A 288358-nucleotide genomic window follows, 5' to 3' on the forward strand; every position below is an offset into this window, starting at 1 on the left:
GAGGCATGAGCAGAATGAGCCAAGAGCAATAGGTCTGCCTGGCCAGACTTTGTCACTTGCAGATGCAGGAACGGAGGAGGAGGGGATGGTGGTTTTAAACACTTGAGTTTTGAGGCTATTATTTGCTGTTCAGCAATAATGATGGTTTCCTATCTTCAGAGCTGCTGCTGTTGCCTACTATGATGATGATGATGTCATTGATGACGACAATGATGAAGACAATGATATGAGTAACTTGAAACAAAAACACTTTGCAAATGCCTGTTGTGAGAACTTGGAGAATAGGCCAAATAGTCTCTGTGTGGGAATGAGCTTAAATCCACTCCCATGCTCAATTTATTCTATAGACTTTTAACTTCCTTGTCTATTATCATAGAATTACAGAACTGGCTTGCAAACTGTGAACATGAGGCATCAGAAAGTTAGTTCGGGGCTTAGATGTTCACTGCAAAAGTTGAGAGAGGGGTGGGAAATGTAGGCAAGAACTCAGCTATTTTAATCTGGGTATAAAATGTTATACCCAACTAGGGATGGTAGCATGTGCCTTTAATCAAAACACTTGGGAAGCCAGTGGATCTCTAGTTTCAGACCAGCCTGGTCCACATAAGCATTCCAATCCATGATTAGAAAAAGGAAGTTACATCCAAATAAATGGCACAGGTGGAGAGAACTGTGAGTTAAATGCCTTTGAAGATTTGTCAACCCTGAGAGGAAGACTTTAAGCCCAGATACAAAATGAGCTCTCATCCTCCCACCGCCCCTTGAGATTAAAAATTCTCTCCTTAGAGTGAAGGATACCTGAGTGAACAAGATGGAGAATGACTCTGAAATTTTTTCAGATAAGGCAGCTTCCTGGCAGCTTGTCTCTTGGAATAAGCAAAGCTGGAAAGGATTTGGACATGTTTGCTGCCTTCTAGGGATCTACCTTCTGGATGCTGGTGATAAAACAATGAATGAGACATGGCTTCTGAGCTGGCTATCATGGAGGTGAGGTAGATTTTTCCATCCATTGTCATACATGGCAAAATATATGGCATTACATCTTTTATAGAGGGAACAATTATAGTTTACTGAGATTAAATGGCATGCCTGTCATATCATATAGCTGGCAAGAGAAACAGAAAATAATTTAGTTTTCTACCATTCAAATCTGTTTTGTTTATACTGGATAGCACCAATTCTTCTTGTTAATGACTTGATTTTACTCATAAACAATGGTGTATTTACACATGGTTTTAGATGTACTCAAGTTTGGGTTAGTGGTCCTTGATGCAGTTATGGGATCTACAACTAGAAAGATCAAGTTCTCAGTCTCTAGGGCTATTGAGGCAGATTTTTAATTGAATAGACACAAATCCTAAATACCTAAAAACAAGAGAATGGTTTGATCAAGTGTGTTTGGAACAACAAAACATGCTGAAAACATGAAGCATAATTGCTTATCGTTGACTGTTTACAAGTAAGAGTGTTATGTTCTGCCTCCCCAAGAAGGACAATTTGAATACACATTTGAAAGTCCAAATGAATGTGTCTTTTTGTTTTTCCTAACAGTTTGCTCTTGTCTTAGTCAGTGTTCTATTACTGGGAAGAGACACCATGACCAAGGCAACTCTTACAAAAGGAAGCATCTAACTGAGAGCTTGCTTACAGTTTCAGAGGTTTAGTCTATTATCATCATGGCAGGAAACATGGCTACTGGGCACATGGTGCTGAAGAAGTAGCTAAGAGCTGCATGCTGATCTGTAGGCCAAGCATAGAGAGGCTAATACTGGGCCTGGCTTAAGCTTTTGAAACCTCAAAGCCACCTTCAATGACACATTTCTTCCAACACGGCCACACCTCCTAATTCTTCCTAAGTAGTGCTATTCCCTCATGACTAGGCATTCAATTATATGATTGTATTGGGGGTGGGCTCATTCTTATTCAAATTATCACATTCCTTAATAACACATAACTTGCAGAAATAGCCACACGAGTATACTAGGAAGCGATCTTCATAGTTAAAACTGTCCATCACAAGTACATATAGTAGCACACACATATCGTCTCAGCACTTTGGAAGTAGAAGTAAGAGAATCTGAAGTTCAAATGTGGCCCAATGAGATTAAGTCGATCAAGTGCATTAAGACACCTGCTTCCAAGCCCAGTGTCCCAAGTTCAATCCCTGGAATGTACATGATGAGAGGAATAGACTGACTCCGGCAACTTGTCCTCCAACCTCCATATTTGTGCTATAGCATGGACATAAAAAGAAATCACAATGTAATCGAACTTTTCAAAAGCCCAAGGTCATCTTTCGCTAGAGAGCTCATCTGAAGCCCACATATACCACCCAGTTTAAAAAAATAATAAATAAAATGGCAGTAGCTTAAATGGTTACCACAGGGAACAAATAAGCAAGTGATGGGACATTCTAGGAAAGAGGGATGGAGCAAACCATTGTGTATTTATGCAACATTCTAAGACACTATGAATGATTACTGTTGTAACAAGTATTCATAGCAGAGGGCAGATCTAGAAGTATAAAGACATACGATCACCATGGCTTACATCGAGGTAGCGGGTTTCCTCTTGGACAGCCTTTCCCAAACTTTGTGCATTATTATATGGGAAGTGCTTGTCTTAGTGTTACTGAAAGTATAAAAAGATGTAAGAAAGTGTTCCTCTCCTGTCCAGTCTATTCTAGGTGAGGTTTACATGATGGCTACTTACAACGTCTAACAACTGAAGCTACTTCTGGTGGTTGGAAGTGGCACTATTAGGAGGTGTGGCCTCATTGGAGGAAGCGTATCACTGTGGGGGTGGACTTCGAGATCCTTATTCAAGCTCCACCCAGTGAGGGAAAGTCCTCTCCTGGCTGCCTTTGGATCAAAATGTAGAACTCTTAGTTCCTCCAGCATCATGTCTGCCTGCATGATGCCATGCTCCCACTATGATAATAATGGACTGAACCTTTGAACCTGTAAGCTGGCCCCAATTAAAGTTGTCCTTTATAAGAGTTATCTTGGTCACGGTGTCTCTTCACAGCAATGAAACCCTAAGACACTAACTACCCTATGATCAGAGAGGAGCAAGATAAACAATTTAGGTAAGGTAAAGGAGAATTTTGGGCTGAAGAGTATCAAAAGTCTTTATGAAGATTTCACTGGTGTTTAGAGAGGAATTAGGTATACCAGAATGGCAATGGAAGCCAGGTAAGGACTGTCACACAGGAGACTCTCTTAGCAGTGGCTGAGCATGCAAGAAGCAAGACAAACTAGGAGCCAGGAGGACTACTTTAACTGGAGACACAGAAGCGGGCTTAGAGAGTGACTCAGTGATAAGATAAGAAAGGTAGATGAGGCAACCCTAGGGGACCTTAGAGGCCATGATAATGATCTGGAATTTCGTTCAGGAGTTTGAGCCAGAGGCAGTGTGCACAAAGCACTGTGCTGGGGGCGGGTTTGGCTGGGGAGTTTGGCTGATCTACACTGATCCAGGGATGAAGCAAAGAGACCAAAACCAGGACAGTTTTACAAAGGTAGAAAGGGAAGGACAGACACCAAGCTATTATTCCTCAACTGACCCTGCCTGGACATGATTTGACATTCCACAACTACGCTTACCTCCCCTGGCAAGCTGTAATTACCATTACAATTATTGTCTTCAGTTTTTATAGGTGTATGATGCTGTTGACTGGGCAAGGACATGACAGTCAAAGACAATCACGTTTACTTATACCCTGGTTCTTTCTCCCTATATTGGCAATGACTAAGAACAGTTGTCTGGAATAGCTCAGTGGCAGTGCCTACTTAGCGTGTGTAAGGCCCTGGCTTCAATCTCTGGCAGATTCCTCCCCAGAATTGAAAACGGATGAGACTTTGTCTTTTTGTTTGCCTCATAGCTACACTTCATTGGCTGTTGTGCCCACCAAGGTGTTATAACAGCAAACCACTTCCTGCCAGCGAAGTTATTCTATCCTAGTACTCAGACATAAGTTCAGTTGATATGCCCACCCAAAAGTTCAATCTTGAGATGCCTATAAGAAGATAGCAGGAATTACAGTTAAGGGGAATCCAGATAGCTGAGGTAATCTGGTTCTCTGGGCAGGGCAGCTGCCCTGTAGAGAGGGTCCAGTGTGGCTGAGATCTTGGACTTGTATAGGTCAGTGGCTGGATCGATATCTCCAGGCTTCACTGTCAAATGAGGATGTCACGTCTAAACAAGCCAACACTTAATGGATTAAATTAATTACAATGCCCTACAGCCAGGCCCTCCACACCTGCAGGTTCTCTATCCATTATTCAATCAAACAAGGACAAATAATAGCACATAACGAGCATTTACATAAAACTAGCCTTGTTCTAGGCATTATAAATCACCCAGAGAGGATTTCTTTTAATTGTTTGTTTAAGAGGCAATTTAAAGAATTTAAGAGGTTATAGCACAGGTTATACCAAACATATATATCATTTTCTATAAGGGACTTGAATGTCCTTACTTTCTGGTGTTTGTAGGGGTCCTGATACAAAGGGACAGATGCTCTTTGTACACTCTGGTTGTCTTCATTACTGTTCTGTTGCTGTGAAGAGACATCACAACCAAGGACAACTCTTTAAAAAGAAAACATTTAACTGGAGGCTTGATTACACTTTCTTTTAGAGGGTTAGTCCATGAACATCACTTGTGGGAAGCAGACAGGTAGGGGGCTGGAGGAGTATCTGAAACCCTTACAGCCTGATCTGCAGGCAGCAGGCAGAGAGAGAGAGTGAGAATGAGAGTGAGAGTCATAGAGAGAGAGTCATAGAGAGAGAGTGAGAGAGAGAGAGAGAGAGAGATAGGTACTAGGCCTGGTGTGGGCTTTTTTTTTTTTTTTTTTTAAAGATTTTATTTATTTATTATATGTAAGTACACTGTAGCTGTCTTCAGACACTCCAGAAGAGGGCGCCAGATCTCGTTGTGGATGGTTGTGAGCCACCATGTGGTTGCTGGGATTTGAACTCTGGACCTTCGGAAGAGCAGTCGGGTGCTCTTACCCACTGAGCCATCTCACCAGCCCTGGTGTGGGCTTTTGAAAGCTCAAATCTCATAGCCAGTGTCACATGTCCTTCAAGAAGGCCACACCTACTAATCCTTCTTAAACAGTTCCAATCCCTGGTGACTAAGAATGCAATTATATGAGCCTCTGGGGTATCATTCTCATTCATACCCATTCATACCACCATAGTGGTGAATACCTACATGCTTGTGATAACTACAGGTTATTATCATTGTCCATGGGACAGTCCAGATGTCTAACGTGGCTTGGTACTTTTTCTCAACCCTTTTTAAAAATTTGCATGTTTTTGATTATTTATTTTTAACTATGTATGTTGTGTTTGTGTGTAGGTATGTGGAAGCCAGAAACATAAACTCCCCACTGGAGCTGAAGTTACAGGCAGTAGTAAGCTACCTGATGTGTGTGCTAGAAATAGATCTTGGATCCTCTGAGAGAACAGTACTTATTCTTAACTGCTGAGCTGTCTATCCAGCCTCTGTTTGGTTGTTTTAAGATAGATTTTCATTCTGTAGATCAGGCTGAACATGAGGTTCTAACAGTGTTCAGATTTCAGTCTTCAATGTTGAGATGAGACACCATGCCCAACTTTTTTTCTTTAGTTTTCTTCCTTTTCTCTTCTTTTTTCTTTCTCCTTCCATCTCTGCCTTCTTTCCTCCCTACCTCCACCCCTGAGACACAATCTTGATAAGTAGCCCAGGCTGGTCTTGAACCTTTGTCGCCCAAGAGCTGGATTACAAATGTGACCCAGCACACCCAGCCTTCCCATCTCTTCAGCTATCTACTTGCACCCTTTCCCTCTTCTTGCCCTTGCTAAATTGTGTTGTTCTTAACACCAAGTTTTTAAAGTTCTTTAAGTCATTTTTCCCTACTGACAAAAATATAAGAATTGGCCTTAATCACAAACACTAAAGTTAGTTGTAGTAGGTAGAGATTTCTACAGATTTGTTTTCTAGAATTGTGATTCGAAGTACCCAGGCGTGGTGGCCCATGCCTTTAATTCCAGCACTCGGGAGGCAGAGGCAGGCAGATTTCTGAGTTCGAGGCCAGCCTGGTCTACAAAGTGAGTTCCAGGACAGCCAGGGCTATACAGAGAAACCCTGTCTCAAAAAACCAAAAACCAAAAACCAAAAAAAAAAAAAAAAAAAAAAAAAAGAAGGAAAAGGAGAAGGAGAAGAAGGAAGAGGGAAGAAGGAAGAAAGCAGAGTGAAAGAGAATGTTTACTTGCCACACTTGTTGGAGATGGGAAGAGAGGCTTCATGAAGAGGTAGCCATCACCACCTGTCTTGGGTCACTGTCTTGGGAAGAGGGACAGTTCCAATCCCAACACTAAGAAGGGCAAAGTAGACTATAACAGAGGAAGAGAGTGGAGCACAGTGGTGGGGAGGTTACTAAGAAAAAGCATCAGGAGTAAGGGGGAGTTTTTATAGACTGACTGTGGTTGTTTGAAAGAAATACCCACCTCCACAGACTCAAAGCTTTAAATATTTGATCCCCAGTTGGTGGAACTGTTTAGGAAGGATTGGGGGTGTTTCCTTGTTAAAAGAGGTGTGTCCTGGTGTGGCAGGCCATTCCCAGTGAGTCTTCCTGTCTCTAACTTGCCAATGAAGATGTAATCACTTAGCTGTACCTGCGGCTGTCCTTGCTCAGCCATCTTGGATTGTAACCCCCAGAAACCTTAGGCCCCAATTAAATGCTTTCTTTTACGGGCATGGTGTTTTATCACAGCAGTAGAAAAGACACTGACCTCAGAGAATTCTTGCTGCCGATGGGGTGATCTGGTATTTGAGATGGGCCTTTTCACTAAATGGAGCATGACTCTTGCTCAAACTGGAACCTCTAAGGACAGAGAGAAAAGTTCAAGGTCACCGCAGTGGGACTGAGGTCTCCCAGGAGATGATGCGGTTAGGATAAAAGAGTCTTTGCCAGCATCATAGGCAACACTGAGGAGAGTATAGGTCTGAATTCCAATAATAAACACTTCATGTGCAGAACCTGGGCCCAGGCCAGTTTGGCCCTGCCCGCCCTCCTCTACAGTAGTACTGTCCCACGGGAACATTCATGAGCCTCATATGAGATTTTACATTTTCCTGTTGTCATAATTTTTAAAAGTATTTTAAAGGTAAGCTCAATCTCACGATATTTTATTATCCAAAATATTATTTCAACATATCAAAATATCAGTGTTTTACATTCCTTTATTTGAATGGCTCTTCAAAATCCACTGTTTATTTTATACATACAGCAGATTTTAAGTTAGACTACCCACACAGCAAACATCCAGTAGCTTCCTGTTGTATAATTCAGCTATGGAATCTAAAGTGACTTTGCATGCTCATGTGACTTTGCTAAAGTGACACCATGCTCATGCTCCATATGCACTTCAAGCAAATGTTGTAGTATATGTATGTGTGTGTGTGTACTTTTATTTTTCTACTGAATAGTCTTTCTTAGAAATTTTTTCTACCTTCTAATACAGTATTGGAATTTCAATACACCTTCTGCAAATGGTGTTCTAGAGGTGTAGAATATTTTATCAGTTAGAGCTTTAATGATGTGGATTTGGATGTGGATATATGTGTGTGCATGTAGGAGCCTGTAGAGGCCAGAGGTGTTGAATCCCTGGAGCTGGAGTTATTAGCATTTATGAGTAGTCTGATGTGGGTGATGGGAAATGAACTTGGGTCCTCTGGGGGAAACAAAAACCAATATATGTTCTTAACTACTGAGCCATATCTCCAACCATAGCATTTTATTATTTAGATTGATCATAATCATTGGTTCTTGATCTTTAGTTCTTAATCAGTGAACATCTCTATTGTTCTTAACTTTGGATCCTTACTTAAAATAGTGTAGTAACTTTCCTGGGAGTGTTCCGCCTTTAGACTGTTGTTTTAACTGGGGGCTTGAGCATGCTAGGCTAACACTCTATCACTGAATGATAGCTCCAGCTAAAATAAACTGTTTGTCTGCATGGGCACATGTACCCAGGTCAGAGGTCAGTGTTGCCTGTCGTCCTCTTTATTTTCTGAGACAGGGTCTCTCATTGAACCTAGAGCTTACTGATTGGCTAGACTAGCTACCCATCAAGCTCTAAGTGCCCACCTGTCTGCCTCCCAGCACCAGGCTTGTATAGTGTAACCTTGCCTAGCTTTTACATGTGTGTATGGCAAACACTTTACTGATTGAGCTATCTCCCCATCTCAGCCCCTTTTGAGAGGGACAGGGTCTCTAACCCGGATTGGCCTTTACCCTCTAGGTGGCTAGGAATGATCTTACACTTCTGATTCTCCGTCCTCAACTTCTCAGTCCTGGATTGCAGGCATGTACCACCATACCTATTTGTATATTGCTGAGAATTGACTCCAAAGACCTGTGTGTGGAGGCAAGCACTTGACCAACTGAGCTACCTCGCCAGCCCCTAGAATGCACTGGAAGTTAAATTGCTCAATCAAAGACTGTAATAATATTTGGCTTTTTAATTACTATTGCTAAGGTGAAGAGCTAGAATTTTGTCCTGATTTTGTTCGTACCTCCAAAACAGTTGCACTCAGTGGGTACCTGTTAAGTGAACAAATAGATTAAAACTTTCCCAACATAATAGGTGTGAAGAAAAAGAAATAAGTGTATAATCTGGGACAATAAGGAGACGCAGATTAAAACTTAGTATGTAGTGAATGGTGCATGTTTGGCACTCATTACACCCCTCTGAGTTCATCCCAATTCCTACCCTTTCAAGGAGGCTTCTAGGCTTTAGGTCTCAGTCTGTAGTATTCTGTGGTTTACTGGGAACTTGCTTTCTATATGTGAAGGCCACAACACATCCTGTCTTCCTGTTGAGTAGGATCATTTCTGGTGACACACGAGGAGTAGTTAAAGAGTTTCCTCATTCCTGAGGCATTGCTAATGTCTTTGCAGACGCCAGAGCATTGGGAGTCCCGTTAATGGCACTGTCTGTCAACTGACCACACATCCCCTCTGGGAAGATGGAAGCTTCCTTCCCTTCGGCATCCTATCTTATCCTCAGTTAAGCAACAGAGGCTCTCCTCTGGCCAGGCGCATGGATGACAAACCTAGTTGCAAAACCTGGTATTTATCTTGAGATCCTCTTCCTCCTTCCACCTTTTGACTCCAGAATCCATGGCTGTGTTCATGCTTCCATCTGGGCCATAGCAAGAGCCCCTGGCTGGCTCCCATGCTCCAGTTTCTCTTCCTTATCTAGTTTACCCACACTACTCTTTGCTCGTATGCCATATGCCTTTAAAGACAATTCCAAAACCTGGGGGTGGCTTCCAGCGAAGACTGAGTGTCCTTTCCTCATCGTTCCCACCCAACGTCTAACACCTATTGTTAATTAAATGAAAGGGCGGGATTTTAAAATTTTCCAGCCGGTGCCTTCTATATGGTATAATTCCAGTTCCATGTGGAAGGATCATCGGATGATAATTTATCAAGTGCCAACTGTGTGCCAAGTACTATGCCAGGCAAATGGACAGGGTCCATAAGTTCATGTCTCTTTTTCTGCCTATGATGAATATTTCTCTTATTTTCATTGTTCCTTTAAAGAGTCATTGATCATCCTATACTTTCTCCAACTCAGATAGCCATTTATTTTTTTGTTTGTTTGTTTGTTTGTTTTTTGAGACAAGGTTTCTCTGTATAGCCCTGGCTGTCCTGGACTCATTCTGTAGACCAGGCTGGCCTCAAACTCAAAAATCCACTTGCCTCTGCCTCCCAAGTGCTGGGATTAAAGGTGTGCGCCACCACCACCCGGCTCAGATAGCCATTTGAACACCTATTTTGTGGTACTAAACATAGGCTATATAATGAATTAGTCCTTACGAAAATTCATTAGTCCTTAGAAGAATCCCCCAAAGAACTTATAGTCCCCCATTTTACATGGAGAAATGTGATTGGATAACTCTTCCAATTCTCTACATGCCCACAGGTGTGTGAGGTCTGCATTTTGCCTGGAGACCTATATCACTTAGTGTCCACTCCCTGTCCATCCTGAGGCCTGTGTTGAACATTTGACACTTCAGGGAAGGGAACATATCTGCTTCCATGGAAATACCTGGGGCCAGGAAGAAACTGATGTTGGTGTACGTGAGCACACTCGCTGCTCCACCCAACTAGGTGGCTAGAAAGAAGGAGCTTGAGAGGGATGATGAGAAGAGACAAAGAGTAGCTGATTGCAGTGGCCCCTAAGCTACCTTTCTCCATATTGAACCATCCTCAGAGTACCTTGTTGCTAGTTCTCAATAAAGACAATGCGATAGAAAAACACACTGTTGAATGAAGCTCTCCAAAATGCCTGGATGGGAGTTGGATTGCCCCGTCTACTCTGACTAGTGGCAGACAAAGACTCGAATCTGGATTTCCTCTTTAGGCAATTGGTGATCATTTTTATTTCTTAAAAAAAAAATCAAGATGGCAGCAAGTGGCTTTTGTTCTTTTGGTACAATTGTCCGAAGTCATTCTTCAGCAGTCACAAAGAACTAGGCAGTGGGGAACAGGAGATGGCTAGTAGGTAAGAATGCTTGCTATGAAAGCAAGAAGACCCAAGTTCAAATCCCTGTACCTATGTAAAATCCAGGCATAGCCACACATTTCTGTAACCTCAGCATTGAGGGGCAGAGACAGGCTGATCACCACAGCTCACCTGCAAGTCGGCTTAGTTGAAACACTGAGTATTTAGTTCTGTCACACACAGACACAGATACACACACACACACACACACACACACACACACATAAACATACATGAGTGTGCGTGCTCACACATACCCAGCAGACAGCTCTGTGCAAGTCCTCATTTTCATGCTTCCCCCTACTTCCCTTTGTGCTGTTGCCTCGCTCTTCCAAGATCCTGATTTTGTGAGGAAAGAACAACAAAATGCTGTTATTCTAAGAAAATAAAAGATAATAGGTCTGGACAAAATTATTGTTATCAGAACAACAGAAACTCTTTGGCTCTGAGGGCTGTTACCTGTAAAGGATTAACGCTCACAGTTTCCCTCTCAGTCTCCTTTCTCTCTGAGATTCTTCTTCAAGCCATGCATTTGCTGCCTCAACGATGTCTAAACTCTTGCCAGAGGCAGGGACACAGAGGGAAAGTATTCCTGCCTATAAACAACGGAAAGGTTTCAGGGGAGGGACTCAACTTTGAGGCTTTTATTAGAATTGGCAGCAGGAAAACGTAAGTCTCCGGAAATAACGACCCCATCATTAGGTCATTTGGGTAATGCAGCCTTCCTGCACTGTCTGAAGAAGCCAGGCCTTGGCCTCTTTTCTCTCCAGCTTCTTAGCCCCATAGAAGGATGGCCTCTTCCTTCGCTCAGCATTCACTGGACCCTGAATATTTATAGGGCACTTGAAGAGACACAAAACAACAGCCAAGCTCTCCTAACTGCAGGAGGATTTACAGCCCTGTATACATGATGAGCAGGCTCAGGGATAAGATCCCACCCACAAACCTTCCCTATAAAATTACAGAAAGCCACTCCTGCCCCCACCCTAGACCTTCGGGCTGTCCTGCTTTCCCGTGCACCCCAGTTCATCCCACCTGAACAGTAAGATGCTGCCAACCTTTGTGTGGGTCCTAATGTCCTGCTCTTTGGATCAGATACAAAAAGACAGGAAGTTCAGCTCCATAAAAGTGTGAGCTCAAAGCTAAACAGACCATTCTGGGTCCAGGTGACGAGGCTCTTCCTTCCCTAACCACATCCATAAAGCCATGCTAAACCTTGTCTTTTTTTTTTTTTTTTTTAATTTCCAGCAATGCAGATGCTCTACCCTGCTTCTCAAAGTCAAATTCAAGACAAGACTGACACATGTCAGTGGCCCACCTCATTCTCTGTGTGTATGTGTGTGTTCATGCATGTGCGCTTGGAGGTCAGAGGTCAATGTCAAAGGTCAAGTGTCTTCCTCCCTGGCTCTTTATTTATTTATTTATTTGTTTGTTTGTTTGTTTGTTTGTTTGTTTATTAAGACAGAGTCTCTCACTGAACCTGGAACTTTCTGGAAAGCTCCAGAGATCCTGGCCTCTCTGCCTCTCTAGTGTTGTCATTATGGGTGTGAAGGACTTATAATGTGCTTACTGAGAATCCAAAAACCCTTGTGTTTGTCCGGCAAGCACTTTAGTGACTGGACCATCTCCCTGGCTCTCATCATTCTTGGTGCATCTATTTGAAAATGTCAGCTATTTCCTCCATGTCTTCAACATTATTGCTTGTCTTTTATTGATGAAGAAAATGGAAACCTCAAGCGACTGATGTACACAACGTTGTTCAGAAGTGGTGAGGCAGTGGGCAGTGGTGAGGTCTTTCCAGTCTCGTCCCTGGTGTTCTATGTTCCAAGATTCTGCCGCCTCCTCACTGCAGCTTTGCTTTCCTCCAGCTCTCCTTGCCTTCACTTCGTTATTTCAGTGGACTGGGAGGTTCTGAGTGACAGCAAGAACATCACTTAATGCCTCAATCCAGGAGTTTCACTCCTAGACATTACTGAAGAGACAGTGTGCATGAGACCTCAAAAAGACTTAGAGTTTAATTAAAGCCTAAAGCCAGTCTGGTGTACACTGCACAATCCATGGAATGAGCTCTTGCTCACTGAGACAGTGTGGACGAATCTCCAGACAAGATGAATGAACCCAGAGATGAGTGCATGTACTGTGCGAGTCTGTTGTTTAAGCTTTAGACTGAGAAAAACTAGAAACCAAGTTGGTGTTTGCTTGAGGGTCTGGAGGGATGGAAGAGAGCAAGGATGGAGAGAGGCTGCCTGGAGGGAGGTTAGGAGGATACTTGGGAAGGGCCATACTTAGAAAGTGTCTCTGTCTTGAAAGTAGTGAGGGTCACATGAATTCACATGGCCATTGGAACTGATCCAACAGTGCACATTTTACATGTCACTAATGTAAATTAATTGTAATGTGAAGGAGGAAAACAAAGATAGCACATAGCTATAGAAAAACTACAGAAGCAAAGAGGCAACTGTCTCAATGGCAGTGGCCTGTAATCCCAGACATTTGGGAGTCTGAGGCAGAAGAGTTGGCTCCAAGTGGTCACAGGTATATAGTAAGTTCAAGGCTACTCAGTAACACCCTGTCCCCAAATGAAAATGTAATGAAAGAGCTGAAATGTAGCTCAGTGGCCAAGTGTTAAAAAAAAAAAAACAAGAGCCGGGTGTGGTGGCGCACGCCTTTAATCCCAGCACTCAGGAGGCAGAGGCAGGCGGATTTCTGAGTTCGAGGCCAGCCTGGTCTACAGAGGGAGTTCCAGGACAGCCAGGGCTATACAGAGAAACCCTGTCTTGAAAAACCAAAAAAAAAAAAAAAAAAAACAAAAACAAAAAACAAAAAAAACCAGTAAAATATATCTTTAATTTATATATCTAAATTTTATATTTGAGTTAACTGAGTTATTTCATGCAACAACCTTCTAGAGACCATTCGCAAAGCATATGCACCCTTCTGTATCAGCACCTCCTGGAATGTTCTATTCTGTTACCTACTTGTGACAACATACACCTCTATAGTAAGCAATCAGATTAAAGACCACCACTTGCAAATTTCTACAGTTTCCTGATATGTTACGTATTAATTGTTTTTCTGTGTCCAAACATTCAGAAAGATTCAGTCGATATCACTAATGGATAAAAGAATACTGAAGCGACACCATCATTTTCTAAGAGGTTTATTTTGAACGAGGCTGCTGTCCTCCACTCTACCTGGTCCCAGGTTCAATCTCTGCATCCTGCATCCCAGACTCTCTCTCTCTCTTTGCTTGGTATCTGAGGACATTGCTTAGTCTCCAGATGCCTTCTTCTGTGCTGTATCTTCTGTGACCCTTCTGTCCCCTGGACTCAGCCTACTTGAAGCACGTAGAGGTAGTGCGGACCCCTTGGATTAGATCACCAGTACCTTAGGGACGAGGGTCTCTTGTGAAAGTGAATAGAAACTGTCATTTCTTATGCTTTTGATGTCTCCAGGATGAGAAAATACGTAGAAAGGAAAAGATACTCCAGAGCATTATCCCTGCAAACAGACTTGAACCTTATTAAGTATAGTACCTGCATTAAAGCGTGATTAAAATAATGACAGCAACTACTGTGTCCCGGCACGCTCTACAGACACCATCTCAAATTGGCGCCAGAGGTCTACAAGGTGGAAACTTGTTATCTGCACTGTATAGATGAAGAAACTGAAGCGTGGAGAAGTCGCTTACCCATGCTCACACCCAGGACCAGTAGGGGCTTTAGAATGCAGAGTGACAGGAAAGGACTTCCTACGGCTTACCTGTCATTTACTCTGTGGACAATGTCTGGTGTATTTATGAGTTCGCTGGCTACTGGATTCAACTTGAAGGCCTGCCAGGAGTCTGGGACCATCAGGAGGGAGCCATGGGCGCCTTAGGAAAGTAGATGCTGAGTGTTCAACCCTGAGTGAGTTAAGCATCAACCCAGCCAGGATGCCACTAAACCTACCCCATTCTTCCAGGAGGTCTCAAACCTGAGTTTGAGTGCCTGGGACTTAAGATTGCCTCTAGTCAGTGACCTGGCTCATTTGTCCCATGTCCCCAGAGGCTGGAAGGGTTAACAGTTGAGAACCTGTTTGCAGACCATTAGAAGGAAAAAATCCGCCGCTCCACCTCAAAAGAAGAGTCTTGATTGGAGCAAACAGCGTGAGTGGCTTTTGTGTGAAGTGCATGGGTGGGGCAGGCTGCCAGGCTTATATTTCTTCTGGGGCTGGAATTCATTTGGTGATCAAGCCAGGTCCACAGGGAGAGTGGCCATCCTTCTGGCTGCTTCTCTCCTAGAATTCTGAAAATGGCTGTGAGTTGGTAGTGATTTGGTATGGGCCATAGTACCTCTGCTTTCTTGGCCTGGCCAGGGGATGGGAGAGACTTTCTGTTTGATGCTCACACGATGGGATGTGTTCACTAAGTCTTTGCTAGGTGCTCAGATGTGCAGCCTGCATGAATCCTCACCACCCCACGTTACCATGGCTGTGTTTTTAGTTTTTCAGATGAGGCCAGTGGGACTCAGCACAGCAGCCAGAGCTGACTTTAACTCCCAGGGTGGCAGCTGCAGGTGAGCAGCAGCCACATCTTCTTGCAGTCCCGAAACAAGTCTATCCTTTTGACGATAACAATTTAAAATAGCATATGAAAAAATAAAATAAAACAAAATAGCATACGGACGTACAATTCAAATGCTAAAGAGATTTTCTCCTTTTTGTCACTCTATGGCTCATTTTAAAGGCAAGAAGGCTGAAGGAGGCTCCATTCCTATTCTGTGCTTTGTGTGCACAGTTCTCTAAGTTTGTTGTGGTATCAGTGGACCCGCCTGCCCTCAACTTTGAAATTGTCCTCAGATGATCTCCTGCTTTTATGGATATCAGCTATAGATGTCCTTGAGGAATGAAACTATGTACCCTGAGAATGGAATCTTCTTTCTTTCCCCAGTTCACTGTCCTTAACTACCCAACACCTCATGGCCCTCCCTGGTGCTGTGTCCAGACAATGGTTTTGATACACAGGGTCTGTGATGAACCTTAGCAGGAAACCTTTGAAAATGTTGGGTGAAAGGGAAATAGATTATTGGTCTTTTTGCCCTTATTAATACCCCTTGCTATGACCAAGTGCCTGGTTGGAGCAACTTAAGGGAAGAACTTAATTTTGACTTATGGTTACATTGTAGGGAAGACACGAAAGCGTTCACACATTCATAAAGGTAATAGCAACTCCTGTCTGTGATAGCAGGACCATGAGGCAGCTTTCTCACAGGAACCTCAGGCTAGAACCTCAGGCTAGAGCTATAATGACCCCAGCAATCCACTTCCTCCAGCAAGGCCTCAACTTCCCAAACAGCCCCATCACCTGGGGACCAAGTGTTCCAACATAGAAGCCTGTGAGGACATTTCACATCCACACCGAACAGTAACCATAACATAAGTATATGACTCCAGCAGGGATTCCTTTCCTTTCAACTTCCCCGCTCACAGGTAAGTGTAGATGGGTCCACAGCTGGTATTCATCACGGGGCATGGAAATGATGCTTCTCGTGCTCACTGACATCCCGCGGAAGCTGCTGGAAGGCGTCTGGTTTATGAAGTCTTCTCTTTTTTTCACTTACATTTAATTTAGGGTGGGTTTTTTTGGTTATTTTTTTTAAAGATTTATTTAAAAAAAACATTCTTAACTAATATAGCATTACATCATCTTCTCTCTTCCTTCCCTCCCTCCTGTCCCTATCAGCAAAGAAGTCTTTTGGAAGCAGCAAGGTCTATGAGCTCACTCGCTCCTTGGCCTGTGGCAAGGATCGGTAGCTCCAGTGTGGGAGCTGGTAATCACGAGAGGATATTTCCATTTATAAGTGTATGCCATGTCATGATGCTTGACTCAGTGGTGACTACATATATGAGATTATATCACCTGATGACATCATGGCTGTCTCAGCTTGCGTAAGTTTATGCTGTGATTTCACCCAGGGATGAAATTGCCTAACTAGCCTCTCTGAGAATGTCTCCATCATTAAGTAGTGGATGGCTTGTAATTAGAATGAAGTCAAAATAAACACTCAGTTCATCAGTTGCATTAGCTGTATTTGAAGTGTTCAGCAATGCATGTGTCCAGTGACCATGCTTGGACATGTAAGAGATTTCCCTCATTCTAAAATGCTCAATTAGAGAGTGTCATAAGACAAGCGTCCTAGCAGCCGGTGTTTAACTGGTCCTAGACTGTAGTGAGCACCACCATGGCTCCAAGGAACCGGAGTAGACTAGAGTAGAAACATAGTCACAATAAATCTGTACATATAGCATCGATGTGGTCATGGGAGTGAGAGATTAATGACACTTTCAGTCAACCTTCTCAAATAAACCGTTTGGTTTAAAATTATTTCAACAAGCCTGAGAAACCTCAGGGTGGTACAAGATACAATTTCTGCCCTTGTGAAGTTCATGACTTCTAAATTGAGGCAACAAATAAATAATAGGCTGAAATAAGCTAAAAGGTGGACCTTTGCCAAGAAGCAACAAACTATTTGGAGAGGTGAACCAAAAGAAGATTCTCATTCATATATATATATGATTGAATATATATATATATATATATGAATATATATTGAAGACTATATATAAGTTTTGAAGGGACAGTGGCAGTTAGCAAACAGACAAGGTGATAGATGTATATTCTAAATAGAGGGAACGATAAAAGGTACTGGAGAATTACAGGGTGTCATGATATAAAGTAAAGGGAGAGGGACAGGATGAGACACTACCTTTTGGAAGTGTCTTAGTCTGTGTTGCTATCTCTGAATACTACACACCAAGTAATTTTATAAGAAACCAATCTAGCCTTCACTGGTTTCTGAGAAGTCCCAAAGGAAGGCACTTGCATCTGGAGAGGTCCTACTCCAGAAGGCAGATGGGAAGACAGTGTGCACACATGTGAGTATGAGAAGGTTTTCATTCCAAGCCTCAAGCCCTTATATGGTCCATGTGAATCTCTTCACAAAGGCAGCATCCTTCTGTCCTAACCACCTGTGGACATGTCACCTGGTATCACTGTAGCATTGGGGGCTGTCTTCAATGCATGCATCTTAGAAGGCACACTAAGACCACAGCATAGCCCCTGTGTGAAATGAAGCTGTAGGGGCTTTTATATCTTAAAAAAAGTATTAAGACTTTCAAGATGATGACAGTGGGCATAAAATCCAGTGGGAACATACGTTTCAGGCCCAGGGAGCAGGCCTTCCTGCTGGCAGGAGATGCAGTTAAAAGGGACATAAGACTATATCATTTGGAGTGTTTAACCTTGCTCTGGACTTGATTTGTATCTAAGTTGAGTAGAGCCATGAGACCTTCAAACTCAAGACACACAATGCGACTTGCATGTAACTGAGACCATGCTGAGGGCAGTGCTAAAGGAAGGCAGATGAAGAAATGGTCTGGAGGCTGGGAGAAGGGTCAGTGCGTAAAGTGCTTACTGTGCAAACCGGAGAACATGAGTTCAAACCCCAGCATAACCAGTAAAAGAAAGTCTGGACGATCAGTGCATGCACATCAGTGGGGCAGGTCGTAGTTAGGGACTTAGAAACACACACACACACATAGACATATCAACAATGAAAGGAATAGAGGCCCTGGATTTGTGAAGGAGAAGGGGGTACATAGGGAGGGCTGGAGGGAGGAAAGGGAAGAGGGGAAATTAAGTCATTATTATTTTAATTTCAAAAATAGCAAAACATCAAAAAATAAGGTAGAGAGCAATTGAAGAATACAACTGACATCAGACTCTCACCTTCTCATGGCTCCTCAAATGTACACACACACACACACACACACACACACACAGATACACATAGAGACACACATATATACAGACACACAAACATACATACATACATACACACTCAGTCACATACAGATATAGACATACATAGTGACACAGATATAGATACATACACACAGACATACATACATACACACACAGACACAGACATACATATAGGCACACAACTACATGGGTACATATACACACTCACACACACACACATATGGGCATACACATACACAGACACTCACACATGGGCACAAACACACACACAGACACACATTCACACATAGGCACATATGCACATACACACAGGCATACACACAGATACCTACACATATACATGAGCACACACACCTACATACACATACAGTTGGACACACACATAGGCACATATGCATACATTCACACACAGGCACATACATAGACATACATAGATGAGCAGTGGGAACTGCAGCTCTGTGGATGGTGACCTTGACAATGAACACTTCTGGGTGGTATGTCTGAAGCAAGGTTATCTTTCAGTGCAAACTCTTCTACCTCTTGCTCTGTAGATTCTAGAGTCTTTGGATTCTTGTTCCTTTCCCCAGACAGAAGACCTGGTCTGAGTGAAAGCAGACTGGGGGATGTTACCCTGCCTCTGCCAGAAGCTTTTCTGGAATCTCCATGCTCCATCTCCCACTGGGGCAGGCGTTTTCTCTAACCCAATCTAGAACAGTTTGGTAAAAATCCTCTTGGTCAGGTCTGTGAATACCACGTGTGAAAGAGGCTACAGCATCCTTTGTTCACAATCCCCTTCAGATTTGCATTTCCTATGTGTAGGGGACATTGCCTGGACAATTTCCAGAGTGTTCCACTTTCAATTTCTGGCTAAGTAAGAACATATCCTTTTGGGGACTGATGATGGCCATGGAACCAGCAAGTAACACGGAAAGGTTCAGGATGCTTCTATAAACAGGATGGAGGGTATAAACCAGCCATCATCAGTGAGGGCAACTTCTGCAGCACCTCTGGTATCAGGACCAGGAACTCCTCCCCACACTGTCCTCAAAGCTTCTTGGCAACAGTTGAAGCTGAACACCTTGCACTTCTCACGTATGTGTAGACACACCATCTCGAGTAGACATGCCATCTCTTGCAGACATGCCGCTCTCTAGCCATCCACCCACTGCTGACTATTCTTTTAGGTAGATTAGAATCCTGATCTCCCTACTCTAGGATGGTCCCTGCATTTCGCCTAGCTTCAGTCAATGTAGAACAGTTGACTCTTCTACATCAGTGGATGGAAAAATGAAAAAGGGATGGGAAGGTATCGGGGAGTAAATTTCAAGTCTGGTTTCTAAGATGCAGATTTTGTTTTTTAAGGACGGTGGGGAGCAGATAAGTCCTCTAGCTTGTTTGTTTTCCCAAATGAGTCTGGCTTGATCCCAAGAGTGGAAAAGGGGAAGGAAGCATATTTAATGAACTCAAAGGAAACTGGTGGTGTGGTGGCACAGCCTGTATTCCCAGTACTCGGAAGATAGAGGCAGGAGAATCAGAAATTCAAGGTCATGCTCAGCTGTACGGTAAGTTTGATACCAGCCTGGACTACACAGACCTTGTTTCCAACAATAACAGCAGCAGCAGCAGCAGCAGCAGCAACAACAACAACGAGTGCACTTGAAATTAAGATACAAAGGAGTGAAATAGTCACAAATTATATATTGGCTACTTCAAAATTATAAGAAAAACAAAGCAATCTACCCTCCTCTCTCTCTCTCCATAACTAGCCTTGTTTGGTAATTCTGATTGGGGAGCCTTTCTAGAAATTGGGGGACTTGATAGGCAGGTAAGAGACTGAGTAGAGTGGTTGGGTATGACCGACCAGCTTTACTCTGGGAGCCTTTGTCAGATTGTTCCTTATACCTTGAGTTCTCATAATCAGGGTGCATATCCGATTATTTGAGGAGTGGGTTAAGAGGAAGGGCAGGACTTTGTAAGGATAGCGTTTAGACCTTTGCTCTCTGAGCCTTGCGCTCACTTCTTCCGGGCTATCAGATTTCTGTCACCAAAAGTTCTCCTGGACACAGAGGCTTGGCTAACAGTGAAAGCCCACGACCTGTGAGCTCTGGGTGGGATGCCTGGGCCTCTAGGAGCATCCTCTGGGCTGCAAAAAGGGCCAGGCTGCTCAAAAGGTACTTGAAATAAAACTGACTGGAAAATGCATCCATATGGCACATTCTTACAGGAAAAAAAAAAAAAAACCCACCCCTATAATTATTTTCAAGCTTTAGAGAATAAAATCCAATTTACCTGCCAAAGAGAAAGACCAATTTACCCCCACCCCCAGACTGGGGCAATGTGGTTTGAAGGCCACTTCCCTACCCCAGGTCGACTTCTGTGTTCCCATCCCCTTTATTGGTAAGGACAGGGTGGAGGGGGTAGGGGGGAGCTGGAAAAACCCTCTAAAGACACCCAGTGTTCAAGCACAATCCACCACTAATTACTGTTAAGCCCGAGCCCTTTTTGTGTTCTGAGAGGAACTTCTGCATGTAGCAACCTCTTGAGGCTTTTCAGGAGTTAGGCCTAATTTCTGAATGGCGAACTGCTTCTTTCCTCTTTCCTCTTTCACCTTTTGGAGTTTGCTCACCATCACGTTTCCTTCAACATCTTTGCCTTTCTCTCCTTCCACACGCTTTGGTTTATTTTCATGTACCCCCCTTTTTGCTTTTCTGATAGCATTTATTTTTCTTGTGGAGTTGTGTTTTAAGTCTCTAAATGAAACTTGACTGCCCCCACGGCCGGTTGGAGAAGCATAAAGGCGCCCCATTCCACTGGCTACAGTAACGCATTGTGTGTTCTAACAATGCACTAATTGGCGGTGACAATTGTGTAGTTGGGAAGGAAGAAGGGGGCCCCCGCTCCTTTCCAATCAGGGAGTTGTAGAAATAAAAGGAGAGGAGGAGGTTGCGGGGGAGGAGGGGAGGCCAGGGTTCCTAGGGGAGATGCGAATGGCGGAGCTGGGACATGGTTTGAGCTGGACTTTCTAAATTAATAATCAAAACCAAGGAGAAAGGACTTATGAAAGGGTTGGAGAAAGCTTCGCAGCAGTCGGCTTCTTCTGCTTTGCAGTGAGGTGGGAGCGGGCAAGAGGGAGACACAAGAGACTGCCACCTTCAGCTCTGACACAGGGGACCTTATTGTCAAGCTTGTCCAAGCTCTCAGGTCTCAGGCCAGCCCATGGGCACTGAGGCCCCTATTTCAGCCACATTTGTAAGGGGGCAGGCAGCCAGAAAGGGGAGAAATTTAGCCATTTCCTTAGGGCAGAGGTTCTCAACCTTCCTAATGCTGCAACTCGTTAATACAGTTCTGCATGTTATGGTGACACCGGCCATAACATTATTTTCATTGCTACATCATAACTGTGATTTTGCTACTGTTATGAATCATAATGTAAATACTGTTTTCTGATGGTCTTAGGCGACCCCTGTGAAAGGGTCATTATACCCCAAAGAGGTTGGACCTTCAGGCTGAGAACCGCTGCCTTAGAGCGTCTGACTCCGGGAAGCACAGGAGTATGGAAGGTGCTGCTGGCCTCTAGAATGTTCTTAAAGAGAAATTGGGTAGGCTAGGCATCATGGTGCACACCTTTAGACCCAGCACTCAGGAGGTAGAGGCAGGTGGCTGAGTTTGAGGCCAGCCTGGTCTACATAGTGAATTCCAGGATAGCCAGGGCTACTCAGAGAGACCCTGTCTCAAACAGCAACAACAACAAAGAGGGATTGGCAGAATGTTAAATGAGGACACGTGACAGGCCAGTGAATTTGTGGGGATTCAAGAAGGACACCTAGCTGTTTCCTGTGAGGCTCTGCCAGTGCCTGGCAAATACAAAGGTGGATGCTCACCATCATCCATTGGACGGAGCACAAGGAAGGAACTAGAGAAATACCCAGGGAGCTGAAGGGTTTTGAAGCCCCATAGGAGGAACATCAATATGAACTAACCAGTACCCCCAGAGCTCTTTGGAACTATACCACCAATCAAAGAAAACACATGGTGGAACTTGTGGCTCTAGCTATATATGTAGCACAGGATGGCCTAGTGGGTCATCAATGGGAGGAGAGGCCCTTGGTCCTGTGAAGGCTCTAGGCCCTAGTATAGGGGAATGCCAGGACCAGGAAGTGGGAGTGAGTGGGTTGGGGAGCAGGGGGTGGGGAGGGGATTTTCAGAGGGAAAACTAGGAAAGGTGATAACATTTGAAATGTAAATAAAGAAAATAGCTACAAAAAAGAAAAGAAAGAAAGAAAGGAAGGAAGGAAGGAAGGAAGGAAGGAAGGAAGGAAGAAAGAAAGAAAGAAAGAAAGAAAGAAAGAAAGAAAGAAAGAAAGAAAGAAAGAAAGAAAGAAAGAAAGAAACCAGTGTGGTCCCAGTGAGAAATAACTCTGGGCTCACCTCTTGAGAGGCTCTCCCTGTGCTATGTGCTGTGTCTGCCTTACTTCCCACAAGATCAACCCCCCGCCCCCCCCCCCCCCCCACCGCAGGCCAAGCTGGGGCTTAGGTCCCATCCTGAAAAGAGGAATCCTTGAGGAACAGGAGTTGGGAATGGTTATAGAGTGGGAGTGGGGGGTGAGGCTACAGCTTTCTACTCTACATGGGTCAGAAATGCTCTTTTATTTTGCTTCCCTTTTCTGCTCGTTTGTGTGCATATGTGTGGTGTGTGCATGTGTGTGCACAGGTGTGGTTACCCATGCATGTGCACTGAGGCCTGAGGAGGCTCCCCATCCATCTTACTTCACACATATAGCGAGTTTTTGCCTTCTCATGCAAGCATCCACTGGGCCCTCCTGGGAAGAGGTTCCTGGCTGGAGAAAACACTCTTTCCTGCTTTCTCTCTGCAGCCCTTGCACAGCTGCTGCACCTTTCCGGTGTGTCAGGCCAGGGCTACATGCCTTGGTTGGAGTCATCTTAACCTAAACCCCAGGACAGCTCCTAACTCCCACTATGCCCATAGAAGAGGTCACCTGGGGAAGATGAGGCTTCCTGGCCACCCTGAGGTTAAGGAACTTGCCAAAGTCACCCAGCATGAAAGTGCAGAAACCAACATAAGAGCTGGACTCTGAGCTCGTCTTTCAGCTCCCAAAGGATGCTGCCCACACAGCCAGGGCACAGACAGCATTGCCTGCTGTGGTCTGTTTTGTACTGTAATGGATGGACGGGCTATATGTTTGCATTGTCAGATCCTTAGCATCTAACAGAATACAGGGCATACAGGAAGTTGGGTATACAGGAGTTGGGTGCTTGAGTCACGGGAAGTGGGAAGGAATGCCCAGCTAGCAGGCTTCCTCCTGATTCTACTTTTGCTTCATGTAGGCCCTCAGCCTATGGGATGGTGCCACAGTACATCTCCCTTAGGTCACTAGTCTCTGGAAACCCCATCAGAGACACGTCCAGAAGTATCCTTTACTAATCTTATAGCCATTTCCCAATCCAATCAAAGTGACAACTAAAACGCACCACCACAGTGGGGCTCAGAGTCATTCTGTGTCACAGTCAGGCTGATGGTTGGATGGATGGGCGCCAGCACACAGATCCCATAGCCCTGGGCTCGCACTTGCAGTATCAAAGAGTATGTCCACACGAGGCTTGGGAATGGGCTTTCTAACCATTCCCAGCTGACTCAGTCTGCTGGTCCAGCGACCTCTGAGAGTGACCACTGCTCAGGCTTCACATCCCAGCAAGAAATTCCAACCCTTCTTTTACCTCTGTCTTTTTGTGACCTGAGATAAGGAGTTTTATTAAAAGCAAATTAAAGTGAAAACATTTTGACCATAATGGTAGATAATCATAGGCTCCTGTCCATTTTAAAGACTAACCTTAATCAAACCACCATTTCTATCTGATGAGGAAAATCAGTTGTGCGTCTAGCCACATGGCAAGCAATGTCATATTCTTAAAACCATCTCAGCCTCTGATACTGATGAATACCTTCCTGCACAGATTTTTTGTGTTCTTTAAGCTTCCTTTAATATTTCTAACACTTAGGGACTAGGATGCCCAGTCCTGGGATGCTGGAGTGCTATCATAGTGTGCCCAAAAGCCTGGGTTCATTTCCCAGCACTGAATAAGGCAGGCATGATGGCTCACGCTTGTAATCCCAGACTTGGGAGGATCAGACGTGGTTGGAGGCCATCCTTGGAGACATAGGAAGTTTAAGGTCAGTGTGAGTTATATGAGAATCTGTGTATTTTAAGATAAAATCCTCGTCCAGAAGGAGAACTGAAGGAAGAACATTTGTAGCCCATGTCTTGGTTGGAAATAGCATACAGAAGACTTTGGCCATGAGGACTAGGGTGTTGGCTCTTGTGCCAGTACCTTAGGTGTAACAGCCAGAAGCTTTTGAGCCCTGAGTTCTTCGTCCTGCTGGGCTCTGTAGGATCCCATCCCAACTCCTGGGCAGACTGTGTCAATGAGTTCAGGTATTTTACCACAGGGTCAGTTCTACAGGCTGCTAAGAGCCTGCTTCTCGAGCAAAGCATGTTTCTTCCTGCCCTGATTTCGTCTTCTGAGAACCCAGTGAGAATGGGGCCCTGGCAAGGCTCACACTGTAGTGGCTATTGGATGTGTGGGCCCAGTGAAACCACAAAGGCACAAAAAACAGAGGGAAGGAGAAGGAAGAAGCATGGGAATGCTGAGGGCCAGAGATGCGCTCTCCATAACTTAAAGGGAGAAGCCATTTGCAGCATGGTTGATAGAAACAAAGGAAGAAAAAGAAACCAGTGTGTTCCCAGTGAGAATCAACTGTAACTCTGGGCTCACCTCTTGAGAGGCTCTCCCTGTGCTGTGTGCTGTGTCTGCCTCACTTTCCACAAGATCAACCCCCTGCCCCCCGCAGGCCAAGCTGGGGCCTAGGTCCCATCCTGAAAAGAGGGATCCTTGAGGAACAGTCAGGAGTTGGGAATGGTTATAGAGTAGGAATGGGGGTGAGGCTACAGCTTTCTGCTCGACATGGGTCAGAAATGCTCTTTTATTTTGCTTCCTTTTTCTGTTTGTTTGTGTGCATGTGTGTGGTGTGTGCATGTGTGTGCACAGGTGTGGTTACTCATGCATGTGCACTGAGGCCTGAGGAGGGTATCTGGGTGTTTTTCTCTGTCCCTTTCTTCCTTACTCCCTGAGGCAAGGTCTCTTCCTGAACTCAGAGCTTGCTAGGATTTTTGTTTTCGTTTAATTATGTTTTCTGCTAGGATGGTGGCTGGCAAGTCTCAGTGAGTTTCTCATCTCTGCTTCTCTCTAGCACTGGGATGACAGGAGTACAAGGCCCGGCCTGGATTTTTAACTGGGTGTTGGGATCTGAACTCAGGTCCTCGTGGTTATACGACAAGTGTTCTTACCTATTAAGTCATCTCTCTAGCCCCAACTTTTTCTTGTTTAAAAGACATTTTTAAAAATTTGATTTGATAAGCATGTTTGATTGATAATAACCAGGAATTAACATTAAGTTTGTTAACTGTGAGATAACACTGAAGCTACCTATGTGACAGTGACATATTTCTTTGATGTATTTAAGGCACTCAGGGATAAAATGCCGCGTCTAGGATTCCCTCTGGAATATTTGATCGTTTTAAAGGGAGGGAAGAGCTGCACGCTAGTTCAGTTGTGGCGCTTTTGCCTGGTATGAGTGGGTACCCAGGACTTATCCCCAGCACTGGGAAGTTTTAAAAACAATCGAAAATCACCACTTAACACACACTTGATGACTAGTGTGTGACCTAATTGAGGAAGAAGTGTGATGGTGATTTGGGAAGGGCTCTTTTCCAAGGCTTTCTCCCTGTTTCCAGCAGTATGCTGATACAAGTTCACTGGTGGTACTGGGCACTGTCTTCCAGAGCCATGTCTCGCTCTTCTTTTCTTGTGGTCTCCAATGTTCTGGCATAGGAGTTGCTTCTGAGATGTCTAAAGCCAGGCATCTCTGCTGGGCACTACCATCAGCACTTCCTAGGTGCTTCGCTCATGGGCAGCAGTGAGAAAGCCATTTGGGGAGGTCGACCCAGTTTAGAATTCAAATTTACTCTCTGCCTCTGCAATTAAATTTATTTCCTCTTCAAAAGACTTGAGTTTCAGAGCACAATGCCTCTAGCCAGGCCTGTGTGTGTGTGGAGCGATCCTAATGGAGAGAAATTCTGGTTTATTTTCATAACAGCATGTACCTTGTGATATCCTCAGAGCCTGGCATTATTAAGAATGTGTTACCACAATGCAGCACAAATCTAAGGCAATTTGGATGTCCTTGGGCCCAGAATTAATATGTGCTTTGTATGTCTTATAATTTGGGAGGCAATTTTCCATAACACACCGAGAGATGTTCCTTTATACCTTCAAGATAATTTAGCTCAATGTTCATTTGGAAAAATTACTGTGCTAATAGCTCTTCAGCCTCGGAACAACAGACCATATTGGGACAAAGGCTGGAGGAATTTTCCCCAGACCAACACAACAGCTGCCTGGGGGTTGCATGGCAGAATCTGAAATAGTGTCTGAACTCATGAACTCTGGCTGATTTTGTTTAAAAGCAATAGCTCTTAATGGAGAGATACAGAGTAAAGGTGGGGGAATAATGAATTTCCCTATTGCCCAGGTAAAGCAGATGTCACTGCACATAGTCAGAACTCCTATATGCTCAAGTGTGAGAAGCATTTGGTTGCCTGGCTGGATCTTTTTGTCGGACTATGAGGGAATATATACAATCGAGGGGGAAATGAGCTCTGTTTTTCTGTTGTGTTTTGTCTAATGCTTCCTGAGTATTACATACCAGATACTGGAGTTGTCCTAGAAGGAGTCCCCTATCTTTATCAGAATTTAATGCAATGATGAAAAGAAATGTAAACCTTTTTATTTTCATGATAAAGAATATAGTTTCTAGCTGGGTGTGGTGGCGCACGCCTTTAATCCCAGCACTTTGGGAGGCAGAGGCAGGTGGATTTCTGAGTTCGAGGACAGTCTGGTCTACTGAGTGAGTTCCAGGACAGCCAGGGCTACACAGAGAAACCCTGTCTCGAAAAACAAAACAAAACAACAACAACAAAAAGAATATAGTTTCTAATGATGCTGCTTTGAGAGGCCACAGGAGAGGACTGGAAGGGCCAAGTTTATTCTTGCTTGTGTTCTTACCCTTGCCCCTTGCTTCCCAGGGAGTTGGAGACAAGAGTGGGTTGCTGTTGGTATTCCCTGAGTGTGCCAAGATCACATCTTGGGTGAGATACTCTGGACTCTTCTATCAGGAGAAAACTCTGGATGTTCCAGCAATGTGGTCTGTCTGAGCTCACACTGTGGAGAGATGGTTACCGCTCCTTCACATTCTCTATGCATCTTTAGTTGGCCATTGAAAATCCCCCAGGGGTCTGGAGTGGAATGACTTGGTCTTTTGAAATCCCAGTTCTCCCATAGAATCACAGAAGTGGAATCTGAACCCAGGTTAAGATCCATATTTCTTGAACCATACCATTCTGGGAAAACCAAAAACACCTCCCCCTCCAAACACCAGATGATTCTCCATCTTAAACAAGATTGTTTACACGGACGACGTTTAAGCTCAGGACTGAACTAGGAATCGACGCTCACGTGTGTGCACCTCGGTGAGTGCACACTGAGAAAGAGAATAAGATGTTCTCTTTGTGGCTACCGCAGCCCCTGCAGCCATGAGAGAGCTATTCCTGACCTCTACAGAGGACATATACGAGGCAGTTAGGTAGAATCTAACCACAGCCTGGAAGGAAATAATGGAAACAATGGGGGTGTAAAGGTTAGCTCTTATGAAAATCGAGGCTGGTAAGCAGTGCGTTCCAAAGTTTTGTCTGCTGGAAAGTAACAAAGTCCTGCAGCCCACACTCCCTCTGTAGACCACCCCTATACTAAGCTAATGTTTATTTCAAGGTAACTTCTTCACCTAGACTAGTCTCCTTTCCCTCCTCATATTGGGGATTGAACACAGGGCCTCGCACATATGGGTGAGCAATGCGTTTCCACTGAGCTGGGTCCCTAGCCCCTTATTTAAAAATTTGAGACAGAATCACATTAAGTTGCCCCACCTGGCCTTGAACTCACACAGATCTTGAATCTGGAATCCTCCTACCTCAGTCTCCTAAGTAGCTGGGATCACAGGCCGCTGTTACTTTCAGACCACATCAATTCTACTCAAGGGGCCTTTCTTTACCTTTTGTGGTACTGGGGATCAAATCCAGGGCTTTATCCATGTATTCCCTCACTGGGGTTACATCCCTAGCTCACAATCACACAGCCTTAAAATACTACCATTCCTCAGGCCCCATCCAGAGAGATTTTGACATAATTGTCTGTGACAGGACTTGACCTTCTGTTCTTATTTGTGTTTTAATGTGGGAAGCACTGACTGAAGCCATATGTTGAGCCAGTGTCAAAGGAGAACCGAATCATGCCCTTAGAGTGTGGAGGAGATGGCCAAGATGTCAGTTTTTCTCCTAGCCTCTGATAGCATCGGCACCTTCCCTCTGAAAGTGCCCAAGCAGTTCCCTGGCTGTTCCCCAGACGTCGTATACTCCAACTGTGACCTGCTGAATGTGGGCTCTGGCTTCATTATGTGTCTAGTTTTCCACGGTGAAACATTAACTTGTCTCCTTCTGTTATGCATCATAGCAGCTTTGGTGTGAGGATGAAGTCCAGCTAGTCCTGGGGCAGAGTGTGGGCTGGGCTGGTTTCCTGTGTGGACAGGCAGGGCAGGGCCTAGTTTGGGTGTGTCTAGGGAGTAAGGCTCAGGGTTCACCCTTGGCAAATGTTTAGCCAGAAATGCCTTTGCTAGTCTCTTTTCAATGTCCTTCTTTGGGAAAGTGAGTGGCGATGGCGCTTTGGCAAGGCTCCAAGAAGACAGTTGTCATACCCTTGGGCCTTTCTGGCCGAGGGGCAAGGGCCAGCCCAGGCAGAAGGCAGGTGCCTATTTTTAATAAATTCTCAGCTTTCTGAGGCTGCTCTACACCTGCTCCTTATTTTCTTTCTTATTCCGTGTCAGACTCTGTAGTCCTGGCTGTTGTAGAACTGGTTACATAGTCCAGGCTGGCCTTGAACTCACAGGAATCATTTGCCTGATGCCTGAGTGCTGGGATTAAAGGTTTGTACCACCATGGCCACATCTTTCTTTTCTTTTCCCAGAGTATGGCCCTCTGCCATAGCCTTTTCCTCATGCTGACTGACTGGCACTGCCTCCTATGTGGAGTGAGCCAGGAGAGGGCTGTGAGAATGGCTGGGATTGCTGGGGGAAGACAGGGAGAGGACAGACACTCAGCAGACCACCTCAGACCACCTCAGGGCACTGGTCTCCGAACAGCCTTGATTCAGCAAAGAAAGCCCAGAAGAGACACTGCTTCTTCCACATGTTACACCTTTGTCTTCCTTAGCCTTTCTTGTCAATTTGACACAATCAAGAGTCACTTGGGGTGGGAGTGTCAACTGAGGGGCTACCTACGTCATGTCTAGATTAGGTTGGCCTGTAAACTCTTTCCTCCCTAAGAGGCTTCTACCACAGTGTTTATCACATCAACAGAAAGCAAACTCCAGTGATATTTTCTGTAAACAGAGAAAAGGCTGAGAACACTATAAGGTTATAAATCCAGATGTAAGAGATATTTAAACCACAGCAGGGCTGGAGAGATGGCTCAGCAGCTAAGGATGCTTGTAGCTCTTCCAGAGGCCCTGGGTTTGGATCTCAGCACCCATATGGTAGCTCACAACCATCTATAAAACCAGTTCTAGGGGAATCCAATGCCCTCTGTTGAACTCCTTGGGCAACAAGCATGAGTGTAGTACACAAACACACAGCAAACCTCTCACACACATCAAACAAAAAGGTTTTAATCCCCCTCCTTCTACAAAGGTAAATAGCCCACTCTCAATAGACCTCAAATCTTGATTTTGCCAAGGGCTCACTTCCCCATTTCCTGAAGATTTTTTTTTTAATAAAGCTGATATGAGAGAACGTACTTCCATTGTCATTTATTGAGAAGGAGAGAACTTTATACATTAGGGACAGGTGCACTTAAATTATCTGACAGATAACTGTAAAAAAAAGAGAGAGAGAGAGATGTCCTGTCAACAGCACAACTTCAATTTTATACTATTACAGTTACTAGCTTTAAAAATAATGTAAACAAAAATATGGATAAATTAACCAAAAAAGGCAATCAGATCCAGACAACAGGGACCACATAAACTAGCACATTAGCTATTACGAATAACTAACAGAGAGAAGGAACAGCTCAAAGGCAGATCCTGATTGCTTCTGTACCGCATGAGCAGAAGGAAGGGGAATGACTCGGATCTGATCTAGGAGCCCGAGAATGAGCTATGCAGGACCATCCACATCACACACTCTTGCTCTTCACCTCCTCCCTTTATCATTCCTTGGAGACAGGTAAAAACTGTCTACAGTAAGAGCCAGACAGGTGACCAGAGGCAGAGCTCACTGCAGTGAAGGCCTGATCCCGTGGCTCAGTGGACTGCCCTGGCTGAAAATAGGGACACTGTCATCCACACACATCCCCGAGGTTTCCCATCTTCTACGTGGAACACAGGTGGCAAGTAAAGAGAATCTTTATACAATAAAGGAAAAAAAAAATCCTCCTGTTGATGTCACTTCTGAACCTAGAAAAGACTAAGTTCATAGACTTTGTCATTCATTTCTGGGTAGCTAGTTTTCTTTCTTTCCCCATTGACTGTGGTGGCATGACATTCCCCTGAGTTTGGTTAATGAAAGCAAGCAAACAAAGAGTGGCTGAGAAACATCATAAAATAAGGTCAAAACATTGTATAATTATGCCTATTGTATTTCCTGGTAAAAGTGCCAATGGCACTGAAGAAACTGATGTTTCACTCAGATAATGCATTTGCAATGTGAATCCCTTTCCTTGTGAAGTTAAGGCACCAGGTTAAGCAAAGGTGGACGTGCATCTCGGAATACACAGGCTCCAGGTGGGCTGTGTACTGAAGAGGAGCCAGCAGGGAAGCGTGAAGGGATCCATAGTTGGTTGAAGGGTCCTGCAGGCTTCAAGTGGGTCAGAGACTAGACTAGACTATAAGGCACTCCTACAGGGAGACAAACCGGTGGGAAGGAAGGGCCGTTGGCCAGTTGGTCTCTAGGTGGTTTATTAGTATGAGGCTCAAACCTGGCCCAGGGCTGAGGAAGCAAGCAGGCAAGGCAATCATGGGAGGGGACAGGGCTGGATTACAGCTTCCAAAGCTGGCCAGATGGACCCAACTGTGGAAGAGCTGCCCTAGGTGTCTTGTTCATCTGGCCTGGGAAACAAGTGGCTTCACTAGGGAGCTTTCTAAAATGACAGTAGCCAGCACCTCTTTTCCCTCAGAGCAGAGCCCTAGCAGAACAGCCTGGGTCCCTCTCACTAGTGCCTCCCATCACATCAGAGCCTACACTATGGAGACAGTGCTACATGCCACGGTCACAAGGAACCCATCTTACATAAAACACACTGGCAAATGCTGGAGAGGCTCAGCTACATTTTCCCTTTCACCCAGAGTTTGACAGTGATGTAGATTTTTTTTTGTTTTAGTCCTGCACCCACTAAAACATACCAGAAAAAAAAAATCTCAAGTCAGAGATTTTTGAATCTAAAGGACAGAAGTGCCTACAGAGAGAGACTACTGGGTGCTAGGACTTAACTGTTAAGAAACTGTCCCTGTGACAGAGATCAGCATTGGTTAGGTTAGCTGAGGGGTTTAGTCACGTAGCTTGTAGTGTGCTGGGGTCAGGCGAGTGGGACGGGGCAGGGCAGTGAAGCACGCTCCTAATGCCCACCACCACTTCAGTACCAAGGAATGGATGAGAAGGGCCAGAGGCTCCAGGGAGAAGTGGCCAAGGAAGAAAGGGCTAGCTTCTTTCCCCTTTGTCTCAAATTCCTGACATCTCTACATTATTTCAGAAGATGAAAAGTCATGTAGAAAACTCCCAAAACAATATTGCACACTTCCCTATTTACCATAAGAAAAACCAAATCAAACAAAATAAAATAGTCTGTGTTGGGACCAGGCAGTATTCCAACTAAGGGTCAAAGCCTAGTTTCTAATCTGACTATTTCAGCAAAGCTTGGGAGAAGACCCAGAGCTGATCTGCAGGGTGAGAGGGCAGGGCTCGCCCCTGAACTAGCAGCAGAACGTGTCTCTACTTCCTTGCTGGCAGCGGGCTTTGCTCTTGGTGCTCAGGGTGTATGGCATTACTGTGGTCCTGTATCACTGTGGTCCTGCTCTCATAGGTAGTTTGTGTCTGGAGATCTCTGGGCCACAGATGAAGAATGAACTTGCAGGGCTGGAAGCCAAGCTTCCTGGAGGAGTTGCAGAAAGCAATCTGTCAGTGCTTATGTGCAGTGTGCACACATGACAAGCAGAGACAGGCCAGACCTCACCGAGGGTGTGCTGCAACTCAGCCACAGTGACAGAGTGACACAGACACCTTTGTTTTGGGGCAGCTGAGGGGAATCACAGCACGGGGCTATTTCAGACTGTATTGGAACCTTCGAATCCCAAGGCACTGTAATCACACACTCCGTCCCCCCCGCCCCCTTTTTGGTAGAAGCCTATTATAGAAGAATCAAGAAGCAGTTAACCAGTTAACCTTTCAGCTCATCAAATGTGAAAACTCTCAAAAGATGGCTGTTATTCAGCACATGAAGTCAGGGGGAAGACAGAGAGTTTACATGGTTTTCATATAAGGCTGTGTCCAACTTTGGGAATAGGCAGCCCTGGAAAGAACTCCTCTCCCATCAGAGCTGACTGCCTTTGGAGCACCCTGCAGCCTTCCTACTGTGGTGCAAACGCAGGTCTATTTTAGGAACTGGCTTCTTAACGGTGGGGTTGGGTGCCAACACTTCCCCCGGGCTGGATGGTGTCACACATGAGTTTCTGGCACTAGCAGGAGGGAATTCTTGTGCTACACCAGGGAATGGCTGTTTAGTGAAAAGCCGTTCCCTGGGCTTTGCTAGCAGCTCCAGGAGATTAATGGACCGTTTTCCATTATACTTTACGTGTACGGTATTTACTGAGATGAAAAAAAAAAAAAAGGAGGTGGAAATGCACAGGCTTGCTTTTGTTTCGATGGTTTCTAAGCAGTGGAACAACTACCTAACACTGCACCAAGTCATTTGTTAGACCTGAAACAGTAAGCGCCTTCATGCACTCTGAGGCATTCTGGGCTGAAAATAGCCATTTTGAATTTTCATGGCAGGCCCAACTCCTGATCTGGCTCCACGGTGTCCTATCAGATTCGGGTGGTGGTGGCAGAGAACGCTGTTGTGAGTCCAGAGCGGGCATGGACCAGAGTGAAAACAGAAGTAGCAGGACACGGTTCCAATTCCAGATCATGAATGACAGCACGCTTATCTTTGCCTTTAAAAAATAAACATGAAGCAATGTCCAGGGAAAGGTCTTAGGAGTGTCCAAGGTCCGCTCACACACAGCAGGGCCCTCTAAGGGGCAGTGGGGACAGACAACTCAGGTGTACTGAACAGGGATCCAGATTTCACCCTCGGCTTTTATTAGGTCTAATCTTGGACACCTGTGAGTTGGGGCAGGACATGGGGCCAATCTGGGGTCGGAGGCTCTGTTCTTCAGGTCTCTGTGCTCAGTGTGCTGGGAATGGCATCTCTGACAGTCAGAATCACAGATACATTAATTTCAGCAAAGGTCAAGAGTAAGCTACGGTGACAGGGACTGGGGGTGGAGAGAGAAGGCACTGTGCCACGGGAGCACATCTGTTTCATAATAAGCAGGTCTAGAATTCTCCAGTGAAAGATCATGTTCTGTTCTCTGAGGCTGGAAAATATAAATACTGTATTTCACGAACGGGAGGAGGAAGAGAGAGACTCAAATCTGTTTGCCTGTTTTGCCAAGTGTTTGAGACTTCCCACCCTTGTCCTTTATGTCCAACATTCCCTACCACTCACTCCAGTGAGGTCAACCTGCCTTCCCAAGAGTTTATAAAAGGTACCGTGAGGTGTCTGGTAAATAGGGCCCTGGCCTTTTACCAAGTTTCATGCCTTGGCTATAGCTTCCGGGTAGCTAGGAAATGAACACACGTGTGGCGTTCAACTGCATGGTCTGGGGCCAAAGGAAATGGTGTGGGCCAAGAGGTGAAATGCTTGCCTCTAACTGCACAAGTCAGCTGAATGTCTCCTACTAGACCGAAGCATCAAGAGCTGGTGCCTGTGGGAGCAACTTGGAGTTGAACCGCTGTGTTCTCCGTGAGCCAGTGTTTCGCCTGATCAGAACAGCAGTGAAAATCCCAAAGGACAGAAGCATGGGCGGCAGTGGGCAACACCAGCTCCAGGTGAAAGACACAAACAAGCACTTCCTGGTGAGTCTATTCTCCTGCCTTGGAAAGAGTTAAGGAAGAAGGAATGCTGGCTGTCAGGGTCTCAGTGCCTTCCTAGCAGCCATCTTGGTCACAGTGACAACTCTGCAGGCTCTTACAAGGGGACCACAGTGGGAGACCACTACCCTCCGAAGAGCGAAGTGATTCACTTCTCACTCCTACCACACTAGTTACTCTTTGTGTTACTGTAAGGTGGCAATTATATATGTATATATCTACTTATTTCAATAATATTAATTCATTAATTCTATTTATGTTTGGTATTTTCTTAATAGTTTAGGTTTGTATTTTTCAAAATGTTACTTCTTAATAACTTTTAATAATTACATACTTTTTACTTTTAAATATTTTTTAAAAATAATTAAAAACAAGTAAAGCCAGGTATGATGGTGCATACCTGTAGTCCCAGCATTTGGAGGATGAGGCAGCAGGGTCACAGGTTAGAGGCCAGCCAGGGATATACAGCAGGACCCTGTCTTAAAATATGCCCCCATCCCAAACAAACCAAACATCCAGAATACAAAAGCAAGAGTAGTTATTCGGGCTGAATAAAGGTCAAAGGTGCTGTGAAGGACAAGGAGAAATAAAACATTCAAATGACAGGTGGGTCCTGCCGATGGAGGCTCTGGGGAAGGAAACATCCGGTCCTCCAAGATGCGTGCAGTAAACTCGACCTAGCAGACTATGCACTGATACGCTTGAGTGCAATCCTGGGACACTTCCTCCTGGGCAGCACCATGAAAAACATGACCAGTGTATGACCAGTGTCCTCCATTCCACGCTTGGAACTGTTCTTAGGGCACCCATGTACACTCTCTGGCAGGCATTGTAGAGTCTGATCATCAGGAAGGTGCTGGGCTTCGTACCAGCCAACAGACAACGACAGGAAGGGACTGGCCACCGAGGTCCTCGCTTTCTGTACTCTCGCTCAGGGATTGAGTTCAAACCCAGGGCATCTCAGCTCCTGATGCTCTCTGTTGAAGGAAGGGGCCTCAAGCTTTCTGCTATGGCTCTGCTTTACTCTTCCCATCTCTTCCAAGGACTCTGGGCCTGGAAGTATCCAGAATCATTCTTGTGTTTTAGGGATGTCCTTGTGAAGCAGATGACAATGGCTCTTACCTCAGTTTCCTCAGCAAAGGCTAAATGTCAGTAGCAATGCAAAGCTTTGCTGTGAGAGGTGTTTCCTCCAATACCTGAGAGCCAGTGTGCATGAAGGAGTCTGAACTACAGAGCAATGTGTGTCAATCACATTTGCTGGGAGCAAGCAGCAAATGTCATGGCCAAGGGTAACTCAGCTATCTGTAGGAGTTCATCCACAAGATCTTTGTGGACTTCTTGGACAATGAGTTATACAAAGCATCATACGTACAGGACGTATAGGTGTATATAATATAAATAAATAACTTATCTATCTACATCTAGCTGAAGAAGGAACAGCCTCATCTGCATGGGCAGCCCCTTGGGTGGTGGTGAGTGCATCTGGGCCTGCAGTCAGGTGTTTTGGTAGGACAGCTCGAACATGGTGCATGCCTCCTCCAGGCTTTCGTCCACGTTCAGCTGCCGCCAGAAGGATTTCTGCTTCTTCTGCAGTTCCCGTCGGACACACCGTGGGCAGGGGACAGACTTTTCTTTGCACTCAGAATGGAAGACAGCTCCACAGCTTTCACATCTGCAAAAGCCAAGCACAGAAGTGATTACAAGACTACAGAGCACAACAGGCTGTGCAGGACATCCCTGTCCTTGGGAGGACGTATAACGAGAGACAGGGGCTGCATCTGTTTTCAAAAGGCTCCATGTTAGATTTCACCAGTGACACAATCTCCCTGTGATTGGAACTGGCCTCATGAGACACTGGCTTGGGTGGAGGGGAGTCAACACTGACCCAGTGACTCTGTTAACAGTGACAACAGGCACATGAGGCTTTGTGTGCCAGTTTCCTCTCCACCAGAGAGAATGGAGTAAAAACTCTAGGGTGAGCAGCCAAGAATGTAACCTAGTGCCTTGGCAGCAAGAACTCTTAGCAGGCATTGGCAGCCCTGCGCTGTATGCCAGGGAGTGTTCTACTTCAGCCCTCCTAACTTACTGCTTTTATGTCTTAGTTCAGGAAGGTCTGATGGACATCTTCATTCTCTGCATGATGTCCTAGGGCTTGTTATGCTGTGTACTTTTTAAAATGAGGAAAATCCTCCCACCTTTAAAGGGCTACCAGTATGACCTAAGTGTGAACAAGGACGAGTCAAAGAGTGGAAAGGAACCATTTTCTCACCAACAGGGCAGCTCTGGTAAGTCATGGAGGGGAGCCATTCCAGGTGGCTGACTAGCTGCTTGTCTGGCCTGCTGGAGTCTGCAGGAGTCTGCCTGCCTGTGCAGCTTGTTTTCACTGTAGAGTCCTTAGCAATGACTAATGAGCCTGGCTGCCCCAGCCCTACTCCTGTGTATGGAGCTCTCTTCCGCCACACAGGAGCTGTGGAAGGGAACTTTCACCTCATCCCATGAGCCCAGGGGGCTGACTACATGATCTTCTTTAGCCCTGGAGGTGTTACATGCATCTGTCTTCAGGATGTCCTGGGCTTTTCAATCTTGGATATGGTTACTTCAGGACACTATACCCTAATGTGCCAATATCTTACTTATAGCACCACCAAGCAGGACTCAATGGCTTGGCCTAAGGAGGGTTTTCCCACTGACCCACCCATGCCTGTGGAGAGGGCGGTGACTTGGAGTTGTTGGGAATGTCTAATAAAGAGATGGCCTACAGAGGCTTCCTGCCCCCAGCAGTACCTGCTCCTAGCTCAACTGAGGACAGTGGTTCTCAAGACAATAGATGAGGAACCACAAATTGTTCCCCTATCCTTGATGTGTCCCCCTGGGGTTCTCATAAAGAAGATCAGTTCCCCCCAAGGTAACTCCTATTGGTGACAGAGTATGTAGGTATTACTAATTAAGGTAAGGGTGTGTCTTTGGTCCAATTGGCTTAGTGTCCTTAACGCAGGAAACAGAGCTTCTCAATGTCTTAGCATCTCTCTTCCTCCCTGTGCACTATTCAAAGCCATTAGTGACCTAGTATGAAAATCCTCCTCATCAGGGCACGAGAGATGGCTCAGCGGTTAAGAGCACTGACTGTTCTTCTGAAGGTCTCTAGTTCAAATCCCAGCAACCACATGGTGGCTCACAACCATCCATATGAGATCTGATGCCCTCTTCTGCTGCATCTGAAGACAGCTACAGTTTATAATAAATAAATCTTTAAAACAAAAAAAAAAAAGAAAGAAAGAAAGAAAGAAAGAAAGAAAGAAAGAAAGAAAAGAAAAGAAAAATCCTCATCAGAAGCAAATCCTGCTAGCACTCTCCTCTGAGCCTTCCATTTCCCCCAGAGCTGTGAGAAACACATCTTTAAGCCACCCAGCCTGTGGTATCTGGTATGCTACCCATGCAGACTAGATGATGCCCTGGAGCAAGTGATCTCACTTGGTGAGCGTCAGTTTCTTCATAGGCTTAGGGGAGATAACATGAGAAGCCATCTCACTGGGATGCTGCAAGCCTTGAATGAGATCATGGGTAAAGTGTCCAGCAGTTCCTGGCCCAGGGACAAGCTATGCCCCTCAGGCATTTCTGGGAGGCCTCTGCAGCCAGACTTCACTGATGTCAGTGTGTGGTCCAGATAGCCCCAACAGGCCCCTCTTTTTACTGAGCAGAACACTAAGTTTCCCAAAGGGCTAGTGATCATCTCCTAGGCATACAGAGAGCTGGAGACAGAGCTGTCACTGGGACTCAGGGCTACTGGCACGAGCCTAGGCTCCACTGATGGCCATCTGAGCAAATACATACTCCACAAGCAGTGTCAAGTCACTAATGTCTCTCTCTATAGCTGGGATGCCCTGGGTGGACTGTTGCTTCCTGGATGAGTCAGTTGCCTTTTTTCTAGTACTGCTGACCACAACTTCCTCCTCATGTTTGCTGTGAGACTACAATGAGCCAATACAGGTGGAAGGACCATGCAAGCAGAAGCGATACATTCCTTACATGCAAGCAGAAGCGATACATCCCTTACAGGGGACTCTAATGCTCCTTCCTGGACACAGCTGGGTCACCTCAATGCCCTCCCTTTCCCTACACATCCACTCCTGCCAGTCAGAATGAAGGTCAGAGCCAGGTCTCCCAGTGCCTCTGTCTGGGCTAACTATCCACTTTGGGTAGTGGCTTTGTCTCCACTGGGTCACACCTTTGTAAGCTATCATTAAATGACACTAATGGTAGCTTTATCAAGTGAATTTCCTCAGGGCTGGTCATGGATTTATACACCTAGGGGCCGTGGTCCGAGGGCAGCAACTGATAAGGAGGAAACACCCAGTTCCCCAGTGCCACTCCCTTATCTCTGCTGATACCAGGCCTGCAGTGAAGGAAGAGATTGAGTCTTATCAGGCATTTCTCGTGCAAAAACCACCTATAGAGTGATGGAAGGCCAGTGCACCTGCTTGGTCTAGCCAAAGGTCAGTAACTGAAACAAGTGTGAGATAAAGAAATTAAGAAGCGCAAAACAGAACAAAGTCTTATTTTCTAACAATTTGTAACCCTGGAGGCATTTTTCAACTGTGGTATGGATGCATGGATCAATAACATTCTTAAACACAATCACTCCTTAGCTCCCTTTCACCATGCTCCCTGATTTTCATTCTAGAGAATAAGGCAGGCCAGGCATGGTGGCATATGCCTTTAATCCTAGCACTTGGAAGGCAGAGGCAGGTGGATCTCTGTGAGTTTGAAGCCAGTCTGGTGTATATAGGGAATTCTAGGCTAGCTAGAGTCACAGTGGGACCCTATCTCAAATAAACAGACAAGAAAAACCTTGAAAAAACGGCAGAAAAGGGAAGAAAAAGACAAATCTGTTTTTATATGAAATTAATAAAAGTCTGTAGCAGAAGTGTGAGGTTCAGAGAAAGCACAGCATCTGCAGAGCAACAGAGCTCTGCTCTTCCTTGGGAACAGGGCTCTATTACAGAGGGGCCTTACTTGGAAAGATGGTTGGCTCCTAGGGCTTAACTGTTCCTTGACCATGTTACCTGAACTAAAGTGCTTGCAGCCCCTCCCTTTGTGCTGAGGACGGACCAGAGTTTGATTCCTAGCCCCATATGGCAATACAAGCCTGTCACCCCAGCCCAGGGAAGACAGAGACTAGAGGATCCCTGCAGCTCACTGGCCAGCTAGTCTAGACAAACTGGTGAGAGACCGTGCCTTAAAAACCAAAGTGGATGACTCTGAGGAATGACCCTGAGATTGACCTCTGACCTTCACATGTACCAAGTACACATGTGCACCTTTACAGATACTCACCGCTCCACCTAAAAGAAAAAGAAAGGAAGATTCACCCTACCCAAGTTTTCAGAAGTCTGTCTTTTTTTTTTTTGAAGAGCAAGACAAATTTTTACTTTTAAATGATTATAAGCACACCAAAAACATGTAAAAAGTCAAGTCCTAGCATCTAGTGATTTGGGTTAGGTTACACTAACAGCAGCCGGAACAAGCATATCGTATTGACTGTCCTAAATTATCCAGGATAGAGTACTCTAAGGCTGGCTGCTTCTTCATAGGAGTTACTAATAGCTACTGTCTACTTTTTCATAGATAACGCCCCTGACCTGTAAGAAAGGAGAAGGGAACAGTTTACTCCCTTTCTTCCTTCAAAGAATTTTTTCTACTAGATTAATTTAAAAAAAGTCAACATTGCATGAAGACACAGGAAAACAGGTGACATATGCTCCTTAAAGACATACAAGAAGATGAAACTTCAGGTACATAGTGAGTCTGTACAAAAAGCTAGATTTGATACTCTCAAAAAGTGAAGGGTCCTACAACAGCATAAAGAAATAATTTAATGCCTTCCAGAACAGAACTCCAGCTCTGTGGAGGTTTCCTATTCTATGGGGGCAGATCTCATGCCAACCCACAGAGCAGGCACTTCCACCTCCTATCTGTTTATGCGGTAGTTTTCATTGATTTCCGGCCAGATGTCACACACAAAGGCCAAGAGGTTATCCAGGACTTCATCCCTGTTCTGCTTGAAGTGGTTCTGGAGGACGGTCATCTTCTCCTGGGTCTCCTTTTCCACCTCACTGCTGCAGCTGCCATGGGAGCCCAGTGCCACAGCTTCCTTGGCCTTGAACTCCTTCTCCCTCTGCAGACAGTACTGTTCAATTTCAGCCTGGGCTTCTTCTTTGGCCTGCTTCAGCCTCTGGTTCTTTCGCTTGCGGGCCTCGGACACCTTCTCGGCCACCTGCTTCTCGGCCTGCAGTAGCTGCTGGATGCCCTGCGACTGACTCGCCATTGCTGAGGGGACTTTGGGCCGAGAGAAAGGCCTAAGTCAACTTTTCAAACACACTCCGAAGCCCCTCGGGTCACCTGACCCACCACCCAGCCAGAAGTCTGTCTTTATACAAGGCAAATCTGTCATCATAATCACCTCTGACTAAAAACTGCAACAGGCAACATACCAAATGAAGGCCAGTTTCTATATGTCTGAGTCCCCTCGCTAAGCAGCAAGCCACCAAAGCCAAAGTTTCTTTATAGGATGCAACTTCAGGCAGAGTGTTTGCTACTGACTAAAGGCACATGGATTTTCCCATTTCTTTCTTATATGTACATTGCTTCATAAGCTAGGAGTCTCAACCTCAGCACCACTGACATTTTAGGTGGGATTTTCTTCAGTGCAAGGGGCTGTCCTGTCACTATAGGGTGCTTAGCCTCTACCCAGTAGCCAGAGCAACCTTCCCCTAATCTGAGCTGTGACAATCAGCAATGGCTACAGATACTGACAATATCTGTGGGGTCAAAATAGTATCTGCTGAGAATCACAAATATCTTGACCTAAATATCTTGAAAGGAAATCACAGAGGAGTGCCCAGTGAATTAACTGGCTGGTACCCTTCCCACTTGCTGACTTACATTCTTGCCAACCAACAAGGTCCAGCTCAGTACTCGTATCCGTGTCATTCTCAAAACAACTTATTTTCAGTAAAGCATGTAATAAAAAATACCTGAACAAGCCAGGCAGTGGTGGTGCACGCCTTTAATCTTTTATCCCAGCACTTGGGAGGCAGAGGCAGGCGAATTTCTGAGTTTGAGGCCAGCCTGGTCTACAGAGTGAGTTCCGGGACAGCCAGGGCTACACAGAGAAACCCTGTCTCGAAAAACCCAACAACAACAACAACAACAACAATAAAACCTTGAACAAACTAGTACTATCCTGTTGTTTCCGACATTATTTAGAACATCATTTAAGATGTAAAGAGGTTTGGATGTAAGTCATGTAGATTGCATGTCCAACAAGACCCTAGGTTTGATTCTCAGCACTGGAAAAGAGAAAGGTCAAAGGCCAGATGTGTATAGTCTCAGCACTCAGGGAGGTTGAGGCAGGAAGGTTGTAAGATTGAGATTTTATTTCCATAAATAAAATAAAATCAAGCTTGATATAAACACCCATGATAGACCACTGTGCATCATTTGGTAACTCAACTTTTTACCAGCTCAGTGCCTTTTCAACTCCATCCCAGAGCTATCCTGGCTGGCTAGCTCTCGTTGCACTTAGTAGCTTTTTGGATCAGTTTCGATGGGCAATTTCTCTGTGGCCTTTCTATTCTTTCATACTCTACCCAGACCATGAGGCAAATAAAAGGCAATTTATTTTTGCATGTACTTTATACACTAAACTCCTTTTATGAACTAGGAAAAGCAACTCCCACTGGGAAAGCACATCAGTAGAGCGTCCATGAGGACGTGAGAGAGCGACCACGAGAATGCTGCTGCAGAGGTGAGAACATCAGAGTAAGGAGATGGTTTCTCAGCTCAGCTTGGCATAAACATACCACAGGACAGTGACAAGGTACTTTGTCTTTTGACCTTATTCTCTTCACTCCTTGGGCTAGCTGGTATCCAGTGTCTTCCAACATGTGGACTCGAGGGAGGTGTGGGCAGTGGAATCGAGCTGGGTACTTGCACTCTCCTTTCCCATGCTCTGTGGGGAATGAGTGCCAAGGAGCACTAGCTGCTTCCTCTCCAGAAAGGCTCAGCCCAGTAAAGGGGCGTTACAGTCCTTTGAGTGCGGTTTATTTGTGTTAGTTAAGGTAGGTTACATAAGTTAGTATAGATAGTTTTATTATGGCTATTGAATCCAAGAACCAGAACCCGCTACAAACTAGCCAAGCTACATCTATCCAAGGGTAAAGGTTTGCTTCTCAAATCTTATGGCAAAGAAGCAAGAATTCCTGGCTGCAGATTGTTTCCTGTTCTGGAATGCTGATGATGTGAGACCAATTAGACACAGGCTTGATGGCTTCGTTTGCCCCCTTCCAGACTCAGACTGCACACAGGGAGGTCACAGGAAACTGCTAAAGGACACTGCCCCTGTAGAGGTCACTGCAATGTGTCTGCTCATTCTTGTTAAGTTCTCTTCCTTCTGCATCTTTATTTTTGGCTCAGGCATTGGCCTTGGACAATTCATTTGGATTAAAATTCAGGCTTCAGTTTGCTGGCTTTCTGACAAGCAAAGGATGGGCCTTCGGAGAAGTATAGAGCCTGTGGTTGATTTCCACTCTCAAGAGACCATAACGAACAGGATGAGCAGCAGAGAGAAGTATCCACTATGAGCATACGCGTGCCATTTAGGGGATGGCTGCTGGGTAAGGTGCCCTAGACAGTCATGAGTGATCACTGGCTTTTCCAATAAAGCAGGAAGATTATTTAAATCTTTTAGCTAAGTGAGGTAGCTACTGGAGTCTGGCTTGCTGTTTTCTCCTGTCATTGGACATACAAACAAACAAACAACCCCCCCATCCCACAATTCCCTTAAACAGGAAATTGGCCAGTATCGTGTATGAATAGGCCTGTATATCTGTATATGTACATATTTTAGGCATCTATGTACGTCCTTGTTGCTCAGTAAAATACACAGAATCTGTTATTAGAGGTCTTAAGGTGAAATGAATGAAATACAATGTAATGAATAAGAACACTAAGTAGGACCATAATCTGTTATTAGAGGTCTTAAGGTGAAATGAATGAAATACAATGTAATGAATAAGAACACTGAGTAGGACCACTCTTTGGGGGAAGTGAAAGACTAAAATAATGAGAAGATGACAAGCAATAAGAAACTGACTATGAGTGGGCTCTGATGGATGGGGTAAGGCAAGCAGTGGCCTAGGCACTGCCATCAGGGGACTTGACTCTAGGCTAACCAGAAATCTGACAGTCCAAACACCCCTCAATTTTACCAGCAGGACCAGGAGGAAGAGAACAAGCGACGTGGACGTCTTGGTTAGTGGAGCAAAGGCCTTGCAGAGAGGATGCAGAGAGCATCATTATATATCATTATATTTGACCACAACACATTCGTAGTTGCTCATAGTGATCCCACCCATCCCCCAACCCTTCCTTTTGAAATTTAAAATAGGCAGCATCTACTTGGCCTTTTGTTTATAGGGTGGTGGTGGTGGTGGTGTGTGAATGTACATAAATTAGCTTTTTAAAATCCATAAATAATTGTGCTTTGAGTTAGGCATTATTTGTTTTCCCGTGATTATTAAGTCTGTCTCTAAGTTAATGGATATAACACAAAATACTAACGGGTGGCTTTTGTGGTCCTAAGCTTTGGACTTGATTCTGGTGCTGTGATTTGAATTCTGGCCCTTCTCCAGTTAGTAGTCAAATACAACGTAGTTCTTCAGGTTATTCAACACACACCTCAACTCTTGGAAAGACAATTGGCATGTCCTGTAATGATGCTTTTATCTGTCCTTTAAGCCAGAGTTAATTAAGGAAGAGCTTCCCTGATTGGAACCCACAAAGCATTAGGCTTTCTTTGGTCCTGGACTTTGAGTTTGTCAGCTAAGCTTGGCTAATACCTATTACAAAAGCTTTACTTACAATCTGGATTCAAAATAGAATGCAAACAAGGGTTAATTAATTCATTTGTTAATTTTGCTACCCTACTGGGGACATTAACTCACCATCATCCTTTGTGTAAATGCTTAATAAGTCCTTCCTGCTAATCTGTGGCCTGGGAGAGAAGTCAGCCATGCTCTAAGGCATGGTTAAAAGCACAACAAATTGAATGTAAATGCAAGAGAATCTGGGGAAAGGCAAAAGCTAATATTTCTGACACTAAATCTGCATCTTAAGGTTTACCTGGCCGTCACTATAATTCTCAAGAAAAAAATGCTCACCTTTTCTTGGGATTATTTCAGGACAATATATATGCTGCTAGAAAAAATACAGGCACTACAGGAGGATGTAACAGCTCTACCACTGTTGCCAGAACTGGGATACACTATGGCTGTGGCTACTGCAGACTAGAACACAGGAGCAGTGGCTCTCTGTACAGATTTCTGAGTGGTTCAAATGCCTGGAGGTTATGGACACCTGGAAAGGCCTGGTTGGGACAGAGCAAGCTGAGTGCAGAATGCAGTTAAGGTGATGCAGATGACAAGAGATGCTCTTGGCTCCCCCACACTTCTGTTGATTCACTGGTTTTATTTTAATTTAAAAGAAAAGTTTTAACTACAAAGTATTTATGAAAGATGCCTTTAAAAGGAAGTAATTCATCTAGGACTGACCAGGACTCACTCAGCACAGCTGAGCTCATAACTTAGCAGAGCCAAAGCAAGAGAAAGTTTGAGCATGGTGAGTATGTTAGAAAATGCCGAGGAGGTTCAGAAAACAAGCCTAGTTTTATGGTCAGCAAAAGTTGTTTAGGAATACAATCTTGGTTACTGATATGAATTTAGAAAGAACAAATCAGTTATTACTTTTATTCCTTACTTATCTCTAGCCATCGATCCCATTCTTTTAACAAGACGACATTACATAATTTACTCATGGTTTTTCTAGGCTAGTGATGCTAGACAAAGGAATCCCTAGGGAACTCTTCAGTTCAGGCTGCAGTAACAGCTGTGCCAATCACTGGTCTGGCTTCCTCTTGACGGCTCAGGTGGTGGCCTGAGCCAAAACTGTTGGCCTGGGAGAGGGAAACTGAGATGAGAAACTTTCTTTGCAGGGGAGTTGGCCTGAGAGGGGACATGGGTACTTCTTAGGTGCAAAAGATCCCTTAATATGCACAGGCCTCTCCTAGTAGTCTACTGTAAATAGGCTTGGACAGTGGTGGAGGAGAATGTCACCTCCCGCGCTGGAAGTTTAGACAGTCACATCACCTGTGATTCAGAAGCCCTGGGTTGGCACTTGAAGACAGTACCTTCTCTGCCAGAGAAATCTCTTTAAGTCTTTGTATTCTACAGTTTGAAGACTTTTCTGTCCAATCGCTGATGGTGACGTAAGCTGTTTTCTAGCTGAGTCTTTTCATTTAAATTTCCTTTTTACCTACCACTAATGATCTGCTTCCTAGAAAAGAAAGTAGACGTGAACTCCCCTCTAACAGAATGGCTGCATCACGCTTCATCGTCTTCTCACGCTAGAACTTCAGTTTACACTAAATCTACGCAAGCTCAGTGGCTTTGTATGTTTCCAAGCCTGGGTCTGAACCAGCTTCAGGATCATTATTCACATTTGTCTACTATGTTACTGTTTTATTGTAAGATGATTCACAAATTCCTGGTTTTCTTTCTTTTCTATCTATCTATCTATCTATCTATCTATCTATCTATCTATCTATCTATCTTGCTGTCTTTTCTTGTTTTCTCATCAAAGGGCTACATGATTCTTTCCATTGGTTGTGGGAACAAGAATTACTGGCAACCACACCAAAGATGAGACTAGTTTAGGGTGGCAGTCTCCCATTCCATAAGATGGTCTTGTGGTTCTTCCAAATATCAGGGCTGGTGCTCTGGCAACGGCAAAATAGATAAGGCCACTGAGAGTCAGTGGCCTAAAGCTCCCTGAGTTGTAGGTGTGGTGCTGGATGTGTTTCTAGCCTCTGTTGGGCATGCGCATCCTTGGCAGGTGACTATTGGTTCTCCATGGCTCTCTTGAGCTCTATGCTCTGGTACACTTTGGTCCAAATAGCAACATTCATATAAAATGAGAATGTACAGTATCCACTAAGTGTTTCTGTGGATAGTAAGTTTTTGAGAGCATCAGGGATGGAAGAGATAATTACTAGTGTTGGCTACAGAATAAGAGTGTTTACTGCTGCAGCACTGTTGAGTGGTTCAATAGTCAGAGTCCTGAAGGTACTTAATGAAGACATGCTAATATGATAGTGTGTTAGAAAAGGCGTTAAAGTAAAAAGATTTTTTAAATGACAACTTTAATGACACTACCATGTCCATTCTCAAAATTCATTGTATAGAAAATAATCACAACATACAAACATACATTACAAAACAAAGCTACTTTTGCACCTTTTGTACACAAGATAGTTAATTTCAGAACAAATTGCTCAGTCTACACAGTCAACCTTCTTTGTATGGAAAGGCAAACACTTCCTGTCTTCCCATTGTGTATTCAGCTTACTTATTTACAGTCCCAGGGGGAAGAAAAAGTATACGCTAAGAAGTAACAGAAGTAACCTAAAAGAGGTTTTGAAATTAAGTTCTCTGAGTAGTTTAGCCAAGCTCAAACATTTAATATCTTCTCTCTTTGATTTTAGAGGCTTCATTGCCCCAGTAAAACACATCTGTCCCTAATATATGACAGGATGTTAGCCAATACTCAAAAACAGTCACATATAATGGTAATGTCTACTTAAATAAAAACTTCCTAAAATAGTTTGAAAGTTAATTTTAAAGGTCTGTGATTTAAAACTTTAAAACCACTTAAGTGTAACGTGAATAAGTTAAAATAAAGAGACTCAGTGCTTCACTCGTTGCTGTCATGAATTACTCATTGAGAAGTTAGTTACTCTGTCCAGCTCTGGACTGGGCAGTATGTAGAATAGAACAAATTCACTTTTTAAATGGATCCTACAAAGTGATAGGCAGAATCACAGTTTGAGTTTGACTCTTAAGCTCCTTGAGAGTAATGAGTGTGTCAAAATCAGTCAGCTTGGATATTATACAGAACAATATATAAAACATCATATACAATATACATATTAAGATGCTAAATCTCAGGACTAGAAAAACCTCCCACTCATGCCTTTTGTTAATTGGTACTATCTCCCTGAGATGTCCAGAGGGGTGGTGGCATGTCAAGGGTCATGTAGCAACCAAGTGGCACAGTTAATGATGTATATTCTTGTTCATCCCTTTCCCATTGGTCTTTCCACGAACTAGCCTGCCTCTACTAATTAGATGGACCCTAATACTTCTATCTATCTATCTATCTATCTATCTATCTATCTATCTATCTAATTGAAAATTTTTTCACCCAATATATTTTGATTTAATAATTTATTTATTTTTATTTCATGCGCATTGGTATTTCACCTGCATGTTTGTCTGTGTGAGAGTGTTGGGTTTCCTGGAACTGCTGTTACAGACAGCTGTGAACCACCATGTGTGTGCTGGGAATTGAGCCAGGTTCTCTGGAAGAGTAGTCAATGTTCTTAACGGCTAAACTATCTGTCCAGCCCATATTGTGATTTTTAAAAAGCAGTTAAAGTATTCACCAATAAACATTTATAGATTAAATATGATTGGTTATATTTGGAGCCAGAGATATGTGCTCAATGAAAGATATAGGTCTGCATTTCAACATGACTCCATTTTATATATGTTCATATATAAATATATAAATAATATGTGTAGAAAAATAATAACATATGGAGAATTTCTTTATATTTTTTTGTGTCTTCTACAGTGAGTACCAATTCTTTTTACAATTAGAAATAAAAACAGAATTTTAATCAATGATGGCCACTTTCTTCTGTAAGCAACAGACAATTAGGTCATCCGGAATGTGTACAGACAAGGCCATGCAACCTAGATACCTAACTAGAAACTCAGTAAGGAACATGTCTTGACAGCAATCTACTGAGACAACCAAGGGTACTGGTGCCCTCACCATGAGGACTATAGTTATAAATGTGCTTTATTAATCAAGAGGTTAGGGCATACAGGGTAGGGTCAGCCCAAGTATTTCATGCAAGTTTTGTCTGTTAGTATACATTCTGAAGTGTTTAGACATGAGAATATGGAGCCAGCCACGGTGCAATGTTATATACTAAGTTATTCTTTGAATATAGGTTTTCTTTTTGTTTGTTTTTTGTTTTAGCAAAAGAAAATAAAAGTCTGCCTGATGCTGCTCCCAAGCCACCCAGCACTGTGCTGAAAAGTTTGTTTTCTTTCCTTCAAATCAAGTCAACCATTCACAGACACAGCAAGTACATCAACACAAGGATGGGTGGGCAGTCAAGAGACTGAAGAAGAGAAGAACTGCATCGTGGTTCTCATTACTCTCTCCTGTCATTCACCAGCTTTCTGTTCTGTTCTCCTCTCCCTAGATACCTACATGGTCTCTGAAGACCCTTCAATCTATAGACATTGAAGATTCTAAATCCTGGCAAGAGTCTGTTAGAGAGCCACCAACAAAGTGTCCAGCATTTCAGTCCTAGTCAGAAAGCAGCCAGCAGACAGAAGCGGGTGGTTTCCCAGAAATGGCACCTAGGAAGGGGAGCCCAGGCTTCCTTTGGCTCTTTCTAAGATCACACACCTTATTACAATACTCCTTAAGTGGGCTGCTTCCCAAGAAAAGCCACAGAAAGGAAATATCATTAAAAAAGACTACAGACATTGGGGGTAAGTTCTTCCCTCCTTAAGCCTGGCCCAGCCAAGGCTGTTGCCCTCTGTTGTTGAACAGGATGTAACAGGACTGCCAAGCACAGCCCACAAACCTGGTAATTAGGTGCACTGACAGTGTTTGCTTTGGAACCATTTACCAACAAAGGAATGTGTCAGGCTGATTAGTGAGAAAAGGGTATGTAATGTGTGTGTATTTAAGTCCACATGAGGCCATAATCCAGGAATTCAGTCTGTTTGAGCAAGGGCTCTCAGAAATGAAGGCTGAATAAATAGGAAGCCACGGTGGGTGGAATACTCGAAGCTTCTGGATAGCACTTCTTTCTTCTCTCAAGCTCAGTTCACCTGTACCCTGCCCCCTTCCCCGCCCCACAATGCAGACCAAACATTTAACACGCAATTCTCTTAAAAATATAATGAACTGAACTAGACAAATGGAAAACTTTTGTCAGGTTGCTGGCAAATGTGCAGTTTATTATTTTGGCACATATGTGACAGCTTTATTGGACATTTACTCTCCATAGATGCTCTCCATATGCCCTATTGGTGGGCAAGTAAAATGCAAATAGAACAACAGAAAATAATCAGCTTTTTTTTTTTTTTAACACGGGGTCTCACTATGTAGCCTTGGCTGGTCTGGAACTCAGAATGTAGACTAGGCTGGCCTCAAACTCACATGGATCCATTTGCCTCTGCTGGGACTAAAGGTATGCACCATCACATCTGATCTGAATCCACTGACTTTAATGCCACTGCTCAGGCAGTGCTAAAACAACCAACCAACCAACCAACCAACCAAGCAAGCAACCTCTGTATTTAAGCTTCTTCCATGGGAGGAGGGAATTCAGCACTTTATATACAACCCAGCTTCCTTGTCACTTTTGATAACAACCCTTTGTTCAGGTTTGCCTGCAGTTGGGTATTTGGGACTCCATGTGTATATGAGGGATACAGAAGGGCAGAAAGCTCCAATGGAAAGAATAGTATCTATGCCTCAACAAGTTCTAGTCCATAGGGGCAGGCAGGCCAATTGAAACTGACAGCAGCATTTTCAATAGGTCGCATATACTAGGAAGATTCTTCACACCCTTTAGTGGAAATGATGATTTTGAGTCTGACCAGATAGGTAAAAGTGACAGACTTCAGGTTTAAGTTTCTTGGGAGGGATTTGTTTAAAAAACAAATCCCCTTTCTTATATGAACTAACCTGACACTACATCTCAGTACAGAAATGATGAGTTCTGTGTGGAGCCTCACTTGCATGGGCATTTCTGTGAGGCCAATGTTCATTCTGAAGATAACATGGAAAGTTCTTCTACAGTGTGAACACAGCATGTAGTGAGAGTGTGTGTTGGTACAACTGGTGAGAATTCAATGTAAGTAACTTCAAGTGAGCCATCCTTACTTCTTGGAGGAGAAACCAACTACACGGACACAAAGAGAAACTGGCAAGAATGTTCAATCCATACTGTTTCTTTTACTATTGTTATTGTTGTTGTTGTTGTAGTTATTATTATTGTTATTAATTATTATTATTTGTTTTTATTTTTTATGAGATGCAATCTCACTAGAAAGCTCTAACTGGCCTGGAACTCACTGTGTAGACCAGACTGGCTCCAAACTTAGAGATCACCAGTCTCTGCCTTTTTAGTGCTGGGACTAAGTCTTATTTTCAAAACTTAACTTAAAACAACAAACCCTTTTAGAAGAATAATGCCAGAGTTGTAGATGCCCTGAGGACACACAGGAAGAATGTCATTCTCATGCCTTTCTAAAGGCGAGTTGGACAGACCAATGTTCCTGGCTCTAGCCTTGTATCTGAGCTGGTCTGTGTAATACTTCTGTAATGCTGCTATAGACTGGGAAACCCTTCAAATCCTCTTAACCAGTTGGTTCATTTGAAACATGTCAGCATTCATGAAGTAACACGACAATCAACACTATGGAATGCATACACAATGAGGATGCTAAACTCAGGGTTGTGTCCAAGCATAGAATCTTCTTATCCACATCTGGATGTAGCTCAGAAGGGTACACTGGTCAAAGAGTCTTGGAGTGCCATGCTTTCTCTACTTAAATACCAGTGGAGACAACTTTCCTGTCATCTGAAAAAAAAATTAGCCAAGCTGAATGGCGCAGGACAGAAGGTCATCCTGCCTTGGGATGGCTGACTGAGCTCACAGGTCTCTTTCATGACGCACACAGAGTGTTTCAAGTGATTTTGCTGAAAGGACCCTGATATAGCTGTCTCTTGTGAGGCTATACCAATGCCTGGCAAATATAGAAGTGGATGTTCATTGTCATCTATTGGATGGAACACAGGGCCCCCAATGGAGGAGCTAGAGAAAGTACTCAAGGAGCTAAAGGGGTCTGTAACCCTTTAGGTGGAACAGCAATATGAACTAATCAGTACCCCCGGAGCTCGTGTCTCTAGCTGCATATGTAGCAGAAGATGGCCTAGTCGGCCATCACTGGGAAGAGAGGCCCCTTGGTCTTGCAAACTTTATATGCCTCAGTACGGGGGGAACGACAGGGCCAAAAAGTGGGAGTGGGTGGGGAGGAGAGCGGGGTGGGGGAGGGCATAGGGGACTTTCGGGATAGCATTTGAAATGTAAATGAAGAAAATACCTAATAAAAAAAATTGAAGAAAAAAAAAAAAAGGAATGGCATCTTCCCAGAGACACTGAGACTAGGATGTCTCCTCAGCAGCACCAGGAAGGGTCCTTAATAATAAGAGACATTATTAAAGTGTGGAGATGATGGAAAGAAAGCTATATAGGAGACAATTTAAAGATTTAAAAGAAAAAATCTAAGTTCTAGGCCACTGTGGCCTTATGTGGCTTCTTTGCTTGCATTCTCATTGTTTCTCCTTAAGTCTTTGTGCAGTATCTGTTCATCTTCTGACTTGTAATTCTTTAGGGATAGAGCGTTTACTTCACATTTTCTCAGGAGTGTGTTGTTTCTATTTCTCTAGGATGTGGAGTTTTGCCATTGTCTTAACAGAATGTTTGTTCCTCCTAAAGCCTTGCTTCCCCTGTATCCTCTCACGGGTAAATGAGGCTTAGTTACTGAATGGTCTTTCTATTGTATTCAAATCTTGAAGTCTGGACATTAAGAGGTTCTTAGTTAAGGGGGTGTAGGTGTTTCATTTGTGTCTGAGAAGCTCAGGATAGTGTAACAATCTGGAGTTAAGTTAAGGTACTCTTAGCTTCCGTGGATAACCCCACTGCCCAGGGATGCACTGTATCAACCTTCTGTTATCCCTGTCACAATAGCCACTCCTCCACTTAACAACAGAAATGTGTATCTGCCCCATCCCATCTGCCATGGCTAACTGCTCCAGGTGTCTAAACTCCTGGGGCAAATAAAGGGACAATTGAAAAGCACATCTTTACGGAGGTACCTTTAAAGGCAGATCTAGATATCTTTATAATTACTCTTAGGGTGTACCCTGCAGACTTCTTTGAAGACTACAGCCAGTCTTCAAAGAAGTCTTACAGAAGAAGCAGTAGTGTGTAATGAACAGCGTGGATGTTGAGTCACATTTATTGTTAAGTGTTTTGCCTTATCTGTTGGGGCAAGTAAACTGTTTTCTCTGAACTTAGGCTTCCTTATCATTAAAGCAGAGGTGGGCCAGGAGATGGCTTAATGCATAAAGTCACTTACCACCAAGCCTTGATAACTTGAGTTTGATTCCCAGAATCCAAGTGATAGAACGAGAGAACTCCCACACGCTGTCTGTTCTCTGACTGCTACATATGTTTTAAGATATGTTACAAGTGCCCACACATATACACATATGTTCACAAACTAAATAGAGTTTAAAACAGAGGTGGCACTTATAGGACAGGCAGAAAAAAGAACTGCCATGAGTAAAGTGCTAGAACTAGTGCTGGTTAATGCCAGTCCCATGATTCCAGCATGCTCTCTACATGTTCCAGGGAGGATGCCCTACACACTGAAACCCTACACTAAGGGCATATTTTCAGATTAGTCAGGGAGCATTCTCTTAGATAATGATTTAAGAAAAAGAAAGTCCAAGTTGACCAGTGTTTGCTATATGTTCATAATTGAAAAAAGCAATATAAATACAGTATATTCTAAAACCCATTTACCAAAGTCAGTGCATTAGAGCAGCACAAAGTCTCCCAGAAACCACAGAATGGTTTATCTCCACTCACGCAGATGAGGTCTAGGTCTACTTAGCTCTGACCATACTTTAATAGAACTTTCTCATGGCTCTTCTGTCCCGAAAACTGTATATGATATCAAGGGTCATGCATATTCACTGTATCTCTAGCTGGCTTTCTGTATACTGGTAATGCTCTTAAAAAATTGTTTCTTCAATCACCCATGGAAGGAGTTACAGAGACAAAGTTTGGAGCTGAGACAAAAGGATGGACCATCTAGAGACTGCCATATTCAGGGATCCATCCCATAATTAGCCTCCAAACGATGACACCATTGCATACACTAGCAAGTGTTTGCTGAAAGGACCCTGATATAGCTGTCTCTTGTGAGACTAGGCTGGGGCTTAGCAAACACAGAAGTGGATGCTCACAGTCAGCTATTGGATGGATCACAGGGCCCCCAATGGAGGAGCTAGAGAAAGTATCCAAGGAGCTAAAGAGATCTGCAACCCTGTAGGTGCAACAACATTATGAACTAACCAGTACCCCGGAGCTCTTGACTCTAGCTGCATATGTATCAAAAGATGGTCTAGTCGGCCATCACTGGAAAGAGAGGCCCACTGGACACGCAAACTTTATATGCCCCAGTACAGGGGAATGCCAGGGCCAAAAACATGGGAATGGGTGGGTAGGGAAGTGGGGGGGAGGGTATGGGGGGACTTTTGGGATAGCATTGGAAATGTAATTGAAGAAAATACGTAATAAAAATATTAAAAAAATAAACTTTCATAAATGGAAAAAAATATTGTGAGAGGTGTATGTGTGTGTGTGTGTGTGTGATGGTTCATATGTGGAAGTCAGGTATAGGTCCTCACATTTCACCTGGCTTGAAATGGGTCTTGTATTGGCTGTTTGCTGCGGCAGGGTTCTGGGGATTCATATCTCTCCACACTCCATCCCACAGAGACCTGAGGCTCTAGCTGTATGTGTATCGAAGTCAGCTCTCACATGTGTTCCTAGGCTTCAAACTCAGGACGTCGTACTTTCATGTCAGGTATTTTACTCACTGAGTCAGCTGCTTACCCCTGAATTTTTTTGTAAAATTGAACTATAATACTGGGAAAATAAAACTAGGCTCCACAAATTCACTAAGTATCTCATTTCCAGGATTTTAAAATATAGATGTGGAAAATTTCAAATATATTCAGAAATACAGAGCACAGCACAATTTATCCCTGTGTATCTATCACTGACGCCTTCTCTCACTTCTGTCTGTCCCTTCACTCCACAGGGAGATTATTTTGAGGTGAATCTCATGTGTCATATTCCTTCATTTACAAAATTTCAGTGACACATTGAACTCATTATTCAAATTACTTATCACATTTATTTATCACATTCCACAAATGGGCATGTATTTCTCACTCAAAGTTTTCTCTGCTAAATTTTGATTTTTCTTTTGCCTTTTCCTAAAGACTTGTATAAACTGCTCTTAGGGTTTAACTGGAAATGGAACACCATGAGGAAGTTCCCTGAGAAGCATCAACCTGGATTCTAGGAAAGATGCTCAAGGTTCCTTTTGATCTCACACTCTGCAAGTTGGGAGAGCTGGCTGTGACCAGCAGGGAATGAGGATTCTAAATAGCTACAGATTTAGTACCACTGGATAGAAGCCTCTCACATGGGATAATGAGGCCATTTTGGTGAGAATTCAGAGCCTTGACAGTCATATTATCTTTGAGTATAGTCTTTCATATAATATCATTGAAGGTAATAGATTTTAGACGTAAACCAAATTTTACAGCAGATTCTGTATGGAATTCATGTCAAGAGGACGAGTCTAAGGACACGTGGCATTTAAAATGTATAACGCCTCCTGCTCAGATCATCATCTCTGTGGTCATTCTTAATGAAAGGGGAAGGCTTCGCTGGACATGGGGGAGGGTAAGAAATGTAAAGCAGGAGCCTGAATCATCTGATACAGCCAGGAAGGAAAAAATGGTGAACAGCAAGCTAGCAAACAAAACATACAATGGCTGAGCTATCTCAAAGGGACCTGGAGCCAATGCAGAGCTTAAGTGAAAAGCTGAAAAGCTTGAACAATAATCAACACTGTACACCCCAAGGTACAAAATAACCACGCATGACTCTACACTGACAAGAATAGCAAACAAGTTAAAAAAAAAAAAAAAAAAAAAAAAAGAATGAGAGAAAAGGACAGACCTCCCCAGCAGGACTGCAAACAATTCTGGGCATGCTCTGCTCCCAGGCAGGTGGAACCTCTCAATAGAGAGATTCACGTGACTCCTTTCAAAGATGACTACATGAGAGGGAGAAGAAGGGTAACTTTACAGCAAAGGAGCGTGCCACCAACCCTGCAGTGGTAAGCCAGGAAGGTGCCGTGCTTGTCACATGTGATAAAAATGGTAGTTTACCTACACGTTCTTCCCTCCCCCAAGCCCAAAAGCATGAAGCCTAGGCTAATTTTGCTGTTGCTGTTTTTAGAGATTGGTTCTTGCTATCATTGCCCAGGCTGGTTGGAACTTGTTATATTGCTCAGGGAAGTCTTGAATTTGTGAGTCCTTCTGCCTTGGCTCCTGAATTTCTGGGATTACAGATATGCTTAATCATGCTTGCTTTTAGTCTAATCTTGAAAAGAAACAAAAAAACAAAAAACAAACCTAGACATCCCCAACCGTGTCCTTCAAAACTAAACTGTTAAGATCATCAAAAAGTAAAGTCTTTGAAACTGTCATAGCTGAGTCTATAACAATAAAGTTCTGAAAAATGAAAATTCAATGTAAAGTACTATTCTAGAATAGAAAATGGATGAAGCAAAAACTAAGGAAATATGGAAAAACCCCAAACCCAAACCCATGGACCTTAGCTCCTGACGAGCCGCTGCTTTATATCCCAGCTGCTGCAATGTCCTCATGTGAGGCTGAGGAAGCCAGGACTGTGTGCTGGGGTGTGCAGCCTATGGAACTCTGTACTACCTTTGCAATTTTCTGTTCTAAGAAAGTCTGCTTAAAACTATCCCACTTTGATCTTTGAGTCAACCGTTCCAGAGTCACAGTCACAGTCAGCAAAGCTTCCTTAGTCCAAACCACTGGCACCAGCACCCATCTTCCTTACTATATGACAGTACTGAGGCAGTGTAGCATAGTTGCAATGAACAGCTCAATACTGACATTTTATCCATGGTCCATGGGTTAGACAAATGTGTATGATAATGTCATGTTCACATAATTACAGTATCACACAGAATAGTGCCCCAACAACCTGCTTTACCTAGCTACTCTTGCCAAGTCGAGAACTCTGACCACCAGCGAGCGATCTTTACCATCTCTACCATTTCCCATTCTCTACAATGTCACAGAATTTTGTAGCCCACATGTTTATTCCTTCTATTGGGAACTACTATTCCATTGTATGGATATATTACATTTTGTTTATCCACTCACCTGCTGGTGGGTTCATGGGTGCTTACAGTTTTGGATAATTAGGAGTAAAGTTTGTATAAACATTCATATGTATGCTTTCATATGGATGAACATATTCAACTTGTGTTATTTGTAAGTTTTTTTTTTTGTTTAATTGCCAAATGCTCTTGGATTTTTCTCACCTTTCTGTTGTTAATTCCAATTGTGTGTGTGTGGTATGTGTGCACATGTGTGTGGGGGTGCACGTGTGTCTATAAGTATGCATGCAGAAGCCAGTGGAGGACGAAAGATGTCTTCCTCTTTCTTTCGCCATTATTGTTTTAAGACAGATCTCTCACTGAACCTGAAGCTCACCATTTCAGCTAGGCTGTCTAGTCAATGAATTCTCAGCATTCATCTAGCTCCTCCAAGGCCAGGCACCAGGGTTACAGGTCAGCAAGGCCAGGCTCAGCTTTATGTGGGTACTGGAGATTCAAAGTCACGTCCTGTAGCTTGCACAGCAAGCACTCTTACCCACAAAGCCGTCCCCCTTACCCCACTACCAATGTCTTGTTGAATACATGATCTGAAAATGTACTTTCAATGGTTTCTAGTGGGTAGGATTTGTTCAGGTGTGTCTTATGCCTGAGAATGTCAGCTCTTGTGAATGCTCCACACACTTGAGCAGAACATGCATTCTTATGTTGTCTGGCTAGTGTTCTGAAGATGACAGTTAGTCCCTGATACAGGCAGTGCTGTTTGGTTTAAGAAGACACTTGCTCGGAGGACTCTGTGTGATAGAGCTGTCCTTTTCAGAGAGGTGACATCTCTGTTACTGTAGACTCATTTATTTCTCCATGAAGTTCTATCAGTATGTGTTAAAGATATGTGTGTGTGTCTGTGTGTGTGTGTGCGTCTTCAAGTCATTTTCTTTTTCATTTTTTAGAATCAGCTCCTTTGTTTTTGTGTGAAGCACTAGTATTATTTTTCTAATTATTCAATAAGATTCACATATGAAGCCATGTGGCCTTTGTTTGGTTGGCTTTAAAATCAGTCGTTTTCTTGCTTATTACAAGTCTATTTCTGTGAATTTCAATCTATATTCTTTCTCCTGCTAGTTTGGGGTTGTTTGTTCTTTAGTTCCTCAATGTATATGTTTAGATTCCTGACTGAGATTCTTTTCCTTTTTCCAAACATAGATGTTTAGAGCTCTAAGTCCCATGAAGCCACATGCATCTAGTCTTGACACTGAGATATGACACTGTCAGCTGCTAAGTCCATGCTCGAGAATCATACACTTAAGTTAAAAAAAGAAACCTCACAATGTTTTAAGTTCACAATTTTGCCCTGGGTTACACTCATAGCTGCCCTTGGTTTCATGTAGCTTTGTGTGGCCTGTAGGCCCCAGGCACAGGCTGGACAAGCCCACTGGCCAGCACTGCTTTAGCCTTATTCCACATCTCTGTGATTTCACTTTCATTCATGTAAAAATACTTCAACATTTCTCTTGTGACTGCTCCTTTAACCTGGGGGTAATTCAGAAGCATTCTGCTCAGGTTCCAAACATTTCATGGGTTGCTAGGTCCCTTCCTAGTGTAGATTTTAAATTCTATGTACTAGAAAATACATATGATATATTTCCAAATTGAGATTTGTTTTGTGATATGACATACTGGCTTATTCAGCAGAAGTTCCTTAGTTTTTATTATTCACTTTTATCACAATATGTGCCATAAAACTTGGCCCTCAAGGCCTCTAGTTCCAAAGTTTTAGCAGCCACAAGATTATGTGACCATCATTGTAATCTAGACTCTACAACATTTGCATCATCAAAATCCCCTGTGTTCATTAGAAGTCTGCCTTTACCCCTTCCCGCAAGCCCTCAAGCCCCAGGATCTGCTTATTTGGGGCATTCCATAAAAAGAGAATCATGTAACATGTGGCTTTTTTTGCATCCAGCATCTGCTAACATGTAACAATTCTACATCCCTTTTCTCGGCTAACCAGTAGTTCACTGGGGGCGCACACCAATTTTTGTTTCTTTATCAGTTGATAAACATTAAGTTTCTTTTTTATGATTTTATAAATATTTATGCTGTGAACTTTGTACAGAAGTTCTTAGGTTAGAGTGTATATCCCCAAAAGGCATCTAATCTATACTGTAGAACAAAGGACCCATTCTCAGGAAACTGGAATCTGAACTCGTGTATTTCCATGTCCTTCTATGCACAGGCTAACCCAAGTTCTTCAATGTTTACAAATAGCCTTTGGGTTTAAAGAGTGGCCAAGAGGGCTGAGTCAACACTCACCATATTAGCACTGTTCTGCATGCTTAGCCTCTCCTGGCTATTCGCCTCACCTTCTGTTCTGAACCACAGTGTAAGTGAGCTATGCAGGGTGGAAATGAGCCATGACATTCGTGGCCAAAGAAGCCAGTGCACACACACACACATACACACAGTATTTCTATTATGATCCAGGGATGAAAGGAAAAGTGATATGTATTATTTTGTGATTTTGGAGAAGCCATAGTAGAAATTATGATCCAAGTTAGAGGGAAAAATCATCTATCAACAGGGGATCTGTTGATGCCCAAACATTACTTTGGTTAGAAAACGAATCCCACATGAACTCCTGCTTTTCTCTCTTAGGGCCTGAACACTTTCACCTCTGCTGTTGTCTGAGGGGAGTGTGCTCCCCACCAGGGCCTTGAGTTGCAGGTCTAGGCCTGGCCTTCCTCTAAGGGGGGGGGGGGCATTTCCCACTTCTTTTCCCTGTTGCTCTGGAAAGCTGGGTGGGCATTTTCCTGGCCGCTCTCCATTCTAAGACAGAATCTGAGCAGACACTTTGTTACCTAATAAACTAGAGAGAGACAGCATCTCTCTCTTTCTCTCCGTCTGTCTGTCTGTCTGTCTCTCTCCCTCTCCCTTCCTTCCTTCCTTCCTGAAAATAGCAACATAACTTATTTTTACTTAATTTTAATTTTTAAATTAACCTTTTCCAAACTTTACTCCTAGGCTTCTTCAGTTTAATTTGCTGCAAGAATGAATTAGGTATAAGCAAAAACCCAAAAGCACTGCAGTGTCTGGGGGCGGGGCTTGGGCTTAAAAATATTTCTAGGCTTTATCAGATCCATAAAAAATTAAAATAATTAAAGCATTCATGATATAAAATAGCAGCTCCTGTAACTCCTGCAGGTGTCGCCTTCTTCAGAAGTTGCTTCGATTCAGTTTGCCTCATTCTTAGAAGTCTCATCAAAATTCTCCACCAGATCTGGAACTTCATCATCATCTTCCTCTGCAGGACTAAGAGGTGCTTTTCCATCCATGGGTTGTTTGGGCAGACCTTCACTCGGTCTCTTTGAACTACTCACACCGTCTGCACCGAGCTGGGAAGTGTTGCTGTCAGCTGCTTTGTCTCAGCGTGGCCTGTAATGGTGAAGGTGTTTTGCTGCCAGGGATGCCTGAACTTTAGGGTTGTTAAAATGGATCACTGTTCCCTGTTATGAAAACATGTTCACCTCTTCAATACCAGAGGTATTGTTTACCCCTAACTTCTTTAAGGAGAACTGCAGGTTTTATCATCTGTTGTGACTTCGGTGAAGCACCTTCTTCTTCTTCTTTTCTTTGATAAAATGCTTTATTAGATATTTTCTTTATTTTCATTTCAAATGTTATCCCCTTTCCTCATTTCCCCTCTGAAAACCCCCTACCCCATTCCCCCTCCTTTCACTAACCCACCCACTCCCACTTCCCTGTCCTGGCATTCCCCTACACTGGGGCATCGATCTTTCACAAGACCAAGGGCCTCTCCTCTCATGGATGTCCCACAAGGCCATCCTCTGTTACATATGCGATTGGAGCCATGAGTCCCACCATGTGTACTCTTTGGTTGGTGGTTTAGCCTCTGGGAGCTCTGGGGGTACTGGTTAGTTCATATTGTTGTTCCTCCTATGGAGCTGCAAACCCCTTCAGCTCCTTGGGTATTTTCTCTAGCTCCTCCATTAGGGACCTTGTGCTCAGTCCAGTGGTTGGCTGAGAACATCCACCTCTGTATTTGTCAGGCACTGGCAGAGGCCCTCACGAGACAGTTATATCAGGCTCCTGTTAACAAGCACTTGTTGGCATCCACAAAAGTGTCTGGGTTTGGTGGTTGTTTATGGGATGGATCCCCGGGTGGGACAGTCTCTGGATGGTCTTTCCTTCAGTTTCTGCTCCACAGTTGAGACAGCATTTCTTTGCAGCAATGCTACCTCCTTCTTCGTAAAAACAGAATGAGGATTGCAACTAGATGGCAAGCAAGGGGAGAAAACTGCTGTACAGAAACAAGGGAAAACTTGACTTCCAGTGGGTGAGAGACAATGCTTAGAACTATCCTGATCTAGCCAGACAAAAGCACACACGACTCTCAAAAACATTTCCGTAGAAGGAAGTATTCTGTACCTGCTTGTTGAAATGTCCTCGAAGGGGTAGAGGATCTCGCCGTTGTTACAGATCTCACAGATGAACCCTTTCTGGCTACAGAGACTGCAGCTGTAGACATGCGCGGTGGCGAATTTAATGACCTTGCCCAAGAATGGAGCCAGCTTTCCCTCTATCACCTGAGGAAACAGAAACAAGACCAGGAGGTCCAACATTGAGAACACAAAGCCTTGCAGATGTGGGAAGGGAGGGAAAGGGCTCCTCTCCTTTCCCAACAGGAAAACCTCTAATTATAATTTCCCAGCAGCTCAAGGGGGACTAGGCCCAGTGCTTTGCTCCAAAAGAATGGGTTTATTCACTGGGGCTTGAGAATGAAGATGCCGAGCGAGCGAGCTTCTTTTGTGTTCCTCTGGTTTTCAGTGTGGTGAGGAGCATGGTGAACCCCACTTGAGGAGACAAGTTCAGGGTTGGGGGGTGGCAGAAGAGGAGGGAGGCAGGTTTGTAAGACATGAAGGGAAATATAGGCATGATGCCTATGTGAATAAGTCAGCAGCACAGCTGTCTGATTAATTAATATGATTTCATCTCCACTCCCTCCCACTCTCTCCCCTAGGAACAGACAACAAATACGGAAAACTGGGTTTCTCATGTTGCTGGTAAACATAATAACTTAAAAGGGGTGTAACCTGGGATTCTGAGGGTCACTTTCAGTATTTAATTTTATATTTCTTTTTTTTTAATGGGCACAATTTAAAAACAACACAAAACAAAAATATCTGTCTACTTCTGAAAAGACAGATGACCTCGAAAAACCAGCCTGAATTCCAGCATGGTGATGAGCCTCACTCAATGTGTGCTCCCCACAAGGCATGGGCATCCACGAGACTGCTGATCCCAGCACGAGCCACGGATCTGCCTCTAATGTCCCCCACTCCCCATCACCGTATGTGCTGGCCTGCAAATATTGATGAGTTTGGAACTCACGGCAGTCACTTATTAACTACATTACTAATGCACTTAACTACTGCTCAGCACCTCACACAGCAATAACAATGAGTCTGCCTTTTATTTCTGTACCGTTAATGTCTGCTTATATGGGCTGACTTTGATATCAGGAAAAAAGGTGAAAGTAACTTAGGGACTGCCATAAATAACAATAGCTACCTGGGTACTCCCCCCCCCCACTTTTTTTTTCCAAACAAGTGCCTAGTTAAATTGTTGGTGGGAGTGCAAGCTTGTACAACCACTCTGGAAATCGGCCTGGCGGTTCCTCAGAAAATTGGACATAGTACTACCAGAGGATCCCGCAATACCTCTCCTGGGCATATATCCAGAAGATGTCCCAACCGGTAAGAAGGACACATGCTCCACTATGTTCATAGCAGCCTTATTTATAATAGCCAGAAGCTGGAAAGAACCCAGATGCCCCTCAACAGAGGAATGGATACAGAAAATGTGGTACATTTACACAGTGGAGTACTACTCAGCTATTAAAAAAAATGAATTTATGAAATTCCTAGGCAAATGGATGGACCTGGAGGGCATCATCCTGAGTGAGGTAACCCAATCACAATGGAACTCGCACAATATGTACTCAATGATAAGTGGATATTAGCCCAGAAACTTAGGATACCCAAGATATAAGATAAAATTTGCTAAACCCATGAAACTCAAGAAGAACGAAGACCAAAGTGTGGACACTTTGCCCCTTCTTAGAAATGGGAACAAAACACCCATGGAAGGAGTTACAGAGACAAAATTTGGAGCTGTGACGAAAGGATGGACCATCTAGTGATTGCCATATGCAGGGATCCATCCCATAATCAGCATCCAAACGCTGACACCATTGCATACACTAGCAAGATTTTGCTGAAAGGACCCAGATAGAGCTGTCTCTTGTGAGACTATGCCGGGGCCTAGCAAACACAGAAGTGGATGCTCACAGTCAGCTATTGGATGGACCACACGGCCCCCAATGGAGGAGCTAGAGAAATTACCCAAGGAGCTAAAGGGAACTGCAACCCTATAGGTGGAACAACAATATGAACTAACCAGTACCCCGGAGTTCTTGTCTCTAGCTGCATATGTATCGAAAGATGGCCTAGTCGGCCATCACTGCAAAGAGAGGCCCATTGGACTTGCAAACTTTATATGCCCCAGTACAGGGGAATGCCAGGGCCAAAAAGGGGGAGTGGGTGGGTAGGGGATTGGGGGGGTGGGTATGGGGGACTTTTGGGATAGCATTGAAAATGTAAATGAGGAAAATACCTAAAAAAAAAAAAATGACAATTTTACCTCCAACTAACACCTAACAGAGACACAGTAAGACTTCAAGAAAAGTAATCTGTCCTTTATTGAAAAAAAAAAAATGAGGGTACACTAGAGATGGAAGTGGAGAAGGATTTTAAGCCTTAGGAACAATACCATGATGCTAACAATTTCAGCAATTGTTAACTTGGGGGAGAGGAACAAGTCAGATAGGTCAGTTGCTGCTTTGTATTATTGTGGGTCTTTGATTTTTATAGTAGTGAATGTATATTATTTTGCACTGAAATACAAAAAGTGAATATAAAATCAAGTTTACTGCTTTTCAGAGATAGATCTTTTCCTAACAGGGAGGTAGAGATTACAGTGGCTGTTTTCTGAGCTAGGCCAGCATGCAGTCACATCACTTCCCTCCATAACCTACAGAAAGCTGTAGGTACACTAGACCTGTTTCAGTTCTCTTCTCTCAGGGACCATTAACTCCAACAACCCCAGTAAGGCACAAACCTAACACCAACATATGATACACGTTGTCTAGGAAATATCCAACCACCAAGCTCTTCTACACTGTGATAGCAATTCTCTTGAGTTTGGTTTCCTTTCTCTTACTTAATCAGTCACGACTAATGACTCATTTAAAGAAAGGCCTGAGGATTTAGGATGGTCTGAAAACCAGGTGAGTACAGGTGATGAGAAGACCTGGAGGGAGACATATGTTTTCATACAGGATCTAAAGGAGATTGAGCATCATGACCTAGGTTTTTCTCTATCTAGAATCCATCAGGACAAAGGTATGAACATTCTGAAGGCTCCTAAAACATTTCATCAAGTTGGTATGGACAGTGATACGGACAGTGACTTATCCCTGTTTGGGGAAACTAATGACCTTTTGGAAATTAATAGTCTCCTTTTCACAGCACCCCCCCCCCCCGCAACACACTTCCATGTTACTGATGTTTCACTTTTTATTACTAATAAGAATCCGTTTATCCTCTCTGAAGTCCCTTCCTTTCACCTTTAGGCTATATCAAGGTTAAATTTTTTATTATTATTTTATCTATTGCTAGATTAGGATATTTGTGTCCAGTGGCACAGAATCATGTTACTGAATTTTCATTGATGATAGTTATATATGATTCTTTGAGGCATTCTGAAAGCATAAATTTAAAGTAATAATAGTATTAGTGGCAATTCTTGCTGTTTCATTGGCAGCCAAGCTGGAAATTATGCAGTTGCTTTGAGTGATTTATTTCCATCAAACATTGATACCCTATCTGTTGTTCATCATATCTTACTGATTACCTCTCCCATTTTTTTGAAATAACAGCTTTATTAAGATATAAGTCACCACCACACAATTCAGCCACTCAAATTTAAACCTTGGCTTATTTATAGAGTGATATGCCTTACTCCATATACTCTTAGAACTTCCCCAGCTCCCCTTCTAGCTCCCATATATAGTAGTTAGGGCTCCACTACCTTTTTACCTTATTCTCCCCAAGTTCTAGAAAACAGTAATGTACCATCTGTCCCTATAAGGCTATTTCATAGAGACAGAACCATATACAATGTATTTGTGTGCACGTATGTTTGAGTGTGAATGTATGTCTGAGTGTGAATGTCTACATGTATGGATGTGTGTGTGTGTGTGTCTTCTCTCATTCAGCATACTGTTCTGAGGTTCATGCTGAGGTTTTTTTTAATGGAGTCTCCAGATTCTTTGTTTGTTTGTTTTCAAGACAGGGTTTCTCTGTGTAGCCCTGGCTGTCCTGGAACTCACTTTGTAGACCAGGCTGGCCTCGAAATCAGAAATCTGCCTGCCTCTGCTTCCTGTGTGCTGGGATTAAAGGCATGTGCTCTCACCGCCCGGCAGTCTCCAGATTCTTAGCACTCTCTCTTAATCTACAAAATAACCTGAGCTTTAATCCCAGAAGCCCATCTTTCTCCTTTAATCTGCTAAACATATGCATTAGACAGTTTTGAAGCCATTTTCATTACTTATCACCTCTCAAGTCGTCAGTGAATTCTCATTTTATCCTTAACAAAAACCCTTCCCTGATTTAACAGAATCTTACTAAATTACTATATCCCTGATGCTGGGTACAAGAGAACTGTGTATAACTAGACTTATGTCTCCCCTGCTTGGCAAGCCTCCAAACAGGAATCCACATACCAACCCAACTGCCATGCTCAGTCTAGGCATCTTCAGTTGTGAGCCCTCTGGCTGACACAGGATGTGCTTGCTCTTGTGCCTGTCCTTCTAGGTAATTTCCTCTACGGGGACATGGCTTTGCATCTTACAACTCATTTAGATTTCACATAGGTTCTGCGGCTCTCTGATCTGTTGACTTCAACCAAAACCTCATTTTTTGTTACAAAGGTCACAGACTCTCTACTTTCACACTGTCTAAAGCAACCTGAAACTCAATGCTGTTCATTTCTTTACTGCTGTTGACCTGACCTTCTTGCTTGAGGTGTGTTGAGCATATACATACGTAACATACAAACGTGAGAACATCTGCCCACTTTTACCTCTAACTTGGCACCTCCACATGGGACAGCTTTAGAGAATAAGTTGCTCAGTGGCAAGCAGTGAGCCTCACTGAAATCCTCCCTCCCTGCCAGGCACCCGAGTTCCTGTTACTGAGTGATGATGCCTTCCTGTGTCCTTGCTGCCTGCAGTTGAATGTGGGGTTGTATGGAGGTCACAAACTCTTTCAGTCACGCTGGACTCGGTCTTACCTTGTGCTTGATTGGCTGTTCTTTTGTCATCTCAGTTTTGTGGCCATGTTCATAATGGCTAAAGTTGCTTAAAGACTTTTTCCAGAAAGTGAGGTAATATTCTCAGGTTAATTTTAGAATTTATAAACATCCCGTTAATATTATGGAAAGGCAAAACTTTATACTTGTATATTTCCAGGTACGAGGATCTATTCTGCCCTTGATTGCAATGGCAGGCAGCCCTGGGAAGAGAGGACTGCTTGGCTATTATGGTCTAGTGTAGAGGCTGCACTAGTATAAAAAGTGTGCTCCGCGTGTGCTGTTCTGTATGGTTCCTTTTAAAATATAAGACACGCCTTTCTGTGGATAATGGCTCAAAACCTGCTGCCCACCCAATGCTTCCCTCTACCACCTCAGGGTCACACACCTCTGAATTCCATCTCCTAGTCATCTGGGTGTGGCTTAAGTTGGGACCCAATTCTAAAAGCACTAGGAGGATGGTGCCGAAAATGAGACTAAAGCGTAGTCTATTCCCTCAGTGTTCCGCTGAGAGTGAAGACCAGAACACAGCTTTCAGGACTCCACCCCACCCCAGATGGAATGTGCAAGGCACAGTTAGACAAGGGAGGATATTCTGTCCAAAAAGTACACAACCTGAGGAAAGTCAGATGGGAGAACTGAATTCTGCTGTCACCTGAACTGGTGGGCCTCCCTGAGGGACAACAGTCCTCCATAACGTTCAACAAGAGAAAGTCTTACAAATGTTCTACCCAGGCTACAGTTTACAGTTGTTTATTGTAACTGGGAGCATGCCACACCTGACTTGTAAAAAGTGTTCTGTTTTGGTTGTGGTTTTGATCTTGCCATGTAGGCTAGCTTTCTCTCTCTCTCTCTCTCTCTCTCTCTCTCTCTCTCTCTCTCTCTCAATGATTTGTTTATTTATTTTATGTATGTGAGTATACTTTTGTTCTCTTCAGACACACCAGAAGAGGGCATCAGATCTCATTACAGATGGTTGTGAGCCACCATGTGGTTGCTGGGAATTGAACTCAGAACCTCTGGAAGAGCAAGCAGTCAGTGCTCTTAACCACTGAGCCATCTCTCTAAGACTAGCCTGGTCTTAAACTCACAATCTTCCTGCTTTAGCCTCCTAGTATTACAGTTACTAATGTGAGCACAAAAGCATTTTCTTAATAAAATTGGTCAAAGATAGTTAGAAAAGGGGAAATAGATGGTGCAGGTTTGCTTCCCAATGCTTAGATGTATCTTTCCAGTGCAGAACAGTTGGATTCATTAAAGGGTTTCCAGAGAACCTGAGAGCACACAGCTCCTGTTAAGGACCACACCTCATTGCCTCTGGCTTTGGGAGGCAGTGGCGTACTGGGAGGCTGTTCTGAGCTCAAACGATAGCTAGCTACCTTCCAGCTGGAAGACTGGCAAGTTACTAAGCCCTCTGAGCTCTAGTTTCCTCAACTAAAACTAGCTAATATTTACATATAGGACTGAAGAAAGGATCAGGCTTTGTGTGCTGGGCACAGGAAGCACTGTGTTTGATGGTACTCGGTCAGTGACTGCTACCTTCTCTTAATTTAAATAAAATCTTCAGTAATTTAAATTACTATTCTTACAAATACTTTAGGTCTATAGCAAGGGTATGAAAGAAAGGTATGACAGTCACATGTCAGCTTTCAAAAGGTAACACATTGTTCTTCTGTTCGGATGCAATCAGGAAGAAGGGCAGTAGATGCATCCTCTGCCGCTGATATTGTTCAGGTCCATCAGAGAACAGAGTACGGGTGAACATCTCACTCTGGCCAAGGCTAAAGGCTTGGAGAAACACTTGCCATATCTCAAACTTGATTAAATCACATTTTAGTAATAGCTGGCAGTTGTCTCTTACTCCTTTCTAACTTGCAAGTAGGTTCATCATAGATAAATCTAACTGTGACAACCCATCAAGAGGCAGAGCAACCAGATGACCAACTGGCTCTGTGACAAGGACAGTGGACCTGTGGGATGAGGCTTAGTTATCTTTCCATTTCTTTCCTGCAAACTGCATGTCTACGTGAATAATCTCATGACAAAGCAATTAGCAGGAAACATATGTAGCTCTTCCACCCGCCTCCTTGCCCTCTGTAGTCAACCTTATCCACTTTCTCCACGTACCCAAATTTTCCTTGAGAAAAGGCAGACATCCAAACTACAGTCAAAGTTTATTTCTGTTTTCCATTAGACTTAATTTCTTGTACTGAATAAGGTACCAATCGACCTGTTTACTTGGGGAGTGCATACTGACTGGGTGTTTAAAGAATAGATGACTCCATCTGGGATTTAAAATTATATCATTTTATTGTGCTGTTGGACAAGAACAAAATGTAATATCAAGCTGACAACTAGACTTCCCTTTTAAAAATTCACTTAAATCATCTCAAATATTCTCATAACTGGAGAGACTGTCAAATCTCACTTTACACGATTCAGTCATCTGAGAAGAATACCAAGTATGCTTACTCTCTGGGTGCAAACGCAGCCCATAAAAGCTGCCTGGCTGAACTTCCAGTTTGGGATACACACATTTCCCCTCTTCTATTCTGGTCACAATGGTCAGCATTGGAATTTGAGGCCTAAGGCTTTCTGCAGACTAAGACAACAGCCTTTATTTGATTTACTTTCTTGCAGACCAATCAAAAATTACAATTAAGTTAAAAAATAACCCAGTACTGCCTTCTGCAGACCACAGTTTCAGAAACAGCTGCTTATTACTCATGTGTGGCACCAGGAAATTGCAGTGTCATGTTCAAGGTCTGCAGCCAATAGCGATCTGTGGGATTGGAAGAGGAGGCACACACCACTCTTTTATGTTGTTTACCTTCACGGCACCATTATGAAGTTCATGATCTACAGGGATGGGGGATGAAACTAGTAACATAGACCAGGATAAGAGAATGACAAGAAGTCACACAGGAAAAAGGCTCTTTCAATGTATTTTACGCATCTACTAATGCTTTCCTTCTGACTCATCACATGACCCCCATATCAAAACAAGCATTCCTTGGCCGTTATACAACATCTAGATTCTGGAGAACTGCTGGGAATTTTGTGATAAAGAGGTCGTCTGCCCTGGATAAAAATGATTCCACCATAAAAGCCTACTCAGAAGATCCAGTTCATGTTGAGCAGATCCACCAGGAATAGGCAGGCTCAATGAAATCAAGATCCTAGCCTGTCATGTGCTGTAACACAGCTTCTCATATAATTCAATTTGCATTTCCTTGGCTACATGACCTCAGACAATTGTACTTTGTAGTGCCATTTCTCGGCATTTATAGGCACACAGAGAGAGGTCTAGTGACCTACATCAGCTGAGTTAGTGTCAATGTCTATAGTTCCAACACTGGAGGCTGAGGGGGTAGGCGAGAATGCAGGAGGCCAGCATGAGCTACAGAGTGAGACCCTGTAGCTCATGTTTCAAAACAAAACACAAAACAACACCTAGATCCTGCTCAAGCTTGAAAACCTGACCCACAACGGGAGCATTCTGTACTCTCATTCTAAATGCTACTCACAGCTCCCCACGGGCAGAGATGTACACCACCAAAGTGTATAGGGATTGCTACTTCATGAAGTTGGGACAAACCTCTCTTCTCTTCTCTACTTTTCTTTTGAGCTCCTCCTTCTGGCTTGGAGCTGGTGGTGTGTCCACGAACAAAACTCTTTTCTCTAACCAGCCCCACCTTCCTTCCTCCACCGCAGGACTGAGTTGGCTTATCAGTCATTGTACTGAGGGAGGATTATGATACCACCAGAGAGTTCTTATCTGATCCTCTCCTAAGTGTGACAGTTTCTATTAAGGCTTTGGAAACTATGTGATAATTTGATGTGGCTTATGTCATTGGGTAGATTTGTGAGTGTTCATAATCACTCCCCTCATTTTGTTTCCTGCTGTAGTCTTAAAGAATAAAAGACAAAGGGATTTTAATCCAATCCCATTTTCTCCATTGTTTAGAATGCTCAAGATAAACCCAGAATAAAAAAATACTGATAATGGGACAGGGCCTATTTCACACAGTTTTCTGTATGTGTCCAGGACTGTCAATCCATACACCCATGAGTATGAGCGAAGCTCTTGCAGAATAAGGACAGTTATGCAGCTGCAATGCCTAAGCCCTAGAAGGCTAAGTAGTCTCCATATTAGATGTGCAGGAAATAGCTGTACGTATTTAAAACTGAGACAGTTCTAGGAAATTCTCCAGGATGACCAGCAGAATTTACTCTCTGCTGAGTTACTTATATGTCTGAGGTAAGTCTGATTTAATCTCCTACTAGTCACTTTGGCCCAGCATTATTGCCTTAAATAGTGAGAAAAAGACCCAAATAATCATTTAAATTCATCTTTCTTATTTATTTAATAAACAAAAAATTATGACCCAAAGAGGGAAACAATCACTCAGTTTCCCAGTGTCAGTCCTGGCTTCCTCTCTTCAGTGTGCTTCACAACTGGGAAGGGGTCAGAGGCCAGGCCAGGTTGTGACCAGGCAGGCATTCTGAGGTCACTGTGTTCCTACTTGCCTTCCACATAAAAGCAGGAAATGTAATCTAGGAGACCCAGGCTTGCTTGCATGTATGTATGTATGCATGTAAGTATGTTATTAATATTATTATTATTATCATTATATCTAGTCCACTGGACTGGAACTCACTATATAAACTAGACTAGCCTTGAGCTCAAGGAAGTCCACCTGCCTCTGCTGGAATTAAATGTGTGCCACCAAGCCTGCTGGGCTGCATTTAATAGTTTTGATCTGTACTAGATCTACCTTTGGTTAAGGGAACAACAGCACAAAAATTCTCTTAAATGGTCACAACTTTTAGAGGATTTTCAATATAGAGATAATCTCACACATTACTGGTTGAACTCCAAGAGAGACAAATACAACTGGAGAGAAAAAAAAAAAAAGGCAATTCTATGTAGGTGTGGTTATAGGGAAACTGGAGACTTATGAGTTTCCAGAGCACTTTCAGTAGAGGACAACATGAGGTTTTAAGAGACTGCACTGAAGGGGGGTGGGTAGAGATCAAATAAAGAAGGACTGCAAGAGTCAGGAGAGACACACAAGTGGAAAGCAAAGAAGGAATGGGCAGGGAGAGCAAAGACTGAGCAGAAATGTCAAGAAAACAGAAAAGAAACACAGCCACTTACAGAGAGAAAGAAGAAAGGGTACACAGACTCAGAATGGGACTTAGCAATCTTGGTTTCTGTTCCCAGGATGTCCCTGCAGAGCTAAAGACTTTCCTTAGGGTGTGTACTTTTCCATGCCTCAGTTTCCTCTTGTACAAAACAGAGTGATTGTGCTAAATCATTCAAAACTAAATGATCAACAAGGATCCCCCTTCATTTGAAGAGTCTATGATTTTGTGATTAACCATGGGGGGAAACATCAAAAGAGGCCAGTTGAATAGCCCCAGGAATGTAGAAAGGGAATATCTGGGGAGACAGATAAAAGGTGAGTTTAACCAGGCTAATTAGAAGATACCCTAGGACATTTTCAACAGAAGTGAAATAATGTCAGCTGCTTTTTTATTCTCCTGCTTGCTGAGTGCCATTCAAAGAGAGAAGCAGGGCCTTTCAGGAACGGTCCCTCACAGGTGTGCAACCAGATCCTGGTCTCCTCTGCAGCGCTGTCCATCAAGGCATCTAATTAGTCAATGTTTAGATAGCACTTTGGGGATGAAAAGTACAATGTAAGCACTTAACATTATTATTACTTAACATTATTACTCAGCCGCTTTTATGGGCCAGCAATGCCCAAGATTAAATGAGAAATTAAAGTGAGTTCCTGGCTAGAAGGCTGTGATCTAATAAATCTCCAGGTCACTGATGAAGAGAGAGAGAGAGAGAAGCCCCACGCATAAACTGAGCTGATGCTCTGAGTGTTCATGCTGTTGTCTGAGGCCACTGGTGATTTCTAAGTCTCTGCCTCAAGGTACCAGTGGGCAGTAAACACTACTCACCAAAGTGAGGATTCCCACACATCCTGTTTTTCCAGGAGTGTCTGGCTTGCTGATGGTGTCTGTACCTAGGTCTCTGAAGACCCAAGATAGGGATTCAGATATGGAAATTCAGTGCACAATAAAGTGGGGACAGGTAAATTAACCAATACATGATGTTGTGGTAGCTGGGTAGTGATCAACAGCAAAAATAAAGCTGAATTACTAAACTCATAAAAATTGTAATTCCTGAAAAACTGAAGATTTAAATAAAAAGAAAGCCATAAAAGTATTGTAAAAATTAAAAAGTGTATTCAAGAAAATAGTCATGTAAAATAAATACTTTTTACTTTGAAAAGCTACAAAAGTGGTGAATCTTAATATATAAAACATATTAGTTTATTATTTACAAAATAAAATGACAAAACCCAGGAAAATATTTATTTACATGAAACATGCCAATTTCCACAATATACAAAATTCTCTTCTAAATTAACAAGAAAAAGACCAATAATTTAATTAAATATAAGTTTAACAGGTAACAGCGATGATATAAAAAGATGTTCCACTTCACAATGGAAAAATGAAACTGTGAAGTTATCACAGAGTTCTAGAAAATGTGGGGTGTTCATACTAGCATGTATCCTTACAGCAATGGCAATAAGTGGATGCAGGTTAAGTTACCTAACTGATCTGGACCTAGCATGCAGCCAATTAGGAGAAGGAGACAAACCTTTATTAGTACTGAATGTGCATATGTGCCCAAATGCCCACAGATGCTCAGGTGCCCACAGCTAGGTTGCTGAGTGGAAGACGGAAGCCTCAGGAAGGCAGCTCACTGTGATTCCACTTTTAAAAACTGGCCTTTGTAAAAAGTATAGAATTGCCCAGGAAGACACAGATTGCCAATAGTTAACAAAAGCTCTTTTGGGAAGAGGAGCTATAAGAAAAGCTGGATTTTAAAATATAATTTTGTGGTTCAGAGTCTAGTTCAGTAATATATACAATTTGGGTATGTATATTTGTAGTTATTATTAGAATATAGAAAACGTGCCTCAGTTTTGGTTCTGTATAGCCTATGTTTATATTTGTTCCTAAAAACATTTACTTTCACACAATCAGTGAACCTGTCTTGCCCAAGGCAGACTTGACACTTGTATCCAGGGAGACCTGGCAGCCTCCTCAGAATGTTCCCTACTTAGTTTTTCAGGTTTGGAAGGTAACACTGCCCACTCAATTAGAATGATTTATAAGATAGGCGCAGAGTCAACAGTCATATCTAATGCCAGGTAATTCAAGGTTGGTTTTTGTTTACATAATTATCACTTAATTCTGCACATTTAATCTTATCTCTTTCAATACTAGACAGGGAGTTAGTAGGTAATCAGTTGGGATGAATACTGTGTTTTCTAAGAATTCTCTGGAACGTTTTCGGTATGCTCTCCCAGCTATGATCTAGCTCTCGGTGGATGAGGTTTTCCCTTGAAGCCCTGTTAAAGCAGACATCCTCTAACTGGCTCTCCCTGGCTTCATCCTCTGCCTGTACCTTTTTCAGCTTTGATAACATGGTTGGCTAGGTGAACTGAAGTAGTTTTGCCTGATAGTTTGATTGGTTTTGTTGTTTGTTTATATTAATGAATAGCTTTAGAAAGCAGAGAAACAGTATTGTTAGATTTTGAATTAAGTTCCCCATGTGTTCTAAGGTTTCATTTCACACTCCTGAGGCTACTGCACAGAGGAAGTATTTTTCCAACTCAACGATTTTACTCCTAGTTCAATGTCAATCCAAGAAAAAGTCAGCATATTAAGTGACCCACCCTAGCCTTGGCCTCAAGAAAGAAATGGAAACTATAGTTTTACAACAGGAGGACAATTAAAGATAAGATTAGGTTCAAAGAGAAAGGCATTTTGAATACCATGCCCAAGAGAGCTATGTCCAGAAGAGGCTCAGTAAAATCTAAAGGGAAAAGAGACCTAGAAAAGGAAACCAGGACCCAGGCAATTTCCTAGCATGTTGAGGGTAACCCTTAGTGTCCTCTAGATCATACCCCTTAAATACCTTGTCACCTCAGGCTAGAAGAAAGACTAACAGTTCTAAAGAGGGGGAAAACCAGACCACAAGAATCTGGGATGACTGTCTGCAGAGGTTTTAGCTCCTGGCCTCCCCTCCACCAGCAAGTGAAGAGGAATACCACTTAGTTTTCTCAGCCCATTTCCATAGTGATGAGAGCTCAAGGGAAATTTCAAGCAGTGGCACACCAGTTAAGATAAACTAGGGGAAGCAGTTCAGAGTTCTCTCCTTTGAAAGTCATAGAGTATGTGTGTATATGGAATATACGTTACCTTTCACAGTGATGGGAAGGGTCCTGGGGTCTTGGGAACACTAGGCTCCCTCTCAGTGCAAATGTACAAATCTTAAATGACCCTTAAACCACGCAGGTAGAACTTTCCTACTTGCTCCCTTGGTCTTCATTCCAGTCACTCTAACCTCTCTGATCTTATAAAATGCAGATGATACAAATAACGACACTCAACCACCATCCTCACACAGTAACCAACTATTAACTCCGCAAGTCACTACCTTCATCTGAACTCATTTCCTTCTTCAGACAATGCATGTGATACAACTAGAACAAGGGCAGGCCAATGGGGACCATTAATAGCTTGCCCAGATTGGAAGTGTAGAAAGTTTGAATCCCAGAGCCCAAGCCCTAACCATTGTGTCTTTCTAGAGCTGTCATCTGTTTAATAAAAGTCCTTCAAGTGTCTTAAGTCCCTGCAGGATGAGGTTTGTCCTCTTTAGCTTGCCCTTCAAGCTAAGCAGAGCCCATGTTTTTTTACAGTGTTCTCTCACAATGCCCATTTTCTGCTCTTTCCTAGTCTGCTTCTTATTTCCTGTACAAGTTTGATCATCATAGCTACCATTCACTGCTATTATCGATTGTAACTTTTGGATGCTTTCTATATTTATTTCCAGTTCTTACTACAACTTTTCTAAATCAGTATTATTGTGTTTTACAGACAAGTGAAAGGACTGGAGCGATTAGGGACCTTCAGCATGAGTCAAGGTGCAGTTCTGTTCAGGCCTGCCTGACCTCAATGCTTGGTTTTGTTCTGTTTTATTGTTTATTGTTTTTCTGTTTTTGTTTTCATTTCTACAACTATTCCCTTAAGACACAGTCCCTCACACCTGGTTCAAGTGTCACCTTGTATCTACAGCATACTTGACTTTGACCCCCAGTCTATCTCTTCTTGCTCTGATGCCTTCCATAGTTCTAAAACAGACGACCCGTCATGGAAGAGAAATGGCTTCTGCATCACTTCAATTTTAGGCTTGTCTAAGCACATTCAACCTTTGCATCAAAACCTAAAACTGAATGCTGCAGAAACATTCCTAGGGTAGGCCTCGGATCTAAACATTTAAATTGCAGCCCTATCCAAACCAATGACAAGTCTCTGACCAGAGGGCATTCTGGTTTAAGAGTATGATTAGAGGGCAGATGGAGAAGTTGCTGCCCCAGGAGCATCACAGGCAGTTCAGGAGGACTTCCAGGGGGATGCATACTTACAACTCCTGGGAGATGTGCTCGTCAGCTCTCTGAACAGCAAGACAACATAGGGTAAATTTTGTGGGTAGCCAGAAAGGCCAACATGGGCAACTTCTGAATAGATCTGGAAAAACATTTTAATACTGGGATAGTTGGCATTCTTGTTGGTTATGCAGTGTAAAAAGCACACAAACATTTAACACATGGGGCATGTTCAGCATTTTGGTAGAGCTCTGGAGTCTGCACCCTACTCAGTAAGTACTGCCTGGGATGATCTGGGGCATTTGGGTGTTAGCACTCAGTTTTAACACTACAAAATTAAAGCTGGGCGTGGTGGTGCACGCCTTTAATCCCAGCACTGGGGAGGCAGGGGCAGGCAGATTTCTGAGATCGAGGCCAGTCTGGTCTACAAAGTGAGTTCCAGGACAGCCAGGGCTATACAGAGAAACCCTGTTTCGAAAAAACCAACCAACCAACCAACCAACCAACCAACCAACCAACCAAACAAACAAAAAACCCAAACAAACAAAAACAAAAAACAAAACAAAAAAGACTACAAAATTAAGTTAATTCCTTAGCTTAATAGTCATCTAGAATTTAAACTATACATGTGCTTTCTCAAGCCCCACACAAGCAATTTTAACTGCTTAAGATGTTAAAAAATTCAACGTAAAGAAAGTACAATCCTTAAAAATAATTTAGAATTGGGTTGATACAATGATCTCCAGAGTTTCCTCAGAGAGTGATAAGTGAGGCACAAGCACAACCATTTTGAAGACAGGAATATGAGGATATACATGTGCTATAGGAATGCAAAATACAAGGTCTAAATGACTGTCACTGGCATTGAAATTGTTATTAAGGAACACAAATGATTGCTCAGATACTCAAAGGAGCTTATGAAGAACATGGTGCATTCATCAAGAGTCACCATAGGAAAGATGAATTATTAAAAACAAGGCTGAAGTAATTTACCCTATTTGGGAGGGGGGGTGGGGAGGAAAATGTAGCCTTGTTTCATACCAAAAAATAAAATGATTTCCAAATATGTACTAAATTACTAGCATACAAAACAAACTCTTAAAAACTGCAGTTTAGAGGTGGAGCTGAGGCCTGCACACATCAGCCCTGGGCTCAGGCCTGGCCCTGATAAACTACCTAAGAACAAGAAAATGGAGGTGGATATTTCTCTGAGAAAGGGGGAGGGTTCTATAGGCTTTAAAGCCAAAGAAGAAATACAAAAGGAGAAAAATGTATGGATATGAACATGTAAAGGTCAAAATTCTTGTTTATTTAAACTATCACATTAAAAAAAATCTAAGGGCAGTTGGGAAGTGGTGGTGCATGCCTTTAATCCCAGCACTCAGGAGTCAAATGTAGGTGGATCTCTGTGAGTTTGAGGCCAGCTTGGTCTACAAGGACCAAGGACAGCCAGGGCTACACAGAGAAACCTGTCTCAAAAAACTAAGAGGGATAGGGTCTAAAGGCAAACAAGAAAACAGGGAAAATATCATATATATAGTCATGTTAATGTATATGCTAACTGAAAATATATAGCCTGCTCCCAAACGGGCACAAGCTATCAGGTAAAAAATATATTTAAAATAGATGTAGTAATAAACATATAAAATCTAGCTTTATATGTAACAAAAAATAGGTGTGCAAAGCCAAACAATGAGAAGCCATTCTCCCCATGAAATGACCAGATTTATGTTTTTAAAAATGACAATAGTTGCCGGGCGTGGTGGCGCACGACTTTAATCCCAGCACTCGGGAGGCAGAGGCAGGTGGATTTCTGAGTTCGAGGCCAGCCTGGTCTGCAGAGTGAGTTCCAGGACAGCCAGGGCTACACAGAGGAACCCTGTCTCAAAAAACCAAAAAAAAAAAAAAAAAAAAAAAAAAAAAAGACAATAGTTAATGCTCAAGTGACATGAAGGACTTATAATTATATCCCAGGCACTTTGAAAAGTTCACATCTCTTCAGTAATTAATCTAATTTTATCTTATTATTAAAAATAATGTTCTTGCACAAGTATGAATATCAGAGTATATTCTTTATAAGAAGAAAGAACTGGAAATCTTTAAATAGCCAGTAAAAAAGGGGCGGCAGGGTGGAGAGAGAAAATTAAGCCAACTGTAGCAATGGAATTTTATAGAAGCATTCCAAATCACCAGCATTTCTGATGATTATTTCATTAAATTAAAAAAAAAAATCAAGGTAAACACTGATAAACTTTCAAGAATGTGCCATGCTCTCTACACAAAGAGAAAAGAAGTAATTGGTGTGTATCTATTTGTTGACTATGGTACTGGCCAATAAGACTGAAGTATAAGGCAGATGATTCTCTGGGTCCTCATGTCATTATCATATTAGCTTTCCATTTCAGGTCTAGATGGCTGCTGGGCTGTGAACCTCCCTGCTCAGCTGCCTAAAAGATTACTTTCTCTTTAGCAACAGATCACAATTCCAAATTCCCTGCCATCACATACCTTTCTAGACAGGCAAACCCCACAGCTATTCATAGAGTGAACTGGGACTAAGGAGGTCTTTGGGGTTCCACTCTGTGATGCACTGCAGTGTGGGTGACAGTACTCCCACCCAGGAGCCCTCCTATCCTCCAAGGCTCTTGCTGCTGTTACTGACTCCACTTTCTTTTCTCTTGTTCTTTCCAGTGTAAATCAGCTACTTGGCCTCCCGATGGGAAGGGCTTAAGTAAGTGGCAGTCAGCCTGGCCCATCCCCCGTGTCCCAGGCCTAACTATCCACTTCCTTCTTGCTTGCTAGCATGCCCTGGGATTAAGGCTCATTCTAAGCTTTGGTTTAGCAAAAAGGCCCAGAGCATCCTGGGGTTAACTCTGGGTTTAGCCTTTCACAGTTCTATGATTAAATTGCATTTTTCAGTGGTTGTCCCTTTAAACTCAAACCCCTTTAAAAAGAAACTTAAGGAGAGCAAAACATAAGAAACAGTCAAATGCCAATAACATATTTTAGTCGTTTGGGGGAGCGGGCAGCTATAGAAACCGCAAATTCCCACTTATGCAAGGCTACTTGAGCTACTTCATTACTTAGTGACAGAAGCCTGGCTCTCAAACATGGTCAGAAATGCACTCTTGTTTTCTTTTCTTATTTCTCTAAAATATTATAGAAGGCCTAGGCTATCACAGTAGGAGTTGGCTGACTATACAGCTCTAATCAAATAACAAAAATTATTTTCCACTGATAGATTTTTTTTTTTAAGACTAAAAGGCAGATCCAGGCCCATGTCCTGGTACCTGTTACACCAGCTTGGCACACTTAGTCATAATGATGTATACATTCTAAACTTGAGAGGGTCCACATCTGTGCCTTCACCACCACAGGCTTTGGTATCCACCTTGTGCCAGGCAGAAGGTTATGTCTTTCTTCTTCCCTGGGAAAGTGACTGAGACAGGAACGTGGAGTTCAAGTCTTGTTTTGTAACTGTTTTCCAAAGCCATGGCTGGCACAAGTCAAAATGGAAAGAACTCCAGGGAGCTTTCGCCTGGAGTCTATTCTGACTATTTAAAACTGAACATTGCAACATCAGAGGCTAGGGTGGATTTCTGATCTCAGAACCCAGCCATAAGAGCAGGATTGGATGGTGGTCTAGCAAGAGCGCACATGAATGGAAAACTTATTTATCACCAAAGAATCTGGAGATAAGAAGCCAGTGAGTTCAGGCTTCTACAGGCATCTTGTACATTAGGGGTGGATGAGAATAAGTATGGAATAGCAAGACCTTCTATTTCTTTCTGTAGTAAGAACTGAGAGCTTTGGTGGTAGGCATGTGCAAATATGTATTGAACAAACTAGAAGCCAAGGAAACAGCTCCAGAACGAGGTAGCTGATGCCCGTCTGAAACAGTAGGACGTGATCACTCATGGATACCAAAGGACAGAATAGCTATTTTGGAAAGCAAAACTATAAACATAGGGAACAGACACAAGAGTGTCACAAACAGAGGCCTTTTTAATAATGTCCCTGAAGAAAATGCTTGAATGTGCTTTAGAAATAAAGCTTAGTATAAGTCCATACCACCTGTCCTGAGATACGTAAGACTGCTAGGCAACCGAGAAGGGCTCTACCGTCAGGACAGAGTGACAGGAAAAGCCCTTGTAGTCTGTGATCACAGACCATGATGGAGTCTAGATCAGCTTCACTTAAAAAAATAATTTCCAAGTTTTTATTTTGCCACATCAAAGATACTAAAAATGTACCAAAATCTATCATCTACTATCACTATCTCTTTATAAAAGGAGATTCTAAAACCACAAAGAATGTAGGAATGGAATTATTTCAGGAAAAAGAAGTATTTAAAACTGATCTCTTTATGAGTGTGACATTATTAAGATCTGGTGAAAACACCAAATCTACAGAGGGGCACTGGAAATCTTTGCATGTGTGTGTGTGTGTGTGTGTGTGTGTGCACAAGCACATGTGCAGGTGAGCATAAATGTGTTTGCACTAGAGTGTGACCAGAGGACAATCCTGGGTGTCACTCCTCAGGAGCCACCAATCTTTCTTTCTGAGGTAAGATTTCATATTAGTACCAGGGCTTACTGATTCAGCTACAGTAGCTGGCCAGGACACACCAGAATCCTCTGTCTCTGTTCCCTAGGATGGGAATTATACATTTGTACCACCATGCCTGGATTCGGGGATTTATCCTAAGTTCCCAAGCTTGCAATATACTTTATCAACTGAGCTATCTCTCTAGCCTGGGGGAACTTCTTTGATAGAAGCACATGGGGATTCCAACAGGAGAAAAGAAAGAAACTTACAGGTTAAAAGCCACTGAAAGCTGAAGTCATATTACAGTGAGTTTCAAAATGCTGGATAATGACAGTGTTTCTAAAACTTCAATCATATAAAAATAAATGGTCACCTGTCACAGCTGCATCTCATATATGCTATTTATTCAATACTTTGTTTAAATTAAACAATTTGGGTACTTTAAATACATTTATTTAAAATAAAAGTCCTCTATGGATATCATAAGTCAAAAGCCATGAAATCAAGCTGATCCTGCAACTGCCTGAGCACCTTCCTATTTGCTGGTTCCACTGTTGACATCAACTGCTGAAAAGGAGATCATCAAATAGCAAAGATTGAAATCCTACTAGCACCAGAATGAAACTTGATTTAACCTGAAGAATGGAGAGAAATGAAAGGACACCTTTCTTTCCATAAAATATTTTAATCTATACCTAAAATGATTGTAACAACTCACATCATAATGGTTAATGGTCTGTGGAGCCAGAGGCACCCCCTGCTTACTTAGAAACTAAGAGTGCTGTTGAAAACAGACTTCCTGAACCTAAATTTTGAACTCTGAACTAACTGGTGATCTAGAGCAAGCCTTCCTGCTAAGGTTTTCATCTCTAGAACAAGAATAACAATAGAATCCAATGCAAATCCAATGGATATATATGACTCTTAACAGTCATTGGCACAAATCCGATTACTTTCTTATCTCACATTTTGGAAACACTATGTCCAGGTTTGGTCTAGGCCTAGGCTAGACTCTGTCAGGCATATAGTTGTAGAGAACATTTTTAGAAAGCACATACTGCTCTAGAATAATAATAAGCATTTTGCTCAAATTAAAACAGAATAACACGATATGCATACATTTAAAGTAACTTACTGTGCACTTTGATTTTAAGTTTCTGTCATGCCTCATGTATCTGACAAACATGTCTAAATTATATAGTTTTGTCTTTAAATAAGGCATAGCACATGGCACATTTGTCACACAAAAAGACGTCATACCACAGATCAGAATCTTAGCTTTTAGTTGCTACTTAGGTAAACAAGGCTAAGTATATTAACTTTTTAATTATGCAATCGATATCTTGTCTATTTAGAGTAAACAACAGAATTAACATAGGATTTAGTCCTCAGAGTGACTACAAGTGTTAAATTTGAATTCATATTATGAAATACAGTAAAAGGGTCAGCCATCAATAAATCATTGAATAAAACGCCAACATCAAAAAGCATGAGTTCTAGGGGCTCCTAAGATGGATTAGTTGGTCCTGAACAAGAAAGACTTATATTAACATATCCTAAGCTGTTGCCTTTCATGTATCTCATCCCCTTTGTCCCTGGAACTATTTTTAGTACAGCAAGAACAAAAGGGTTGCCAAGGCAGTCCAGTAGAAAGAGAGGGTATTAATTCAGTAGGACTTGGTCAAGGTTAGGGCAGGAGACAGCAGGCAAATACATATTTGGCTCATTAAACTCCAAGACAAGGCTATAGTGGGAATTTATAGCACGCTTTAGGCCATTTTGGGGGCTACTTGATGTCAGTCTCATTCAGAAAGTCCTGGATTATAAAACTGTCTTCCTCAGCCAGTTTCTCCATCTCCCTAGCATGCTTCTTGGCACTATCCCCCTTTCTACGTTCATGGCTAACTCTTCTTCCAGTATCTTGTTCACTTCCGCTATCCCTTCGTTTTGAAGACTGCTTCTGCAGTCCAGATGGTTATGTTTCTTCTGGGGAGTAGATGATGTGACCATCCTTGCTTGCTCTTTCTGCAAGTCCCTCAACTTTGCTATTGAAATGAATACTCAGCATTAACTCTGCCTCCTTAAATCTGTTGTCTGTCTTTCCTGCTTTTCTTCTTCTTCGCATCCTGTCACGAGTACTTTTTCAAGTAATTCCCCCACTTTAATCCCATTGTGTCTGTGAATGACAAAATGATCAGATCCCGAAGTAAATTATAGTCTGTTCCCTGTAGGCCACGTTTTCTCATTGTCCTTGTGCCATTCCCTGAGGATCCTTTTCTTCGAGAGGTTTAACCTGAATATTTTAGGATTCCAACAGGGAAGAGTAAGTTCCAGTGTAACACAGTTCATTCTTTTCCCCAACCTGTCATTGTATTGCACTTATACTGGGTACCTAAGCAAAAGGAGTGCCCTGCATAGGAGTTCTCTACACTTGAATGAGAAAGACCTTTATAGGCTTTCATATCTGGCTGGACACGGTATCTGTTTGGTGGTAGTGTTTGGAACGTTAAGGAAGTGAAACCTTGTCGGAAGAAGTATGTGACTTGGGGAGGGCTGAGATTTATAGTCTGATGTTGCTTCTAGTTCACCCTCTCTGCTTCCTATATGTGAATAAACATGTGGACTCTCAGTTCCCGGAGCCTCCTTCACCATTAGGGACCTCTAAAATAAACTCCTCTTTTCTATAAGTCACTCTTGGTCATGGTGTTTTATCATAGCAGCAGAGAAAAGTAACTATTACACAGTGGCTCTAGCCTTTAATAAGTTATATAACTACGTATAAGTGGTTTCTATATCCTGGGGTTAGTTACCTCTTCAGGTCTGTCCCGTTATTTCAGTAAACTGAACTGGTTATTTATGGAAGTAAAATGTATTTTTGAAATGTCAAATGACAAAATCAGCAGATACACTCACAAAGAGACTTCAACACAGGGTGTCTGTCAGGTACTGTACCTGACATCAGGACTGTGAGTAAATAGTGCCTGGGCCTCCTGTTTCCTGCAGTTGACATAAGTCAAGTTAAAATCATCCTGTTGAGAAGGAAGGAAGGTCATCAGGCTCTCCTGTTAACAAAAGCTGTTCAGCTTTGAGTTTCGATATACAGTTAAGAGTGGACAGCAGGAGGTTTCTCAAACACACACATGCACACATGAACCCAACCCAAAAGATAATGAGAATCATCTGCTCTGCTCTCATGTACAAACCTATAATTTATGGAAAGATGGGGGGGAAAGTCCCTTAGGAAGCATAGCCAAGTTCTGTGGTGAAAAATTCAACTGTACTCATAGCTCAGACTGGAAGAGGTGGGGGTGGAAGCCACAGGAAAAATAACACGTCTGGGCAGCCAGTTCTCCCTTCTCTTGGGTTCCAAAGCCATTTGGGGCCAAGCTGACTTCTTGCCTTCCTCCTGCCTCCCCCACCTTTACCCATCCCCAGGCCATTACTTTTTCTTCTTTGCAGGGCAGCTCACACCAGTGAGTTAGACAGCAATCTTGTCTAAATAAACAGGAACTGCAGTTTGGTATAGTGTCCACAATTCTTATCTAAGGTGATTTCAGGAGAATACATTATAGGGCATCCTAGAAAATATGTAGATACAATCAAGTAAAAATGTAAATAAAATAAAATAGAGCTACCAAGAAGTTCCAAATTTTGGAAAGGAGATCATTTATTTAAATACCCAATAATAAGAACTATGATTTGCATATTCATATTTATATACACCAACATATAGAATAACTTATCACTAAGAACACACTGAGTTCTGACAACAGAAAAAGATCTTATTTAAGGGCACAATGCTGTTAGCAGTGCCACCTCACTGAATATCTCTGTGCTAGGGATCAAACCCAGGATCAAGCATGCTAGGCAGTCATAGACAGGCACTTGATCACTGAGCTATGTTGCCCGTGGCCCTTGGTTTCTTGAGGGGAGGTCTTGATTTATAATCCAAGCTGCTCTAGAACTTTTTCATCTCCCAGGATCTCTCCAAACACCTGATCTTCCTGCCTAAGTTTCCTGAGTCCTGGAATTGCAGGTGTGGGTTATCATGTCTAACTCACTCTGTTGGGTTTTTAGTTCTGCTGTGCTTTTTTTGCTTATTTTCTATTGGGCCATCACACTCTGCTTCCTACTAGTGTTTCTAAAGGGAAAGTGTACCACAGGAGACCAACTGTTCCTTCCACTCAGCTTACAATGGTTTCTGTTGGGCCATCTGAAATCATTTTTTATGACATTTAACTATTTACAAACATATAGCAATAAAAATTCAATACTTACTTAGTTTCCTTATCAGTCATGTGGAGTAAATTATTACCCATGTCAGAGACAGAAATATGGGGTGGGGTGTAACCTAGAAAAGACTGGAATTGTGCTGGAAAGGGGGTATAGAGTAAATATAAAACTATGTAGTTATCTCCAGTGTAATGTTTCAATTTCTAGTCTCCATTAGTATGTTCTTGCTGTTCACAGATAGTCTAACTGGTGGCCAGCACAAGAAACATGAGCAAAGAAAGAAACTGTGGTCAGATGGGCTATGATAAAGGGGCATTACAGTGCTATTGGCCAAGAGGTTGTTTTTCACATCATAGAGGGGACTTCCACTAAGAGCACTAAGGGCATTCTCTGTACTGCTAAACATTCCACTCAGCACCACACACATAGGCACCTCACTTAAACTCACACCCTAGTGAGGTGGGATTTACAGGAAGGAAATTGAGCTGCAGCAAGTTTAAGCAACATATTTAGGCTTATAGGTTGGCTGAGGAGCACAGCTGACATTCTCACTCTATGGCCTGGACAACCTTGCTAAAGTGCCCCTCAGTGGTCATGCTGAATCAAGCCCACACAGCAGGGTTATTTAAAGATTTACTTGAATGCCAACTATTTACTTGAACCCAAGACCAAGTAGTACTAAAGAGAAAACAAAGATTAATGACAGTGCTCCACTCACAAATACACAATAGTATAGCTGGAAGGAACGAATGGCCCCTTTTGAGTTCATTTCCATCTCTGCCTTCTTCCTGGAGGTGACCCATTCTACTCTAGCTTTTGGGCATTTCCTTCTGCCCAAGCATTATTCACAGTAGCATAACCAGGAATGACAAGAGAAAGACTTGAATTCTAGGCTGACCTTTTCACTTAGAGGTTGTTTTTTAAAAACTGGGTAACTTAGATGACATTTTATTCTTGGAAGCCCTAACAGGAGCTTTGCCAAGGACCACCAAGTTAAGGCTGGCATGCCTTTAGTCTTGGCACTTGAGAGGCAGAGTCAAGAGTCAGGTGGATCTCTGCTAGTTCCAGGCCAGCCTGGTCTACATAGTGAGTTCCTGGACATCCAAGGCTACACAGTGAGACCCTGTTTCTGCCCATAAACATAAAAAGAGCCACCAAGTTGTACCCCCTACACTTTTGTCCTGTGAACCACAGGCCCTATTGCGTGTGAGGGGCTGGTGTGCCTTCCTACAACACATCTTCTTGTGACTCGGTGGGCTCTTTCAGTGCTTGCTCACCTAGAACATGTCCTGTTTGACACATATTTTGAACTTGCTTCATCATAGTGACAAGCACTTCGTAAATATTCAAGGTTGTAAACTAGAGCCCACAGTCAAGGAGTGTTGGTACATCTTCTTGTGACTCGGTGGGCTCTTTCAGTGCTTGCTCACCTAGAACATGTCCTGTTTGACACATATTTTGAACTTGCTTCATCATAGTGACAAGCACTTCGTAAATATTCAAGGTTGTAAACTAGAGCCCACAGTCAAGGAGTGTTGGTACTTTCCTGAGGTGCTTGCTGTTCTAGGGTTTTGTTGTTTTTAAGGGAAGACGTTCTTTTCCTTACTGAATGGTAAATATATATAACATAAAACATACCATTTCAACCATTGTAAGTGTCCTGATTAGTTTTGGTTGGTGACTACACCAGTTTTCTCTCTTTATAGCTTCTCTCCTGATATTTCCAAGTGACAAAAGCTGGTTTTCCCAGCTAACAACTTCTGGCCATGGTTGTTTCTTTGAGACTTCAACTTCTGTTCTGGTCTGAGATGACTTCAGCCCTGTGGTCCCCTCACTACCCTTGATGGACTGAGACGCTAGCTCTGAGGTCTGAAATCTTCCTGCCTCCTTCAGCCTAGGAAGCTGAACCGCCTTCTCTGTCCACCCTTTCATTATTCCATTCCATCCACCCGTTGCCATCAACGGGGCGGAGACTCATTGCTGAAAGTGTGCTGAGGGGAAGCCAGAAGCAAGAAACTAGAATAACTTGCTTCTGCTAACAAAACAAACCAGAAAACACAGTGGGGCCAAGACCTCACATTCACTGCGTTCCAAATCCTTCCTTATCCCAAGGAGACAGACTGCCTGCCTCTCCAGTCTAAGCTCAGGCAGTGTGGCTTAAGCAAACTCACAGAAGGAATTCAAACCTCAAGATCCATTTTCAGCTTTCCCTAGCTACCCCTGTGTCTTTTTATCCTTACTCCATCTTGCCCAGGCAGATGTGAAAGCCTATGTAAAGACCACTGTGTCTTACTTTGAAAGCACATGTATGCCCCTGTGAACTAACTCCTGGCTACCATCTCTCATTCCATGGGGACAGAGGAAGCAACAGCCAGTTTGGGGTGGGGGTGTTATCTCTATGTTAAATTAAACTCAGATTTGCTTAAGACTAGCCAACTTATGCCACAACTATTTTGGCTCCCCTTACCATCCCAAAGCCTTCTGTGGCCAAATGTACCATTGTGCTGCTGTTTGACTCTGTGTGCCAGCAGGACGCTGGGCCAATGCCAAGTAACACCCTTCCCTTTTCATATTTTGGGGATAGAAGGGGAAGGCTGCTAATTCCTTGTGTGACCACCAACTCAGAGCCAAGTGGCCAACAATTTGGTAAATTATATACACACCTAAAATGTCAGCTGCATCAGAGATTTTGCTTTTGGTCCCTCCAGGAGGAACCTTTAGGCTGATGGCAATTCTAGAAGAGTCGGGTTTTCTAAACACATTCTGTGGGAGGGGCGCTAGCTGAACTCCAGACATGTGTCAATGACTCCCACCAACTGAAGGGGAGGGAATTAAAGAGCAGTCAGTTAAAAATGTATACACAGGGAGTAAGGGGTGGAAACCCTGACACAAGTTGTAAATATGGAATGCGACAACCACAAACTTTGAAAAATAAGAATTTGAAGCCTCTTAAATACATAGAATTAGTCTACTTTCCTTGTAAACCACAATCTAGTCCGTAAGTGACTCAGGTGCTTTGTTCTGGAATTGCTGGTTTTTATTGGTACAGACAGAATGACAATATCTGACCACAACAGCACTATTTACAACTGACCTATAAATAATACTGGGGCTTAAGGCCTATTTAGGGGAACTGGGGCAGGAACATGGTCCTGATCAATAGGATCACAATGTGCCCAGAGTCTCCTTAAACACTGGGTAGCGCCTGGCACTCTCTAGCTAGTGAGGGGTGTGTAATCTTAGCTCTATCTCCCTTTGACCCGTTGTTCCTGTCCTCACCCAGGGAAAGGCTGAGGGACCTCCAGCCTGGCGGAGGAGGCCTTTGCTTCTCTAGCAAGAGGATCTTGGTGGCAGTTTGCTACTACAAAGGAAAAGGTTTGGTGCTAGTAGAAAACAGTCCAATGTGGTGGTTCTCATTTCTACAACGTAGGTTGAAAGAGGTCTAAAACGTAGTTTAAAGAATTTTTGACTGTCGGGGTTAATTATGAAGCTGACAGTAGCCATTCTTTATGTCTTGAAACGTTTGAAACATTTCACACAAAACAGAGAATAACGTAAAGTGTTGGCTAGAGCAGGAGAGCGTGAGTTTGAATTCCAGCTCCTCCATGCCAGCAGGATGGCCTTGAGTAAGTTCATCTCATTGGTAAAACATGGATAATAATAGTACCTATCTCAGAGGGCACTTTTGAGGATCACATGAGATAATCCATGGAGATTTAGAACAGGGACTGGCCTAAAGTCAGTCCTCTAACATAAAAGTAAATGACATTTGTTGAGCACATAATAAAGAGGAGCTGTTATTAATCTAATTATTTAGTACAGCCTTCTCATTTTTCACACAAAGATTTTAAGCACCGGAGACATTACATGACTTGGTAAGGATAAACTGTTACTGTCCTTGTGGGTCATGGGGTTTGGGGACGGTCTCTTTCTGTTCTCTTGTGACAAAGTATAAAAGGAAAACTAAAGGAACAGGCCCCGTGCCTTTGGCAGGACTGTAGCTTAGTAACTCAGGGATGGTGTGAGAAGGGGGAGAATCCTGGCTTCTCTGGCTCCTGTCTCTTGCTGCATGAGCATTGACCTGTCCCTGAAGGCAGCAGGCAGGGAAGGAGAAACTATGAGCAGCAGTTTTATTACCTACGACTGCCTTGCCTACCTCTTCCCTGTCCCCCTTGACCTCTGTTCCACTCAGGAGTCCCTTCACAGCCTTCTTGCTCTCCTGCGTTCTCCAGCCTTAAAATCTTACCCCATTACTTTAATATCCCCTGTATTACAAGTTCTTAAGTGGCCCATCTCTTACACACCAGAGCTGCAAAGAGCCTCTGGCTCCCTGCTTTTAACCCCAAAGCAAATGCCCATTCCTCCTTCATTAATTAACTTCACCAGATGTCATATTTATTATTTTAATGGCCTATGTTTGAGTGTTGGACATTAGTTTAAGTGCCATTGGATTAGGGGGCATAAACAGGAATTATTTTTAAGGAGTATATAAAGTTGTCACAATCTTGTGTCATTTAAGCATTTCAGTCACCAATGCATGAAAAGTACAATGGTAGCCCTGTAAGACTCTAGCTCCCAGGGAGCTAGCCATCCTAGTTTATACAAGGACTATGCACTTGCATGAGTAAAATGGTACATTTCTCAGAACGTATCACCACAGTTACACAGATATCTCCAATTTATGCAACATAGGACAGTATAGCATACACATCAAAGACGGTCCATTGTAGTTGATATTGATAATAAACAACTGTTACTGATTTGTATATTACTCTATCTGTTTTAATCATTAGAATATAGCCTTTTTACTTTTGAGAGGAAAAGGTTTCCTATAAGAGTATGCTGTGTCCTGTCAGCCTCAGCATCTTTTAGTGGTGCTATGCAGCCACATGCTGGTTGACCTGTATCAAACAGGTTTGTCTAGGTATCTCTATTATGTTTACAACAATGGACTGCTTAACAATGCATTTCTCAGAGCCTGTTTGGTAGCTACAGGATGCAAGATTACCTATAGAATGTGTTTTTACAAGCTGTTCTTCAGACTGTATTTGTAACTACTTAAAATCGCTACTTATTGACAAAAAGCTAAAACAGTTGACTTGTGGCACACTGTCTTGTTCCTTAGAGCCAAAGGTGTTTTCCTGGCACTCAGGGGTCTAGCTCATTTGGCTCCTTGCTGTAGCTGGCTGTTTTGTGCAACCTGGCTGTGAAGCCCTGGAAGACAGACACCATGTGGGGTGGCTTCCCCATTTCATTAACCTCCCAAGAAGCTTAAAACTAGGCTGGAATACATATTGTGTGAGTTCCTTTGTGACTGGGTTACCTCACTCAGGATGATGCCCTCCAGGTCCATCCATTTGGCTAGGAATTTCATAAATTCATTCTTTTTAATAGCTGAGTAGTACTCCATTGTGTAAATGTACCACATTTTCTGTATCCATTCCTCTGTTGAGGGGCATCTGGGTTTTTTCCAGCTTCTGGCTATTATAAATAAGGCTGCTATGAACATAGTGGAGCATGTGTCCTTCTTACCGGTTGGGACATCTTCTGGATATATGCCCAGGAGAGGTATTGCTGGATCCTCCCGTAGGACTATGTTTAATTTTCTAAGGAACCGCCAGACTGATTTCCAGAGTGGTTGTACAAGCTTGCAATCCCACCAACAATGGAGGAGTGTTCCTCTTTCTCCACATCCTCGCCAGCATCTGCTGTCACCTGAATGTACTCACTGATAAGTGGATATTAGCCCAAAACTTAGGGATACCCAAGATATAAGATACAATTTGCTAAACGCATGAAAGTCAAGAAGAATGAAGACCAAAGTGTGGACACTGTGCCCCTCCTTAGAATTGGGAACAAAACACCCATGGAAGGAGTTACAGAGACAAAGTTTGGAGCTGTGACGAAAGGATGGACCATCTAGAGACTGCCATATCCAGGGATCCACCCCATAATCAGCTTCCAAGCCCTGACACCATTGCATACACTAGCAAGATTTTGCTGAAAGGACCCAGATAGAGCTGTCTCTTGTGAGACTATGCCAGGGCCTAGCAAACACAGAAGTGGATGCTCACAGTCAGCTATTGGATGGATCACAGGGCCCCCAATGGAGGAGCTAGAGAAAGTACCCAAGGAGCTAAAGGGATCTGCAACCCTATAGGTGGAACAACATTATGAACTAACCAGTACCCCGGAGCTCTTGACTCTAGCTGCATATGTATCAAAAGATGGCCTAGTCGGCCATTACTGGAAAGAGAGGCCCATTGGACACACAAACTTTATATGCCCCAGTACAGGGGAATGCCAGGGCCAAAAAAATGGGAATGGGTGCATAGGGAAGTGGGGGGGAGGGTATGGAGGACTTTTGGGATAGCATTGGAAATGTAATTGAGGAAAATACATAATAAAAAACTATTAAAAATTAAAAAAAAAACTAGGCTGGAAGAGGCTCTAAAGATTGTGTAGCTCAACCTTTCACTAGGACATGCAGGAACCGGGAGTAAAAATAAGAAAAGTTTCTGTCCAAGATGTGTCTAGTGACCCATCCCATTAGCTTGGGAAGAGATTCTGTGTAAAACTGAGGCTGGAAAAGGGAGGAGGTGATCCAAATGAGATGTACTGAATAAAGATATCACACTCATATATCATATATCTTTAGTAGGTGTTAACAGGGTTCAAAATAATCCCTAGCAGTGTAAGTTAGGTTAAAGAGACAGGTCAGGGAGGGAAGAGAGAGATTCCCTGTTACAAAGGAACAAGAGTGGCAGGGAAGGGGCTATATCTAGAGATAAGCCTTGTTTCCACTTCTAACTAAGACTTAATGAAACCATGCATTCAGGGATATGTATGGAATTTAAACACAATTCAGCATGGATAAATTCTAAGCATAAAGGGCCTTCAGGCCAGCTCCTTTCCACCTCAATGTTAAAGGAAGCTAGAAAGCCAATTACATTCACAGCAGGGCCGCTCCCCTACTGCAAGACAAGAATGTACCACAAATTCTATGTGCACTTTACAAGCTAGTAAAACTATAATTGCAGGTGGGAAGAAACAAGGTTGCCTTTTGTTTCTGCCAACATCTCGGGCTGCTGGGCTTCTCTTAGAGCAGCAGAAATGGTATGGTCTTGGTGGTTTTCCTTGAGTACAAAAATGTGTCTTCTACAGTTCTATAAAAGACTGCTTCTTATGATGATTAAAAAGATACCTGTGCATACCCTACCCAAGGGGTATTCATCCTGCAGAGAAATGGTGTGGAGGATGCGCACCTTTCTTAGCAAACACAAACTCACCTGTGGCATAAGCTCTGAAGACCTTTTTGTAATAGTAGAGAGGAGGCAAGCTGATAGCAGGGTCACAATAACAAAATCACTCTGGTGAAGTGCAAAGGAAGTGGACTGCCGTGAAGGATGGGGGCTCTCCATGTTTGTTTCCTTGTGGGCCCACAAAGAAGTCTGGTCTAGGACCATGCTGAAAGCAGGGTGGTGTGCATACCAGAGTTTTTGTACCATTGTGTCACTCCATGGTGACGGTGAGGCAGCTGAGATGAGCCTGGGCTCTTGTGGTCAACATCCCCTTGAGTTTGATGGGCAGAAGTGAGATACAGCAGCACTGCTTCTGCAGTGATGGCTGCAATTGAGTGTCTACAGATGGGTGTCTCGGTGACACTGAGACGGCTAGGCTCTCCCTGCATACAAGTGCTGTTATGTGCACCATGAATAAAGAGTACATCTTCCAAAACCTTGTGTGTCAGGCAGACTCTATCACACTAACACTGAGCTTCACAGCTCCCTTTTAGGGCAAATAACATCATTTCCATTTCAGAGATAAAATGCCTTTGGCACAAAGGAAGTTCCTTGACCAATGCCCTTTGACCAAGGTGTACCTGGGTGAACAGGCATTTGAACATGGGAAGTGAACTCCAAAACATGAGGAGGGAAGCACTGTGGTACCCAGCCCCCTCTGATGCCCAATAGTGTATATCATTACCCTCCTGGAGACTTTTGCTCCAGGCAGAAACTTCATCCCATGTTGACCTCATACTGGCGTGCTGGTCTCCTAAAAGCTCCTGACAGCCAACTGCAGTTTGATTTCTATTTAATTTTCTACCTCACAGAGCAATACCAGGGAGAGAGAGGCTGCTGATACATTTCCAATATGATTTATTAACTACAGCTATCTGGACTGTAGGGCTTTCTTACTGCCACCTGACCTGTGTTTTCAGCCTTCCTAATGTTTGCATTGCTGCCCTGACCTTGCAGCGTGACCTGGAATAGCTTTGCTATTTCCTTGTGTGTGTCCACTTCAGAGCCAGGCTGTCAGCCTGGGCAAGCCTGTCAATTAGTATCTCAAGGGTTTGGGATGGGGTCTGCAGCCCATTGAGGAGCACAATCTTACACTAACCTCCAAATTCCTTCTCTTAATTGAGCATTCATTAGTTTGCAGGAACAAAGGCAGGCATTCTCTATTATAAAGCAGAGGTCAAAACCAGTGGCTGTGTTTTGTTTGGCCTGCAGAGTGTTTAAATATTGAGAAATTTCACATAAAATACGGATTTCCGGCTTCTCTCAGAAAATGGACAGAGCTGGTGACTCTGGGGGCTACTGAATAATAGCTGTTCCCTCAGAGATGCTCTCAGGTTCACTGTCCCAACTCAAAGTCTCACTTCTGGCCACTTCAGCCAGACTCCACTTCCAGAGTCTCTGCAGGAATCCCAACCAATGTAGCTCTGTTCTAAATCTGTATTTCTCTCCTTTACAATGTTGAATAGACTTGTGAGGCTGCCATTCTGAATGGCTATCATGTTAACACACATTTGGTATCCTATGGCATCAACAGTGCTAAGGGGACTTTCTACCCAGTTCCTGACATTTGTCATGAGTGCTTGGTACACACAGGTCACTTGCCACTTTCTTCTCTGTAGGTGAATACATGAATGACTAACTCTCAGGAATACAGACTTCTGTGACAAAACAAACAAACAAACAAAAAAACCCATTCACCAGCTGAATGTTATAGCAGCTTGTGTAGTACCACTGCTGCTGCCTATACCTATCTGGCACACAGATCACCCCTACTGTCACAACTGATCCCTAATCTACTTAAGATCCCAGGAGCAAATGCATTCATGCTTTACTGAGACTTAATGAGAGGTGAAAAACCAAACAGCAATGGGAAAAGCTGCCCTTGTCAGCCTTCTCGTTTCCCTTCCGAAGACAGATGTGCTCCTGCTGAAAACAGCAAGCTGTGAGTACAGACGGAATTATAAGCCAGGACCACAGGGAGACAATGGTGTCAGCTAGGACAGTGTGCTAAGTGGCTTATAGGGCTTCTGTACTTCCTGGTTCCTTAAGAAAATGCAAGTGTGAGGAAAGGGCCAGACTTCCTGAGGCCTTCAGTCCCTTCTGTACTTTTCTGGTGTCCTTGAAGATGACGTGAAAATGCGCTAGGAGGTTGGCATTTGGCACCAAAGGGTAAAATCCCATGGACACCACTAAGGTGACTGTGCCAGGAAGAGCCACTAGACCTTGCCTGAGAAATGAGGCCCTCAGTTGTTCCACGAACCGTACAAACTGTTTCTGGCCTATTCATGCTTAATACATATTTGCTGAAGGAATGAATGCCAATGGCGGAAATACCCAGTCAGGGGCTTGGTCACAGAAAACTGGGCGCATGTTCATGTGAACAAGGAGAAAGTGAAGGTTACAAACCCCACTTCTGCAACTCTGGGCACAGTGGAATCTTATTCTTGAGAGGAATGCTACCATTGAACTCATTCCATGAATGTTTTGCTGAGACAATTGCCCAAATAATCCTTATGCACCAAATGGAATATTAATATTCTTCAGGAATGTCATGGCTAGTGATACTTTTTTTTTCTTTCTGCTTTTAGAGATGGGAATATTACAACTCATGTCACAGAGTGCTATGAGGTTACCAAACCAGAGTCTCCGTCCCATTTTTACGTGCCAGGCTCATACCTAAGGCCCTGAATGTAACTTATAACCTGCTCCTAGGAGGTCTTCCCTGACAGCCAAATTATGGGGAGGTTCCAATTACTACTACTGCATATCAAATTACCCTCAATCTAGTGGCATAAAACAGTCATGTTATTAGGCCCACAGTCTGCAAATCATGCAGGATACAGCAGAGGTGGCTTACTCTGTTCTAAACTACTTGCAGTCATTTATACCCACCCTCAGCTAACAGGACACAAAAAAGGTCAAGCCTGGAGTTTTCCCTCATATACCCAGTGGTAGATGGTTGTTGCCAATTCGGGCTCAGCTGGGATGTAAGCCATGAGGACTACATGTGGTCCCTCCCTGGGGTACCTTATAACATGATGGCTCATGCCAAGTCTTGAAGCTATATTACCTTTTTAATACCTTGGCCTTGAAAAATCACATAGAAAAACTTTCAATGTCACAGCCACCCAGCCAGATCCAGGGAAAGGGGATAAAAGCCCCACCTCTCAATGGGAGTAGGTAAGTGACAGGTAAGAAAGCTCCACGGGACAGGAGGTGGTGTTCACCCGCCCTTACACCCTGCCACAATCTGCTACACAAGGTTGGGTGTGTTTCCCAGTCATTCGGTACTCAAATACACTCACACAAATGGAGGAAAGCACACCTGACCTCTGGCATCCATGGGCACCTTCACATATGTGCCATATACTACAACACACACACAGATTTAAAAAGTAAAAATACGAGGCCAGAGCTGGCAAGACAGCCCAGTGGGTAAGGTGGCTTTCCTGAGGCCTGGTGGACTTTGGTAATGGAGCCCACACAGTACAAGGAGAGGGCCAACCTCCACACACATTGTGACATGAGCTACACAAGTAAATAAGTATATTAAAAGTTAAAGGTAGCTATGTCTACCTCACAAAGTTGTTTAGGGGATTAGATATAAGGGATGTGCAGGTGTGAGGTGGTATTATTCCAGAGCAGGGTAGTTTATAATATGCTTATATACTCTTTACAATGTGAAAAGTGAGGGCTGGAGAGGCGGTGGGGTACAGTGTGGTGGTATGACTTGTACACCTCGCAGATGTAGACACAGACAGGTCCCTGGGCTTGCTGACCAGCCAGGCTAGTCTACATGGTGAACCCTAGGCCACCAGTGAGAGACCCAATCAAAAACACAAGAAAGCAAAACATAAAGAAAACAAACCAATAAAAGTGGACACTATTTGAAAAATAACATTGGAAGTTGTTCTCTGGTTTGTATGTGTACACACATAAACACACAAGAACATACATACACAAATGAAAGAGAAAAATGGAGTCTTCAGGCACTCCTTGCTAATGGCCTGCACCACTGGAACATGCTTTAGCAATGCTTTTTAGCCATCAGAATATGGCAGAAATGGCAGTGCCTGTGTTTCTAAGGCCAGGCCACACAGAAAGAATTACATCACCTACCTCTTGCTCTCTTAAACCATCCTCAAGGCAGCTATCACATCCTGAGAACTCCTTGGACATCCTGTAGCGTGGCCCATGTGGGCTCAGACAAGAGGCCTCCCACTAACAGTCTGCCCTCATCTGCCAGCTGTGGGAGTAGCTGACACTGCTCCAGCTGGTGACCACAGGTCCCACCCAGTGTATTCCTTGCAACCTCAGCTCAAGTGAACTTCTCAGGAATTCCTGGCCCATAACAACCATGAGAGACAATTACTGTTCACTCTTGTGTTAAATTATATGTTTGGGGTTAATCTGTTCTATAGCAATAGATAATGAACACACAGAAATATGCCCTACTAGCTGAATATGGCATGACAGGCTCACGTTCCTGGTGACACCTTCTGTGTGAGGTGTCAGGCTGGGCAGTCAAGCTATGGATAGCGTAAGTGTTCTTTGGAAACCGTCCTTAATGAGTTCACATTATGATGGATTTTATATAAATGGGAAACAACACAAAAATCACCACCAACACAGAGATGACTAAAAATAAGTAGGAGCCACGGGTCCCAGAAAACTGACTTCAATACTGACTGGCCACCTTCCAATTCTGTGGCTGCATCCTCAGCCATTAGATGGTGCTTGTGCCGAAGGGGCTTATGGGGACCATCAACTGAGCTCTCTTCACCTGCTTAATGGAGCTTCCTATCCAAATTCATACAAGGTCATCATTCTGAGCTGGTTTTAAAAAAAGTTTCATCAAGTCTGTACTTGGCTGTTAACATTTTTTCTGCTACAATCCTGTTCTTCTCCCCCTAATCCTTTAATGCAGCTGTGAACCACACTATAGCTGGGCATGGTGCTAAGACTAACCAGCTACCATAAAGAACAATCTGTGCCACTGCCTTGTTGTTTACTTCCTTAATAAATCCCCTTCAGCCGATGGCTCCTATCAACAAATCACACACACACACACACACACACACACACACACACACAAAACAAACAAACAAGAACTAAACTGAACTGAACTGAACCAAACTATACTAAAGCAAACTAAATCCAAAAACTGCAGTCATTATGGTCAGTGGGAAGCACGGAAGCACAGGCTCCTGTTCTGCATCTAGGACTTGTACCTGGGACTTATCATTCTGTCCCTTCCACTTCCACACAGGATCAGGAACAGCCTGGAGTCTGAGCAGGAGCCATGAACTACCTGGCACCTACTCAAGAAACACCTGCTCCCTTGAGACTGCCAAGCAACAGGGCCTTCAAAGAGTAACATTCAACCCCTTCTTACCACCTCAGAAAAAACCTTTGAGGAAAGCAGGCACATTCATTTTTCTAAATATTCATTTGCTTAAAAAGCATTTTCCCAAATACCTTATGTTCCTCCCCCCACCCCTAGTTCATTAATTGTGTAGAACAGCCCTGTAGAGCGGTTAACAGATTTACTGATGTCTTAACGATAGCTCACTCCTGCCACATCCCAGAGTGTGTCCAGGGTTTCTGAAGGCACAGTAGCTACAGCAGACCCAAGCACTGGCTAGGGAGTGACACAGGCGAGCTGTCAGGCTTTGTGTTTCTGCTTGTTAAATCCGAATGCTCCTAATTAGTTATTCTGCCCCATAATGCCTGGCTGGACAATGGTGCAGGGATCAGGGCTGCTGAGGCTATGAATACAAGTTCCTCAGCCTCCTGAGGCTTGAGGACTGGTGACTTGGTTGTGGGCACTGAAGCACTGTGTTCCTGCTGGCTGTGGACTCAGTGACATCAACCCTCACGTGAATAAAGGTCATCACCTGTTAGTACTTTGGCAGAAGGTCAGCTGCCCTGAGTGCCCACTTAGGCCTTTCCTTTGTCTGCTGCCTCTGTGAAGAGTGCCCACAGAGAACAACACTCTGTGAGTCTGTTTGCTTGGTGGGGGCAGGGCATACAAAGTGATTCACCAACATCCTTGAAGAATTCAGCAAAACATATCTTCAAAGACTGGCCTTGAACTGCCTTGGACATGGCCTTTTTGTGAACTTACTAGCTATAGCTCTAGAGAAGCTCTGAAGTGGACCACCAGATACATTGTTCCTGTACAACACTTCTGACAGACATTTCTGTCACAGTGATGAATAGGGCAACTCTGCAAAATCTCAGCAGAGAAGTTTGCCATCCAGGGACATTTAGTGAGTGCTCAGAAAGACTGCAAAAATTAGCGAGGCTTGGAAGTGCATGCCTGCAACCCCAGCACTCTGGAGGCTAAAGCAGGAAGACTGGAATAGAAGTCAGCCTGTGTGGTACAGCAAGACTGTCTAAAATACAAACAAAAATGGGCCACATTAAACAACTCACAATTATCTTGATAGTCAAAAGCAGAGATCAGGGAGCTGGAGCGATGGCTCAGTGAGTAAGAGCACTTGCTGTGACAGGAGGAGGGCCTGAGCTCAGATTCCAAGAACCCATGTAAAAGCATGCCGGCTCTGAAAAGCTCAGGGTTATCGAGCCGAGCCTGAATGGCAAGGTGCAGGGTTAGTGAGAGAACCAGGTGGAAATGGATAGAGGCAGACACCTGACATAATCTTCTGGAATATGTATGCATGTATATGAGCATGTACACACACACACACACACACACACACACACGAACGGCCGGGGTTGGGGGGACTATGCATCCCTTCCCTCCTATCTATCCAGCCACTGATTCACTGAATATGCACATGTGTGGGATGTTAGTTGCTCAGCTCAAATGCTAATTACTTCTGCGTGAAACAAGCGACCAACCCACTGACCAACTGTTCTAGGACACTCTGGAGAAGGATTTTGCATTTGGCTACAGCTCATTCTTTTCATGACTCTCCAGGTCTTCAGGCCCTCCCTCTTCTTTGGCATCCCTCCCACTCACAACTCTACTTAAAATCCTCAACTTTTCCATCTCTTTTCTTCATTAAAAGCAATTTATTGAGCCAGGTGGTGGCGGCACACACCTTTAATCTCAGGCAGAGGCAGGGGAATCGCTGAGTTATTGGCAGCCAACCAGAATGAGTTCTAAAACAGCATGGTTACAGAGAGAAACCCTGTCTTGAAACACTAAAACAAAAAAGTAAACTATTGAAATGTGTGAAATGTTTCTCCCTGAAATAGCATGCTATTTTCACTGTATTAGTACCATAAATGAATGTGTGTGTGGTAGCATAATTATTATTTTCCTCACTATAATCTGAAAGCAAGGTCTATTTTGGAAAATTTGGAATTCAGGGAAAGTAGCTAATGAGGAAGAGGCCCCTTAAATTGTCCTACAAGAAAGGTTTGAGGGGGTGAGGTGGTGGGTGAGGGAAAGGGTGAGGAAGGGCTACACTAGCCCACTGCCCCACCCCTGGGAGCATCCAGGATCCTTTCTGTTGAATCACACATGACTAGAATCACTGAATGCTTAACTTACAAGTGTCCTGAAGGTAACACCAGAGGAAGCAGTGATTCCTATATATCTTAGGTTTTGTTTTGTAGCACACGTAAAAGTTCACTCTGGCCTAGCCTTTCAGAAGGACCATTAGAATTCCTTGTTTACACTCTAGGGAGTGCCATATTCCAACCAGGATTCTAACTGGATCCATACAAACAGCTAACAACTACTCTACAGAAACTTCCATATGCTCATAGTCTCTGGTAAAATGTGGAACTTTTTAAATCACTGTTAAAAGAATCAAGGGGGTAGAAGTAAGGGGCTGGCTTGTCTACTACTCACTGGCAACAGGGGAAACCCAAGGCAATGGGAATGTGGTACTATATCTGCAATATTGTTGGGACACATTCTTCTATTGTATTTCTGTCTTAAAGTCTTCCCATGAATACCTGATAATGCTGGATACATTGAAAATAACAAAACGAGGGCTGGAGAGATGGCTCAGTATTTAAACGTACTTGCTGTTCTTTCAGAGGTTCTGGGTATAATTTCCAGCATGCACATGGTAGCTCACAACTGTCTTGGAACTACAGTTCCAGGGTATCTGATGCCCTCTTTTGGCCTCTGTGGGTACCAGACATCATATGGTGCACAGATATACATGCAGGGAAACACATATACACATGAAATAAAACAACAAAACACATTCTATTCTATTCCCTCCTCTCAAGGTATCAAAACAAGGAAAACCTCTTGGAAGAAATTTTCCTATTAAAATTTCCATTTTACATGTTCACATATTCACAAAAGCTTCGTGGCCGCTGCGCCTTTTAGCCTTTTGAGTGTGTAACACCATGTATTCGCACCTCCTAACAGAAAGCCTCTTGCCAATATATGTCAAGAGGAGCTAGAGAAAGTACCCAAGGAGCTAACAGGGTCTGTAAACCCTATAGGTGGAACAACAATATGAACTAACCAGTACCCCCGGAGCTCGTGACTCTAGCTGCATATGAATCAGTAGATGGTCTAGTCGGCCATCACTGGAAAGAGAGGCCCATTGGACTTGCAAACTTTATATGCCTCAGTACAGGGGAACGCCAGGGCCAAGAAGTGGGAGTAGGAGGGTAGGGGAGTGGGGGGGGGTATGGGGGGACTTTTGGGATAGCATTGGAAATGTAAATGAAGAAAATACCTAATAAATAAAAATATATACATAACAAATGAGATAAAATGGAAGAAAAAAAGAAACAAACAGCAAAAAGCACCCCAAACAAGACCAAGTGTCCCACAAAGAACTTCACTAGCAGGGGCTGGGAGGATGCTCAGTGGCTGAGAACTCTGGCTGCTCATGTAGAGGACCTGAGTTTGGTTCCCAGCACTGATGTTGGATGGCTCGCAACCAATTGCCTGTGACTACAGTCTCAGGGGATCTGACATTCTTTTCTGGCTTCTGTGGGTATCAACACATACATATACACACAGAGATATACACAGGTATACAGAAATTTTTTTAAAAGTCTTTCAAAAGACTAAATAATATCTTTTTTTTTTCTTTTCTTTGAGCCAGGGTCTCACTATGTAACCCTAGCTGTCCTGGAATTTGCTCTGTAGACAAAAGTGGACTTGAATGCAGAGATCCACATGCCTCTGCTCCTGGTTGCTGGGAAGAAAGACATGTGCCACCACCTCAGCCTGAATATCATTTTCTAAGATCCTTTTGGCTGAACAGAAATTCATTTGGAATCAAGTTTTAAGAAATGAGTGAGTTGAGCTGGTGTGCCCTAGATCTCCTAGGAGCTGGAGAACCTTTGCCTGCCCTAGTAGCCACTCCCTTGGCCCTGCCATTAGGTCGGAATGATCCTTGGCTCTGTCTTAATATTAATATGCTCCAGGAAATGCTGCCAACTGACAGTCAAATAATGTGCTGAACAACTGCTACCTTTCCATGCATGTAAAGGTGGTTTGCTTTCTGGTAAGCAACTGTCAGCACTTGTAATTTATTCCCACATACCCAAGTGTACCACAGTAAGAATGAATACACCCAAAGGTGTCAGAGAATTAAAGCAGTAATTTCTCGACTGTAACAAAAGTTGTATTAGGTAGCTAAAAGTCTTCAGCCATTGTTGACTACGTCTATTTGTTAAAATTTTGAGTACCGTTATAAAAACAAAACTTATGAGGGAATGTGATTTTTGTGCTACCAGAATATCTTCAGTATCTTTAAATACCGTTAATGCTCTGTGTAATGCATACACTATTTTAAAACTATGCTTAAATATCAACTTCCTCTTTGTTATGAATTGTGTGTGTGTGTGTGTGTGTGTGAGAGAGAGAGAGAGAGAGAGAGAAAGACTGCACTCACACACATGCACATACTCGTTTGCATGTGCAAGATGAGACACCAGCCAAGAAGTTTCACTCAGTTCTCTCCTTCCACTGCAGGAGGCCGCAGGGATCCAACAGGCTCGCCAGGCTTGGCAGCCAGCACCTCATCCTCAGAACCACCTCACCAGCTGCTGTGCCTATCACATCACAAATTCTTAAAACAATCAAATTTAAGAGAAATTTGTAAAAAGGAATATGTTGTTGCTCGGGAGCTATGACTACTCAATAATTTATGAATTTCTCTTTTTCTCCACTAAAAAACGTACACCTAACAAACCCCTTTTCTGTAGGTGACTGTATAAAATGGAAAGCTTTGCTTTTACAAAAGTTCTTAAAGGGGGTTGGGGGCCTGGGAGGAGAGAAGGTCCGGGATAATGGGATATAAAGTGAATAAATAAATAAATGAACCACCACCAGCAGCACAATAACAACAAAAGAGCACGAGATGGGAAAGAAATCACTGACTGTGACACTTCTGAGGCTGACAAAGACTGGAAGGGAGCAACCAAGATGGCTCAGCTAACGGGGGGCCAGGAAGGGTTCCTATTTTCCTGATATACTCCTTCAGAAAAAAATGACAGTATTGTTTTTTTGGCCCCAGGTCCCTTTCCTACATTTGGGAACACTTCAGACCTAGAAAACATACTTGCTATTTGCCCAGAAACCAAAGGGAGATGGGCTGGGGTGCTCTCCAGGGCTGATAGCCAAGATACAGACAGATCAAAAGCTAAATTCAATTTAGTCTACATCAGGCTGAAGCAGTAATAGAATTAAACTTCCTCTAAATATGATAAGTTTGGGCTCTAAAGCCAGGCACAAAGAACCAGGTTAGAGGGAGATGTTGTATTAAGGGGAGCTCTAGCCCCTGCCCACAGGGAGTTTGATAAGCTGGCGATGGCTTCTATCCCACTGCCCAGCTGAAAACTGGTTAAGCTACTTATGCAGTTTGGGGGACTAATGGCCTGGCCCACCAAGAACACACTGTCACTGACTTAAGTAAGCTGCTTGGTATTTATGGTTTGATTATTACAAGAAGGAAAAAAAGGGGGCATGTGGGGGAGACAGCGGGGAAGCTTTAAAAAGCAGGCTCTATTATTCTAAATGGATATGCTACTCTGACACCCTAAAATGACTATGGAATTATTCTCTCTTCATCTGACAGAAAATTCATTTTTGAAGGACCTTCTTATAGAGGAGCTACTCTATTTTAAACCACCTTTATAAGAATGTTTGGTGCCTTTAAACACACGTCTCAATGGTAGTGTCTGGGCCCTCAGCTACCTACTATGGATCAGATAGCCTGGTAAGAAGATAGATAAATAAAAGTATATCAGAAAATTCAATCAATTCTCCCCTAGAATGTCACCAGGTTGACTGTAATTGGACACACATCCCTGTGTACCCTGGCTAGCAGCTTCCATGAGGACTTATCCAGGCAGGCAGGTTGAAGGAGCAAGTAGGTCTATATTTGACAAGGAGTATAGATTAAAGCCAGCCTTCTTTCAGGCATGTCCAACTAAATGCCTCACTTTTTCTTCCATTTGAAACAACTGTCTTACCTCTAAATGACAAGGAACACAAAAGTCTTAGATTTTTAAATTAAAAAAAGGCATATACCAGAAACCTTGAAAAGTAATTTACAGTCTGAGAAGTAAGCATAGGACAGGGGTGAGTTTTTAAGCTGATCTCATTTCTGGGCAAAATAACCAGAGAAGAAACAAAGACAGACACCCAGCAGTTTAAGATTTCTAACTTTGTCACAGTTATTTTTTTATTCTTTTGTTTGTTTTGTTTTGTTTTTGTTTTTTTGTTTTTTTCAAGACAGGGTTTCTCTGTGTAGCCCTGGCTGTCCTGGAACTCACTTTGTAGACCAGGCTGGCCTCGAACTCAGCAATCCGCCTGCCTCTGCCTCCCGAGTGCTAGGATTAAAGGCGTGTGCCACCACGCCTGGCTTTTTTGATTCTTAAAAGAATGAGTATTCATTTAGAAAGTAAAGTCAGTGCTTTCATTCAGTGTCCGACAGCTTCCTAGGCAGCGAGTAAGATTGGTTTAAATGATTAACCAAAGCTAAGTAGACTCAGATCTCAGCGCTGAGCACACAAGACCTTGGTTTCTTCCTAGCTGCTAACCTGTCAATCATTAAAAGTACATGTACTAACAAAATCCTAAAGGCTGATTTTGCCTATCTTCTGTGCTCTGCTATGTTTTATTAAACTGTATCCAAATGCTAGATTTCAGCGTCTGAAGGCTTCATGCAGTCACTTAATGCCTTTCCCATGTCTTTTTTTTCTTCACATAATTTTTAGTTGAAATACTCACATCTCATAAAATTCATTATTTTAAAGAAAACAGCCAGTTTATCTTCAGTATATTCCCAAGGGATCATCACTGTCTAGTTCAGACCTGGAAGAGATCCCACATCCATTGGCAGTCTCTGCTTACCGCCATTCTTTCCAGAGCCTGGAACCACTCATCAATTTTCTGTCGCTGTTAATTTGCTCATTGTGGACATGCCATTCAAATAGTTGTAATGACAGATATTTTTTCCTATCTGATTCTTAACTTAGCATGATATTTCAAAGGCTCATCCATGTTTTAGCGTGTATCACTATTGCACTTCTTTTTCTCGCTAGGTGTAATATACTAATGGCAAACAACATCTTATTCAACCATCTATCAGTTTATAGATATCTGGCTGTTCCCCAATTTTTTTCTACTGTGACTCATGCTGCATTTGAGATTCTCACAAAGGTTTGGTTTTCTTTGCTTTGGGGACCGGTCTTGCTATGCTAGCTATGAAGCCCACGATACCTCAGTCTCCTAAGTGGCTGGAACCGCAGGGCATACCCCTACCATTTACGGACAAGCATTCATAAGCTCTCGGGCACGTAGTTGGGAGCAGAATCTCTGGGTTACATGGAGCTGCTAAACTCTGTCCAAAGTGGCTATTCCACTTAACTTCCCTGGTACCAAAGTATGAGTACTCCAGGGACCCCACATTCTTGCCAGTATTTGTCATGGTCTCATAGCACCTTTTAATACTGAATCTCCCCCATTCTGAATAGAAATTAGTTAACTGTGAAGAAATTACTGCAATGACAGATTAATTCAGTGCCCAAACCACAATCCACAAAGTGACTTCTGACAGAAAATGCAAATGAAAAGCTCTCTGAGCACATACCTGCTGCAGGTCAGCAAGAGAGTACAGGTGGATCTGTTGAAGGAGATATTCTCTGGGGAAAATTCTGGAAACAAAGGTAGATACACAGTGACCAGTGGTGCCATAGGATACATGTTTCCTGCTGAGTTTCTTTCAGAACCCCCTTTACCTCTACTTATGTTCCCAACCCTCGGAGAACTCAACCCTCAGAGAAAACTTCCCTTTCCTCTGGCATTTTTTTTTTGGAAGGTAAACACTGTAAGTAAATATAATTTTCATTTCTAATGTTATCTGAAATGATATTGTATAGTATTATAGGCCACATTTGATTTTTGTTTTGTTTTGGTTTGGTTTGGTTTTTGGAGATAAGTTTTTGATATGTAGCCCACTGTGGCCTTGAACTCTAAATCCTCCTGCTTCAGCTTTGACAGATGCTGGGAGTACAGGAGTGTACCACTATGCCTGTCCTGCTTCTGGCTTCTCATCCTAGGTATGTCTCTAACAAACTGTGTCATCTTATACAGATCTGAAACAGCTTCTATGCTTGTCCAGCTACTATACTGTGTAACAAGGACAACTAAATTTGCTGGCGCTAATGGCGGTGTAGGTATAACAGCAACATGCTGATTTGAATAAAAATGTCCCCAATTTCCCCCAATAGGCTCATGTTTGAATATTGGCCTCCATTTGGTAGAATTGGTTGGGAAGGGTTAGGGGGTGTGGCCTTGTTGAAGGACCTGTTTTCATGAGAGATGAACTTTGAGATTTTAAAAGAATCATGTTATTCCCAGTGTGCCTTCTCTCCTACCTTCTGCTTGTGGATCAAGGCGTAAGCTTGGAAGCTATTCCTGCTGCCATGATTTTGCTCTGTCATCATGGACTCTAACCATCAGAAACCATAGGTGCAATTAAATAATTTCTTTTATAAGTTGCCTTATTGTTACAGCAATGGAAAAGTAACCAGTACAGCTGTATATCTAACTAATTTTAGAGTTAAGGAATATTAGAATGGCAACCTATGTGGTTCTTTAGAATCACCTATGGGCAGGGGTAGTTCCGCTGAATGTCACATTCATGATATATTCTCTCAAGGGCACATTGAAATTAACTTTTAGATTTTGGGCACAGATGGTACAATAATATAAAACTGTAAATTGAGGCACTTGAACAAATTTCACTAGCTGCTGTTAATTTCTAGGACCGAGTCAGATGACTGTGAGTAAACAGGAACAAACAAATAAACAAACAAACAAACAATTGTGGGCAAGCAGCTCCCAAGAAAGAGAGAAAGGTAGAGACAGTTAGAAAGAACACATACACATACATATGTACATGCACACATATGCACATGTACATGTACACGCATGCATGTACATACACGCGCGCGCGCGCGCGCACACACACACACACACACACACACACACACACACACACACGAGGGTAGTATATGCCTGTAATCCCAGTACTTGGGAAGTTAAGAAAGGAGAATCTTGAGTTGGATGTCAACCTGGATAATGACACTGACTCAAAATAAATAAACAACAAAAAGGAAACACTATATATTCAAACCAAATCCACATTCACAGTTGTTAGTATTTTCTCTGTCTCACATGGTACTATACAATAATTTGGTGGTTGGTTGTGAGCCTCAGCTTTTAATGGCTGTGCTTTCACTCCAGCTCTAACTTGTATTTTATTTTATTTTATTTTTTTCTAACTTGTATTTTAAATGAACCCCCCAATAACTGAACTAACATTTAAGCTCGACACCAAGCTCGAGGAAGTCTCAGTATCTGAGTTCAAGAAGCATGGAGCCAAGTACAGCTAAAGGATAGAAACAAACTGATAATTAGACTAAACACTGGAAAGAGAAGATGTTAAGAGTGATGTGTGGTACACATCCTTTTAGAATGGCAGATCCCAATTCTGGTATGCATCAGAATCACTGAGGCAGTTTTAGGAAGAGAAAGTACACACACATAGGTAGAGAGCAGGAAACAGTGAAGGCAAAAATCCTCCTACTGCTAGTAAAACCAAAGGTTAGAAACCCTGGCCTAATATGTAACTAACTGGGAAATTCATTACTCAGTCTGTTAATTAAGGGCAGATTACTCACCAAACTCTAGAGATAAATATGTTCAGTTCTCTATGCATATAATGCTGATTAAATGCATATTACATACCAGGTACAGTACCACACTACTGAATAAAAGAGTTATGGATCACTGGACAAAGCCTTGACTAGTAGAGGACCAAACAGCCATTCTAGGTTGGAGCTAGGAATAGAAGAGTTCTGTTTCAAAACACAGTTCTATCCATAGACCAAGTGACAAGGGCATTCATTGCATTCTAGGAAACAGAACTTGGGTTCTGAGGCCAGGCTCCTTCATCTCTAATGGGCTAGTGTGGACATGTGGCAGGAAGCAGGATGCAACTCCTGGGCAGCACACAGGATAGAGGATAAGTGCTCAGCTCTGCATGCTGCAGTAGATTTTGCAGAAAAGGGCCCCTGCTGTGGAAAGTGGACCATAGTTTAAGGAACCAAGGGAAACAGCCAATCCTCACATCACTAACACACAGGATAGAGATGATTAAGAGCCCATTCCTCATTTTAAACACCCAGTGTTAAGCAGCAATAATAAACAGTAAAACTTTTAATTCAGCATACGTAATGTCATCCTACCTTCCAGCTGTTCTGAGCATTATATATGGACTCCATTTTCTTTAAAAAAAAAGAAAAGGTGGGGGGGGGGGCTCAGAGGTAAAGACTAATGTGCCGGGAATCATGAAACTGGGACTCAAGGTCAAGACTTTCTGAGCACAGAGGACTATGCTCTTTCCAGTTTCTTCAAGTTGGGGACAGGAAGCAAAGGTGGATTTGAACTAAACATTTAATTTAACTGCTATTTGTGCTCTTTGGTGTATTTTGGGGGGGGGGCAGCAAAATAATCACTGACCTTTGTGCATACGAGTGTGTGTGTGTGTGTGTGTGTGTACATGTGTAGGAGTACAAAGCACATGTGTGAACATGCATGTGGAGGCCAGAGGTTGACTGCTTTCCATCAATGTTTTTGACACAGCGTCTCTTATTGGTGTTAGACTTAGCAATATGGTTGAGCTGGCTGGCCAGTAAGCCTCAGAGATTCTCCAGTCTCTGACACTCCAGTGCTAGGATCACAGACATGCATGTCTGCTACCAACTTTTTACATGGGTGCTGGGGCTCTAATCTCAAGTCTTCGTGTGTACACAGTAGCATTTTACCAAAGCAGGGCATCTCCCAGTCTGCTTTTGTTTTGTTTCTTTTTTTGAGAGAGAGACTGGTTTCTCTATGTTAAGCTGGTCTCCACTTGTGGTCATCATCCTGCCTCAGTATCCAACATTCAACCAATACAGGTATACTTCACTATACTGGCTCCTGTGCCTTCTCTCTAAGGGCAGTAAAAATAGAGAGAATCTGGCAGGTATTCCCGACAAGATATCAGAAGCTCTTTCTGGAGTAATGACAAAGAGATACTGAAAGCTGCAGGTACATACTTTTAAGGGACTTTCTCTAAGGACTGACAACATTTAAAATGGGTGAAAGATGAGAAGAGGTCAAAGATGACTCTGGGTATCTGGTGTAGGCAAGTAGATGGTGATGCCCTGGCCAATATGGGATCAAGCTATCAAGGAGGAAGGATGACCAAGTTATGCCTATATGTGCTAACTATCCAGAGACAGACAGGGTGCGAGGGATGCAGAAGAGACAGACACTAAACATTAGCACAGACAGATGGAACAATCAGATCAGAAACTGAGGGGAAGAGAGATGAGCACAGATAAAGGTTAACTCTTTATGTTCCACTGTCTGGAACTACCTACATGTACACTTTGATGGTCTGCAATTTTTCTCATGTTTTGAATGTTTTGAAAAGAACATTCATACATAAGTTGGTATCTCTGTTTCCTCTTTTTTGTAAAATGTTCATATCCTTGTAGCATTGATCCAGCTTCCCCCAGTGCTTACAATTCACATAGCCACAGGACAATGGTCAAAGCAAAGCAATTAAGGACTATGCAATTTACAGACTTTATTTCAATTCCACCAATTATTTCAATAATGTTGCTTCTTTGTTCCAGGATCTTTTCCAGAATATAATAATGTATTTATGGAGTATAGTCTTCTTGTTAGGTGTACTTAAGTATTTCCAGGTCTCTTGAGACTCAAACACATATCTAGGACATGGTCTTTTAGTGGGATTCCAAGGGTAGCAACAGGAAATATCATATTCTAATAGGTAAGACAGGGGCTGCTGGGAGTGAACGGAAGGAAGGAATCATCTTGAAAGGTAAATAATGAAGTTTCTTAAGTATAAGTTAAGAGGCAGCAGTGCTGAGAAACAGATACACTGACCCAAGTGTGTGGGCTAGACAGTCATCTCACCATTCTACCCGACCTCTTCCATGGGTATAAAGACCCATTCTTCAGTGTGGAAGGACTGAAGGAAGGTTCTGGAATGGTCTATAGCAAGGACAAACACTAGAGAGCAGATCTGTTATGTTTTGATATTTAAAACTCTCTTTGGTCTAAAATCCTAACGTTTCTATGATTAGAAGTAGATAGGATAAAGGAAGTAGGTGTAAACTGAATTATCCTGGCATGCCCTTGAACTTGAGACAGGTAGAATCCTTAGTTATCCAAGCAAGCAAAGCCTGTGTTTTACCTGCAGCGAGGCAGGCCTTGGAACAGGTGCTGCGTTTGCTGCTTTAATGACCACAACTGATGAGTAAGGAAGAGACTTTTCAGTTTTTCCTTCCTGGGGTCTTCTTCCTTCCAAGCCCTGTTCATTATTCTTCTCACAGAAGCAATTCTGGCTTCTGTCATCACTACTATCCCTTCAGCATTATCTGTACAGCTGAAGGTAATTCTGCCTTTATTTAATGTTGCAAACTATGTAAATGTATTTTGCATGAATTTATTTTCCCTCTCCCTTTAAAGGAAACTCTTATGTTCCTCCAGAAGTTTGTCATCTGCTGTCTCCCTGTATCAGGTTCCAGTGTTGAACACCATAATTTACATGAGGTCAGTTATGATAGACATAAAAATTGGACAATTCAATATATGCAGAAAAGATAAAAGAACTGAGCCTACTGGGTCTGGAGAAGATGTGTGTCCAAAAGATTTCGTGGTAGCCATGAAAATACAGACTTTTAAGAGAGATAATGTCAATCAGCCCTTCTCTCCACGAGGAAGGAAGTAGTGACATAAAAACACTGATGCCAAAAGGGAGAATACATCTCCCCAGAGGGGCCAGTGGGACCTAGTAAAAGGCACCTCCTGTAGAGATGCTTTTTAATGTAAATGAAAGAGAGGAGGATTTTCCTACAGACATTTAGAGATAGGGCTGTGCTCTTGTGCTCATATGCCTCCATTGCAGGGCAACAGGGCAGATAAGGCTCGCTGCCCCTTGCTCACCTCTCCATGGAAGCAAACTGAATTAGAAACACATTCTCTAAGCATTTCCTCCAGGCAGACTAACCACAGAGGAAAGCCAGGGTGAGACACAAACACCAAGATCAGGTTGGCAGCCAAGGTCATTTCCATCTACATGACCCCAAGAGCTGCTCTACTGTGGTTTGGGTCATATAAGCTGCCCATCAGATATAGGCCCTTGAGAAAATGGAGTGAACTAGCAGGGATACCTAGGGTCTTTTCTCCTTCAAGTCCAAATAGGACATGGGTTATACAGGACCTAGACAGGCAGAGCCTGCTCAATCAGCAGAAAGATGCCCGAGGCAGATCTACCCACGGGAAGATACCTCAGGGGAGGCAGTTTCTTCCGGGAATATGCTGGTAGAGCTATTTATGTCTGAGAAGCAAAATTTGGTGCCCCCTAAAGATACTTTTGCCAGCATTAATTTTACTTAATACATTCAATACAGCATTGGTAATTATTTGCATTCATTGGTCAGAAAATCCTGATTACCTTATTTACCATGAATGTAACAAATACCCCGGCAACCTGTCACTATGGTTAAGAACCTAAAATCAAAATCCAAAATAACACATAAGAGGATGTTCACAATCAGCTATTGGATGGATCACAGGGCCCCCAATGGAGAAGCTAGAGAAAGTATCCAAGGAGCTAAAGAGATCTGCAACCCTGTAGGTGCAACAACATTATGAACTAACCAGTACCCCAGAGCTCTTGACTCTAGCTGCATATGTATCAAAAGATAGCCTAGTCAGCCATCACTGGACAGAGAGGCCCATTGGACACGAAAACTTTATATGCCCCAGTACAGGGGAATGCCAGGGCCAAAAAAAATGGGAATGGGTGCGTAGGGAAGTGGGGGGGAGGGTATGGGGAACTTTTGGGATAGCATTGGAAATGTAATTGAGGAAAATACGTAATAAAAACATATTTAAAAAAATCCAAAATAAGCACATACTCCATTGACTTAAGCAGATGCTGGGCTCACAGTATGCAGCAGTCAGTGTGCCTGCCACTGAAGATTTGGAAAAGCACAGTTTGTAAACATACAGATATACATACAGGGTGAGGGGAGCTGGCAGGTTACCTGGCCAGGAAAGGCCTCCTTGAGTGGGAAGTGGGGAGTTACTGGGAGGAAGTGGAGGTGGAAGGGTGGATGGTATTCCAGGTGGAAAGAGCAGTAGTAGCAGGCACTCAAAAGTTCGAGCATGCCCAATACCTAGTAAGCCTCTCCTGGGCAAGGGTACCCCATGCAATGTGAGCTTAGATTTAGTATGTAAGTTAGTATGTAGCCAGCCAGTACATGTGTGTGTCTTGACTGTCATGCTGAATCTACTTAAAGAGAAATGGGGTGCCACAGAAGTGCCCTAAGTAAGACAAGGCCATGGTGAGAGCTGACGGGGAGAGAAGGGGGTGAAGGCAGGAAGGACCAGGTGAGAAATAAAGAGCTCTAAGAGGATGAAAGCTTACAAAGAGAGGCCTTCCACCAGAAAGACTGTCTGTCACCTCAATCTTCAGGTCATGGCAAGCCACAAAGAAGCCTCCATTTCCCCACTAAGTCGGGAACATCACTGGAAGCTGTGTCTGCTGAAAGAGGAAAGAAGAGGAACCCTCTCACTGGGAGAGTGTCTGGGCTGTGGAAGAAGATGGGAACTGTATGGTATGGCCAGATGGAGTCTCCTGAGTCAGCTCAGGAAATTCCTGTCTCCGGCCTTTGGGTTTCAGGTGGAGCTACGATTATAAGGAAGGCCAGGACAACACACCCGGGAAACAGAAAAGACCTGGCCCTTGAGAAACAGTGCCAGAAAGGATTTTTCCAGGGAGAAGCCTGGGAAGGAACACTTTGACAGCAGAACTGCTTCAGGGAGGCCAAAGGAGGGAGCTTCTCAAGGGGCAAGAAAGAATCCACAGCCCAGGAGCTGGGGGGCGGGGGTGGCACACAGCACAGGGAAAACTCTCAGGAGCCCCCTAGAAACAGGAATTCAGAGCTGACCTCAGATAATGGTTTGGGCAGGAGGAAGACAGCCAGACTGCAGAGGGTCTGAGGGTGGTACACGACTCTTTTCAGAACTTAGCTTTAAAAGAAAGGAAAGTGGGCCGCTGCTAAAGAAGGATACAGGACGGGACGGAGAAAAGGTTCCTTTCTAAAGAATGGGGGAGACTTGAGCACATATATGCTAAGATAAAAAATGTTAGTACAGAAGCAGGAACACAAGCATAGGGGTAAGTAACAGGGGCTGCCCAGGAAAGGGAACTGAGGAGTCAACTGGAAACTCTTTCATTCTCTCTCTCTTAAAATGCATTCATTTTTTACTAAAATGTTATGTAATAGATATTACTTATTAATTTCTCCTATGTAACTTCCAAATCTCACCATATTAGGAACTCAAAGCTGCACACTAAGTGAGAGATATCTGTCTTAGCAGTCCTTGGGTAAACAGGATCCTTGCTGCGGAAGATCTCTTTGGTTTTCAGGTGAGGCTGCTATGTTTGGGGCTTCCTATGCATGAAGTGACCTCCCTGCACTATAACACTATTAATCACCAGGCCCAGTAGCATTTCTGTAGCAGGCCAACCACATGCACGTCCCTGCTCATGGCAATGCAAACTCATCTAACTGGGCCTGACACTCAAGTCAAAGGACAAAAGTGGTAAGAGTCAGCTCTACACTTGTCTCATCCATCAACGGAAACCACAGCACTGACAGGTTCTCTGGTACCAGAGAATACTGAAGAAGCCTGCTACAAGTCCACAGCCATCAACTAACACACCTAGATCTAGTAACAACGTTTCCATTCATCTTCTTTGGAACTTGGAAGGTAACTTAAGAGAAAAGATGAAAATGGAAAAGGAAAAAGTTCAAATATGATTCAGAGCCCTTATATTAGCTGACACTTGGGGTTAAACATTCAGAGATAATTTTCTATGAAATCAAAGACAGTAGAGTCTTAACAAACAAAGCAAAACACCAAGGGGGAACTCATTTCATTTTGTTCTATGCCATTACATCAAATAAATCAAGACCCATTTAACCTGAGTAATTTCTGAGGACTTCAACTCCCACTGAACCCTGCTACTCGCGACAGTAAGGGGCTGAGTTGGGCTCTGAGAGTAGTCTCTTCACAAGATTTTGATAGAATTGTTACTATATGTAACATTCCCAGGAAACTGAGCTCTCAGAAATACACAATTGGGATTTAAAAACCCCAAGACTGGGGCTGCTGAGAGGGCTTAGTTTGTAAGGTTCTTGCTGCATAAGCACGAGGACTTGAGCTCAATCCCCACAACATACATAAAAATGCCAGGTGCCGAATGTTATAGGGTAACCATCCGCTTTCTGACTGGATCAAAGCCTGATCCACAGGATGTACTGTATGTACAGAATACAATATATGTTTGGTACTGCAACCCTAGAACCAAGCTGGAAAGATCATAGACCTAGGGGAATCTCACTACTGTCGTTTGCTAAACAACATGTGACCAAACTGCCTTCTAAATCTTCATAGATTAGCGCAGCCTTTGTCAGAGGAACTTCTCACTGCAATGGAAGTAGCAACTGACACAGAAACTGGTACTAACTGCAGAGAATAAAGGACAGTGAAGTCCCCAGCCCTCAGTGGGATGCCTGCATCACCTTCTCCAAGGCTTAGGACACAGGAAGAGGGGACAAACAGAACGGAAGAACTGGAGGATGGGCAAGTGTATGCATTCTGCGCATACATAACACAGGCATAACATTGCCTCTGCCAATATTTCATCATAGTAGGGAGAGCGGCTCATCCCTCCCTGAGGGAGTCGTTTTAAAGTATATTTTGAGTCTTCTTTTTTAAAAATTTTTCATAGATTTCTTTAAATTAATTTTAATTATGTGTAGGTGTGTGTACATGAATGCAGAGGCCCACAGAGCTGGAGCTACAGTTACAGGCAGTTGTGGAGCACTTGATGTGGTTGTTAAGAAGTGGAGCCCAAGGAGGCAGTGCGCTCTCTTAACTCTAAGCCTCTCTCTAGCCCAGAACTCCTAACAGTTAACAGCAGCTGGGGGAAGGGGTGAAACTTTCTTTAGCAGTGTAGCCACCCTTAAGTTGCCCATGTTCTAGTAAATAACTTCCCACTCATTCTCCTTCAAGCAACCCTAATTAAACTCAGGGGTCTCACACAAAGACATGAAAGTGGAAGGGGGGCTTTTGGAGAAGAAGGGAGCTTTCAATGAGAGAAGGTAATGGGATAAAAATTACTTAAATTCAGCATATACATGCATGGCACTATCAAAAACATAATTTTTTTTTAAATGTCAGATGCAGTTGCAAGTACTTCCAGTGCTAGTGGGTGGTAGAGACAGGAAGATCCCTAGAGTCCACTGTCAGTTAGCCTAGCCAGTGAGAGACTGTGTCTTAAAACACAAGGTGCATGGTTCCCAAGGAACAAGACCCTAGGCTGGCTTCTGGCCTGTATATGCATGCGCACACATACACACATACATGTATACAGGCATACACACACACACACACACACACAATTAAAGTGAAGGGTGTTGGAATGCAATTATTTCAGTTTAAACAGACTTTAAAGAAAAAAATTACAATGCACATATTCATATGCATAATAAAAAAAGATAATGCCGAATGAGGACCTCTGGAATTTGATTCTGAATAATAAGGGTCTGAAAGAAAATAAGTAGAGGTGAGTAAAGGATACTTTACAAAGAAAACCATTTATTCACATATTACTACTGCGTTTTTCAGAAATATGTGATCCAGGGTAGGTAATTTGTACTGAGTTGCGAGAGCCATTGTGACTTTGCACCCACATCGAAATCTGTAAAAAGCACTGTGAGGCATCCCAGGAAGAGCAATTTGGTGTTAGTGATCTGAGCTGCAGACGCTCAGGAAATAGTTACATTAGGCTGGGTATGGAGAGGGCTCATGCATCCAGCCATGCTCCGAGCTAATGGAAAAACAATTTGAAATCAAAGGCAGATATTTCGATGAGAACCCACACTGAAGAAATGAGCTTCAATCATTTCTCTAGATGTCTCATTTTGCTAATCTCATTGGTTGAAAAAGTGACAAGCTTGCACAAGGTATTATATCTGAGTAGATAGTTACAAGAAATAAGGGTTTCCTTACCAGGTCATTCAGAAAGTGTGTGTAAGCTACTTAGTAACAATCTGAAGACTGGAGTAGCAATGCTTGGGAAGTAATTTGGGCTGTGATTATTCTGGGGCCTGGCATAACAGTGACAGATCACATCTCTTTTATAAATCCCAGCTCAAATTCCTAAAGTAGTTTAAATAAGAACAAGAATGTTGGACTTTTAATACAATGTTCCAAAAATTATTTTTAGGTAATGATATATTTTATTTTAGAAAGAGACAAGATTACTTCCTAACGTTTTAAAGAATTTTTCAGTCAAGAGTTACGTGTGTGTGTATAGTTTAGTACAATTAACATACACCTTCGCAGCACTCCTTCCTCAAAGCTTCCTAATCTGTTTACTACGGTATGGCATGGCCTCGTAGGCAGCCTCTAGCTCCATCTTAGATTTATGGTATTGGTTTGTATTTATATCTAAGCTATCTACCTAATAGATTTCTGGCTGAATGAGACCTCTGGAGAAAGTGAAGGAAGGGAGGCATGACAGCAGAGCAGGCAGGCAGATCATTTACAAATGATATTTCTAGAGTGGGTCCAAAAGAAAAATCATTTATGAGTCAATCTAAGGACAGTTGCTTTCAAACATTATCAAAATAGCATTTATATGTTATAGTTTCTGAGCCCTGGTAAATTTGTGCAGCTGGTCTGTTAAGACTATAGCCTAACTTTAGCTAGAGATAGCTTAAATTAACTAAGTTGAAACTAGCCATAAAAGCCTGGCTAATAAATATTCCAAAAAAAATAAAAATAAACATCATATTCATTTACAGAGCATAAAGAAGTGCTATTAATACACTTTAAATATTAATAAATGACTGATCTTTACTGATTCTATTTTAGGGAGAATATTGGGCCTGTGAGAGGGCTCAGCTGGTAGAGGTGCTGTGTCCAGCGGATAACTGCAGCTTCACCCCTGGTTCCCAAATCCCACAAGGTAGTAGGAGAAACCACATCTCCACACAGGCACTGCAGCATGGGAATGTGTACACACACGCGCGCGCACACATGCACACAAACATGCACATACTTCATAGCTAAAGAGGTTTATTCTTCTAAAATTCAATATTAACCATATTTTACATACTTAGACCTCATATTTTTGAGGCAAAATACTCTTGAGATCAGAGACACAGCAAGAAATCTGTGTGTGTGTGTCTCTGTGTGTATGTGTGTCTGTGTCCATTCATGTTTGTGTGATTGGGCACCAAAGGGTGACACTATTTCTACCTTAGTTTGAGACAGGCTCTCTCACTGAACCTGTAGTTCTGCATTGCTGGGCTGGCGGGCCAGTGAGCCTCAGGGATTCTCCGGCGTTCACCCTCCAGCACTGGAGTTACAGACACGTATGTCATGTAAGCTCTTCCATGGGTGCTGGGGCTCCATATACAGCCTCCTATGGCGTAGAGCAAGCTCTCTGCTCACTAAGCCATCTTCCCAGGTTCTGGATGAAGATGTTTTACCATCTCCTTATTTGCTACGACTCTCATTGAGTATACTGCTTAATATTATTATTATTTTACATCTACCAACACAACAAAATTGCAGTTTTGCTCAGTAATTCATGATCTTTTTAAACATTTAATGACATCACTTAGGCACAGTACCTCAGACCTCTTCTCCCAGGTCTGAGTGGCCAAAACAGGAAGACTGTCATGACTTCAGGGCCAATCTGAGTTCAGACTGAGACCCTGTCTCCACAAGGTGTACAACTAAGTGACATAACTACATGACAAACAACACACCTGCAACTATTTTAAAGAGAAAGATGCATTTACAGAGAGAAAAATCTAGAAAACAAGCTCAGAATAGTATGTGCTGTTTTATTTTATTTTTCTATAATGAATCATATATATTGTATTAAGCAAAACCCAGTTTGACCAAATGAAGTTGCCAAAATCTTAGTAACAATAGTTTATCTGCTTAATGAACTTATCCAACAAGTATTTATTAGTCTCCACTCTGTATCAGGCGCTGTTCCAGGCCCTGGGGATACAGCAGTGAGCAATACAGATAAAAAAACCATGATCCAGTGTAAGAGGGAAAGAGCAGAAGTATACATGGAACAAAGGACAACTTTGTACTTTAAGACAGGGAGACAGACAAAACACCATACCATGCCATCTGTGAATAGGCAATGAAAGAAGACAGGAGGGAAGGGAGGAGGAGGAGGCGGGGATATTAAGTTGCATACTGGTTGTAATTTAAAATACAGTCGGGCATGGTTCTATAAAGAGATGACTGCATAAAGACCTAGAAGAACAAGCAGGTGGTATAGAAACTCAGGCAGGAGCCCTCTTAGTATGCTCAAGGACCAGCAGAAAGGCCAGTGTGACTGGAACAGAGGCAGGAAGTGGTGGGAGGTGAGACAGAGACTAATGGGGATAAGACTGTGCGCAGCATTGGCTTCGACTCGGAGTGAAAGGTAAAGTTATTACATCAGTTGGGCCAGAAGTGACATCATCTAATCTGCACATTAGCTGCAGCCAGAATCCTAAGAACAGACTGCCGCAGGGGACCAGTGACTGCAATAGTCCAGGAGAACACGTCGGAGCCTTGGACTTTGGTGGTAGCACTGACAGTGGAAAGAGAAGACAAGGTTTGAAGTTGAAGCTGTCAGTCTGCCAAGAGGAAGGTGTATGGCTTGGAACAGAGGTGTTCTTAAGTGATATAGGAAGCGGGTAGTCTGCAGTAGGAGGTGGGACAGAGATTTTATGAGCTTAGTTTGGACGTAGGTAAACTTGAGATGATATTAAAAGTGAAAAGACCCCTTCACCAGCTGCACTTAGCTTCACACTTCAGTGACCTCACTAGAAAATCAGAGTAGCTCTGGGTAAAACAGTAAGGGGACAAAATACGAGTTTGACGGGATAATGTTAATAAAAATGGCAATCTTCATGACAGAAAGAGCCCATTGCTTAGCAAAACTAACATTTCAGTGGGAACTCACACTGGATATGCTCACCATTCAAATAAAATGTGAAACAGGAAAAGGAGAAAGTCAAGTCAGTGTGCTGCTGCAGAACAACCAGTCAGAGGGAACTTAAAACAACAGGCCTAACTTCCTTTCCTGACACGTGACCCAGCGCTGCTCGGACTCACCAGGAGCACAGGCTTGAGAGTGTAGATTGCCCCCAAGCAGCACGGGAAAGAACAGTTCAGGTTTACTTCACAGTGGGCATTCAGATTTACTTAGGCATATCAAGACCCAACTCACACTGGATTATGGGAAATACTCAAGCAGCCATGCAAATTTCCCAGAACCCAAAGATTTGAGTGTTCACAAGAGAAACATAGGATTTCAGAAAAGCTTGTCCAAGAGCTGGTGATGTTTTCGGTGGTCTAAAGTAAAATGGGGTGGGGTGAGGGCGACAGATACACTAGAAAGCTTTTAAAATGGATTTTCTTCTTAAAATGTGTTTGACTTCTGAGGTTGTTTGCCTTTGTGTTTTTTTAGTATTACTATATTCTTATATGAAATGGTAGTGAGAAATAATAATTTGTTTTTAATATCTGTTTTGGCTAGAGGCACACTTGAAGCAACCCTGCAGATACTGCTATACTTCTATTTTAAGTATCTAGGTCTGGGAAATAGAAAGGTCTGGCAAACTGTGACCTATAGAAAAAGCATTTGCTTGCACTAAGCCAGTTGTCCTGCCTGGCCCCCCAGGAACGACTGCCTGTTGCCGAGCCCAGGCCTGGCCCAGCCAGCCATCTTACCTCTTCATCTTTCTCCACAATCTTCTAAAGGACCTCAATCAAGTCTTCAGGAGGGATGAAAGAGAGTCCTCTCAGGAGCATGAGCCCAGAGTGACTGTAAACATCTGGGAGACAGTGGCAGGTGGGTGACTACCAGTTCAAGGTCAGTCTGTTCTACCCAGTGAGCCAGCCCCATAGAAAGGCCTTGTCTAAAACACATGCTAAGAGCGTATGGAGACCTCCAGACATCACTATCATTCATTAAGCAAGAAGCAGTGATCTACGATGAGAAAACACGGCTCCAGTTGGACTCTACTGCTCACCAGCCTTTCACTGTTGGCAAGTCAGAGAGCCTCTCCAGCACTGACCTTTCCTCCTTTGTCCTATGTGCCTCAAAGGCTGCTAGAAAGAAAATTATAGATTTCTGGGAGAGTCCCTCTTATGGATAAAAATCCCAATAATTGTAAATAATTCTGAAAACGTGAGATGACATAACTTTAATGATTCATTAGCTCTTGTTGTACAACCAACTGATGCAAAGCTTCTATCTTAGGCTCTAAGACAGAGCAGAAGAATCTGGTCCTCTAAGAGCCTTCCAGGAGTCAGCAACATAGGAAATGAGCCTGAAGAGATGTAAGTCACCCAGGCACCTAAGCATCAACTGAGTGGTCCAGATGATCACTATTGGAAGATATCACTGAACAAAGACAAGAAGAGGAAGCATCTGAGCTCGCCTAAAGTCGAGTGGCCTGTAGGTGGGAGCGGGGGGGTAGTATGTCAAGGAAATGAACATTTGATTTAGACTGGGGTGTCTACGACCCGCCAAGTGCCAAGTGAAAGATGAAGCTATACATGTAGGTTATGGCCAGGTCACAGGTATCAGATGGCCAACCAGGCGTGCTATGATATGCTGCAGGTAGCTGAACTATGTACAGTCTAGTCAGTCTACTCTATGGCTGAATGGCTGTTAACCTGGACTAGTCAGGGGACCCAGTACAGACAGGAGTCCCAGTTAGCAAACTAGAGAAACAGGTGATGAGAAGCCAGACCCAACGGGTGACAGGAACAAAAAGTAAAGGAAGCCTGTAACCATCTCTTAGTGAATCTTAAAGCAAAGCTTCCAGATGAAGTTCCAAGTACAGACAGTAAGGATGACATGTGTATCATGGAGCATGTGTAAAGGCCACAGGAAACCTGAAGTATCGACCTAGGGTAAAAAGTTCTTCCCCTGTTCTCTTTGGGGAAGGGGGATAAGGAGGCCTCCTGTCTATTATTCTCTTTTGCCATATGCCAGGCTGGCTGGCCTGTGAGCTTCCAAGGATTCTCTTGGCTCTGACACCTGTCATCTTCCCTAGGAGTTTCTGGACTACAGAAGCACAATACCATGCCCAACTGTGTGCATCTCTCTGTGTATGTGTGCACATTTATGCATTATATGGGCAACTCCTTCTTTTTAAATGCCATTTCAGAGCTTAGCAGAGTCATCCCTGTAAGGCCAAATAGAAAGGTCTGTTGGCCAAGTTTATCCTTGAGGCACCTCTCTTGGTACTTCTGATTCACACCCATCCTCCTAGACCTGAGTTTAGCTGAGCATGTAGGCAATTCTTCCTTATGTCCCTCAAAAGCATGTCCCTTAATGGCTACTGATCCCACACTTCCTGACACTGCCGAGATTTCCCAGAGTTCTTCACACACCATCATGTGTGGACACGATAAATAACTCTTCTAACAAAAAAGTTAACAAGGCCTTAGCTAATTCGGCAGGGTCACCATCTGGGAGTCGTCAGAAACACAGAACTGTCAGCACTGTAAACATTTCAGGCTTCATGAAGACACCGACTCTTTCTAAACTAATCAGTGCTGCCAGTCAAGATTTGCAGCAGAGATTCAAGAACAAGAAATCCATTAAACAACAATAACAAGACCAGTGAGGATGAAAACCGTACAGTCACAATAACAAGGGCCTAAAAGCAAACTGTGACTTCCCTAATAAGGCAGAGACCCACGCTGGCTCCCTGGCGGTCAAGCGCCAATACGATTAATCAGTCTGTTTCCAGTTTTCTCGAGACAGCAATATTAACAGTTTGCTTTACTCTGTTTATATGGTGCTGACAGGTCTTCAGCATGTTGGGCCTACTTGCTGGTGATTAATGACCACTCTCATTCTGAGGTAAAACCAGGCAGGAAGAAAATGCCTTTTGTAACTAGTTAGGAACCGCATCCTCTGCTATTTTTGTTGTTGTTGCCCTGTTGCCCATTGGCACCTCCCTCTGTCTAAGGGTACTCATCTCCTCTAACCGGTTCAGTGCCTTTTCCCTGCCCTGAGATGCTCTACCCTCTGCTCAAAAAGGGAACCTAAAATGCACACTGTGAGTGAGCTTGGCATCATGAAAGATATTGTTGGTTCATTTTGTTATAAAAATCTCATTTCTATAAAAATGAAAGGACAGATGTAAAGTGGCTCTGGAAATGGGAATTTTAGCATGTGGTATAGGTAATAATCATGACTACAGCTGTGCTTACACACACAGAAGCCAACAGAGTTGGAATTATATTCAGGTTACTGTAGGAAGTATTGACACCTCAGAAAGTCTGAGAGATTATTGCATTAAACAGTCATATTTCAGCAAGGTCACAAAGATTTGAAATAATATAAAAGGACCCGTCCTGTCCACATACCCTCCCTTATAAAAAGAAAGCTGTGAGCATATACTATTTATCCCTAGTGTACTTATCTTTTTCCCTTTGTTTTTTAATTCACTTCGTGTATATGTGTGTCTGTGCACACACGTTTGTGCCGTGGGAGCCTGGAAGTGTAAGGACAAGTTTGTAGGTCCTGGTTCTCTGCTTTACCATGTAGGTTCTGGGGATCAAAATCGGGTTATCAGACTTAGAAACAAGTGCCTTTACCCATTTGGCCACCCTGCTTTTTCTGTTTGTTTGTTTGTTTAGACGTGGTCTTGCAATACAGCCTGGCTGACCTCACTCTCTCTACATAGCACAGAATGGCTTTGACTCTGTGCTACAGATTATTTATTCCCTTAGCCTCATAAATGTAGGATTATTAGTGTGTGCCTCATCACCCAGTCACCAAATACTATTTTACTTATTTTTATTGCACTTTATTGTGACAGAATCTCTGGTAGCCCAGACTGGCCTGGAATATACACCACAGCCAGAGATAACCTTGAACTCTGATCTTCTTACTTCCACCTACTTAAGTCCTGGGATTCAGGCATGCACTAACCCCAACATCATCTTCACATACCTATGTGTAGAGAATCTAAGAAAATGAAAACTAAACAAGGACGAATGGGCTTCTTGTAAGGCCCGCTAGGACCCAGTATCTCAGTGCTTGCACTCAGATGAGTCCGGCGTGCTTGGAGACCAGGTAGCTTCTTCCTACAACACTTCCCTGTGTGCCTCTCTCCTCAGACAGCAGCAGAACTGCATTAGTTCTGACAGAGAGAACATCAGGGCTGGCTTTTAAGTAGAGCATTTTATCAAAGGTCTTTGAAATCAGATGCAAGAACAATCTGATATGAAAGCACTATTAATAACAATAATACTATACTGAGCACCTATGGACCAGCACTGTTATGAATGCTTCAGTTATGTAAACGTGTTCCATTCCCACTACTGTGACTATCCTGAGTTAAACAATAGTCTTTGTTTGAAGTACAGAATACGAGAGAAAGTAGAACAATACACTCAACTACACTGGGCAAACTTTGAACCCCTTATATGAGCTTTAATAACTCATCTAATGTAAAGGCTGACGGGAGAGGGAAGAGTGATATTAGCTAGACTAGTTATAAAGGTTCTAAAGCGGTTCTGGGAGAGGAAAGATTTAACAGTTATCTCAGAAACTGCAGTACACATGTTTAAATGTAGCAAAATTGGAGTTTATCAAGAAAAGGCTTCAAAATTGATGCAAGCAGAAAGGTAAAAGACTTAAGTAAAAACAGTACTATATGCCTTAGGGTAGCCTGGCCTTCCCAAGAGACATGCCTGACTGAGTATTTTGACTCATTTGACCAGTTATTTCTTTTATTTATCCATTCAAACTCTTTGTAGGCCTGGCTAGGTGGATAAGGGACAAACTAACTGGAAAGCATCTTCCTCCCTCTTAGTAGGTGACTGGTTCCAGTCACTGTTCAGTGGTCTCAACGGGCATGAACACCCATGTGTGCTTCTCCTCCTCCCCTGACTCTGTCCTTCCAGCCCTTAGAACGCTATGCATTGCTTTATGGGATGGCCGGGAGCAAGTCTGGAAGACAGAAATGAAGAAAGGGAAGAGGACTGCTGTCTTCCTTCCCGTGGCTGTGGGACGAGCCTCTTAAGGCCTTTGCCCTAAACTTCCACTTCTTTCTTGCTGGTTTGGCTATAAGGCATAGTACATGGTGGCAAACCACGAGCCTGCTGGAATGGAGAATGCCAGGCATCCATAAGAGGAGGGTCCTTCTATTTAACTTCCAAATGCATGCTGTATTTGGGATACTTTAGCCAAAGCTAAATATTATAATGGAAAGGTATCCAATAGGATTCCCATGTGTAGCTTTTCATATCATCCACAACTACAGGCACAAGGAACACAAGCTCTGAACAAATCCAGAAGTACTGAAGTAGCAAATGAGAGTATTTTGAGGGCTAAAAGAAATGCTGCTTCTATCTAATTCAGTTGCTAAATGAATTGGAAACATAGAATTCAACCGTCCTTCAAGGACAGTCCTGAGAAATTTTTGAGATGTCTTTATTTTTTAATTCATGAGTATGGATGTTTTGCATGCATGCACACCATGTGCGTAAACTGCCCCATCAGAAGAGGGCATAGGATGGCCTGGAAGTGGGGTTACAGAAAGCTGTCAGCTGCCATGTTGGGTGCTTGGAGTCAAACCCTCTGGAACACAAGTAAGTGCTTTTGACTGCCGAGCCACCCTTAGGCCCCCAGGAAAGTTCTGAGCTTCTAAATTAAGATCTGCCTAGCTTCTATGAAGGGAAGTCTCTACTGCTTTCAAGAAAAACATCTAGGTGACTGAGTGGGAAGCGCCCTGCTCCATGATCTGCTTTTTCATTGTTATTTCATAAGAGCTCATCTGCATAGCATGTACCTTTCACTACCTACAGTTAATGCTTTCTAGAATGTCTTCTTCAGATGCCTGGGGTCATGTCAGTTTCTTTGAATTTGAAGTTGTAAACTCTATTGTTTTGATTCTTTCCAAAGGCTCTTATCCAGGTGGGCTTCCAGAAACATTTACTATGATTAATATATGCTGATGGTCATTTCTATTAAAATGAAAAAAAAAAAACAAAAGGTATTTCAGGGACTTATGCAAGCCATCAACAATTACTTGAAGAATTTAAATGCTCATAATATACAACTGTAAAATAAGGAATTTTGTAAGAGCGAGCACATTTGAACTGCATTTTAAGGATCTGAGTTTGGCTTGGCCTTATGTGTTCTGTGAACTATGAACTGACTCAGTTACAGGAAGAGAGCAGCCTGTACCAAGTGCAAGGTGAAAGGCAAACGCCTGGGCTGTGTGCTTTAGTGCCATGCTTTCTTCCTGCAGCAGTTATCAAGTTAGTATATGTTTTGGTACAGAAAAAGAAAAGATTTGAATAGTCATTTGCATTTTTCCCATTAAAGTACTTTTCAGTTGTGAAATATTTCAGAACAGCTCATGCTTACGTATAAGCAACAAGTAAAACCTAGAGAAGTACTAATCCCTGCCTACATGGTCTGTGAAAACCCCACAAGGTTAGGGTAACACACTGGTGGGGAAGTGGCTGAGCAGTGATGCTCACTTTTGCTTGGTTCAGCTGACTGGGGACAAAGGAGAAATTGAAATGAGCCAGGGGCAGAGGTGGTCTGGTGGTAGCAGGAGACATAAAGACTGGAGAAGGGCTACCTTGGAAAGGGGCTTAGGGGGCATCTGACCAGCTTCCTGAGCTGGCATTCGATGACTTACCTGCGGCGCAGATCCTCCGCCACTGCTGCCCGGCAGCTGAACAAATAGGCCCGGAGTGACTTCAACCGCTGTCGCAGTCGTACAACGGTGGCCAGTGGCTCAGCATGGAGGTACAGCATGGGGTTCTCCTGCTGGATGTCGATCAGAGGTTCTTCGTACACATACTCCAGAAACTCCTTGGCCTGCTTGGATACCTGCAAAACAAGCCCTGGCTGTCAGCACTGGCGAGTCACCCAGCCTTCCACATCTGTCTGCTTTGCCTAGAAACCACACTTGTGACAATGTACGTAGTGCTGCTGGTCACTGCTAAGGGAAGGTCCATTGAAGAGCTGAACACTGTGTAGCTTCTCTTCTTACCTCTAAAAGCTCAACTGCAAATGTGGAAGGAATTCATCAACTCCACAGCTCATGTTAGAAATTACCTGTGATGGCACAGACCTCACAGATCTACCATACCGATGTCATGTTTCTGATTTGTTTACTGTTATATTCCTACTGTGATGAACTAAGAAGGATGTGATCAAGAAGGAAACTTGGTGAAAGATACTCAAATGTTCCCTGTCTGTTCAACTTGTAATTATTTCAAGCAATATGCCAAAAAGACACAAACAAACAACTCACAAAAAACCAAAACCAAACAAACAAAACCCCTCATAGTCTTTAAAAACTGTATAAATATGTAAACACGGATATATATATATTCCACAATACATTTTAAAAGTATTTTTTAAAACAGAAACTACACATATTGTGAAATATTAATAAAAACATTAAAATAAATACACAGGTATGCTCAAGAAAAGGAAGAAAAGGAGGGAACAAGGGAGAAAAAATTTGTGGAAAGTAAATTGATCAAATAGACACAGCTCAAAAAGGAGATGAGATGCCCTTGTAGAGGCCTGTGAGTGTGGGCTGACAGTTGTCCATACATCTATCCACCTCTAATCTTTATGAGTTCTTTTTAAGCAGCATCATTCTAGGTCGAGGTAAGTAGTGCACTGGAAATACAGTGTACCAGAGAAAGAGAGATGACCATAGCAGGGCAACCCACAACAGAGAAACTTCAGTTCCACACCACACTCTGTCATGTGAGTGACTGAACTCTCCAGGCCTGTTTGCTGAGTCTCAGATGGAATCTGCCAGTGACATAAAGAGCTGGCTCAGCCTCTGTTTGTGGAAAGTAAGCCTCTCCACAAGTTCCCAATAACTGACTCCAGAAGCAAGGCTGGGATCCAGCACTAGCATAAATAACGCTGTTCATTGAAAAGAAAACTGCAAATCCACTATGCTTTCCGCCCCACAGCAACAGCTTACCAACGAGGAGAACACAAGCCCTACCCTCATGTGGCTATTTAGTAGGAAAGATAATGACTCAAAACAAAACCACATGCAGCCTGCTATCACAGAGGGCTCACAGGAAGCTCAGTGAGGGGAATCAGCTTTCCTGGGGAAGGGGTAAGGAGCCAGGTAGGCCTGGTAAAGCAATCCACACTTGATCTAGGTCTGGAATTATAAGTGGAAGCTCATCCGATGGACAGAATGGCCAGGGAAGTGTGAGAAGGGGACAACAGCCTGACAAAATCACTAAGTCCCTCAACATACACTATGGGAGTGTGACTATCAGATGTGAGGCTCTTATGCACTTATTAAAAGTCTACTACTTACACACAATCAGCATGTTCAGCATCACCATCTTCTCAAAGTGGAAAGCTCACGTCTAAGTTTACATTTCCTTCAGGGCTATGGAAGTGCATCATTTCTTAAAGTGTGTGTGTGTGTGTGCGCGCGCGCGCGCGCGCGCGCGCGCGCACTCATGCACATGCTTATAAGCAATTATTTCTGAGATATCTGTTGTGTGGTTTATCCCTATGATGTCCTGCAGAGTGACAAAGTTAAAGGAGCTTAATAGACAGAAAATCCAGGCTCCAAACAGCTCCCGAATTAGCCAAGATCTTTAGCTGCTTTACCAGATCAGAAACAACAAGGTTCCAGAGTGCAGGAGCCTCTACTCTCATCTGTGAAGCCAAGACAGGAGCACATGCCAGACAGCGTAGCAGGCCGTGCTTTCTGTGAAGAACAAAGCAACTATGGCTCTGTCCTCAGACACCTCTCGGCTCCAGCTCCATACAGAAAGACAATACTGAGTTACGTGTTGTATTTACTGTGTTTAACTATCAGCTGCACTTACATATTTTCAATGATGAAAACAAGCCTGATGGTGTCCAGGGAAGTGAAGTACAATCCACTTGAAACTGTTGCTAAAAAATGATGTATTGTGCAATTCAATTAGTCTTCCTGGGGTACAGAACAGTGTTTATACTGAGTCAGGGCCCTGCTGAATTAGGTTAACAATGCTACCTTTTAGTAGGTGAACAGAAGGACAAAGGGCACTGGCCAGTCTCCCAGGCCTTAAAAGGCTTCTCTCCTCAGGTGCTACTTAAGCCCAAAAGCAAAGGGGAAAAAAAAAATCTTTTACAGAGACAGTAAAAGCAGGGACACTAATAGGACAGCAGCTACTGATAGCAGCGTTCATAAACTAATATGAGGAAAAAGAGAAACAGAGCTGGCTTCAGTAAAGGCAAGGCACTGCCTTCCCAATTTATTAGCACGCTCTCCTCCCAGAGTGCATCACTGGCTGCTTGGGTGTGTGAGCACATCCCTGGCTGCTGCAGCCATTTTTGGCAACAAGGCTGAGCTCATGGTTGAAGTCTTCAGAGCCCAGATTCCTTTGATTTCCATCCCATTCACAAAGACTAGTAAGGTAGGTTTTAGGAAAACTTGCAATCTGGCACGAAATAAATGCAAAACTGAGCTTTATAATTAATCTCCTTCTGATTCCTTGGGCTCTCAAAGTTTTCCTCCCTTTATTGGCAAGATGATTTAACACTCAAATCCTCTATCATAAAAAAGCTCTTTCCAAAAAGAAGAACTTTTAAATAAGAATTGGCCTAAGGAAGAAGCTATACTCTTATTAACCTAAGAGAAGACATCAATGGTATTCTTGGGTAGGCGTTTTTTTTTTCTGCTAATCTAAACATGGCATGAGTCACAATTTAACACCAGGTGGGTCCCAATAAGTAGCTGAGCTACTGCCCTTGCGAACCAAAACATGAAAACCAAAAATGCCAGAGTGCTCTATATTTTTATTTATCATTATTGTGTGAGTGTGCAGCTGTGGATGATTGGCGGGGTGGGACGACAACATTTTCATGCCATGCCTTACCAGTGAAGTCAGAGGACAACTTTCAGGTCTGATTTTTCTCCTTTTACTGTTGGTTCTGTGGATTGTAGTATGAACTATGGGCTAGCCTAGACTGGCCTAGAACACCGGGTTAGAGACATGCACTACTATGCCTCGTCTCATTGCTCTTGTACTGCATAAACAGAACAGATTATGTCACAGGGACTCAACATCAGCGCTGTGCTTAGGTTTCTGATTCCTTGAGCTCTTGAGGTGTGTGAGCTGACCCTGTCTTCACAGTCCTGCAGTATACATGACTTAAGAGGAAAGAAGCCCAAGTAGAAACATGTCCCCTCCTCATCACAATAAGGAGAATTAGAGAGGACAGCACAATCACAATGAAATTAGTTACAAACTAATTAATGATTACCAAATCTGTGAATGCACACATGCACTGACAAATGAGCACATGTGATCTGAACACCAAGTGCGATGGTTGCGGATTTGAACCCAGCATGCATTTTGTCACAATGTAACAACTACCTCTGAACTGTAGAGTTACTGGATGTTGCTCAGGTTTGCATAATTCTGAGAGAGGATTCTGGAATACTGTTCTGGCATGTTCACCCACAAAACAGCCCTGGGTAAAGAAGTAATGGGCAAAGGAAACAAACAGTCAACCACAGATGCAATTTGGGAATGACGCAGTGGTGCTAAGGACCCCGTTTTTATTAAAGGAGGAAAAGGCCAAAGAAAACATAGGAGGACATGATCTTAGCATAACAAGGAAAGGAAAAAATAATCTAGTCAATTTTTCTCAATCTATATTCCCAGGATTACTAGACCCACAGAAAAGATTTCTTCGGTGTTAGGAAAATAAATAGACTACATAGCACTTTCTCGGTGATTCAAAATGAAACACATTCTCATATCCAAACTCTAGACACTTGCTTGGGTTAGGTTAAGAATGTAGCTCAACAGAATGACAAGAAGGGGCGGAAGAATGGGGAGAGGAGGAATAAGAAGAGAAGGGGAAGACGAGGAGAGGGGGAAAGGATTACCTGCTTAACATATCCACTCCTCAAGTCCACTTCAGTATAGACAGGACAGTTTAAGGATTACCTGCCTAACCCATCTCCTTCTCCAGTCTACTTCAGTATAGACAGTTTTGTGTGGTTTCAGCCGTGTTGTGGGCAGAAGAATGGGAGAAAGGCTGGTCTATGCTCCACTCATCAACTGGAAGCAGAATAACCTTCTCTGACTTCACTGTCTCCTCTTACCAAACTGTAAACTCATTGGCTCTTTCCAATCCTCACCAAGACGGTAGCCTTCCAACAGAGCCCTACTCACCAGTGCCAAACTTGTGAGCATTGCACAGAATCCACTTTGAAAACAGTGAATTCACTGTCTGTATTTACTCAAGTCTAGAGACCCCAGATGACTTATTTATGGTCATGTCATGGCAGAGTGGAGCCAGGACTCAGAACTCTGGACACTCTGCTCTGTGCTCTGTAGTCTGCAGTCACAGTTCCTTTAGTTTTTAATTACTCTGCCATAACTTATCTGCTCACTGTTCTATAAAAGAAGTGCTCCCTGTCCCTCCTCCATCCTTCTTTCCTGTCAGAAGGCAGGTAGGCTGCAAACAGAGACAGACTATGATGCAATTAGGCTGCACAGGCATGTACGCTCATATTTGAGCTCTACTCTAAAACAATGACAAACATGCATAAGTATTTCATGTCCAAAGTCAGTTTTGTGTTTATGTAGTTGTTTAATATCTTGCCCACTCCACTGAAGTAAAAGCAGCCATGAGGGCAGGACCCACATTCCCTTTGAACCACACAATCTTACTTCAGACACAATTTTAACAGTTTGGTTTTATTTCTAAGTTTAAACACAGTTAGAGTCAATAATGAAGAAAGAGGAAAGGCAGCTAGAGGCAACAGTTTGTCTTGAATGCCTCTCAAGATGGAGAGATAGGCTTGTGTAACATGGAAAACCCCTAACTAAATGGAATGTGAATATTCAGGCTAGGACCACACAAAACATTCTTTAAAGCATAACTATGGGGAAATGGTAGGAGAGTTGAGTGTTCTGAATTGTGTCTGATTGGTCTGAATGGGGAGCAGAGAAGTTACCTTCAAAGAGAATTTCATTAGAAAATGGCTATAGAATTTAAGGATAGGTTTAACTCCTTCTCCAACCACGAAGCCCAGTTCAGTCCGTAGCACAAACACCAGAAATGGATGCAATCCTGCTTTTGAAAGTAATTACAATTACTAATACTCCAGAGGGCAGCCAGGAAATGCTAAAGAAGACAATTTCACTCTGCTCTGCAAAACCATTTTTTCAACGGGTAGTCAAGCAGTCACGTAGTTGCTATTAAGGACAGTAGGCAGATCTAACAGAACGATGTCTGGATTTAGAAACTGATAGGTCTAAATTGATCCTCACAATTAGGAGCATTAAGCTAATTCCTGGTATCTGAGCAAAGACAGACAGATGCTGGACTAAATGGAATATAGTTCCTCAATGCCAGTGACAGATGATCCAGATAAAATCAGCTGGCTGTGTTCCTGCAGTAAAATTGTCCCTGGTCCACTGAGAATGTGGGAAGCAGAGATCTGACTCCTCATGTGCAGCGTGAATGAAGTGAGTGTACCTAATAAATATCTTTAATGAGCTACCTATTCCCTCAAATCAAGTCTAGTTATTTAAGGGCCACTACAACATGGCCCATCTTACAGAAAGATCCCAGCCTTCAGCACCAGCTAGACTGGTAGTTTCTGCAGTCTTCAGAGCTCTCTGTGAACAGCCATGGCCCTCAAGAACTATGCATGCCTTGGCTATTTGCTGTCAGTACCTCCTTTTTGCTTTTGCTCTATTGACTAATAGGCATTCTGCTTTCAGAGAACCACAGGGCCAGGTCTACCTCTCTCAGTGTTAGCTGTTAAAGCTCTGCTCCAAGCATATTAATGTAAAGTGAACTCAACCAGCCTGCCTCCCTACATATGTTTTTATCTCATACACACACGAATAATATACTTATAGTCTATATTGGAAGTGTCAAGTACAAGATACAGAAGGAGGCCATGATAACTGTCTAGGAGAGGAAGGAAAGAATTAGGGGAGAAAATAAAGTTCAAGTCAGGTTTTAGGATTTGCTGGGCTAGGTGAGGGCAAAAGGAAGCCAAGAGGTGTGAGCCAGGCTGGCAGAATAGGGATTCAAAAGGATAGAAGGGATTTTCTATCTAGGAAGGAAGAGACTAGTGGGAATGGATGTGGAAAGGGAACCAGAGAGGGACTAGAGATTGCAAAGGGAACTGTATTAATTCTGAAGAGAGTTATGGGGAGGTCTGGCACTAATTGAGCACTTATAATGCCCTGGACACTGTGTTAGGCCCTTCTGTGACTAATGCAAGTAAAGAGCAGCGTTATGGCATACGTATTACTATTACCTCTACTGTAAGATGAAAAAATAAGACATGGCTGAGTAGGAAATGCACCTGAGGTAAAGACCATTAGGACCAGAAGTAAGGGAAGAAGTACCACTAGAAGGCAGCCAACTTCTGTGTGACTGCTATTGAGAACATGTGTGTAGTCCTCAGAGTATGTGTGTAGTGGGGCTGAGAGCATGACCTCAAGTTAAAATTAAGTCTTGGTTCTTGTATTGCCAGGACACATGTACCATTCCCACACTGGTAGAGGGAATAATCAAGGATGTCTTCTATGCTTGGCAGTGGAGATGTGGGGCCATTTGTATGACTATGAATATCTCCATCTGCAATTGCAGGCAGTATGCATTTGGTGAGTATGATGAAGGCCATGGAGAATGTAGAGAGTGTTGAGTCTGAGGTGCCCATGGGATAGGCTTCACTCTCAGTCATTCACAGCCACTTCTGTTTACACAGTTGGTGTGTATCATCAATTGTGCTAAGCCACACCTCTCTCCTCAGCCCACCTTCACAGAGAAAACACATAGCAGGCAATTAATTATATAAATAAGGTGGTGATGAGAATACTAACTCCCATTCTGTAAGTACTGATCACACCATTTCTTACATTTTTGATTGTGAGTCTAGCTAGGCCATCTCTCCAGCCCATTGGTAGTGCTTTTCCTTTTAAACTAAACTAAAAACTACTACCACCCCCCATCACCAACAACACTGTAATTAAATGTCTGTGTGGAAGAATGTACACGTGTGAGTGTAGGTGCCCAAGGGGTCCACAAAAGGTGTCATGTCCCCTGGAGCTAGAGTTACAGGCAGCTGTAAACTGTCTGACTTGGGTGCTGCAAACTGAACTCAGGTCCTCTGCAAGAATATTAAACATTCTTAACCACTGAGCCATCTATCTAGCCCTCAAATAAGAGGATGGGATCCCTGAGAGAGCTCAAGTCACCAACCTTTTTGTGTTTTTCTTTTAATAAGCTATTCCACGCAACTCTCAAGTATAAATGTGTGCATTACAAAAAAGCACAGTGCTTACGTGTGCTGGGCACTAGTCTACTATCTTCACATATGTCAGCCATTCAACCAGTGGGAATATTTAAGGTGATATTATCCTCATCTTGTAAACAAGAAAACTAAAACACTGAGAGCCTAAATAACTTACCCAGGTCACACGCCAGTAAGCGACAAAGCCAAGACTTGAACCTAGACAGGCTGGGCTCATTTTATATATTAGCAAACTGAAGCTTGGGAGAGTTCAAGAAATTTGTCTCCCACTAACCATACACTCGAGACAGGGCTGAGGCATTCTTTGGAGAAATGTCTAATTAACACCAATCCACCAGAGCTGGTAAAACCATGATGGGGAAAAGAGGGGCTAAGGCTGACCTTCTGTAGGAGGACTATGGCTGAGGACCATGTGGCTCAGAGAAGCCTGCAGGTAAGCTGATGGAGCTATATCCTCATCAACCAGTTTTCCTTATTAGCAGGAAAGTTTCCACAGAAACCCAGACGGAAACTCAATCTCTTAAGATCACACATATCGAAACCAAGAAATCTGACCAAAACCACTGGTGCAAACAGAAAGAGCTTCCATGAGCTTCCAACCCGTCCCACAATCTCAGACTCCTTTCTCTCATTCTGTGGTTCAGCCACTGGCCAACTCCCCTGCTGTCTACAGGATGCCATTCTCCCTCTCAACTTCATTATTCCAGACTCTCTCCTCTTTCCTGGGGAGTTCACACAAGCTTAAAAAAAAAAAAAAAAACAACATGCTATTATTTTTTTCTATTAAAACAAAAAGTCAAACCCAACTGACCCCGCTCCACTTTGAGTCCCTCCCCATAGTCTTCTTCCCTTCTGAGTAAAACTTCTCCTATTCTTGTCATTTCTTTCTTTCTTTCTTCCTATTCTATGCTGAGCCCGCTCCAGTCAGATCTCACTCAGCTCCTGCCTTTCCATTCAGGCTGCTCTCATTAGGGTCTCTAATTACCTCCACATGACTGAAGCCAATGGTCAGTCCTCAGGGCTCATCTTATGTGACCTATCAGCATCTGTCACAGTTCATCTGGAAACACTTTCTTCACATGGCTTGTCAGGCTGCCTGGCTCCTTCTACCTCACTGCTCATTCACCCCTGGTCTCCTGCTACCCTTTGCTGCCCCTCTTCTCTCTACCCTCTTACATTAGGATGACCCAACATGTCTTGAGCGTTCCTCTTCCCCTGTTGACTTGCATTTTACAGCTAACAACTGTGCTATTCATACTAGTTGGGTGTCTCCCTTGTCTGCTAGTCATTATTGTGCAAAGCTCTTAGCTTATCCCAACATTTCCCATGAGCTCGCATTTTTTAATAAACAGGAGCTCTGCTAAGTGCTTGAGGACCACTAACTGAACTCTTCCTTCAGGGGGGCTGCCACTCAAAAGTCCTCACGGCTTCTCCTAGAATCCCAGTTCCAAGGGCTGAACATGCTTGAAAACTGGCTGGCCTTCACCTGAATCAGCGCTATTTGATCACAAAAAATACTTTGGGTCACAAATGTCTTCTCCAGAGATCAGAGGCATGTTCAGTCTTCATTTTCTAATAAAAATCCAAGAGAGGCCTCCAACTTTACAGAATTCTCTTAACACCTATAGTTAATTATCAAGACCTAGAGGCAAAAACTTGTATAGACAGATAAATAGATCAAAAGATATACATATATTTTAAAATTAAGAAATTAAGAATCAGCTGGGCAGTGGTGGCACATGCCTTTAATCCCAGCACTTAGGAGGCAGAGGCAGGCAGATTTCTGAGTTTGAGGCCAGCCTGGTCTACAGAGTAAATTGGAGGACAGCCAGGGCTACACAGAGAAACCCTGTCTGGAAACCCCTCCTCCCCCCCCCAAAAAAAAAAGAAAGAAAGAAAGAAATTAAGAATCATAATAAAAAACTCTTTAAACAGTGAGATGGGTAAGAAGCATTAGATAAAGTCTGGTGGTACAATTGGGCATGATGGATGGGACGTGTCTATCAGCTCAACTCTGTCAACTAGAGACAGAGGGAATGTAAATTTGGGGCCAATCTGAACTACAACGTGAGATCCTGTTTTTTATTTTTGTTTTGTTTTTATAATACTATCTAATCAAATTTGCCTCTGTTATCTTTAAAATCCACCTACAAACACCCAAATTGCCACCATTAAGTGTACCCAAGGTTGGCACCTACCTTGTATTTTGAGGTGTCCCAGTTGTGAACTATGCGTGCTGGGATGAGAAAGCTGTCGTCCACGTGGCAGCTGCTACAGTAGTACCACCCGCTGTAATTGCACACCTTGGCCTTTCCGTTAGAGAGACCAATAGATCGCTGGCACCCTGTTCAAGGCAAAAGACAATGATTGCTGATGCTTACAGCCCTTAAGTTCAATGGCGTCTGTAGCAGAGAAAAGCTGCAGACAGCACATGGACCAATGTGTCCCCTCCTTCCAAGACTGAGAGTCGCCCTCCTGAGGAACAGACACTGTGTCACCTAACTAGAACCTTGTCCTTAGCCTTCTCTGATTCAGTTTCTTCTGCACATGGTTACCAGGGAGCAGTTTCTCCACGACGCTACCTTTATTTTATCACCTTCTTCTTCAGAAACTAATTCATACTACATATTTAGCTGGGAGCTTCTAATATAGGTTTGTTTGGCTTACATACATCTCTGAGAAAAGAGACCTCTTTTTACTGATGAAAAACCTGGAGCCAGGCATATGGTCTATCCCTGCAGTCCCAGAACCTGGGGCACATATCTGGGGTTCAAGGCCAGTGTCAGTTACATGGTAAGATCCAGAGTTCCAAGCAGCCTAGGCAACGTAGCTAGCCCCGGTCTCAAAGAAACAAGACCAGGAGCTAGGGATATAGCTCAGCTGGTGACATACTTGCCGAGCATAGAAGAAGCCCTAAGTTCAACCCTCAGCAAAGCATAAAACTGTGATATGGTGACACGTGCATCTAGAGACATTTCAAAGACAGAGGGAAGAGGATCAGAAGTTAAAGGTCATTTTGGCTATATATCAAGTTTGAGGTTAGCCTGTGGGACTTGACATTTTGTCCACAAAAAGAAAATCAAAACTAAACCAAGACAAAAAATTAAAACAATAAAAGGAAGAAAAGGAAGGAAGGTAGGGACAGAGAGAGGAAGAAAGGAAGGACTTCTCCATGTGAAATGTGTTATGAGAGATTACTCAGCAAATCAAAGGTAGAGCTTGGATCTGGTGCCAGCTGGACTGCAAACCGACACACAGCATTTCTTTGCTTGAAAAATGTCAGTGGAGTCTGGATTTGACTTTCTCTACCTTTGCAGCACTCCTTCCTATGCCTCTCCTTTGGATATATAACCTTATTCCAGCCCAAGAGCTTTCCACATCCACCTTTACCCATTGTGCTCTCTGCACCCTCAACACAGCAGACACAGCAGCTTCTCCCAATGCCTTCAGTGCTTGTTGCCTCAACAAGCCTTGCCGGCTACCAAGGCCACTGGCTGCTGGTAGGGGACTGACCGTTCGTGCCCTTTTCCTCTCCTGGGGGTTTCCTGACTCTATAAGCACTGTCCAGGCACTGTCAGGGCACCTGGCAATAACCAGGGCCCTGCTCCCAAAGACACCAGGTTGCCTTGGTTTCCTTTTATTAACACAGAAACCCTGGCACAAGCATCCTACCCCTCAGAAGCCCAGCAAGGCTGATGAATACTCTGCAAACAGCATCACTATTCTGAGGTGTCTTTACATTTCTCACTGTAGAACTCCTTCCCATGAGGTGGCACTCCTCGCGGCTGGGTGTCAGAAATACAGAAAGAGATCTGACACAAGTTCATGATCTAAGTATAAAACTGAGCTACTCCTCCAGTGATGATGATGACTGTGATGATGGATAATGTGGCAGTGTTAAAAACCCATTACCGTTACAAAACCACATTTATTTAATACAAACTGCCTACCTACAAAGATCTACATAAAAATTCTGTGAGAATACCACAAAGCTAAAAGTTTCCATCACAAATAAGATGGCATTAATCGCCATTCCATTTCACGGGATATCCTTGTATTGAGAACTTAATCCTGTTTCTATCAGCAGAGAGGATTAAAACATGAAATTCCTAGTGGCGTACTCCAATAAGTAGATCTCGTAGTTCTTTTTTTTTTTTCCATTTTTAGAAATTAGGTATTTTCTTCATTTACATTTCCAATGCTATCCCAAAAGTCCCCCGTGCCCTTCCCCCCAACCTCCCCCTCCCACTTCTTGTAGTTCTTAAAATTATTATCCTTTCTTAACTCCTGAGTAGCAACAGAATCATTATGGGCCCACTTTTGAGGCTGGCTGAGGAATGAGAAACTCTGGGCAGACGATGAGGGCCACAGGAGCTTCTGTCTGCTGGAGGAGATGCTGTCAGCGTCCTGGGTAGTAAACGCCAGAATGCTACTTGCTGCACTCAGACTGCTTTATTCACCTGGCATTGAGCACATGCCTCCTGAACTGTGATGCATTTTTATGAGCCTCTCCAGCAAGGCAGACTGTAAACTTCTCAGATATACTTTAACCTCAGCACTTAACAGAGAGTTTAACACATAGTAGACAACCAATAAATGTTTATGTCAAGGCACGATAAACTAGGAACCCTCTGGCACATATAACACACCTACATATAAAAGACTGATTTCCTATACCCCTCCCAAAATTGATCCTTTGAACCTTGTTGCCTGCCTCCTCAAGTAGCCTGCTTTCATTACTATTCCTATTAAAATATGGTGCCTATTCTAAAGCCCGTTCCTGCTCCTGATAATTAGCAGACAGTCAAACTGAGTAAACACTGAAAATACATAGTGGCAGAGCACAATCAAGAATGGAGTCGTGTGAGAAGACTTCTGAGTGCTTTGAGAAAACTCCAAGAAACCAAGACACAAACTTGTGGCCCGAGTTTCTTTATGACCCTAGACTTGTTCTCAGACAGTGTCTGTTTACTCTTCCCAGGTGTAGTGGATAGGAAGGGTTTACTTCAGACTACGCATCACAAATGGCTACTGTCATTTACTTCTACGCCTCTATGGAAAACCATGTTTTTCCATATAAGTTGTCTGATGCCCTGAATAGAGTTGGCTATTGTATGAGACTTTAGTCTGCCTTATTTATCAGCTCCATTCTCCCAGGTCCCACTTATACCTTAGAGCAGTAAGCAGAACAGAATTTGATCTTCCTAATGGATTAGGAGGTGACTAACCTTGCAACACGAAATCAGGATCATCGCTACAGGCAAATTCCCACCATAGAACACTGAAAAAATTAATTAGGTAAGTTTGGGGTTTCAATTGCTTGGTGTATATTAAATACTAGTAAGCATCTCCTAGATACTAATAGATAGTAATAGGCTTGCCAGTCTGCAATTTTAATGACTTTACTATAATGTCCTATAACATATATATGCAACATTTTAAGAAACAAATTTGCATATAGAAATATGCATAAGAAAACATATAGTCTAAAATTATTTATTATTTCAACTGGGCACACAGGCCCTAAGTGGATATTCAACTACATGTGCCACTGAGACAAGCTCAACACTCTCAGAACTCCACACAGGTTTCTGAGCTCACAGAAGGTAAGGAAGAGGGCTGAGAGAATGCATCTAAGGCTCTCTGGGGTTTTAGTTTAGATGTGGGCAACACTGTAACTCCTACCTGTGGTCCTGGAGCCTTCACTGCTTTCTGTGGAATCACGCTATCCGCTCAGTTCTTAAGTCATTTCCAACCTGTCTGCATGCTGGAGACTACTTTGAACACTTGGTGTACAGAGAAGTGCTAATCCAGAGCCCTGGAAGCCTGGAGCACGGAGCACTCTTGTCCAGTGCATGATGTGAACCTGACCCATCCAACTCTCTAGGCCTACTTCCTCATAATAAAATAAACTGGATAGCTAAGACCGGTGGACAGTCAAATTCAGTTGAGCATCCAAGTTTTCTAGCTGTTTGTGACAAATGTAGAGCCCTCCCCAAAACAATTCTGATTTGGTATAGTCGGGGTAGGACCCCCAAATCCATATTTCTCATGAGCATGTTTCCCTTCCTTTCCAGGGACTCTGATGGATAAAGGCTGGGGCTGGTTCCTTGAAGCTCTAAATGACAGTGCAAATTATATTGTCATGTCTTCCAAAACTGATAGTTTCAGTTCTTGGTCATCACTATGGAAATTTCTAAACCTCACTGTGGAAAAGAACCCTGAGCCCAGTCTAGAAGTGTGTATCCCCATAGAATGGATGGAGCTGAAGATCTGCATGTGCTCTGCAAGAGCTCTACACCCAGCGATCCCCAGAGCTCTCAGTACTACTGGGAAGCCTCCTGCTCAGCTGAGAGAGAATTAAAGCTCTTTAGCCTTGATTTCAATGTACTTTCCTTTGAAAGAGACAGGGTGGTCCGGAGGAAGATAAGAGGCTACTGACCTGATATAAAGCTATTGTCTTCCAGGCAGTACCTATCATTTGTTTCAAGAAGGAAACCCTGCTCTGTTGATTGACAGCGAAATTTCCTTTACTGTCATACTGCAGGTCATGAACTGAAAACATCTGAAGCAATTCTTCACAAACAGGCACAATCTGGGATTTTAATTTATCATTGTGTGTGTGAGGTTTTCAACAGGGGAAAGTGTGCTTTCTTAAAAATGACTGTTAAGAAACATTTTTTTCAAGAGTGCCAAAAGTGGACCCTGAAAAGCAACATTATGGGGGAAAATAGAGCTGAAAAGTAGACAGACAATAATTAATTGAAATAACTAATTAGGGCTTATTTACATATATTTTATGTACTTTCAAACAGATTTTTCAATAACTTTCTAAATTCAAGGGCATTTGTGGAAGGGGACACTCTACATGTCAGATCAAAGCAAACGCATTCTCTCAGGTTCTTTTTGAAACTTTTCAGAGTGTTCAATTCATAAGAACAAAAAAGTATTTCACAAGAGAGCTCACTGGCCTTTTTTTCCCCTCTGCTTCCCACCCCACTTCACATCTTTAATGAACACACACTCTAAGAGTTTAGCTCCCCCTGATACTCTTTTGGAAACAAATGTTACCATTTACCCAGAACCCTGTTTGGTGCATATACAGCCCATTTCGCAAACAGTCTTTACTAAGACATCCAAAAGAGTCTATCTAGGCTTGGAACAGAAATTCTGGCATACTTTTCCACAAAGCACAATCTTTCTTCTCACAAATGTACCTACTTAGCTTGGCCAGCTGCAATATGGAGTTATTGAGGCTGAGGTCTTGAGCATCGGCCAACAGCCTTCTCCTTGCTTAATAGATGTCAACTTATGTTGCCTACCCTAGACCAGGGCACCCAGAGGCCCGCCAGGGAAGGAGAAGAGCTGAGGCTGGGCCCATTCCTAGGTGAGGCTATGTCACCAAGGAAGTGCTAGCTACTCCAAGCCACTGTCTATCCTGCAACATGAGCATGCATACACTTCCATAAGGTCATGGCAATATTTTGCTTTGTATTTAGCCGGTAGAAATGCCCTAAAGAATAAGAAATAGAACAAGAAGATGAAAGAGAAGTAAGAGCTTTTGCAAAAAGGGAAGAGAAAAAGCCTGAGGGTGGTGGTGTATAATCCCAGCACTTGGGAGGAAGAGACAGGAGGATCAGGAAGGAGTTCAAGGCTAACCTGGGCTATCATTTAGAGACCCTAGCTTCTAAAACAGGAAGGGAAGAATGAGACAAAGAGAATACATTTTCGTTTTCTCTGTAAAAACAGAAAAAAAACAAAAACAAAACCATAAAGAAGCCTACCTGAGATATCATGGTATCTGTAATCCCAACACTCCAGTGGCTGAAGCAAGAGGATCACGTGAGTATGTATATACAAGACCCGGTCCTTAAAAAGGGATCGAGAGAAAGGAAAAAGCAGACGGGAATTTGAAGAGTTTCCCAGCAGCCTCTTTTCCATAGCTTTGGACAGAATGCAACGTCCACGACCAGGCTGTGGAACGGGCTCTCCATCCTTCTTTCCCTGCAGTGTCCTGGCAGGATCCAGTCAGCTGCCATAAACAAGCTCTATGTTTAAAAGCTCTGTGTGGCTTCAAGGTCTGGACTTTCTTGAGACTATATTTTTCCCCAAATGAAGCAGAGGTCCAATGACTTGTTATTGTACAACCATTAGGGGTGGTAAAGACCAGTGATGTGGTTCTGTTGTTGAGCCCTTGATTAGAATGGCTGAAAGTCCTGGGTCTGACCCCTACCCTACATCAGGTGCTGAAGAAAGAAACGTCCAGAATTGGGAGTAAAGTCATAAACAACGTGGCTTCCCTAGCTTACTGTCTATAACCATCTACTAGTAGGAGTCAGTGTTGAGCTGGGCATGTAGTAATACACGCTTTAAATCCTAGTACCTGGGAGGCAGATCTCTGTGAGTTCAGCATGGTCTACATAATGAGTTCCAGGACAGCTAGGGCTACACAGTAAGAGTCTATCCTAAAAACAAACAAACAACAAGAAGTTTGTGTTGAATATATACTTTTTAAAAAACTGCTATATTTGCTATATTTGGCATAAATGAGATGTTCTGTTTATCCAGCCTGGGATTAGCCAAAATATAGGCAGTGTTTAAATGAAGGACTGTCTAATATAAGCATGAGCAATCTTTTCAATGTAAAGCTGGCATTAAATAAAGTTGAAGGAAAACAAACATGGGCCCTAGCGTTGTATCCTGCACAGCAGAAAGGAGTGGCTACCCAACACAGCTCAATTAGCATGGTAGAAATGACCCTTTGCAGTCCTACTTGCAGAATGAAAAGGGGTTCAGAGAATAAAGGAATCTGAAAACACCTACATACAATCACTGACTCAACCCCTTTCCTGTCTCAAATATCCAAATTACCTCTGGGTCTCTGGAACAAGTCAGTAACCCACAAAGAGGAGGGAATCTATTTAACCATAGAACACATTAAGACACTGAACATTTAGATGAAGGCCATGGAACATAACACTGAGTATGTTCATGTGGTTTGTTATAAGACAAACAGTATTCATAAGCATCTGAAAACTAAGGAACAAAAGGAAAACTCAATCTTTTGCCACTATAATTACTAATATGAAGAGATAGTTAAAATTATCGATCCATTTTAGACTGCAAAGGTTTAAATTTATATCCTTCCTAAGGTTTTAAATACTTTGGTAGTGAATTCTCTTTCTAGGGCATGAAAACTTTATAGCTGGTTGCTCCCAGATGCTTCCAAAACAACACAGGCTACTGCCAACGTCCTTGGTTGTTCAACATAACAAACTAAATGGTAAGGCCCTATAGCTAAAGATATCACACACTTTGGTTGCTAGTCATAGAACTGACTAGAAAATGTCCTCCTTCTGACTGACTTTCCCAGTGCCACAGGGTACTCTGTAGGCTGTTGGAGCATGGGAGTACTTGTGTTCCATCAGTAGTCTTACCCAGTGCTGGGTCCTGCATACAATACTGATCTGCAAGGCAAGATGTACTCACTGGCCCAATAGCGGCCTGTTTTGTTTTTTGTTTTTAAATTGGTTATTTTATTTACATTTCAATTGTTATCCCCTTTCCTGGTTTCCCCTCTGAATAATACCCTGCCCTATCCCCTTCCCCCTCCCTCTGCTCACTAACCCACCCACTCCCACTTCCTGACCCTGGCATTCTCCCACACTGGGGCATAGAGCCTATATAGGACTAAGGGCCTCTCCTCCCAGTGATGTCCAACTAGGCCATCCTCTGCTGCATATGTAGCTGGAGCCATGAGTCCCACCATGTGTGCTCTTTGGTTTGTGGTTTAGTCCCTGGGAACTCTGGGGGTACTGGCTAGTTCATATTGTTGTTCCTCCTATGGGGCTGCAAACCCCTTCAGCTCCTTGGGTACTTTCTCTAGCTCCTTCATTGTGGATCCTATGCTCAGTCCAATGGATGGCTGTGAGCATCCACCTCTGTACTTGTGAGGCACTGGCAGAGCCTCTCAGGAGAGAGCTATTATTAGACTCTTCTCAGCAAGCACTTGTTGGCATCCACAACAGTGTCTGGATTTGGTGATAGTAAATGGGATGGATTCCCAGGTGAGTCATTCTCTACATGGTCATTTCTTCAGTCTCTACTCCACACTTTGTCACTGTAACTCCTTCCATGGGTGTTTTGTTTCCCCCTTCTAAGATGGATAGAAGTATCCACACTATGGTCTTTCTTCTTCTTGAGTTTCATGGGGTTTGTGACTTGTACCAGATTGGCAGGATTAATATAGTAAAACTGGCCATCTTGCCAAAAGCTATCTACCTATTCAATGCAATCCCTGTCAAAATTTCATAGATTTAGAAAGAGCAATTTCCAAATTCATCTGGAATAACAAAAAACCCAGAATAGCAAAAACTATTCTCAACAATAAAAGAACCTCTGGGGGAATCACCATCCCTGACCTCAAGCTGTACTACAGAGCAATTGTGATAAAAACTGCATGGTATTGGTACAGTGACAGGCAGGAAGATCAATGGAATAGAATTGAAGACCCAGAAATGAACCCAAAACACCTATGGTCACTTGATCTTTGACAAAGGAGCTAAAATCATCCAGTGGAAAAAAGACAGAATTTTCAACAAATGGTGCTGGCACAACTGGCAGTTAGCATGTAGAAGAATGCAAATTGATCCATTCTTATCTCCTTGTACAAAGCTCAAGTCCAAGTGGATCAAGGACCTTCACATAAAACCAGATACACTGACTCTAATAGAAGAGAAAGTGGGGAAGAGCCTCAGAGATATGGGCACAGGGGAAAAATTCCTGAACAGAACACCAATGGCTTGTAATGTAAGATCAAGAATTAACAAATAGGACCTCATAAAATTGCAAAGCTTCTGTAAGGCAAAGGACACTGTCAAGAAGAGAAAAAGGCCACCAACGGATTGGGAAAGGATCTTTACCAATCCTAAATCAGATAGGGGACTAATATCCAATATATATAAAGAACTCAAGAAGATGGACTCCAGAAAATCAAGTAACCCTATTTAAAAATGGGGAATAGAGCTAAACAAAGAATTCTCAACTGAGGAATACCGAATGACTGAGAAACACCTAAAAAAATGTTCAACATCCTTAGTCATCAGGGAAATGCAAATCAAAACAACCCTGAGATTCCACCTCACACCAGTCAGAATGGCTAAGATCAAAAACTCAGGTGACAGCAGATGCTGGCAAGGATGTGGAGAAAGAGGAACACTCCTCCATTGTTGGTGGGATTGCAAGCTGGTACAACCACTCTGGAAATCAGTTTGGCAGTTCCTCAGAAAATTGGACAAAGTACTACTGGAAGACCCAGCAATACCACTCCTGGGCATATACCCAGAAGATGCTCCAACATGTAATAAAAGACATATGCTCCACTATGTTCATAGCAGCCTTATTTATAACAGCCAGAAGCTGGAAAGAGCCCAGATGTCCCTCAACAGAGGAATATTTACAGAAAATGTGGTACATTTACACAATGGAGTACTACTCAGCAATTAAAAACAATGAATTTATGAAATTCTTAGGCAAATGGATGGATTTGCAGGGTATCATCCTGAGTGAGGTAACCCAAACACAAAATAACACACATGGTATGCACTCACTGATAAGGGGATATTACCCCAGAAGCTCGAAATACCCGAGATACAAGCGGCCTGACTGTTATGGCAGGGGTGATTACCCACTTTCTGATTGGATTTCAGGCCAGAGCCACAAGAGGAAATTTATGCCTGGTACTGAATACCTGGACCAAAACAAACAAACAAACAAACAAAAAGAGCCAGGTGTGGTGGTGCATGCCTTTAATCCCAGAATTTGGGAGGCAGAGGCAGGTGGATTTCTGAGTTCAAGGCCAGTCTGGTCTACAGAGTGAGTTCCAGGACAGCTATACAGAGAAACTCTGTCTCGAAAAAAAACAAAAAACAAACAAACAAACAATCTATGGGTAGGGAGGTCATGGAACCTATGAGGAAACCTATTATTGTTTTGGTAATTACTAGTGTTATCAATCTGTCTTCTAAATATGTTTATACTCACAGACTAGTGCTGTTCTCAACCTTAGTTAGAGAAACTTTTTTTTTGCAGTTGAAAACAGTATAAAGACTCATAAACTGGTGAAAACGATGAGAATAAGTGCTGCTTAGCATTCGGCCCTAAATGGACCATCTATATCAATACCTCACCCCCACCCCCCAGGCTAAAGAACCATCACAGAAAGGAGAGATGGAAAGAACACAGGAGCCGGAGGATGGGGAGGAGTGCTGTGAATGCTGGCTTCTGGACATGACCTGGCCATTGTACTCAGAAACTAGCAGCAGCTGGGTTTACATAAACAAGACCTGCACAGTATCAAGCCAGTCAGCATTCCAGTATGGATAGGGGAGGCACTCACAAAGCACCAACCATGGCTGACAGGTTTTTGGCAGTTGATGGATGCTTGGGAAAAAGAGAGTCCATTTTCTTCATGGCGCTGGCTCTGCTGGATGGATGGCTCTGTACCCACTGGGCACAGGCAACACTAATAAACTGGACTCACTGAGCCACAAAGGAAGGGAGGGAGGGAGGGAAGGGGAGGGGAGGGGAGGAGGGAGGGAGGAAGGGAGGAAGGGAGGGAAGGGAGGGAAGTGAGGGAAGGAGGGAAGGAGGGAAGAGAAGGGAGAGAAGATAAAGGCAGGAGGGGAATGAGTTGGAAGGTCCATGGAGGGGGGAGAAGGAGAGTGGGTGGGAGGGCTATGACCAAGATACCTTATATGTATGTATAAAACTGTCAATGAATAATGGAAAATATTTTATTAAAAAATGACCTTTATAGCTGGGAGAGGCTCTACAGGCTTAAATACAACCCTAAAACATATTCACCAATTGTTTCTAAACCTATCCTAAAGTCACTTCTGTTTATTACAGAATAATTTTTGTCTGGTGGGTTTCATTTTATGTTCGTCTACAAATTTTACAGCACTGGGAGATTATACACAGGGAAATGTCGCTACTTATTGGCTAGAACTTGGCTCATAAAGTTCTGTTGTGCAGTCTGAGGCCTGACACGTGTTCAAAAGCATAAATTAGGCTTGGAAAGAAACTGTCCCTACCATGGTTGACACACTTAGGTTAACTTGAGTTGGCACTTGCAGAATGGACGGCAGCTGTTGCTAGCACAGCGATGTCCTTAAGAATATAACAGGAGTGAATAACTCCTTTGGGAGGGTGGGGGATGCATGCACTGATCCAAGGAATTTTCCACTCAACACAAGCAATGTGGCAAATGTTACTTGTAAAGTACTTGTACTGTGCTTGATGCACTGAAAGAGTTTGGTGCCCATTATATCTACTATATGAGAGATGAGGAGACTGGAACCAGCAGACAGCAACCATCAAAACACAGGCTACCTACAAGTTATCGTTGTGTATTGACTGACTGATTGATCTGCAGAAATATAGCATCCAAAAAAGTCAGCCATTGGATTTTTTTTTTCTTGTCTGAATAGGATCACAAATTTCAAGTATGCTGTAAGCTGTTAGGTGAGGCTTTCATTTGGCTTGAGTTTTCTAGTTGGGGGGTAGGTTTTTGTATTGACTATTTCAAAGCTGAATCAGTTTTGATGTGCAATATGTTTACTGTACTAATAGTAGTGTAAGAACTGTATTTAAGAAATGAAGGGAATATCACATATCAGGTGATTGATTACTGCTGACTGAAAACATAAATTTATTAAATTCTACAGTATTTGTCCAATCTTGTGGAATGTTGTTATTAAGATTATAAATCATGAGCTAGAAAGATGGAGCAGCAGTTCAGAGCATTTTTGCCCTTGCAGGGACTAAGGTTTGATTCCCAGCTCCCACAGGATGACTCACAACCATTCCCAACTCCAACTCCATGGCCTCTGATGCCCTCTTCTAACCACAACAGGCCCTGAGAACAGGTGGTGCACTAACATACATGCAGATAAACACTACCATATAAAAGTGAAAATTTTTAAGTTAAAATCTGTTTTAATTATAAACTATATGAAATAAATTAATAAATACTGAGTCGATTCCAACTCATGGTGAGAGGTGTCAGGATTTATTGGTCTTTCAGGCAAACAATGATTGAGAACCTAAAGTCAATATTTAGTCAAAATTTATCTTGAAAGGCAATAAATCTTGAATTTTGCTAAGGGAGTAAGCAAATAATGTGTGCCATTCTAGGGAGTCTGACTGCTTTTCATCTACTAAATATCTGCCTTGAGTTGTAAATAGAAAGACCTAGGAGAGATCTGCACTTCCAAAAGACATGATCTGAGTGGTAAAGTTCCTTTTCATTTCCTACGAGACATTTCAGTGGCGGGCTGTATATTAGTGTAAGATAGGATTCATAATGAAAGGTTACAATTCATCTTCTAGTGTATTTAAACCAGTCCAAATGTAGCAATTCTTCCATTCTTGTTTTCCTCTTTAAGTCAATGACTTGACTTTACCAATTACTTCTGGTTGTTGGATTTTGAGGGGAAAGGATTTTAGAAAAAGTCATGTCAGTAACGACTCAAGTCAGAAACCAGAGCATGCTTGGAAACCACATGCTCCAGTCACCCTAGTGACACTGCAAGGAGAGGTGCTTGGCAAAGAACTTGGAATGCTAAAGCACACGAGGGCCTGCTCGGGCAGGGTGATCTAATGGTAAAAGGTCGGTTAGGGCTGTCTCGAGCAGGGTCCTCTGAGAGGATTCACTGCTAAGACAAGAGCGGATAGGGAGAGAACCTGCTGGGCCCTTACACCACTTTCAACTTGACTGGGCCTTGGCCTGGGAACAGATAGAGGAGGGTGAAAGTATGGGCAAGGGTCTGTCAAAATGACCATGATGCTCTGAGCCCCCAGCAGCAGTCGGGGGCTCTAAGAGTCAGAAACAGGTAGTTTGGAGAGAAAGTGACATTGCACAGACCAGGCCACTACAACAAAGCATCACCTGGGCTAAACTGACAGACACATCATTGCTAAAACCTGCGCCAGTGAAAACAGGAGAGGAAAGTCCGAGGTCTCTGTGCTCACTTTGTGCGTGTGCCAGTGGGGCTGTAGCGTCTACCAGCATGGAGACAGCCCGTCTACAGGCTTTGCTTTCTTACCCAAGGAAAATGACTCACGATGCTCGGTAAAGAAGGGCCAAGGAAAAGAGGCCTGGTCTATGTTGCGCCCTTGTCTTTTAGACAACCTGCTTGTAACTTTGGGGCTTTTTCTTCACAAATTAATCCTTTTGGTGACTCACTTGTCCTCTAAGGACTCTTATTTGAAGACCACTGGCCACAGGGGTTACTGCTCTGTGAGCATAGCTTAGCTCCCCCTTTGACAATATTGTAACGCTAGGCCTGCAGTCCTGTGGTCCAGATCAGGCCCACCTCACTCAGTATGTAAAAGGCAAAGACTAGGCTCGGCTGCTTAGGACTTACACATTGAGAGCTGGAGAAAGATGTATACTAAATAAGTTGCCTCACTGGAATGTTCCTCTGAAATGAGCTTAGCCCAAGCAAAGAAGAAATAGTAATGCTGACCCGTCTCTAAATTCAGGACCTTTAGCATTATTTTCCATGTTGAGGATATTATATTAAAGTATTCTTTATCTTAATCACGAGGGTCTTCTGGAAGATCCCATACTAAAACAAGAACCTGGCTCACCTTCTCTTAGTCCCAGCCCTGCTCCAAACACTTTATCTTGCCAATGTATGCTCCAATTACATTCTTTCTACAGGGCCTTCCCCTGGCAATTAATGTTCTGCTAAATCACCACTAGCTCTCTCTGTGTGATTTCCTAGTTACATTTCTATTAGGATTGGTCTCAAAGGTCAACAACCTTTTAGCAGCTTAAAAGTTGATATTCTCCTTTCTGTTTATCTGAGAAACAAGCTGTTTCTACCCTGTCTCTGGACCTTATCTTTTCTTCCAGCTTGGATTTAGAGGTCTCTACTTGCATTAGCCCCATTCAGTCTGTGGCTTAATCACATGTAGTGTTGCATGGCAGCCCCTCTTACTTCCCCTCACGTCTCTCCCTGTTCTTAACACTGCTTCTCTTCTCTCATACTGCATGAGGTCTCATCTCTTTGAACTTTACAGTATCTTTAAAACACAATCTTCCTTCTTCTTCCCTGACAGCATCTCTCAGAGTAATGCCTACTTGAGCTATTTCAGTAATGACAACAATTTGATAAAATTAAAGTCATGAGAGTGGACCCAAAGAGTACTAGAGACAGTCTCAAAATGGAAAAAGATGACTTTCATCAGGTTCCTATTAATCCATACTTGGATCTCATTTTCATCCCGCACCAAGTTCCATATGCCTTATCAGTTTTGGAGACTGTCTTGCCTTGCTTCTTTCCTTTATTCCTTTGTTTTATGACTTCTAGGTTTTCCTGTTCCTCTTAAAATACATCTATGACCATTTCCAAAGCTAATATTTTAACTAAATGTTTGGTATTAAAGCAAGGCTATTTAATCTTTTTATTTAATAGGGTAGGGAAAATTAAAAACTGCCTATATAAGTAGAAAATACCTATTTTCTGGTCCCCCCTTTGCCATTTGAAAGGGATTTCTTAGCATAATAATCCCTAATTCTCTCCCAACTCCTAATCAGAACTCTTCACAGACAGAGAAATGAGGTATCCAACTGATTAGTTCTTAAATATTTATATATTAGTGTGTGATGGGAGGGGGCACGTGTACAACTGTGCAGGAGCAGGAGTCAGAGGACAACTGTAGGGAACTGGCTCTCTCCTTCTACCTTTCCATGGGTTCTGGGGTTCCAACTCAGATCACTAGACTTTCCTTTGGTGGCAAATGTCATCCATCTGAGGTATCTCCCTAACAAGTGAGTTTAAAAGAAGGATCCTGGCATGTTCCACTTGACCTCGGAGAGCTGGTATTCTGCCTACTGCAGTAAGAGGGTATTATCTCAGGGATTCCAGCTGTGGCCAGATGCATAAATGAATCTAACTTAGGGGTTCATTACAGAATAATAAATGTAATCTCTAAACAATACAATCTCTTCTTTACGGTCTCTTCTTTATGATGTCTGAAAGAAAAAGGAAGACACACTGCTTGTGAACCCTGTAAAACTCCTTAAGGTTCATGGCTAGGACAGAAAGCATCTACTCAAGGTAGGGAAGGAAAGAGGAAAGCAACTGGCATGTGCATGATGGTAGGATTATTGGTAGCTTCAGGAGATGCCAGGAAACCTTTGGCATTATCTGGCACCTTTTATTCAAACTAAAATCCCTCATCCTAGCAATGGATGAAAAACAGCATCTTCCCAAAGGTGGCCCATCCTTTGTTAGGCTACAGACTTCTCTTTATCTAAGATATCACCAAAGAACCTCCCCATATTTTCTGGGCAAAAATACAGTGGTACAGTATTGCTGAGTTAAGATATTTGACTTTGAGACGATGCCGGGGCCTAGCAAACACAGGAGTGGATGTTCACAGTCAGCTATTGGATGTATCACAGGGCTCCCAATGGAGAAGCTAGAGAAAGTACCCAAGGAGCTAAAGGGATCTGCAACCCTATTGTTGGAACAACATGATGTACTAACCAGAACCCCGGAGCTCTTGTCTCTAGCTGCATATGTATCGAAAGATGACCTAGTCGGCCATCAATGGAAAGAGAGGCCCATTGGACTTGCAAACTTTATATGCCCCAATATAGGGGAATGCCAGGGCCAAAAGAATGGGAATGGGTGGGTAGGGAAGTGGGGGGCGCTATGGGGGACTTTTGGGATAGCATTGGAAATGTAATTGAGGAAAATATGTAATAAAAATATTAAAAATTAAAAAAAAAAAAAAGATATTTGACTTTGAGCCGGGCGTGGTGGCGCACGCCTTTAATCCCAGCACTAGGGAGGCAGAGGCAGGAGGATTTCTGAGTTCGAGGCCAGCCTGGTCTACAAAGTGAGTGCCAGGACAGCCAGGGCTACACAGAGAAACCCTGTCTCGAAAAACCAAAAAAAAAAAAAAAAAAAAAAAAAAGATATTTGACTTTGGTTTGGCTAGAATTTCATAATACATGAACTGTATACAGACAAAGTAGCTAAACCTCCCCCCCCCCCCAGGACAAAGTGTTGATGGTGCTGACTCACAAGACTGGAAAGGCTGGCTTGAGGTTGTAAGTCAGTGGCAGGCTACCAGTAGGAGACCATGCTTCTGTGCTCCTAATTTATTACATACCCACTAAGTCTGGATGCCTCCCAGCCACACATCAGGTGTGCCTATTATTCTGTGTGGTCTCTAAGAGTCTGGGGCTTGAGAAAGACATCTTTATTGATGAAATAGGAAAAAGAGATCAAGACTGTCAAGATAAGTCCGATCCTCTAAGTCAGAGGCACAGGCCTGGTGATTTGAAAGGACAGTAACTTTCAGCAAGGCTTTTGGTTCAGCCCCATATGAATTAAACGGGGAAGACATAAGCTTTGGTGTATGTGATTTCTAGTCTTGTGGGAAATAGCTTCGAATCCACATCTAAAATCTTGGAACCCTAGTTTCTGTGGTGTATACACAGCAAATTAGATTTTCTTTTCAGTTAAAAGTAATAGAGAAAAGTAATTTAGCTCATTATTTTGTACATATTAAAAATTAAACACACCATTTTAAGGTAAAACTTGAGAGTGGTATCTGCATTAAAGCAGCTGGTGCTCTGGGGAGTTGCAGGAGGTGGACAGAATAAAGCTGATAGGTTCTAGCCTGACTCTGAAGCAATTTGGTCCCAGGAGTGGCCAAGAAGATACCATCCAAAATCTCCTCTCCTAGACAGCTACAGCCAGTGTTGAAAGCGGGCTGATTTAAACAATGGAACAGGTGAATGCTGAGGGCTACTTGTTTTCCTAAGGGGAAACCACATACATCACGTATCCCCCTCCTAGCCAGGTGCCATTTTGGTTTCGGAAATGGTTATATACTACCCTGTACTGCTATACAATAACATGTGTGGTCTTTATCCCTGGATTCTGGCAGGGAGCCAGAATTTTCCCTAAATGATACAAATGCCTCTGCTACTTGTGAGCCCATTAAATTACACCTGGGTTTATAGTAATAAAGCCACTCAATGGCTTTAGGAAGAGAGCTGGTCACTAGAAAGAGTGGCTAACGATTGAGTTCAAACATGTGGCTGATGAATCAACCTACTTTACCTATGTCATGGAATTGCTGTGCAAACAGCAATTTTGTACAGCATAGCTATGAAGTTCCACTTTGAACAGATCATGTGATGAGATGGTGATGCACTCTGATTCTCCAAGAAGAACAGACAGACTGTCCATTTGGTTGCTCCTGATTCATATTCTTTATAATAAAACTATTAATTGTAAGTGTAGCTCTTTTCTGAATTCTGTTGGTTGCTCTAGGAAATTAGTACGAGAACCCCTGACCATTTAGAGCCAGTCAGAGTGAATGTACCCCAGTGGTCCTGGACAACTGTAGCTGGCATGTGAAATTGAATAGTCTTATGAAGGATTGAGTGTCATACTTGAACCGCAGTGAATAACTGAGTTGAAACAGAATATGTACACACGTGTCAAGTAAGTTCTGATAATGCAGTTCCCAGAAGGGGGCAACCCAAGTTTGAGAACCCCTAGTCCATGAAGGCAGGTTAAGCACATTTGGAAATGTTACATGCTTATCCCTCATATTAGCACAGCAAAGCTCTGAGGTCACGTATTGAAAACCCAGAAGTGCCTAGAAGCTGCAAGATGCAGAATCATCACAAGTTTGACATGAGTAGATTTTAGTAGCATCATTTACTAAACATTTTAAACAACTTAGACAATTTAGTGGTGAACGTGTCTGAGATCCCTAGAAATGGTGGGAGAGCAGCAAAGCCAATGTGGGAGTGCTGAAGGAAGGTCCAGATAGGTCACCAAAACCGTTCAGTGCACATCTACACTGCACCAGATGCAGAGTTAGGCAGATGGCGATGAACATGAAGAATACAGCAACTGCCAGGGCAATATCTGCAGCCACATTCAGGAAACATACATTAAGCAAACAATTACACAAAAAATCTTACAATCTCAATTGTGAATAGCAGTTGAGCAAAGGGCACTAAGCTTGCATTACAGTGAGGGGATTTAGAAAGTCCTAAGCAGTTTGAGGGGTTGCAAAAAGTGCTCTTGAGGACTTGAGGACACTGACCTGAAATATGAGTTTAGGTAGCACTGGGAGCCGCACTCTCCAGAGAGAATCAACTGGCCATTTGAAAACTTGGGAGCGGGTACAAATGTTAAGGAAAATAATGAATCCAGTGCTAGAACTTAGGCAAAGGGTCTGAAACCCAGTGGACAGGCCAAGATGCAATAGGGATGCTGAAATTCAAGACTTACAAGTGGAAAGCAACTGAAAGTTGTAAATAGGACTGCCTGTAAATAGGGCCAAGCTGAACTTTAACATGCTCACACTCATGGCAACTGACATATCACACGGGAAAGTTAGAATGCAAGGCTACTTAGGAGCTCGTGTGGACGGCAGTCTGAGTGACAGATGCTGGAGTTGGAGGCAAATCATTTAAGGGAGAAAAAAGGCTGCCTCAAAATTCAAATACTAACTATGCTTGTCAGACAAAATGAAGCCAGAATGTAGGTAAAGAGTTAGAACCATCCCCATACTTTCTTTAAATTCATCACAGCCTAGAACCCTGTTGGAATATCATGAATGCTTCCATCGTGAAAGGGTGATGTGAAAACCTGGTGATTTTTCAGGAAATCAATACCTTCATGGTTGAAATGCTTAACATATACAGAAGAAACACTTTAAAGGAATATGTTCATAAAACCTAGGAAAAACTAAAGGATGGTTTGATTTACCTATTAAGAGCATTCTATTACCAGGTGCCATACACCTTTGATCCCAGCACATGGAAGGCAGAGGCCAGCCTGGTCTACAGAGCAAGTTCCAGGACAGCCAGGGCTGTTACACAGAGAAACCCTGTCTTGAAAAACCAAATGAACAACAACAGAACATTTTATAGCTAGGTTAGTTAGTACTTTCTCCATGTCAATATACATGTAGTTAATTTGGAAATGTAATCATAATAAAGCCTCAGGGGTTGTAACTTCAATAGGTCATAGGATGGGTCCAGACAGTCCTTCTCACATCACATCACAAGCCTGATTCTAAGGCATCTTTTGATAGACCTTGGGGTAGACAGATCTCTGATAGGCATCTTAGAGCACTAAGGTCTTTCCTCTAAAAAGTGAGACACAAGTCACGAGCCATAACAGAGGTCCACATGAGAAGACAAGGAAGGCTTATGAGAATAATATTTAATTTTACCTGGAACAGGAGAAAAAGGAAGGAACAGAAGTAGAGATGGCCAAGAAAGACTTGAGAGAAAGAACATTCGAGATACAACAGAGTAGGTACAATACAGAATTATATCCATAGCCACCGCCCTTGATCTTAGGGTCCACTGCTTTGTTAGCATGCCCTAATTTCCATCCAAAACAAGAGAAGGAGCTTGGTGCTCTTTGGGTTTTTATTGATTTGATTTCATTAAAACATCCTCAGTGTTAGCATTAATCATTGTGGAAAGACACGTGGGCATAAAGTCCTATTTCCTACTATAAAATTAACTTTTAAGTTACCCCCCACAAGTTCAACTTCTAGGACCAACTATGTTTCCTCCAAAAATTAAATAATTTTTTTAATTAATTCAAGAAATAAATTGGTATTGCTCTATTAGATTACCTTATCTACAGATACATTAAATATCAAGTTTAGGGGTAACCCTTAGGGACCTAGGAGGCTCAAGGAAGAAGAATTACAGGTTACAGGCTAGCCTGAAATACATAGAGAGAGCCTAAGTCCAAAAACTATAAAAGAAGGCAACTTTTTATATAATTATGCTTCTGCCTTAGACAGATCTTAGGAAGCCTCCCGAATAAGAATTCTTACTCTTAGCGTCCATGAGAAGCTCAGACATTTAAAGATCCTAGGTAGGAATTACGAAGGGTCTCAACCTACCCAGTCTATCCTAAAACCACACCTACACCAATTTCTTCCCCAGGGGAAGGTCAGTAAATAGGAACTTTTAACTCAATGTGGAGTCCAACCGTCTAGTAACACTTTCTTCAGAAGTTTAAGCAGAAACGAACACGTGATGAGAACAATGTTAGCCAAAAAGGAAGCTACAAAAAGCGACAAGAACTTTCCAGACCAAAGTATAGCAACAAAGACTCAGAGAAATGAACAGCTTAAAAAAAAGCACAGTGATGCCTATGAAGTTCAGGAAGGTCTATCAAAAGATCCCTGTCTTCTGAAATTCAAAATGATCTTTTTCTTCTGAAACATATCAAAGAGATACATGTGACTTCTGTGATGAAAATACTAGGAATAAATCAAAAAGGCAAATTTATATCCTATAAAATCAAACGGCCTACTTACATAAAGTGATCAAATCTCCTTGAATTTCAGGATGTGAAATAGTTTAAAATACAAATTATATAACATTGTTCTTCATAGGCTCATGTTACTATTTCAGTGTGTGTTCATATTCTTGCTACCCATAAGGGTTTTTTTTCCTAGACCTAGAAACTTAGACTCTAAAAAAGACAGAAAGTAGAGTAATTTATACAATGACAGACATCAGAGCCAGGAAAAGGATTCCCATCATCCGTCTTTCCCAATTGATATTCCTACTGTGTAAGTTCTCTTTACCAAAGGAAAAAGGATTTATTGGATGATAGGTAAATGGAAAACATTGATCTCATTTATGTCTAATTATGAGAGATTAAAAAAATAACATGAAGAGAGATAAAAGAAACTATAGAGCAAGAACATTGAGGGGTAGGGGTAGAAAGAACTAAAGATCTCAGTTTAATTGTGTTATAATCACTTACACAAAATAGGGCTGTCTTGTTTTCTGTATATCAAGCATGGTGCTCAGAACTTAGTAGGGGCTCAATAAACACTTGCAGAAGGCCTGAATTACTACATCTGTGCTACAGAGAGACAAACTCACACAATCTAAGTGTCTTTCTAAGCAATGTTTGTATTTTAATTTTGTTTTGTGTGTATGATGTGTTGGTGCATGTCACCACTTGTATGCCTGGTGTCCACAGCGTCCCTATGAGGGTGCCAGACCCCTTGGAACTGGAGCTAAAGATCACTGTGAGCTGCTGTGTGGGTGCTAGGTATTGAACTCGGGACTTCTAGAAAAGCAGCCAGTGCTCTTAACCTCTGAGCCATCTCTCTAGCCTTCAATCTAAGTATCTTGACATCTGAAATTCGAGGTTTTCTAATCTCACTAGACAGGCCTCTGCTTATTTTCTCCCTTGGCCACAGGAAGTCCAACCCACTTGTAGTAGTTCTGTTACATAAGTCAAATGGAACAATACTAAATGAGCCTATTTTGTAAGTGGCAGCTTTCAAATATGCAACACTAACATGTGTTCTCCCTCTTCTAGTCACATGTGTACACTGATTTTAGTATCCTCACCATCTATATCAACAGATGTGGGTGTTTACTCTTTTTTTGTTGTTGTTTTGTTTTTTGTTTTTTCGAGACAGGGTTTCTCTGTGTAGCCCTGGCTGTCCTGGAACTCACTCTGTAGACCAGTCTGGCCTGGAACTCAGAAATCTGCCTGCCTCTGCCTCCCAAGTGCTGGGATTAAAGGCGTGCGCTACCACGCTCAGCTGGGTGTTTACTCTTGAAGAACAACATCTGTAACTGAAAATTCCAGATGTGGTCCAGCCAGGACTGAGGACAGTAAGGATCTCTCTCTCTTTAAAAAAAAGAGGTTTTTTTATGTTGCACGGATCCACTCATGTGAAGGGTATTGGAGCTACAGAGCACATTTGGAAGTTAGAAGTCTGTTTTCTCCTTTTACCTGTGGGTCATGAGCTTTACCAGCTGAGCTGCCCACCAGTTAGATAATCATTGGGAGGTGGGGGGGGGGGGGTGTTTTGTAACTGCTTTTGATAGAGCCAAAGCAGACCCAATGCTGGCTTCCAAGTTGCCTCATCTGTATGCCTACATGGACTACTGCTGGTCAGGTTTATTCTGCCTTCCATCTCTGCAGTCAACTTTCTGAATATGAGTACAAGACTGGGTACCCATCACTCTAAGTCTCATCTCATTTGTCTTCAGCCACTTCTCTAGCTTGACTTGCTCAGTTCTGTCATTTTACATCTTAATGATCCAACTCAGTTTTTTTTTTTGCAATTTTCCAACTCAGTTTTTTAATAGCTGTAACTGTAGTATGTACATTTATGTGATCTCTATCAGGGCAATTGTCATATGTAGGCAAATATTAATAAAAGCTAGCCTTACTAGGTGCCAGGCCCTGTCCTTAGCCCTTAAATTCAAATTTTATCTGTACTCAAAGTAATAAGGTGGATGTGATTATGTTGAAATGAAGTGATTTATCCAGGGGGATCGAACTCGCAGTAAAAGAATGGAAACCCAGGCAGGACTTGAGTGTTTATCCTTAATAAACTCTGAAATCTTCCTGGACAACCTTGTAGACTGACATGCACCTACCAGTCAGCAGTGCTTGGGTAAAACACTGCTAGTCATTCACACAATAACATAACTGTGGCCTCTGATAACCCTGTTTCACAGTGTTGGGAATTAGGCTAGATGCCAGATGTCTTCCTAAACACCAAGCACTGCACAGCAGACCTGACCTCATATCTAATAGCCTCATTTCCCTCTGTGTGTCCTCAATCAACAACCAAGTAAATCCTGGGCAGGCCAGGCCATACCTCTTCTCTTCTCTTGTGCCTCAGATGGTCTCTACTGCATAATGGGCATACAGTATCAACTATTGTAGGTGTAATAAAAGCCAAGGAGACTCTCCCCGAGGAGATTAAAAACAAAGTCTAAAATGGGAGTTAAAATGGAAGGCCATTTTAACTCTTCAGCTTTCAAATCACAATGGGGAGTCTGTGGCCTCCCACGCACTCTCGAGCGTTCCCTCCAATACCTTTACCTAGCATTTGAGGGAAGGGGCTTTCTGCACAACTTTGGAGGGAGGGCACAGCCTACACATTTACATATCCCATGGATCCTGGGAGAATGTGAGTAATACATGTAAAGTTTTTAATAAATTTTTAATAAATTTAATAAATAAATAAATATGGTCTCTCCCTTCTAAATATTTGTTGACATGAACATTAAAATTAAAATTCTACTTGAAGATTTTTTTTACTACAAGCAACATTTATGTTCACATTCAAGGTTAGAGAAATAAAATTTAGCCATTTAGTGCATACACGACATGCATATGCACATACACAAAACCCTAGTGAGCTCTCCTTTGTAGAAGAAATCACAACACAAAACAGTAACAAGATAATGTGGATGACATGACAACGAAACATCAGATTAAGTGCTTTTTACTTATTCAAGCTGATTCTATGGCTTAGAATATATATTTGCATTTTTCTTCCTCTAATTCTCTACCTTCCCATACACTAATCAAATAAATCTTTATTACCATTCCTACCAAAAGGGAGACAAATCTGAAGCAGCAGTAAATAAAAGGATAGCAAACACAAACAAAAACCTCTTCCTTTCGGTTTCCAAGTTCATCTCCTTAGAAGACCTGCCACTATGGTACACCAAATTACCCCCTAATTTTTTGCACAGGGTAAAATCAAATCTTCCCTAACATATTTATACTTTTCCCCCCCTAAGAGTAAAATGCGTAACTGCTCCTCTTTGCACCTGGGAACCAAGAGATCCACACACACACAATCAGATTCAATTTCTTTTTCTCAGCAACTACCACTCTACGGGATTTACTTCAAGGCCAGTAAGTAAATGAGGCCCAAGGCAGAAAGAACTGTTGCTTACTTCCAAACTGGTAGCTACCAAATGAATAATTAACCTCTCTATACTTTCTATCGGGGATGCTTGTATTGCTAGGGTGAAGGTATCCTTTATGTCTAAACGATGTCATAAAACAGGCACTTGCCAGAAATATGCCCTCATTTATCACACGAAATGCCATGTGGTATTAGTGAGGTCGATACTGTTTGTTTAACATATTTTGCTTTCCTGGGGGCTTAAAATGATTTGTTTTTGCAGCTGTAACAGAGTTAAATTAGGGGTTTATCTTCAGCTTAGCTGGTTGAGCATATATAAGGTGGGGGTGCATTAATTATCTGCCTGGAGGCCTTTGGTCGTCTTCCCACAGCTTCCAGCATCCTTCAGGTCCCGAGTTACACCAACAAACAGCCAGATCTGATCTTCAAGTAATCAAGTCTGGTTTTTCAGGAACTGAGAGCCACTGAAAAAGGGGTTTGTTTCTGCCTCCAAATTCCCCTCCCCCAACATGTAAATGCTATTGGTATAAGGACATTTTTTCCCTTCAAGCAATTGAGCAAAGAATTTGAGGGGGGAAAAATCGTAGAGCAAACACTACTTCCAGACAACCATTCCCACACGTTAAAAACTGCCAGAAAGCACGTGCAATCCCTTTTCTCCCTTGTTCTATCTACTGTTTTCTGTCTTACCCCCAGAAGGGATGGGAGCTGGCCCCAAAGATAGATCTCTCCAAAGCCTGTACTAAAAAAATTCTAACTCTTCGTTACCTGCTTGTCTGTGTCTGGGAGGAAAGGGGAGCAGAGAAGTAACCAAGACAGAAAGAGAGCAAAGGGAGAAAGAAGCAGTAAGGTGAGGCAAAGGAAAATTGGAGTACAGTTCACACAAAAATGAACTGAGCATGCACACAGCAGGGTGCAGGGATGCTCCACATCCCAGGTCCTAACAACAAACTTCTTTTTCAGAGGTTCATTGTCAATCAATTAGCCAGGGCAACAGGGGTCTGTGAGATGGGGGTGCCCAGGGGAACAATGGGCTACCCTGTTGTATTACTATTTAATCACTTTTACTAAATAAATAGAGCAGCCCCGAGGTCCTGTCCTGTCAAGGGAATTTATAACAACAACAACAACAACACACACACACACACACACACAGAGAAGGGGGAAAAAGCCTTCATTTTCATTGGTCATTACTTTTTTCCTTCAGGACAAGAGAGGGTTATTACTGTAGCCTTAAGTCCCATCTTTGTGCTTCTTGCCTTTGATTCCCATTCGGACCCTGCCACTTTCTGGCACTAATTTGTCAGGCTGAACAAAGAGGGGATTTGTACCTCCTGTAAGGTCTCAATTAGGAATGGCTTCTGCTGTATTATGTGCCATTCAGAGGAGACACAATGCCGGTAATTACAGGAATTTGCACTAAATGGCTGAAGAATTCACAGCAAAACTTTTCCCCCCTTTGAGTTTACCCCCTCCCAAGGGCTGGAGGGGGAGAAAAAGGAAAGTAACAGCTCTTGGTGCCAGAGATGCACAGTCACCAACAACAGTCCTCAGAGGTTAAACAGCAGCCAGGGAACAGACCATAAAACCGGCAGAGGGAAGCCCAGGAGGCAGCCCTAGGCCCACTCTTCGTCCCTTCCCACACTCAACTTCAGTTTCACTCATGAGCACTGCCCTAAGTGGGCCATCCAAATCACACGCAGACTACAGAACAGTGTCACGAGGAACAGTTTTGAATGTGAGCACTGCATCCCTGTCACACCATTTAGTCACAGGCTCTTGAAACTATTGCACTCAATTGCTAGGTTTCTTAATTGCTGGGAACTTAACTGTGTGCCCCAACACCAAGAAAATGATGTATCTGCTGAGTAGGTACACATGTCAAATTCCTAAAGAAAACAAGCATGTTTTAATCTAATGTATACAGCAGCTATGAATAACCAAATTTAGAAACACTTATGGCCATGTACTACATAAATATTTTAATAAACTGAACAATCACCTTTTAAGAATTAATATTTTAAAATCACAGGTTCCTTATTGTCAAATACAATTCTGAATTCCAGCCCATGTTTCACTAAAGAAGCACACCTCATTTTCTATTGTAGAAGCTTTTGACAGAGGCCATATTGAAGCATCCCCAAATAACACTTCTGCAGCACCTCACCCAGCATGCATTGCTCTGCTCAAGAACTTTCTGTGACGTCATGGTCAAACATGAAGTTCATCTGCATTGAGTGCCTTTTTTATAGTCCAGAAATGATCTTCTACGGTCCTACCTGGCTCTACCTACCTCTGACGGCTCGGGGATCTGGAATGTGGCTGTCACATCTGTGAATCTGGTCGTGGCTATTTGGCAGTTACCAATGTTATTATTTAATATCTAACATTCCTAGCTGCCTACAGTCTAATGAGGGAAGGGGCTACGTCCACATTTCTAACGCTCTGACCTCAGGCACAGCCATGCACTTGGCAAGCAGAGAATAAGCAAACAAGCACAGGAATGGGTTCTCAGACGTCAGGAGGTGGGACTGGAAAGCTCAGGGGTCCTCAGGAGACAGGCTTGACCATGGTTAGGCTTCTGTAGCAAGGGCTTGCTAAGCAGCCACGGAGCTGGAGAGGAAGCTATGCAGCTAGCACACACAACTATCCTAAGTCTAAGCATGAGCCAAGAAATATGGAGTTATGGTTCCCCATATAGCTTCAAAACCATAACCTCAGGCATCCTGGTATGGTCATGCTCCATTTTCTCTGTAGGAACTGTTTAAAACTTAAGAGACCTAAGAAGTCTTCACTTAGAGAAAGAATTTAGTGAAACAGGACCAACTGTCCATATTTTATATATGTAAAAGCCAATATTTGTAGCTCCTCTAAATAGCAACCAAATGACAACAGAATTAAGAGCCTACTCAGTGCAACCTTCCAGTTAACACTTATTCATCCAAATATTTATTGGGGGAGGGACTAAGTAGACATTAAAAACTTAACAGTCTAAAGAGATACACTAAAGCCATGAAAGTCTGTGAATTTGCTTCTCAAAGAGTGCATGAAGTCCAATGTGCTGAACTGATTGACAGCCTGGAAGGCAAACATGCTAGTCTCTAGCTGCTTTTCCACCCGGTCTGTGTCATCAGGACACAGTTACAAAAAGCAAAGCAAGTGATTTAAATTACCAATGCTGAGAGAAACATGGATCCTTAAAAGGGCCATCTGCTATAGCAACCTCTAACAGCCTCCCACTAATTTAAAAAACATTCAGGTTTGTATAACAAAGCTTTTTCTTTTCTTTTTCTTTTGAGACTCTGCCCCCTACAGGACACACAGAATAATTCCCAACCTGAGGCAGAAAAACAATCTTCCTTCCTGGTTTAGCACTAGGAATGAAAAGGCCTGCAAACCACATATGCTGTAAAGCGAGTGAACTGGTTTTACTCTGGAATGCACTACATTGTACATTACACACTTACAAGTTAGCGGTCTCTCTGAACTAGAAACGCACCTGCACCCACCGGAGTGCCAAGCCGAAGCATGAAGCACCAGCTGCGCGAGGGAGCAACCCAATTCCACTTGTAACCCTGTGCTGAGCTCCCTGCTCTCCGTACTCAGCTACCCCCAACAGTCCAGATTTATCAAGCTCCAAATTTAGACAGCCAAGGGAGGCATCGTGTCACAGGGAACTGGGTGACAGACACTGCCAGAAAGGTCTGCTCTCACCCATTATGTAATACTTTCCCTCTTCTCCTTCACTTCCTTCTCCGGGCCTCGGCTCCTCGCTTTGCCTTTCCCTGTTTTTCTCTCTCCAAGCTTTAGATGCACTGGGCTTGCTCTCCAACACTCCCTTTACTCAATGCAATGCAACATATGGGCAATGCATGCTCCTTCAGGAAGCAAACTGAGAGACAGGTGAGAAGTGTTAACTGAATGGCAGCCTTCACAGCCCATGCAGGGCTTTCTTCATTCTCTTACTATACAGTCTCTTAAGGCAGAGACTCCAGTGACCGACTTGAGAACAAGGCTGGGCTAGTCTCCTATTTTCCAATAACAAGGAATTTATGGACTCTATCAGCAATCTAATGTCACACAAGTATATTATGAATTCAGGACCCCTATCCTGTAAGCAATTAGTATGGTATTACTGAATGCCTGAATTCCAAAATATAATAATATATGCACCAAAAAGACACTGAAATGCTAACAATTTCTAAAATAAGTAAAATAAATAAATGACAAATTAAACAAACCAAAACTACTAAAGGTAGTATTTTCTTATCAAAAACACTTCCAAAAGTAGTTAACTGGTTCAGCACAGGTCTGCTCTGTCATATATACAGACACACACACACATTACCTCCTGTGGCTTCTATGCTGGCTCTCAACGGATTTTTATTTGTTTTCTGAGACAGGTTTTCATGATCAATCCTAGACTGGCCTCAAACTGGCAATCCTCCTGCCTCGAAGCCTTCCCAGTGTTAGAACTACAGGTGGGTACTGCCACATCTGCTTGTGCTGGTATTTCTGGCTCAGAGTTTCTCCCTTTGCCATCCTCACTGCAAAGTTCCTATGCACAGTCACTAAGACCCTCCTTAAAGTCCATTGTTTTCCAGTAGAAAGGCGGCCATCGTGACTAGTGAATTTAAGGTGTAGGTTTTCATTCTGACCATCACCATTTGCTTTTTTCAATGCAGGGCAAGAACAGAGCATAAACTCTTGGCTGGTGGTAAGATCTTTATTCTTGTTCACTTTTAAATGCATACTTATTAAGTCTACAATGCTTGAATTTAAAATTTCTCCATCAGGCTTCCAATTAAGTCTGTCTTTGTGGTAAGTTATCAAGACAATTGCAAGGGAGGTAACTTTAATTTAGCTTAGTAGGTGAACAAATCTGGTTTAGGGGGAGACCTTTTCTCGCCTTTCTCTTCCTATTTCAGTGTTTGTGAGAGGCGAGGAGAATGGGGATAAAGAGGAATAACACTGTTGAAGACCTCTGAGTGAGGCCCACTCTGTCAATCTTACAGTGTTCCAGGGACACTGGGCTTCCCCTCCTATCTCAGCAGTCATCTGCTCTTCACCCTCTTTTGGCCATCCCCACTGTCCTCAATACTAACTTTATAGATTCTACTGTAACAAGATTTGACAAGGACATGATCAATTTCAGCTGCTAGCTAGGAACAACATTCGCCTTGCCTAAGGAATGTCAGTAGTTAGCTGGGATGCAAAGTTCTGTCATGAAACAATCTGTGACATGCACAGTTACAGTGATCATTATTCAAGAAGGCAGAGGAGATAGAATCCTGCTGACTCAGGAAGCCTAAATCCCATCTTGGCCAGGCTTTGGCCAAGTCATTGTGATTCACTGAGGTAAGCATAGCTGCTTCTATTTACATTACCAAAGGGCATTAGGATGGATAGATTTTGTTTGGTTTGGTTTATTTTTGAAAAAAGGCCTCACACTGTAACACAGTAGCCCTGACAGACCTGATACTTGATATGTAGCCCACACTAGCTTCCAACTTAACTTAGCCCCCTGTGCACTACTTAGATTTTATTTTATTTATTTATTTTATCTCACTTCACAGCCCTAGCTGACCTGGAACCCAGCGTATTTTTAATGCAGTACACTTCTTAGAGGAGAGATGCTTTTGATATACAGACAATTGTAACACGAACATCTACATTGTTGAATGAGAAGGGTTAAAGGTGAAATGCCACATAGGGCTTGGGGAAGCTCCAGCATGAGCATCAGGCTAGACGGGCGGGCACTCCATACCTGCACATTTGAAACTCTGAGCAGTGAGTCCTCGCTCCAAAGACAGCGTAGTCAGGATGCTCAGGAAGCTGGTGGTCACAGACTGGCGTTTGTTCTTCCGCAGCTCGCGGCCACTTAGCTGATCCTTGGGTTTGTTCCGCAGTGTGACTTGCAGGTTTTGCTCAGAACTCCTTGCAGCGTTGGCTGCTGTCTTCAGAGCCTCCATCCATTCCTGAGCCCTCTGTCGGGTCTCAGCCCGGAGGCGGAGGACATCCTGAGGAAAAATGACTTGAAAGCAAGAGTCACAACCATCCAGGTTGTCTATCTGCACAGCCAGACACACATCCACATTGTAGCTCAACAGGGGATCTTCGTCTAGCTTGCCAGGGTGGAAAGCCATAAGATAGGCCTTGCTCAGCACAAATGTAAAGGCCTTCCAGTTGTTTTGGACAGTCAGTCTGTAGAGTGTCCCTGATTTGAGGATATTTTGGTACTGTTTGGGGCTATCCAAGACAGGGGAGGCCAGCAGCCCACTGGATTTCTTCTGTAAACAGTGGTTCTGTGCACAGTCACCATGATGGATGAGTCCTGGAGAGTTTGCCATCTCACCCTGCCGTCCCATGTAATTGGGTACAGCAGCATGCACGACTTCCCAGAGCTTCTGCCCCCAGTCCAATGCCTCCCATGGAGACTCTGCCTTTAGCTGCAGTTGAGAATTGTCATAGAGAACAGTATCTACCATCCTAGCTTCAAGATTGCCTAAAACAGAGATGCTCTGGAAGTGGGAAAGCTGGTATGTGGCATACAGGTTTTGATTGCCGCTGCTATCAAGGCTGTAGAAGTTTAAGTTGTAGGGTGAGAGTTCTGCATAACAGCTTTGCCAGTAACTGTCATGGTTCTTCCTGATCTCCAGATAACCCTTCTTCAGTATGTTTGGGAATGTCTGCTTGTGCTCTGGAAAGAAAAAAAGAAAAGTCAAAGTAATAATTAATTATGAGAAAACAGGCACATAAAACCAATCACATTGGGGTGGGGGCGTGACATCTTTCTGGTTCAGATAAAACAAAATAGTGACATTCTACGTGGCACCTAACTGGCAAGACGTATCTAGGAAATGTTTTACCCCGAGGTAATGAACAAGCACAAGAGTACATAGGGAGCACACAATGCCACTGTGACACAGGGGCCTGGGTGCCACACAGACATGCTGAGAAAGCTGTGAACAAAGCACGTGTGTCCTGTGCATCAGTCACATTGCCAGGTCCTCCTTTTGTAGGTAAATTCCATAGAGCTCCAGGACACAAGAGCGCATTCCTGCACACAAGCTACTTCCCTGCTTAGACTCCTATCTTTTCCTAGGCTGGGGAAGCCAGAAGAGGAGAACAGAAAGAGTGTGAACTGTGCTGCTTAGAAACTCCTATTCCTCAGGCAAGTTCATCAGCCCTAAAGACAGCAGCAGGCCCTTCTGTCCAGCACCATCTCTACCCTTGGCTCAGCTACATCGCCTTCGAGGTCTCTCCTCAGGCGGCAGTTTTCTCTCGAGTCTACTGTGCTTATGCTGTGCCCTTGGCTTGTGAGGTTCTGTCCACTGCTTCAGCAAGCGACTACACAATTAACTTTCCTCCCGACTTCTCTCGCCTTCCCTCATCTTATCGGTAGGCACACGGCCCTGGTCAGCATCAGGCAGCCCTACAATAATATTCCTCTACCACAAGCTTTTATCAGACTAGGTTATCTAAGCTATTTAATGTCCAAGCAAACGGTATTTTAAAGTTTGTTTTTTCAAGTCTGTCTTCACTAATGGAGAAGATCTCTTTTCCTTTCTACAGTATAGCACACAGGACAACACCTTATCACTACAGAAACAGGTCCTTAGTAAATACAATATTGTTAGGTAGGTATAGGTATATACTCGTAATGTCAGCACTGGAAAAACCGAGGCAGGAGGATCACAGAGCTCATGAGTCCAAGGACAGCCTGCTACACACTGAGAACCATTCTAGCCTATACTACAAAGCAAGTATTTGTCTTAAATAAATAAAAAATGAAAAATAAAAAAGAGTACTTGTTAAATTAGAAATAGAGCTTCTGGCACAACACCTAGCCCACGAGGGGCGTAATTCCCGTCCCACCTCTTTTCTCCCTTTCCTCACTTGCAAAGTTATCCAGTCACAGCATCTTTAATCTGTGGTAACCCTCACGGAATGCCATGCAGAACTTTAATAAAAGGGACTATCAGTACAGAGACTTCCTGGGAATTTACTTCTTGAGACAGGCTCTCTTTTGGTAGCCAAGGCAAGCCTCAAATTAAGATCTTTCTGCCCCAGCTTCCTGGATGCAGAGACTGTAAGTACAGGCTGGCATACCTGGTCTCCTGAGACCTTGGTCTGCCAGGAAAGAATATCCATGGGAGAGAATGGTTTTAAAAAAAAGGTGACCTGGTAAAAATTTTTATGTCTGAGCTACTTCTTTTTTTGTTTGTTTGTTTGTTTGTTTTTCGAGACAGGGTTTCTCTGTATAGCCCTGGCTGTCCTGGAACTCACTTTGTAGACCAGGCCAGAAATCCACCTGCCTCTGCCTCTGAGTGCTGGGATTAAAGGCTTGCGACACCACACCCGGCGTCTAAACTACTTCTTAATCTCTCTGCTGACACCTTCTACAAACAGCCACAACCTGAGTCATTCCCTGAAGATAGATCACACTTGCAAAGGGGAAAAGGAAAGAAGTAAGGAGGGAAAGAAAGAGGGAGAGAGGGAGGGAGGAAGGGAGGGAGGGAGAGAAGGAGGGAGGGAGGGAGGGAGGAGCAGAAGGAAGGATGGACGGATGGACAGACAAACGGACTAGCTAGTTCTCATCTTAAAATACCAAACCAGCAGAGGAAAGGAGAGACAAGAGGTGGTGAACAGTCTGTTTCAGCTGCTTTATGTCTCTGGTCCCAATGTTAATTCATTACTGTTTCTGTGGTAACTAAAAAGCCGTTAATTTCTCACAGCCCACGCTAGCCCCTTTGTAGAAAGAGATAATGGGTGCCTACTCTCAGACATCTCTCTACTGACAGCGCAGGAGGCAGGCAGGGCTGAGTGGCACTGCTGCCCCCTCTGCCCTCTCATTTCCATCAGGCCGCCTTCTTACAGTCAGACCTCGGCTTGTGCCCTGCTCAGCCCTCCCAGCTGTGACCCAGCAGCTCAGCTATGAGCTCCCGAGTGAAGCAGAACCCAGCTCTCCTGCTTTTAGACAGAAATTACCACCTCCCTTTCTTACTCCCTGAGAGCCTTTTACTGCAGCTGCTGGCCCAGCAGCACAGCAGACCGTGCTCACCCCTTTCCGAGGTCTACACTCAGATGTAGATGACAGGTCAGACGGAAGGAACAAGAACTTTCCCTAGGATATCTCCAGGGTAGAAAGCTAAAGTGTGCTCGACACTGTTTCCCACACAACAGGAACTTGTGTCTTTGTTCTGCTCCCGGCCTGAGCCTGCACGGAGTGGCTGCAGGAGTATCGCTGTGTCTGAGGCCAGCCTAGGCTGCCATGAAAAATCCTGTCTCCATACAACTAATAAACAAGGCAGGAAGGCAGGAAAGTCCAGCAAGCTTCTCAGGAGTTACTCCTTTCTCAGACCAGCACTGTTCATGTCCTCTTTTCTTACATTTGTGCTTGAAGGATTAATCATCTGTAACTATAGGGCTGGAGAACGACCATGTCTCTCTGATTTCCAGAAACTAGTACTTTCTATGTGATCTGAAGCTTATTTTAAATATTTTTTGCTACTGACAAATGAGAAGATATAGATGTGTATATGCATATATACACACACATATATACATATAAACATGTATATATACATATATACACACATATACATATATATATATGTATATATATATATATACACAAACACATAAACACAGATATGTAAACTCATTATTTTGCCATAGTTGGAGTTTTCCCTAGATCTTAGCATTTTAACTCATTAAATTTATACATACATTTTAAAGTGCTCAAAATTTCAATCTTAATGAATATAAGAGATTCAGATAGATAAATAATAAGATTTATACCATTTCCCTGAAAATGCAGAAACATTTTTTTTTTTTTTTTGGTTTTTTGTTTTTTCCAGACAGGGTTTCTCTGTATAGCCCTGGCTGTCCTGGAACTTACTTTGTAGACCAGGCAGGCCTCAAACTCAGAAATTCGCCTGCCTCTGCCTCCCAAGTGCTGGCAAAAACATCTTTTTTAAAAATTCACCATAACCCACCACTTTCATAATGAAGCAACCACAGAAATTCTTCATAAAACTAAGAAGCAGGCAAGCGCATCCACCACTTATACTCCCTGCTGCCCAGCATCTCTGCTGGCTGTCAGAGCTGGCTCACTTCCTCTTTAATGAAGGTCCCTTTCCACTTCTCCTGGTCCTCCCCAGAGCAGTGGTATCAGAACCATGACTGCAGCTAACTAAAGAGGAAGAGAGAACTCTCCTGCCTGCACCTGACTTACCTCTGCACGCCCCACCCACCAGACACCTCACCCACCAGAGTTCCTCTTTATCATTACTTCCTCATCGATTCTCCAAAACAGTTCCATCCCAAGACATCCATCTTCATCAAGAGCCAGGCTGCCTCCTTCCTGGCTATCCCACAGCTTTCTGGGTCTCTCTTAGCCCTTTCCATATTCCTTGTCCGGTTAAACCTATTCACACATTCTAAAAGTCATACTTACTTAGTCCAAGCTTCTAAGCTTAACCAACAATATTCCATTATGGAAAATTTCAAACACCATCAAAAACATGTAGAAAGTGAAGATATTCATTCAGCTTCAGAAAGCACTTGTGTAGGGAGATGGCTCCGTAGGTAAATACAAATGAGGGCCTGAGTTTGGATCCCAAGCACTCAAGCAAAAAGCCAGGCAGGGGTGCAAATCTACAACCCCTGCACTTAGGGGCTGGTGTGAGGAAGATCCCAAGGGCTTGCAGGCTAGCCAATCTAGCCAAAACTGTGAGCTCCAAATTCAGTGAGAAGCCTGTCTCAAAAAACAAGGTGGGGAGAGGCAGAGGAAGGCACATGATGCTGTTGGTCTCTGGTCTCCATATATACACAGGAAAGTATATTCAAAAACATGCACACATACATATACATTCAACACACACACACACCATCAAGTTTCTACTACATTTGTTTTGTCACCTGTACCTCTTTAACTCTTGATTTTTGTTTCATTATTTTCCTAGAATGTCTGAAAGTAAATTAAAGGCATTATACCATTTCAACTATAGATGTATCTCTATTTAAACAATCAGAATTTTTTTTTTTGAGACAGGGTTGGTCTATGTCTAGCCTGGCTGTAGACCAGGCTAGCCTTGAACTCAGAGTTCTACCTGCCTCTGCCTCCCAAGTACTGGAATTAAAGGCCTGTGCCACCACCACCAGATGACAAAAATGGGAACTTTCAAATTCATGTTATTTTCACAATCCCACATTAATAATCCATGTTCTGAGGGGTAGTGTCTGTCCTGATATGTCTGTAAGGTCTCTCACCCTTTCTCATACTTGATCTAACCCCCTCTCTTTTCCAATGCTTTATGTACTACCCATACCCTTCTCCACCCTACCTCCATTTTCACCTTAGTGAGACTACACCTTACACTCAAATTAGAGAACCATTCTCAGTTCTCCTCTACCACATCACCTTCCTGTATTTTCTGCTAAGAATTCTCTCCTCCAAGGACAGTCATCCTGATGTCTTTTCTCCCATATACCAGGGGCTGTCTCTACCAATGTACAATGTATCAACAAACAACTTTGCTGGAATCTGTGGGAAGCTTTGCTAGGATCTGGTGTTGGTAGCCGACAGAAGAGAAGAGAAAATGGGTCTGAGAGTCCATGCTATCTAGTCTAAAGTGCTCAAAGCCTTTCAACAAGTTCAGCTAATGGATTCAGAGAAGAAAGATCTCCGTCTGAGAAGTTCTGTCACATTTTGAAAAGGGGGTCGTGTCAATGTTGGACCGGGTGGAGCTGGTTATTGAGAGAAGACAGGAAGCAAAGCGGCACTCAAATGGTGGGCCTTTCTTTCCTTATGGGTTTTTAAGGAAACCCATCTGTCCCCAAGTCTATCCTCTTTACTGTTCACATGTCTTATTTCCTTTTCCTTGCCACAGTCACTCTGATTTAAGTCATCTCCTCACATGATAAAGGCTAACAGGGCCTCCCACTCAGTCCGTCTGTTCTTCCTTCCTTTCTTAAGATAGGGTCTAGCTAATAAGTCCAGGCTAGCCTCAAACTTTGTTTCTCCTGTCATAGCCTCCAGAAGTGTTTAGCACAACTGGCTCCTCTAGTTCTTTTTACCCATCAATCCATTGTGCGTGCCAATGAAGCTGGAGGAGACCCTGTAAACTGCATTCTTCTTCCTCACCAAAGATTTAAACCAACTGAGCCCGGCAAGGTCGTCAGACACAAGTGGATAAAATGATCAGCTGGTTTGGAGGATGCAACTTAGGTTTGTAGCAAACACAGCGGCAGGATTGTAGGGTAGTATCACAAGCAGCCCTCCACAGCCACAGTCCTCCCCTTCGGAGACTCACATGAAAGACGGATGACGTGCAGGAGCAGGTCTGGAGCAGGCTGAAAGCAGAACTGGTACTTACTGTGAGAGAGACTCTTACCTAGTTCCTCTCCAAAATTTGCTAATAGGCCACCCCTCCTTCCCAGGGTGGAGCATGCAAACAAGAGCCAAGAGTGCTCTTCTAATTGGTGGCCTTTACATGGGCACAAATGGGTACTAGAAAGGTGGCTGTCCTATCCCTACCCTCAGTTCCTGCCAACTTCCCGACTTCCTGTGAAGGATCCTAATCTCAACATGCAGGATGTTTTTGAGTGTCTTGAAAGAGATTTGAAACATGCCACATTAAGTCAGTGTACCTGGTCTAAACATCCTCGGTAGCATGGGCTCTCCTGTGCAGGTCAGTTCCCTGGCCACCCATCCGCTCTATGTGATGTTTCTCACTACCTTAGCTTAGTGGATGGCCCTCAGATCTGAGGTGAAATACTCCACTGAGGACTTCTCTGGCATCCTAGATCACTAACATTACTCTTTTCCTTGCAATTTTAGCTCACGAAACACAACTGACAACTCTCGAATTCGTTTCATGTTATAGTTTTCTATTGTGTTCAAGGCAGAGGGCAGAGAAGTCACTCTGAACTAATTTAAAGCCCAGTTCTCTTTATATCAGCACAGGGGAGAAGTGAAACTGAGATTACCCTCATCCTGCGCTCCCATGAAGCATAAGGGCCACGCTACGCATGCTCCATGGTGCCAGTACACTTTTGCCAGCATTACACAGACACACTACCCCACACACTCTTCCTGGGTTTTTTTTCTTCAATTCCTTTTTTTAAAAACTTTTTATTGATTCTTTATGAATTTCACATCATGCACCCCAAACCCACTCATCTTCCCATCCCTTCATATCCACCCTCCTCCCCTTCAACCTCTCCACCCAGTAAAATAAAATAATAAATAAGAAGAACACACACACAAAACCTAGCAGTGGAAGCTGCGGTGTGCCCCACACTATACCCTTTTGTCCACATATCTTTAATTGCAAATGTTCATTGCAATGAGTCATTGGTCTGGTTCAGAGCCTCTGGCTTCTGCTACACTGTCAATACTGGATCCTCATTTCCTCTTGGATATCCTGTTGTTGTCTCCACAGACTTTTCTTTTTTTTTTTTTTTTTTTTTTGGTTTTTCGAGACAGGGTTGCTCTGTGTAGCCCTGGCTGTCCTGGCACTCACTTTGTAGACCAGGCTGGCCTCGAACTCAGAAATCCTCCTGCCTCTGCCTCCCGAGTGCTGGGATTAAAGGCGTGCGCCACCACGCCCGGCTCCAGACTTTTCTTAATAAACTGATTCTGTCAGAAAAGATTACTTGGTGCCAGCATCAAATAATCATGCATATCAAATTATGAATTTGAAATAATGAATATTTCACAGTTATGAATATCGAATACTACTCTTTACAGTTACACTAAAGAACCTTCCTAAGTAATAAAAGGCATCTTACTTGTTCTCCCGCATAAACCTAGAAGAAAAGGCAGGTCACTTGCATAGGCTCTAAGAAAAATATGAGCCGGATGTGTTATTTTTGTGGTAAGTAGTAGTAGCCACAGGCAATCAAGTCCTGGTCAATTTCTCTTCTCTGATGTAAACTTGACTAGGAGATCACAAACCTAACTTTTTAACCTAGCAAACAATCCAAATATAAATTTTTATGTCATTAAGTGCCACAGTGAGCTTTCTGCTCTGCTTCTATGATCTAAAGAAAATAAACTTAAGAGGATCTCCCTTACTTAGACTCTAAGACAACCAGCATTCCATTACCACATCTTTGCATAACTTAGCAAATCATAGAAAATGTAAGAGCCAGAAGGAATCCTAAAAATTCTATTCTCTCAACTCCAGCTAGGGCAAAACCTGTGCAATGCTTCTCCAGGAGAAGCCACGTTTTGATCAGGTATATGCTCAGGGACATGGCCTCTTGTCTAGCACACGGAAAGAATCATAATTTGTTTAACACTTACAGTACTCTATTGTCCTTGACTAGAAATTGCCTTGAGATTGGGCATGCCACCATGAGGTGCCGGAGGTGCCATTAGGAGCCTCTGAGAAAGAGACCAAAAAGAACTGCTGTCTCTCGATTCTGAGTCCTACTGTTGACACAGAAGGCAAGCCCTGGAGCTGCTGGAGCCATGTGATACCATAGAGCAGAGAAAAGAGACATCATTAATACACTGAGGATAAGAGCAAAAAGAAAAAAAAAAAACCCTGGGGACTGCCCCTCTCTGGGACTTTTGCTAAGTATTGCTGTACATGATGCCTGGCATTAGCCAAGTGCTCAGTAACTGATGGGAGAGAAAAAACGTTAATGGTCTTACACTGACAAGGTACGCCATCACTCATTGGCCTTTGAAAACATTCTGATTTAAGACAGCAAAGAGGTTCCAGGAAGCAAACTGACTTGGCAAGGATCACGTTACAAAGTGGCCAAGTTGAGAGTAGAAGTCTAATCTCTAAAACTTCAATCTAGATCAAACAGCTGTATCTGTGGTGGAGCGAATGAATCCTAGACATGTTTAGAGATAGGAGGTAGCGGAGTGGAGTAGTCACATGTCCTCTCTGGGATTATACCTAGCTGGATCCCAGTCTTACCTAGATGGCTGTGGGTCAGGTCACCTGTCTAAGTCTCCATTTCAACTTGTAGAATCAGATCAACATTACCCATTATATTAAACTACTATAAATATGAAATAAGATAATGGATGAACACTCAGCAGGGGACTTGGTACAAAATTAACCCTCTTACCACAAATATTAATAAGTTTTATTCAACTTGACACAGCTAAAGATAAGGAAAGGGGAACAGAAGCCACCTCCATTTTAGGAGGAAAAATATAGCTATTCTGTTCTGATTTTATTTAAATTATTTCTTTTATTTTTGGAGACTATACTATAATTATATCCCTTCCTCTTTTCCTTTCATCCTTCGAAACCTTCCCTTATACCATTCCTTGCTCTCTTTCAAATTTATGGCCTCTTTTTCATTAATTATTGTTACATTCATATGTGTATACATAAATATTTCTAAATACACAAACACAACCTGTTCAGTCTATATATATACTTGTATTTTTTTCAAGGCTACTAATGTCAGAAGCTACACCTGTAAAGTCTTGCCAACATGACTGCCTAAACATGAGCTGAACAAGAACAACAGACACACTAAAGTGGACAGAGAAAGCCCAAGCCCACAGGCAACTAAGGAATGCAGAGAGAAGGACAAACAGTCTGTCCCAAGGAAGAGCACAGCAATTCATTACCTGTCCTGATTTTCCTCAGTGCTGATGCATAGACTTCAGCCTAACAAGGGACAGGGCAATGGCTCAGTTGGTAAAGTGTGTACAAGAAGCATGAAGACCTGACTTCAATCCTTTATACGAATGCAAATAGCCAGGTATGGCAGCAGGTGTCTGTAACCCCAGCTCTGGGGAAACTGAGATAAAAGGGTTGGTCCCCCGAGCTTGCTGGCTAGCCAGTCCAGCAGAATGAGCAAGAGCCAGGATAAAAATGAAACCCTACTGTACTGGCTATTTTTGTGTCAACTTGACACAGCTGGAGTTATCACAGAGCAAGGACCTTCAGTTGAGGAAATGCCTCCATGAGATCCAACTGTAAGGCATTTTCTCAATTAGTGATCAAGGGGGAAAGGCCCCTTGTGGGTGGGACCATCCCTGGGCTGGTAGTCTTGGGTTCTATAAGAGAGTAGGCTGAGCAAGCCAGGAGAGGCAAGCCAGTAAAGAACATCCCTCCATGGCCTCTGTATCAGCTCCTGCTCCCTGACCTGTCTGAGTTCCAGTCCTGACTTCCTTTGGTGATGAACAGCAGCATGGAAGTGTAAGCCGAATAAACCCTTTCCTCCCCAACTTGCTTCTTGGTCATGATGTTTGTGCAGGAATAGAAACCCTGACTAAGACAAATTGGTACCAGCAGAGTGGGGTATTCCTGTGACAACCTGACCATGTTTTGGGGAGGACTGTGGAAGGACTTTGGAACTTTGGGCCAGAAGATCCATTCGGTGTTAAGAGCTCTGTCGAATTCTGTGTAGGAGCTTGGAAGATAATGTTGAGAACAGTGCAGAGGATGGAGGCCTGGGTTGTGAAATTTCAGAGGGAAAATTAAAGACTCTCTTCAGGGCCATTGCTGTTTTTATTGTGAAGATTTTGTAGTTCTGGTTAGCTGGGGCTGAAGAATCAGCTGTGATTAACAAGATACCAGAACTACTAAAGCAAAAACTTTGCATTACTGGGACTATTGATGCTGGTTAGCTGGAGCTAAGAAATTAGCAGTGATTAAGAAGAGACCAGCATCGTTGAGGTGACATCTTCTGGGAAGTGTTTTCTGAAAGCACAAAGAGGCTGTGTTCCAGAGATAGGCAAGGTTGTACTCCTTCTGCAGTGGGACTTGGTAATGTGTAAGGGTCACCCAGGTGGTACTGGTTTTGAAGGCATGAAGGGGTCACACAGCAGCTCAGGCTCAGCACTGTGAGAGGCCATGGAAGGCCATTGGTGAAGGTGCAGCCCCAGTTGTAACTGAAGGCCCAGGACTGAAGGGGTCATGCAGTGTTTTGGAGATGCCAGTACCACGAGATGACCACCAAGAGCAGCAGCAGCAGTGGAGTACAGGCATCTGGAGCCCAGAGGACGACGTGTGTGCTACAAAGGGCATGGCTGGAGAAGTGACCCAAGCCCTTGGAGGAGCCCAGAAGATCGTGAGTTGTATCCCAGACGTTGGACGGTTGGAGATTGATTTTTTGCTTTGATTGTGACTGTGCCCTGATATTTTCCCTCTTGAAGGAAGAAACTGTTTTAGTGGAGCCCACAGTTAAGAGACTTTTAATTGTAAAAAGACTTTGGATTTTAAAAGAGATGGATATTTTAAAGAGATTGAAATTTTAAGAATATGTAAAGACTGTGGGACTTTTAAAGTTATTTAGATCTTGGGGATGAATAAGAATGTAAGGGTTGAGGCTTACTAGTGATGTGTTTGTGTGTCAAGTTGACAAGGGGTCAATTGTACTGGCTATTTTTGTGTCAACTTGACACAGCTGGAGTTATCACAGAGCAAGGACCTTCAGTTGAGGAAATGCCTCCATGAGATCCAACTGTAAGGCATTTTCTCAATTAGTGATCAAGGGGGAAAGGCCCCTTGTGGGTGGGACCATCCCTGGGCTGGTAGTCTTGGGTTCTATAAGAGAGTAGGCTGAGCAAGCCAGGAGAGGCAAGCCAGTAAAGAACATCCCTCCATGGCCTCTGTATCAGCTCCTGCTCCCTGACCTGTCTGAGTTCCAGTCCTGACTTCCTTTGGTGATGAACAGCAGCATGGAAGTGTAAGCCGAATAAACCCTTTCCTCCCCAACTTGCTTCTTGGTCATGATGTTTGTGCAGGAATAGAAACCCTGACTAAGACACCTACCTCAGAAAGAGTGATAGAGGAAGACATCTAATGGGGCTCTCTGGTCTCCACATGCGCACGCACGCGCGTGCGCACACACTCACACATAATCACAAATACAGATACATACACACACATACACTCATACACACATACACACTCACATATACTCACATATATTCTCCCTTTCACATATACACACACGGAACTCAACTTTTCATGTGCTCATACTTGGTCCAGTACAGTTTTCTATAATATGGTTCACATTTTTAAAGGGCTTCTGGTCTAAGATAAAGGATTGGTAGAAAGTAATTAACTATAATATACAACAGAATAAGTGTGTGTGAAAGAAAAAAAAAAACAGGGTACTGAAAAAGGGGGAGAAAAACAAACTGGAAGAGTCTGAAGGACAATGTGGCATTTGAGTTGGTCCTTGAAAGATAATGAAGGATTTATGTAAAGCAAAAAAAACAAGGAGAATCTCCATTATAAAGACACAGCTTGGGCAAAAGCCAGAGACCAAGAAGCACAAGGTCCATTGAAAAATGGCAAAACATCTCGGCAAGGAACAACAAAGGTGATAAGGCTGAAAAGATTCCAAATGCTTCATAAAGTTCACACAGAGTCACAAGTGACAGTGAGCCGCGATTTGTTTGTTTCAATTGTATACTTTTATTTTTATTGTATTCTTTGCCTACAAGTATGTCTGTTTACTGTGTGAGTGTGGCCCCTGTAGATGGCAGAGAGGGCAACAGATCTCCTGGAACACGAGTTACAGGAAACCACTGTGTGGGTGCTGGGAATCAAGCCTAGGTCCTCTGCAAGGGCAACAAGCACTCTTAAGCTCTAAGTCATCTCTCCAGCCCTACAGAGTTCCCTTCTATGAACACAGTAGCACAAAAGACCTATGCTTTAGAAAGATAACCTACAAGTTTGAAAAATTAATAAGCACCGTTTTTCTAGTCAAAAGAGAATAAAGTGCACTAAGAGAACACCCACAAAGACCCTCAAACCCTCCATTTTCAGGGGTCTCTTACAGCAGTGTTAGGAATTGGAATACAGGCCGTCAGTGAAGCGCACTGGGTCTCCTATGGCTGCCATGGCCAAAAAGGGATCATTAACCAGTGGAAATTTTGACCATACACAATCAACTTCCTGTGACCTATTTTAGCAACTTTTTTACACTGACTAATCTGTGAGAGGGTGAATCACAAATTCAGCAAGACACTGTGTCCTGGTGACCTCACTTATTCTAAACCCACATGAATATTTCCATCTCTCCTGGCTCCAGGGCTTTTAAGAAACGGCATAATTGAAAAAGCAGTCATTTTAGTACAAGTCCCAAATTTGCCTTTTTTTTTTTTTTTAAGTGAGAGATGGGGAAAGAGAACTGAAGCAGTAGCATGAAGCTCAGGATAAAGGACTAGACTGCAGTGGTTTGTCTAGCCGTAAAGAAAATCTCTGCTTGAGACCTTCTCCTAAAGTACTCAGAACAAGAAAACACAGGGCCAGGAGCATGCCGGGTCACCAGAGCGGCACCTACAGAAACAAAAGCCCAGCTGACCACTGCCCTTGCCCAGCAGATGAAAATGTGACACAGTCAGGGAGGAGAGCAAGTTCCACTCTGGTAGTTGGTTGAGATTCGGGACTCTACAGCGAATATAAAAGATTCCTTTAATTTTTTTTTTTCATTTAAAAAGTTACCACTGCAGTTCATGTAGCAGTAGACTTAAAAGTTACACAGAAATCTCTCACTTGTGAAAATATTCTAACCATACTTTTGTTTCAGTTATGAAATTATCTTAATTATTGATCTGAATATAGCAATTAGTTCCCACACCATTCAAGCACATCCTAGAATGATACAGTTTTAGGGCTGGGAAGGACTGCAGAGATAATTCAATCTGTCTTGCTAAGTTTATAAAGAGACAATAAAAGGTTTTTCCAAATTTGTATGGTGAGACAGGATTAGAGCTTGGAAATGACTCCTGAGTCCTATTTGAATATTCTTTCTAGACAGTAGCATCTTCATCTGTCATGTGCAAGTGTGTGTACATACAATCTATTGAACATACATAAAACCAATAAACAGATACAGGTTCATGTGTGTGTGCACATAATCTATTAAACATACATAAAATATATAAAACAGATATAGGTGCAAGTGTGTGTGTGTACAATCTTTTACTCGTATCTAAAAACATATCTGACACCCATGCTGTCATTAGATGTTTTACTTTAAGATGTGTATGTCTGGACTTCATTCTGTGATGGCGGGATTCTACTTCCTCTATCCTCTGTGGAATTCCTTCATGCCTATGAGCATCCTGCTTCTCAGGAAGTAACATAACAGTAATACAGAGAGCATGAGCATTAGTACAGACACTCATCTGTGTTCGTTAAGAGCTAGTCTTGCTTTTCCAACTTGGGCCAGGCAGAATGGCTACCGTAAAGAAGGGTGGTGAGAAGATGGACCGTTCTGCCATCAACGAGGTGGTGACCCGAGAATACACCATCAACATTCACAAGCGCATCCATGGAGTGGGCTTCAAAAAGCGTGCTTCTCAGGCACACAAAGAAATTCGGAAGTTTGCTATAAGGGAAATGGGGATCCCAGATGTGTGCATTGACATCAGGCTCAATAAAGCCATCTGGGCCAAGGGAATAAGGAATGTTCCATATCGCATCTGAGTATGCCTATCCAGAAAATGTAATAAAGATGAGGATTCCCCAAACAAGCTCTACACACTGGTAACTTATGTGCCTGTTACCACACTCAACAATCTACAGACTGCCAATGTAGATGAGAGCTAGCCTGCTGAATGTCAAGTAAAGTTGCAGAACTGCCTTCTTTATTTTTTTTTTTTTTTTTTTTTTTTTTTGGTTTTTCGAGACAGGGTTTCTCTGTGTAGCCCTGGCTGTCCTGGAACTCACTTTGTAGACCAGGCTGGCCTCGAACTCAGAAATCCGCCTGCCTCTGCCTCCCGAGTGCTGGGATTAAAGGCGTGCGCCACCACGCCCGGCTTGCCTTCTTTATACAACTGACATCAGGGCTAGGGCTCAAAGTCAGACATTCTCACAGTGCAGTCAAAGCCTCAGAGTGGTATTGCCCAGGGACAGCAGACACTGGGATGTTACTAAGATGCTGGCTAACAAACTTTGGTCTCTACCACATACTCTGAAATTCTTTAGAATAACTGTTGCCACTGTGCCTCAGGTCTGTTCCTGTTTATCATTTTATGACCTGAACCCACCCCCACCCTCACCCCCCATCCTGCCGCCTGACGTTGTTAGCCAATCATTTTCAGATAATGCACATTGTAATGATGAAATTGAATGACTTCAAGCTACATCCCATGTCTGGACCCCCGAAGCATCCTTTTTTCACTAGATCAGTCAATATTCCTTTTGAAAGTCAGCCCTGGACTGTCTATGTCTGAGGCAAGTAGCCTCCAGAACACACTCATAAGCTTCTAAAATAAGACAGTGAAATCTATGTCAAGGCCTCAAGGGTCATCTCACACCTCACTGCCTTCCCAGTATCTGTTGTTCCATGGGTGGCTCTGCCACTAGGAACTCACCCTGAGAGACAGCCCTGACCCCAGGAACAGACTGGCTGACTTGTGTGCCTATAAATCCATAGGGCCAATTCCTATCAGCTCTCTGTATGCACCTAGATGAGAATAGTATACTGCTCAGAACGGGTAATCAGCCACAAATCTAGAATGCATTTCTACTCTCAGCCTCAACACCAGGCCCTTGCTGGGCCCTGCTATTCACCTGGTAAGATAATCATGACACATCTTGCCTGCTCCCCAGGGCTTGTCAGAAAGAGAGGGTGTGAGATGACCATGTTTGCCCAAGTGTGCTTACTCCTGTGGCACTGACCAAGCAGTGGCTAAGATGTGTTATTTCAATCCCACAAAGCTCATGTGTTATAATATCCTTTTAAAATTTTTACTTAGATCTCACTATAAATTAGTATCCAGAATTTTAAATCACAAGCCAGGAGTGGTAGTGCATGCCTTTAAACCCAGCACTCAGGCAGATCTCTCTGAGTTCAAGGCTACCCTGACATACAGAGAGAGTTCTAGGACATCCAGAGGTACACAAAGAAACCCTGTCTTAAAAAAAAAAAAAAAGTAAAAAAAGAGTAACAACCATGGCTTCTCAGGTGCTCAAAGGGAAAGACCAGTGCATTAGAGAACTCAAGGATGCCCAGTTCTTGGATTTATAATCAGAACGCACTGGAAAAATGAAGTTGGAAATATGATAACCTCTTCATCTGGGTCCTGCCAAGATCTACAAATGGTTATGGTGACTGACAAAATTCCATGTGAATTCTAACAGACATCTACTGCAGTTATTTGCTAGTTGAGGAGTTTACCTATTACATGAATGTAACAGATCAATACAAAGCTATCAATTCTTCCAGGCCCAGGGATCCCAGTGATGTGATGTCTCCCTAGTATCTGATCATCATCACATCCTTGCTTTATAAGGAACGTCACCTTTCCTTCTGTGTCTATAATCCCGCTAGTTGTTCTAGAAGATCTGTAAGAGTCTAGAACACAATTCTCAACCTGTGGACCATGACCCCTTTGGGAGTTGTGTATCAATATCCTGCATACCAGATATTAATATCATAGTTCATAGCAGTAGCAAAATTACAGTTCTGAAGTAGCAACTATATTTTTTTTTTATGGTTAGGGGTCACAACATAAGGAACTGTATGGAAAGGTCATAGCATTAGGAAGGTTGAGAACCACTGGTCTAGAAGGAAAGACAAGAAGTGGCAAGTTGTGGGTATGGCAGGGAACAAGTGTCTTAAAGGGTGACTCTGCTGTTTGTGAAATGTGGTGTGTCATGGACAGAAACTGCACTGCTGTAACCTACATTCCAAAGGCTATCGTGCCTCGGGTCACACTCATTCTCCACTGCATTCTCATTTCTGTTTTCCCTCAGGCTGAGATTGAACTCAGGGCTTTTCATGCTAACTAAGCAGGGGTTCTACAACTGGGCTACACCTCATCCATTTCACCTTTGTTCACACGCTGATTTTGACTATCATCTTCTGTGATTTTTTTTTTTTTCCTGAATTTCCATGTCCTTCAAGGACGAGCTCATTTCATGTCTCCTATGAGCTTTTTCTGAGCAGCCAGGCCATGATGCCTTCTCTTTCCTGTGTCCTTTTAGTGTCACTGCCTCTCACGTGTATATGGAGCAAGAAACATTTCCATGGGACATTTACTGTCCCTTATTCTGAGAAAGTTATTGAAGCTTCATTGATGCTTGATGCCTTCAGCCAGATGAAAAGTTCTGCAGGACAGTGTGTACACACACACACACAGAGCAAGATTAATAAAGCTCACTGTGTGATTTGGTAAACATCTGATACGAATATGCAGTATCAAGCAGTGTTCAGAGGAAAATACTATTTTAGGTGAAATAATATTTTAACATAGAAGATTAGAAAGGGAGACTTAACCGAAGTCATAATATCACTAAATAGTTCTTCAGAAGATAAAAAGAGAGCTGATTTGAAGCAAAGATATCAATGTATGGGAGAAAGAAAAGCCATATGTGGGTACTGGAGAGTCAGCAGATGTAAGGGCAAAAGAAATCAACAGCTGTTCATTAGAAGTCTGATGTAAACCATACCTGTATTTCCTTGAGCATCTTCAACCTTGTTGGGTGAAGACAACAGAAAAGATGACCTGGGAAAGTGAGTGCCTTGAAGGGACGCCTGCTGCTGCTGCTGCTGCAAAGGCATGGTGCTAAGGACTACCCGCCAGTCTACGTGGGTAACATCAGACCTTGACCGAGCATGGCCTGGCTTGAAAGTTGTGGTCTCATCCAATAAGTCATTCACAGAACGAGGTCTGTCCCTCCGACGCTGACAGATGTTGAAAAAGTTGAAGGTTGACGCTTCCTTTTGTGCCATCCAGGAAAGATTATCTGGGGCTGTCCCTCTCTGGACCATAAGCTGTTCTTTGGCAGGGAAGACATTTTGAGCTTTGGTTTCTAGAAGCCTGCTCTTACAGTGGTCCCAAATCATTGTCCCCTTGCCCAGGGAAGCAACGCTTCTTAAAGCACCATTGTCTGTTATGTTACCAAGTACCTCATGCCCCACCAGTTCAGGGACTTCCTGGATCCCATAAACCTCTGCTTGTTGGACAGCCTTTTCCAGCTTACTGTCAAAAGTACTAAAGAAATCCTCAGTGACCTCTAAGGCGGGGCTGATGTCATCTACTTCCAAAGCTTCCATGACACAGGGTCCAAGCTTCTAATCTGCTTCAGGAAGAGGTGTCATGAACACTCAGCCAACAGAGAGAGGTGGTTCAGCAATGCAACTGTGAAAACAAGAGGAAGCAATCTTCATCTGGCTGCCTAGAGACGGCCAAGCACAAGAGTTCGGGGAGCTTGTTCTTAGAGATCTCAGTGAAGACAGCAGGGCGGTGTTTGCCAAAGCAATGTATTGCCAATCCTCAATTTCCTGAGAGAAAACAAGCAAGACAACATTGGTACAGGGTTTACTGTATTCTGTAATGCACAAGTCTGCCCAATCACATCCCCACTTTTATGCCTTTTCTATGGCAGCCATGCACACAGGGGTACAACACCACCTATACAAACTTCCTATTGTGTATCAAGAATACACATGATTCTTTATTTTGTATGAGAACTTAAGCAGAGCAGCATGGAGCACCTGATAATGGGAAATAAGGCCAACAGCTTTTATTCACACAGAGACGCCTTTGAGAGCAGCTGTAAAAAGACTGCCCTGGCAAAACTCTCTGATCTGCTGACCTAAAATAGTAAGCAAAAGACACCAGGGATTCTGTGCCTGGGCCTAAATTGCAATCGGCCTAAAAGTCATGAATGCTTTCACAACACTTAAAAATCACTCACGGTCTGCTGGCTGTGAAGGTGCAGGGAGAAGCGGAGAGGGAGACTAAACCTGAATGTTAATATCGCTGTTTGCGCTTCCTTGGGTTATAACAAATAAAGCCTAATGATAAGTCTTGCCCTCAGAATTCTCCAGGTTTCCTGGAAAACGATTTCAAGTGCCACACTCCCTGGTTGCCATGTTTGCCTCAGAGTACAGAAGACTGTACTGCCTAGAACTAAAAGCCAGGGGATTATGAGCCCATGACTGAGTGGGGAATCCAGGCAAAAGCCTATGGCAAAAATATGGCCCAAGTAGCAGGCTTTAGGTCATCACTTCTTCCCTCTGGACCTGAGGTACCTCATGGCGCGACCTGAGCAGGAAGAAGGCTACATAAGCACTAACCCACTCTCTCTGGAAAATGCTAGACCTCCAGAGTCAGGTACAATTAGAGCAGACCTTGAGTATGACGCAATCCAATACAGTAAACAGCAGCCAGCCATATATGGCTATTTCAATTCAGTCACACTGGCTGCATTTCAGGTGCCCAGAAGTCACATATACCTGTGTGTCTTTAACAAAAGATAGAATAAAATTAGGCAACAATTTTTTTTCTTCTTTACTGCTTATAAGTAGATAAAACTATCAATTAGTAATACAGCACTGAAAAAGCAGAGAGACATGCTTTTTTTTTCCAAAAACTTTATGACTAATCAATTAATTTTCAGCTGCTAGGCCATTAAACCAATATATTTAAATCAATAGCAGTGAACTATGTTGTTTAATCTATGTAAGTGAAACTAATATACAGAAACTTTACTTATCCATTTACCAAGCTGAGCTCAACCCCACTATAAAACTGAAAATGCCCTGACTGCTGGTTCCCTGGCTTCACCTCCCAAGCACTGCAGTTTAGGTATTCACCACCACACTTGATTGTAGGTGGTGCTGGGGATCAAACCCAGGGCTTTGTGCATGCCAAGCAAACATTCCACCAACTGAACCATACCCCAGACCAAAGTCTGTCCTTTAGCTGTATCAGTGGTGTATACAGATCATAGAAACTGTGGTCAGCTTCTCTTATAAAGAGGTGGTAACTATGAACTTGACTGCTTCTATATGTTTGACCATGTATTGCATAGAACATCATACAATGTTTCCAAAGTTTCTAGCTGCAAACACAGTTTAGGCTTGTTTATTCTTTCTGAGTCTCTAGTTAAGCCTCAGTCTCTTGTATTCTGTAACTAGTTTCAGTAATTCTAAAATTGGAAATGGGATTTTTTTTCCAATTTCATCTTGTATATCAGAGACTAAGAAAAATTAATATAATTAAATGAGCATAAAGTACAAGATTCTCATTTTATAGAAGAGACACCAATCACATTACATAAAGCTCCTAAGATTACCAGTATTCCTTTTGCTATCTACCATTTCAAACCCAGCAGGCGTGTGTGTGTATGTGTGTGTGTGTGTGTGTGCGTGCGTGTGTGTTTACAAGGATCACGTCCAGAGCTTTACAGAGCTGCTTGGGATCCAGACTCAGGACTCTGCACTTGTACAGCATGCATTTACCAACTGAGCCATCTTTCACCTCCCTGATGTGGGCTTTTGTTTGTTCTGATATTTTCTTCATGATTAAACCTAAGCTACATGTTTTGAGAAAGAATAACACAAAATGGAAGTGCCACTGTCATCAAGTCATGCCAGAAGTATGTACCATTACCAGGGCCTACCATGTCTGAATAAACCTTAATCACCTTTTTCCTTAAATAGCTAATATATTTTAATATTTTCATTTAACTTCCTTACTGATTTAATGCTAGTTTTTCTTCTCCCCATCAAAATAAGCTCTAGGAGCCCAGGAATGTATGCTCATTTTTGCTCAAGCATATAAAAGTCTCAGGCTGGAGAGATGGCTTAGTGGTTAAGAGCACTGACCGCTCTACCAGAGGTCCTGAGTTCAATTTCCAGCAACCACATGGTGGCTCACAACCATCTGTAATGGGATCTGATGCCCTCTTCTGGTGTGTCTGAAGACAGCAAGGGTGTACTCATATAAATTAAATAAATAAATAAATAAATAAATAAATAAATAAATCTTTAGAAATATATTAACACCTCTCTCTCTCTCTCTCTCTCTCTCTCTCTCTCTGTCTCATACACACACACACACACACGTGTGCGCACGCACGCACTCAGATACATGTTGAATACATGTAGCCCTTCAAGGCCTATCTGCATCACCCACACCACCACCTTCTGCTTTAGTCCTCCCTGCTTCTGTCTATGCTAGAGAACCTTTCCCATTTACACAGGCTCTCACTACAACTGTGGTTTACTGTATTGTGTTAAAGTGACCAGCCATTCTCTCAAATTCCATCATAAGCTCTGAGGAACTTGATGGCCAGCACAATCCCTTGCCCTCCCATAGAAAACATTGTTATCTTTAGGAGATCCTTCTTCTAGAGTTACTTTTTTTTGGAATTTGTCTTTTCCTTGCACTTTACTTTCTTTGAGCAGACTTCAGTGTCTACTATTGAATACTTTTTACAGACCTATCTTATTTGGATTTGAATTAACTAAATAAACACATGCAGACAGGTCAAACATGGAGTGTCCCTTCCTCTGACAAGTGAACTCCAGGGTGACGGTGCAGAGTGGTGAGACTTAGCACAAAGCTGGAAGTCAAGAGCTAATTAGAACTCTTGTTCTAAATCTGGCTCAACCACACACTTGCTGGGTGGCCTGTGGCAAACCATTTAAGCTCTGGGTGCCTTACTCAGCTACCTGGAGCCATTACAGTCACTAATATCAAATTGCTTTGCATGTAGCTCATTCACTAGTTAGATGTTCCAGCATGCCTTTAACAACACAAGCCTCCATGAAGCTTCCATTGGACCTTACCCCTTCATCAACCACAGGTTCCCAATCTCTCCCTGGAAAGACAAAGTCCAGGTCAGAAATCAAAATCAACTACTTAATACTATTTGTCTTTCAAATTCAGTGAAATATAGGATTTTTTTAGGTTTTTAATTTTTTTATACATATATGAGTATTTTGCCTGTATATATGTACATATACCACATGGATATCTGATACCCAAAGAGGCAGGGAAGGACACTGGAACTAGAATTACAGATGGTTGTGAGCTGTCATGTAGGTGCTGGGAACCAAAGCCCAGTCCTCTGGAAGATCAGCAAGTGCTCTTATCAGCTGAGCCATCTCACCAGCCCCAATTACAGAATACCTTTTCTACAAACGGAAATAGTTTTTCCATTGAAGATAGGAAGAAAAATTGAGGCCCATTTGTCAATGTGGTAATCAAGAGCTCAAACCAAAGAATCCTATGCATGTACCAAGATGTAGCAGGATGGAGAGTCACTGTGTTGCTATTTTCTTACCAGGAAATCTCACTAGGCCAGGGTAATTAAGCAGTGGAATCTGGCAGCCCTAGCAGGTATGAGTAATAACACTAGCGAAGGACGGGTGGATGCCTGACCTCCTGAGCTGCCTGACAAAGGTGCTAACTTCCTCCAGGTGACGTCAGAAGCTAACGTGTGCTGGACTGGAAAGAGCAAAGCACTGCAGAGACAGCTCAGATAACCTGCCTCTTCCAATCGATTTGTAAAGTGAGAGCCAGGGTGACCACAAGGGTGGTGGACAGTACTCAGGGCTCTCACATGCTCTCTATTTTGGTTAAAGCTGGAGCTGACTGGGAATTTTCTGAGTTACACAATGTAATGGAGCCACCAGAAAACCTGACCAGCAAAAGGGCCTTTTTGAACCATGAAGTGTGTCAATTTTTATGGTGCTCTATCACAAAGATAACATAAATGCACTGATGGAACAGACAGGCCAGCAGCAGCAGATCAGGGGACTGGGCGGCTTTCAGATGAGACACACAGCCTGGAACTCAGGCAGAGCCCCATTTTTAAAGGCTTGGGGTGAGCATGAAACAGCCTCTTTGTATCCAAACTCCAATAAAAAACAACTGCTATGATGTGAGAAGAGCACTAAGTGTAGAGGAATTTTAATCCAGCAACATGGCTGCTCTGGCAAGGGATCTCATCCAGAGCCCTTCTAGGTCTGTGTGATCTGGCTGGGATGACACATCTGTAATCCCAGGAGCCAGAGGCAAGCAGCTCTTGGGAGTTCAAGACCAGCCTGTATACAGTTTCAAGAAAAATTTAGGTCTAGGCGTGATGGTGCATGCCCTTAATCTCAGCACTCAGAAGACAGCGGCATGCAGATTTCTGAGCTCTAGTGACTGTTCAGTTGAGTGAGTGGGTAGGTGGGTGGGTGAGTGAGTAGGTGAGTGGGTGGGTGGGTGAGTGAGTGAGTGAGTGGGTGGGTGAGTGAGTGAGTGAGTGGGTGGGTGAGTGAGTAGGTGAGTGGGTGGGTGGGTGAGTGAGTGAGTGAGTGGGTGGGTGAGTGAGTAGGTGAGTGAGTAGGTGAGTGAGTGATTGGGTGGGTGGGTGAGTGGGTGAGTGAGTGAGTAGGTGAGTGGGTGGGTGAGTGAGTAGGTGAGTGGGTGGGTGAGTGAGTAGGTGAGTGGGTGGATGAGTGAGTAGGTGAGTGAGTGGGTGGGTGAGTGAGTGGGTGGGTGAGTGAGTGAGTGAGTGGGTGGGTGAGTGCAGTGGAATTGAATTCCTTCGTGAGTTCATGCAGTTGAGTGCAGGACAGCAGAGGTAACTGAAGCTGGAGAATAAGAAGGAGCCAGAAGATAGAGCATATTGTCCAAATTAGTATGAGGCCATGCAGAGCAATTCAGGTAGAAGCCAAGAGAAGCCAGTTTGAATCAGTCAGTTTGGGGAGGAGTTTGAGACAGAGTTTGAGAGTTGAACCAGCCAGCCAGAGTTCAGAAAGAACTAGAAAGGGTGAGCTTATTCAGCAGTAAGCCTCTTGACAATTACTTCAGGCAAATAAGTTACTTTTACAACTAAGTTCATATAAAGTATTTGTATAGTAATAAATGCTCATAGAAATTCTGGGACATACTGACAGATATGAAACAAAATAAACTTCAGTCTGAAATCATAAGTCAGAGAAAGCAGACGAATAGTAAAGGGAGGTTCTATCCCACATGCAATAGGAATCAAGACTATATACACAGCGTGGGTACCACTGTCTCTTTAAATACATTCTCTAAGCCCAAATCCTAAAAACATGAGTGAAATAGAACATAAAGAGGAAGCAGATGAGGAGAGAGGAAGAAGAAGAGGAAAGGAGACAGGGTCTGCTACTTATTCCCTACAACCTGACACAAGGCCACAGGCCATGGAACTCCTACAGTCAGCCTCCGAGGGGCCTCCTCATTACTTAGCTGCTACGATTTTCAAAGGCCACATCTTCCTAGACAGTGTTGGTCCTCCCTAGAAGCTTCACCCAAAATTTCCTGGTGGTATTGATTCTTTTAAGATGTATTGTGTGTGTGTTTGTGTGTGTGTGTGTGTGTGTGTGTGTGTGTGTGTGTGTGTACATGTGTATGCATTCATACACATGCCACACATGCCTCAACAGTGTGTGTGGAGGTCTGGAGACAACTTACCAGAGTCACTTCTCTTCTTCTACCATGTGAGTTCTGGGAATAAAATTCAGGTCATCATCATGCTGACATTTAGCTACAAGTACCTTTCCCACTGAGGCATCTCTCCAGCCCCTGGTTTGGTTAATCTTGACTGTCAATTTAACTGAATTTAGGAAAGTCTGTTGGCATTTACAGAGGGGTAGGAAAATATACCCATAATAAGGGCAGCAGAGTCCCAGAGAGAATAAAACAGAGAAGGGGAAAGGAATGTCAGACTTCATGTCTATTTCCTGGCTGAAAGTGCAATGTGACCAGCCATTCTGCACTCCTGCTGATATGACATCTCATAATGGACTATACTCTCAAACAATTAACTAAAGTAATCCTTCCTTCCTTCCTTCCTTCCTTCCTTCCTTTTTTCTTCTATCACTTAATAGCATTTGGTCACAGCAACAATATAACTAATACACTTGGGCAATACACTCTTTACTTCTCTCTTATTTCTGCTCACTGAGTCTCACCCAATACCCTCTTCCTCCCCTTCTGGGTCTCCTCAGCAGATACAGGCACTGCCCAAGTGGTCCTCACTGAGTCCAGCTACACAATCAGCTTAAGTATGCTTCCCTAGCATGCACCAGGCCCTAAGTTCAATTCGCAGCCCCACAACTGCCAAAGCCCATGCTGCTGGAATCAGCCCCTAACTATAATAGGGAATCACAGAGGGCTGAAAGTGGGACATATGTCAACAACGAACAGAACAAAGAGGCAATGTATTTAGCCCCAAATGTGCCTCATACCCTAAAAGGGCTAGGGAAGTGCCTTCAGACCTAAAGATTATCATCAGCTCATAGAACTATTTAGACTTTCTGAACGCAAATAGGGTTGGAAGTATTTCTAAATAGAAGCTGGAGTTTCTTTCATTTTTTTCTTGCATAATGCTTCAAAATTCAGTTAACCTGTGGGGGAAATTACTGGTTTTACTGAAAATACTCATTTTCCACACACAGAGTTTAGACTATGGTTTATAGAGTGCTTGGTGAGCCTTTTAATAAATACTTAGAACAATCTCGGCAGACAGAGGTGAAAGGATTGTTTCAGCTATGATGAAAGAGGCACATGACTCATCTATTGTCCCATGGGGAAGACAAAGACGTTCTGAAATCCTTGTCTAATTACCAAGTCCTGTGGGCCACCCAAATTCAACCTTTTAAATCACCTTAAAACTCATAGGTGCCACAGCAGCAGAACTGTAAGTAAGGAGTCTGAAGCTAAGCCCTGAGCCACCCAGTTCGAGCAGTGGGACAAATACGGCAATGAGCACAACACAATCCATGGACCCCAGGAAAAGGCTCTTTACACTCACATTCCCAATTGAGTAACAGCCAGCAAGTCAGGCTGGTCGATACAAGACCTCTGGGCCTTCTCTGTAAAAAAGCAATCCTGCTACATCTGCCCCAAACCACCTTATAGTTAAGAAGCACAAATGTAGATAATGTTTATGTAATTTCTCAAAAAATCTAAAAGGATGCATCAAGTGCTCGAGTGCTACTTTAGACCGTGGAGGTGTAAAGCCCAGATCTACCCTTGAAGGGCTTAACAACTGGGGGAAACAGACAAACAGTGTCCTTAGTATTCAGGCACAGATCAGTCAAATAAGAATTACATGTACAAAGAGAGGAAACAAATATAAACACACACACACACACACACACATACACACACACATACAAAATGCAATTAGAAAACATTACCAAGCTACCAACTTCAGGGTGCTTAGAAAGAATATTATGAGAAGACTAATTTTTTTCTTTCTTCCTGTTATATATGAATCTGCTAAAATTCAAGAGTGAGTCTTTGTTAAATGTTTTCCCAAGAGGTCCAGGCCAGTGATCAGGTCTAAGAAAAGGCGCTTGCTTCACAGCTGGTTATCTGAAGTGCTACATATTCAGCAGTGACAGGCTACATCCGCAAGCCTCCTGTCTCCTTAGGACTTAATCTGACAGTGACCTTGGCTATCAATCTGCCTCCAACCAATTTAGTCAGGAAGCAAGCCCAGCCAGCAAAGGCAGACAAAACTCTTTGACTTCAAAGATAAGAAAAGATAAAGACAAACAACAGAAAGACCTTAACCAGACAACGTGGAGGCCAGAAAATCCTCTGCCTGTCATACAGGGCAGAGGAAAAGTGTTAAGCACTAAGAGTAGTAGGAGTTATCTATTTCTTTAAGATTCATTTTTATTTGTAACTGTGAGTGTGGTGAGTGGGGGGGGGGTGTCCTGTGTGGGTACATGTATGTGAGTGCAGGTGCCTGTGGAGGCCAGAGGTGTCAGATCCCCCAGATGGGTACTAGCACTTAAACTCTGAGGAAGAGCAGTATCTACTCGTAACCAATGAGCCATCTCCCTAGCCCCTTAAATTAACCGAATTATGACCATTACCATTAATGCGAAATGGGTTTTCTCAGAACAGTTCTGCAGGGTGGGGACCGTGGTACAGAGGAACAGGAGCTTAAGTCCAGCCTCCACAGCATACGTAATAAGTTTGAGGTCAAACAGACTCCACAGAACCTGATTCCAACAAATAAACAACAAATCCCAATGGTGTATAAACTCTATAGATACGACTGACTGACGTTCGGCTGATCTGATCTGGTACTGAGTGATAAACCTGTGAGAGCTAACACTTAAAAAGCTGCCCAACATCAGAAAGTCCTGCCCACCACTGTACTAAACCCTTTACAAATGTCCTGCAGAGAGCCTGGCAGTGGTGAGGCATGCCTTTAATATCAGGAGGCAGGCAGTGGGTCTCTGTAAATTCGAGGACAGCTTGGTCTACAGAGATCGTTCTAGGACAGCAAAGGCTACACAAAGAAACCCTGTTTTAAAAAAGGAAAAAAAAAAGTTAAGACTATGCTGCAGAAGTTCCTTTCAATACAGAGGGATGTAGGTTAAAGGTGGAAGATGGACTTAACAAACGCTGAAAAGTAAAGCCTAGTTCTTCTAATTCTTGAGACCCATGACAAGTTATAAATAACTCGTATTCACTTAATACTTATGAAAGGGCAGGCATTATGCTAAGCTCCTTGTGAATACTGAGTGGTTAAATCCTCCTAACAAGTTATTTAGGAGTGGATATCATTATTATTTTCACTTTGCAAGGAAATGGAAACTTAAAGAGATCAAGTTATTTGTCTTGGGTAATATGGCCTGATTAAAATCAACACTAAATGCACAGTCCCAAATCAATTCAAAGCCAATTAATGACCCTAAATAATACACTAACAAAAAAAAAAAAAAAAAAAGGAAGGAAAGAAACCTTAATGTACTCAAGCCTTCCTTCTTCAGAGCTAAAGGCAGCAGGGGCTTCTCTGCACCTGCTTCTCAGTGACCTTGACCTGGCAGGGTTCAGTGGTGCACTCTCTGCAGGATTTAACAGAACAGCTTAGACAGGTTCAGATAAGTCACAGCAGAGCCTCCATTTGTAGTAGAGTGGAATTAATAGAATCCCACTGGACAGCAGGCAGAGAGGGAGATATTTTGAAGCAGTCATCCCTAGAAGGGATGTCTTCATCCAATCCCTCCCCTCCAGGTCAGAGATCTGTGGGGGAAAAGGTGGAATGACTGTAAGAGCCAGAGTGGTGGATGACTCCAAGGAAATATTTCCAGACACAACAGAGACTGTGGTAGGTGCACAAGATGTTCACAGGTTCAAACCCGACAAAAATCCCAGCACAGAGAAGGGGAAGTGGACACAAAATCTCACCTCTAACCAAAAAGCTATGTGTAGCTGGTAGCTGCTGGCAAGGGGAAAGCCAGCTTCCTGCAGCGGAGCACCCGTGGGCATGTCGACCACACTCCAGGGCAGGCCCCACACTCAGGAGCAGCTCACTGACATAATGTGACTGTGATTGTTATCTATGCACTGGTTGTCTGGTTTTGGTATTTTTATCTTACTAGGTTTTTTTGTTGTCTTCTGATTTGGGAATTGAGAGAGACAGAGACAGAGAAGAGGGCACAAGCTTGAAGTGGGGGTGGGCAGAGTGACGAGGAAGATCTGTTAGGAGGAAAGAATATGATCAAAAATATACTCTATGAAAAAAGTTCTTCAAGTAAAAACAAAAAAGAAAAACTGTCCTGACCAAGAACTGTAAGTAAGGCTCTCTATGCTTCCTAAGCTTGTCCAGATCTAGGAAACATTTCCCTCCTTTCTCTCTAAGTTTCTGGAAACGTTTTGACCTTGACACTTTCAGGCTCTACATTTTACTGCCCCGTTCATTCTCCAAGAAGCAGTGTGGTTCTGCACCAGATGGAACTTTACATGCAAAGATCACTGGCCAACCCTAGATGGCCAAGTCTAGGAACCATCTTCCAACAGATCTGACTGACCACTAGGAGTGCAACTTACAAATAGCCACACTGTGTGACACTCATGAATCCACTGCCACCCCTGCCCTTTCTCCTTTGCCTATGACTGCTCCTCTCTCCTGCTCCTGTGCTCAGATGATAAATACCCCGTAGTCTTATGCAGCATCTTCCCTAAGGATCTTCCCCATGTTCATGGCTTAGCTACAATCCACATGGCAGATGGAGAACTTCTCCATCTCCTGAGATAGATGGCATATGTAACTGCCTTTAATATGTGCCCTAATTCCTACAATGCACAAATTACCCTCCAGCCTGCCTCCTTCAAGCATTTGCTACAGAGCAAAGTACATTGTCCCCTAATAAAGATGAATATCCACTCTGGCATTTCTAGCTGAGTCACCAGCGACCAATACAAATTAGCAAGCCCTATGACCTTTGTCTCTGCAAAATCTTCCCATTGTCATATCTCTACCTCCGTAGTACAGTCACCACCACAAGCCATCTTCCAGGTAGACTTCTCTAAATCTATCACCCAAGTGGGCTTTCTGAAATCAAAACCCTGCTGCCTTCTGGATAAACATTACTCAGAAGAGCTCACATCACTTTCCTTCCAGCCCTTAGTTCTTAAATTTCCCTGGACGCTCCTACCACAATCCCATTCTATCTCCGGTCATAAAGAATTTATAGGAATTAGAATCTCCCTGTTTTCTTTGCCTGGAAGCTGTGTTTTTTTCCCCACTGCCACAATCCTAAACCTCTACCAGCACTGTTCCTCCCAAAGTGCCCCACCCCACAGCAGCTGCATCTAAGCCTTCAGGTCTGTGCTGACTTCTGCGCTTTCCCCTGACTTCCTAGGCCCATTTGAACCTGCCCTTATGTTCCTCTACAGGGTCCTGATTGCCTCCATAATCAGGTCAGACACTACTTTAAAGAGGCCTGTTTTCTTCTCTGTCTTCCCTAACAAACGGTAGGTTTTCTAAAGACAAGACTGTGTGTCTTGTTCAAAGTTATCATCACACCTACAGACCACATAGTAGAGTGTGTGTCTACCACTTCCCAATTAGCTAATTATCTATAACTACACTGGATAATACAGAACAAGGCAGCTTTAGTTTATACTGAATTATAAACTGGTTACTCTACTCAAGATAGCTAGATAGAAATAAGCCCCTGCCTAACTCATGAATGTTGTGTATAACTAGGGAATCCAATTTGAAACCAAGCTCAAATTAACAAAAATGTTAATAAAAGCAATATGCTTGACATCTCAATAAAATGGCCTCTCAGCTGGGCATAGTGGTGCACATCTTCAATGCCAGAACATGGGAGGCAGAAGCAGGAGGATCTCTGTGAATCCAAGCCCAGCCTGGGACATAGAAAGTCCTAGAACAGAGAGAACTACACAGGGATACTCTATCTCAACAATCAATCAATCACTAACACTGCCTCTCTGTGTTCACTTTGAGTTTTGTCATCTGCCAACAAGATTAATGATGTGCACTGACCAAATCATGTTTTTACTGCATAGTTTGCAGGAAAGTAAGCTGTGAGTTCTTTAATATTTGTTTTTACCTACACGTACCAATGAGATAGGAGCAAATCGTATATGGACTTTGCTACTGGCACCCACTTCATTACACTTGTTACTAAGTCCTCTGAATCACTAGAAGCTAGCATACAGTGTGGCTTCTTAGAACACATATACCATGCCAGCTCTGAACGAAAAATGAAAACAAAGTCAGCAATTCCTTGCTAGGTATTCTTCCATAACTTTTCTTCCAAGGAGTAAATATTTGCTATGATGCAAGCCAGCAAATGGCCAGGAGCCACTGTGAAGACAGACATTTTTGATACTGCTCTGAGGGTGTGGGTGAGGGTGATGTGAAACAGAAGAGGGGCCAGTCACTGGGAAAAGAGAAGGAGCAGCCATAGCCTGATGCCCCTGAGAACTGTCTAGAAAAGAAGAACCCTAAAAACTAGGCCTATATTACTAATCTTTTCTAGGTTGAAATCAGACCTTCTGAAACTAGTTTAACAGTATCAATCTCAGCCTGCTTTGTAAACATGTAAATGCAGGACCTGACTCCAAAGCTTTTGAAAGGGCTACATACTGAGATCACCTTGCGGCTGCTAGCTAATAAATATTCAATACTCACAAGCCTTGGCTGCTTACAGCTAGTGGTGCTGGCCTCTATCTAGCTTGGTTTTTCTGGTCCTAATAACAAGCTCTTCTTTTCCCTTTCTGTCAAATAATTACATATTCCTCAGTCCCTTATTTCTTAGCTGTACACATAAACGAGGGGGAGGGGAAGAGGGTTGTTAACCTAACATCTAAACGCATTCATCTTAAAGAAAACAAGAGCTTTTAGCTAGATGTGGCGGCAAAACATGCCTATAATCGCAGCACTCCAGAGGCCCAGGTAGGAAGCTCACTAGCTCAGATAAAATGAGAATTCAGGACAGACTGGCTGTAAACAAGTCTACTAGTCCAAAGCTAACCTGGGCTACACAAGTTCCAGGCCTACCTACCTAGGCTCTATCATGAGACCGTATCTTAGACAAAACTTAATTAATTATAAAAGGAAAAGAGAGTAAGAAAAAAGGAATAAGAGTGCTCTTCCAACAGAAGTCTGCACTGATCACACTACTGAGAAACCCTGTGTGATCCAGTATTCTGTTTTCTACCTCAATGTTTTCAGAAAGTTTCTCTCTGTTTTGTACCTAAATTAGTTGTGAATTTATTGTTCCCATTGTTAGTGCAGGGTTTTAGATTCAAAATGCATTCACTATAATGTAGACAACTTTGAAACATTTATTGAACTTCATGGTTATAAAAAAAAAAAGGACTACACATTGTTCAGGTTTTGAAAAGAATAAAGGCAAAATAAACAATTTTATAAACAGGGGGAAAAGCCCTGTATAACAAAGAAGAAAAAGACAAGAAAGAGGAAAAGAAGATATAAGTTAGTTGAAAGCATACTGCAGATACAGTTCTCTATTGTCTTTCCCCCACTTAGCAATGGCTGAAACCTCTCCGCTGTTAAAATCCTTCATAAATATCTTTTTGATATTTGCATTATGTCATGTCTTTTGATGGCACCATAATGTGACTGCTCCCCTGTTACTGGGCATTTATAATATTGCCAGTCTGTTCTTTACAAAGGCACACTCAGCATCATGATGAACGTAACTGTTCTCACAAGTTCCTTTGGACTTCTAAAGGAAGAATTGCTAAGTCAAAGGGTAGGAGCACTGCTGAGACATTTTACATACTCAGTCACTGTTTTTTCAGAAAGGCTGCACTGTCTGCCTCTCGTGGCATTTGAGAACGTCTGCTCCGTGACACACTGCTTGACGTGACAATTAAAGCTCTTTGAGAGCTATAGTGCTTTGGGAGCTGGAAAAGTATTGCCTGTTGTTCCCATGTTCGCTCCTTTGATTAACAGAAAGAACTCAAGTTAATATATTAGCTATTTAATTCCAGTTCCCTTCTATGGCTATACAGGAAATCCCACAGTAATCAACTTGCAAAGGGTTCATTTTGCCTCACAGTTTCTGAGCTTTCAGTTTATGACCAGCTGATCCCATTGTATTGGGGACTGTGGCAGGGCCACACCAGGGTCCGTGTGCACAGCAGAGCAAAAGCCCTTCAGTTATGAGGCACCAAGCAAAATGACAGAACAGAAGGACCCAGAGCCCCACAACCCCCTTGGGTTGACCTCTTGACTTCTAGTGCTCATAAGTCCCATTCTTTCAAAATGCCTCTAAAGAGACTGAGGCTTTAACACAGAGGCCTTGAGAATATTCCATAATAATAGTGTGTTTAATTTTGTTGTCCATTTTCTGCTAGATTCTATTTTACTTTTCTATTATGACACAACAAATTTCTACACTAAGTTGCTTTTTAAAAATACTTATCTCATAGTCACTAAGGTGTTGGCTCAGGTGGGCTGGACTCTTATCTAGAAATTCTGGTAAATAGTCCAGATTCAAAGTCATCTGGATTGTTGACAAAAATCCTGGTTGTGGTAACTTCCTGTTGGTTGTCAGCCAGGGGGCCACTCTTGGTAGTTTTATACCTTCCAAATTCCTCAAGGCTGCCTAGAGTCCTCGTCAATGATATCGTTCATCTTCAAATCAGCTACAGTATGTTGAGTCTTCTTGATTTCCCAGTCATAGAAAGCTCTACACTTTTATGGGAACTCTTCAATTAGATCCACCTTGACAAGCTCTCCACTCTAATCTCAAGTGTGTCATGTACTATAACATACATAGTCAGGTAGGCATGTCTTCTATGTGATGGTTGTGGGGATTAGAGGAAAAAAAACAAAAACAAAGTTGGCAGAAGGTCATGATGGAGCTATGGCTGTCCCGGAGTCTTGGGTGTCAATTTTAACAATGTGTTTGCAGGTTTTCTACCAAATAAAACACCACATGCCGTACTGTCACAGCACTAAAGGCAAGTGTGAGTGAGGCTGCTGTGTGGCAATAAAGAATTCTGAGCATATAACGTTGTGAACACTGATACCTGAGACATTTTAATTGTGGCAAAATACTCAAAACATAAAATTTACCATGGTAACCACTAAGCCAGGCATTCTCGTGCAGCCCAACCCCCACTGGTCTTTCATCTTGCTGTCTACCCATTCAACAAGAACTTCCCCCTCCACGACTTCCCGAACACTTGACAATTATTCATCTGCTTTTCAGTAGTGGAATATTTTTATTTGATATACTCATCAAACACTTATTCTAGGTACTGTTCCAGGGGCTTTAAAAACATCAAGTGGCACATGCCTTTAATTCCAGCAGAGGCAGGTGGATCTCTGTGAGTTCAAGACCAGCCTAATCTACATAGCAATTTCCAGGCTAAACAGGGTTACATAGAGAGACTCTCTCAAAAAAACATACATATTTAATACTCATTAAATCTTTGATGAGGTGGCTATTATTCCCATTCTACAGATTAGGAAACAGCTAAATTGAGTAAACTTTCCAGGATGACGAAATGAGAAAGTGACCAAACAAGAATTTAAGCTGAAGTAAGCTTTAAAGATCTTGCCAGACCCATAGCATTGTTAAAGTACTTACTATAAAGACAAACACACAAGGTATTGATGTTATTTCTTGGTACATGACATTTACACACTTCTTGTCAATTTAACCTAATACTTGACTCCTAGTGAAGTTAGATTATGTTACCAAGGTAACACATGTATATTGACCTTTTAAAGACCTCATTTTTGTTACGGTATTTCTTTAGGTAAATGAAATAAAAACTACTTGGTGTTTTAAGCAACCACTTATAACATGTACTATTCTATAATGCTGTATAAGTACATGTCACAATTTATTATGATTTGTTGAAAATATTTTACAGGAAAAACCCAGAAGTTTCTTTCTAGTTTCATGGATCAAAGAAAAAAAGGAAGGGGGAACTAAATAACGTTTACAATAATATACCTCAATCTGTTTAACCTGTTAAAGGCGCCTTGCTTTGCAAACTATACATGTAAGCCCAGCCTCGATTTGTCTTTCGAAATCAGCATTTTTTTCCCCAGCTTAAGGGATGGGCCCAAGGACTCCTTATCTTGTTTTGTTTGTTTTGTTTTTGTTTTCTAGCTTAATAAGCTTTTCATACAAGACCAATTTATCATTAGTCCTGTACTGTCATTTACTATACATTCAAAATGGGCTCAGTCAATAGAAAGAACAATCTTCGCGTTTCTCTGGGGCTAAAAGCTCTACTGGGGTTTGGTTTCTATGATCGCTGGGGAGGGGTTACTAAAAACAACGCAGAGAACAGGATCACCTTATTCAACTACTTTCCAATTTGCGTTTACTTGATTCACAAAAAATAAACAGCAGGTCATGTCTTCCTCCTCACTTAGCCACCCACAAATGAAGTGCTATCACCAGCGCGAAATACAACAGAAAGCGGTGCGTGGGAAGAACCCCTGCGACCCCGGGGAGCTCCGGGGATGCGTCATCCCGTCCCCCTCCCCGCCCAAGGCCGCCGTGAGGAGGATGCTCACCGCGGCTCTGGTCCCGTCGCCCCAACGGCCTGCAGCCGACCCCGGCAGGACCCCGACCCCGGCAGCCCGCCCTCCTCACCGCCAGCGACTGCGCTCCAGCTGCCGACCATCCCGGCCCGGCTCTGTTTACAAGCGGCTTCTCGCGGTCCCACGCCCAAAAGCTTCCCCGCGGCAGCCCGGCAACAGGATCCGATTACACAGAGTTCCAGCCGGCGAGGACCGGTCCCTCCTGCGGGAGGAGCAGGCGGTCGGGCGGGGCCTGACCTCCTTATCTTATTGTTTGCTTTACAGCCTTTATCCCAGGCTTGGTCCCTTCCATGTTCTTCCCAAGACCGAGGATGTTTGCAGTTAAAATTGTCCCTTGGAACCTACCAGGGCAGGGCCAGCTAGCAGCAGTTGCCAAGAATAAGAGAATTTCTCAGAAATAATGCTTTCCAAACGTAGGAATGAACTGCTTGTCATCTTTGGATAGGTGCACGAACTGCTTTTCATCTTTAGTTAGGTTCACGGTTTTAAAGGATGTGGTTGAGGGAAAATGTCTCTAACCTGCCTGTGGATTCCTAGTCTAGCAGCTAGGGCGTAGGGAAGGGCAAGAAGTTACCTCTCCTGAGGTCTGCTGGTAACCAGCCACTTTGCAAAGACGTGCTGTTCCGGTTGGACGAATCTTCCTTTCAGTTTCCAGCCTTAATTTGCCATCACAGCATACTTCTTAGTTGTGTTTTCAATTAAGCTTAGTAAGAGAGGGGCGGGGCTTGGTGGCACACACCTTTAATCCCAGCACTGGCACTGAGGAGGCATAGGCAAGTGAACCTGTGTGAGTTTGAGGCCAACCTAGTCTACACAGAGAGTTCCAGCCCAACCAGAGCTACAGGCTTTGTCTCAAAAGCAGTCACAAGCCTTTAATCCCAGCACTCAGGAGGCAGAAGCAGGTGGATCTCTGTGAGTCTGAGCCCCTCCACCCTTGTCTACAGAGTGAGTTCCAAAACAAAACAATAACAAAAGCAAACAAAGCACAAACAAATGTGTGTAAGTCAATGTCCACTATCCATAGTCTGTTTAAAAATGGAGAGAATTAAACCGGGCGTGGTGACGCACGCCTTTAATCCCAGCACTTGGGAGGCAGAGGCAGGCGGATTTCTGAGTTCGAGGCCAGCGTGGTCTACAAAGTGAGTTCCAGGACAGCCAGAGCTATACAGAGAAACCCTGTCTCGAAAAGCCAAAAAAAAAAAAAAGGAGAGAATTAGGACTCAACAGGATATATAATATTTTTTTGAAAGTCAAATCTTTAAAGAGTACAGAATCAAATTGTGGTTGAATAGATTTAGCTCCCATAGACTCATGTTTCAATGCTTGGCCATAAGGAATGGCACTATCAGAGGTGTGACCTTATTGGAGTAGGTACATTCTTGTTGGAGGAAGTGGCTGCTACTTAAACTGGCTTTAAGACTGCGGTATACTAAGGTATAGGTATATTAAGCTCTGCCCAGTGTGAAATCAGAGCCTCCTCTCAGCTGCCTGCAGTAGACTGTCTCCTTCTGATTGTCTTGGCATCTAGATGTCGAACTCTTGGGTCTTCCAGCACTTGCCTGTACACTGCAAAGTTCCTGCCACGATGATAATGGACTGAACTTTTGAAGCTGTTAAGCCAGCCCCCAATTAAATGTTTGTCTTTATAAGAGTTGCCTTGGACATGGTATCTCTTCACAGCAATGAAAATTCTGACTAGGACAGAAGTAGAGATATGTTTGTTTAACTAAGACACAAATTCATAACATATAGCTCCCAAATATTTACTATATAAAATTCCAAATATAGTCTGTAGTCAAGAGACTAAAAGACACTGAAACAAGAAACACAATAAAGTAGTTACAATTTTTACCCGAGTTTAAAAAAAGATGATTCCAGCATCTTCTGTACTTGAACTTCATTACTGAAAGCAAATTCAGAGTGTGACAACTTAGATTTAAGAAAACAAATCCAAACATTTATTGTCTTTAAATCTATGTTTGTGAAATGACTGAATTTACTTCTGATCACTAACACAGGAATCCAATAATTCCATCTGAGAAGCTGCTGACTTCTGGGCTAGTCGACATCTGGGAATATTTTGTTCTTTTAAATTCAAAATAGTTACATTCACATCAGCACTCAAAGGGCAGTCAGCTGCTGCCTTTGTCGCTATGTTAATAGACTGTGTTTTTAGAGAAGTTTTAGATTCTCATAAGAGTCCTCACAGACTTCTTGCCACTGTGTATGAACTACCTCCCTGCATCCGAGCATCCTGCATCACAATAGGACATTCATTATCATCTATGAACCTCTGCAGGTGAATGGTTAGTCTACAGTTTACATTAGGGTCACTATGTTTACCTACGTTTTATGCTATCATCCAGAAAGGCTTCTCTTTGAGCAATCAGAAACATTTTAATAGAGAATAGAAATGCCTAGGTTCATCTAATATAACCATTGTCCACAGCTACTTTCTTATTTAAAGACTTGTAGTGGCCTTCCATATACTAGCAGGGAGAGTTCAGACCGCATAGCTCTCTACCCACTGCCATTTACTTGGAGATAGATCCTTCGTTTTCCCTTTAGTTGGCACTCATACTCCCTTAGGAAACTTGTGCCTACCTCCAAATCACAATGTTAGTATGTAGGAAATGCTAAGCACATCCTACTCTCTATGGTACCTTCCTCTCGATCATGGTGATTGATCCAAGGATGGGCATTTGTGTAAGTTACTTTGCTGTGGGCAGATATATGACAAAAAAGTAATTTTAGAGGGAAAAGGGTTTGTTTGGTCCTGTAGTTCAAGGGAATACAGTCTAGAATGGCAGGGAAGAATGAGAGAGACAGCCACATTGTATATGCAGTAAGTGAGAGAGAGGACAGTAAATGGGGCTGGGCTAGGAAACCTTAAGACCCACCTCCACTGACCCACTTCCTCAAGCTGGACCCACCTCACATCCTTCCTTCAACTGTGGACTAGGTGTTCAAATACATGAGCCTACGGAAGGGGGGCATTTCCCATTCGAAACACAATAGTATGTGACCTAAACAGAGCTATTCCCTAAAAATTTCCTATTTGAAACTTTGTAACAAATCGTGCCTATTGGTTCACAGGGCTGGAAGGAAGCAGGTTGGAGGTTTTCGGTGGAGGGATTTCCTATCACATAGAGAATGTCTGTCTGAGGAAGGAAGAAGGAAGGTTGGATGGAGTAGGAGTAGCTCAATGGAGACTTGGGGTTGAAGAGAGTGGGAAGCCAAGAAAAAAAGCCTTACCTGAGCCCCCCAAATCTCCTTCTATCTGAACTAACCTTACCTCTATGTCACTGATTAAATCTGTGCTTGCTCATTTATAAGTAGAAGTGTATCTGACAGACCGCCTTTCCTGGCATATCTCCAGCATATTCTTCTTTCTTCACATAATCCAGATACACGTTTTTAAAAACACCCTTGGTTACTAGCCATTTTCTATATATTTATTCCAGGTTTACTGGGGTATAATTGACAAACAGTGTCACTATATCCCTTCTGTGTCTCCCAAAGGGCAGATGCTCTGTCATATTTATGTTTAAATGTTACATGCCATTTACCAAGGTACCTAGTAAACCAACTCAATAAAAGGTTGATAAAGACTCAAAGGTAGAACACTTGCTTGATATGCACAAGGCCTTGGATTCCACCACTAGTGCTGCTATTTACCCCCAAACAACAGCTAAGATGAAATAGTAAAGGTAAGTAAGGCTAAGTTAAGGTAAAATAGTAGAATTAGGTGTGTTGCTCAGAGGTAGAGTGATTGCCTAGCATGTGTAAGGCCCCGATTTTGATCTTCAGAACACCCCCCCCCCGCAAGCAAACTAAAATAAAACAAAATAACAGATGATGTGTAATAAGGTATCATTATTACATGATTTCATTAGATTTTGTTTTTACTTCTCGCCCTTATTTAATAAAGTATTGTTCAAACCAGGGTAGAATAAAATAATGTTGTCTTTCAAAATACAAAACGAAACTCTCATCAAAAAGAATATTTTAAGGCCAGTAAGATGGTTTAGTGGATAAAAGCTCTTGCCACAAAAGTCTGACAATCTGAGTTTTATCCTTGGAACCCACTTTAAAAAGTTGGATTTAGTGGATTCAATCTGTAACCCCAGTGTTTCTACAGTGAGGAGGGAAGCAGAGCATGAGAATCTCCCAGAAGCCTTCAGGCCTGCTAGCCTAAGATATAGCATGGCAGAAACAAGCAAGACCCCAGTGAGATCGAAGGAGAGAACTGACTTCAAAAGTTGTCCTTTTACCATGTGCTACCATGGCATGTTGGGGCGGGGGGAAATAAAGGTTATTTATAACTTGCAAACTAAATAAATATGTTTAACCTATACCATAAAATATACCCAAGTAAAGATAAATTGAATACTCATAAAGTCAATATAACATAGCCAGGTGATAATGGGGCATGCCTTTAATCCCAGCACTCTGGAGGCAGAGGCAGTGGCAAATAGATCTCTGAGTTCAAGGTCAGCCTGGTCCACAAAGTGAATTCCAGGATGGACAGGGCTACACAGAGAAACCTGTCTCAAACATGCACACATGCACACATGTCTGTCTGTATGTGTGTGTGTATGTATGTATGTCTTAGAGTTTCTATTGCTCTGAAGAGACACTATGACCCTGACAACTCTTAAAAGAAAACATTTAATTGGGGCTGGCTTACAGTTCAGAGGTTTAGTCCACTATCATAATGGTAGGAAGCATGGCAGTGTGCAGGCAAACATGGTGCTGGAGAAGGAGCAGCTAGTTTTACATCTTGATTCGCAGGCAGTAGAAAGAAGACTGAGACCATTGGCCATATTTGAGCTTCTGGGACCTCCAAGTTGATCCTCAGTGACCCACTTCCTCCAACAAGGCCACACCTACCCCATCAAGTCCACACATTCTAATAGCGTCATTTCCTCTGAGCCTATGGAAGCCATTTACTTTCAACATGCATATATATCTTTACTTTCCTTATGCAAATTAAAGCCATTTGAGAAGTATTGTGCTGGCTAGTTTTATGTCAGCTTGACATAAGCTGTTCACTGGAGAGGAAGGAGCCTCAAATGAGAAAATGCCTCCATAAGACTGAGCTATCTGCATAGCTGAAGGGCATTTCCTTAATTAGTGACTTCTATGGAAGAGATCATTATGAATGATTCCACCCTAGTCTATTGGCACTAGGTTCTATATGAGCAAGCCATGAGGAGCAAGCTAGCAGCATTCCTCCAAGGCCTCTGCATCCGCTCCTGCTTCCAGGTTCCTGCCCTTTTGGATTCCTGCCATGACTTCCTTCAATGATGAACTGTGCTGTGGAAGTGTAAACTGAATAAACCCTTTCCTCCCCAACTTGCTTTTGGTCATAATGTTTCATCACAGCCATAGTAATCCTAACTAAGACAAAGATTAAGATCACAAGCACAGTAATATTCTAAAGTATAAGAGTATGTGCTGTTCAATAGTAGGCACCCCCCCCCAGGGCTGTAGCCACCATTAAATGTTGAAATGGTCCCCTAAGGGCTGATAACTAGCTTTTCTCAGCAAACTTTCTATTTGTCTCAACTCCCCAAGGAACTTCCTCAGATCTAACACCTAGAGTATTAATTCTTTTTTTTTTTTTTTTTTTTTTTTTTTGGTTTTTCGAGACAGGGTTTCTCTGTGTAGCCCTGGCTGTCCTGGCACTCACTTTGTAGACCAGGCTGGCCTCGAACTCAGAAATCCGCCTGCCTCTGCCTCCCGAGTGCTGGGACTAAAGGCGTGCGCCACCACGCCCCGCGTAGAGTATTAATTCTTGACCCTGTTTGCTGGGTTGGTATCTCTAAGTCCCTGCCTTTGAATTATAGCCAGGATCCTCTCTAATTAGTTGATAGCTAGGTCATAATGTTTCAAAGTCTTTTGAGCACCATGCCTACAAACTTTCCACAAAGCAAAATATTCAATGATTCTACATCTACCAAAGCTCTCTAATCAGAGTGCTCAAAAATAAGTGATAGAACTTATAGAAAAGTCTCTAACCAGGCCATTTGAACATGACCAATCAATCAACATATTCTAGAGACATCTCTTGTCTAGGTAGAGGACCTAGAGTCACCATGGGTCACTATACGTTACTATGAATGAGGAAGTATTTAAAATCATACAAAAAAAAAAAAAAGTGCCACAATCCTGATGTGGGATGGAACCATTTGAATGATATGTTATCAATTTCCTTCTGGGAAAAGCCCAGAAGTCCAATAAAGTATTTACATAAGATGGGCAGTGTACAGAAACTTTAGGACTCTCAAGAGTTTTTCTTACAAGTTGAATATCTCAGAGAACAAGGTGGAAAAGAAAGCTTAGAGTACAGGGAATCAGTGTACATGAAAGAAAGGGAAGTTCAACTGAGCAGAGGAAAAGGTATAGCCATGAGGTCCAACCACAGCCTCAGCTAACCCCACAAAGACCTCCAAACAGGGAGGGGCCCTCAGATGTTTGGCAAAGATTCTGAAGTCACCAGAGAACAGTTGTATGTTGTCAAAATGGCCAGCCATAAGAAAAAAGATTTTGATTAGTGAAATATCACAATCTGAACTCTAGATACACATAGCCAAATTTGCACTTCTAGATATACATCGAAGAACATCAAGTTTATGCTCACAGTCAGGCTTTGAGAGTCAGTAGAGGCTAGCTCTAGCATGGCACTGTCCAAGATGGCCAGGACATTATTCTCCCACATCCCTCAATCACTGGAAGTGGCCCTTTATAATAGGAGGGGCACAGCCTTGGGCAAGGCAACTTCTGCAGTTGATGCCCTGAAGAGGCTGACTGTTGAGTGAAGTCTGTTGACTTCACTGAGTTCCTTCAGAAGCAGCAAGGAGTCCTCTCTGCTGGAGCATCTAAACAGTCTGCCCTGCTTGCTAGGGACACAGTCCTTCCCAGGACACTGCAGAGCTAAAGTACAAACAGATGAGATCACTAGCAGTCCAAACCGGAAATGCATCTCAGCAAGTGACAATGACAAAGGAAAGTACAGAAGGTTTGAGAATCACACAGAACCTCTAATGGGGCAAGGCTGTCATGCAAGGGAGGATATGTTGTGATCTCAGCATCTGGGAGGTGGAGCAGATGCCAGCTCCAGCTTCAGCTACATAGTGAGTTCTAGGCCAAAATTGGCAACAGAGAGACTCTGTCTCAAAGCAAAGCTTCGAGCCTGCCCTGGAGGCTAAGTAGAGTTGAGGTATAAAAGTAGAGGGGACTGAACAGAGCAGTATTGCAGCGGGGTTAACACAGTGCCTCCAGCATTAGTGTGGGGCCTTACACAAATGGTTTCTCTCTGTCTCAGTTTCCCATGGAGTCAATAGGGATGATGATAATGGTGGTGATGATGATGATTTCAACAATAACAGTAAAGATATTATCTCTCTAGTCTGTTGTAGAAATGAGTCTATTTATTCTCTCTGGCAATATTTGTCCCCGAAGAAATGGCCTGTTCTTGCAAGAAAATAGAAGAGCAAGACTAGGTGACTTTTAACCTGAAGTGAGGACTACTCTCTTCGCCAAGAATGAAGTTTTGCTTGGGCTTGCTGTGGTGAGAAAAAAAGCTTAAAAAAACAAAACAAACAAACAAACAAACAAAAACCAAAAAACAAAACACTATAATGTGCTCAGAACTAATTTGCCAAAAACCTTTTTGAAAGATAGTGAGAAGTTCATCTCACCAGGATGGTTCTCCATAGCAGTCAAAATATGCAGAAACAGATGGGTGAGCTCAGGACTAGGCCCTGCCTAGACCCTGTCTACAGGATATCTGTTAATACCTTAGCTACCAGGTGCTAACCTCTCTACTGCATCCCCAGCTGTATCCACTCCTCAGGCCTTAGAGGACTTTCCTATTCCATCCTCTGTTGATGTAACAAAATACCAGAGGCCAGATAACTGATAAGATGAGAAGTTTCTTTTAGCTGTTTGTTTTGCTCCGGATTCTGGAGGTCTTAACATCCAGATCCAGCCTTCTTCCTACATTGTAATAGGAAGGAGGATTACTCATGCAGAGAGAGCAATCTTCCTAATTTGGGCCTCTCTTTCTTATAAAACCATCAATATGACCTTCCTCACCCTCACTACCTCCCAAGAGGCTCTCCTACCAATATTATCAACATATAAATTTGTGAATTAAGTTTCCAACCTGCTAGCTACTGGGGAGACACATTTAAACCATATTGGAGACACATTCAAACCACAATGGGGACGCACTGACATCTAGTCAGCCCCCAGGAAGACAAGCCCTGAAAGACAAGGCACTTAGAACATGTCCACGAAGCTCCAAGGCAGGGAGTTCAAAAGCCCTAGATACCTAGTGAGAACGGGGTGGGAGTGTTCCAGGCTATCTGTTGGCCTGGGAAAGAAGTAGCCAGAGGAAGCCAGAGTGGGTACCTTAAGCATAGACCCTGATTAGAAGCTCAGATGCTCAATCCAAGGATATCTGGAGGTTCTACTGATGATCAACACTTTTAAATTTATTATCTGTGTGTGGGGGGGTGTGTGTGCCACATCATGCATATACAGGTCAGAGGACCACCCTGTGGAGTTGGTTCTCCTATCTTCACTTGGTTTCTAGAGACTGAACCTCAGGATGCCAGGCTAGTTCTGCCAACTCCCTTACCAGAGGAGCAGCTCACTGGCACTGGATCAAGCCTTTAAAGGAAACATGCCATCTTTAGAACCAATGGCACTGCAGTAAGAAGTAATGCTGCAAAGGAGGATTCTGTGGTCTAGAAAATGCACCAGACTCAGACTCATGACTTCTGAATTATGATTTGAACCAATGAGTCCAGAATCAGAAAGTGCGTTTATTCTACTTTTTTAATGTATGAACATCAAGCCCACTGATGGTCCCTAGGGAAATCTAGTGAGGAATTTCAATTTTAATGTCAAAAATTATGATTCCAGAATTCCATTTGAGTTCTAAACTTTTTTTTTTTTTTTGGTTTTTCGAGACAGGGTTTCTCTGTATAGCCCTGGCTGTCCTGGAACTCACTTTGTAGACCAGGCTGGCCTCGAACTCAGAAATCCGCCTGCCTCTGCCTCCCGAGTGCTGGGATCAAAGGCGTGTGCCACCATGCCCGGCTTTCTAAACTTTTCAAAGGTGGTTTCTTTTTGTCATTTTAAAGTCTAACTCACTGTCCAGTCCTATCTCCAAATGAGAAATCTTTTCTTTCATATGACCTATCCCCTCCCCCAGGCCCTTACCTTTAAGCACAAATGAAAGTTTACCTTATTGGGGTTATTAATTTATTTTCATCAGACTTGGACTCACATACACATAAGAACTCAAACCTGCATTTCCCTTCCTTCAGGAAGTTATCTTATCACACACATTTTGTGTTGGAAGATCCTGCTATTTAAAGATCGTAGTCTTCCATGTCCTGACAGCTCCCTGAGCTTAATGCAAAATGGAGGACTGGTCTTCCCAGCAGGACTTCCTCTTCTCCACCTTATCTGGGGATCCTGACCTCCAAGGTCCATGTGAGGACTATCAGGTAATCCTTGGGAGAAATTACAGGTTCAACTTCCTGGAATGCCTGTAGACCCTTAAGCTGTAGCCAAATTGCACTTCACCCCAAGAACCCCTTCCCACCTTGCAAGGTTTATAAAGTTCTTGTTCACCCCGCATAGGGAGCACAAACTGTTTCATTGAATGCCGTCTAAAAGAGTTATAACACTGAAATCCTGGAAGCAGATCTTTTCCCTCAGCATACACTGCGGTGCAGGGATCCTGCTGATTCATTCATTCCGTCGTGGACACCCCATGGAAGAAGCGGACCGAGGCCCTGAAACCCAGCTCTGCTCCATCCTTCCTTGTCTGGTGTGCAGCAGGGTCTGGACACCCCAAGGGAAGAATTGGAAAACAGAGCCACAAGTTTAGTGTATCAATAGCCCAGGACAAGAAATTGACTTCTGCTGGGCAGTGGTGGCGCTCGCCTTTAATCCCAGCACTTGGGAGGCAGAGGCAGGTGAATTTCTGAGTTCGCGGCCAGGCTGGTCTACAGAGTGAGTTCCAGGACAGCCAGGGCTATACAGAGAAACCCTGTCTCGAAAAAAAAAAGGGGGGGGGGAGAAAGAAAGAAAGAAAGAAAGAAAGAAAGAAAGAAAGAAAGAAAGAAAGAAAGAAAGACAGACAGAAAGAAATTGACTTCTCTCAAATAACTTTACAAATTCCTTCTCTTAAGAGGCTAATACGTAAATTTAAATTAAGTCACACAGAGAGATACACAAGCCTCATAGAGTCAGGAGAATGAGTGGAAGGCAGAAGCCCAAGCCTGAAGACACAAAGTTCTTAGTTTTTCTGGCAGGACATTGTTGCCATGTTGTCTTTCTAGAACACAGAACCTGAAACTGTCTCTTGTACTCTGGTGGGTATATTGTACTATTTTTTCCTTGGAATTGACCTGTGATGTGTGTGTTGGCAGGGAAAGGTGGTGGTGACAGGGATCTACTAATACATTTGTGTAACTGGAGACAACCTCTTCCTTAGGCTTAGGTTGTTGGTTCAAAAACATCATTCAGATCACCCCGAAAACTCTGAATTAAAAAAAAAAATCCTTCAGACAAAGGCAGGCAAAATCGAATTCCAACCAGTTGCTTTTCTTTCTCACTACCATTTTACACATTTCCCCTACAAAGTCACTGATGGTTGAACTTCCACTTGGAGATTTCCCTTGCTGGATGAATTGTGGTTGTCCATTTCCCATTTCCTGTTTCCCATATTCTCTTCCCAGGGTAAATTTGGCTTTAAATGTCATCAAGTACTTGGGGGTGGGGAGAGTGACAATTGGGAAAGAAGGCCACAGAGGGGAAGGTTTGAGATCTTGGGTCTCTGGCATTTTAAATATTGTCTAGTTCTTCTAAGTGATTGGAATAACTTTATATTCATACTGGTTTGGGGTTGTAATGCTCTCATGGGGCAGGGACATGTTTAAAATCACATCCTGGGGGGTGGGGTGGGGGAAGGCTAGAACTAGAAATCATCCTGACAAGTAAGATGAGACAACCCTGGAAGGACAAACATTTCATGTCTTCTCGTATTCGTGGGATCCAGACGCACACACATGCACACGCATAGGTACACCACATGAGAAAAAGAGAGCAACGATTTGTGACCAGGAAGGGGACAGACAGAGGAAGGTATCTGGGGAGTAGGCAGATGTAAGCAGAGCACAAGGGGTGAAAATGTTGTACTGAATTGCATTACTTGGTACACTGAAACACTTAAAATTTAGAAAGAAAAATTAAGATTACACCCTACAGAGAAATAGATAGTATAAAAGGAGGCCTCTTCCTTCTACACATTAGTGGGAGGCCTTTGCTGCTTTCAGAATGGACACAGGATCCAAGAGTGGGTTTCTCTCACTTCTGCATGGTAGAAGGGAAAACATTTACACCTGACCCTCACCATAATTGCCCCCTCTCTCTTTCTCTCTCTCCCTCCCTCCTTCCCATTCCCCTTCTCTTTCCCCTCCTGTCTCCCTCACTCCTCTCTCCCCCCTCCCACCTTGGCATGCAAACACACACAGAGCTCTGCTATTCTTTAGCTAATGGGATTGGCACCGCTTAAAGCAGACTGCTAGGTCATTGTCTACAACCACAGCAAGAGAAACATTATTTAAAGATCATTCAGACCCGAAAAGAAGCTGCTGGGCAGAGTAATTATGGGAGACCCTCCATTAACTAGGGCGCCTTGGCTCTTTGTCTGAGTTGGTTTAATAAGGCCCACTAATGGGACTGTGGGGGAGGGAGAACAGTAACGGTTCTAAAAGAGCCCCTTCTTGGCCCCTTTGTCCCAAGGCTGTCTTTAGCAAGGCTGTGGCCAAAGCCAGAAGTTACCATTCTGCAAGACGACTTTCACAAAAAACTTGGTGTGGACCCCTGCTTGCTCGGGACTCCGAATTTTCAGAATTAGAAAACATGCTTGTCTTTCTTGCTCTCTCTGATTCGAAGGCCACTGTCCCCAGGGCCCCTCTCTTTGGTCCTTGGCCATCCGCTTCTGGGGAATTTGTCCCTAGAAACAGCAGCAGCGCTCAGTGGTCATCGAGCAGAACCGCACTCCTGAGGAATGTGTCCCACTTGATGCTTCTGCTCCTTTTCCTCAACTCTAGAAAAATCGCCTGCCCCATCATTCTTTTAAAAGTAGGAGGCTGCAAGTCATTCCGGTGTTTAGTATGGTAGCCTCCGCTCAAACTGCTGTGACGGATCAGCTAGCTATCTAGCTGCAAACCAAACACCACAAGTGCTCAGCCCTCTTGGAGGCTTGGATCACACCAGTGAGCTCATGTTAGTCCTGGCTGTCCTGGAACTTGCTTTGTAGACCAGGCTGGCCTCAAACTCAAGAGATCTGCTTGCTTCTGCATCCCGAAGGCTAGGATTAAAGGCATGAGTCTCTACTGCCCAGCTAAGTTGTTACTTCTTTTCATTCCCCTGTTCAACCCTGACCTAAGCTTCCATCTGCTCCACCCTGTAACGATGGGCAAAACCATCAGCACCTACTCCCATCTCCCATCTCCCATCTCCCATCTCCCATCTCCCAGCTCCCAGCTCCCAGCTCCCAGCTCCCAGCTCCCATCTCCCATCTCCCATCTCCCAGCTCCCAGCTCCCAGCTCCCAGCTCCCAGCTCCCAGCTCCCAGCTCCCAGCTCCCAGCTCCCAGCTCCCAGCTCCCAGCTCCCAGCCACAACCCCTGTTCTCTAACACCACAGCAGCTCATTCCAAACAGAAACCTGATTAAGCATTTTGTGCTTCCTTCCTGTGATTTCTTAGCACCAGCTAGGAGATTTAGCCCAAGCTCCTGCTCAGCTGTCAGCACCACCCACTAAGGCCTTTTACAAAGCCATTAACAAACCTATTCATTTCTGGCACAGGGCCTTTGCACATCTTTCTGCCTAGACCTTTCGCCCTGGCAGCCTCCACTTCAGCTCTCTCAGCTCAGTCATGACCTTCAGGAAAAAAAAAGAAGGGATGGGGGCGGGGGGGATAACTTTACTACCCTCTTGAGGCTGATGAGTTAGTGCGAGGTACTCTTCTTGTACTCACATCTTTACAATAATCAGAATGCTTTTGTATTAATAGGTACCTTCTTATGAGACTACCAATATCATGATAACAATCCTGAGCTGCTCTAATAATAATTACATCTGTTTTCGTCTGTCAGATTTTGTTTTGTTGTTTTGAAGCCTGGTAGCTTAGACTTGCTATGTAATGGGGGCTGGCTTTGAACTCCTGATCTTCCTGACTTGACTCTCTTTCCCTAGTGCTGAAATTGAAGGGATGTGCCACCCTATTCAGTTACAGTTAGGTCTGGTTTTATGTTCTATTTCTTTCTACATGCTTAAGACAGTATTTGGGACCCAAGTGTTTAATAAATGCTTATGAGCTAGGCATATATTATAGCTCATAGCTCACACCTACAGCCTTAGCATTTGAGAGGCTGAGACAGGATGGCTGCAAGATCAACAACAGCCTAGGCTACACAGTATGTTTAAGATCATCCTGGCAAGGCCCTGGCATAACAAGACCCACTCTTAAAATAAATAAGTAAGCAATTAAGTAAATAAACATTTGTGATGGTGTAGACAGTGATTTGAAGTACTCCGTCTTATTCCTTGTGACTGTTTTTAATTTATCAATAAAGCTTGCTGCCTGTGAGGCTCTGATGACTATTGTATCTAAGGACACCCACATCTCTATTTTCCCATTTGATGCAGGAACTGAGACTTTCTTTCTAAAGATTAAGAAACTTTCTAGTTTGGGGGCTAGAATTAGAAACGCATTCTTACTCTTCCTGATGGGTAAACTTCTCTTCACAGATTTTGTAATGCAGATGCATCCGGCCTCAGGAAACACACATCATAAGATTATGAAACAGCTCATTTGGTTGTCTCTACTGTGCAAGGACAAGCACCTGAGTTCAGCTCTCCAGTGCCAAGTATCTGCTCAGGGCAGAGAAGGTGGGTCCCTATAGCTAGCTCATTGGCCAGCCATTCTATCCTGAACCAATGAACTCTGGGTTCAGCGAGAAACTCTGCCTCACAACACAAGGTGGATCGCCAGGCAGGGTGGCACACACCTTAAGTCTGGAGGCAGAGGCAGGTTAATCTCTCATACTAACCAGGGCTACATAGTCAGATCCTGTCCCCAAAGGGGGTGGTGCATGGAGCACATATCTCTACTCCCACCTCTTGTTAGGCAGAGGTATGACTGTCTCTGTGAGACTGAGACCAACCTGTTTTAAACAGCAGGTTCTATGCCAGCCAAGGCAAATAGACCTTATCTCAAAAGAAATTTTTTTTAAATGTGAAGAACAATCAAGGAAGGCCCTGACTTCTTGAAACTCTGGACTGCATACAAAAACAAATGCACACATGTCTGCACATACACGGACACACAAACATATCATGTACTATACACATACAAACACACACACACACACACACACCAATGATGCTTCCTCCCTTTTTCAAGGCCCACTGGGGAGGAAAATGGAGTCTTGGCAGCTAAAGATTAACGTTGCCCTTCAGGCATGCTTACAGAGGTAATGGATAGGGTTACTCCTACAGTCTGTGGTCCCCAAGGAAACCAGAGGCTGCTCTACTGGTTGGAGAGAGACAGATGAGCCTCAGTAGGTGCCTGTGGGGGAGCAGCATGGCTGGGTGTGTCTTCTGTTGCTAGGAGATGCCCTGGAGTGACCACCATCAACCCAGGCTGCTCACCATCACTGTCCTCACATCAGTGGGACCAGACATCCTTACAGGGGCAATCTGAATGCTCATGTCCACCATGCAGCTTAAGAAAGGAAACTAGAAGTCTGCTGCAGATTTGAGGCTTCACACTTATCGTGGACGCCTAGATTTAGAAGACTCTATTATTACCAAGTTGCATCAGCCAAGCACAGAATTCTGCAAATTTAGTGGAAACTGATTTCATCTGGCAGCCAAAAAAAGAAGCTTTTATGATTTAAAAAGAGAAAAAAAAAAGTGTTCTCAGAAAACCTTTGGCCCAGTGAAGGAACTGCCTTCAGGAAGCAAGGGTGTTTATAAGTTGTTTACCTACATAAAGGCCAAAGGTGACCTCCCTAGGTTCCAGGGGGTTCCCTATGCTTGAATGTGATAATATATAATTTTAGTGTACTTTATCACACCAGCAGAAAATTTTAATATACAAAAATACTAAAATACAAAGAAATGGAAACATGAAATCACCTTGGCCCTACAGAAAATGAGTCTCCAGAGTAAGAAGTCTAACACTGAGCTAGACCCTCAGCCAAGCCCACCTTCCTCTGTGTGTGTGTGTGTGTGTGTGTGTGTGTGTGCGCGCGTGCATGCAGAGGCTCACATTTCAGATGGGTTAACTGCCAGTGAGCTCATGGATTTGCCTGTCTTCACACCAGCACTGGGGTAACTGGCATGTTTGCATCATGAACCATCTCCCAAGCCCTTTGCCTCTTCCTCTTCTTCCTCCTCCTCCTCCTCCTCATCATCATGAGTTAGGGTTTCCACTGAACCTGGAGCTTACCTTTATAGCTAGGCTGGCTGACCAGAAAGCCTCTGGGGTTTTGCCATCTCCCTTTTCTAATAATGAGATCTCAGGTGTGTTTGTTAGGACAACTGTGATTAGATCTGGACTCAGCTCTCCATGCTTACAAGGCAAGAATTTCACTCACTGGAACCATCTCCCCAAGTATCTCCTTCCTTCCTTCCTTCCTTCCTTCCTTCCTTCCCTCCTTCCTTCCCTTACTTTTCCTTCCTTCCTTTCTCATGTTGTTTCTCTCTTCCCTTTTCTGTGTGTGGATGTCTATGTGGTATGATGTAGTATGTATATGATGGATATACTTACTAATGAAAGTATGTGCGTGTGTGCCCACGTATTCGGAGGCCAGGGGTAGATATTGGTTGTCTTTCCTTCATTGTTCTCATCTCTATTTTTGAGACAGGTCTCTCATCAAACCTAAGACTCATCTGACTGGGTTAGGTGGGTAGCCAGTAAGTTTCAGGAATCTATCTGTCTCTGAGCATTCCAGTGCTGGGGTTAAGGCACGAGCCACTGTGCCCAGTTTTGACATTGGTTCTGGGGACCTGAAATCGTATTCTCATGCTTGCATGGCAGGCACTTCTTCACCAAGCCATCTCCCCAGGCCCCTAAGCATCTTCCTTAATGGATCCTTCTCATGCCATCATACCAGAGCCTCTGTCTTCCTGTTTTCTGTCTTTTAGCCTCAGCACTGTCAGAAACACACACAAGCCTCTTGGCACACCTATTGGACCTATAGGTATCTGAACAGCATCAATGCATTGCATTAAAAAAAAAAAAACATTATGTGCACTAGTGTTTTGCCTGCATGCAAGTCTATGTGAGGGCGTTGGATCCCCTGGAACGGGAGTTACAGACAGTTGTGAGCGGCCATACGGGGACTGGGAATTGACTCTGGGTCCTCTGGAAAAACAGCCAGTGCTCCTAACCACTGAGCCATCTCTCCAGCACCACCCACCATGCATTGCATTTTTAACTTATCCTGAAGCCATCTTGTTTCATTCTCCTCTTTTAAGAACACGTAAAGCTTGTGCTTGTGATGCCTGCCAGGTTCCTGAAGTTTCTCACTTAGTCTACAGTAGAGAGCAGTTTCTTCGTCCTCTGTGCATTCTTCACAGTGTTTTGCTCTCCTTCTTCTTCCATAAACAAAGTAAGTGACACTTATGTTGAAGGTCCCTGCTTCCTCTGGAAGCAGGAAATCTGCTTCTAGGTCAGCTTGATTTCTCTGTCTTATGACCCAGCTCTGTGGGTCTTCAACAATTGGGTGTCACCATCAAGCTCTGCTGAGTAGCCAAGAGTCATGGCAATAGCTTGAACTGCCTGTGGTGTCTCTGGGACTTCCTGTCCCAGGAGCTGAAAGGATGGTATCCCACATATGACACTGGGCTTCTTGGTAACCTAGGGTTCTGGAAGGAGCATTGTCATTCTGTGTGTGAGCGATGCAGGCAGAATTTATATCAGAAAAAAAAGGCACTGGGTCTGATACCTGAAGAAGGGTAATTTATATCCGTAAATGAATTCATTCAAGGAGGGACTGACTGATGTTGTTCAGCATCAGACATGTTGTTTGAATATCATCCCAAGAGTGTCAGACAAGTCCTCTTTATGTTTTGATGGATTATGAATTCAGTAATTTGCTTCAAATCAGTAATGTAGACATCAGACCATAGACATAATTTATCACTTTCTGTTTCCTGGCTGTGGATTAGACGTGACCAGCTAAGCTAGCCTATATTCCTACTTATCCTGCCCTCTTTACCAAACTACACGCCAAAATAAACCATTATTTCTTTTGTCAGATTCTTTGTCATGGCTTGAGAAAAGTAACTAATACAGTATATAGATATTTGTGTGTATATGCATGCATGTGTATGAGTGTGTGCACATGTGTATTTATATGGTATGTCAGTATGTATATGTGTGTATGTGTGCATATGCATGTAAATAAATATGTGCATGTGTGTGCATGTGTGTGACTGTATGTATATATATATGTGTGTGTGCGCATACATGTGCATGTAAATGTATGCATGTGTGCATATGCATGTGTGTGCATATGCATACATGTGTGTATATATGCAAATGTGTGAACATATGTATACATTCTTATGTATGTATGTATGTGTGTGTACACAGCATGTATGCATACATTCAGATGCACATGTTTATGTGTATATGTATGTTTGTGTGTGCATGTATATGTGTTTGTGTATCTGTGTGTGTGTCTGTGTGTATGTGCATGCATGTGTGTGCATCTTTGTGTGTATGTGTGTGTGTTTGTGTGCTCTCAAGCATGAGCAGGTCTGTGGGAACTTGGATCCTCACATGTGCTAAGCATATACTTTGAGTTATACCATACTGCCACACTTTCCTATCTATAATATTTTGTGAGCTTCCACCAAGTAAGACTAAAGGACTGGTGTAGCAGAAATTCCAGGTACAAGTAGATAGGTAGAAAGAGGATAGCAGATAGATAGATAGATAGATAGATAGATAGATAGATAGATAGATAGGGATACTGTGTGCAGGCAGTTCAATCGATGGCTTTATTTGGAGATAGCTGACTGTATATTTGGACTTTTACCCACTTCAATTCTTATCCCACTACCAAAACTGTTTCTGGATTGTCCAAAGTGATAGATAATAAAGAGAAAAACACAGCAGCGCTCACTCTTGACCCCTCATACCTCTTAATTTTGTAGTTGCCTTTTCAGAATCACAAAATAAAGAGCTATTTTCCTGCAATTTCCCTCCTTCAAAATATTTGGATAATACACGAGGGTGACTAAATGGATAGTTCGAATCCACCGTGATGACGGCCAGACGGTGAAGAAAAGAGAATGGGAGTGCAAATGTCCTTGGAGTACCTGGAAATGACACCTGGCAGCCAGCAACCTTTTGTGCGTCTTTGCTGCACTGTGTTTTCCCCACAGCGGGCTTTCAAGGGCACCTTTATTACACTGATTACTAAATTAGTGTTGGATTTAATGAGAGAGATCTGTCCTTTTATTTGTGCCTTTTCCCTTCTTCTTCTTCTTACTTAAAAAAAGAAAAAGGATCAGCATCACAAAAGCTTTGTACGTTTCTAGTTTGCTTTTGATGATGTGACCATTTGCTCTCATCCATCTCCATGGTAATAGGGCTTCTTCCACCCCCACTTCCCCAGCCTCCCAGCCTGGGAGGCTTCTGGAGGGAGTCGAGGAGAGGTGCACGTTAAAATAATGCAGAGAAACAAATTGGTCTCTGTAAATAGGCCCTATCTTCAAAGCCTTTGAATTTTCTTCAGAATATGATCCATTTTTTCTCTGAACATGAAAATAGGAATATTGCAGATAAAATATTTGAAAGTAAAAAATTTGCATCTTAACAAATACATCTCAGTAAGTATCTGTATTCCAAAATAAGACTCAGACAGGATTTTAAAATTAGAAAAGGCTCAGGCCTTATTCGGCCCAAGATGTAGCTACTTGTGGGGCTAGGATTTATGTCTTCCCGCAAGATAACCTTTGCTCTGTTCTTATTATGGCAACAATACCAGTCATGATGTTAGTAACATTAGCTATAGCTCATATTGATAACGAATACAAACATATCAAGAGATAATAAGTATAAGACACACTGAAAATGAAAGCAATTGTTATGCCCATAGTGAACAACCTTTTATTATAACTCACAGGGGTTTGCTGTAGATTGAGACAAGGTCACATGGTGTAGCCCTGACTGGCCTCTAATTCACATAGATCCTCCACCTCAACTGGCTTTTAACTTGACTTTTTTTTTTTTAAATCGATCTTGTGACTTTAAAAATCATGTTATTTTAAAGAATAAATGCATAGAACTAGCTCACTATTCCTAAAGATGATTTCTACACACACACACACACACACACACACACACACACACACACACATGCATATATAGTGGTATGTAAAATAAAAGATAATAGCACTGATGATCTCTGAGCGGCTGTACTTGTTCATAGATTTTTTGGCTGGGAATGTAGTGCAGTTGGTAGAACGTTTGTCTAGCTTGGGTTGGGTCTCCAGTGTTGCAGAAAATGGGGTACGGTGGTACAAGACTATAACTCCAGCACTCTGGAGCAGGTAGGAGGAAGAAATGTAAAGCATTCCTTGGCTATGTAGTAAGCTGGAGATCAGCCTGGGATACATGAGATGCTTCCTCAAAGGAAAGAAAAATGTTTTTGTGTTAAATATTTTTTACTATAAAGTTTGCATTATTTTTTACATAAGGAAAATGGGTTGTTTTTTTTTTTGTTTTTAGGGGAAAATACATATTTGATGCTTAAAAACATAAGTCATAGGTCTGGTAAAAGGGCCCAGCCAATAAAGGTGCTTGACACCAAGTCTGAAGACCTGAGTTAGGACCAGGGAGCCAGCCGCATCGTGGGAGGAGAGATCTGACTCTCTACAGCTGCCTTCTGATTCACACCATGCATGACGTGACATGTTCATGTCTACACGTAAAATAAATGTGTTCAACAGTTTAAATTGCTCAGACCTGGCCCAATCTTCCTGTTCTTTTCCTATAAACTATGAAATAATCTATGTTGCAAATCAGCTGTAGACACCTAGCCCTGTTCGGTCTAGTATGAGTTGGTGCTGGGAACTGAAGTGGCTGGTTTCTCTTTCACAAAATGGTGGTGGATCCCGCTCAGCCAGGGACACATTGGCTGATTCCATCTGACCATTTGATAAACATGTACTTTTTACCTAAGTCTTGGAAAGCATTTCCTAGCCCTCAACTCACTGAAGGCCTCATTAAGATATTTCGTTTGTTTTAAAGACTTTTCAAGTCCTCTGAAGGTTCTCTAGATGCCCCAGTGTAGGGGAACCGAGGGCAGGAAGGTGGGCGTGGGTGGGTGGGTGGGTAGAGGAACATCCTCATAGAAGCAGGGAGAGGGAGGATGTGATGGGTGTTTCTGGGAGGGAGGGAAACCAGGAAAGGGGATAACATTTGAAATGTAAATAAAGAAAATATCTCTCATATATATATATATATATGACTTTTCATAGGTCTACAAACAAAACCCAAAGATCAATTGCACCTAGGGGATTATGGGACACCTTCTGGGAATAAACAATATGCAAGGCAGACCACAGTATCACACATGGGGTAAGGTCCCTGGAGCATTGTGGGCAGACGCTAAGGAAAGGTACTATGATCCTAAATCAGAGATGCCACCAGGGCTTGGGTGTAACATGAAACTCAGTCACCCAGGGAAGCAAAGGAGAACCTGCTGCTAGTTAGATGGTTACCTCAGATCTAAGTGTGAACTACTGGGAACGACTGTCTTTGGCATTGTTCTCTCTACTTGACTATAGTTCAAATCAACTGGACCCATTAGCTTTCTTACTGACTTATTTATTCTTATTTTATGTGCTTGGCGTGTCACCTACATATATGTCTGTGTGAGAGTGTCAGATCCTCTGGAACTAGAGTTACTGACAGTTTCGAGTTATATGGGTGATGGGAATTGAACCTGGGTACTCTGAAAGAGCAGCCAGTGCTCTTGACTGCTGAGCCGTCTTTCTAGCCTCAAAGGCCTTTTAATTTCAACACTAATATTGCTTTAATCACTGCTACAGAAAGCTAGTGCTTGAAACCTTGAGAAAGGATCAAATGAGCACTTACTACAAATTTTTATACATCTTAAAGATTTTCCTGGAAACAAGACTGATTGGAATGGGAGGAATATAGTAACAGAAAATAGAGCTTATGCCGAGTCAGTGAAACTGAGTGGGAAAAGTCTGTCTTGGTTAAGGGGTTCAAAAGCTTCTCTTGCTCCAAACTATCCAAGTCTGTAAGACCATCTGCCCGTGGCTCTGCTCTTCTCTTCATGCCAGAATCCAGCCCACCAGCAACTCTTCACATTGTCTTTCCAAAGCATCTGTCATTCCTTGACTTCCTACCTTTCCTCCACATCAGACCCTCCATCTCAGGGTCTCAGAGTCTCAGGGTCTCAGCCCCAATATCTCTTATATAAGCAGCACAATGGCCTTCAATGCATCTCCCCCTCTGGCCCTCACTCCCACCCATTTTCACCATGGCAGCCAGATGCAAAGCGTCCATCAGACCATGCACACTCGGATCTCCATGATACTTTTTGCTCTCCAGATGTTCCCTGTGTGTACATAGACCCTGCATAAAGGACTCTCCTTGTTTTGTGTTGTTTTATTCATACATCTACCACCAAGTGTTTTAATTTCCCACAGCATGCAAGTGTGCTCAAATGCACTATTGCAGGAGGGCTTTCACACACACACACACACACACACACACACACACACACACACACACCCCTTATTGAAAATATCATCTTGAGCCTCCTCTCCTTCCTATTCCTTTATGCTCCTTATCATGAGCTAAAATTATAGTGTACCATTTAATGAGTTTGTCTTTTGTCTCTGTCTCTGGAAGGCAAACTCTGCAAGGAAAACTGTGGTCTTTCTTATTACCCTTTCTCGAAGTAGTTCTTCACCTATACAAGCGACTCAACACATATACCTGTGGAATGAATTTATGATTTCCTCTTAATCCTTTCTTCTCCTGTGAACAATTTTGGGAATGAAGGCTACTGGGATGCCTGGGGACAGTATGTCAGGAAGCCAGCTGTCCTAAGTCACATGCTGCATGTCTGTCATGAGTCAATGTGGATGTTTCTGTGGTGCCCGTGGGTATTTAGGCTGTAATCTCTGTGGTGCAAAGAGCTGAGCACCTAAGCGATGCTGTATGAAATGCTGTGAAACAGCCTGCAATCATTTACGTAAGTGCATGCCGCCCCCTGTAGGTGGTTATCTTGTTGAAGCTGGAGACTATGTTCTACAAGTGATTTGAATGCAGATCATCTGTAAACTAAGTGCTGAAAGGATTGAGTAAAGTTTGTGATTTCCAATTTAATCCTCGGATCGGGTTCTTCGATTCCAATGCACATGTGTGTGTGTTCATTTGAAATATCTAGCAGATATCAGACTTGAGAAATGTCAGTTCTCTCCAAGTTTGTTTATTGCAACTCCAGTGAAAATATGTAACACTCTTTTATTATTATCTTGTTTCTTTGTATTTTGAGGAAGAGCCTCACCATTTAGCCCTGTCTGGTTTGGAATACACAGAGATCCACCTAGGTGTGCCACCCAAGGACTGGGATTAAAGGTGTAGGCCACCATGGCTAGATTATTTATTTTTATTTTTAGCTACGTATATGGCTGTGTCATTTTATGCATATGAGTGCAGATGCCTGCAGAGGCCAGAGGCTCTGGACTGCCCAGGAGCTGGAGTTACAGGTGACAGTAAATTGTCTGATGTTGGTGCTGGGAACTGATCTTGGGTTTTTTGGAAGAACTCCTGCCTCTTTTGTTTTTCTTTATTTCTTATAGGACTGAGCAAGTTGTTTCTGAGCCTTACATGAAAAAGATAAGAAAGATAGGAAAGAATAGTTAAAGGAATGATAAAAGGGGGTATCCTGGTAGGGCCTGACCTTGCTAGATGCTAAGATAAGCTGCAAAACTCCTTCCTATATATAACACAGCCCCTATTCTTGGAAGGGATGATTTGGCATAAATTCCTGTCAGTTGTCCCCAGCTCAACATTTAAATCTCAATTTTAACAAAAAAACCAACAAGTTTTCTAATGCTAACTTATGCTAAATATGTACAGGACAACCAGTATTTCAGAATCACCCAGGGAAGCATTCAGATAGCATGAGTGTTCATTATTACCGGGATTTACTATGCTATTATAACCATAGTAATAGAACAACAGCAGAGCAAAGACACCCACAGGGTCCTTCAAACTATCCCCGCTGGCATGGAACCTGAGACATATTCTTTCATTTGGTTGTTCTGAGCAATAGATTGGTTTGGGGCCCAGATTCACCTGGGTAGACACTCAAATGAAGGATTGTATAAACTGGTTTTGGCCTGTGGGCATACCTGCAGGAGACTGCCCTAATTAATTTAAATGATTTGAGAAAACCCAGCCCAGTGTGGGTGGCTCCACTCCCTAGTCAGGAGGAAGAGTTGCTCAAGTCCAGTTGAGTGCAGGCAGGCAGTTGAGCATTTGTGCAATCACTTCTCTTTGCTCTTGACAATGGTGTGATGTGGTGATCTGTTCCAAGTTCCTGCTGCCTTGATTTCCCCTACATATTAGACCGTGCCTGGAGTTGCAAGCATTAACAACACCCTTTCTTTCTCTTAAGTTATTGTTTGTTTGTTTGTTTTGTTTTGAGACAGACACTGCTCTGGATGTCCTGCAACTTGCCATGTGAATGAACCAACCTGGTCTTGAACTCATGGAGATCTTCCTGCCTCTACCTCTGAGTGCTAGGATTAGAAGCATGTGCCACCATGCCTGGCTTCTAAATTGCTTCTTATCACAGCATAAAACAAGGAGTTTTATCACAGCAGTGGAAATAGATCACACAGCAACAGCCGTTCCCCCCACCTCTCTGACCTATGTGCAGAATGTCTCAGGCACTGTACCAGTGTCTGCTTGCTCCTGATGCACCAATCTTCAGGATTCTTGACCAAGAAATTACAATTCTAAAGAGATTCCCAAAATCTGCTAAGTTATCCTGTGGTGGGTTTTTGTTGTTGTTGTTGTTGTTTTAGTCAGTCTATTTTGTCTGTTTGTTTTAGTGCCTTCCTTCCATGTTTTGCTGGGTAGTTTTTGTTTAGGGTCATCCAGGAAGATGGAATGTCAGCTGAACAATTGCCTCTGTCTAAATGCCTGTGAGGCAAGTCTGTGGGCAGTTTTCCTGGTTGATGACTGACATTGAAGATCCCTGTGGTGCCACCACTGGGCAGCCAGTAAACCATGTTCCTCCAGGGCCAGCCTCTGCTTCACTCCTGCCCCACTTCCCTCAGTGATGGACTACAATGTGGCTGAATTAACCCTTAAGCTGGCTTGAGTATTAGATCATAGACCACAGCAACAGAGAGCAAGCTAACACAAAGGCATTTAACTGACAGTGACTGCCCACTGTGGTAAATACTGAGACCTTTCTACTGTGATAAAAAATCTGTTAAAGTTTCTAATGTGTTCTGGAAAACCAGAGTCCAAATAAGCTAAACCCAAAATAAGATGATGCTGATAAATGCATGGGTTTGGGGTTTATTTATTGTATTAGCATACACAGGTCGGAATGATCTGGCATTCCAATGATGTATGAAAATGGTTGTTACCTGACAAAGACACTGGTAACAGAGAATGTGAAAACAAGGAAACTTAATGCAAGATAATTGCTGAGTTAAATGAAATGATAATAGGACAAATATTTGAAATTAAAGGTTAAGTTTTGGTTTGAGACAGGGTCTCATGCAACCCAGACTAGCCTCAAGACAGGGTCTCATGCAACCCAGGCTAGCCTCGGACTCTGTACCCTAGGATGACCCTGAGCTGCAACCCAGGCTGGCCCCAGACTCTGTAGCCTAGGATGACCCTGAACTGAAAGCCAGGCTGGCTCCAGACTCTGTAGCTGATGGTAACCCTGAGTTGCTTGATCCTCCTGATCCTCCTGCCTCTGCCTCCCAAGTGCTAAGACTTCAGGTTTGTGCCTCTACTTAATAGTTATCTTGTTTCAGATTCATTTTTATTTCTCTATGAGTATGTGTGTGTGCACGTGCATGCACATGCATGCAGGGGAGGCTAGAAGCGTGTATCAGACTGCCTGAAACTTGAGTTACAGGAACCAAACTCTGGTCTCTGGAAGAACACCAAGCATTCTTAACCGCTGAGCCATCTCTCCAGTTGTAAAGTTATCTTTTTAAAAACAAAATTTAAGGCTGGAGAGATGGCTCAGTGGTGAAGAGCACTGACTGCTCTTCTGAAGGTCCTGAGTTCAAATTCCAGCAACCACATGGTGGCTCACAACCATCTGTAACGAGAACTGATGCCCTCTTCTGGTGTGTCTGAAGATAGCTACAGTGTACTTACATACAATAAATAAATAAATCTTTAAAAAAAAAATTTAAAGGGATATTTGCAACCTCCATTCACTCCATTTACTGTTCAAGAAATAGCCAAAAAATTATAAGCAACCTGAGTGCCTACTAATCGATGGACAGATTTGTAAAAGTGTGGCACAAACACACAAGAAACATCAGAGCCAAAGGGAGAATGAAATTCTGGCAGTTTGTACAAAATAGACAGAGCTAGCGATCATTGTGTTGAGTAAGCCAGAAAGACAGAAGTACCACACAGTCTCACCTGCTCACAGAATCTAAACATGTGGATCTCATAGAAGCTGAAAGGAAGATGGTAGTTGTCACAATCTGGGAGAGAGGGACAGCTGGGACCAGTTGCCTAATGTTTGCAGTTACAGAGGAACAAATGCAAGCCGGCTTACCTCCTGTGAGCTTGTACACAGCAGGGTGACCACAGAGAACAACAATCTCCTGTGTCTTTCATAAAGCTAGAAGAAGGAGTCAGAAGGTTTTACCATAAAGGAATGACAAGTCTTTGAGGAGATGCAGGCATTTGACTTGGTTTAAGCATTTCACAACATCCATCAGTCCATTAATAGGTACACTGCTACATTTGAAAAATTACTGCATTTAAACTGTTTTTTACTTATTTGTTTGTTAATTTTTGTGGGCATATGTGTGTGTGTGTCCATGCCATAGCATGTGTATGTAAGTCAGAGGACAGCTAGCTGGAATCAGTTTCCCTCCTGTGATGGCTTTGTTACTATGAGTGATTGGGACTATGAGGACCTGGCCCAAGAGGTTTCAGAGGAGAAGAATTTCAGAATGTGACATAGAGACTGCTTTTGTGGTATTTTGGTGAGGAATGTGGTTGCTTTTTGGCCTTGTCTGGAGTCTACCTGAGGCTAAGGTAAGGAGATTTATGTTAATTGCATTGATAAGGGAAGCCTCAGAAAGCCCAGCAGAGACTTTGTTTGCTGGTTAAGTCTCCTGAACAGCATTTTGAATAAGCATAACGAGCTTAGAAAGGAAAAATACAAAATATATAGTTCAACTATTAAAGGAGGTACCAGGAAGTGAAATAGAATTGAATCCTATGTTCTAGTATATAACAGACTAAAGGATTTGAGGGCAAGATCCTACCCAGCTAAGATTAGAGGCATGGTGGTACACACCTTTAATCCCAGAAGACAAAGCCAAACAGATATCTGAGTTCAAGGGCAGCCTGGGACAAAGCAGGTTCTAGGTGAAGAAAAGCTTAAATGCAGGTATGGTGGCACATGCCTTTAATCCCAGTGTTACGGGAGACAGAGCCATGCAGGTCTCTCAGTTCAAGGTCAGTCTACAGAACAAGTTCCAAGTCAGCCACATTTAGGCAGTGAAGGAGCTGGAAAATAGAAAGCTGGTAATAGAATAAGGTGGGGTTGGGGGGAGGGTATGTTCCAGCTCCTGCAAGCAGCAGAACTTGGCAGCTTCAGCCACGTGGCTGAAGAGTCAAGAAGAGAAGGGACTACTGGGACTATTGATGCTGGTTAGTTGGAGCTAAGAAATTAGTGCTGATTAAGAAGAGACCAGCATCACTGAGGTGAAATCTTCTGGGAAATGTTTTCTGAGAGCATAAAGAAGCTGTGTGTGTGTGTGTATGTTTTAAAGATTTATTTATTATATATAAGTACACTATAACTGTCTTCAGACACTCTTTCTTCCTCTTTCTTCTCTCTGGCCCTACACGCTCTGGCCCAAAGATTTATTTATTATTATATCTAAGTACATGTAGCTGTCTTCAGACATCCTAGAAGAGGGCGTCAGATCTCATTATGAATGGTTGTGAGCCACCATGTGGTTGCTGGGATTTGAACTCAGGACCTTTAGAAGAACAGTCAGTGCTATTTTTTTTTTTTTTTTTTTTTTTTTTTTTTTTTTTTTTTGGTTTTTTAAGACAGGGTTCTCTGTATAGCCCTGGCTGTCCTGGAACTCACTTTGTAGACCAGGTTAGCCTTGAACTCAGAAATCCACCTGCTTCTGCCTCCCGAGTACTGGGATTAAAGGCGTGCGCCACCACGCCCGACACAGTCAGTGCTCTTAACCACTGAGCCATTTCTCCAGCCCCGAAGCTGTGTTCTAGAGATAGCCAAGGTTGTACCTCCTGCAGCAGCTGGACTTGGTAATGTGTAAGAGTCAGCCAGCTGGTACTGGATTTGAAGGCATGAAGGCATCATGAAGAACAACTGAGGCTTGGCACTGTGAGAGGCCCTGGAAAGCCATTGGTGAAAGTATAATCTCAGTTGTAGTTGATGTCCCAGTACTGAAGAGGTCATGCAAAGGAGCTGAGGCTTGGCATCATGAAGAGAGCCTATGGGAGGCTATTGGTGAAGCCTAGTTGCAGTGGAAGACCCCAGCATTTCGGAGATGCCAGTACTATGGGATGACCATCAAGAACAGCAGTGGCAGTGGAGTGGATCAACCTGATCTTAGAGTGCTACAGAAGGCAGAGCTGGAGAAGTGACGCTAGCCCTTTGGAGGAGCCTAGAAGATCATGTGTGAATCCTGGAGCTATAACATTGAAGCTACCTTGGAGACTCCAGGATTTTTGAGATGCCAGAGCCATAGGATATTTGCTGAGGAAGGCTGCTAACAGGGAGGGGAACCAGCCCAGGGAAAGTAGTTTGTTGCAGTCAACAAAGATTAAAAGGGAGTAGGAGATCTGAAAACTGCTTTGACATTAGACATGGAGACACAGAGTTTGGAGTTTGCCCAGCTAGTTTCCTGTCTTGCTTTGGGGATTATAGTTAAATGATTGGATGAATCTCAGAAGAGACTTTGAACTTTGGACTTTTAACATTGTTGAGACTGCTATAGACTATGGGGACTTTGGAAGTTGGATTAAATGTACTTTTATATTATGCTATGGCCAGATTTGACCCCCATAGACATACGTGCTTGAACAAGCCTGTATGAGTCAGGGAGTGAAATGTGATGGTTTGTATATTCTTGGTCCAGAGTGTGGCGCTATTAGGAGATGTGGCCTTGTTGGAATAGGTGTGTAACTGTGGCCATAGGCTTAAGACCTTCACCCTAGCTTCCTGGAAGTCAGTTTTCCACTAGCAGCCTTCAGATGAAGATGTAGAACTCTCAGCTCCCCTTGTATACTGCAATGCTCCCACCTCGGTGATAGTAGACCAAGCCTCTGAACCTGTAAGCCAGCCACGATTAGATGTTGTCCTTATAAGAGTTGCCTTGGTCATAGTGTCTGTTCACAGCAGTAAAACCTTAACTAAGACAACTCCTTCCTCTCTGGGATTGAACTTAGGCCTTCAGACTTGGCAGCAGGTGCCTTTATCCACAGAGCCATCTTTCTGGCCCACGGTGGTTTGGTTTTGTTTATTTTAAATGAATCAGTTCAAAACAAATTTAATTTAAAAGAAAAGAGAAGGACATTTTTGAAATCTCACAAACAAGATTGACCTGGCACGAGATAGTATTCCCATCCTTCTCATTTAACTAAAAGGAAAAGCTGGCCAAAACCTAATTACAGTACGTCAGGCATGAGTCATGCCATCTGCTTGTCTTGATCCTTGCTCTGTGATAAGCATTGCAGACTCTCTCATAGCTTGCTGATGCCCTCTGGGTCGTTAGGAATCCTAGAGTGAGGTACCATTGCCTGTCACACTGATCTATCCTCTTGAATGGTGGGTGCTTCCTCTTCTCTGATTTTTGTTTTTAGCATCCCCCCCTTCTTATAAACGCATCCTTCTCAAAACAAAATTCTTCTTACGATTATAGTGTTTACACCCAAGTACTTACACTTGAAGTGCTGATCAAATCTGGTTTAAGCTCTCTAGTGTCTTTCCTAATTTCATATTCCTTTCTCCACTTGTATTATAGCTTCAGTGTTTATAAAACAATTATACTACTGTGGGTCTTTTTCATTCATCACTGTGTACAACTCTTAAGTGTTTTGCAGTTGAAAATGTCTAGTGGCTTTTTTTTCTTCTCATTTTTATTGTAAAAGATGATTTCTTGTTGGAGAAAATTTAATAATTTCTACCATTTTTCTTATACAAATTGCCAGAAAATATGTTACAAACCGCACTGGATGGTGTCTGCTATGTCTCTCCAGCTGAGCTCACGGCTTTCTTCTCTCTCGGGATTGAAGTCTGCACAGCATTTGTTTCCTTTCTTGCTTGTTTTTGATGCTTCACTTCAAGTCTTTGAGTGCTTTTGCCACAGTAAGGGGACGGGGTGCACTGGGGTAGGGTGTTCTGGGATGGGGTGCACCGGGATGGGGTCTTCGGGATGGGGTACACCAAGACGGGGTGCACTGGGTGGGATGCACTGGGGTGGGGTGCACCGAGACGTGGTGTTCCAGGATGGGGTACACCACTGGGAACAGCCCAAGGGTTTCTAAACACTGCTGTTTCCACAACTACCTGTTGCTACTTCTGGAATTCCAAACTAGTAGCCTCCATGAATATTGTTACACTTCATTGCTTGTAGGGAGAATTATATTTCCCCCCTGGGTTTTAACTGAATTCAGTGCCCCCACAGTTCAGAAATGATAGAGAAATCATAGGAAAGCATTCCCACATGGAGATGTACTGAACCCACCAACCACACCCAGCTCCTGTGTCAGCACGGGTCGCCAAAGTGCATGACATGGCGTTGAAGAAGACAGGGTGTTGTGTCTTGGGTGGGGTGGTACATTTCATCTGAGTTGAAGCTTGGTGGCATGCAACCGAAGAGCACTGAGTTACAAGTCTATTTCTTCTTCTCATCAAAAACATCTAGAAGCTGATACGGTCCACACTGCCTGCCACCACACGAGTCACTTATGGTGTGTTCCATTCCTGTCTTCCTTCTTTCCATTCTTGCCACCCTGTCAGGGCCCCAGGTCCTCCAGGAGCACCAGTTGTTTTTTGAGGTAGGAGAAAGTAAAACAGAAGGAATGTTGTTCACATCACTGCAAAGATGCATCTGAGCAACTCCACTGATGTTTCCATTTGCATCCAGACACATAATCTTATCCTGCTGCTGGTGAGGCTGGAAACCGAAAGTCATTGAGGGCACAATGTCCGGCCAGTGAGTGAGGATCCTGTGAGTGAGTGAGTGACCTAAGTGTCCCTGCCCATGCAGTGATAAAGCACCTGGTATTTGAATGACTACCAGAATGTTTCCGGCAAGGAAAATAGCAGATGGGAAATATTTGTAGATTTCATAACAAGAATTTTTAAAAGGTCTGGAGATGTAGCTCAAGGGTAAAACAACTGCCCAACATATATGAGACCCCTGGTACACACACACACACACACACACACACACAGTTAGACACACATATACATACATACATATAGACACATATACACACATACATAGACACACACATATATACACACATATATAAACGCACACATACATATAGACACAGACACACACACATAGACAGACACACATATATACACAGACACACACATAGACACAGACACACACAGAGACATACACAGACACATAGATACACACACAGAGAGATTCACTCAATGACTGCAATACATCAAGGAAATTGGGTCCTGACATGTAGTGAGGAAGACAGTAATTAAAGTAGATGAGTCTGGAAGATGGGTAATGACTGGACCACGTAGTTCTCCATCACTGTGATGTTTTCTTTTCTTTTTCTTCTTTTCTTTCTTTCTTTCTTTCTTTCTTTCTTTCTTTCTTTCTTTCTTTCTTTCTTTCTTTCTTTCTTTTCCTTCCTTCCTTCCTTCCTTCCTTCTTTCCTTTCTTTCTTTCTTTCTTTCTTTCTTTCTTTCTTTCTTTCTTTCTTTCTTTCTTCCTTCCTTCCTTCCTTCCTTCTTTCCTTTCTTTCTTTCTTTCTTTCTTTCTTTCTTTCTTTCTTTCTTTCTTTCTTTCTTTCTTTCTTTTCCTTCCTTCCTTCCTTCCTTCCTTCCTTCTTTCCTTTCTTTCTTTCTTTCTTTCTTTCTTTCTTTCTTTCTTTCTTTCTTTTCCTTCCTTCCTTCCTTCCTTCCTTCCTTTCTTTCTTTTCCTTCCTTCCTTCCTTCCTTCCTTCCTTCCTTCCTTCCTTCCTTTCTCTCTCCTTCTTCCTTCACTTTTAATTGAACTGACATTTTATTTTTAACGATTTATTTTTATTAATTATTTTTATATGTATATGTCTGTGCACATGTGTGAGAGTGGCTGAGGAGGGCTAAAGGAGGCATCGGATCCCCTGGAGTTGGAGTTATAGGTGGTTGTGAGTCACCAGATGTAGCTGCTGGGAACCAAACTCAAGTCCTCTGGAAGAGCAGCAGGTACTCTTAGCCACTGAGCCATCTCTTCAGCTCCGGTAATTACTTTTAAGTGAGAAAGTCTCCTGCCTTAAATGCTCCTAGGATGCTTAGATTATAGTAGACAATAAACAGGTTATAAGTACACAAGAAATACCTTGCTTTTAATTTTGGTGTTATTCCTCTGGATGTAATAGACATCTGTAGACAGCATATAAATTACATTTGTTCATATCTGTTTGAATGAGAAACAGATACAGTCATACCATATGTACAATAGAATGCTCTCTGTAGGGAGTGTTGGCCTCAGCAGATGTGATGTGATGTGATGTGTGTGTGTGTTTGGGGCAGGATTACTAATAGGTAAGAAAAGTCATAGCGCGTCTGTGCTTACTGACAGCTTATTGAGGATGTATGGAAGTCAAGACAACGACTTTCATGGATGTAGCTTAGTGTGGTGTAGCGTTTGCCTGGGATACATAAAGCCTGGAGTTCAATTCCTAGCAGGTCATTAAACCAGAGTGGTAACGCGTTCCTGTAATCCTAGCATTTGGGAGATGGAGGCAAGAGGACTGGAAGTTCAAGGTTGTTCTTGTCTAAATAACGAGTTCAAGACCAGCCTCGGATCCATGCGGCTATGTCTTCAAAAAGGGGAAAGGGGGCAGGAGATTTTGTTTAGATAGGTTCCTCTAATTACACCTTATTAATTTATCATTTTTTTTCAAATTGTAAGATCAAGAATTTTGTGGAACTTGTTTTTATATTTGGTTAAAGCAGCATTTTTGTTCATAAAATCGCACTTGAATTCTTATTCAGTAGTTTTTGCTAGTCCAACAACTCCCAAGAAGCGACTGAACTAAGTAAGCCACTCACAGGAATCACAGCAAATACCTGTCTGTGGTCGCCCTCTAGCGGACTAGATGAGCTTAACATAGAAAAATCTCCCTGGGTTTCTTGCCTCTTCCTTGTGGGTCTGTTTGTATTTTTGCATTCCCAGTATTTCAGCTGTGACCTTCATTCTTTGGCAGTTTCTCTCTTAGTTCACATGCTTGGCATCCTGGCCTAGGGGCCTCTTCTTGGATCTCCTTGCTACACTGCTATTATTCTTCCCATCTTTGACTCCATGGCTCCTTTTTCCTTATTCTCTGTCTCTGTCTGTGTCTGTGTGTCTGTCTGTCTCTCACTTTGTATTTGTCTTTTCATCCATGCATATTACACCTGCCATTTCCTGATTTGAGGTGAACTGAGATTGGGGTGGGAAGGGAAATATGTTGAAATATGAAAGAAGGAAATAAAAGTCAATACATATAGTGAAGGAAATGTGGCTTTGGAATAATTTTGTGATTTTTTTTTTATTCATGACAAATGTGAGATACAAGGGAACACATTTTAAATGTCTTACTATTGAAAGATTCTATAATTATGTTAAATTGATACACTCTAGAATACCTGGGAAGAGTGTTCTTAAAGAGGGGTTGTCTACCTTGACTTAGCCTTTGAAGACAGTCCAGTGTGAGCAGCAACATTCCCCAGGCAGGATGAGGGTGGGGATGGAGGTCCTGAAATACAGCATAGTGGAGAAATGGCACTAAAAAATAAGCAAGAGATCGAGCAACATACATTCATTATTTCTCTCTGCTGTTGACTGTGGATGTGTTCAAGCCCTGTCACTGTGACTTCTCTGTTATGAAGGATGGTAACCTGAGAGCTAAATAAGCCCCATCTCCCCTTAAGCTAGTTATGTCCAGGTATGTTATCAGCGCGGTCAATGCAACAAGAGTAGTAAAGATGAGAAAAAGCTGACGACAGTGTTCCCTGATAAAGCCACAGGTCTACCAAACCACAGTAGCACAGCTGCGGAGCCACACAAGCGGGGATCCTCCCACTCTGCCGCTGCCCCTCAGCACCCGAGGAGCAGAGAGACCTGCTTTCCTGGGGGGAGGTGGTCTCACTGTGTGTAAATGGAGGAATGAGCTTGTAGTTGGGACTAGCACCAAGCTCTTACTTGGCCTTTTACTGCTTCTGTGCCTTTGGGAAACATTTCTTCTATCTACTTTTCATCTGTTAAATACAATTATTCCACAGAGTCCTGTGGTGGAGGGAAAATCATTTTCCTTTACTCTTACTGAGGAGTTCTTGGTCCAGCTGGTGTGCTTTTAGCTAGGAGACATTGTAACAAAAGACCACGGCACACAAGAAGACTGGAACCTTCATAAAGAAATACAGAACAGAGGTAGCAGTTAAGCTAGTAGGTTTGATAAGGAGTGGACAGATTAAAGACGAAGAAAAAGCATGAGGTCATGGTAACAGAATGGGGACACTTAGCTGGGCCTGACTGGCAGATTCTTCTCTGTGACCTTCACTCTAGATAAGGATGCCCCTTTCCCCAGATACGCAGAGGGAGGTCCTGTGACCTCTTTAAAGGAAGGTCAGAAAATCTTTGGTAGCAAGAAGGGTGGCCAGAGGTTAGGGCAGCCCCTCTGCTTCTGCTAGTTCTTCAAAATGTTCCTACAGCTTCAAATTGCCCATGTGCCAAGGCGCTGCTTTGGCGTAGCCTTCCCTGAGCCTCTCTTCTTGGAATAGTGAGGTTGAGACTGTTTGAGGAAACCCTTGTCAAGTTGTGCTCCTGTGACCTACTAATATAAATATAACATATTATTACGCCAAAGCATAATACTGATAAGTTAAAGGTTGGTTGGACCCAGGGTTTAAAGATGTCCTTCCTGGAAATCTTCTGGCCTTTGGAGGACCTAGAGTGATTTCCTTCACTGCTTCTGTGCTGTTATGGAAAACTTGGATTTTCTGGGTTTCTAGCTCTAGGAGTTATGCATGAAAGGAAATGAAGAAGAGGAACATAGGGCTATTTTTTCTGCCTCTGTTATGCCCATTGGTATCTGTAGCAGTCTCCATGGCCCCAACTCCTGGAAACACACTCCCCACACCACGGTACAGACCCCTGACAAAACAACCTCTCCAGGGGTTCTTTTTCGACCCAGACATCCACCTTTTAGGTTTTGTTAATACCCTCCCTCCCCATCAACACTGCAGCTCTAAAGGTGTTAACACACACGTCCTGGTCATCTCTGGATCACCTGAGATACGGGTGGAACTGGCAATGTCCCTCTCAGGCACGGAAGAATTTGTGAGGCTGTGTTGAAGGCTCTGGAGCCTTTAGGGGCTGGAGCCTAGTTGACAGAAGCGGGTCACTAGGGGTGGACCTTTGAGGGTTGTTACTACTGCTCCTAGTTCTGTTCAGTGGTTAGTGCTTTCTGGCTCACAGTGTGAACAGCTACCGCCCGTGTTCCCACCCCCACAGACGGAACCCATTCCTCACAACTTCCCGGCCATAAAGGAGTGAAATCCCCCTGAAACTGTGAACCCAGGTCAGCCTCCCCACCCCTTAAGTTTGATTTCAGCCAGGTGTTTAGTGACTGCCATGTGAACATGCGCCCACCAATGGATTTTATGTCTCAGCAATTCAGTCACCTTTGTAATATATCTCTTGTGGAAATTTCGTCTGGTTGGAAGACCATGACTGCTTCCATTTATCCAGACTTCATATATTCTAATTTCATTTTTCTTCTAAAATATGCTTATTCTTTTATGCCCATGAGACCATTTTGTTCCTACACACATTTCTTCCTTGTCTCTCAACTATAGGGGAAACAGCATGGCTCTGTGGTCAGGTTGGCTGCAAACCGGGGTTCTGTTACTTAAGGACTGAGTTATGGTAACTTACTAGCTTATAGTAGGTGTTCAATAAATACCTGTTAAAGTAATGATCTTACTTGATCGTTACGAGGCCAACTGAGGATACCTGGAAAGTTCTGCATTATAAGAATGCAAAGCACGGGACATCCAAAGTTGCTTTAAACAAAAAGTCCTTTCACATACCATGCTTTCTTTTTCTTTTTCTTTTTTTTTTTTTTTTTTTGGTTTTTCGAGACAGGGTTTCTCTGTCTAGCTCTGGCTGTCCTGGAACTCACTTTGTAGACCAGGCTGGTCTTGAACTCAGAAATCCGCCTGCCTCTGCCTCCCAAGTGCTGGGATTAAAGGCGTGCGCCACCACGCCTGCCTCCATGCTTTCTAACATAGTGTGTGCAGAGGCTCTGGACTTGAATGTGTGCTCTTTGCTCAAGCATTAGCTTCCCAGCACAGCGAGTGGCTGGTGTTCTCTTCACTTCTAAAGCACTGTACACTTAAACTGCTATGAAGCTACTATCAGCATATACTATAATTATTCTGCTCACTGCTAGTTTGCCTTCTCCACATCCCACATAGAAGACTCTCAAGAAACAGCAAATATGCTCTTCGACAAGAATGTCTTATGCTCCCATCTTCTTCCTCTTTAGCATGTATTTCTTTAGGGTAAACTTCAGCCACTGCACCTTTAAAAATAGTTGTTGATCCATGGATTAAATATTTAAATAACTCTGAAGAGTTCAGAGAGGAGCATGGCACAGTTCCCCACTGGTACAAATGTGCAGTTAAGTTTCCCACATTTGGAGAAGGTGCAGGAGTCAGCACAGCTGGATGCAACGGATGAGTTGCACCCTGGGAAAAGCACCTTCACTGTCCTGGTATTTCCCCCTGCCAGGTGTGTGGGTGCGGATAGAACTGATTTTAAAGAGAAAATCAATTGCATCCATTTTTATTTTCAATCTGCTCTGAATCATGAGTGGTTAGTTAATCACTAGTTCTGAAAGAAAGGAGTGAAGGGGAGGATTGGTCAAAGGTTATTTGAGTGAAGTAAATATCTAGGCCTTTGTTTACTTACAGCTAATAGCATCTTCCAATGAAAACACTCACTCAGCCAAACATTGTACTTCCAGGGGTGTACGAGTCATCCCGTGTGACCATGAGAAAAGGCGGAAGAAATGGCAGCTGGGAAATGGAACTAGGGTGTCACTCTTTCCAAGCTCCAACAGAACACTGTGCAGCCTTTGTTTGGGGCCCCATGCTGCTTTGTTCGTTTATGGCTTGGGATTGGACAACAGAGACCACCATCATGGGATGGGGGGCCAGAGTGAGGTAGAGGATTTATGCTGTGTTTGCAAAGCTTGACAACATCCTTCTTCTGGAGACCACAGATGATTTCAGAAGGTCTGTTTACTGGCTTAACCTTTCTGGGTTGCAACACTGCCTCTTTTCCTTGACCCTGAGCCTGGGGAGTCGGGAAGATGTAACAGAATCCTGCCGCCAGCCCCAGCCCACTGCATTGTCTCTCTTTGATTTCCTGACATGGCTCACAGCATTATAAATAAGCCTTTTGTTGAAAATACCCTCAATTCATCTGTTTCATCTTTCACGATGATGACTTCAAAATGAGGGAGGAAGTGTTTTGGACATATGTATATCTTGCTCATAAAGGTAATTTGGTGTTGCCAGCACTCAGGAGGGAGAGGCGGGTGGATCTCTGTGAATTCAAGGCCTGCCTGCTCTACAGAGCAAGTTGTAGGACAGCCAGGGCTACACAGAGAAACCTGTCTCAAAAAACCAAGGGGGGAAAAGACGGAAAAAGGAGAGAGAGTGAGAGAAAGAGAGAGAGAGAGAGAGAGAGAGAGAGAGAGAGAGAGAGAAAGGAAGGAAGGAGGAGGAGGAGGAGGAAGATAATTTTGTATTTAATTATGAAAGACCATGGTAGAAAATCAGAGTATGGTGGCTCATGTCTATAGTTCCAGCCCTTGAGGGGTGGAGGAAGGAAAATCAGAAGTTCAAGACCATCCTTAGCAGTACAGTGAGCTCAAGGTCAGTCCAAGGTACACAAGACCTTGTCTCAAACCAAAATAGTAGTAAATATACAGTGAACAAAGTCTTTCCTTGGAAGCTAATTATGACACATCCTCAGGGTTGACAACTGCAGACAGAACAATAAAATAGCAATCACCGCCACGTTCACCAAATGCTGGTCTAGACCAGACATTGTTCCAAGCACTTTTTATATATTAACTCTTTGTCTCACAGTCCTATGACATAAGAGCTATTATTCTGTCTACTCAACAGAGGGTGGGGCAATGAAGACACAATTTAAACACCTTGTGAAAGTTCATACGGTAAGTGGAAAATTCACACTCGGGCAGGCTGGTGCCTGAATCCAGACTCTTAACTTTTACACTGTCATAGGTTTCCAAGTCCCCTTAGTTGGGTGGATGCCAGCTGCTCTTCTCTGAACTTTCCAAGGATATCTTCCACTTGCTGTCTTTGCATCTCAGCAGCCCACTTGAGGTCAGTTCCTGCCTGCACTTCTGCTGAGGAGCATTTTGTTGAGAGCCACAAAGGATACTGTCAATACAAGTCCATTGGAATCTTTTAGACTGAGGTCAATAGTCTTCTCTTGCCTGAACTCCCTTTGTGGAGGTACACTAGTGAATCTGACAAATTTGGGAGAAGGCAACTGGCACCAAATTGCCTATGATAGATGCATAAGAAGGCAAGAATGCTCATTCAGCGGATACAATGTGTGTCTAAGGACTGCCAAGGCTCAAACGGAAGGAATCTGTTGCATTGAGTAGCCCATGTAGCTAGAAATAGGAATCAACTCTTAAGTGGAGTCCCTGACTTTTATGCTTCTCCCCACGTTCATCTTCTGTATGGGCTGTGGTTTTCTCACTTGCTAATGTGACATTACTGCTTTACTTAAACTGGAGGCCGTAGTTCTTTGCTGTATTCAGAACAGAAACGTGTGTATGCATCTGCTTCAAGTGATGGCTCCAGTTTTTTTTATTTAGCTTCATTTTCTCCTAATCCTTACCTTATAGCCTATGTTCCTGTGGTGGTTTGAATAGGTTTGTCTCCCCATAGACTCATGTTTGAATGCTGGGACCATATAAAGTGGCACCATTAGGAGGTATGGCTTTGCTGGAGTAGGTGTGGTCTTGGAGGAAGTGTGTCACTGTGGGTGGGGTCTCCTATGCTCAAGCTACACCCAGTGTGGAACATAGATCCTTCTGCTGCTTGTGGATCAAGATGTAGAATTCTTAGCTCTTTCTCCAGCACCCTGTTTACCTGGATGTTGGCATGCTTCCCACCATGACAATAATGGACTAAACCTCTGAAACTGTATGCTAGCTAAATTGTTTTTCTTTATAAGCATTGCCTTGGCCATGGTGTCTCTTCACAGCAACAAAACCCTAACTAAGACAGCTCCACTGATAATGTGGTTCCTGATGACCCCTGAGCATAACAGGATGATGTACCTTTGCTCCTTTGTTAGGATCTCATAACCTCTTTTATGTACACACCCACCCACCTACACATCCATCCATCCGTCCATTTACCCACTCACACATTCATCCATCCATCCACCCATCCACCCATTCCTCCATCCATCCATCCATCCATCCATCCATCCATCTACTCTATCCATCCATTCATTAAAGCACCATTGAGCACCGTCTCTGGATTCAGCTCTGTTCCAAGTCCATGAATATACCATAAACCAAAACTATACATAACTCCTAACAGAAATTCCAATAGCATGGTCTAATCCACGTCTGCAGACCTGATGACCTGGGAGACTGCTGGTGTGAGTCCTGGAGTCTGAAGGCCAGAGAACCTGGAGTTTTTTGTTTTTGTTTTTTATGTCTAAGGATAGGAGATGAGTCTCCATATCCATAGGGTGTGTACATGAGAGGGAGAGGGAGAGGGAGAAGGAGAGGGTGAACTTTCATCTATCCTACAACAGTCTCTCCAGTGGCTTTGACAGTGCCTGCCCACACTGGGAAGAGCGATCTTCTGACTCTGTCCACTAACTCAGATGCCAGTCTCTTTGGGTAGTACTGAGAGATCCACTGAGAAATTGGGAAAACTTCAATTTCCCAGGAAGCCAACTGGGCTCCTCAGAGAAAGCCACTGACAATGGGTCTTTAATAAGTGATTACCCTGAAGGAGGGAGGATAACTCCGGAGCTGAGTCAGCTCCAGGGACACTCGGCTGGAGGAGATAACGAGGCTAGAGCCGAGCTGGTCTCTGAAATCATTCAAGGTTTCACCAAATATAATGCAACTAACATAGTAAGCAATCAAAATTGTACTAATGTCACTGCTTTGCTCCTACCAATCACGTTAGAGGTTACCTAACCCTTTTAGAAAATTCTCGTAGGTTTGCATAAAAGGGGACCAGAGAACCCTTCAGGTCATTGCCATTTTGATGAACAGTTGACCTCTGCATGCTGGCAATTTCTGCAAAATAAATGATCTTTGCTTTTGCATACTATTTGAGTCTGGGGTCTTCTTTCAGCAACTCTTGGACCCTAACAGTACCCTCACAGACATACCCAGAAATGATGCTTTGTCGGCTATCTGGTACTTCAAATAATGATGACAGCCTCTTCTTGAACGGGGTCTTATTCTGCAAGTGATGCTAACATGGGAGAGCATAAGTGGGAAGGTAGTGGCCTTCAGAAAACAGCTCCAGGTTATCTTATTGAGCCTGGTGTAGGCTTCAATTTTTCCAAAGACCTACTTTTTTTTTTAAGTTTTATTTATTTATTTATTTATTTCAGACACAGCAGAAGAGGGCATCAGATCCCATTATAGATGATTGTGAGCCACCATGTGGTTGTTGGGATTTGAACTCAGGACCAATGGAAAAGCAATCAGTGCTCTTAACCACTGAGCCATCTCTCCAGCCCCCAAAGACCTACACCTACTTTTAACATGGGTTCTTAAATGCTTTAACTTCCCTTTTAGCCCATTGCCCACTAGAGGTAGTGGAAAAGAAAGATTATTAGGGTACAGGGGAAATAGATCTGTTTAGATATTGTTCTTTGGAGCAGATCCAATCTGTGCTGTCAGGAAATCAGCAGCTCAGTTCCCAGAAGTCAGCAGCGGCAGCAAACATTTCATGAATACACCAGCAGTCCAGGTCAGTAGTGTCAGGAGAGCAAACACGAATCAGCAGCGGTGGCATGACCTAGCAGGAACAGCCAGACCTCCGTCAAATCGGCCGAGTCAGCAGAAGCAATTACACCAGGAGACTTTGCGGTGCCCCTCTCAATGAAGTGAAGATCAGCTAAGACATGAAACCATCAATGAGCTGCAAAGCTAGCTATGCAAGCCAGCTCCCACCACTGTCCACTGAGTCCTGTTTTTACTCCCTTCAAACATCACGTGTCCTCCACAGGTCTCGCCTTGTTACGAGTATTGCCTTAGCATGTGGGTCTGTCTTAGCAAAATTCCATGTGAGTCTGTTTCAGCTGGTATCATTCTGCCAATCAGCCTGAGTCTGAGGAATTGGCAAGAAGCCCTTAGAACACCCCAGAAGTTTTTTGGTGCATTTCTCTCTATGGAGTCACAACAAACAGAGCTCAGCAGTGCATTGTAAGGTGAAACAATACATGATGTGCTGTTAGCAAAGAATCCTTCATCACTCATCCTTTCACGTGCTTGCTTTAGCAAGACATCCTTTCACCTGTATGCACTTCAGGAAAACACTCCTTCATGTGTTTGCCCCAGCAAAACACCATCTGACACAACTGACTCGCCAAAGAAACCCTAAGTTTCCACTTCACAGGACATCTGGAAGAGCAGTCAGTGCTCTTACCTGCTGAGCCATCTCTCCAGCTCTAGGTTTCTATTTTAATCACTCACCTTTGTCTTTGGTTTTAATGTTACATTAAGTGATTGAAATGCCATCAAAATTTCACTCATGTTCAAAATGTAAACTAGAAAACTTTTGAAGTTGAAAATGTATTTTCAGCCGGGCATTGGTGGCACACGCCTTTAATTCCAGCACTTGGGAGGCAGAGGCAGGCGGATTTCTGAGTTCTAGGCCAGCCTGGTCTACAAAGTGAGTTCCAGGACAGCCAGGGCTATACAGAGAAACCCTGTCTCGAAAAACAAAAACAAAACAAACAAACAACAACAAGAAAGAAAGAAAGAAAGAAAGAAAGAAAGAAAGAAAGAAAATGTATTTTCAAGACTTTAACCGTTAAAAAAAAAATCTGGAGAGCTGGCTCAATGTTGCGGCCCGCCCGCGGTCCACAACACGAACGGTTCAACTGAGAATGGCAGTTCCCTGCAAAGAGAGGTAACTAGATAGGGCGGAAGAAAAGAATGAAGCCAGGACAAACAGATTCTGATCGAGGCTCAATTTAATATTTCCAAACACTCAGTTTATAAAGGAAGGGGGAGGGAACCCAATTTCCCGCCAAGTAACTCAGGGTCCAGTAGCAGGACAAACACGTGTGTGCCTCCAGGCAGCAGAGTCAGGTTCCAGCAGTGGGCGTGGCAGGACGAATGAGCCGGTAGCTCCACCCTAGAGCAGGCAGGTTCCAAGCTGGGGGAAAGGAGGCCACAGCTCAACAAGTAAAGAAAGATCCCTGCTGTCGTCAAGACTGAGACGGCCAGAACTGGTTCCCTGAGACCCACACGGTAGAGGAAGGGAACTGATTCCTGAAGTTGGTTCTCGTGTGTGCTGCGTCCTGTTCGGGTGGGTACACATACGTAAGCACACATGAAAATAGTAAATAAAAATGTAATTTTAAAAACATGAGCTGGAGCATTGGGTCAGTGGTTAACAGCATGCATAGCTGGGAACCTGAGCCCAGTTCCCAGCTCCCCAGGTTAGGTTCCTCCCAACAGCCTGTGTCTCCAGTCTGGGCGGGATCTGATCCCTGCCCGGTGGACACCTGCACTCATGTACACACACCCCTATCCAGACTCATACACATAGACATAATTAAAAATTTAAAAATATATTTTTAAAGATTTATTTATTATATATACAGAGTTCTGTCTGCATGTATGTCTGCAGGCCAAAAGAGGGCACCAGATCTCATTAAAGATGGTTGTGAGCCACTTTGTGGTTGCTGGGAATTGAACTCGGGACCTCTGAAAGAGCAGTCAGTGCTCTTAAACTCGGAACCATCTTTCCAGGGCCTAAAAATATTTTTAAAGCAATAAAAATTTTAAAAGAAAGACTTGAACAGACATGCAAGAAAATAAGAGATTCATTTAAAACAAAACAAAACAAAACAAAACTAGCACACATTTTTAGGGAAAAGAACTGCTGAATTTGGTGTCCTGTACATCTGTTATGACAAAAATCTCTGACATAAACCACTCAAGGGAGGGAGGCTCAGTTGAGTCCACGAACTGAGATGTTACAGTCTTATGTGGCAGGAAAAGCCGGTGGAGGAGTAAGCTGCCCACCCAGGGGCAGACAGGAAGCAGAGAGAGAACAGAGATCAACCCAAAACAATAAGAAGCCCATCCCCCACCCCCAGAAACTCACCTCCTCCAGGTAGGTCCCCCTTTTATAAAGCCCCAGATCGTCTCCAATAGCATCACCTCCTGGTGGTCAACTCTCCCATAGTGAGCCATCTGGGGACCACTTTATTCCCAGATCATATCAAGCCATCATTGTTGGTTTGGTTCCCAGGAAGAAAGTTCAATAACTTTGTTCGTATTATGATGGGAACAAAAACTGCAGAATTGAGTTCTTTACAAAATGAAAGTGGTTATTTGTAGTGCATTGACACTAAAGAAAAGTTCAATTCTGATCTATGAAATGGAGAATACTACACTGACTGGCTAATAATACAATACACAAGAAACTTCAGAAGCTGTAAGAGCAGAGGCAGAAGCCTACAAGGAGTACTTTGCTTCCAAGGTCTGTGCTACACGGTAAACATACATAGTAACTGTGACTAGCCACCCTACACTCCATTTCCTGAGACTGTGAGGCAGGAGTTAGAGCCAGCTGCCTCCTTTTTAATGGGACAAGTGCCGCTGCCCTTGGCTTAACTCTCCACAAATGCTCCCGGGCTCCCTGGTCTAGCTTGGTCCTCTTTACCAGTTCTTTGTCCATAAGGAGGCACGGTCCAAGTGTACCAAGATGGCTAGAAGTCTTCTACAGGTCCTCATTATCTGGAAGTTCTTGGCATTCGGTTCTACCTTCCTAGTGTCCCGTCTGCTTGTTGCCTCCACTCGCCCCTTTATGCTGACAGCCACATTGCCCACTGTGGACCACACTCTCCCTTGTGTTGCCATGATGCCAGCATCAATGTCCTGTTCTATTGTTAGATTCTCATGCATATTTTATGAAACATCTCAAAAGTTATTTTATAGCGAAATAGAAAATCTCCCTCCCAGGATTCATACCTAATCAAGGGGAGTCCACACGTTTCCTGTCCTGTGTCTCCACAACGCTTCACAGTAACCGCAGTTAGTTGTGGGTTCTGACTAAATCCATCATGCATCCAACATAACTCAAACACCAGGTCAATGCAGATGACAGAAATTTATTGTCATCAAGCCTTTACTGATCGATAAGGACCACAGAACAGCTGGACTATCATCTGGAAGGGATACAGCATATTTAAAGAATATGACCACTGAGCAATGGGGGAATAGGGTGGGTTATAGCATTGCCCGGTCGTATTTTGACATGAGGGGCTGAGCGAGGGAGTTTCCATCAGTCAGGATGGAAGTTGGTCCCTGGGACTGGGAATATGAACTTGTTTGACCCTGCCAGCAAGGTGGAGGCATTGTCCTTGAGATGTCTGGACTCAGACAACTGTTTCCTTATAACAGGAGCTGTTCAGCTATTGGGAAGTCCCCAGCTGCCCTAGGACCTGAGAGCTTGAGTTCAGTTTGTCCGTATGGTTAAATGGAGTCTGAAAACAAAACGGTGGTACCGAGGATAAGTTTCTCTTGCTTGTTCTCAACACATTTGATATCCATTATGGATCAGACTCCCTGGCTAGGCTCTGAGGAAAGGCCCCACGTAGCTCTTCTTGACATTTCCAGAGCCCTGATGAGATGCGATACAAACTCACATGGTGTTTTGCTGAGGTAAGACCTGTGGGGGGACATGTGATGTTTGTAGAGAGTTATCCACAGGATTCACCAGACAGTAACAGCGGGCTTGCAGTTAGCCTTGTAACACTTTGTTGTTCTCACGTCTTTGCTGACTTTCACTTCGTTGAAAGAAGCATGGCAGGGAACATCTTCTGGCGTCCCAGCTGGTCCTGGTCACTCCCACGGACATGTGCTGATTTGGTAGAGAGGTCTGGCTGTTTCTGCTAGGCGATGCCACTGCCGCTGATTGATGTTCGGCATCCTGATACTACCGAACTGGAATGCTGGTTCCCTGATCTCAGAGACTGGAATGGCTCCAAAGAACAACTTCTAAACAGGTCCACATCCCCTCGTTCTATTTACCGTCCTTTCTCTCCTACGTGTGGATGGTGGACTAGAAGCGGGGGTTGAAGCATTTGAGAACCCTTATTAAAAGTAGGTTTTGGAGAAATCTGAGCGTGCAGAGCCCAATAACACAAAAGGCACAAGTAATATCACTACCCAATCAAAGACTGATTACAAAGCTCTCATATAAATGTAACTTATTCTGCAGTCCCGCTGTCACATTAACCTGGGCACTTCCCCAGACATGAGAAATTTGTTCCATTGTTCCTGCCCACAAAACTGGGGCATCTAGCTCTCTGATTGCAGGCATTATTGTTAACTATTTTTATAATATATCTTTACTATGGTTCATTTAAATGTGATGGAAATGTGTGGCCTCCCAACCCAGGCCTCAGCTCTCCTTGATCTATATTCATTTCCCAGGTATACCAACTGCCAAAAAAGGTGCTGAACCCCCACATTGTGGGCTGTATTAATCAGGATGTTAATCTCTATGCAGCAGAGCTGTGACATTTACAAAACAGTCACTGATTTTTTTCTCACATAAACTCCAAATTACCAAGACATATCTGGAAAGTTTAGACATCTCCAGACCATACCCTGTGAGAAGCGGAGTGAGCATGAATCACAAGGTCACCAAACTTACTTGTTTCCCTCTAGTGGGAAAGCAGTGTTGATGCTTGCCTATAGTGGGAGGTTTCTAGCGCCACCTAGTGGTTTTCTCGTGCTTCCTACAATGGTGCTGTCTCAGGGAACTGTGTTCATGTAATAAACCTTCTAAAACAAACAAACAAACAAACAAACAAATGAAAAACAACAACAAAAAGTAGCCAGGCTGTGGTGGCACACACCTTTAATCCCAGCACTTGGGAGGCAGAGGTAGGTGGATTTCTGAGTTCGAGGCCAGCCTGGTCTACAAAGTGAGTTGCAGGACAGCCAGGGCTATTCAGAGAAACCCTGTCTCGAAAACAAAACAAGAACAAAACAAAAACAAAAACAAAAACAACCCTTCTAATGTTCTCAGACATTCTGATTTATGGGAAGGTTTTGGGTTCTTTAGCCTCACAAAGGCTTGTTTGCTTGATTGACAGATAGATCCAAAGGCAACTTAAACACCCTGGTGTCAGGTATTCATGTCCACTCAGATAAGTCCCCTGAACTGAGAGTGGTCACGACCAGTGAAAAAAGATTCCATTATATTTTTGTAAATTTTCTGTTATTCATTAATGTTTTGTATACATCTGATGTAAATCATGTCCTAAAGACAAGACGACTAGATTATAAAATGTATTGTATGAAAGCATATATTACTTTATGTACATTTTTATTTCAGTATGCAATTTTCCTTATTACAGTGGTAGAAAGCATTTTCTTCCACTTGTTCAAGTGTTAGTATTTGTCTTCAATATCTTATTATTTTCTCTGTAGTCAATGTTAAATTTGTTCATAGGTATTTTGAGTTAGTATCAAAATGAAAGTTTTGGTAACATTCCAACTGTAGGTGCCTTGCCTCAGAGTCGGTGTGTTTGTGCTGTATCTAAGTTAGCTACGAAGAACTCTGATGCATTCTAAGATTTTCTTTTTTTACTCAGATCTCTTGAATACAAGTAAAATGTAAAAATATACAAAGTACAATCTTTTGGGTAAAATGACTGAATATCATTCATAAAGTCTACAAATACCATGACTGGAAAAAATTTGGCAGGTAGTAGGGATATAAGGGAGCCTGTTTTGAAAAATACCAAGTTCCAGGTGTCCCTTATGTATAAGCAAGACTGTGGAGTATTATCTGGGAAAGCTGTGCTATGGATACTGACTTAGGGTTTCTCAGTTCATAGATGGTGCTTAAACCCACAAATACATCTGCGGTCATCAGGGGAGATAGTAAATTTAAAAGTTAACCCAAGATTCAAGGGCAGGTGAAAGTAATGCCACCTCTCACTTAAGGAAGGGATTCTTCAGGTACATGGATGTGATGTGGGATGAGTCTCCTGAGGGTGGTGGCTTCAGAAAGCCTCTGGTACAGTGGTTCTCCACCTACCTAGCACTGTGACCCTTTGATACAGTTCCTCATAGCGTGGAGATCTCTAACCATAACATTATTTCATTGCTAATTCACTACTGTTGATTTGCTATGAATCTTAATGTAAATATGATAGACAGTATATCTGGTATGTGACCTCAAAGCGGTCACGACCCACTGGCTGAGAACCAGTGCTCTGGGACATGACAAAACCTGCCACAAGAAGGGCATGGTTAAAAGTACCTATGTCCAAGGCTGGTGAGCTGGCTCAGTGGTCAAGAGCACTGACTGCTCTTCCAGAAGTCCCGAGTTCAAGTCCCAACAACCACAGATGGCTTATAACCATCTGTAATGAGATCCGATGCTCTTTTCTGGTGTGTCTGAAGACAGCTACAGTGTACTCATACACATAAAATAACTTAAAAAAAGTACCCATGTCCTTAACAACCCTTGTTGTTGACTACTGCTCATGACACTCTCTCGTGCTTTGCAAGATGAAATGAAGGTTTAGAGTCTCAAAACTCGCTGATAAACTTTATCCTTCTGAATTTATTCAACATGATTGTGCGCTTTTGTAAAAGAGACTGCAAAGGGCTAATGGCTTTTGAAAGTGTCCTGTTATATCTATTTGCTGTTTTCAAATGGTTTAAGTTTGAAGACTTTGTCTTAATGCATTATTTACCATTTAAATAGTGCATCACAAATAATGAATTTGAGATTATTGTGTGTTTTACATGTATACTTGTGTCATTTTTAAGATATTTGAAAGAGAGCTGGCAAGGTGGCTCAGCTGGGAAAAGCTTGTCACACAAGCCTGATGACCAGACTTAAGTTCCGGGATACATGGCAGAAGGAGAGACCCCCTCTGCTGGACTGTCCTCTCGCTGCCATTCATGTCCCCACAATCACACTCATCACACACAATAATAATGATAATCAATAAAAATATTTGAAAGGATAATGCATATCAAATTCAAGTTTATTTCTAAAACTAAGCAAGTGGATACAGCGTAAGTATTTAGTAGTTTTTCACCTGTCAGTGAATTTGGTTTTCAGCCTCTCGATTAATTCCTAGCAGTACTGACACAAATCCCTTTATTTACGTGGACTTTAGGTTCAACCCTCAACTCTGGCTCTTGGGAGGAATGTTCTCTTTTGTTTATATGGTAAACCTATCAACATATTCATGTATCTCAAGCAGAGGACTGTTCAAGTCCCCTCTCCTTAACTCCCACACACCCAACCGCTAATCCTTGCAAGATGGATGCTCACTCCCTTCCCTGCCAACACTCAAATTCTAGTTTACTTCAGTGACTCAGATGGAAACAGACCATACAAATAAAAGACAGCAGTGGTGGTTACATGTACCTCGTAGACCAAAACTTTATTGTCTTCAAAGTATCACAAAACACCATGGCCACCCCTCTCCATCCAGTTCAGCGTGGGTTGACGGTGATGTTGACGTGGACCAGAGGTGATGCTAATCAACATCCACAGCATCTCCCACATTGCTCCCTCTGAGCGATGTCACGACAAAGGCTTCCGTGTTAATATTCATCCAAAAATGGATAATTGGGGTGAGCAGAAATACTGAAACGGTAGTGCAGGCTCAGATTGTAGAAGGAATGACTCTCCTGACCGTTATCACAATAGAATGTTTCTATTTACTGGCTATATAATCTGTCTTATTGCCACACAATGGCTGCAGAGTAAACATTTTGTTAGTCATAACAAAATTTCACTTTGTTCCCCTGCTTGGAAGGTAATGGAACTTGGGCATTCAAATGTGCAAACGTATTCTTTTCCATTAACTACATCACCAGGTTACTGAAGCAGTAGCCCATCCCTTCTTACTCCAAGCATTCAGTGCAAACAGAATCTGATTATGACTTGTGTACAACATTTCTACAGATGTGTGTGTTCAGACCAGTGGTTCTCAGCCTTCCTAAGGCTACAACCCTCTAATATAGTTCTTCATGTTGTGGTGATTCCCCAACTATAAAATTATTTTGTTGTTACTTCATAGCTATAATTTTGCTACTGTTATGAGTGATAATGTAAATATCTGATATGGAGGATATCTGATATGCAACCATGTGAAAGGGTCACTTGACCCCCAAAGGGGGTGTGACACACAAGTTGAGAACTGGTGATGTAATATATGTATATGTATATGTATATGTATATGTATATGTATATGTATATGTATATGTATATGTATATGTATATGTATATGTATATGTATATGTATATGTATATGTATGTATGCATGTAAGTACAATTTGGTGCTGGTAATCCCAAATTTATAATTCACTAAGCTTTAACTCACTGTCCATCTCATAAAACACTATATTTAATTTAAAAAAAAAAGGAAAGAATTATAGGATATACTTTCATGTCAAAGAAGTTCATTACATAGTTTTTAGGTCTCCACACTTGAAAAACAACTCAAATATAAAGTGATAAAAAATATTTTAAAATTTTGGACCCTTCTAAACAGGCTACAGTAAAATCCACACTACATATCTACCATATAGTTGTCAAATATAGTGGTTTGCATGTTGGTATGAAGTCAGCAATATTAGCTGATACTATAGTCTGTGGAATAATAATAAATACAGAAGCCCATGTGTGGTAATCCATTTTAACCCTGGTTGCAGGCACCCTGTTAATGTAACAGGTCTCTGTGAAGGATTTGGGACCAGAGTTTCCAAAAGCTCCCATCTCACACTTACCCCAATACCCGGTATTAAGGCAACTCTTTTTTTTTTTTTTTTTTTTTTTTTGAGACAGGGTTTCTCTGTATAACCCTGGTTGTCCTGGAACTCACCATGTAGACCAGGCTATCCTCGAACACAGAAATCCATCTGCCTCTGCCTCCTAAGTGCTGGGATTAAAGGCGTGTGCCACCACGCCCGGCTTAAGGCAACTCTTAACCATCATATTGAATTCACCATCAGAGAATGAACTGAGTGATGCACTTTCCAAGGTCACTTACCTACGAGCAGTAGCATATCGGTAATTTCTGTTCAGCCTATCTATAACTGCCATGTCCTCTGCTGGCAACTGGAACTCAAAGACCTGTAACATAAGGAGATAGATCTTAGTAGGACCACATATTTGCTGATCTGAAAAGCACAAGCTAATCAGACTTGAAAGGTGTGGGGACAACAGCTTCCATAAGATAAAAGCAAGAAAAAAGACTCAAATTATTAATGGAATGCTTCCCAGCCTTTGGGCTAAGATCAAATAAAACTATTAATGAATTCCAAATGAATGTTGAATGCAAATGTATTAGTATGTATAATATATAGAAACCACAATACTACAGGTAAAAATCAGAACTCAAAAGAGGCTGGAGAAGAAACAAGTCTGTGATATGCAAAGATCATAGGACAAATCTCATGCAAGATCCAGAGGAATCTAATGACCACTTTTTAACATATATGAGATAGCAATCATTTTCATGGGTACCCTTGGCTGTGTATATCCAACCAATGAGTGATCAGAATGTGAAAATTCCCTTTCTTATGTCATCAGAAATTTCTCAAATGTCAATGATACTTTGTTTAGAGGATTCAGGAGCTGTCTCAAAAAGGATGTCTCCATTTAAATGTGTAACACTTTAAGGATTAAAATGATTTTCTCATTACTAAGCCATCAAAACGAGTTTTGCCAGCATTGGGTGGCATCTGTCTTCCCATTGCTTGAGGATTATCTGGTCTGTATTTACAATGGTCCCTAGAGAATGAAAACAACAACAGGTGGCAGTTTTAAGCCTAGACAGGAAAAGTTTCCAAGTTTCCAGTCCTACACTGAGTGTGGAGCACACCTGGTAATCCCAGTTCTCAGGGGGCAGAAGACAGTGAATCTGAGGTTAGCCTGGATTGCATAGAGAGACTCCAGAGGGAGAAACTGGGAATAAAAGCATCAATTTATTTATTTCATTTTATATTAAACTTGTATATTGAAACTGGCTGACTGTATAACTGTTATAGGCAACAGTATTTTCTTACTTGAAAATAAAGATAATCAATACACAGAGTGGATCAGCGTTTGAATATTTTCCTTTATGAGCATCAAGGACATACAACGTGACTTTTTGATGTGGGCTGAAAATCACATGGTCTAGTTCCTTCATTTTAGGGATTGAATGACAGGTCTTGGCTTGCATAAGGCTTCAGAGCACATGGCTAACTTAAAGCTGAAACCCGGCCAATCTTAATCCATTACAGACAGGAATCCATAATGCTGTTGTAGAGAGGAAAATGCTCATGGGTGCACATGAAGCACACATGCCCAGGGAATGCCAGGGACAGACACTCAAGTGGGAGCTCACACAGAGGCTTTCGCAGGAGGGACACTGCAGCAACCCCGATGCCCACAACCCACTCCTTACCTTCAGGCTCTCCTTGATCCGCTTCTCATTGAAACTCTTGACAACAATGACAATCCCACGCTGCAGCAGATACCGGAGGGAAATTAGGGCTGGAGTTTGCTTGTGCTTTTCCGCCATGGCACACAGAGTTGGGTCTTCCAAGAGATTTGGGGCATTCTCCTCTATCCTGAAGGGAAAAGGAAGACTGACTGCTTGAGGTCAAGATTTGATGTGATAGGAGGCTTATAGAACAAATGGATGTGTTCGCTCTAGACCCAGGACTCTTAAATATGACCCATCTGAAATATTTTCAGATGTCGATTTCCCCTCCTTTTTGAGCTTGTTGAATTCATTAAAAAAAAAACCCTCAGAATTGTAAAACTGAAATTATTTTTATATGTGCCTTATGTATGATTTAGTTACAATCTTTTTTTTTGTTTATTTGGTTTGGTTTGGTTTGGTTTGGTGTTTTGAGACAGGGCTTCACTGTGTAGCCCTGGCTGTCCTGGAACTCACTCTGTAAACCAGGTTGGCCTCAAACTCAGAGATTCCCCTGCCTCTGCTTCCCAAGTGCTGGGACTAAAGGTGTGCACCACCAGGGTCCAGCTTTAGTTACAATCTTTATTACCAGTTCTCACACCGTTGGCTGCCAAGAGCACCATAGGCAACCAGAACGATGTCTTTTGACTTGCAGTAATCCAGGAGCTTGCTCTGGTTCAGATAAGGGTGACACTCTACCTGTAGGTGGACAAGATAGAGAGGTACCAGATTGTAGAAATCTCCACATGACTGTGAAAAAGAAGTGTTCATGAGTGAAAGATGCTGAATTGAAAAGTCTGTACAGATGGAAAACCTCAACTGCAAATTAGAATCCGCTTTTTAAAAGTAAAAACAGAGATGTCTGCTACTAACTGACAGGTGCTGTTAAACAGCTCTCATCTTAAAAGCAATACCCAGACCCAGCTTCTGTTACAGATGCCTGCTTCAGCCCTACAGCCTGGCCATATCCCATGTAAATATCTCAATGGTCCGGTATAGTCTCCATCCTCCAGGACTCAAGGCTCATAGAAAACCCTGGCTTCAGAAGTCGAGAATGCAGCCTTGGCATGGTACTTCCTGAGCATGGAGCCTTGTGTTGGGCCGTCGCTTGCTACCTCTTTCCTGATGGGTATCCCAAACTTGAAATAAGTTGCCTTTGGGAGTGTGGAATTGTCTAGCCTTTTAGTCTAGTCTGATGAATCACAACAATAAACTCTGACATTTGTATCCTAAATAAATAAATAAATAAAAGTAAAAACAGAGATGTCACTGTGCAGGCAGACTGAAGACACCCAGTGGCCTACCCTCCCCCCTCCCCCTCCCGCCTCCCCCTTCCCCCCACCTCCCTGCAGTGTGGCTGGCCCACAGTGTGAGCCAATACAACTATATAAGTATGCCGTGCAGAGATGGGAGAGAGAGAAATGGAATGGTTTAAGTACTATGAAAAGAGGCAGAACTGGCGAGGTGAGAGTGGAGAGATAGTCTGTCCTGCTGCCTGAGGCCATAGTGAAGTCCTGGCAGTGCTGCAGCTGAGGGACATGTCTGAGTCCATGGCCATACAGAATCAGGGTTTCACATTACCACCAAAGGCCATGTGGGTGTCACTGGTTTGAGATGCTGCCTGGGACCATGTTGATGTCCAAGAGCTGGGCAGAACTGGTCTCACCCCTCACAGGCTATGGCATTTGGAATTGGCTCAGCAACTTGCTAGCTACAGCACTTCAGAGAGTGAGGCCTGCACCTCACCTGGGCAGTACAGTAGAGCTGGCCCTGCTGGGTAAGGTGCGGGTGGTCTGGTTTGAGATTATGTGAGCAGGAGACTTGGCCCTGCCCCTTGACTGCTGTGGCATTTGGTGAGCTATCTGGGGCAGTGCTGAGGGGCTCACCCTGGTGGTGTTGGTACAGGAGAGCTGGTGACCTGACTAACTCAGCTACCACGCAGGCCCAGACCTAGGACTCTGAGTTGACCCACCACAACATTTACACTATCTACAAGCTGCTGGAGTGTATAAAGGGGCTGATCCTGCAGGACCTCCGTGACGCCGGGCAACAACAGGTTATCTGAATGGAGTCCAGGTGAGGAGCCAGTATTGATAGTGTAGTAGAAGCCAGAGGTATCCAACCAGACAAATGACTCATTGCAATGAAAATTCATAAGTAAAGATGTGTGAACAAAATAGTGTGTGTGTGTTTGACACACTGTGACACACCACAGCCTCCACAGTGAGATTTCATTTTGTATTATTATTATTTTCAATTTTATTGAAAGGGACATGATTGAGATTTGGGTGGGGTGCATGATGTGAAATTCATAAAGAATCAATAAAACGTTTTTCTTTTTTCTTTTTTTTTTTTTTTTTCGAGACAGGGTTTCTCTGTGTAGCCCTGGCTGTCCTGGCACTCACTTTGTAGACCAGGCTGGCCTCGAACTCAGAAATCCGCCTGCCTCTGCCTCCCGAGTGCTGGGATTAAAGGCGTGCGCCACCACGCCCGGCTAAAACGTTTTTCAAAAAAAGTAAAAACATTGCTGAGGCATGTTGGGGGTTGGCTCTAATGCTTTGTCTTATTTTTGGCTCAGGTCCTCAGGACCTGAGGGTCCCTGCCCCTAGCTGGCTTTGAATGATAATATAGAATTGCCAGACAGCCAATGACTGGGCAGGGAGATAGGGTAGGACTTGTGGGCAAGAGGGGGAGGAGGGGGAGTGGGAGGAGGAGGAGAGGCGAAGGGGGAGGGAGGGAGGAAGGGAGGGAGGGAGGGAGGGAGGGAGGGAGAGAGAGAGAGAGAGAGAGAGAGAGAGAGAGAGAGAGAGAGAGAGAGAGAGAGAGAGAGAGAGAGAGAGAGATCATGGCAGGGAAGCAGTAAGATGCAACTTAAAGGCAGGCCAGAATGTAAGAATCTGGGAAAGTGGCCCTACTGGCCACTTCCCCATTGGGTCTGGGGTAGCTGAGATGAAATACAGGTTTTAAAAGATGTTAACTCTTCCGGTAGTACTAAGTCCAATTTTCTGAGGAACCACCAAACTGATTTGCAAGAGTGGTTGTACCAGTTTGCAATCCCACCAGCAATGGAGGAGTGTCCCTCTTTCTCCACATCCTTGCCAGCATCTGCTGTCACCTGAGGTGTTTGTTTGTTTTATTTATAACCAGTTGTTTTACTCTTATACTTTTTTAGTAATTCACAAACACCATAAATTACTTCCATCAAAGACATACATATGAAACATATTCCTAATATTTCATCCTTTCACTTAGAAATATACATGCTCTTCTATCTTAATTATGTGAATTATGTAATTTTTAAGGCATTTTTATTAGATATTTTCTTCATTTACATTTCAAATGCTATCCCCAAAGCCCTCTATTCCCAAAGCCCTCTATTCCCTCCCCCGGCCCTGCTCCCCAACCCACCCACTCCTGCTTCCTGGCCCTGGCATTCCCCTGTACTGGGGCATATTATCTTCACAATACCAAGAGCCTCTTCTCCCATTGATGGCCAACTAGGCCATCCTCTGCTATATATGCAGCTAGAGACACAGCTCTGGGGGGGGGGTACTGGTTAGTTCATATTGTTGTTCCTCCTATAGGGTTGCAGACCCCTTCAGCTTCTTGGGTACTTTTTCTAGCTCCTTCATTAGGGGCCCTGTGTTTCATCCAATAGCTGACTGTATGCATCCACTTCTGTGTTTGCCAGGCCCCGGCATAGCCTCACAAGAGACAGCTATGTCAGGGTTCTGTCAGCAAAATCTTTCTGGCATATGCAATAGTGTCTGGGTTTGGTGGTTGTATATGGGATGGATCCCTGGGTGGGGCAGTCTCTGGATGGTCTTTACTTCCGTCTTAGCTCCAAACTTTGTCTCTGTAACTCCTTCCGTGGGTATTTTGTTCCCCATTCTAAGAAGGAGCGAAATATCCACTCTTTGGTCTTCCTTCTTCTTGAGTTCCATGTGTTTTGCAAATCTTAGCCATTCTCACTGGTGTGAGGTGGAATCTCAGGGTTGTTTTGATTTGCATTTCCCTGATGACTAAGGATGTTGAACATTTTTTTTTAGGTGCTTCTCAGTCAGTCTCCACAGTTGAGAATTCTTTGTTTAGCTCTGTACCCCATTTTTAAATAGGGTTATTTGGTTTTCTGGAGTCCAACTTCATGAGTTCTTTATATATATTGGATATTAGCCCCCTATCATATTTAGGATTGGTAAAGATCTTTTCCCAATCTGTTGGTTGTCGTTTTGTCTTATTGACAGTATCCTTTGCCTTACAGAAGCTTTGCAATTTTATCCATCCCATAAACAACCACCAAACCCAGACACTATGGCAGATGCCAAAAAGAGCCTGCTGACAGGAAGCTGATATAGCTGTCTTCTGAGAGGCTCTGCCAGCGCCTGACAAATACAGAAGTGGATGCTCACACTCATTCATTGGATGGAGCACAGGGTCCCCAATGAAGGAGCTAGAGAAAGTACCCAAGAAGCTGAAGGGGTTTGCAGCTCCATAGGAGGAACAACAATATGAACTAACCAGTAATGCCCAGAGCTCCCAGGGACTAAACCACCAACTAAAGAAAACACATGGTGGGACTCATGGCTGTAGCTGCATATGTAGCAGAGGATGGCCTAGTTGGTCATCAATGGGAGGAGAGGCCCTTGGTCCTGTGAAGGTTCTATGCCCCAGTGTAGGGGAATGCCAGGGCCAGTAAACAGGAATGGGTGGGTTGGGGAGCAGGGGAAGTAGGGGGAGGGGATAGGAGACTTTTGGAGGGGAAACTAGGAAAGGGGATAACATTTGAAATGTAAATAAAGAAAATAGCTAATAATAATAATAATAATAATAAAGTTAACTCAGGAATACCGGAGAAGGGAGTGTTTGCTAGCCTCGGGGAGGTTTAGAAGTACCTAGCCATTGAACTAGTCAAGGCATATAAAAATTAGCTGGTGCAGGTGCACACCCATGTGAGTGTGTGTGTGTGTGTGTGTGTGTGTGTGTGTATATCTTTCATTTGTGAATCCGGAGAGTTCTTGGGTGGATGCAGTGGTGCTCTCTACCTGCCAGGAGTGAAACCTGTTTAGCTAATTCACCGCTACAGAATCGAACTAACTCTGGACCACAGAGTGCAGATAAAATTCAGAGGAAAAAAAGAAGTACAGATGCAGTGCACGGAAAAGAAGCTCACCGTGTGTTGGATTTGAACTGTACCAATAAAGCAAGACTCTGGGTGAAGACTCCTGAGGGCGGTTATGAAGGACAAAGGGTAAGTTTGGCAGGGATTCTGCTGGGGACGTCTGGGGATACTTGGACATCAAAGCAGTGAGGGGTGGGTAAAGGAACTTGCCACAAATGCCTGGTTGGGCCCGAGTTCAATCTCCAGAACCCACATAAAGATGAAAAGAGAAAGCCAACTCCACAAGGTTGACTTCTGACATCCACACATGAACCACAGCATGCCTATTCTGTCCCCCAGAGAGACAGAGAAAGAGAGAGACAAAAGATATAATTCATACAAATATACGTACAAAATTAAAAATAATTGTTTTTTTTTAAATCCCCTAGAGAAGATCATATCTGTTGGTTATACAACGATGGTCAGCCTTGAAAACATATGTACAAGTAACACTATACAAACAGAGCAAGTTGTACTCATGTATTCAGGAATATACACACTCACACACACACATATATATACATACGCACACATATATATACACACACACATATATATATACACACATATATACATATATATATACACATACATATATATATCACATATCATACACACACATATATACATATACATACACACACACTTCACCCAAAGTCTTGCTTTATTGGTATATATATATATATATATATATATATATATGTATAATCACTCACCTGGTTGCACACAGGCTTGTACCTGAGCCCTGGCTTATTCAGGATCATCTCCAGCTGCCTCCGGTTAAAGTTGGACACCCCAATGGACTTGGCTAACCCTGAATCCTTACACTTCTCCATGGCCTGGGGTAGGGGTAGGAGAGTAAAGAATACTTTATGAAGGCAATCATGGATGGTTATAAATGCAGTGCTATATTGCTAGAAAGAACACTGTCAGGAAAGGAAAAGAAAGCTAACTGCATTGGTTATTAAGAAGAGAGAAACCAGTTTAAACATAGACAGAAGATGACAGAAAGGATGCTTTTGTTCTCCTTAGGAAGCAGAGAGGCTATTGCACACAGTGGAAGGTATTTCCCCCAATGCTTTCCCAGTTGTCTCTCATATATTCCAATAATGTCTTCCTCCCACTGCAGCAAAATAACCCTAGGAAAGATTTGAGTTTCTTGATCTAAAGATGCATGTCTGACTCTCACATGTGAAGTGGAGACCTGACTCCCTCTCTTAACTTCCCCTGTGCTCTTTCTTCCAATACTCACCTCCCATGTGTCACAGAGATCCACTGTGTCAAATAATACTTTCCCATTTTCATCTGTTGGAATAAGATCATTGCCTGGCTGGAATAGAAGCAGTCATTAAAACCATCTCACCAATTTCATGACTGTCCCCATAGCAATGTATACAGTACACATATATTAGGTTCCATAATTTTCATTAATTAGTTTTACATTTGCAAAAGATTTTGCATATGAAATTGTAAGGAATATTTAAGGTGACAGATGTCTTTTCTTCTCTAATATCTATTACATGTATTCATTCACAACATTTCCCCAGGTCTTTCTGACCTGCATTACTGTTCAATACCAGTGTGGTTTCCCCTGGAGAAACATCTGTCTGCCACCGAGAGAGTCATTAGTTACATGGTCATGATCCCCAGAAAAAAAGAAATTGCAGTCTTGACATGGTTACAGATTCAGTGTTCTCATTCGTGTTAATTTCCCTTAGCATGTCAAAGGTCACAGGTTAGACATGGCAGCTAAACATTGTCCATCAAGGAACTGGGGTACAGCTTAGCTGGTAGGTAAAGTGTGTGATATGTATGCATAAGGCCCTAACAGTGCATGCATCAAGTATGGTGGCACATGGCTGTAATTCCAGCTCTTAAGCGTGGAGATTGAAGGATGAGAAGTTTGAGTTCACGCTCTACTCGTTGGTGAGCGAAGTGAGACCTTGTCTCAAAAGTAAGCAAGTGAATAAACAAATAAACACTAGCTGGGTCTGCAGACCTTTTTATTTTCAGTTATATGAAGTATGAACTAAGGAAAGAAACCATGGAAATGGGGAAGTAGCTAAGACATTGGGATTAGAATAACTCTAGTTTAATTTTCTCTAAACATTAAAGATAAGTCAGGAAAAAAAAATCACTAGCAGCAACAGTCAGCTGTGGAGTCTAAAGCTAACAGAGACTCCTCAGGGTAGGGAGTTCCATCTTGAGCCCTTTCAGTGGTAGATAAAGTACAGACAAACCCTGAGTCCACCTAGGAAGTGTGACCCATTGATTCCTTGGGTTTGGATTCTTTTCAGACTGTTGCCTGTGTTTACTGAGGAATCTGTTTCCCAGGTCATAAGATTAAACATCCTTATGAGCAAATATTTCTCTAACCTCAGCTAATGTCTCTCAAAAAGCACCATTTATGGCTTATGTCTGTCATCCTGTGTTTGATTTTAAGCTTTTGGTTTTTGTTTTTAGTTCTTTCTTTTTCTTTCTTTCTTTCTTTCTTTTTTTTTAGTTCAGTATGTCAAGGGTCATGCAAAGGGGACTGAATCATGGGGAAGATATCAATAGTCAAATATAATTTTTTTGGTTGACTAAACAATATCAAGATGGGTGCAATTTGAGTTATCATTTGTTTTGTTACACTTTATTTTACAAATATTAAAACACATACATTTACCAAGTACTGGTCATGTTCCAGGCACTATATCAATTTATTTAATCTATTTTCTTCTCTGTGAGTTATATGGTAATATTCTTATTGATATTTACAGATGAGAGTAAAGTCATAGATTTTAAGGAACGACTAAATCAGCCAATTGAAACAAAAAGTTCAAAACCATCTAGTATGAGTTGGGTGGGCTGATGTGCACTGTTATCCCAGCACTCAGATGATTAAAAAAAGACAACCCAAAGCTGCAGTCGAAGCCAGCGGGTCAACGTAGCTGGAACCCGTTCACAGCTAAGAATGTCTGCCAGCACAGCGCTCTTCCTCAGCAGACACCACTTTATTTATGAACATTCCTGCCATTTGCCTAACTTTGTGCAGTTATCAGATGTCAGGGGACCAGTGGCCATGATGGTGCATACGCATAATACTAGCATATGGAGGCAAAGGATCTGGATTTAATGTGAGTTTTGGCTACATAGTAAGTTCAAAGCTAGACCCATCTCAAACAAAAACAAAAGTGACAAGATTAACCTAAAAACCAGAAGATTAAAAGTAAAAAGAGCGCACAGTTTGAAGTGAGGATAGAGACTAAATCAAGATTAATTTTTATGCAGGAAGATGTAGATAAGGCACTGAATATGAACAACCTTGAACCCTGGACAAGTCATATTTGCTACTAATGGGGGGGATGGAACAAAAGACAAATTTGTAGTAAAAGTTCTATACACACACACACACACACACACACACATACACACACACGTCTTCTTATTCAGGGTTTCTATTCCTGGATGAAACATCATGACCAAGAAGCAAGTTGGGCAGGAAAGGGTTTATTCAGCTTACACTTCCACATTGCTGTCATCACCAAAGAAAGTTAGGAATAGAACTCAAGCAAGTCAGGAAGCAAGAGCTGACGCAGAGGCCATGGAATGCTCTTTACTGGCTTGCATTCCCTGGCTTGCTCAGCCTGCTCTCTTATAGAACCCAAGACTACCAGCCCAGGGACGGCACCACCCACAAAGGGCCCTCCCTTCTTGATCACTAATTGAGAAAATGCTCCACAGCTGGATCTCATGGGGGCATTTCCCCAGCTGAAGCTCCTTTCTCTGTGATAACTCCAGCTGTGTCAAGTTGACACACAAAACCAGCCAGTACAATATAGATGCAGACACATGTCTCAAGATTTTTCCAAAGCCATCAATCTAGCATGATTTGGGTTCCTTGCTTTTCCCATGAACTATCTTGAATGGTTTCTATGATACATGCATGACATTTCTATTTGCTTAGGTCTAATTAAATAAATCACCCATGAAATCATGGTCCTGATGAAGCTGCTGGTTGCTTACCTTCATGGACACTGGGAAGTGAATAAGGTACAGGTCAACATAACCCAGCTGAAGCTTTCTCAGGGATTGTTCCAAGCAAGGCTGGACCAGCTCTGGTCTATGACATGTGGAGGGAAGCTGGAAACGTTAGAGAGGGGAAATGGATACTTTTTAAACTGATCAGAAACGGATGGCCACAGAGCCGAGATACCCTGTCAAAACTTGAGTTTAAAGTTGTCTGACCAATAATTTCAAGTCTGATATATATTTGAATTTTATTAGTAAATCTATAGGAAAATGGAAGGAAATTATTAATAATTTTGTAAAAATTGGATATACTAACAGTAGCAGCCAACCTCTGAGATGTATTTCACCAGAGTTTATAAATGAGGTTTCTATCTTATTCCTTTATCCATTCATTCAACGGGAAAGAGTTAATATTCCTTTCACTTACATAAACAAGAGGAAATATTCCTGAGATTTTAATATGTATTAGATTCAGTACAAGACTCTAGCAATGTTTTATGAGATACCCAGGAAGAAAAATTTTCTTCTCTATCATTGATGAAAGTAAAAATTGGATGTCAAGAATCTTAAGAAATATCTGTCACCCAAGAGATTAGGAAACCATAGTTTTACCATAGCTCTGTCCATGTCAAATCACACTGCTTTCAGGTGAGACTAGAAGAGTAATAATTTTACACTAAAGTTGCAAATTCAAACAGTGGTGACAGAGATCATCAGCTTCCTGTTTTTAGCATTGATTGAACGTATAAAATTAAACTCTAGACCAATATGCCTAATTTGTTTACTGATCAAATTATATAAATATCAACACACCACTCATTTCATTCATTTGCACGGCAGCATACAATATATGTGCAATACCTTTGAAGTGTAGAATATATCTTCTCTCCTCACAGTGCCATCAGCAACCTTGCTTCGGATGGCCAGCCCTACTTCCTCCTCATTTTGGTAGAAATAAGCTGAGTCAATATGGCAGAATCCAGCATCTATAGCTATTTTGGTGGCTTTTGCAACCATACTCTTGGAAACCTAGAATAGCAACCAAAAGGAATACTTTGAGAGCTGAGTGACTGAATTAGTCCTGACACAGCTCTTTAAAAACTACATGTTTCTGTTGTGTGATGTGAGTCCTGTCTTCAGGGTGATGTGCCTTCCCAGGTTTGACTGGCTCTTATCTGCTCAAATAATGATAGTTGGGCATCTGAGAAAAGTTTCCAGCCCAAGACTAAAGCGGTTATAAAGTAAGACGAGCCAAGACAATGCACACTGTTAAGAGATACTGAGGAAAGTGTTGTAAGTCTCTCCTACTTCCACACACATCACAGAACACACTAAATTCCCATCACGTTGCACCTAGAGAATACATGAATATATTGTCTTCAGGAAAACTATGGAGAGACTCAATTCCTAATTATTTAGCTGAGGGTTTACATAGACATCCTCTGTCAGAACACTTTAAAACTTTACTGTCCCAAAGGAAAACAGACATTCACAAACTATTCTTTGTGCAAACAGTTAAAAAAATTGGCACTTTTCTCTATTATAAAATAGTGAAAATTAAGGTTGCCAGTGTCTAATTTGAAAATAGACACTGTAACACATGGCAGGATGCTGTCTTAACTTGTCCTTCAGCCATTCTATCTGTATGACTGAAGTAATTACTAGCAATAAAAATGTATACTGATGGGATATAGTATATATATATATATATGATATATGTAATATGTATATATAATAATTATATAACATATAATTACTATAATTACCCATATAATATAAGGAAGTATTTAAGTAACTTTGCCTTGATGTCCAAGACTTTGAACTAGATAGACATGAGCCTTTGGGAACTGAGCACACAATATTATTAATTTTAATCTCAATCTTTTTTTTTTTTTTTTTTTTTTTTTGGTTTTTCAAGACAGGGTTTCTCTCTGTAGCCCTGCCTGTCCTGGAACTCACTTTGTAGACCAGGCTGGCCTCGAACTCAGAAATCTGCCTGCTTCTGCCTCCTGAGTGCTGTGATTAAAGGCATGTGCCATTACCGCCCGGCTCTCTATCTTTTTTTAAAGATTTATTTATTGTTACATGTGCCACACTACTTCCAGTAGGATCTGTGTGACAAGTTCCACAGACTGAGGCGACTGACCTCAAAGGGGGAGGCTTCCTAGAACCAACTCTTCGCTGGAGAAATATTATTGAGCTGTAGTTCTCATGGCAATCTATCTGTTTTGTTTTCTCTTACTCCTTTTCTTATTTACATGTTCCTGGTAGCCTAGGCCGAGATCTTAAGCAAGAATAATGGGTAAAAAAACATCCCTTAAGATGGGGTCACTAACATGACCTTATCCCAGGGGAAACCAACACTTTACTTTTAAAATCATTTACAAAATTATTATGAGAGATAAAAACTTTCCCAACAATAAAATTTCATATGGCTACACATGTGTCATCAGAGGTGGATTTTGGTATATTTAAAGCCTTAATTAGAAAGAATTAAAATAGTTTAAATTTATGCATTAAAGATTTATAAAAAAAATCAGGCGTTAGATGTTAAATAATAATTAACTATATGGGTCTAGAGAGTTAGCTCAGCAGTTAAGAGCACTGACCATAAAGATTTATTAACCTGCTCTTGGGGATATGCTAGTGCCTTGGATGATTGTCCCCACTGAATACATTCTTTTAGAATATATATGATATATATAATATATATATATGAATTATATTAATAATGATGTTACTTATTCTGCTTGTGATTCACTGGATACAGTTTCTAAGAGATATTTTTGTGCTTTACTGTGCCAAATGATTTTTGTTGGTATTTGTGATTGTTTCGCTGGATATAGTTTCTAAGAGATGTATTGTTTGGTTTTTTAATGTTCAAAATTCCCTGCTTGAGAGCAGAAAAACACACTCAGACTCAAACTGCCTCTGTGTTGTTTCTGTTTGTCACCACCAAATCCTTACCCACCTAGTTTCCAGGAGCCTCATTCCAGGGACCCCCATACCATACTGGGGTGGTCTGTGGCATATATGTAAGTGCACTGTAGCTGTCTTCAGACACACCAGAAGAGGGCGTCAGATCTCATTACGGATGGTTGTGAGCCACCATGTGGTTGGTGGGATTTGAACTCAGGACCTTAGGAAGAGCAGTCAGTGCTCCATCTCTCCAGCCCCCTTAACCTCAATCTTAATTGTGCACTGATGGATCAAGTGATTAAAACATGAGGGCTTCAACTTCACTAGTAGGTTGGTCCATTAATTAATTTACTGTTCGATGACATCATTAGGAAATGGTAGCTACGAGGAGGGAAGGCTCACTGGTACCATAATGATGAAGTTGGCTAATGTCAGAGATACCACAGAGTTTAAAGTGATATTTCAAACATGCACCAATCAGATTAGTGTGACTAGCATTTCCCTCTCCTTCATAATTCATTTAAGACCTTTGAGCTACTCTCTTCCAGATGGTAATAAAATAAACCCAGACCTGGTGGCACAGACTGAGGAAGGAGATTCCTGAGTTCAAGAACTGAGCACCAGAGTGAGATCTTGTCTCAAAATGTAGGACTTTTGTGCTAAGCCTGGTGATATATGTAATAATGTTCCATGATAGAGTATGTGCCTAGCACGTTCAAGGGCTTAGGTTCAATACTATTTAAATATATACATATACATATATATATATATGTGTGTGTGTGTGTATCACTGTAAACTATAGTCACCATTCTATTGACATGCCAGAATTTAATCCTTATAAATGTTTTGGTACTTATTTCCAATCTAATAATCACTATTCTTACATTTAAGTCAACAAATGTAGTTTTCATACATGTAGTATTTGGGTTTTTGTGTCTGACTTATTTTTAAAACATCTTCTAATTCATGCACTTTTTAAAAATGACAAATTTGGCACCAGCCCCTCCCTTTCCTGTCCGCTCCTATTTGCTTCTCCCAGGACCCATGTGTTTGGGAAGACATGAACCTGGGAGTGGTTGCAGCTGCCCTCTGTGAAATTGTCACATCTGGACATCGTGGGGCCTCGGTGGCCAAGACATCGCCATGCCTAAAGGACTGAAAGGAAAAATGGTAGGATGGGGAAAAAACGTCATCGATCCGTACAGTAGAAAAGCAGCTCAGATTACAAGAGAGTCTCATAAACAAGACAAGAAGGAAAGATTGAAGACTGAGGGGGCCTTGCGTCTCAACCTTATTGGTGACAAACTTCAGTGGTTTCACAGTTATCTGGATACAAAAAACCCCGAGATATTCAAAGAAAGATGCCTGTGAATTAGTTGAAAGGTACTTGAATCCGTTCAGCAGTGAGCTGGAGCAGATTGAGTTACACAACAGCATCAAGGACAGGCAGGGAAGGCGGCACCAGTCCCGGGAGGCCATCATCAAGCAGACCCTGGAGCAGGAGCAGCAGCAGTAAGAAGGCTATGGCTTTGGGATCCCAGACATTTTAGACCCTAATACTCTGCAGACTTTCCGGGAATGGGATTTTGATCTGTAGAAATTGCCAAACATCAAAACTTTGTGCTAAAGATGCAGTTCCTAAGAAGCTCAAACATAAAAATATTTTAAATATAGAAAAGGACTTAGGAGAATTAGAACTATCAGGGGAAAGTGGAGACACTACAGATGGGAAACTGGAACCAGCAAGTGAATCAAGTGACACGGATGAAGAAATGACTCCAGTGCCTGTCAGCCCTCATTGAAATACCTGAGACCCTCATGATCTTATCACTGACTATGGCACATCGTCATTTATATGTGGGCTGGTGAGATGGCTTAGCAGGAGGGGGCTTGCAGCCAAGCCTGACTACTGAAACTTGAATCTGAGAATCCATGGGTTAAAGAGAACAGATGCTACAAATTTTCTTTCAGCATCCACCTGCACACCATGGGAAGTGTGCATATGCACACACACACACACAGATAAAATTTATTTTAGTAATTAAAAAAGACAAATTTATTTTTATATGTGTCTGAACAATACTCCACTCTGTGTGTGTATATGTGCATTCAACAACATATTCATCCACTGCTTGGTGGACAAGAATTCATAGTTGTTACTAATGAGACTGCTAGTATCCCTCCAGCATACTAACTTGATTTCTTTTTATAGACCGAGGAGGTTATGGTTAGATCATATAAATGTTCTACTTTGAGGAACGTCTATATTGTTTTCTTTAGTGCTTTACTAGTTTATATTTCCATCCGCAGCATATGAAGACAGTGCTCTGTTTTCTCTGCACCCCATCAGTTTTGGCTCTTTGCTGTTCTTTAGTTACAGCCACTCAAAGGTGAAATGTTATCTCACTGTAGTTTTGAATTTCAAGACAGGCTACTCAGTCACAGTAACTGAAGCAGCACTGTGTTATCCTGAATCAATGACATCAAAGGAAAAATAAAGCACAGAGAAAATCCTTTAAATCATTAGTACAGGGAACCAGCTTTTAACTCAAATACATATATAGAATTGTGCATAACTGAGAATTTTTTTTACTTTTTTGATGAGGTTAAATGTATAGTCTTATTAATTTTTTAAAAAGTGAGATTACAATATAGTTTTAACATCTCTCCCTTCCTTTTCCTCCCCGCAACTCCTCCCATAGCCCCCTCCTTGTTATCTCTCAGCTTGATGCTTCTTCTTCATTGCCATTACATGAACATATGTATATACATGTATTCCTACATACTGCCCGCTCAGACTGGATAACGTGACTTGTACATGTTTTCAGGGCTGACCATTTGGTGTTATATAACCAATCAGTGTGCTCATCCCTGGAGGAAACCGGTTTCTCCGGCTCTCAGGATTCTTTACTGGCCTGGTAGATCTTTGTGTAAGGTTTGTTTGCAGCAAATGGAATAACAGAATGGAGAAATAACCTAGAGATTAGGAGAAAAATCATTGCCAGCTGTCTGTCTATGCAGGTTTGTTTTGTCGACTTGATTTGGATTATTGATGATTGATTGATTGATTGGAACCAAAGCTCCAAGGAATTACTGAAACACACTTCTGGGTATGTCACGTTGGCTTTTACAGAGGTAATTAGATCATGACCAGGTCATTGGATTACTCCCTTGATTTCGTTTCTTTGTGTGTGGGGCTATGGAAAGTAGGGGGCTGGGAGCATGTCTTTGCGTCCTTGGACTGTATCCTGCCCTAGCTCCTTCCTTTGCTTCTCTTCTTCCCTGTTATCTTCCACCGTGGGAAAAATGGCAGCTGCTTCCATATACCCCAGCACCCCCACCACCTCGATGTTCTGCTCAGGCAAAGCTAGCCACAACAGACTGGAGCTAGGGAATCATAAACCAAAAAGAAAAGAAAAGAAAAAACAAAACAAAACAAAACCACAATACCTTTTTGGTTTCTATGAGATATTCTGACCACAGTGATGAAAATATAATTAATGTGTTGCCTGGAAAATGAGTACTATCTGGGATCCATGAAGAACTCAGAAAACTCTGTAACAAAATTAATTACATAGAGAGGAGAAGGTCCCATTGGTTTCCTTCTGAACTCCAATTATACCATCCTTACCTCTCCTGGGTCAAAAGTTCCAAAGCCAAGCACGGGAATGTGGTGGCCATCACTTAGTTCCATGTAGCGCTTGGGATTCATTCTGCAGGCTCTGCCTCTGACTTTCCTGATATCACTGGGTACTGAATAACAGAAAGTTAAAAGAGCAACTGTAGCGTGCAAGGTTAATCACTTCCTGTCCCATTTCTAAATAGTACTGCATGGAGAAGAGAGGTAATAGCTTACATGTCCCAGAGGAGTAGAACCAGTTCAATGAGAATTCCAGACTACATTAATATACTGATAAAACATTTAGTTTTTAACAGATGCTCTCATTATAGTAATGTTATTCCTGAGATTTTTCCAGAGAAACAAATCCCACCATTTTGGGCCAAATTTGAATCAAGCTTTATTAAATATTAAATACTGACCAAGAGATGGACTTTGGTTAGGGCTATTCCCTGGAGTCTTCCAGCTGGAATGTAGCTACTTTGATTTTTGATATTTAGGACGATGCTTTTAAGGATTTGAAATCGTGATGATCTGAAGTGCTTCTTTGTTTATTCTCTAGTTCAGTTACATGTTCGTTTTATAGCCCAAAGTAGCCTCAAACTCACTACAGAGCCCAGGCTAACCCCAAACTCACTCTCATTTACTGCTTAGTTTCCTGGGTGCTAAAGTATCTAACCATCACTGTTTTCAAGACATTACTATTTCTTTCATTATAAGGAGCTGAACAGCACCATTCCAAGCAAACTCTCCATTCACCTTCTCTGGTCTTTGCCTTGGTCTTACTGCATTCTCAGTATTTCATTGTGAACATCCTTAGAACAGGAGCCAATAGGATTTGCTTAGTTGGGGTTGGCCTTTTCCTCTCTATGTAATTGGTCATTACTATAATGAGAGCATCTGTTAGTTGCCGGTTTTACTTTTCTCTCTTGAGAACTGATATGAAGAAACCAAGGAAAGTGCAACTATTTTCTCTGGAACTATATATATTAACTATATATATTTTACTTCAGGAGTTCATTTAAACTCATTTGTAGACATTGTGTGCACATGTGCATGTGTGGGTGTGTGGAAGCCGGGGAACAATCTTGGCTGTTTTTAAGGTACTATTCACTTTTCAATTTGGAGTTGTGTTTATTTTATTTTATTTTATTTTATTTTATTTTATTTTATTTTATTTTATTTTCTCTGACATGATCTCTCAAGAATCTGGAGCCTGCAAGTAGGTTAGGTAGCCTTGAATTCACCTGTCTCTGCTTCCCCAACACTAAATTTATAAGTATGAGTGTTACCATACCTAGCTTTTAAAATGTGGGCTCTATTTTGAATACGAGAGAAATAAGCTGTAGTCCAGGGATCCTCTGTCTCTACCTTTCCAGCTTTTTAAAAAAATTTACCTCTACATTCTTCTGAATTTTCTATAAACATAATGCTACTACTCTCTGATTCTTTTTTAAGATATTCTCTGAGCAAAAGATATCACTAAAAGTTAACAATTTTTAAAACAATGTGCTGATTCACCTGTCTCTGCTTCCCCAACACTAAATTTATAAGTGTGAGTGTTACCATACCTAGCTTTTAAAATGTGGGCTCTATTTTCCTAGTATTTCAAATAACTTTGGAAAATTAGAAGAATTAGTTGCATTACATATGCTATACATTCTCTTAATATTATTTTGACCACACAATTTAATAATTTGAGATATTTTGTATTTTATCAATCTAACTTGTTTAACCTATAAATATTTAAGATCAAATTTTACAAATCAATTTTTAAATTTGAGAAAATATGAATATGGAATTTATACTCCTGTGAGTTGATTCCCCCCCCCCCCCAATCATAGCTCAAAAAGGCAATTGCTGAAACCCTTGAGGGGGGGGATCAAATCTAGCTGTCTGTCTTGGGGAAAATGTGTAGAATTCCCTTTTACCTATAACATGTGAATATCAACAAAAGACGATAGATGTTTCCAGAGCAGAGTGTTCAGCTTTCTCCTCCACAATCTTCTCCGTCTGAGCCACGATGATTCTTTTAGATTAATTCCCATCTTATCAACCTCCCCACAAGGAGAGCTTACTCTCCAGGCTCTTGGAGCTCTGGTCTTTGGGACTCTTAGTCACCCCTGCCACCCCTGCCACCCCTGCCACCCCTGCCACCCCTGCCTTACCTCCAAAGTAAGAAGAGTGTCTTCTTCTTCCTCAAAGTGTTGTGGGTCCACTCAAATCCAACATAAATCCAATATAACTTAAAGACCAGGTCAATGCAGATGACGAAAATGTATTGTAACCAAGCTGCTACCAATCAATCAGGGCTGCAGAACAGAGTCAGGAACTGAAGGGACATCGTGCAGCATATTTAAAGGATGAAATCATAAAGCAAGGGGGAGTGGGGTGGGCTGTAGCCATGTCCAGTCATATTTGACATAAGGGATTGAGCAAGGGAGTTTTCACCAATCAGGTTAGGAGTAGGTTTCTGGGCCTTGGAACATGAGCTTAGTTTGACCCTGTCAGCAAGATGGAGAAGTTGTCCTTGAGATGTCTGGGCTGAAACAACTGTTTCTGTTTAATAGAAGCTGTTTATCTATTGGGAAGTCTCCAGCTCCACTAGGGCTTGGAGCCTTGAATTTAGTGTCTCCCTATGATCAAATAGAGTCTGAAAATGAAGTGGTAGTACTTAGAATAAGTTTCTTTTGCTTGTTCCCAGCAAAAGGATTCGAAGAATATTGACTTACCAATAACCTCTTCCTGTTATTTCCCTAAATGTTGAAAATATTTCTAACTCCCACCCAAAAATGCCTATTAAAAGACTGTTTTCATTTCCCACCTCCTGACCTAGACTTCCAGGCAAATAAGGATGGTGTCAGAGGAAACAAAAGCACTGAGATCACAGAAAAGGGAGCAGGGAAGGATCTGTAGGGTAGGACCTGGTAAAGTGGCTGAGTGTTTAAAGGCCCTTGTTGCTCTTACAGAAGAAGCAGGTTAGCTTCCACCACCCACATGGTAGCTATAGCTCCCTTTTCAGGTGATCTGTCACCTCCTGCTTCTCTCTATGGGCATGGGCATTATTCACGACGTACACATACACACAGGCAAAACACTCACATGTGCAAAATAAAAACAAACGAATCTTTCAAAACACAAGAAACTTTAGGATGAACAAGTCATTGTTGTATTTCAGAACATGACACAAATATGTCTTCCCTCACACCTCTGGGGACTTTGCTCCAGCTGACTGTCAATTGACAGACAAGGTGGTCTGGTTAGAAGTGATGTGTTCCATCTCCAGTATCCAAGGCATCTCTCATATCAGATGCATAAATGGACCTTCTGGTAGGAATTCTGACAAAGGCTTCCATGTTAATATTCATCAGAAAATGGATAATTGGGGTAACCATTAAAACTAAAATTAGAAAAAAGACTGCATACTATAAGAAGTCAATTCTTTGTTTTAAAGAAGGATAAGTCCAAATTTTGGTCAGTGTTAAAGGTTAGTTCAAGGTGCACATACTAGTTATTGCTGAGAAGTTCACTTCCTCTTTTTACTAATCAGTCCAAGCACGGTGCTTGTGTGCTGTTGCGACTAATTTTGTGTCACCTTTACACAAGCTAGAGTCATCTTAGAGGAGAGAGCCTCGAGGAGAAAATGCCTCTATAAGATCCAGGAGCAGGCAAGCATCTCGGGCATTTTCTTAATTAGTGATTGATGTGGGAGGGCTAGCTTATTGTGGTTGTGGCTGTCCCTTGGCTGGGGGTCCTGGGTGCTTTAGGAAACAGGATGAGGTCAAGCCAGTAAGCAGCCCTCCTCCATGGCCTCTGCATGAGCTCCTGCCTCCAGGTTTCTTCTTGAGGTTGCTGCTCTCACTGCTTTTGATAATGAACTCTTACATGAAGCTGTGAGTGAAATCAGATGTCCAACTCTCAGCTCCTTCCCCAGCACCATGTCTGCCTGCATGCCACCATGATTCCTACCAGGATAATGGACTAAACCTCTGAAACTCTAAGTCAGCTTCAATGAAATGTTTTCCTTTATAAGAGTTGCTGTGGTCATGGCGACTCTTTACAGCAATAAAATCCCAAGACAAGACCTCATGCAATTTGCCAAGAATTATTTTCTCTAATGTATCCAATCTTCCTAAAATAGTATAATGTTCTTCTTCGACAGTCTTCTATTTTTTTAATTTATTTTTTATTAGGTATTTTCCTCGTTTACATTTTCAATGCTATCCCAAAAGTCCCCCATACCTACCCCCCAATCCCCTACCCACCCACTCCCCCTTTTTGTCCCTGGGGTTCCCCTGTACTGGGGCATATAAAGTTTGCAAGTCCAATGGGCCTCTCTTTGCAGTGATGGCCGAGTAGGCCATCTTTTGATACAAAAATATATGGAACGCTTCACGAATTTGCGTGTCATCCTTGCGCAGGGGCCATGCTAATCTTCTCTGTATCGTTCCAATTTTAGTATATGTGCTGCCGAAGCGAGCACAGTCTTCTATTTTAAAAAAAAATTATTTCATCTTATGTGTGTGTTTGTTTTACCTGCATTTATATCTATGTATCACTTGTCTGGTGCCTGCTGATGCAAGATATTCCAACCCAAGCTGCAAGGGACCCAACTCCTCAGAACTGGAGTTAGAGACAGTTGTGAGCCACCCTTCGGGTGCTAGGAGTTGAACCCAGGCTAATCTGCCAACATTAGCTAGTGCTCTTAACCACCGACCCATCTCTCCAGCTCTAACACCTTTCTCTTTGGCCTCTCTTGAGACCAGGGTTGTCCTTCTGTCAGATGTACTGACCCTTAGAGATTTAATGAGGTTACAACTGTTGTGGTATATTTAAGCCTAACCTCTCTTTCTTTTTTTTTTTTTTTTTTTTTTTTTTTTTTACGAACACCTCCAGCCTTCAGATTCTCTCTAGCAACTGTCAGTATTACAATGCCAGATCAGCCAGTAACACATGTGTGACCCTGTGGAGTGCTGTCTTTTTATTTATTTATTTTTTTTGATTTTTAATATTTTTATTACATATTTTCCTCAATTACATTTCCAATGCTATCCCAAAAGTCCCCCATAGCGCCCCCCACTTCCCTACCCACCCATTCCCATTCTTTTGGCCCTGGCATTCCCCTATATTGGGGCATATAAAGTTTGCAAGTCCAATGGGCCTCTCTTTCCATTGATGGCCGACTAGGCCATCTTTCGATACATATGCAGCTAGAGACAAGAGCTCCGGGGTTCTGGTTAGTACATCATGTTGTTCCAACAATAGGGTTGCAGATCCCTTTAGCTCCTTGGGTACTTTCTCTAGCTTCTCCATTGGGAGCCCTGTGATACATCCAATAGCTGACTGTGAACATCCACTCCTGTGTTTGCTAGGCCCCGGCATCGTCTCACAAGAGACAGCTATATTTGGGTCCTTTCAGCAAAATCTTGCTAGTGTATGCAATGGTGTCAGCGTTTAGAAGCTGATTGTGGGATGGATCCCTGGATACGGCAGTCTCTAAATGGTCCATCCTTTCATCACAGCTACGAACTTTGTCTCTGTAACTCCTTCCCTGGGTGTTTTGTTCCCAATTCTAAGAAGGTGCACAGTGTCCACACTTTGGTCTTCATTCTTCTTGAGTTTCATGCGTTTATCAAATTGTATCTTATATCTTGGGTATCCTAAGTTTTGGGCTAATATCCACTTATCAGTGAATACATATTGTGTGAGTTCTTTTGTGATTGTGTTATTTCACTCAAGATGATGCCCTCCAGGTCCATCCATTTGGCTAGGAATTTCATAAATTCATTCTTTTTAATAGCTGAATAGTACTCCATTGTGTAAATGTACCATAATTTCTGTATCCATTCCTCTGTTGAGGGACATCTGGGTTCTTTCCAGCTTCTGGCTATTATAAATAGGGCTGCTATGAACATAGTGGAGCATGTCAACCTATGCATGCTACGATGTAAAAATTCCTTCAGAAGAGATCCAGATGTCTTCTGTGTGAGAAAAGCAGGACTCAAATTTTAAGTGCTAGTCCTTGCCACCCGAGGACAAAATCAAAGTGGAAACATTTTCCCATGAGACCTTCCTGTAGTATTTTGATTCAGATGTCATGAATAGGAACATGGAGCAAAGATTTAGAGTTGCTTTTTAAAAATACAGTTTGCCTACAAAATAGTGTTGTATTTTATGCACCACTTCGCTGGTGCCTGCAGGGGCAAGAAGAGGATATTGCATCTCCTAATTTTCAGTAAATGTTTCTAAAGTGAAAGCAGAAATCGTCTTCTATTTCAGCACAGGTCTGAAATTTGTGCTGTGGTACTGAGCCCCTGCTCCTCATCAGAACATAACATATTCATCACTTTTCAAAAACCACACCTTCAGTAAATCCTACAACAGGTATCTTATCTTGATCATATCTACCTAAGGTGAGCAGTTACTTGAACTACAGAGGTAGCCCGTATCACTAATCCCTTTGCAGCCAAACTCAAAGCACAGCAGCAGCACTGATAGCTGCTTTCCATTTACTGCCAAACAGGCTGAAACTAAAGGATAAACACAGCCCAGTATAAACAGTACTGTCTACACAAGTCCCCATGGAGCAGTAACAAGACAGCCTTCTCTATTACACGTGGATACCTCTAATCTGCAGACCCTGTGAGCTTAAGTCAAACAGGAGCAAATCTGTAAGTCCCTATAAGTTTCCACACATCCTGGGTTGATTTTCTTATAAACCCTTAAGCCCAAGACGTAATTATTACCTTGTGAGGCACAGTGGTTCCAAACCCCAGTACAGGGGTGAAGTAACTATCATTATTGCCACATACAGAATTTATAGCTTGTTACTCATGTGACTAAGGAGTTTATTAACCCTTCATGAACCAGAGAGAAAAGAAGAGAAAGAAAGAATGAAAGAAGGAAGAAGAAAATTCACACACACAGGAAAAACATTCATTCACTCTAGATGAAGCTGAAAAAGAAGTTCCAATAACCTTTATTTTCTGTTCTCAGTATATGTACTGTCTCTAAAAAGTTAACTCATTCATCTATAAGGCAGAACCGTTACAGCTGAATAATTCATTATATGATTTGCTAAATATCATATATACACATTTGCTAAATGTAAAAACATTCCAATAAGTTCATAGTAAGTTTAAGGTAATAATTCACGTCATAAACTGATGGCTTAACAAATAACAGCAGAGGGGCCTGGAGAGAGAGCTCAGTGGTCAAACTATCAAGAGATAGCTTCCAGAGGTCGTGAGTTCAATTCCCAGCAACCATATGGTGGCTCACAACCATTTGTAATGCAATCTGATGCCCTCTTCTGGTGTGTGTGAAGACAGCTACAGTGTACTCATGTAAATAACAAATAAATAAATCTTTAAAAAAAAGGAATAACAGCAGAATTGTTTATATGTTTTTCCATTAAGACTAGTATCTCACTAACATTCACTATCTGTTACTAGACTTCCCCCCTCATTAAGTTCATTATAAGTTTAAAGCAATAATTTTTATGTTACAAGTTAGCATGGTTTGGTTAAGAGACAACTTGTCTGCCTTGTGTTTTATTAGTTTTAAAGTTCTATTTTTTAAGTGATCTGAAGTTACTCATGATGACTTACATACTGGCTGAAGTAATTTACATTTCCATCAGCACTGCAGCAGGGTCCCACAATCTCCTTTCCTCAAAAGCATTTGCTGGTCTTTGTTTTATTGATTTGATTGGTGTAAGGCAGAATCTTTAGCTTTGATTGGTATTTCCTTGTTTGCTATAAACAATGAAACATTTTATATTCTTATTGGTCATTCTAGAGCTGTTTAAGTTTTTTCACTTATGGTTGCATGGTTTATTAATTATTCTCCCCAATACCCTTTGCCATGCTAAGAACCTAAAGCTAGCCACTGAGCTCTATTCTCTTTTTTGGCCACTTTATCCCCCTGATGCTGCCTACAAAGTCTATCTATCAAAGTGTTGAAGTCCAGCAATCAAAAGCCCTCTTTGACTCACCTAATTAACAACCCCAAATCAATGTGGTGTCATTCTAACACAGGGTTTGTCTTTTTACCTTTATAAACTGCTGCTATTTTCTGATGGGTCACATCTGCCTCCTTTCTGTCCAGAGGCAGTCCTTTGTCCCCTTCCAGGAACAAATATCTCTCCTCCATCTTCCTCATTCCCTTTATCTTCTCCCACATCCATCTCCTGTCTTTGTCTTTTACTTCCTGCCCTTTGTCTCTGGGGTCAAATACACATTCTTTGTGCTATGTTACAGAATATTTGAACCTGTTTCTTGTTAGGGTGTGGCTCAGCCTTTATCACACACCTTTTTTTTTAATTTTTAATATTTTTTATTACATATTTTCCTCAATTACATTTCCAATGCTATCCCAAAAGTCCCCCATAGCGCCCCCCACTTCCCTACCCACCCATTCCCATTCTTTTGGCCCTGGCATTCCCCTATATTGGGGCATATAAAGTTTGCAAGTCCAATGGGCCTCTCTTTCCTTTGATGGCCGATATCACACACCTTTAATACCTCTAGCTGGAATATAGACACACCCTTAGTACTCACCTTTAATCCCAAACAGTGAAGATGAAGTTAGTTTGTAGAAGGAAAGTGATGTCTAATTGAGTGGCAGAAAAAAGTGACGAAGAAGAAATGGAAGCTACTTAAGGGAAAGATAGACAGCACAGGAGGAAGAAGGTACAGTATAGGAATACAGCACAGTTGGGAGTGCAGGACAGTAGAGTTGAGAGGGAGAGTAGAGCAGCACAGAGAGGGAGGAGGTAAGAGAGAACAAGCTAGACACAGATAAAGACAGCATGAGCAAAAGAATGAGAAGGAGCCAAGAGTTTAGAAAAGATTGCTAGTTAGTTTGAGGCCAAGCAGAGCAATTTGGAGGCAGCGAGAAAAGCCAGATTGAATCAGTCAGCTGGAAGAAGAGTTTGAGCCGGAAGAGTTGAGTTGAACCAGCCAGCCCAAGTTCAGAAAGAACAAGAAAGGGTGAAGTTATTCAGAAGTAAGTCTCAGAGGCTGAAAATGTTCTTGGCCTAGATTAGATTGTATGGAAGCTAGACGCTTCTGGGATTAGGCCTAAATTAGCAGACAGAGGCACTGAGCCTCCCAGACAACTACAACAGGAGAATATACGGTAGTACTGAGAACTTGGTCCTGGGGTTTTCTATAGTGATCCTTTCACAAAGGACATGTAGAGTCAGCACTCTTCTGCCACCTTTATGTGGGTTCAAGGACTGAACTCAGGTTATTGTGGGGAAACTCTGCTAATTAAGGTGGAAGTCCACCATGACCCAATGGCCTCAAGCTTGGTGCAAAGTGGGAGACTGCCTTATTAGCAGGTTTTCACCTTCTCTGACCTTGTTGGGGGGATCCTAAGCCCCAGCACTTACCTCTACCTGAGGAAAGTCACATAGCATAAAAACCTGGAGTTCTCCATGCTAATGAGGTGACTAGATAGGCCCCAAGTGTTTAGTCAATGAGCTCCCCTTCCTGGACATTCCTTCCCACAAAAGGTATTTAATCCCTGGTTCACCCTGAATAAAGTGTACTCATTCACATTCGCTATCAAATAAAGCAGTTTGACAAGCAAGGACTGTCTCTTCAGCAAGGATAGCTGGGTGGACGGGGTTGGGGCTTTGTCATAAAGAGCAGTGCCTAAATCTTCAGGAGAAGGCCTTCTTCCAGCCCCTCTTTCCTCTCAGCACTCACTAGGAACCAAACCAGTTCCACTCCCAGCGGCATACTAGCAGTGCCTGGATACACAGGAGACTGGGAACCACAGCGAGTTGATTCAGGCTCTACTGCATCCCACCCAGGAAAACACAGACTGAGGACCCCCATTATGGACTGTGTTCTGTCTCCCTTGAGTGGTGTGCTATCGGGCCCTCCGAGCACCCCAGCAGTGAGGCAGGCACCCCAGCAGGTTATCAAGTTTACATGACAAGCTTCTATATTCACTTGCTAGCCCTAGTTTATGATTTCCTAGATTTCATGTTAGTAAGAGCATGTAGCTAAGGAAACAGGCATGTGATAGAGGACAAAAGCCGAGGGATAGATGCATTTGGGGACCATAGATGTGTCTCAGAAAAGGAACAGGACAAATGGCATTGGACACAGAACAGAGGAAACTGGAAGAGAATTAGGGTTTCCCTAGAACTTAAAGTATATCAGCTTTGAGAGTCCATCTTCCAGAAAGACTTCCAGAAAGTTACACTGCTTTGGTATGAACAAAGTTAGACTAGGCGTGATGTATTACTGGATGCTCATTATTATTGAATCCTCTTTTATTTCTTTGATTTAATACACACTAATGAGGAATCATTTGTATCAAGAGGCATGGGCAGTCTGCTCTCTGTGTCCGATGGGCAGGTGAACCTTGAAGACATTTACTCTGCCACAGGTCATGAGAATATTCTTTAAAAGCCAGTCCACAGTGATGCTGTAATGAAATATAATGTGGGAAGGAGGAACCTGTCAGGCCTATGCCAAGGTTTGCTGCTGAGTAATTATGCCATGCAACAGATCTGGTATCAAGGGGATTTATTTGGGGGAAAAGAGAGGAGTGAAGACCTGGAGAAGGGGTAGAAGCAGCAAGTGAGCCTGAAGAGGGGATCACAGAGAAGGACAGAAAAGGAGGGAGAGAGAGAACATGGGCAAGAGAGAGAGAGAGAGAGAGAGTTGGGGTGGCAGGCAGGTCGTTTTATAGGCAGTCCCCCGGTGCACTTGACTGCTGTAAAGTGTAAACTGTAAGCTGTAAGTAGTAGCTAAGAAGATCATAGGTGAATTGTCTAAAGGCAAACAGATGCAACTCTGACTTTTTTGGAGACAAGGTCATACATATGTATTCTGGGTTTACCTTAAACTCTCTGCGTAATAGAGTATGACCTTAAATCCTCCTGTTTCCACCTCCTGGTACTGGGAGTAGTGGGATTGGCATCAGAGTGTGGGTTTTGTGCAGGCTTGAGAAGGAAGCACTTTAGCCCAGACCTACATCCCCAGCATAGCCAGTTTTGAATGGGGTGGGTCCTAAATCTCACTACACATCATGAGCTTCAGAAGAAATCTCTCATCTGAGGTCAACAGAAAAACACTGGTTGCACACCTATTCTGAAAACCAGGCATGTCTTCTGTAGTGACATCACATTGAAAGTTTTCATGTGTCGTTTGAGTTCCTCGAGAAGCTGGCTCTGGAGGCAGAGTTGCTACCTCCCTCATTTAAGATCCGTTGTCTCAACATGTTCCCTAAGGTTCCTTGTCTATGGTTGGGATGCACCCCACCCCCAATTCTGACAGGGAAAGAAATCAATAAAAACAAAAACAAAACAAAAACCCCAAACCCCAGGAGTGAAAACTTGAGAAAGCCTCTGAGAACAGCTAGAGGTTGCAATAATATAAAGGTGCCTGCCGTGGGAAAGAGAAGCCAGAAGTTCAGCTGTGGGAGCTGCCTCGGCATCCCCTGTGAACGGCACATAACAGACTTTCACATACTGCCCTGCTGTGTAAACTCTGTTTACTCCACTGGGAAGACTGCTTCGACCAGCCAAGGAATGCCAAGGGCAAGACGCCCCCACCCGCAGCTGTGCAGCTTGGGGTGCTCAAGGACATTATGCAAATAGCCCCCATTCAGCCAAGGTCTTCTGTCTCTTGAGCAAGCCTGGTGAGAGTGGAGAAATACTGTTGCTTCTCTCCCTGCTTTTAATTCTTATCTATCCAGGATAAAGCTTCACAGAATGCCCACAAAGGGACTGTTGATCAGCCTAGCCCAGAGGCCCCTGGTACTGTTGAGTCTTGAATTTGACCTCACTTCCTCAGCATCCATTCCTGGTAGGTCTCCATATTTTCAGTTGGTTTCTGCTGGCTGTTGTAAGTGTTGGGACCTAGGTGAACTAGTAAGCCTAGATAGAATGTTAAGGCCTAGGTAACAGCTACCAGGTTAGCCTGCCATTATAAGAATGCGTCTGCTGTTACTAGGAAACTTTCTAATACCAATATTGATGCCATATTTTGTTATGTTCTGGGCTCTTGGAAACCAACCATGATAGAAGTCAGTAGAATACTGGGCAGTGGTGGCACATGCCTTTAATCCCAGCACTTGGGAGGCAGAGGCAGGTGGATTTCTGAGTTCGAGGCCAGCCTGGTCTACATAGTGAGTTCCAGGACAGCCAGGACTATACAGAGAAACCCAAAACCAAAAACCAAAACAAACCAAAACAAAAAGTAAAACTGTCTGTAGTTACCCACAATAAGCTTGGACCCGAAGCAACCACCCAATAGCACTTCCTGCACCTAAGATTTTATGACATTTGCCTTTATAAGATGCCTCTGGGATGGACCCCAACATATGAGAGACATCTGCACCCAATATAAGAAACTATTTGGAATAAGACTTCCATTTTGAGTAGTAGTTGAGTAAAGTTTAAGTTCCCAGGACCTCCCTGGGAACTGACATCCTACTTGGCAGAAAGAAACCCGTACTTAGGCAATTGACATCCTGGTTGGCAAGTTAAGACATGAATGATAGACAAGTCCCATCCTGGTAGTCCAATTAGGGCATGAATGTTAAACAAGGCAAATCACCTACTACAGCTGAATACCCTAACCAATGGAAGTGGGATAAGTGTACGGCAAAGATGTGTTCCTAAGGAATAAAATCCCCTATCCCTAAATCCTGATTGGTAAAATAACTTGGCACAGATGTTTGTAGAGTTGGGGCTTAAAAACCCTGTAGGATATTAAGTTGGGGTCATGATTCAGTTCCCAACTCTGGACCACGGCCCTGGTTAACCCAGCCTGAAGCGGATGCTCAGTCACCTATCCCTGTCTGAGATCAGTATGCATGTGGTTTGTAAGGCGATTTCTGACCCCCAACAGCAACCGCCCATTTTGATAACACCTTCTCTGTCTTCTGCTGTTAGTTCTAGTTGGAGTTCTCCCCATCGGGGTCCGTCAGCCATTCTCCTCTGCTCACATATTTTAGGAACCCTCGCTGACTGCCTCAGCTTTTCCAGGTGCTTTTTGCAGGATGTTTGTAAGCCTCCAGGTTAATAATGTTACCTTCCTATTGCTACTTGCCCTTTACCTAGACACCTCACCTGAGAGGACCCTGTGCTCTACTCAGGACTCTCTCTATTGAGAACTCAGGCTGGTTGCTTTAAGGGTGCTCTCTCAGTTCATTGCTGGATAGTTGAGTGCATAGTTTAATCACGTTTGCTGTCTGTCTGTCCATCTCTCACAACTGACTCTTTTACTTTGACTTGTTACGTAGGTAATAAACTCACTCTTTCAAAAAACTGAAGGTGTAGCTTCACTGGTTATTCCCTGGATCACACAGAGCATCTCCATGGCTCAGCTCCATGTAATAAAAAGCAAACAACCTATGCTGCAGTCTCGAGGAGTCACGGACAATGGCATCATAACATGTCAACAATGTCTGCTGAGGCTGTTAGCTGCTTTCATGTTCTCTGGAGTCAAGTCTAGAAAGAAAGACAGAGTCGAAAAATGGATGGGTGGATGGATGGATAGATAGATAGATAGATAGATAGATAGATAGATAGATAGATAGATAGATAGACAGACAACCACTGAAATTGCCTTCTACCTGGGAATCTAAGGGAGAGATCAACAAGGGTGGCTTTAAGGGCAGCATTTCTGTCACCGCTGACTTCCAGAAAGTTGAGTCTAAGAACTTTTGACTGAATGTTGCTACTTCTCCTTTCCTGCCCTGACTGACCCCATGCCACAAAGGAAAGATTAATCCACCCCAAATCTTTCTAAATAAGGTAGGAAAAAAGACCTCCCAAAGTTATTTTCAAATCTAGATTAAATACTAGATCTAGATTCATAAAAATTTGTTTGACTTTTCTTTCTTCAGCATGCCAGAGCTTGATTTAGCTTTGACTAGAACCCAGTCTCAGAGCACAGACCAACTCTTCGCCAAGAACTGACTGATTTGAAGAAAAATCATCCCTGACATATGGCCTGTTGTAGTTTCTTCAAAAAGGTATTACCCTGCTGGGAGCCATGGCCTCAGCCATGGCCTTGTGGAAAATTTCTAGCTTACATAAACAGCCCTGAGAGAACATTCATGGTCATAATAGAAACAATATTTGCGAGTAGAGAGGACACTGTGACCACTGGTTCCAAGAACGGCCACCTGACCTTTGGAGAGCCCCGGACTCTTCCCCTTCTCTTGAAGCCTCCTCTTTCTTTTATTGCCATCCCAGAATAAAGATTTTCAGAGCGTAATCAGTCTAATTGTCTTGCTATCATTCTTTGTTTTTCTTGTCCCTCTCACTCTCTTCCCCCTGCTCTAGGTTCCCACTGATTATCCCTGCAGGTCAGAGCATTACCTGGGGTAGTTTAGCCAGGATAATTTATCTGGGATAATTTTTGTTGGCTTTCTTCTGTTTCGCCTTTAACGGTCAAGTTTGAGTACTTTAACTCTAACATGAGATCTAAAGATTTCACATTATCAAACCACTAACATTTCCTTTATTAGGAATAAAACATCATCTTTCCCACAATAACTTTTTTCTTTTTCCTTAATTTTTCTGAGTAACTATGTAATTCATAGTGTCTCATCTCCCACATTCAACAACATCAGCGTGAATATGTGTAATTCATTACATTAGTAATGGCAAACATGATCTTCTTCTTCTTCTTCTTCTTCTTCTTCTTCTTCTTCTTCTTCTTCTTCTTCTTCTTCTTCTCCTTCTCCTTCTCCTTCTCCTCCTCCTCTCCCTCCTCCTCTTCCTCCTTCTCCTCCTCCTCCTCTCCCTCCTCCTCCTCTTCCTCCTTCTCCTCCTCCTCCTCCTCCTCCTTCTCCTCCTCCTCCCCCCCTCTCAGAATTTCCATGATAACCAAATATCTTAGTCAAACACTTGATAGTCTTGACTGCAGATGGTAAAGATGGAAATTCCCTGGTGACTGGCACTGTGGCCACTTCTGTCCCATGCTGCTGCTGTGCCCAGTCCTCAGCAGCTTCTGCTCCTCCCCGCACAGCCTCCTTTGGCAGCCTGTAACCTGCTCAGCATCTCCTGTGCAGACTTACTCCTGAAACACAATGTGTAGATTCCATTGGCAGTACTTGAAGTTGTGTCAGCCATAAAAACTGTGTAAGAACTTCATTGTGAGGAAACTACCTAGGGTCCCCTAAGACCTGCATTCATTAATGCCACCCAGCAATGGACCTTCAGTGGCAGATTACCTTGCACTAGGGCTGACTTCTTAACACTGTTAAGAGGGAAATAAGCTTTTACACACTCATATTATATTCAGATCATAGCAGTATATAAATAAACTTTCTGGGATGTGAGCCTTAGTAAACTCCATAACTTAGAAATAAATACCATGAGACCTCCAAGCTATTTCATGTACACATGAGGGGAGTGTGGGCATGTGTGTGTTTTACATAGTCTTTTGAAAATTAATGTTTTATTAAAATTCAAAGAGATTTCCATATCATCTGTACAGGCCGGTATCATCAGTCCTAGCTGGCAAATGAATATTAGTGACTATTGTAGATGTTTTAAAACATAAGAACTTCTCAGCAACCGTGGAGCCTCAAGAAGTTCCACACATTTGCTGTCATCAAGATTGTGAGTCTGCAGCAAACATTAGCTAATGCTGCAGAGTAGCTCAGGCAGAGCAGGCATGATCATCTAGCTTGAGCACGAGTTAAAAGGTGTGAAATGCAGATCTGTGGAGATATTGTCAGCAAGCACTGCTGTGACTGGAAGCGGACTGAGCACAGCTCCTGTCTGAGAGCCTCATGCGGTTCAGACTGAGATAGCAGGGCACCTAAACCCTTCCAACTTTCCCACTTGAAAATCTTGGAAAACCACTTACGTCTCTTGAGAAGTGGGGCGGGGGGTTGGGGTTCCATATAAAGGTAAGGTAACAAATTCCCTAGACTCACACAAAAAACATCTGTGAGTGAGGTGATAGCTCAGAGGTGAGCTCAGTGCTCACCTGAACCGAAACCTCTTTGTTATTCCTGGACCTGAGAGTTTCTCATGACAAGGGGTGGTCACTGCTGTGGAAGCCCTGAGCTCTTGGAAAGTTTTTCTATCTTATTTGTTTGTTTGTTTTAGATGGAGTTGTTTTGTTTTGTTTTGTTTTTGAGACACGGTTTCTTTGTGTAGCCCTGGCTGTCCTAGAACTGGCTCTGTAGACCAGGCTGGCCTCGAACTCACAGAGTTCCACCTGCCTCTTCCTCCTGAGTGCTGGGATAAAGGCAGTAGCCACCACTGCCCTGCAATAAATGTAATTTATAGATAAGTAAATAAACAAATAAATAAATGCTAAGTGGATGAGGCTGAGCTTCAAAGGTGGAATCTGGTTGTTCCATGAAGGGCTCAGGGATCCAGATTTTGTGGCACAATTCCAAGGTTTTCTTGAATATATACCAAAGGGTATGAGAATATGGGCTGGGCTTGAGAGCTGCATCAAGACTTCTTGATGCCCTTGACACTGGGAGCAGGATTCTGGAAGAAGATGAGCAGCCCCGGGCAGAAGAACTCAGACCAACCTGCAGAACCAGAGCTTAGGCATAGGACCTTGACTTTTAAAGGTGAGGACCACGGCTTTCAACCAGAAAGGAAGAGCATTGTGCCATGTGCATTGTTTCTGAAAGCGCTTGGGTACATTTGAGGTGTCTCACCATGTGCAGGATAAGGATTTCTGTGTACATGTGTAGATACTGAGAGAGGGACAGAAAAACAAAAGAAGTCAGTCTTAGTCAACAAGATATATGTATGTATTTATGTATATGTATATATATATATATCCATCCATACACACACACACACACACACACACACACACGCGCGCGCGCGCGCGCACACACACACACGCACACACACACACACGCACACACACATACGCACACACACACACACGCACACACACATCTATCACCTACAGTGAGAAGAAAGGAAGACTATAAAAGTAGTTCCAAGAAGCTGGGCAGTGGTGGCTCACGCCTTTAATCCCAGCACTTGGGAGGCAGAGGCAGGCGGATTTCTGAATTCAAGGCCAGCCTGGTCTACAAAGTGAGTTCCAGGACAGCCAGGGCTACACAGAGAAACCCTGTCTTGAAAAGACCAAAAAAAAAAAAAAAAAGTAGTTCCGAGAAACCGTAAGAAAGGTAGAGGTTGGGATTGAAGGTGAACGGAGGAACTATTTGGAGAACATAGGATCTCTTTTCTCAGGAACTCAAAGTTTCGTACATCAGATATGCATCTATAAGATACTGAGAGATGGGGGAGGAGATGCTGAACTGAGCACAACGCAAATGCTGGCTTCTCCATTAGAGAGCCGCCCTCTGCCAATAATAGCCAGGCCTCTCATGGAACACCATGCTCAACAGTTATTTTTAAGTAAAACATATATTTGTTTAATAAAATTAAATTGTTTTCTCTGCATTTGTGATTCTGGAAAGGGCTCTCCGACAATTGCCTTTCTTCTAGTGAGCACTAGGTGGCGGTCTTCTCTATAGTACAGGCTTCCTCAATGAAGGAAGGTAAGGCAGATGCTTGAAAAAGTTAACGTTTAAGGAATTTCCCATCATTTAATTAATCTGTGTCTCATAAAAGGCTTCCAGATTTTCATCTTAAGGATGGGAGGAAGGAAAGAAGAAAGAAAGGAGGGAGGGGGAAGGGACAAAGGGATGGTGTCATTAAACGTGGCTCATTGTGTAAAAGCCTTTACCACAAGCCTGGTGACCTGAGTTCAAGGAAAGAGCCATAGACCATAGCAAAGCCTGCACACAGAGCATGCTCACAGTGACATGTGAGAGGTTAAAATGAGTTCCACTGACAGTGAATGTAATAGGACTTGGGCTCTGAAGTCTTTGTATTCAAAAAAGACTTTCTTCTGATCTGTTAGTGTCTTCTTGATTCTCTTATAATTCCATTGGTTAATTAATGGAAAACACAATTAGGATGGTCTCTGGTCTACCTGTCACTGGTCTTTTCCTTGTTCCACTGAAGCAATGTACCCAGCCAGGCCTTGTTCCTGAAATATGCTTGCAAATCAATAGCTGTTCTGCCTGAGGCTGATGGTTAGAACCCCATGAAAAGGGACCGGTAATCCTTTCTTCACTTTGGTAACAAACCTTGTTTTTCAGGCAGGTTTTATCCATAGTAAGTGATGGGAATTGTCTAAAATGGGTTGGTGCATCTCAGGTACAAGAAAAAAAAGGGGGGTATTCCAAGTAGAGTTAGGGATACCCTAATACCCAATTCCTAAATAGGAAAATAGCACACAAGTCTCTGATTTCATCTTTACCTTATATTCTCTTTAAAATTTAAAGTTTCTTTTATTTTTTTTAAAGATTTACTTTTATTTTGAAATTTCCCTGTGCATGTATGCATGAGAGTCTATGTGTGTGTGTGTGTGTGTGTGTGTGTGTGTGAAGGATCCTGTTCCATTCACTGTCATCTTTCAGTAGATCACAGTATCTAAGATGAAGATGTGAACCCTTTTGGATATGACTCTGAGCTAAGAAACCAGACTTAAGTCTCAGGGCTCTTTAATTTGACAAGCAAAACAGTCAGCTATCAAGGAGTGGATTGTAGGGTCTAAAAATTTTAGTAAGTATCCTGAGAGATTGTGATATAGCCCAACTTCAATTCATTATACTTTGTTAAGCACCGACCTTGGCGCAAATGTTGTATAAGAAGTATTTAGTATACCTGTATACCACAAGTCCAGTGTGCAGGCAGCAGTTACGTTGTGTGTGGCCCCGTTACAAAACAATCATCGCAATCAGATGACAAAATCCATATTTAATCTTCGTCAGGCCGGGATTAATACCACTCACCGTCACAAACTAGAGAACCCGAGGCACAGAAATGCTAAGTGACATCAATCCATCGCCTGAAGCTAGTGACTCCGGTGTTTGTTAGCCAGGGCCACAGCATCTTGTGAAACCTCCGCCTCTCTGGATGAGCCACAGCCCATTTCTGTATCTACAGTGATGTGGTTTCTGGAAACGTGGTTACTTTTTCCTCTAGATTCTCGACTGTCCCGCCCTGTGGCCCCCGTAATGGCCAGGCAGGTCTGGACTGCCTGATGTTCTCCAACTGACTCCTCAATGGTTGCTCCTATTAAGGTCAGCTGTGGGCCTCCAAGGGAACCTTTTTAAGCCCCTCCCCCCTCCCAACGCTTAAACCACCCCAGATAGCAAGCAGTCAATAGGATCTAACTCTTACAGAAGACATGCGCCCACTTCTGCCCCCCCCCCCCCCGCCACCCCCCCCCCCGCGAATCTGTGCTTTTGTCTTAAGTTGCACGTTTTCTTGTCTGCTTTTCCGTTCCCACTCCACCCCTATGTATGAGACCATCCACACCATTTCTGAGTCGCTTTGCTGCGCCCTTCCATCGAGGGTGAAAGGAACAGAGAACTCTGTTATTGCATGAAACACACAGGAAATATTTTATTACTGTCCAGATGGAGAAAATGGTAGAGTAAAAATATTTCAATAGAAATCCATGATTCTCCTCAGAGAGCCCACCCTGGCATTCATGGCGCCCCAGTCGTGGTAGCGCCTGTACTCCCCAGGCCTGAGCAGGTACTGCCGCCCCCGGTAGTTGGGCATCTCATAGAGGACCCAGTAGCCCTCCATCACGTGGAAGGAGTGGAAGTCACTGAAGTGGAAGCGGTCCTGCAGGTGGGAGCAGTCATCTGTGATCTCCACCATTTGGCCTCTGTAGTCCTCTCGCTCATAGATCTTGATCCTGTGAGAACTGGACTGTGCGTCCGGAGAACAGCAGATAAGGGGACGTCAGAAAACCTGAGCTGAGCTGAGCTGAGCTGAGCTTGCCAATCCAGCACGTGCTGCCTGGGGGAGGGGCGCTCCTCAAAACCTACAGTAGGAAGGGATCTCCTAGCAACAGGGAGCAACAGGCTCATGAGGTATCCTCTGATAGACCAGTATTCTGCTCTTTGCAAAGGGCCCACTTGTGTGTGGACAAATTTGATCCTCAGGACAGCTTGTCACACAGAGAGCAGCCCTTATGACAAGATGTTCTTTTAAGAGAAAAGGAAAGGCCAGTGCTTTGAGTCTGTAGAAAGGAGCAGGAGGAAGGGGGGGGGGGGTAGCTAGGTAAAGGAAGAGGAGGAGGGAGGGGGGGGACAGGACAAGGAGGGAGGGAAGGATGGAGGGAGGAAGAGGCAGCAGCTAATATCTGAAGTAGGTTATTAGAGAATCCATGGCATCCAGACTGTTGGGGCTTCCTTTGGGCTACAGTTGATGCCCCAGAGACTTTAGAATTCCACTTTTCCATCCCTTGGCAAGTATTACCACAGCTCAGCTAAACCTATCAGCTCAGCCGGGGGTGACAAGGTCTCATATGAATGAAGTCAAGAAACATGGGTGAACAACCTCAAACCATCAGGCAGCCTCTTGGTATTAAAGCCGCGGCCCAGAGGCTCTGAACTAAAAACCATGTTCAGTTTATTCCCAATAATAGTGAATTGATTTTAGCAAAGTAAATGAAAATGCCCAGCGGAAAACTTTACTTTCAGACATGTTTTTGTGGGAACCTTGGAGAACTTAGTAAGCATAGAGGACACAGAACCAGAGGAAGGTGGCTGCCACTCCTGACTTGAGCCGATCACAGATGTTACTAGCTGGTCAGGATCACATAATTGACTATAGGCAGGAGCCCTATGAAAAGACTCACGTGGGGGATGAGGCGGCAGGAGCGGACAGAGTCACTGAAACCCATCCACTGCTGGTAGTCAGGGTAGTCCCCGCGACGCAGGAAGTACTGGCAGCCTGCGAAGTTGGGCTGTTCATAGAGCATCCAGCAGCCACTGTCCACGCGCACAGAGTTGCAGCGGCTGAAGTAGGGCTGCAGGTTGGAGTGGTCCGTGCTGCACTCATAGTGGCGGCCCTGGAAGCCGCGGTCCTCATAGAAGGTGATCTGAAAGGCAAGGCAAGGCAGGGCTCAGAGGCCTGATGTGGCCTGGACCCCAGGGCAGGTCCCTTCCCAAAATGAGGATGCCCTGGGCTCACCTTCCCCATGGCTGGTGTTGGCAGGTCGGATGGGATGGTGCTGTTGAGTGTGTGGGGCTGGGAGCAGGGTCTATATAGCAGGAGGTCTGCTGCGTTGGCAGGAAAGGCACAAAAGGGGCCCGCGGGGGGACAGGGCATTTTCTCTCTCTCTCTCTTTTCTATATAATGACTGTGGGGGAGGTGTGGGTTATTGTATGTTTTCTCTTAGACTCTCCAGAGCTTTCGAATGGATGACGAATCACTGACCCGGCTAAGAGGGTCACTTGATGCGGCTCCAGCCTTTAAATGAAGCTGATTTCGGAAAAACTGATGTAGAGCAAAGATGCTTAACTCATTAACATTTGCAACGAAATGTTTTAGCTATCTTTTACAGTTTCGAAACAATGCCATAGACTAACAATGCAATATAGTTAACAATCTTGAAAAAGTGAAAGGTGGGGGCGACAGGGGTGAGTGTACCTTCTCCACAGGATGATGAGAGTCCAACAGAGTTCTCCTCTGTCCTGTACTCTGGAGACAGAGGCAGGCAGGAGATTCAAGGACAGAGACAGGCAGGGGAAGGAAGATCTGTGTGAGTTCAAGGCCATGACAGTCTGGTCTCCAAAAATGAGTTCCAGGAAAGGCAGGACTGTTACACGGAGAAATCTTGAAAAAGAAACAACAAAAGAACTTTCTTATAAGTTTTGTGCTGATCAGCTAGGAACTAGAGAACTAATGGGACTAAGTAAATGCTAAAGTTAGACACCTCAGTTCTGTTCCTCGGAGTGTGAGACCACGCCCATCTGCTTGGGCCTCTTCCCCCAAGGCCTCTCTCAGTGCAGGCAAGAGATTTTAAGTTCTGGGGTCACAGGGTGACTCACAGCCCTTTTACACTGGTACGTTTCTATTTGTATTGACTTGGCAGCAAAACATCAGTTTGT

General features: G+C 42.9%; 3 protein-coding genes, 1 non-coding gene and 4 pseudogenes across 6 annotated transcripts; 2 read left to right on the forward strand and 6 right to left on the reverse strand.

Moving 5' to 3' along the window:
• Positions 1-30222: 30222 nt before the first annotated feature.
• Plekhm3 (pleckstrin homology domain containing M3) lies at positions 30223-199504 on the reverse strand. Of its 3 annotated transcripts, none has more exons than XM_021171504.2 (8): positions 199376-199504; positions 182143-182977; positions 164505-165437; positions 135151-135296; positions 125315-125508; positions 105040-105103; positions 61423-61580; positions 30223-36413 (listed from the first exon to the last, which is right to left on the reverse strand). In XM_021171504.2, exons 2-8 carry the CDS (start codon positions 182747-182749, stop codon positions 36236-36238), a joined length of 2280 nt encoding a protein of 759 aa, XP_021027163.1. In that variant the 5' UTR covers positions 182750-182977; positions 199376-199504; the 3' UTR covers positions 30223-36235. The 3 variants fall into 3 exon arrangements, 2 of the variants coding, with proteins under 2 accessions (XP_021027163.1, XP_029333197.1); XM_029477337.2 differs by having other exon boundaries at positions 199297-199504; XR_015047129.1 differs by lacking the exon at positions 30223-36413 and adding an exon at positions 129039-129135 and having other exon boundaries at positions 61442-61580.
• On the reverse strand, positions 40611-41375 carry LOC110308062 (V-type proton ATPase subunit G 1 pseudogene; annotated as a pseudogene).
• On the reverse strand, positions 60206-61397 carry LOC110308143 (transcription factor BTF3 pseudogene; annotated as a pseudogene).
• Positions 178805-179295, forward strand: LOC110301192 (large ribosomal subunit protein eL31 pseudogene; annotated as a pseudogene).
• Positions 199505-247647: 48143 nt separating the features above from the next.
• Positions 247648-268747, reverse strand: LOC110289535 (prostaglandin-E(2) 9-reductase-like). Its single transcript, XM_021155786.2, has 10 exons — positions 268576-268747; positions 266420-266541; positions 260731-260898; positions 259864-259980; positions 257108-257185; positions 256572-256694; positions 251287-251396; positions 250680-250845; positions 249279-249361; positions 247648-247870 (listed from the first exon to the last, which is right to left on the reverse strand). Exons 2-10 carry the CDS (start codon positions 266498-266500, stop codon positions 247828-247830), a joined length of 969 nt encoding a protein of 322 aa, XP_021011445.1. The 5' UTR covers positions 266501-266541; positions 268576-268747; the 3' UTR covers positions 247648-247827.
• LOC110289540 (translation machinery-associated protein 16 pseudogene) lies at positions 263932-264590 on the forward strand (annotated as a pseudogene).
• Positions 268748-270783: 2036 nt separating the features above from the next.
• On the reverse strand, positions 270784-270890 carry LOC147006056 (U6 spliceosomal RNA). The gene has a single exon (XR_015048907.1). It is a non-coding gene; the product is annotated as a U6 spliceosomal RNA (small nuclear RNA).
• A 14983-nt stretch (positions 270891-285873) lies between these two features.
• On the reverse strand, positions 285874-287246 carry LOC110297846 (gamma-crystallin E). Its single transcript, XM_021166887.2, has 2 exons — positions 287104-287246; positions 285874-286169 (listed from the first exon to the last, which is right to left on the reverse strand). The coding sequence occupies exons 1-2, from the start codon at positions 287224-287226 to the stop codon at positions 285897-285899; spliced, it is 396 nt and encodes a 131-aa protein (XP_021022546.2). The 5' UTR covers positions 287227-287246; the 3' UTR covers positions 285874-285896.
• Between the last annotated feature and the right edge of the window lie 1112 nt (positions 287247-288358).

This window comes from Mus caroli, unplaced genomic scaffold (genome assembly GCF_978045245.1).
Source record: "Mus caroli unplaced genomic scaffold, Mus_caroli_1 scaffold_1, whole genome shotgun sequence".
NCBI classification, from domain to species: domain Eukaryota; kingdom Metazoa; phylum Chordata; class Mammalia; order Rodentia; family Muridae; genus Mus; species Mus caroli.

Coding starts and splice junctions, on each gene's coding strand:
- LOC110289535 (XM_021155786.2), bottom strand. CDS start 266,500: ATGAATCCCAAGCGCTACATGGAACTAAGTGATGGCCACCACATTCCC. Junction 257,186..259,863: donor ACTTCCCAGTGTCCATGAAG/GTAAGCAACCAG, acceptor CTTCTATTCCAG/CCAGGCAATGATCTTATTCC. Junction 256,695..257,107: donor ATCTCTGTGACACATGGGAG/GTGAGTATTGGA, acceptor CCCCTACCCCAG/GCCATGGAGAAGTGTAAGGA.
- LOC110297846 (XM_021166887.2), bottom strand. CDS start 287,226: ATGCTCTATGAACAGCCCAACTTCGCAGGCTGCCAGTACTTCCTGCGT. Junction 286,170..287,103: donor CCTGCCGCCTCATCCCCCAC/GTGAGTCTTTTC, acceptor CCGGACGCACAG/TCCAGTTCTCACAGGATCAA.
- Plekhm3 (XM_021171504.2), bottom strand. CDS start 182,749: ATGGAAGCTTTGGAAGTAGATGACATCAGCCCCGCCTTAGAGGTCACT. Junction 125,509..135,150: donor GGGACACCTCAAAATACAAG/GTAGGTGCCAAC, acceptor CTTGTTTTGCAG/GTATCCAAGCAGGCCAAGGA. Junction 105,104..125,314: donor GCGGAGGATCTGCGCCGCAG/GTAAGTCATCGA, acceptor CTTTGTTTCCAG/AATTTTCCCCAGAGAATATC.